Source organism: Colias eurytheme, chromosome 12, assembly GCF_061535395.1.
Source record: "Colias eurytheme isolate Ceu_HAF_F1 chromosome 12, ilColEury1 Martin Lab GWU primary, whole genome shotgun sequence".
Lineage (NCBI taxonomy): Eukaryota > Metazoa > Arthropoda > Insecta > Lepidoptera > Pieridae > Colias > Colias eurytheme.
In genome coordinates this window covers 2,186,295-2,474,652 of record NC_142991.1, presented here as the reverse complement: position 1 = coordinate 2,474,652, position 288,358 = coordinate 2,186,295, and the positions used below count along the sequence as shown (strand labels likewise).

At 31.9% G+C, this 288,358-nt stretch overlaps 5 protein-coding genes and 1 long non-coding RNA gene across 8 annotated transcripts; 3 read left to right on the top strand and 3 right to left on the bottom strand.

Moving 5' to 3' along the window:
* Nucleotides 1-153,340: 153,340 nt before the first annotated feature.
* LOC149903831 (lipase member H-B-like) lies at nt 153,341-166,050 on the bottom strand. 2 transcript variants are annotated; one of them, XM_090107998.1, is made up of 3 exons: nt 165,900-166,050; nt 154,867-155,158; nt 153,341-154,054 (listed from the first exon to the last, which is right to left on the bottom strand). In XM_090107998.1, exons 1-3 carry the CDS (start codon nt 166,030-166,032, stop codon nt 153,376-153,378), a joined length of 1,104 nt encoding a protein of 367 aa, XP_089964124.1. In that variant the 5' UTR covers nt 166,033-166,050; the 3' UTR covers nt 153,341-153,375. The 2 variants fall into 2 exon arrangements, with proteins under 2 accessions (XP_089964124.1, XP_089964125.1); XM_090107999.1 differs by lacking the exon at nt 165,900-166,050 and adding an exon at nt 165,156-165,495.
* A 6,022-nt stretch (nt 166,051-172,072) lies between these two features.
* LOC149903829 (uncharacterized) lies at nt 172,073-256,684 on the top strand. Of its 2 annotated transcripts, XM_090107744.1 has the most exons (8): nt 172,073-172,299; nt 206,940-206,970; nt 223,213-223,250; nt 245,832-246,112; nt 248,692-248,822; nt 254,114-254,207; nt 254,612-254,766; nt 256,082-256,684. In XM_090107744.1, the coding sequence occupies exons 4-8, from the start codon at nt 245,960-245,962 to the stop codon at nt 256,380-256,382; spliced, it is 834 nt and encodes a 277-aa protein (XP_089963870.1). In that variant the 5' UTR covers nt 172,073-172,299; nt 206,940-206,970; nt 223,213-223,250; nt 245,832-245,959; the 3' UTR covers nt 256,383-256,684. The 2 variants fall into 2 exon arrangements, with proteins under 2 accessions (XP_089963870.1, XP_089963871.1); XM_090107745.1 differs by lacking the exon at nt 206,940-206,970.
* Nucleotides 201,623-203,181, bottom strand: LOC149903830 (uncharacterized). Its single transcript, XM_090108233.1, has 2 exons — nt 203,064-203,181; nt 201,623-202,971 (listed from the first exon to the last, which is right to left on the bottom strand). The coding sequence occupies exon 2, from the start codon at nt 202,921-202,923 to the stop codon at nt 201,730-201,732; it is 1,194 nt and encodes a 397-aa protein (XP_089964359.1). The 5' UTR covers nt 202,924-202,971; nt 203,064-203,181; the 3' UTR covers nt 201,623-201,729.
* A 611-nt stretch (nt 256,685-257,295) lies between the features above and the next one.
* Top2 (DNA topoisomerase 2) lies at nt 257,296-279,293 on the bottom strand. Its single transcript, XM_090108268.1, has 20 exons — nt 279,116-279,293; nt 278,042-278,273; nt 275,934-277,833; nt 275,663-275,802; nt 275,068-275,270; nt 274,629-274,777; nt 273,916-274,153; nt 273,289-273,446; nt 272,459-272,667; nt 268,813-268,953; nt 268,266-268,404; nt 267,624-267,747; nt 267,274-267,288; nt 262,507-262,662; nt 261,981-262,139; nt 261,150-261,269; nt 260,302-260,482; nt 259,136-259,371; nt 258,589-258,776; nt 257,296-257,871 (listed from the first exon to the last, which is right to left on the bottom strand). The coding sequence occupies exons 1-19, from the start codon at nt 279,128-279,130 to the stop codon at nt 258,600-258,602; spliced, it is 4,692 nt and encodes a 1,563-aa protein (XP_089964394.1). The 5' UTR covers nt 279,131-279,293; the 3' UTR covers nt 257,296-257,871; nt 258,589-258,599.
* Nucleotides 279,294-282,063: 2,770 nt separating this feature from the next.
* LOC149903827 (transmembrane protein 223) lies at nt 282,064-283,349 on the top strand. The gene is made up of 2 exons (XM_090108038.1): nt 282,064-282,531; nt 282,792-283,349. Exons 1-2 carry the CDS (start codon nt 282,150-282,152, stop codon nt 283,082-283,084), a joined length of 675 nt encoding a protein of 224 aa, XP_089964164.1. The 5' UTR covers nt 282,064-282,149; the 3' UTR covers nt 283,085-283,349.
* Nucleotides 283,350-285,450: 2,101 nt separating this feature from the next.
* Nucleotides 285,451-286,149, top strand: LOC149903826 (uncharacterized). Its single transcript, XR_016457364.1, has 2 exons — nt 285,451-285,661; nt 285,965-286,149. It is a non-coding gene; the product is annotated as an uncharacterized LOC149903826 (long non-coding RNA).
* The last annotated feature ends 2,209 nt before the right edge of the window (nt 286,150-288,358 follow it).

Genomic DNA, 288,358 nt, shown 5'->3' with positions numbered 1-288,358 from the left:
ATACAAAAATGTGTATTTTATAGCTTATAGGATTCTTATAGGGTTATAAATAAACATTCATGGAACCAAAATTTTATATACGATTGACCAGTAAACTTTTTCAATTGAATTATACGTATAAAATCAAAGTTACTGTCTATTCGATGCATTTTCGAATTTGATAAATGAAACAATTTTGGATAAAAATTAATACATAGGTAAATAGAGTACGATTTAATGTTTACAGTATTAGGTCAAAACTAAACCAATTTTAAAAATTAAAGGCTTTTTTTCCAGATTCAACACAGAAGGAGACGGGGCGACTGCTAGTCTATAAATAGCAAGAACATTAACAAATGAATAAAATGAGTTAATATACTACGTCGTTGTACTGAAATTGCCAATTTATTCAATACTAGCTTTCCGCCCGCGGCTTCGCCCGCGCAGTCAAAGAAAAACCCGCATAGTTCCCGTTCCCGTGGGATTTCCCGGATTGCGTCATTCTCCCGGGATAAAAAGTAGCCTATGTCCTTTCTCGGCTATCAAAATATCTCCATACCAAATTTCATGAAAATTGGTTCAGTAGTTTAGGCGTGATTGAGTAACAGACAGACAGACAGAGTTACTTTCGCATTTATAATATTAGTGGATTTTACGTTGGTATGCATAACTGCATATTGTGACATGTTAACTACATAATTACACACATTAAAATATTACATTATCCTTATATTTAATTAAATTATGATGTTTAGATAAAACACGACCACCCGAGATACACGTGTAGCATAATGTATACAGTCGTTTTAATCGATTTATATTTTTTATTTATTTATTTACTTCAGGCAAATTATTATGTCCAATATATTCAGAAACTAAGTAATTGTAAGATAGGTAGATTTAAAGTTACTTGGAAACAATGCTCTACAAAATATTATAGTTTAAGCTTCATGTTATTATATTAGCATATATGAGGGTTACTTTTTTACGAGAAAACCACCTAACGGATTTTAATGATACTTGGCAGGGATGTAGCTTATGTATTGTAAGAACACATGAGCTATAGAAATACTTACTTTTTCCCTCGGGTTCGCCCGGCACAGCTAGTCATATAACATCGCGATACGTAGAACTACAATACTCGTTTTTACATAGATATAGCTGTATACATAACCAATTATAATTCAAACAGCGACTTCAAACAATATCTCTATTAACCGGTTGCAAGGAATGCATTATATTGTCATTCCTGTTCGTTTGAACGAGCTCGTGTTTCTTAAGTCTTGTTCGAAAGCAGTAGGGTATTTTATTATGGCCTTGAAGGATTTGGCAATAATAATAGTAGCCAAAAATGCTACTGGGTAATGTAATAGATGAATGATTTTAACAATAACAAATTGAGTCTTCTAATACTCGAAGGACTAAATAATTTGGGAAGAAATTTAGCATGCAGATATAGAAAAAACTGGCCTGGCTTTTTTATTTCAGAACCAGGCGAATGTCTGAATGTCTATGGAACCCATTCTCATGCCTAGAAATAGACAATTTTTTTTTAAACTATAGTATCTTTATATGATCGAAAGGCTTTGAGGAAATAGTTAATATTGTTTAATGTTTAGTATTATTTTGTAATTAGTGCTATTAACGATATTGTTCTAATCAAACTCGTGTCGGAATAAATAAATGTTAAAGAGAAGGACAAACTATTTTTCAGGGAATTGAAGACCACAGACAATTTTAAGTACATGAACAGAACAAAGACAATTAGTCGAAACAGTCTAACAGTCTATACAGATTACCCAGTATCTATGGCACACGTAGAAAGCTACTAAATTGAATACAAACAATCTGACAAAATGGCCAATTAGAAACAGTGTTGTGTCTACCATAGTTTCCGTATAAGGTCCGCTTATGCCAACAAAATTAACGGTACCAAATCCTACAACACATTGGTAATTGTTAACTACTGGAAATTATTTTAATTGTAATTCACTGGATGTAGGTAACTGTACAGTAGGTAACACTCATTTGCAGACTGACTTTATTTATTGTTAAGGGTCAGGAGAAGACTAGGTGATAAATTGAAATTTCGTATGCTTTAAAGTATGTGACAAAATGAATGGTCTATGTTTATAGAAATTATTCGTACCTGGACATAGTGTTGGGAATACTGTTAGCGCTGACAATTTAAAATAACCTTTTTTACCATTACCCCAATAAGTATGCCTACTTATTAATACTGTCTATCTTCAATTGAACGTAGTAACTAGGCATTTACTAATCTATGGTTTAACTATCTAATAAATTGTGATGGTACAACAATCTTTAAGGTTTATGACCAACAATGCCTACCTATTAAATCCTAAAGCGCGTCACACACGGTGAAGATACTATAATATTTTATCTTAAGATACTGTTATATTTTATATTACAGTATCTTAACGCATCCGGTATCAGCGTTCGGACCATCATTTTTCTTTTTGTCATTGCGTACTAAGACTCCTGTAGAACCGCCATCCTGTTACAAATGACCCACAAAATTTCGCGTCATTTGTAACAGGATGGCGTATCTTCACCGTGTGTGACGCGCTTTACGCTTCTATTCCGCAAACCTTCACACGTCGCTTGCGTAACCAGACATGTCATACATCTGACAGATAACATATTACCATAGCTGTCATCTGTCACCCGTATCGTCATATTTGGAGTGTCATTTAATTTACCCTTCGAATAGATACTAGTTAATCGTAGCAGGAAGGCAATTACACGTACAACATTTAACGGGGCATTTCATTGTAACAAATACCATAAATAGTAAGTTGAATTATTGTTCATTTTGCAAGCGACCAGTTGCATTCGTCACTTTGTTACAGCTAACAAGGTGATTTTGTGATTTGTTTAAGGCCGCTATATAGCGTTGTATTCCGGTTGCGTTTTGTATTATGTAGAGCATTGTTTTTAGAATATTGTTTTATTGTATTGTAAGTTAATTTGCTAGTTAGCTGGAGTATTTACTTTGATGTATTATTATAATGTAGAGCAATTGATGGGGGGTATAAGAGTATTACTTTGAATGTGATGATTGCTACAGCTGCTTATTATTAAGTATAAATCTACAGTCATATTTTGAATGAATTTAAATTGGCAATTTCATTCCATTAATCCATACTTAATATTATAAATGCGAAAGTAACTCTGTCTGTCTGTTACTCAATCACGCCTAAACTACTGAACCAATTTTAATGAAATTTAGTATGGAGATATTTTGATACCCGAGAAAGGACATAGGCTACTTTTTATCCCGGGAAAATGACGCAATCCCGGAAATCCCACGGGAATTGGAACTATGCGGGTTTTTCTTTGACTGCGCGAAACCTAGTACACAATAATTTACACATGCTTAATCCTTGCTACTTCATGTTCACGAGAAGTGGCTCTCGTGTAAACAATTTGAGTATACAAAACTTTCCAGGATCTCATTTATTGTGTGGGTCTTTACTAATTTTTACAAAACTTTGAGATAACTTTGTGATGACGTAGCCTATCAACTTTATACAGAAAAAACTTCTCTAAATTCTGTGCAGACGCCGCTTTCCTAATTCTTAAATACTACTAGCACCATGTAGCCGTACCTTTATGTATGTTTGACAAGGCCTTAACAAGAATTCGGGCTTTCTAGCCATAGACAATTGGAATGAAGTCCGATTTGATTATAATCTGAATACCGCAAACTTACAAATTGATCGAAAAGACAACTATGTAAATTATAAGATATTTAGTTCAGTTTAAGATTTACTTAGGCACTTTATTGTAATTAAACGGTGATATTTAAGGAATTTATTGTTGTATAATGGGCGGATAATTCATAAATTTCATAAGTAGTTTTCAAACGTATACATACCAGGCATATTTCAGCGAAATATTAAACAATTATGAAATAAGATGACAGTATCCGTTTCTGATATTAAAATTAACATTCTTAGTTAAAATGGTCGTACTATTTCTAATTAGATATTTCTAATCATTTAAGAAACGCATCTAATTAGAAATCGTACTAATATATTTATTTTTGTTCTTGCTAGTTGCTACTATCTACACTTTTTACTTCTTTTTTATTTGTCCCAAGAAAATAATCTTTTAAAATGTATCAGCATTAAATAGTAAATTTACAATTAATCAGCACATATCTAACTCGTTATAGTTGCGACGTCTGGAGTTGCTGTATCATTTGATATAGGATTTTCATTTAAAGCTGAAGGCACACTAGTAATATTTTGTTAATATTTTATAGGAAAACTTTTTAAACTAAGATTTATTTTACTCACAATTGCCTAAGATATGTTATGTTTAAAAATATGGACATACGAGAAAAAAATACTCCTAAATGCACAACAACAAACAAATTTATTTACCTATAATTATTTTAATCTAATTAGAATCCAGTAAGAGCTGTTTTTCCCCTCATAAATCTTTATAAGCAATATATTAACTAATTGGAATTTAAAGCTACGTGTACACTAGGCCTCGATCCATTTTAACTGGAAGCAGATTGACAGTTTGATGGACGCGGTAATCTTGGTTAAGCTGCGCTGATAGCGGCCGATTATTGGATGCATTTAAATATTATGCGGGGAGTGTGTACCGAGCTTTACATTAACGTAATAGGGATGTGCAATATTTAATTAATTTTTAGCTGGGAAATTTTCAAATGTTATATGAAATCTAGTTTATCCAGGTTGATAGTACCCTCAAAAGAAGTATTTTATCAGTTTCATTGATGTCGTAAATTATAGACTGATATGATATTACCTATATAGCTTAACTTCACCATTCTTTATAAATGGAAAATCCATCACGAAAATAATTAGAAGTTCCTGAGGTAAAATCATTCAAACAAACAATCACAAGAACTCTACATTCTCTGTATTTTTTATACTTACAAGTTTATTTTCTTTCTGATTTTCCATCTTCTTCCATGCTATTGTTTTCCTCTTAACCGGGGGGAGTACCTACCTACTCTATTCGAAAAATATTTCAGTAAATATTTTAACAACCAATATACACATTGAAAAAACATCGTCATCATAGCAATGTTTCGTTAACTAGTTGATCGAATAGCAGGATGTGTGAATTAATCATAATAGCAAGTCATGGTACAATTTAGTATTTAAACCTAAAAGTATGCTTATTCGTTTAACCAAAATTGCTGAAACGATTTTGATGAATTTTGGTGACAGATTCGTTCAAATGGTATTTAACAATTTAAATCCTGGTATTTAATTGTATTCGTTATTAACTGCTGAACCAATTTTGATGAATTTTGGATAAAGATAGGTTAGATATTGTATAAACAATAAGTACGTACTTGAAAGAGGTAATAAGGAATCAGATTTTTTTCTAGGAAATGGCTGTCACGCGATAATGTGAAATGCACGCAAACGTCACCGCGGGCGGAAAGCTAAGCTAATTTATAAATAATTAGTTAACATTGAATTTATTAAGGAAAAAAACATATTTATATGTAATCCAGTGTTTTTGACGAACTTTAAAAGAATGAATTGCCTCATGGATTCAATTTCTAAAACCTAATTACTTCCGTAAAACTTTGAATTATTGTTTTCTTTTCATATTTGTGTATGTAGTTATACTTTATTATTTTTATGTTTATCTATATTCACTAAATACATTATTGTTCTTCTTTGTTTTCTAAGCTTTTAATTTTCCATAACTCTACGTAAAAAAATAAATATGATTATTACTTTGTAAATAACTACCAATAGGTACGTCCTTGTTTTAATTATTAAGTAAGAAATAAACTGCAAAATTCAAGGTGCTTTTTATTATTCGACAAAATGATTATTGACCATCAATTCAGTAGTTTCACACAAACAAACAAATATATATCTATATTGTATGGCAAAATACGAACTTAATCAATCAATTCAGTACCTAGTCAGACGCACATACATACAGTGAAATTAATCTCTCTATTATATGACAACATAACTAAACACTAACCATCAATTCAGTAGCTCCAGACACACAAACAAACAAACTTAACCTCCACTTTAATTCTGCTCATTAATTTGCAACAAGCTACACGTGCTAGCAACAATGTTGCAGAAGCAACATTATTCAATATTTTATAAACAATTATACGCTCGTTTTTATGCCTTAATTAATGACGTCGAACCGGGAAGTTAGTAACTGTTATGTAATTTTGTGTAATAAACATACATAAAACAAAGTCGCTTTCTCTCCTCCTATGTCCCTATGTATGCTTAAATCTTTAAAACTACGCAACGGATTTTGATGCGGTTTTTTTAATAGATAGAGTGATTCAAGAGGAAGGTTTTAGTATATAATTTATTATGTTTTAGATAAAGCGGGCGAAGCCGCGGGCGGAAAGCTAGTAATAAATAAACTTAAACTTAATTGAGTAGGGTTTTTTGCTAAGTATTTGACCCTTCTTCATATTGATCATGGAAGTGTAAGAGCACAGTATAAGGAAGCAAGAGAAAGGTCACTATTTACACTGTATACAATATATACAGTACTAGCTTTCCGCCCGCGGCTTCGCTCGCGTTTTCGAAGGAAAACCCGCATAGTTCCCGTTCCCGAGGGATTTCCGGGATAAAACCTATCCAAATTACCCTCTATATGTGTGCTATATTTTATTGTAATCAATTCAGTAGTATTTGCGATAAAGAGTAACAAACACACACACATCCTCACAAACTTTCGCATTTATAATATTAGTAGGATTTAGATATTAAAGATTGCTACTGAAAAGCATTGTTGTAGCGTAAAAATACGGTTTTATTTTTTTTCGTATTTTTTGCTTATAGTTATTTATAATTTAAGATGGAAAAAAATAATTTTAAGTTTTATGTATTGTTTTCCCGTACCAGTGTGTGATACACATACATGCATCCTCATAAACTTTCGCATTTATAATATTAAGTAGGATGTAGGTACCTACACCTTGCTATATTTTTTACTCGATGACTGTGACGAGTTTTTAGATTTTTGAGTTTTATTTTACGTGTACTTGACAGTAATTAATAGATAGATTTCGATGAACTTTGAGTTTCGATGAAGTTGATTCAGAGTTGTGTTTGTTTCAGAGAACCAGAGAACATGGGTAAAAATTAATTTATTAAACAGAGTTAGCAGCGTGCAAATATTGAAATGGAAATATGACTTAATCTACACTTTTTTGCTACACTCTTTAATCACTGTAGAAAATTATCGCTGAGACACCACCATGTCCAAGAATCAAATATGTACCTACTCACAAATATTTTGATGAAATGTAACACTTGCATTTGTTTAACGTGAATTACAACAATGATAATGATGTCAAATCGTATCAATAAATAATAACATAGAATCTATGAATTTATTAACATTAAAATTGTATCTCATATTTTAGATTCCTACCATTGTTCCCGTAGCATTACAATGTATTATTATCTATATTGCATCAGCTCAATTATACATGCATTTCTAAATTAATTACCATTAAATTATGACGTCATTTCAAACGAGAGGAAAAACATTAATTGAATGCATTTTATAAGATTTATAGATGCTGAGGGCCTGTTTGGAACACGCGATGTCAATACAATTAAAATGTCCAATTAAGGTGATGCAATAATCTAAATACTACAGTATTTATAGGTTAATTAATGAATGATGAACTGGTTTTGCATTTGCTTTTTGCATCTTGTGAAATTGTGAAACTGCTGGAGATTTAATATAGTTGAATCAGGTTAAGTTTGCTACCGTTTATGTAAATTGCGTGAATATTACATTATAGGTACTCTTATTTTCAAACTCAAACATTTATTTATTCAAATAGACTTCTTCTAGAAGAACTTTTGAAACGTCATTACATATTTTAACATTTACCTAGAAACTGGCCTAGTATTATTTTAGAAACTGGTGGTCAAATATAATATATACGCAATACTTGGAATGCCAAAGTCTCTCACTTGTATTCTGACTATTATATTATGTATACCACGATACTATTATATTCATCGTAATTATCAGGAATGGTCTTTATTATCATTCAATGATGCATTTTATTATAATATACTTTTCGGCTTCGGCTAATAACCAACGTGTAAAATAATTGTGTAACATTTATAGAATACCTTAACCAACTACAGCTTACCACCATTTTTTAAGTCTTGTCAGCTATGTTAATAATTAATATCTATATATGTTTGTCCTCAATGGACTCCTAAACCACTTAACCGATTATAATAAAATTCGCACACCATGTGCAGTTCGATCAAACTTGAGAGATAGGATAGTTTAAACATGTAGGTACCACGGGCGAAGCCGGGGCGGACCACTAGTACCTGTGACTAGTACCTATATAATTTTAAACAAATATTTGTTACCAACAACTATTGCCATTACAAGAAAAAATCTAGCAAAAGCATAAAGCTTGTTTTTCCAAAAATTTACGTTAATACAATAAAACTTACCTACCTGTTTTACCTTACCATTCTTGTGTCATCTGCTGGCTAGTCTGGATAAAATTTCGGATATTGATATAAAAAACAAAGAATGTGCTAAGTTACTTTATATACCATAACAAAACTATCAATCGACGCAAAATGAGTACGTGAAATGGTTGTCACGCGATAACATTCCACTCACAAGCGAATCCATGCGTCTGCTAGTTAACTAAATTAATTGATTGTTCCTTACCGTCATTATAACAAGCAATGTCAGCCATTTCATACAAAAGGGCACTATCTTACATCGCCAATGAATGCTATGATATGAATCTCTCGTACTCAGAAATATAATTGGTCGAATACTCGCGTTCCGTAGTTATAAATTATTTCGGATCTGATAATGGTCACTGGCTAACGTTAGATGTTTACAAGCCGGTATTTCTGTCAATTAATTTGTCTGCAAGTCGCTTTAATAGGCAATTATTTTGTTTACAACTTAATAAAATTGCTGCTTGCGCGTTTGACTTTTTTATACAATTATGTACTTCCATGTATCTAGTTTTCTGAAAATAGATTATTAGCATTGTTTTATGGTTTGGAAAAAAGTCACAGCGGGAATATTATAGGTATGTATTCGCTTTACAAAGGTAACAATTTACAATAACAATGTGCCTTGACCCTTTAAAAAACGTTAATATTGAGCAAGAAATTTCCTAGCTCTGAATAATATTTTAAATTATCATAATCTTTATTTTTACACTGTAAAGAAATCATAAACAAGTTACAACTGCTGCTCTACCATCTCGACTCTAAAAATACGCGTTTCTTAAAACGTCTCATAGATGGCGCTGTTATCAAAATGTGTTAAGGGTTGAAGTTTCAGATTTGTATTTGTACTTACGACTCGCTAGATGGCGTTGAACATCCAAAACCTGTAACAAAATATGTAGTATTTTTAACTGGTGCATCTACACAATCTTATCTTCATAAATATAAAAATGAATCGCAAAATGTGTTGGTAAGCGCATAACTCGAGAACGGCTGAACCGATTTCGATAATTCTTTTTTATTATATTCCTTGAAGTACGAGGATGGTTCTTACGTAGAGAAAACGTAAACATGTACCACGGGCGAAGCCGGGGCGGACCGCTAGTCTATAATATAAAAATGAATCCCAAAATGTGTTGGTAAGCGCATAACTTGAGAACGGCTGAACCGATTTCGTTAATTCTTTTTTATTATATTCATTGAAGTACGAGAATGGTTCTTACGTAGAGAAAACGTAAATATGTACCACGGGCGAAGCCGGGGCGGACTGCTAGTATATTATAAAAATGAATCGCAAAATGTGTTGGTAAGCGCATAACTCGAGAACGGCTGAACCGATTTCGATAATTCTTTTTTTATTATATTCCTTGAAGTACGAGGATGGTTCTTATGTAGAGAAAACGTAAACATGTACCACGGGCGAAGCCGGGGCGGACCGCTAGTATGATATAAAAAATATACTTACCTTGATTTACCTTTTAAAGTTTGTATTGTTTTTAATTATTTCAATTTATTGTATTGTTTTTAATTATTTCAATTTATGAAAGTATAGTTGATTTTATGTTCTCTATAACTATGAATGAAAAATAAGAGTTTCTTCCTCGTTTTTTAAACCTAATGAACCAGTTTAATAAATTGGTTAATTAATTAATTATTTATACATGATAATTCATAATAATAATATTCTGATCGATATTTATGATAATTGTATTGCTTTTTAAACTGAAAAAGTACATGTTGAATTTATTTAGCAATTTGATAAGACGATTTATTTTATCTGCGTCTCTACATGTAAGTATATTGTATGGCTATCTTAATTCTAATTTTAATATAATAAATTATTTGTCACTAGCTTCCGCCTGCGGTTTCGCCCGCGTGGTGTTTTGATACAAGGTAGTCTCAGGGCCTATAGATTGTCTGTGTCAAATTTCATCAAAATTGGTTGAGACTTGAGAGGTTTAAGCGGGAAAGCGTAACAGACAGACAGACAGACAGAGTTACTTTCGCATTTATAATATTGATATATTGGTCTTAAGGGGGCGCATAAAGCAAAATAACCAATCTTCTATTAGATGATACGTGTAATATGCAAGACCAAATCTAAAAAATAAAATATATATCAAACTAGATGATATGTTCAACGATTCTGTTTAATCAAAAACATAAAATATTAAAATTTACTCGATAAAAAAAAATCACCAAGTTAGCTCTAATTTTCACACTTTTACGTTTTCTACTTGACATGGTAATACTTATTATGATTTTTTTTTTTCATAAACAATTATATTAAAACATTTGCAAGATATTTGTCAGAGCATTTTGTGTAATTACTTTTAGTTTTGGTTTTATCTGCGATAAACCACTTTTATCGTGACAAAATCAAACGTTTATCTCGAGAAAAAAAGAGCTCCAAAAGTGGTTTATCGCAGATAAAACCAAAACTAAAAGTAATTACACAAAATGCTCTGACAAATATCTTGCAAATGTTTTAATATAATTGTTTATGAAAAAAAAAAATCATAATAAGTATTACCATGTCAAGTAGAAAACGTAAAAGTGTGAAAATTAGAGCTAACTTGGTGATTTTTTTTTATCGAGTAAATTTTAATATTTTATGTTTTTGATTAAACAGAATCGTTGAACATATCATCTAGTTTGATATATATTTTATTTTTTAGATTTGGTCTTGCATATTACACGTATCATCTAATAGAAGATTGGTTATTTTGCTTTATGCGCCCCCTTAAGGTACAGATATAGATTCAACTAAACACTTAGATAGAGTTCCATGATTAGAGCAATTAGCCGTATTCATTATAAACTTATTCGCCATATTGTTTATGAGAAAAATAAACAAATAATTACCTATATTTATTATTTCTTTTGAACTACCTGCATGTTGAAACTGAATAACATGTTTTAAGACATAAATTTAATACTTTAAACGATATAAAATAACATGAATAATTTTCACGTTTGTGTAAGTAATCAATTACATATTACATACGGTCTATGTAATTATTTTCATAGTAATAAAAATAATGTAGAAAAAATAATTATAGTTTTCTTTTCTTTATTGATTTTCTATAATCCTATAACTTTGATGTAATATTATAAACTAATGGATTTAGTTTGTAGCCATCTTAAATAAATTATTCTTATATATAAAAATGAATCGCAAAATGTGTTGGTAAGCGCATAACTCGAGAACGGCTGAACCGATTTCGATAATTCTTTTTTTATTATATTCCTTGAAGTACCAGGATGGTTTTTATGTAGAGAAAACGAAAATATGTACCACGGGCGAAGCCGGGGCGGACCGCTAGTGTTTAATAAGAATAATTGCGTTCCTTATCCGCTCTTCTCCGTACAAAATGCTCTTCAAACCTGTTGGTACGTAATTTCTATACAAATTAAGGACCCAAATGTGCTTCTGAAAAACTGGAGTTGAATAAATCAATATTTGTGTATTGAGTAGAGTAGAGCTTTGATTATTGAATGGTGATATTAATTGCTTGGACATTCAGGATCTATAGACTATAATATGACTACCTACTCGTGATGTGATGTCATCGTACTTTACAGACATGTTTCTCTGTAGTGCTTTCTCGCAATTTCTCATAATAAATTCATAAATTAAAAATCCCTCATTTCATAATCTAATAGGACCGCTTCGTATAATCGATGGAATCGAATAGAATCGATGTTCCTGAATCGATTATAAAGCTTATAAGAAACCGACAGCTGCCTTAAACTATAGTGGGGTGGGACCCTTTTGAAAAAATCAATGGGCGTCACCTTTAAGAGGGGGCCATGGGGTCACATTGGTAGCGTCGTTTAGTTGAACTCTAAATTATGGGGCGACGGTAAGATAGTTTTTTTATTTCCGCTTTTTTTTATAATTGTCGGTAATTTCGCCAATTTAGAATTTAATTACCTGTTATTTTTTAGTTTTAGTAATGGCGGACGGGGCGTACCACATTTTGTGTTGTTAGTAACAATTTTGGTGAATTTAATTGGTTTAAACTTTAAATGTTATCGTTGGTATAAAATAAGGAAATTTAATGTAAATTAATGTTGTACGCGTTGATCTGGCATTAATAATAATGTTGTGTATATTTTAATCAATTATTAATATAAAGTTACAAGTGAATTATAATATCTGCAATCACTGTATTATACGCAAATTAGCTGCGATACTATAAGGTAAAACCGGTAGGAACTGGTTGTCACAGTATATATTAAATTAAGATGTTAAACAGAAGCGATTCTATAGAAATTTAAATTTAATGGTGGCTTGTTCCTTCTTTTGTTTAAGACCAACCAATGAATATGGTAAATTATAATTTTAAATTAATTGTGTAAAAGATATTGAAGTGGATATTATTTTAATTTAAGCTCTATATCATAAAAAATATAAAGGTATTAACTAGGTAACTAGGTACCTACATTAATTAGTTGTCCATTCACATAAAAGTTTATATTCATAGATAATAATAAAAATCTGTTTCAGATCGAAGAATTAAAAATATAAACAACTCAGATTATTTTTAGTTCATATGAGTAAATAACTAATAAGTATTAAGTAGTTCTCTTATTTATTTGTCAGATTTTCACGGTGTAAAGATTATATTGCGGTTTCAAGATTAACAATCTTTTTCGAATTAAAAATAAAAAAAGATTATAGTTAAGACCGAAAATTATCCTTTCAGAGTATCTTTAAAATAGATTTCACAATTTTTTATTTACATTAGAACAACTTTTGCGTAATAACATGATGCTTATTCCAACTATCGTCAGTTACAAAAAAGATACAAATAGTTAACCTTTTGTGTATATTTAATAATTAATTAATGCAGTTAATTGAATAATTAATAATTTTCCCGCCTCTTTGCTGTACGTCCCACGTGAGATGTTTTAGCTTCCATGTTAATTATATATTATTATGTAGGCAACTCATAATTACCATTTAGATTTACATGTACATATAATTATACTTTACTAGCTGTGCTCCGCGGTTTTACACGCATGGCTCCGCTCCTGTTGGTTAGCGTGATTATATAGCCTTATAACCTTCCTCGATAAATAAGCTATTTAACCGAAAGATTTTTCACGAGACCAGTAGTTCCCGAGATTAGCGCGTTCAAACAAACAAATAAGCAAACAAACTCTTCAGCTTTATAACATTAGTACTACAGATTTCCACTGAAAGGCATTGTTGTAGCGTAAAAAGTATGGTTCTATTTTTGTATGAATTAATTATTATTCATTATAAGTTTGATGGAAAAAATACTTATTTTAAGTTTTGTAAATTGCTGTGGTTTTATTACCTTAATAATTTAAGACAATCTATTTGACTATATGCTGTAATTTTTATTGTAAATAAATAAAAAGCATGTTTCTTTCCCTTATTTTTTAATAAGTTTATTTTAAAAAGTGAATGCATTAAAATCGGTTCAGCGCTTCGCTGTTATTATGTTACCCAAAATGCAATTATTATAGGTAGCTTATGTTCAAACATAATCGACCAAATCTCTGTTCCCAAGCCCCAACAGTGTAGATTCTAGAATATTAAAGCTTTATATAATTTGATATTTTAATTTCAATGAAATTGATATAAAATTATTGCATAGTACATTATTTACTTTAATCTCGAAACCATTTATGATATCCCATAAAAATACAGTAAAGCCAGCTACTCGCATACTTGCAGCAGGGGCAATATTGGAATTGCACCCTAAAGCTGGCTACTCACGTAGGTAACTGCCGCAGGGGCAGTATTGGAACAATCTCGGTTGCAATTCCAATTGCCCCTGCTGCAGGTAGTTGAGTAGCCAGTTTTAATTGGCTCCTTAATAATGTGATGTGTATTGGCAAGTAGGGGCAATTTAGAGAACAGCTGAAATAGCTGCTGCAGGTACGTGAGTAGCCGGCTTAAGTCATTTACGTAGATATTAAAAAATAAATAATTTCGATTAAATAGCGAATCAAGGTGTTTGTTTAATGATAATGTGCATTTTATACTTAGTAACTTTGTTCACTTAGCTGTAATAAAGCCTTTTTCAAGTAAGTATTAAAGTTGTTATTAAGTCATTCCACTAAGATGTTTGCATCCTTATAAGAATGATTTTCAATGACTTATGTTTTGTCATAACATCTGTGTTGTGTTTTTAATTTCTAATACTTGAGCATGGACGTATAAAAAAAGACGGACGCCGTATTACGAACAAACAACGTGAAGCCACCTTAGTAAGCTAGCGATCGTGTAAAGACAATAAACACGCACACACTCTCACCATAGTAAGCTAGTCGGCCGCCATTACGTCGTGAACTACCGACTGATTAACTGCGTCACTGTTTCACAAAAAATATTTAAAATGCCGTCTTGCGTGGTTAAATGGTGTCGCAACAGTACAATTTTAAATAACAAAACACAAGGGATTACATTCCACAGGGAAGCAAGTTATTTCTTTTATGTTTTATTGACAAAATTATTACGGCAAAATTTATAGAAAAAAATACAGCCGCCATTGTCATCAACACAGCTGTTGCCATGGCAACATGGCACACACACATGGATGTTTCGCCGCCATTACTAAGCTTCACTCAATGTTTAGGCGATATACCGTCCGTCTTTTTTTATACGTCCATGTACTTGAGAATATTTTCCTTATTATTAAAAGGTATTTTAATACAGTGAGCTAATAAAGTTATTAGATTAGTAAAAAAATTAAATTTATAACCCAATTTAAAAGTACTTAAACGATGAAAAACTAAAATCTTATTCTCTAGCCTATTTTTATTAGAACGTAATGTTTTAATGTTTATGGTCTTTTCATAAAAGCTATGTTTGATCAATTGTATGATAATAATAACTAAACAGAAGGGGAATAAACAATAAAAATTGTGGGTGAGTCTTATGTTAAACTACCACGAATTATGCGGGGCGCGGTCAAGCAGAAAATTAGGTTTTTTTGACGAATCATATTTCGCGTTTTGTATATGAAGCAATAGGTAATTTTGTTATGTAAAGTTTAAGTAATTTATGCCTAGTTAAAATATTGTAATTCGTTTAAATAAATTATTTAATTACCTACACTAGGTAGGTAACTTTCAAGTGGCATGAGGCAATTTAATTCAATGAAATAACTTTAATATGATAAAAAGCGATAACAAAAAATGAAATAGACCTGCACATGTTTATTTAAATACCTACTAAAGAAAATATTAAGCTAATAAGGCAAATGAGTTCGTATTTATTTCGTGTAGTAGCAAAATGAATTTAATAATAATAATAAGCGCGCGCACCTTTTTGATTTAAGCTTTTCAAAAACATTTTACCAACCTAAAAATATGATCGGATACTACTAAGATAAACCTAAATAAACCGTTACTTGACTGTTAAAAACACGATATCAAACACAAACTATTAGCTAATAAATCACTCGAAAAATCAAAAACCGTATTGATCGGATACAGAAATCCTAACCCTTACATTGTGTCGCATATAAAGAAACGAATTTGCATCCCAATACCATATTTGCATATTAAGTTTCATTTTGCATAACAAAATGAGGTATTCATCGCTTGCAAAATCTACCTGGGACGCTATTTCAATATAGTAAAGGTAGAGTCGGCTTACTTGGGTTCCGTATACAATCTATATCTACTAATATTATAAAGAGCTTGTTTGTATGTTTGTTTGTTTGAATGCGCTAATCTCGGGAACTACCGGTCCCATTGGAAAAATTCTTTCGGTGCAGTTAGATAGCTCATTCATCGAGGAAGGCTATAATAGGCTATATTATATCATCACGCTAAGACCAACAGGAGCGGAGTGAAACCGCGCAGCTATGTAATAAATAAAGTTCGTTTTATTTATTTATCTTTTTATTGTCGATAGGGAAGCGCTTGACCTATCTATATCTCAATCCCACCTTAATCTCGCCTGATGTTAAGCTGAGATGTGGTCTAAGATAGTATACGCGCTTCCCTAGAAGTTACCTACCTGTTCTACGTTTATTTAGTGGTAGGTAGTAGATTAGCACATCAGGAAAAAATAATGAAAGAAATAAAATCTTGAATGGAGACGACTGATGCCAAACCTTAAACACAAATGAACTAAATTTTTAAAAACATCGGTTGTTGAATTATTGTTAGTGGAGAGAAACTCTGATAAGATTTCATGCTTTACTCTTTTCCTTAATAAACTTAAATCGTTACCACCTCAAGACAAACTATACTAAACTATAAAATCTTAAACTTTCCCAGGACTATTTACAATATTAAATTACTGCAACAATCAATCAACCCACAAAAACGCAAGGTGGTCCAAACGGCCCGCACGCAAATTTTTCATTATCAACATTATAATTCTTACCCTTCGAGGAGCTAACGAACTCATACAAACCGTATGCAAATATAAATCATGTAGTCACAAAATTACAATACCGCATTGAAATATACTCAGGTGCTTCGAACGTCTATCACAATGGTTGCTATAAAAAATGGATTCTCATTATTGTTACTAAGTCAGGGGTTTGACGGTAGTCTATTTAATATGCATGTGAATATTTCTCAATGCTTGTAGCACAGATTGCTAGCATTTTTTACCCTTTGATAGATGACTGATCGTTAGTTTAATTGCTCATTAGTTTCCTTGAAGGAATCTTGATTTATTATTTGGCATTTGGCCTGTGCTTGTTTGTATCAGCTACCTACATTGTTGAAATTTATGATGTCGTATCCATAAATAGTACTATATTTTATTAAAGTATTTCATATTGTAGCATGTGAGCTAATTTAAGCAAATTTATTTTCGAAAAATTGAATTTTTTTTTCATTGAACGCATTACCTACCACTATTAATATTATTTTACTCTGTCTTCATTAATTCACTTATTCACAACTCTAAATCTTATCTCAAAAGCATATTAAAAACAAAACACGTTACAATACAAAAAGCAACCCGAGATTCCCAATTAAATGAAACACAAAAGCTTAACCGAATTATTATTGCCACAAAAAACGTCACAAAAAAATCTTCCCATCACAGAATGCGTTCACTTTCTACGCAGGTGTCTTAGCGACCCCGAAGACATCCTGCTCGAAATGAAAGGGTTAACTATTGTTGGTAAAAAATAATCATCCCTTTGTTAAACTCAGGTGGCGTTAGTGTTAGTTTTTTGACGTGATTTAAAGTGAAAGTCAGATATGTTGTTTTTGTTGTGTTTTTGATATGTTTGCTTCCGAATATATTAGTTCAAATTTTATAACGTTTTAGATAAGAAATGGGCAGATGAAGATCAATCAGTGTAATGTAAGTTGACAAATGTAGTTTGTAGAATTAGTATCGTTTTAATCTACAAAATATCGATTTCTCACTCTTCTGTAAGTTTAATTGAGTTTTTGACAAATATTCTAAGTACCTACGATTTCATATTTTTGCGTGTAACATGTAAACTAGTGCTTAAAATACAGAAAACAATACTATCAAGAACTACATATGCATTAAATAATCGAATGTATAAAACATCAGAGTATCATTTTAATTAAATGTCTTATTAAAGTACCTTAATTAAGAATTATTTTATCATATCTATTAGGTATTAATTGGTGTAATAAATAAAATAACTGCTACTGTGCTGACCAGTAATACTTTATTACTTTTAATATGGTTAAATTAATAAAATTTCCGTTTATAATTTTTATTCAATAGACGCAGGTGCGCTTTCTACATCCGTCTCTTAAATATATTTTATAGCTAAGAATGTAATTATTAGTATTGTGTTAATTAGTTTTTTGTCTATGAAAGCTGTAGTAATTTATCTTAGATTTTATTGAATTTAATTCCTAATAGCCTCATCAGTCTTTACGTAATTAATAGAAATAATTTCACATGTTTTTAATAAGTACCTATACTTTTTCATGATATCGAAATCTAATCTTCATTTTGATGATATCTTTTTATTTATTTCATTTACTAGTCGACAAAGAAACAAACAAATTAAAAATCATACATAATGTGTCCATTAACACGAATTTAGAAAGTTATTCGAAAAAATCTATAATTATTATCTTCCTATCATATTTCTAAAGCTCCGAATATAGGTCTCAAATCCTAAACCAAAGGTTCTTTAATTAAAGCGTGAAACTAAGACCTATCTATTACGTCATCAGCATTCTAAAAAACAAAAGAAAGATAGAAAACCAGATGTTTAAATACATCTGTCCCATACAAAGAGGACATGGGCCATCACTTAAACTCCTAGCTATTGATACTTTTAACTAGACCTAATATACTTGTACTAAAAATGTTTTAATACATTAATTGTGTGGTAAAAGTGGATCTTTGTTCAAAGGTGGATTATAAATGCCGCCATTTTTATTTGCTCGGTATAATAGATACGGCTAGGTTTGTATGGAGATGGATTTTTATTACCTATCCATACTAATATTATAAATGCGAAAGTAACTCTGTCTCTCTGTCTATTACTCAATCACGCCTTAACTACTGAAGCAATTTGCATGAAATTTGGTATAGATATATTTTGATACCCGAGAAAGGACATAGGCCACTTTTTATTGCGAAATATGTACCACGGGCGAAGCCGGGGCGGACCGCTAGTATTATCAAGTAATAAAGTCTCAAGTCTGTAATGTGTTTATTCTTAATTTCTGTTTGTATCATTTCTAATTGCTAAAAACGATGTATCGATTAGTTTAATGCAATGTATATTGTATATGAAGTGATTAGTTGTTAATTAAGAACTTGGGAATAGTGCAAAATTCATTAATAAAATGATTTCTGTACTTAGTGATGGCTATTGCCTGTTCGGTAAACAATGATGTAGGTATATCATGAAATTGAATCATCAGTCTTTAATATCAGGACAAGAATATTATATTTTCATACATTTCGGTGGGTTAATTATCTTCTATTCTTGTTATTGAAACATATTAATTGCATTTCATCTGATACTTATTTAAATATTATATATTTTTTTAATGTAATTATTTTGCTCTACAAGAAAAATGTTTATGCAGTGCTCACGATCATACTGTTATTAGAATTTCGGTACCTTATTTTCTATTCTTGTAGATAAATTTATATATTATAAAAGTTTTCTGCCACACTTACCAACTTTACATAGAAATAAAACAGAAAGATGGACACCATGTGTCCCGACAGTTGCTCAACGTATAATACTATTACATGCTTTTTATTTTATTACCTATAAACCTAACCGGTATCTAGGATCAGGGATAGGTAATATTTTATCACAAAGGTCTTCCTTTGTTAAGGTTTCTCTATAGGTTGTTAAAACCAGGCGTATGTAATTTGTCGTGTAAAATTCGTTGATATTTTTTTATTTATAGATGAATATAAATATAGAAAAAGATAGTTGTAAGTAGCGTTTTGTTGTTAATTTGTCTTTGCAGGCTAAATTATTTAAAATGTAATTCTAATAAAATATGTTGTTAAATATTACGTCAATAAATAAATTATATAAATATGTTCTGTCTTAATTCTCTCATCAAAAAAATGTACAATAAATTAAAAAAAAATATCCTTACAACTAGGTATAATTACCATAACTTTAGGTATGTTTAAAATAAATAATTTATATAAAAACATGTTCTTTAATTGTTCAGCGAGTTACCCCTTATCGCTATCCAAATAAAATTCATCAATTTTTGTCCAATGTTTTCCCATACGCATTCAAACATGCATTGTATTTTTGCATTAATAAAATTATCATGGACGATGCATGTAATATCTACATTCTACACGTACTTAATTTATTAATATTCTATATGCTACATATAAGTTTATGATAATTCTTTATAACATCTGGTTTGAATTGTAATCATATCTACACAATTATATAAAACAATATTAATAGAAATGATTTGATTTTTTGCTTTTGTTACAGGTAAAACTGGTCTGAAAAAAGGCAGCTACATTATTGTAGGAAGCTACATTATTCCTCAATAATTGTATAACTTTTTTGCCATCAAAAGCCCTGAATCAGAATTAAAAAATATTTTCTCGTAATTGATTTTCTAACAATAATACTAACGTACAAGAAATAACTACGTAAGTCGTAACTGTTTACTAGAAGAAACAAAACACAGAATTCCAAAAATCGCAACACGTTTTAATGTATCAATTTGTCCGTTATTAAGAAATAATAAGCCAATTAGGAACGATCCAACTAAGCGCAATTTTAATACAAGTAGATATCATTATTTATCATAACATTCCTATACATCAGTCTGTACATCATTTATTATGTTTATAATGAACGAATGGTATTTAATCTATCTCATAGTTCTTTCCTATCTGATATCTAGGTATACTAATATTATAAAGTTGAAGAGCTTGTTTGTTTGAACGCGTTAATCTCAGGAACTTACTGGTCCGATTTGAAAAATTCTTTCGGTGTTAGATAGCCCATTCATCAAGAAAGGCTGTAAGCTATATATCATCACGCTAAGACTAACAGGAGCGGAGCAATGCGGGTAAAACCGCGGGGGACAGCTAGTAGGCTATAAAGACAAAAGCAAACGACAAATGACAATTAAATGTTACAGTTGTCTGTATAAGTAGGTACTTAGGTATATTGTACTTTGATGTTTTTGAGTTAACAATTAGTGTAGTAAATTGTAAGGTCTTTAAAAGTTGAAGGAATTTGGATTTATCTTGAAATAAAATAGAAATAGTTTGGAAAATCCAAAAGTGCACGCCTCATAATTTTTTTTTAATTATTATTTTTGTTTATTTAATAACAATTAAACCACATCGAATCAGACCCTGAAAAATGAAAGGGTTCTATTCCTGAGCATACTCAAGCGTAACAGAAAAAAAAAGACTCGATTAGTAAAGTATTTCGGTCGCTATCGTGTTAACAAGAAAATCCTCCGCACATACAGACACACGGACGTCCAAGACAGAACTTTTTTAAACTGTTTTTTAACTAGTTTAAATAACAAAAATGACATCAAAAATATCATGATGTTAAAAATAGTGTTATTTCTTAATATGTGTGTGTATGTATTATCTTACAAGTGCAATGTATTATGTATGATACATAAAGACATTTTAAGTTTGAAAAATCTGATGTTTTGCGCGAAGTGACAGTAGTAGTTACCCACCTCAACGCTTCGCTTATGAGGCGTGCAATATGGTAAGTTTTATTGTCCTGTTTTATTTTAAAGAAGAAGGTTTGATTAGTGCACAATAACCTTTGTCATATTACAACCAACATTCAATAGATGCAGACTATGTGAAAGTTTAATTGACCATGAACTTAAAAGTCTAACTATAACATATATATTACATAGAATATAGATACTTTAATTGTATGTTAAATACCGTATTCTATATTACGTCCCCAACTATTACTAATTAGCGAGAACTAACTGTTATCTTCAACAACCGACGCAGAATAATTGCATACAATTTAGTTTTTACATTAGTTTAATTGCCTACAAGAAAACTCTAGAAACGTTAAATATATGAAGTGAAATCGATACGATTAAGACTTGGAAGCTATAAATAATGTCAATAAGTTTTAAATGTCACATTGTAAAACTGTATTGTTAATTTGTTGACTTCCAGTTAGACAGGAGGCCCTTAGGGTTGCTAGATGGACGCAATACGATCAATGCTTTGAATGTAAATTACGATAGTGCAGGTGCGTTTACCCTATAATTTTAAAGTGCGTTAATAAGTATAAAAATTGTTATTTTATTTATTCTGTGTTGCTTCGTCATTGTTATAAGTGATGGCCAATTTGTGTAATTATTAGTATGCTATTGTTACCCTTTTCTTTGGGGTGTTTGTTAAAACGATACGAATTTGTATCCTGTCAGTCCATTTTTATATTTATTTATTAATCAATTATTTGTATAATTATTAAATTCCTTGCACAGACATAATAGCAAGCATTATGATTAAAAAATATTCATATAACATGGTCAGTCAAAATATCCACTAAATGTGACGTAAATATATGGTAAAACGCTAAAGCATTGTTTTATTATGAAACTTTATAATGTTAGCGACATACAAGTGCTATATTTAAACACCCACGTGTCGTATGATACAATAATTTTAAACATATTTTGGTAATGTTCAAAAGCAATAGTAAAACACGTGAAAATGGAAAATTCAAAACAGCCATAATCCAAAAACATAAAACGGTCCATAAACAAGCGAATACAAGCCATTACAAGATTGGAAACTAAAATAATGTCTTCACCCGTACATTACTTAGAACGACCTTACATTGTCGTGCCAAAATCGCGTGTGTTACGAATCAGAGCTTTGTTCAAAGCTTGATAGTAACTCGGGCTAGTAACTTGTTATATGTATTGCACTTGTGACTTGAACTAGTAAGTGTATGTAGCCTGTATTGCATATTTATTTATCTGGAATCTAAAAAGAACAATCAATGAGACAAACAGTTACCTTCAAAGCTGCATAGAGTCAAAATTTCTGGAATTAGTAAAAAGAGACGTTTATTTATGAATGTAGAGCCCATTTAAATGTCTAAAACCAAGTTTCAAATATTTTTTCAAAATGCATACATATAATATTTTTGGATTGATTGCTATCAAAAGCAATCTACATTTAAGCACAGATATTTCCTTATAAAAGACAACTAATAAAAAAAAATCACACCTATTCTAGTATTTTTAGAATTATTTATTATCATAATAATTAATAGACAATGAAATAAACGTGTTATATCGATGGATTAAATTTAACAATTTACCTGTCCAGTGATGTAAACGGAGCATAGAGCGAAAATAAGAAAAGCCCAAGTTACGACGTTGGCTCGCTAGTGCAATATAGCTGAAATGGTATTTGTTATTGATTTTAATGTATTAGTATCGGAATGTTAACAATTTGCGATACATTTTACAGTCCTTTACGTTATCGAGCTATAAAGTTGTCGATGCTTAAGTTATTGACGTCATAAGAGCAAGGTTTTATTTGTCTGAGTTAAAATTTGGGGTATGTTTTTTGTTTCAAAGTGAATTAGAGAAAGTTATGACAATAAATGCAAAAGATGGTTTAGAATAACTGTTCGATGTATTATAATATAATAAAACAACTGAAAGTTAATATACCAAGGAGCATATTTTAAGCTTTTATTTTAAAGAATTACAATAAGACATATCTGTTAGTCTGTCTAATACATAGAATTCGCATTCGTTAGTGACTAACTACTGTACTGAATTCCGAATTGTTTCAAGAAATAGAAAAACATTTTCGTAGTCGTCGTTAATATGATATTTCTAGATTCTGAATGTTAGATTAGCGTTTGTTAAACTAAGTATAATTAGGTATATTTGTTAAGTTATAAATAGATGAAACTTTATTCAAGGTAGATAGAGTTGTGTGAAACACCGGAAAATCGTTGTTTACCTCCAGGAAATTTTATGTTTAGCAAATTTAAACACATCTCCAATAACGGTTTTATATACAGCCAAAACCTCAAAGTCAACAAAACATATTCGTTGTCGCTTTGTATAACAAAGGGATGATCTGAAAACTTCGGTTCGGGGATGAATTCGGATGTCCTGTCCAGACGATCGGAGATACGGGGCTGAGATAGCGCACTGGCCTATTGTTGGCTAGTGGTCATTGAATGTAAACACTCCTTGTAATAGATGTAAATTAATTGGTTGAGAGCCGAGTATGGAAAATAGAGTAAGGAGTCAGAAAAATAGCGAGAAAATTAACTGAAAATTTAAGTTTTTTTTTTAATGAAATCAGAATCATTTTCTTAAATAAATGTAGCCTTAGTTATTTTTAATAAGTATCAGTTTAATTCGAGGTAACTTTAAATAACGAAAACATATATATAGTTAAAGTTACTTGTGCAGATTACGAACACAGTATTTATTATCTCAGTTGATTTTTCAAGAAACCGGATAGAATGCTTGATATCATAATATGTATTAACATTGTTAAAAAGTATGTTTTACGAAATAAAACACAATTATGCATACTTATTCAACATATATTTCTTCAGGTAGAGCACGCATAAATATATTCGTAAATACCAAACAAAATCAATCACACTGTACATACACGAACATAATAAGATAGTCTCGGGAACTGTACATGTGTGGGTGATCTAAGCCTTTCACTGTGCATGTTTGCGTGATTCCTTTACGGCTGATCTGAAATTCTTTTGTGTGTGCGTTAGCTTAGCACACATGTGAGGAATAAGGGTGTGTAATATTGTTGGATTATTTATTTCACTATGTATGTATTTTTTATTTTTCACTTGTTTGGTTTCGGAAAATTGTGAGAAACATATTCGATATTTCAAAAATGAAGCTGGGTCTATCCTTATGGCAATATTACATTTTTCATTTTAGTCCTACCATTTTTAAAATTGAAAATATCATATTATTCAATTCAGTAAATTTTCGAAAACTGCTATTGGTTTTTGATAGTAATAGACAGTATTCATTACAAAAAGGTGGTGCTTATTGACAGTTTAATTCCATCATTTTTTATTCATTCATTTAACAATAAAGATGTAACGTAGCACTCAAATAGTTTCACATTTATAATAATAGGTACCTACGATAGAATTAAGACTACATAGAGTATTATAATTCAAAGTAAAACCACAGTACACTAGCCAAAGAAAAACTATTTCCTCGTGTGAAACCACCTTAACCAACACATCTGTGTGCGTATAACGTATTAGTGTGACTTCTATTCAATCTTCTTGCGTTCCATTTCGCAGGGACATTTGCATCCGTCCCGCTCCCTCTGACATCATACAGTATTTCCCTCTCTCTATTCCTAACGGGCTTAAACCGTGATGTATTTTATTGAATGGATTTTTCGTTTGAAATGGAATTTCTCAAGTCCGTACCTGACACGGAGGATGTTAGATCAAGCCACAATTTCCTTGGTTGTTATGGGAGTGAAAATTCGTTGCGATTCAATAATGTGTAATGTATGTACGCGCCTTGTAAATTACTGTAAGTACAATTCGATATTTTGGGTAAGAATAAACATTGTTTTGTTTTAGAGAAAGCTCGTTAAAATGTAGTTCGTTATTTTTATTTTTATAACTTGAAATATAAGTAGGTATATAATTATGATTCATATTCCAATGTTAGAGATACTAAGTTTTAAGTTAATCAATACGTTATGTTTTAAATTTAAACCAACATTTTTCCCATATTCAAGCTTCAGCCATAACCTCTACCTATGCTTCTACAATGGCTAAAGTTCATGAAAATAAATTTAAAGTAGTTAATATATTGACTGGTATAGCTAAATGTGTAAAAAGTAGTTTTAGAAAACACATGTTTTCTAAAATGAATTAATTAATTAAATTCTTTATTTTTTATTGAATGTAAGTACGTACTTACCTGCCTATTATGATACAAAGTAACAAACAGAGAATAATACCTCATTAATATAATTAGGAATTATTAATAATTCTAGTTAACACTATTAACTATAACTACGCAAAAACTGAAGTATTCATTTAATTAGGTATATTTACTTATGACTTAGTAGAGCTTTAGTGGAGCTTTAGTAGAGTAGAGCAAAACTCATTAAGAAATAGTGATAATTTTCTTAGAGATCACTCGGGAACGGATGTCAAAATATAAAGACTCGAAATAATTGTAAAGTAGGTTTTTACATTTATTACAAAGCATTTATTAATTTATTATACTCGGGAAAAATCGGGGCGTATTGTGAAAAACCTTTGAAAAACAAATTCATACTTTACTTTCACAATCAAGATAATTGTAATTTCATTTCAGGAACAGAAATGGTTTCAGCGTTAGTTTTTAATAAGTAATAAAAATACCTAAAAAGCCATCACAAAAAGTATGTGAATATATTTACGTAATACTGATATAGCTAGAAAAACAAAATCCAAATCCAAATACGGCAATATCAATAAAATTTTCCACATACATATAATGAGCAATAACTGCTCTAGTGAAACATCAGAAAGCACATCACGTGACATTAAAATAAGTTACCATTTGCTTCATTACGGGGATCGTCATTCTTGTCGCGTTCAAAACACAATCATACGTGCTTACTAACATCAAACGAAGTGTATTCGGCAAAATTGGAGGGATATTTTGAATTTTTATTATGTACTATTTCTACGCTCCCAAGGTAACCCTTCTACAAAGGGGCAGAGACATTCTATAGGTGAGGCGGGGGTGTTCCTCCCGCAGCCCCTTTCGGGAAATGCCACCCTGTCCCATCTCGTTTCAGTGAGGGATTTACCAAGTATCATGTATGTATATCTTGATGTATATTACTGAATAATTTGACATGGTTTCCCATAATAAGGTCACTGTTTGGTTACATTGTAAGGAAAGGATTATCTGTTGTCGAATTTTGCTTTGTAATTTACGTTTGAGAAGGCTCTTTCTTATGTTATTCTGTTTGAGGTTATAAGTTGTGTTTAATTATTTTTCTTCTGATGTGTATGGCATTGGTGGAATTAAACGAAGAATTGATTTTGATCGTGTGTATTTAAGTGCATAATTTTATAATGTCACAGTAATAATGTGGAATGTGTAAAGGTTTTAGCAGTTTTAATTAAATATACAAAACAGGCGTCAAATGGCGTATTGTAAAAAAGTGGTTGGTATGACCTTTGTACTAACGATTTATTTTTACTGAGTACATTTTGCATTATATTCTGATGTTATTCCATCCTCTCAACATTTGTTTTGATGGAAAACCTTTCCTACCTATTTCCAAAAATATCTCTATTCACGCAATTCAATGTATAAGACGGCATTTACAATGATTTTTCTATAGCGACTCGCAGACAAATAACATCCAATTTTTGATAGCACTTACAGTCGAATTCATAACTCCAATGATTCGTGAATAGCATTATTTTGTCTTGAAGCAATTTGCTGGAACGGCTCTTATTGTAAACATTATTGGTTGATACCAATAACCTCACGATATTGCTTTGATAATATCGTTGAATTATTTATTGTTTTATGTGTTCTATCGCCAATGAACACGGTAATGATTTGTGATCGACATGATTTGTATGCTTGATACGTTTTTTGATATTTTGATTTATTCTGTTTATGAATCGTTTGTTTGTCTGTAAATATATCTATACTAATATTATAAAGCTGAAGAGTTTGTTTGCTTGTTTGAACGCGCTAATCTCGGGAACTACTGATCCGACATGAAAAATTCTTTCGGTGTTAGATAGCCCATTTATCGAGGAAGGCTATATATCATCTATATATCAGGCTATATATCATCTCGCTAAGACCAACAGGAGCGGAGCACTGCGGGTAAAACCGCGGGGCACAGCTAGTTATACGATATAATATATACGTTGTTGTTAAGTTATTTGCTATACATAAATGTAAACTTCATCAATTTGTTTTATGGAACAATTTAAAACTAAAGTTAGCATCTCTATATCAAATGTATTTTTAACCATAGCGTTCAAATAAAATAATAAATGGGAGTCATGTTTGGAATCGTAATAAATCAAGACATTTTTTTTTCAGTTAACACACCCTCCTTCCCTATATATTACGCAAGCTCAGCTAAAAATCAAATTTTGGTAACAAATTTAACCATTCACATATTTTATTATAGAGCATTCGTATGTAGAAACTGCTTTACGAATTGATTATAGGTAAGGTATGTACCTACAGGTAAGTACCTACATGTTTACTCTAACTCAAATTTTTCTCAAAATTAAAACCACTATTATTTTAAAATCTTCAAATGTATGCAAATTAGATACTATTTAACTGTCTTTAAATTCGATTTATTCATTATATCCATCCCGATGTTGAACCACTTTACAACGAGTTTACCCCTTCTTTAATTTCCAAATAAAATACCTACTTGTGTAAAATGAAATACAGAAAAATATTTATCTCACGCCCTACATTCCAGACCCTTCATTATGAGGTCTGATGGATCCTGACCTACAAAATTAAGGCGAGACAAACGTTATAAATGAGTTTCGCTCGGGGCTCCTTCCGTATTTAAGAAAACGGTAAGTATAACTCAGCGGGGATGGTGTCATGCAATACTTTTGACTTTTAAGCTTTTGTAGCTTTTTGGTGTAATTTTGTTGACAAGAGAGCTGGATAAGATGCAGAATTCTCTGTATTTGGATCGACAAGAGATGGAGACTAAATTTACATACCGGGAAATTTTTTCTGGCGATCATATTATTTTCGTTAACATTGAGTAACCCACAATTACTTTTACAGGAACGAAATGATTGTTTTTATGAAAATGTTCATCCATTTATTTCTGTATTTGATTTTAAACCAACGATGCGATCTCTACAATATTTACGTGTCTCTACATATTTACGTACAGGTTACTCAAAACAATTTATCATTTCCACACCTACCACACCATCGCTGTTTATGCTGAAACAAATGCTCCACACACAAACTCGTTCACAGCTCCATTCATCGTCAAAGTTGTATCACTTTCCTTTAGTTTCACTTTCCCAATCAAACTTTACACTCTCGCATACCGCGGTCCAAAGGCTGTATAATTAAACATGAATGGGAGAGAGTGAGACCAATGTTCGAGTGGGACAGATTCGTCTACGGAGTAATGAGGTAAGCGCAAATTACGAGGGCTGAGGGGGGAATTAGCACATTAACGAGGTCACAGCTTTGCCCCAGTTTTGATCAGCTGTTCAATGTTATGTTTGTTTTGGGATGAGTTGTGATGACGTGTAGAAAGACGTCTTCTGTCAAAGGTATAATTAGGAAGTGTTCGTGTAAACCAACGTGAAATTAAAGTTCTGTGTATTTGGATGTGACTTTGTTAAGTACAGGTAGGTATTTCAAAGTATAACTTTTTTTATTTGGAATCATCAGCAGCCATCGGGTATTTACTACTTATAATCTTTATAATGTTATTCCTTAAGTATGTGTATTTAAAAACAACGTCTCGATATATACATATATATTTGAATATATACTTGTATTCGTATTAAAAAAGAACGTGTAACCTGATCAAAATATGTATTAATTATATTCCCTTAATTTAATGCCATCAATTTTAACCAGACCTAAAAATAGAATATTAACATAACAGAATAATTGTTCTACACGAACTATTTAACATAAAACACAAAATTTACCGAACGAAAACTCGCCAAGAAGCGTTCACGGCTCAATTCAGTCAGCAAAGACCAAACCGACAAATTACAAAGGGAAACAAAACGCTGTGACAAAGAAAAGGAAAAAATCGAACGCCAAATTTTGAATAAGGAATCATTTCTTTTTCGTTCCTTTTTACGGTCGCTGTCAATCATTTGTCGTTGGGGGTTATTTTCTTTGTTGATGGATGGACCCCTGAGATCGACCTTGTAGTGTTATGGAAATGATTTTTCATATTCAGGACCCGGGGAACATATATTTGTTATACGTTTTTGTTAGTAGACGGTAGTACTGGAAAATCGTACGAAAATAATAAAAATGATTATATCTTAGTAAAAACTACAATTGTTTAGTTAACATTGTGTTGACACAAGGCTCAGAAAATACATGTCGTGGCCATATCGTAGATTTGCTCATTTCATGATATGATCGATCATTTCACGAAATGGTCGCATTTCATGAAATGGCCAATTTAGTTTGGCCACATCATGATGTGGCTTGAGCAGATCAATGATAAGATATCGTTTCACGATATGGCCAACTAAACGCGCGGTTTTTTCATGAAATGATCAAAATTATTTGATCATATCGTAAAATAGTTACATTAATCATTGGTAGAGGCGCTGCAAGCTCAAGCAAGAAATGCCCGATCATTTCATGAAATGAGCAAATGTACGATATGGCCACGACATATACACAAAACCAATTTAATACAAAATTCGTTGTCACAGATTAAAAATTCAAAACTTATTAAATTTCGAAACCCAACATCTGTACGATTGACTGATTCGCAAACTATATTAAATCTAAGTCCATCGAATAGTCATAGCCGAACAAATAATATAATACTATCCGAACGTGGATTTTCAGACGAATAATTTGGAATTTTTTCCCCAGCGCATTAGCTATTCTGCTGCCGCTTTTGTATTTCTGTATTTACATTTCAAGATCGTACGTAGGTACGCCGTGTTCAAATTTGAATTATTTTCCGGCGGTGAATCAATTCGCTTGTCTATGTAATGATCAATTTCTTTTATAGTTAAGGATCAAACAGAATTTGAACCTTATCTATTGATATGTAAGTAATAGATAAATTTTGGATTATTGTATCGGGAAAATAATTTTCTATAACAAGAATCATTTAAGTACTTACTTGTTAAAGTGAAACTTTTATTACATCGTCTCAAACTTTTTGCTCTGTGTAGCGCATACCTACTCGGCAGCCGACCGTCACGCGACATGCGCTACACAAAGCAGTGTTCGGAACCGTTCGAACAGTTTCACTTTTACCGTGGTTTCATAAAACCACACAACATTTTTTTTACTGGAAAATTCAAAAATGTCGAAGTGTTCCTACTTTTAATTTTGTTTTATTAATTACTGAATTCTAGGCATTGTTAACGTCTTTGATAACCTAACCCAACAATGGCAACTAAAAAAGTATGACACGGAAGAAAAAAATCATGAAATTAATAAAAAATTGTATTGTGAATTTTACTATTTATTCGTAAAGAACTATTTCAGACTCAAACCACGTTATCATAATACCATCTCCGTACACCAGATGGCGGTGTCACGCGCGTCACGTGACTCGAATGAATGAATGAAGAGAACGAATGGCTCTTTAGCAAATGTAACTGAATTGTGACCGGAATAAACCGGTATTACAGCCCACGTTTAGAGGGAACGACTCTAATTATAATATCGGGTAAAGATTTTTTGAATAACTGGTAACTCTTTATGTATTTAGGTACTTATTATTTGGAAATTTGAAGAAGTTAAATGCCTAGTAATTTCAATTAAGTTCGTAGACATACGTGTAAGTAAAAAGAAATTTCATGAATGTAGGTAGTGTAAAAATGTAGGTACTGTTAGAAAGTTTGCTATGAATTACAAATAATTGTCCCAAACATTTACCAGAAAGCTAGGTTTAAATGAGTAATGAAAGAAAAGACTAGTACAAATAAACGCCTGTATAACGTTCCTTTCTAAGACCTGAAAAATTTCAGTAAATTTATTTTTCTGTTTCAGCTGGATAAACAAACTTCCCTGGAAGGCTGGAACATAACCTAAAAATTAAATTTCATGACATTATTAAAACAAGTCAAGATAATATTTAGATACGCAAAAGACAAAAAATCTAATAAATGTGCCACAATAACGAACGCAGATCCCACTTAAGATTCGACATTTTCCTACACTTTATCCTTGTATTGCTTAAATTTTCATATCATATACATCCATTTCATCCCAGCAGTCGAAATAGAAGAAAAATCATACCTCGCTTGAGTACGCGATACATTTCTTCATATCCTACGTATTTCGAATGAAAAATGCGCAAAGAGTTGACTCGGTTCAAACGACTCGGCTCCCCCTACAAGGGGGTAACTACAAATCCGACGAGACGCCGCTACGCGCGAGAGCGGGACGGCACATAAACCCGAAAAGATGGATGGTACACACAATGTCACTGACGCTATGCTAAAATTGTATATTTTATATTCGTTATAAAAAACGTTGCCACAACATGCGATATTAAAGAAAGCGTATGTGAAGTATTTTTCGTGCTAGTTATACTGTTGGGGAATTTAATCTCACGATGACATAGGACGAAGACGCTTAAGTAAAGGATTATTGGAATGTCTTGTTGGCTTGTGGATTTTTTCGTGTAGAAAGTCAATTTTGGCCCGTAACGAGTTGGGATTTGTTGAGGGGCTTAATATGTATCAATATGTGTTTGCTGTAAAGTTATGAGTGTAATATTGGGGACGTATATCTTAGATACATAAAAATGTTGACAATGCAAACCGTGAATTTCTAAAATATTCTTGTATCAAACAAAAATAGAAGCCTTTGAAAAGTTAATTTCCTGTTTGTCGCGGAAACTCTAATAAAGTTTGATTTTTCAATGGACCTATAAAGTCTAGATATCTCTGTTTTTATCTCATTTTGAATATAAACGAGGGTCATATTGTCGTCATAATATTGACCATCGTAAGCCTAAAAAGACTTCCCTATCGAAAAGAAAACAAAATTTCAATTTATTTTAACAATCACATAAACACCATGATTTACTTTATAGCCAAACGATCTTTTTCTTTATCTTTAAATATATCTTAGAAAAAATGGGAAAATATATATAATACGAAAGGGGTCGTTCATACCACACATGATAAAAGTATGAAAAAATTTCCTACAAGGCTCTATAACCTACTTATCTAAAGGGCTCCTGTATCGGAAATAGCCTATAAGCTTATCTAACCCGAGTTTACTCTTGATGGTATATCATAAAGATGCTTTTTGGTTGGTTTAATCTTATCTGGAGTGACTATTCCTTCCTACGTTGTGTAACACTGAGCCTAAACATGATTGTATAGGATAGGTAATGTACGAAAATATTGACACTTTAAAATGTGGGTTTCAAAATAGAAATTTATAAATACGCGAAAGCTAGAGCAAGTTAAATGATACTAGCGTATTATTTCGCATTTTGTTCGTCAGGATAAGATTCAGTATTTTCTTATATTTGACTAGCTTTCCGCCCGCGGCTTCGCCCGCATTTTCAAAGATAAACCCGCATAGTTCCCGTTCCCGTGGGATTTCCGGGATAAAACCTATCCTATGTGTAAATCCAAGTTACCCTCTATATGTGTGCTAAAATTCATTGTAATCGGTTCAGTAGTTTTTGCGTGAAAGAGTAACAAACATCCATACATCCATACAAACTTTCACATTTATAATATTAAAATAGGAATTTACTCGATTATTATAGTAACATTTAGAAATTAAAGACTTAAACGGTTTTTAAACGCGATTTATTCATTATATTATTAACCCGACGTTTCGCACACTTTACAGCGAACGTGCTCACGGGGAGACCGAGTCACAGTGTAAAGGATGAGATTTGTTAACAAGCAATTAATACTATAACCAGGAGGTTATAGTAATAATTGCTTGTTAACAAATCTCATCCTTCCTCCGCGTAGCTCCTACGAAGATTCCTATCTTCGTAGGAGCTACGCGGAGTTTTCATTTTACTTGCATGTAGAAAATGTGTTATACAAAAATGGTACTACATATATCAAAAATGGCCTATCTACTACAGAGCGTAGAATCAAAGGTGAGCCAAGTCTTTTGTTAGTCAAATGAGGGCAGATGCGTTTGCATCCAATGCGTAGTGCTGGTAATTGGGTCATATTTGCATCACAATACATACCTATAGTAAGCTGATTTGTATTGAAAATATTTGGCTAGCTTGTACTCTGTTTATAGAAGTTATTTTGATGCTTGTTATTGTATGCTACGTTGTAAAAACATACGTGATTGAGAAGTTAGTCGTATTTGGCGACAGATATTTGCCTCTCTACGACCCTATAAGCTTTAGGGTGCACTCACACACATCAGTCACCGTCACGGCACGTCACCGGACAGGATTAAAAAAAAATATGTATCAATAGTTCTAGTATGACTCTGTTCCCACACGACAGTCGCCGGCACGAAATCTATCAGTGACGTCACCGGTCAGGCACGTCAAATAATCTTTCCATACATGTATCATACTTTTATCCCCACTCACCCGGTGCCGTCACGTCTCAGTTCAGTCAGCGTCGTGCTACCGTCAATAATTGCTACATGTTCTCTAGCGTGACACACGTCTAATCACTGACTAACCTGATGTATGTGTTCAATGATTCAGTCAAACCGGCGACGTGACTGACGGACAACATGACGGTGACTGGTGTTTGTGGATACGTACACAAACCGTCACCGATCAGTCATCGGTGACTTGACGGTGACTGATGTGTGTGAGTGCACCCTTATTCATATTTTTATCGAAATCAATGTTATGAATGAATGAATGAATCTTTAATGTTAAATTTGTAAGAAATAAAGCCATTCTTCGCATTAATTGTGTATAAATACAATAATATGCGCTTTTATTAAATTATAAATTATAACCAAATCATCTCTACCTTCCTTAGTTAAAATTCACGCATACCATATTCAGTAAAGGAAATTATTGATAATTATTGATACATAGTCCTGATGATATTAAGTATACCTATTCTAAATATCTTTAAAAAATAGCACAAATATTCCACATAGCATTTTAATATATCTTACACAACGTTGCGGCTTTTTCTAGCGCAGAGGGGTAAAATCATAAATCGTTTGGTGCCTGTCAACCGCACGGCTAGCTATATATTATAGTAACGATTTTTATACTTTTCACGCAACACAATTCCTTGGGAATAAATTGATCGAAATAGACTTGGAATACTTGGTTTTATATGGCAGAATTTGTATGGTTTGTAGAAGAAAGTGGTAGCTTTTTATAATAGTGAGAGAAATTGAAGTGTATTAATATGAAATTTATTGAATACTAGCTTTCCACCCGCGGCATCGCCCGCGCGGTCAAAGAAAAACCCGCATAGTTCCCGTTCCCGTGGGATTTCCGGGATAAAACTTATCCTATGTCCTTTCTCGGGTATCAAAATATCTCTATACCAAATTTCATGAAAATTGGTTCAGAAGTTAAGGCGTGATTGAGTAACAGACAGCCAGACAGAGTTACTTTCGCATTTGTAATATTAGTATGGATTAAGAATTTAATTTGAAAGTTTAGAAAGTAAGTTCAAAATGAAAAAAAACCTTTTAAGTTGCTGATAATGATATTGGTTCTAGAACTCAAATAAAACACCGAACACATTTTCGCAAAAGCCGTGAAAAATATCCTGGCATAGCTCCATGCGTGTGCGAGTGGGACAGATAGATAGTTCGCATAAAATAAAGATCAATCACAGCGAGATGACAACGCGTTTATTGGTTTCGCTGCAGTTTGTGGCTATCGCCTCGAGCCAAGTTTGATGTAATTTTCTTGGCGCGAAATGCATTCGATGACCATCGAGATAGAATGTACTACGTACTAGAGAGGCGATCGCTACTACACTCTCTTTAACACGAGCTAGAGGTAAGAATCACAAGTCTCTTTAGTCTGTGTCGGACTGTGCCCCCCGCTTGCCGCGTCAACACGTGTTATTGCTCTGTTCAAAATGCCTTCGTGTTTGCTTAGATATTGTTTTAACAGTTCCCATAATACAAACAAAGCCCGAGGAGTGACTTTTCACCAGTAAGTTTCCTTATTATGAGTAAGTCATGCATTTTACTAATATTGTTATCATTTTGCGAAAAATCACCACGCGTTCTGCGTTTCGCGCCATTTTTCATAGACTAACAGCACAGACGTGACACTATCGATGAGTCTGTTAAAAAAATGTAACTGGATTTTTTTAACTATGTATATACAATATCTACTAGGAAAGATTACCGTGGTGTAGTACCTAAATATTTATACTTTTACCCGACTACGCAAAGTAAAACGGTAGGTTATATTAAGTAATATTTATTTATTTACCTATTTTTATTTATTAAAAAAAGCCTAATCAATAGTTGTTCCAATAGGATTTATAAATTATTATGCACAACAATTACAAATAAACACAACATTCACAGAAACTAATACAGTAAAAGTTCCTTAATCGCGCTTCCTTTATTCGTGTTTTCACTATTCGCGGATTAAAAAAATGCGACCCAATTTCTATATTCACGACTAAAAATTTTTTTTATTCGCGGATTTAATAAGTACATACATAATAATAAAATTATTCCAATAGGTATCTTACCCAATATCCTTGTCAAATGGACTAATAAGAAAGTAAAATAGATCTTATAACAAGTTTGCCTAAAGTACATAATATTATGTTCTTAAATGATATCGCCGAGGCCTTTGACACAAGCCGCCTTTGTCGCAAGCCACCTCTGCAGCGATTGATGTTTTTGAGAACTTAAATAAACAGAATGGAAGCAACCTTATAACTCAATAAATAAAGTATATTTTTAAATGTAGTTCCGTTTATAGTAAAGTTACAAAAATTGTGATCGAGTAAGGGGGCGTCCATAAATTACGTGAGGTGTTTTTTAAAATTTTCTGCACCTCCCTCCCCCCCTGGTGAGATGTCGTGAGAATTTATTCAACCCCTCCCCCATCCTCGAATCTCGCGTGAGATTTTTCAAAATGTGAGTTTCTTATACGTAAACGCCATCAACATTGAATCATCGTATCCATTTAAATTACATCATGAAGCAAAAACTGATAAAACTATTGATTACTACACAAAACGACAAAAGCTTAATAAATTGATATTATTTAAAGGAAATTAAAATACATAGTTTAATATAAAATCCTCGTTTTATTAATTCCCTAATATCAGTACCACCAGATAGTACCGAGTAAACAGATTGCACAATGTGTCGCATCTGCACGCATTGCATAATCTTTGAACTTGAAGCCACGCCTCGCTCGTTCCACACGTACCCCACCACATCGGCCGCGCGCAATGTTTTTGTTTGGAATAACCCCTCTAGTAATATATCTCGATGTCGATGACGGGATTTTTCTAGCATTTTCTGAAAAATTTTATGGAAAATGTTGAATAAATTGTTTATTGCTGAAATATAATAGTCTGGGTTGAATATTGTTTTAAATCTATGCTTGTCTAGTCATAGCATTGATTTAAAAATAATGTTTCTACTAGTGGACACGTAGACTAGTGGTTAAACAGACAAATATAAAATAACTGTATACTTTATTACCCTTTTCTCGGTTTTACATTTACAAAAAATTTTTGAACAATTCCAAAAAAGGAAATATAAAGGATAATCTTATATTATACTAGCGGCCCGCCCCGGCTTCGCCCGTGGTACATATGAAAATGTTGGCCGATTCTCAGACTTACCCGATATGCACAGAAAATTTCATGAGAATCGGTCCACCCGTTTCGGAGGAGTATGCAGACTAACATTGTGACACGAGAATTTTATATATAAGATTAAATTTATGAATAATAGACCGGACTCTCAGTGGAGTTTCGTTTGCAAAAATCACGGACCTAAATCTGACTTCTGATATATATTGTATAGATCCCAGACATCCTATAGACAGATGTTGCCAACCAGTTTTGTGGTCCCCCTGCCCGCACCCCGGTAATTAAATATGGCATACAAAGAAAAAAATAAAAATTTCCAAAACATGCCGTGTGGGGTATCAAATGAAAGAGCTTATTGAGTAGATCACGAATATATAACATACTATATACATTTCTTACACTTTCTCTAAGATTTTTTAGAAAATTTACGAAAATGGTCCATTTTTGAGTTAACTTTAAACCACTATAGATTGAAAACTCATGAATATATTTTTTAAATTATTATTTTAAATAATTAACAATAGTCCATTGTTTACGATTCAATATTTCGTACAGTGAAATAGTTGCATGGGGGAGTGGGGGGAGCATTCAAAGATGGCGAGTATATTTTCAAGTTCATATAGTATATAGTTATTTTCATCAAATCCACCACATAGCTCACTTATATTATATTACGAACTATTGAATCATAAACAATGGACTGTTGTTAATTATTTAAAATAATAATTTAAAAAATATATTCATGAGTTTTCAATCTATAGTGGTTTAAAGTTAACTCAAAAATGGACCATTTTCGTAAATTTTCTAAAAAATCTTAGAGAAAGTGTAAGAAATGTATATAGTATGCTATATATTCGTGATCTACTCAATAAGCTCTTTCATTTGATACCCCACACGGCATGTTTTGGAAATTTTTATTTTTTTCTTTGTATGCCATATTTAATTACCGGGGTGCGGGCAGGGGGACCACAAAACTGGTTGGCAACATCTGTCTATAGGATGTCTGGGATCTATACAATATATATCAGAAGTCAGATTTAGGTCCGCGATTTTTGCAAACGAACATCTCCTTGGAGCCTGCTCTATAAATTATACACAAATGGAGTAAAATAGTAACGATAGGTAGATGGTGAGTGTATTACAAAAGGAAGGAGGCACTAGATCAATACTACTCTCTTTATGCCGCACATGTGTCATAGGGCGGACTTGGCACAGGGAAATGCGTGGAGCGGCTGAAAATTTTTTTATACATTATTTTACCGGATATTATTTATGGCTACGATGGTATCATAAACAGTGCGAAAATGTGAGTGTAGAAATATGGCTTGAAAAAAAAAGAATGTCCGGTTTTTATATTAAAGTAATGTTGTGTCTGAACTCGTTTATTATTCTAGTTATCTTGTTTATTAAAATAGTAAGGGAAAACATTATTCATTATAATATAATTTAAAAGAATGAAATATCTACTTCAGAAAAACTTGACACATTCCTAATATATATCATACATCATAAAGTGAACGTCGCTACTTATAAACTAAACCCACTCTCATAAACCTTCTGTATCCTTGCATTCGTAACTCAAGACATTCTCTTGTGTTTCATTTTTATTGCTTAAAAATATAGTGCCAACATCGACTCCACACCTCTCTAGTCCGTTTCGCAATAGATAATGTGTAACTCGCATACGCGAGAGGGTTGTTTTGTCAAACGCCAGGCAAGAAAAGTCGAGACGAAAACCTTTGTACCCGCTAGCTACATGTATCGTTATAAGAATAGCAAAATACTTTTATATTACGTACATTTTCTACGAGTTCTATGAATTTTGCTTATTGTAAATAGTAGGTACCTACTGAGGTAGTTCTAATTTTGTGATGGTGTTTTTAATATTAATAAGTTTTTATTATTTTGTTGTTTCTGCATATTAAATTTAAAAAATAACCAGCCTCTTTCTTAAATATTCGTAAGATAATTCATCTCAGAAATGTAAGGAAATAATGATGAAAAAGTATTAATATATAGAAGAGTGGATGCTTATCTCTCTGCTCTCAATCTGAAAGTCTCTACAGAGTCCTGTATTAAATTTAGTCAAAATATTTTGTAGTTGTATTAATATCAAAAACTTATGTTAATTTTTCATCTTTTTTTTTTCATTGTCCGCATACCAGCTAAGTGACGCCGCAGTATGAAGCTCGTATAACAAACTTACATACGTACTACAAACATAATAATATAAGTACGCACGTAATTTATCACTACAAAAATTACCCCTATAAATCTTCATACATTCCAAAAGCCAAAATCTCAACGTCTCAGAACAAATTGATTAACAAATGTGTTATAGAAAACAACTCCGCTCCAAATAAAGTTCCAACATCATAATATGGTAGCAAATGTATAGGAATATGCGGAAAATGCGAAGTAGTTTGTTTGCGGTTATAATGGTCTGGATTCGTTGGGTGGAAGTTATAAGCGGGAGCGACAGCGATTTTCGTAGGAAAAGAGATGAATTTGATATTTTTGGTTTAATGGCATTCAAATGCTTTACATATTTATAGGAAAAGAGATATTTACATAGCTTTAAATTTGTTCTAGGGTCGACTTGTAGATTCTCACCATGTCACTGTATCGTCAGGAAATGTAGGTTCTTTCAATGAATCTTAATTGTAATAAAAAACAACGATGTAAAATATGTACGATACTATACATGGAAGGAATACAGAATAGACGTGAGAAGAATAAAATAATAAATGGGGCCTTCTTTGACGTAAATTCTTAAAAATTCATCGCTTTACTACGTAGAATAAAAAATAAAATATTATAGGAAACGGTATACAAATAAAATATATTGTCAATTTTAAAATATTCAAAATTCATTTCCAATGTCAAAATTTGCCTATTATATATTGTTACTCTAGATATTGTAGCACATCAATAAAAACGCTCCTCGCTCCGCTCCTGCCCGTATCCCTTGTATTTTCGACATACGCTTAGCAGACAAATATATTGTTGGTGAAACTTCTCTCCTTCGAGTGGTTTCTGAACTTACACACATAAGTTGCGCATCCAACGGCTGAATACATTATTTTATTTATAACCTCTTTAAAACGAAACTTGGCCCGCCATAAGCCATTTTATGTTGCTAACTTTTTCCGCGAGATTAAGTTAGAACATTGGTATTATTTTTTATTGCAGTTATGTTAATATTTGTTTTGAAGTTCGTGTCTTGACGTGAGTGGGCGTTTTAGATTTTTATTTATTATCATTATAGATACTTTGTTTAAAGGTCATACTTGCTAATTTATAGAGAACATTATTTTGGTTTTATTTTATTCATTTCGGTTAGTTAGGTTAGGAATAGCGTTTATACATCGGATTATATGCATATTTGGAAATCAGATATTTTAAATTTTTTACACTGCAAGTTGTGGATTTTATTAAATTTTATTTTTAAGTATCAAATTAATGTATGTAATCTCTGAATCTTCTGTCAAACAAACTACACATTTTACTCCCCAAACTACATCTTAACAAAACACGCTTCACAATCCCAAACATTTTACAATACAAGTAAGGTTCCCGTCATAGAATATAGAGCAAGTCATAAATAACAGATACAATGGTGACATCCCTAAACTAAAAGTACCACTCAAAGGATTATCGATATTCAAAAATCGTTACAATTGATTGGTTTATTTAAATAGGACTTTATTGGCTGTACTTGATGTGGATAATGCTGATTTTGAATCTAACTTCACACCACATTAGATGAGAATTGGGACGGGTAAAATCGGTTGTTAGTTTTTTTGGCAGTTCTGCATCCTGATGTGATCTATATTTCATAACTTAGTATTTTGTTGTTTGATTTTTGGTGAGTAAGTTGAAACTTGCTTATTTCTATTTCTTAAGGTATTTTATATACAGGGTGTCCCACTATTGGTATACTAAGCGCGAAGGAACTCGTAGTTTTGCATACACTGATCACGTAAAAAATACTTAAACAGCAAAATTACGTCAAAAATTTTTTGCTAAATTTTTCCTGAAAATCCATGTATTCTTCTCTAGCTTCGCGCAGCCGGCATATACCGCTTCTCTAATGTGAGCATTTTGTCTATGAAAACATAATCTTAAACGATAGCTCACATGCTAGTGGCAAAGTTGGGCGGGTTGCTTGTTATGGGTGTACAACATAGAGTTTTAAGAATTCATCTTTTTGAAAAAAAATGCGTCTGGAATTTTATAAGTATTTTTTACGTATTCAGTGTATGCAAAACTATAACCTCCTTTGAGCTTAGCATACCAACAGTGGGACACCCTGTAGATAAATTGTCTTACACTTTCTATTTTTTAAAGTTTCAAACAGCTTCATTCAATCTTAGATACTTGTTAAAAAATAACATCTAAAATTAATCATATTAAAAATACATTTATTCATCATATTTATCGCAGCTCAATTGTACATTGATTTTTGTACCTCACTAATTACAAATAATACGTTAACGGTTAAACTAATCCTAAAAAAAAAAACATATTTTTATTCACACTTTTATTACAGAACAAAGTCACTTCGCAAAGTGTTGAAATTTTCCTCCGTTCTTCCTTGAAAAGTGAAATTTCACGAGCGTTAAAAAAAACTTTAAACACGTACGTCTTCACTAGTCTTAAAAGAGGTATAAAACGTCAGAGAAAGTGCATTAAAAATAAGTACGTGCGAGCGAGATGGCGCTATACATTACCGTATTTACCTCCCGCTCTAGTGCTCCTTAGAAAATTGTTTTATGAATGAGTATTACTTTTTTTTCACACCGTTTACCCAGTTCACGAAGTGGTTCTTTTTTCAGTGAAAGTTGGTTTCTTAAGTTGTAAGTTGATAGGACTATGAAATATTTTCGTGGTATGATATTGTGAATATTTGTATAGGAATGACTCTATGTTTTTAATTCTTGTTTTGTTTCACGTTACCTAGTAGGTATATTAAAATATGTAGGTACTATCAATAACTTTCGTCATCAACCTACACACATCAAATTTGATTATACATATTTTTGTAAATTAGTTACATTACGATTGACTCTACATTTATGAAAAAGGAAAAAACGGTAGGTAACTTTCGATAACTTAGGTTTATAGTTCTGATTTTAAAATTTTGAACTCGGTATTCCAAATGAGACAATAAAAATGATATTACATCATACTTCAAGATTCCAACAACATCCATACTAATATTATAAATGCGAAAGTAACTCTGTCTGTCTGTCTGTCTGTTACTCAATCACGCCTAAACTACTGAACCAATTTGCATGAAATTTGGTATAGAGATATTTTGATACCCGAGAAAGGACATAGGATAGGTTTTATCCCGGAAATCCTACGGGGACGTGTTTTTCTTTGAAAACGCCGTCGAAGCCGCGGGCGGAAAGCTAGTACCAAATAAAAGATACCAATCTTTCTACAATTTGATCTTCAACGGTCGCGCACCCCTCCATTACACGGTATCTATAAATTATTGACATTTTTTATTAATACGCATAAATTTATCTATCCATACATTAACGGAAGGGTTTTAATAGCCTATAAATCAGCATTTTAAACAAAAGTTAGTCAAATTCCGTACAAAGGGACCGTATTGTGCATGCAATAGTTATGAGTGGATGTTTTGTTGTTTAACCCGTGAAATGTATGTTTTGTTAGCGGTGTGTTGCGCTTTATATTTTTTTATACCAATATTTGATCAATACGCTATGATTGTGAGTACTTGTCTATTATTTTGCTTTGATACTTGAATGTGTACTGATCAACTGAATGCATCGTTCGTTTAAATTAAGCATCATTTTAATAAATATGATACAATAAAAAATAAATTTGGTAAAACGTAAACTTAATTAAAAATTTAATATGAACGTATATTTGTAAAATTTGAGGAAAGCATTTTTGTGTGAAACAGTATAAATCTAGGCGTTGTAGATGTACCTATGAACTAAATTTAGAAAGTCGAGGTTTTGTGTTACCAAAAATATCAGAAAATAATAATTTCAATAGCCACTAATATCGTGTCAACGCTCTAACTATAAATGCCATAAATAACTACCATAAATTAAAGACACACATATCTCAAAAACAATCTATCTATCCGTCGATCTTCTACCTCGATTAATCTTTTAAGAAAGATTCGTGAGATAGTTGGGCCATAATAACCAAATGGTATACAAGGAAGGGTTAGATAACAAAAGATTGGCTTCCGGTTCATCGGTCGCTTTGTGGACGAGATATTAATAAACATAGATAATAAGAAATTTGATTATATCTGCAATTAATAATAGGCAAATGGCAAACAGATGGGTAGGGTTACGTTTTGAATATGATAATTTTTGGACGTAATTTGTCGAAAAAATAATAATGAACCTTGTAAAGAGTACATTGTGATAAATCATAAGGTAAAATTTTTGTTAAAACATGATTTTTTTTTACCATATACGTATCGTTATTTTTAAGATAAACTGATGGTTTGACTTCTTTAAATATTTTGTTACATATCTGTTTTTAATTACGTGTCCATGTTATAGTTATAAGTAATTTTACGGATAGCCCACGTAGGAATACGCAAAACTCCGCTAAGCTTACATTCTAACGATTCCCATAATATCCCATAATTGATTTCCAGCGACCAACAATAGACAATGCCCATAGACAACTGTCAACGAAGCATAGACAAGGAACACGATACAAACCTCCGTAATCCATATTAATACTGGCAATTCATCAACCCTGAAAAACGTTACCATAACAAAAGGCCCCCTCGAAAATAAATAATAAACTAAAAATTATATGCAAATTCACGACCCATAAGTTTCTATAGTTAACCCTTTCACCGCTCGGGGACAAAAAAGAGCTATAATTTATTCGTTGAAAGATACTGGATGAATTCTGTGGCATTCAAAATAGTTCTACATTAGTGTTCAGACGTGTGTTAGTGCTAGTGTTAAGTGTAAGTGATCAAATTATAAAATGGTTTGTTGGCAGATTTTATATACGTTATTGGGAATTTTTGAAAATTTTACAAGTGTCATGACAAAGCGTCGTATCAAAGGGAAAGATGTTGTGATTCATCTAAGTGATTGTAGCATTCATATTAAATATCTATATACCTTATTATATGTATGTAACTCATTGTCATAGTTGACTCATAAAACGAAATAAAACGCGGCTAATAACCTAGTTATATATACGTCATTTGTCTATTCACTTCATCCGATTAAATGTCTCCAAAAGTGCATGCGCAAAAATAAATTGATGATAGTAGAGTCTCGTAAAAATTAAAAACAAAATTTAATTTGTGTTTTCTTAATGTTGGTTCAAAGACATTATTAAAGTTGCGTCACTATAAATAAGCGCAAAAGTACCTCAGGATGGATAGATGGATGTTTGCTACTCTTTCACGTAAATAAGACTGATCCGATCGCGATGTAGTTTAACTCAGAGATAGGTTTACGCACCACCTACTTTTACATGTATCACGAGAACTGAGTGGGCTGAATTTAGCTATAGATTACGTTTACGTTATTTTATGTTTTTCACATCATTTACCTTAGAACTTGCTGTAAGTACTTATTCTGTAAGATATATTTTGATAGTTCTTTATTGTCACGTAAATGACGCTATCAGGACGCTATACTTTTTTGAGCATGACACTTCTGAGTAATTTTGATCAACTCCGAAAAAGGACATTCGGTAACTGTGCTATCGGATTCCTATTGGCAATATAATTTTAGTAAAAAAAAAAATCTATTTCACTACGAATCCATTAGTTTCATATAATTTCTTAAGTTTAAGATGTTTTTACTTTTTAGTATACAAGTATCAAACCCAGTCCATTTTATAATATGTAAATAGGTTTTCGGTATATCAATTCGGTATACTGTAGAATGTAGGTATCTACCTACCTAAGTAAAATGCGAATTATAAATATATAGATGAGTTTTCTACTAGTTTTGATTGCAAGTCCTTGCGGGTTAAGAGTAATTTTGTAGATAGATACTTAATACCTATATTTTCAGTATTTCTTGATGAATATCTTAGTTGTTGGATTCCTTTGCCCAATTTAAAACTAAACATGATTCTAAGGATCTATATTGAAATTAAAAATAAAATAGTACTTTATGTTAAATAAGCAATTATTAAATTAGCTCAAGCAGTGCCATAAATAAACTTCAATTAAATATTCAATGAATATTGCCTTGGTTTCCTTGTATAATTATTTCATTACAAATGATTTATATTGTTTTTGTTATTTGTAACTACCTACTTTGCGTGTAATAAAACTATAACACTGATAATTTTCAATTTATAAGACGTAGGCTAAATACCTAAGATATATAAGGTATGCTATAGGTATTGTTTTCATTCGGTAGTTTTAAAAATGTTATGTAAATTTTTAAGTAGAGCAAAGTTCATTTCGTTCTTTTTTATAATATTCCTCGCAGTAAGTAAACATGTAGCATGGGCGAAGCCGGGGCGGACCGCTAGTATAGAATAATAATTGAGACTCAACATTGAAGGAGTATAGAAATTTAATGATTATGTCAATAATCAATATACATACTGTCTAATTATCTTAAGGGCCGATTTTTCAATGCTTGGATAAAACTTATCCGTCCAATAAAGTATTACACGATAATATTAAAATGTCACGCAATCTGTCAAATACGGGCAATTAGAATACGTTTTTAAAATGGTAGTTTTATACATTATTCGACGAATAAGTTTAATCCAAGCATTGAAAAATCGGCCCTAAATAAAATGTAGATTTCTATGAGCGAAAACGAAGCGTGTTATTTTTTTAATATATTTTTTATCTTACATGAATATACCTTCTAGTAAGAATATAACTTCACAACATTCTATCACAAAATATAAACAATAACTTAATGGAACTGTAACTTGATATATTTGGTCATACATTTTCCTTCTATATACGGCATATCCGAGACAAAGAAATAAGTAACTATATGTCCACATGCTAATATTGTCTCTATCTCTAAGTCATAAGGTTGAATCTCATTTGTACCGTGTATGGTGGTTACGTTGTTATGGGTGTAACCTGATCTGTTTGCACATGTTTGATCGATTGACAATATTTGAGGGTGGAGTCTCCATTGCCCTCGTAGGAAAGCTAGATACTAAAGAAAATGGCCTACGATAAATCAATATGACGTTACTATAGACTATCTTTGTTACGAAAGACTTACTGCGAAAATAGTTTATTAACCTCATTTTTTATTAATTTCCCATGTTCATTAAAAGTAAAAAATTTTATAATTTATAGCTATTATTTTAAATAAATAAGAAAAAACGGAGCGTGTCAGAAGTGATACTTCATTGGCAAGATTCAAAGATACCAAAATCGTCGCCTTACTCTATGATGTGACGGTATTGCCAAGGCGCGATCTTGAAATTTTACACTCAACGCGCCTAAAGAAGTTTCACTTCAAAAACATAAAGTCTAGAAATGCTACACCACTCACCTATCGATATAAAACATAGCATATTAAAATCGACAATGCATGTATAGAATCGATTAGAGCTTCCGTTTTTCTATCGTTATAATAATCGATTAATCGTTGTTTAAATAGAATCGAGCTCCTGTTAATTTAAAAGGTAGACTGGTTCTTGTATCCTTTTACAAGGCTAGATAAAATTTTACGATCGGCTTGCTCAATTATACGGCGTTCGATTCCCTGTTTGGGACCACATAAAAATATCTTTAAATAATTAATACAAGTTTCTTATACTGTGTCTTTTAGTTTTATAGTCAGAGAGCTAGCGAAGTCAATACGTAATCTAATTGACGAGCTCTTTTTGGAATAGATACGCTACTGCGCGCTGCGTTTTTAATTTAAATAAAACTTAATATTTATCAACAACTTTTCAAATCATATATTTTCATAAATTAATTCTAGTCCATTTTGAACGTGAAGTAAAAAGCAAAATTTTTTGTTACTTTTTTAGGTATATGTATTTTTTACGATAACTTAGAAATTATCCATTCATCTCCCGTACTAAATCAAATAAAAATTGTAAGCTCACATGTAAAACGATAATTAACGTTATAAATATTGATAAGATTTTCACGTTAAAATAGTTCGTTTTACACACATTTCTTTATAAAATGCTAAAGCAGTCAAAGAAGTTAATGAGACCTGACAAATTGCGTTACTTATTAATACTTTATATAGAGCAACCTTGATTGGACAACTTGCGTTACTTATTAAGACTTTATGTAGAGCAAAACAGGGGTTTAGTAATTCTAGATATTTGTAGGCATTATGATCGCCGTTGAACATAATTTTTATACTCCTTCAAGCGTACAAATAGCTTTAAAATTATTTTTAATAACCGTATAAAACTTTCGCTTTCGTAGATTTTATTTTTATTAAAACATTAAGGCTGATTTTTCAACCCATGGTTAAAACTTATCCGCCCAATAAAGTATTACACGATAATATTAAAATGTCACCCGTGAACTGTCAAATACGGGCAAAGAATACATTTTTGAAATGGTAGTTTAGTACCTATGTTATTCGACGAATAAGTATTAACCAAGTATTGAAAAATCAGCCCTGTAGTTAATCGCTCTTACACTTTTAAACTTATAAAAATGAAGATTGTAATACAGTTTTAGAATATCGCATTGTTACACTAATTTCCTCCATTTTTTAATACGTTTGATTGTAACTCATTCATTCATTCATTAATAACTCATTCAAGATAATATATTAGGTATAGGTACCATGAATTCTTTAGAAAAAAAAAACTTTCAAAAAATATAAAAAATTTCCCTTAGAAATGTTCACGATATTCGTAGCAGGAAATCAATTTGATGAAGTATTGATTTTACTAACCCTACATGATGTGCCCTGTACATACATGTTAGAAGGGTGTGTGGGGGTGGAACTATCCGCTCATATAAATAGGTATATAAATTATTGTCATTCACCCCATCGATATTCCATTTTTAAGTGTATTGGCAATTTTTCTTTTTTGAAGTATTTTCCATTATCATTTCAAATTTGGTTTAAATAATTGTAATTTCAAATTGGTGAAGAGGTTCCAGTTTTCTATGATAGTGGATATTTTTTTTTAAAGTTTGAAAAAAAACTCATTCTTAAACAATATTTAATAATAATTTTTTACACCCTTAATTTTAACTTTACTAATAAAAATTAATATAATAGGTATCTAAATTATTAAACTATATTCCACATCTCTACATTTTCTTAAAATGTATATTATGACGTTAAGGAATAAAACATGTAATATACCTTTTGACTGAAAAGGAAATTCATAAAGAATATCAAACCATTTTTTCTAATATATTATAATGGATTTTAATAATACTAGAGTTCTTCAAATTATAAATAAGTAATCTGAAATACCTATACTTTATAATAATTTTCATAAAAATAAATACGTATTACAGTTGCAAAGATATAATAAAAATAAATTGGTACATTATATTTTTAACCAACCAAAATTCTATCGCGGAATCTCCAATACCTTACAAAGTTTGCAATCCACATTTAAAATGATAAATTACTCTACTTTTCAACCCTGACTGCGCTAATGTGACGTCATATATAGTTAGTACATTTTTTCAGCAACAGCTCAAAACTATGAACTTTAAACAATTCACGTTAATTCTGTTCCGTTTCAATTAATTTCATACAAATAATTTTGTATTTTCAAATGTTAATTTTGATAAGGAAAATAAGTAGTTTCAAACTCTACATTATTGTTTATGAGAAAATAAAATATCCCAGAACATTTTAATTAAATTTAACTAATTAAAAAGAACTTACCTTGACCGCAGCTCGAAGAAAAGTTTTTAAGTTTTTACGCGACGCGGTAAAATTATTTTTAAACACAGCCAGTTACAATGGAATAGAAAGGAGTCTAATAAGAAAAAAGTCTCGCTTCAATCATATAAATTCAGCGCACAGATAAAAAAGAAATGGAATAGAATTCAAATTTGGAAACCGGAGACGCGTCCCGAAGGAAATTTGAGAAAATCGTCGTCTCCAGGCGACGTACGGCAAGCGAATGTACCGTTCAAACTACGCTACAATTTCCTCAGCGAAAACTGAATCGACTGCGCTGTGTAAGTATAGGGAAGGGTGGTTTTTCCTTCGAATTTCATAAGTATCTACCTTTCTTTATATCTAAGCGCAAGAACTACGCTCACCCCTTGAGAATACGTCGTGAGACTTGATCGTGGAACGCTTGTGCGTTCCGAACAAACGGCCTTCAATTTCCATTCGATTTTCCGTCCTACACCAGCGGGGTAAGACTTAAAATTGATTATCCGCCGTTTCTAACATGTAATGTTTTATAAGCCCAACTTTTCTAGTAAGGCAACGGTAACATAGATAAAATGTATTGGGTGGTGAGTAGAAATATATTTATGTATGTAGATTCGTGTAGGTTCGAGAGTAAGATACGGTATGGGCTTCGTTTCACGTGACTATAGAGTTTCGTTTTTATGTGTACGTATAAACGGAAAGGGTATTGCGTGGTAACGTGAATTTTGATATGTAGATATACGACAATTTGTCACAAAATGAAATATCGAGCTAAATAGGCTTCCTTCCTTTGTAAACGTCTATTTTGGTAACCGTTGTATTGATATACGAAGATGACGAAACTTCAATAGAACTAATGAGTGGAAATTATAATCCATCGGACGTGTTAATTTTTACGCTCGAATAGTAGGCGTTCGAGTGTAAAGTGTACGCTGAAATAAGTTTATGGGTCCTGTCATGGGAACTGGAAAATTTAGTTCAAAGTAACACCTCGGGAAATTTCGACCCGCATACATTTTAAGGTCCGATAGCTCGACACGATGACACACTTAAAACAAACGCGTCTTAAATGCAAAATCATTTAAGCAACAAGTTTCATTCACGGGCAACAGAGAAGGCGATCCAATTAGAAAGGGAAAGAGAGGAATTTAAAAAGTGAACGCCCGGAAAGTTAGGCGGGAAAGCCCGTGCTAATAACCTGTTGCTTCGGCTAAATTAAATATCGCTAGACCCGCGAAACGCATGTCGATAGTCGATATTCCATTCGAATTCATTGCACTCGCGTTAGATTTATTTCCAGTCTGGCTTCATGAAACGCCCTCTAATACGAACGCTACTTCGTTTCATTTTTATATTGGATCCGTACAAGTCTATCCCTTAGTGCTGCACATTTATCATTTTACAATTTATAAGCCGCCTTCACCCACCCCTTCTTCGAGTGATATCGCGAAATATCGATAACGTAGAACGCTGACGTAGCAGACACCCCTACGCGTGGCTTACAGGAGGAATGAAACAGTATCAGCCGCAGTGTGACGTCAGAACGAGACAAAACACCGTACCGCGACGAGATAAGTGTTCTAATTTATACTCAAATTGCGAACGTCGTCACGAGAACCACGTGCTAAATAACCTATTCATATTTAAAACGCCGTATAGATGAGTGTAGCGCGCAATCGATTTTATGCTTTAATGACTTGCGTTTGAGTTGATATTTTAATAAGGCATCGAAAGCGTGGCATTGCCTTAAAATTTTTCATTTTTGAAAACGAAGCGCGCTCCTTCCGCTCGCTTGCGAACAGTTTTGTATTCTATTACTTTGGGATTGGGTTCAGTTTCGTGCAAGTGGAAAAGTTTGCAAATTAATACATCAGATTTTAAAAGAAAGCCGTGCATACTAACTAGGGCTGTGTCAAGGTTAACTGGCTGTAGGTATTTTATTAGCAACTCGGTTACTGGGTTAAATGGTTCTCTTAGGGGTGGATTTCATGCAATTTTCGTCGTTTATCTAATTATTCACTTAATCCCTGTTTATTAGCACATCCAATTTGTTTTCTGCGCGGTAATTTGTTGTTTCGTTGTAATTTATGTTATTACTGTTTTACATGATGGGTTTCCAGATAAAGGGACATTTTTTATTCCTAATATTTTATGAGTATTAGACGCTCTAAGAAATGTATTTTCTGAAAAACGACGCTTTATTTGTAGTTCGGATATCTTCACTATATTGTAAGAATAATCATGTATTTCGTATAAAGGGATTTTGAGAATGATTGTGATGATATGAATAAGTTCAGTGTGGTCACGTTTCACCTGAAATAGTCACAAAAACAGAAAAAATGAAACAGCACATAAATTATCTTAATCTCTACATTTTATTCGTAGGTGCAATGTTATAATAATTTTAGTGATGTTTATCAGATATCTACCTACACGATTTTTCCGCAGAAGCTCCTATTTAAATAGTTGACTATATTAAAGCCTATAAAATTGGAGCAGGTATATATAAAGCTTCCTGGAAATTTCGGACATTTCATTAGTTAAACTAATCAAATCTTATACAAAATCGATACAACGGATAAAAACATTTATTAAATACTTAGCACACCTTTAACCCGTTACAATTTAATACTGATCGAACCACAATTATATTCATATAATAAATACTTATAAAATAAACCCCTTCGAAATACAGCTCTTTAAACTTATTAACTACCGTCTAGGTCTAACCAATTAGGCAAGCAATAGAATGCCGTTCATAGAGTAAATAATACACATGCGATCGTATATTGTAGTCTAACAAGCAGCCCTTAAGTTCTCTATGGGGTGCGGTTCGGGATGGAGAGCGGTGTATCGGAATTTTGCTATTTTAGTTCGTTATTTCGTGGTGGTATATTTAAAAATTGAATGCATTTAATGAGATGGATTTGTCGGAGTTTTGGTTTGACTATTTTGAGAGATTAATTTATATTATAATATAGATATATTATAATATATATATATAAGATAGCGCTCCGCCCCTGCTTCGCCCGTGGTACATATTTCGCATTAAAAGGTAGCCTATGTTCTTTCTCAGGGTCTAAAGATTATCTGTGCCAAATTTCATCAAAATCGATTCAGTATTTTATGCGTGAAAACTATACATACATACATACAAACCTTTCCTCTTTATAATATTAGTATAGATGTAGAGTTACAGATAAGAAAAGCAGGTAACTGATTACGCGTACGCTCCGTCAACCAAACTGTAACATTTGACTTCTAAATTAGGAGAGATATTTGAGATTATATTTCTTAGGTGGGTGAACACGGCTGAATGGGTAGTTTGTGATAATATAATCCTATCCGTGTTTACTACTTTTACAATGATTACTATCCGTAATAAGCAGAATATTGTTTAACTAAAAGTTTTCAAATAACAAAACCGAATAACTAATAATTAGTTTAAAAGTCAAAAATGACAAACAATCTCATATCCTTTTTAAATATCAATGAAATTAATTTGTGATGTTATCGGTATTGTACATTTCTTATTAACTTTCCAAACTTACAAACAACCTACCAATATTCTTATAATTATGAATCTATAAAAAAAATATATCAAACATCAGAAAAAAAAATATTCTTAGAAATTTTCTTTATTTTTTAAATTTCAATACAAGAAAAACTCACTTGCTTTCCCATAGCACATGTTACAAGAGGCCTGTCAAAACGAATGGAAATATGCTAGAAAGAGTGACTGGATAACAAGCGCACACATGGGCACGGCCGCCATCTTGGATCCATTCACTATTGGAAAATTTAGTTTGGCTGAGCAATTGGAAAAATAGAAATGCATTCGCTTTTTGTTGGTTGTTACCTAGTGAAATATTTTAAATTGTTAAACGATGTTTAGACTTAAATTCGTATTTTAATAACGTTTTATTTAAAACCATGTTGTATCATGATGTTGTTATAAATAGAAATAGTGTCTTGGTAAAAAGTGCGATAATAATAGTATTTATTTATATTGCAAATTTTATACGCTTTTAAAATAAATTAATTCTAAAAAACATCCTTTCTAGATACCTAATTCATATGATAGATACGTCAACATGTATTTATCAGACGCGTCTTACGTTAGGAACAAAATACACTTTATTTCTTAAGTTCATAGTTTAGTTGTGTTAACTTTTGCTACATATTTATATTTCAAATACATAAAGCTTTATAATATAAAAATTGTTTGTGCGTCTGATTCCCATTCCGTCATATTATTATAACAAGGACTCTAACTTATCTTGTTATATTCAAAGAGTTTTAAAACTGTGGTTGAAGTATGTTAAAATAGAATTAAAAATAGCATCGTTGTAAAAATAAACTAGAGATTAATTATACTTATTTTTTACTGAATTTTTTGTTCGAAGTATTTTAAGTATTTTTCCTTTAGTATTTTTTATAGAATTGTAAAATAAGTTTATAATGAATAGGTAGTAATTTGTAAGTGACCAGTATTTTCTATTCTTTCTTTTCCATTTGATTAAATTTATGAGTGAATAAGTCAGGTCGTAATATGATTCATATTTTTATTTGTGTTCTCTATTTGGTAAAATCTTAACGTTACTAAACAGGTACCTACATAGTGTGTTCCTGTATCAAGGAATCAGTTCTAAAGAATGACTCTTTTTTATCCTACTTGATTTAATATTATTCAAACTTATAGAAATCCTTTAGTTTCCCTCAAAATCTCATAAATCGTATAGTGAGTGAGTGGCCGTAGTGAGGAGTAATTTGTGAGTCGATTTAACAGAGCCCTCATTTTCGGGAACTCGCGAAAGAAATCGAGTATCGACTGAAACAAATGCTGCGTTCGTGTGATAGTGATGTACTGGGATTATCGATATTTTTCCCCGATATTATTTGATGTATGAAATACGAAGATATTTCTTCTAAAAAGTGAAGCAAGAATATCCAGTGTTATTGTTTAAATACACTACTGAATAGTCAATGATATAAAAACTAACATTATTTCAGTAACTACGTAAACTAAGCCTGAATACCTTTTAGGTATTCTAGGTACCTTTTCAAAATTTACCGGTAACATAGAACACCAATTTTGAATTGTAAGAAAGGCAGATATAATCGAAGCAATAGGTAACTTTCTGGTATGAAATATTTATATCACCAAATGTTATGATTTTTCATGAGGTAGGTAGGTAGTTAGATAATAAAAAGGATTTTATCGATATCAATACATCCCTATAATACGGAAGAACGAATTCAGGGCCAGTATAAATGTGCGCAGTTTTGTTTGTGACATGCCTCCATCAATTACGTTTTGTAAGTAACACAGCGAGAACACTTATTTTATTTATAACACATACTAGTGTTGTGAATGATCGATATTAAATTTAACGGAAAATCGAAACGCGAAAGACAGCTTTTGTTTTTCGCTCTATAGTTGAAAAAAATATTTTATTGGAAAATGTGAATATATTATTGCTAAGTATTTATTGTACTTACTACTTAAAAAGCATAGGTACTTATATCAATACTTTTAATCATCTTAATGCGCTCTTCATTTAATAATAATATAAAGTTTTACTCTACGTCACACGAAACTACGAACTCCATACCAACCCTGCCCGTTTTCTGCAAAAAAAATTGTCCTGAATGAAGTCATAAAAATACTTCTAGTAATTCGCAAAATAATACCTATCGTATCATTTGCTCATTTTTAAGGATACGAAGAAATCATATTGCTTCAAAAAATTCATTGTATCCTCATAACATTTATTGCTATTCTATGATTTCTTTGATTCCATTCGTCTTCAAATAACAAAAGACTATCTGGAGCTAACAATGAATATATTATAAATGATAATAATGTTTTTTTTAACTCAAATATTCTTTGAATTTTCCCCGAAAACCGAACAGATGAGCGGTGACATGGAAATATGAATATGTATTATTAAAATACACACACACTAGCGCGTTTATCCTCACACGAACACACACAAAGAAATAATAGGAATGTCACATTCATAGGTGAAAATTCAACATCGCGATATGACGTTACCCTTTCTTTATCAAAAACACACACGCATTTATAACAAGGTTTTCTTTCCGTCTTATAAGGACCCACACATCTGAAACTCGGCTTTAGTACCCGCATTACAATACTGACCTTATTCCGAAGGAATACATTTGAAATTCTAAAAACGGCGTGCAAAAATTAACTACAAATACCGCTTGGAAAATTCTTCTTTATATACGGGCGATACGATTCTATTTTCAAAAACATTACAATAGCGACTTTTTCTGTAACAAGCTAAAAATATGAAAAAATTTGCTATGCGAAAAAGCTACTTATTTACTTAAGAATAAGGTAAATATTAGGTTGAGTTAGAACATAGCGTGGGTGACCCGCGTGGCAACAATAGTGTCCGAAAGGGGTTCCTTTTCGGTACACTGCGCACATTTACTGCGCATAAGTAAAATGGCGGATGGACGCTTGACACGCCATTTTTCTATACAAAAGTAAAAATTCAGTTCTTTTAAAGTTATAATATTACACGTAAGTAGAGCTTTTATAAATTAGAATTAGAAGCAAATATAAATTACTTTATATTGCTACATTAATTTCTATAGCATTAACCTAATGTTAATTGTGAGTTGCCTAATGCCTCCTGTTAATTAGTGATCTTATAATATTATTGTATTTGCAAACCTTTACTTTGACAATAAATATCTGAATGGGTATAATAATATGTAGTTGATCATAATACTTCAATATAAAATGTATTTATTTATTGAATATTCGTTTTAAACAACATAGAGCCTAGATAATGTCTATAGTTAACGCAGATGTAGGTCTATGAAAATCTTATCTATTGCTATGCTTTCTAAGTTCAGTTATCTATACTTTTAATTTACGCAAAGTTTTCTTTACTATGCTTTATAGTGGATGGTTACGCAAAAATTATATATTTTTTCCTATCAGTTTCATCGCGTATCAATCAATAAATGATGTAAAAAAGCACAACTTTTCAATATATTATTAGAATGAAATTACATCTATTATATCTATTCTTGTAACCCATAGATGTACTTATCCAGATTCCAAAATATAATATCTTTCGGTTTAAAGAACTTTATTTATCTCATAAAATAAACAAGAACAATACAATGATCTTTTACACATATGAGAAATAACAATTTTGCAGTTAGTATCAATCAGCTATCGAAATTAGTTAAGTATGTCTTTAACTTATTTTTAAAAATAGTAATTGATGAGGATTCTTTAATTGCTTTAGGCAAGCTATTGTACAATTGTGCTCCCTCAAATCTTAAGTTTCTCTTACCGTATAGAGTTCTTATAAATGGTAATTCAAGGTTATCGCTCTTTCGTGTGTGGTATTTGTGGGATTTTTTGTTTAGTGTTTTTATATTATTAGATAGCATATTTTTAATCAGTATGCATGTGTGATATTTATATAATTTATTTAAATCAAACAATTTCTTTGTTGTAGCAAATGTAATTGAGACCCAATCATGACGTATAGTCATTAATTTATCAGCCTTCTCATTACATTTTCACGCGTAAAATATTATACCTAGTAGGATTATTATTTTTTATCAATAAAAAATACATTTAACAATTGAACAAGTAGCCAGGATGTAGACATGGTTTTATATTAAGCTTCTAAATACAATTTTATCAGCCCATAAATGTGTCACTATCGATGTTACTTACTACTGCCTACTGAGCCGACGGTCCCGGGTTCGATCCCCGGTCAGGGCAAATATTTGTGTGATGAACTCAATAATTTGTTCTTGGGTCTGGGTGTTATTATGTATCTATATATGTATTTATTAAAAATTATATTTATCGTCGCCTAGTACCCACAACACAAGCCTTAATTGAGCTTACTGTGGGACTAGGTCGATTTGTGTAATAATGTCCTATAATATTTATTATTATTTATTATTATTATGTATTACTTCCTTTGATGGATTATTTTTTTTTAAATTGATAAAATTTTATTATAATCATTAATAATGTATTTTTGTTTGTTTCAGATGTCAACGAGAAGCCGAAGATAGAAGAAAAATGATGATTTCTACTTTAATAATTTTAAGAAATGCTAAATTAAATATGTAGACTATTTATTATATTTTCAATATTGTAATATGTAAGCTGCGTTAAAAAAGGAGGTGGTTCTCGTAGTCTTTTGCGTAGATATAAATAACACTAGTTGAAAATGATTAAAGACCAATTATTTTTTTAAATTTCGCATCTTACATGACACAATTACCAACATGACAAATCAAATTGCACACATACAAAATTATCTAATTCTTATAAATCTCACGAATAACAAACTCGAATAAAACTAACCCTTTTCTTAACCCATAAGATCTGTCATGATAACAATGACTACGCAAGTATTGAAATTATTGCATTACGATCTTTTGTTGTTGAATTTGAATATATTATAATTCAAATTCAAATTTGTTCCCAAAGTGTGATAGGTTGTCATACAATGTAACCCTTAACTGCTATGCAAATTATTAAGAATGTTATTGTTCATTAATTTAAGAATGAAAAATGTAAGAGGTCTTGGTAAATGGTTGTGAAAGATTTGTTGTGTTGGTTATTTTAATTTCGATATAAAGTACGTTAAATAATTTTATACAAGGATAAAAATTGAATATGAAAATGTATTTTTGAATCATAGTGATGTATAAAATATTTTATTTTTAAGAATTAAGTTTGTTGTTATCTTTAAGATTTAGGTTTAATATAATAGTAAGATTACTTAGATTTAGATTTACTTACATGTGTTTTTAGAATATAATAGTTACAAATATTATATGTTTTGGATTTTTGACAATAGAGTAGAAGAATTCGTGAATAAGAGATATAGAGTCAACATATTGTGATTTATTGAAAATATTTCTACGATAATTTTCAATTCATGATTTGAAGATTATTCAACTGGAGACCTATTGAAAGTTTCGATTAAATTGTTTATACACTTTTATTAGTTACCTACGAATAATTTGTATCTATTAGTAAATTAATTTATTATGTTTATTATGAATGTAATACATACCAGTATTAGTAATCTAAATATACCTTACCTTAATATACCTATGTACCAAACTTAAAAGTGTAGGTATGAAAAAGGGGATTGAATAACATACATTATTCTAACAAGACATAATTATTACGTTGTATTAAAATTATCTTTCACCAAAAATTGGACTAAATGCATTATGTAATATAAAATGATATTTTATCTGGCATATTAAATTAATTTGCAAACTCCCAAATCTACTATGGAGGTGCCGGTCTTGATTTGAACGTGTCCAGCCAATAACTCTATCATAAAACGAAAATATTATACCTATAAGTAAAAAAACATGTTTGTCACGTATGTTTAATTTAAACTGCATAAAATTCTTATAATTTGCGTGACCGTCAACAATTTTTTGTTTAATTGTACCCAACACAATCGCTGAACAAATAAAAAACAAGTAAAAGTGTTCAGTTTTTACCATCTATAATTACAGTAAGCCACATTTACCTAGTTATTCTATACGTTACTACGAACCCTCCACTTTCGGTCTCACTTTTTACTCACTTCCTCGCATCTGTGCGACAAAAAATGACAAACGCATGGAACACGCATATTCTAATTATTCATAGACGTAAAAAAATATAAAGGCGGTTGAAGGGTTAACTTTTTGCTTTACGATTGAAAACGAACACTTTAGTGTTATGCAAATGAATGTGACATTTGCATACTCAGCTTTTTACGATCAAAGAATCACGCACATCTGTCGTTTGGTTCCGTTTCCTATTTATAAGTTTACTAGTTTATAATCGTGGTGCTACGTGGGAATTATCATGTTAGATTATGGCCATAGGATGTATGAAAACGGTTGATATTATGTAAACGTTTAGTGACTATTGTATTTACATGTTGGAATGTAATCTTTTTGAACAATGAAGCAATGTTAAAAATAAACACAAATAAAATAATGACTTTATATTAAGACTAGCGGTCCGCCCCGGCTTCGCCCGTGGTACATAATATTTACGTTTTCTCCATAAGAACCGTACTTCAAGGAATATAATAAAAAAAGAATTATCGAAATCGGTTCAGCCGTTCTCGAGTTATGTGCTTACCAACACATTTTGCGATTCATTTTTATATATAAGAGATAATGGATTGTTACTGTTGAGTTGTTTTATATAATATTTAATCTATTATTGTATAATATATAAAAACCTGGGTCAAAAAGTGAAATACATCGTTGCGTTTAAATGCATAAATTTAAAGAAAAAATGTTTCAAAAATTTAGAATTAAAATATTTTTTTCCTTAAGAATACTAATTATCACTTAGTAATTTATTAATGTATTTAAAATGTTGTATAAATTATTTTTAAGTATATCTAAACTTATAAAATGAGAGACTCAATCTTAGTCGTTATGGATCATAAAATTGAGTGAGTCATTTCTCATTTTTTATTAAACAGCATAGTTTATTTATCAAAGTGTATCTGTTCTTTTCAGCTTAAAATAATATATATAGATAACTTACGCTTAACATCTAAAGCGACTGTGGTGACCCAAGCATCCCTTTTACTAAAAGAGTTGTACTTATATGTGATTTTTTTAAGGAAATGGCGATATAATATCTATTACTAGCGGCCCGCCCCGGCTTCACCCGTGGTACATATGAAAAATAGATGTTGGCCGATTCTCAGACTTACCCGATATGCACAGAAAATTTCATGAGAATCGGTCCACCCGTTTCGGAGGAGTATGCAGACTAACATTGTGACACGAGAATTTTATATATAAGATTATCGAACTAATTTGACAGCATACTTCTTGCTGTGTTACTTCCTTGGTTACTTCTCTAATACAATCAAGATATAATGCAGCCTGACGCATTCTCTACGTTTACTATAAATTTCACTGATATACACAAATAAAAATACATCTAGTTCTGCAAATCCTTGTATAGTTTTTTAAGACTTCAGAAATGTTATTATTGCTTCTGATATTTTATTTTCTTTCAACAAAACTACTATACTATATATAATATACTATGATTTCTTTCCTATTTTTTAGTCCTCGAAAATCCCCATCCCATATAATAAATTATTACAATTTACAGTGCATTTACATCAAACGAACATAGAGCTAGAGCAAGAACATTGTTTCGTGATTTTTTAGTGCAAACGAAAACTCGTGTTCAGTGTTGTTCAGTATTAGAACATTGCATAGAATCTTTTCGAACGCACTAAGAACAACGAAAGAATGCTCTACGCCTGTTTTCACTAAAAGAATAATTTGACATAGTGGGGTTAGAATGAGCATTCGCTCGTTTGATGTGAATGCACCGTTACTAGAACGATGTGTTATCTTATCAAATACATGTATCATACATGGTCATTTTCTAGAACAGCCTATAATAAATAACTAACATTCACATTTAATAGAATTATCTATATTCGTACGGTACAACAGAAAATTACATGAAAAACGACAATTACCGTTTATCAGATAACGGAATTTATAACCATAAAGTGAATTGAGTATTTAATAAAATAATATTATACTTAGATGATATCTTGGTATAAGATCTGAATGTGTTTGATAGTAACTATGCATTATAGATAATTCTAGACACAGCAATGATTGCCATCTACCGGTTCTGATTGGTTGGCCAAAAATCTATACTAATACGGTAATACCTAATAATAATATTATAAAGCTGAAGAGTTTGTTTGTTTGAATGCCCAGGAACTTACTGGTCCGATATGAAAAATTATTTCGGTGTCGGATAGCCCATTTATCGAGGAAGGCTAGATATCATCACGTTAAGACCAACAGGAGCGGAGCAATGCGGGTAAAACCGCGGGGCACAGCTATTTTTTTATCAAATATGATTTATGAACAAATATGCCTATAAATAACTTGCTATCAAAAAGTGCTCATGGCTGCAAAGTCAGTTGAAAATCTTTTAAGTTATTCTTATTAGAATTTATACCTAGTTAATACGAACGTAGAGAAATATTTACCATTGTGTTACTATTTAGGTAATACATATTTAGTGTTTAAGTTGATGGTTGGTTTTTAAATATTATAGATATATTAATTATTAGAATGTGTCCTACTTATAACCAACAAATAATGCTCTTACCAGAGCTTGATATATTTTTCGGATCCCTCGCACAGTATAAGCATCAAATTATTCACAGTTTTTCCAGTAGTATATAAAAATTTAGTATATTGATTATGTTTTTCTTTCTATTATGTTTAATTGTATAAGTGTTATTAATGTGAATGTTGTGTACACCTATAATTGATAAATACATAAGATACAATTAATTAGATAATGTCATCCTATATATAATGTAATGTGTATTTATTGTTGTGTGTTCCATAAATAAATAAATAAATATTATTTTAAGTATCTTTGATTTTGCATGGTATCTAATATTTTATTTTGTGTTTGTTAGTAATATTATGTACAAAGTTCCATACATTTGAAATGTGTTCTTATGTTAGTTATAAAGTTATGTATTTAATTGGCAATAAAGTTTAATGGTGTAATAAATTTTTATATACCACGTGTTTTATTTTTTCCTATGCCTTCTGATTATATCTTATGAAAAAACCCACTTAAAAATAGATGGAAAAAAAACTTGCTCAGTAATACCAATGTGTAAATAAAAAAATATTTGTAATAAAAATAATGATGATGAATGAAATGATGATTTTATGGTATCATCATCATCATCACCCTATATTTATTACCAATTCATCACTACATAGTATAAAACAAAGCCGCTTTCTCTGTCCCTATATCCCTATGAAGGTATGCTTAGGTAAATCTTTCAAACTACGCAACGGATTTTGGCGCGGTTTTTTTAATAGATAGAGAGACTCAAGAGGAAGCCGCAGGCGAAAAGCTAGTACATATAATACCTATACAGTCATGAGGGTTTCACCATTCGTAATCCAGCCAAATGGAAGCTTTCAGATATCACATAATATCGAACTTTTTGCTTCTGGAACATGCCTGTTTCATCAAAATGTTCATCTATTGGTACAATGGTACCTACCTATATGTCGCAGCCAACTTATTTTATCAGCTGATTCACTAACAGACTAGGCTCATAATAAAACGACGCCATCTAATAAACCAGTCCAGTACCTAACCAGTCAGTTGCGTAAAATATGTAAAGTTCATGACCTAAATATTATAAAATAAAAAAAATAATATTTAATTTATGTGTAATCACTCTTGTATTGAACCTCCGTTTTTTCGAATGAAACGGAGGCCACGGCGCTGTCGCTCATGCATAGGTACCTATTTAAACAGCCCCCCTATGCAAGTGGCTTTCTGTTAGCGTAGCGTTCAATAGAATAGACTACGAATGTATGAGATTGAGATGATTGATTGAGATACGCTAACAGAAAGCCACTTGCATAGGGGGGCAGTTCATTCAATCAATAGCGAAAATCCAAATTTACAAATAAGTATGAAATAAAACTACAAAAACATGAGTGTTTTTGTTTACACTGAGTTCTAAACTAGGCACAGGCTTTGCTTAAATTCTGAATACTACCTACCTACATATATTATAATGCTTTTAAACTTAATAACTGATAACAAATTTAACATTGTAAAGCACAAAATTAAATTATACGTCTATACCTATGCATATTTGGATAATATCTACGAGTGAGAAGGTAATTTTTAAATCTCATAATTTTTAGAACCAGTAGTAGTCGACGCCCTCTAGCGGTACCATACAATATATTATTATTTAGATTGAATTAAAAAGTTGGAATAATTTTATGAGAGTAGGTATATTAGTACGGGAGCCAGGAACAGATTTTATGACCAAGTTCCTCTCAAGCGGTAATTAGTAAAATGCATCAAAGTATAGTATTATGAAGCCTCGTGAACGTCAGCTGGAGCTCGGTTGGGGGGAAGAGCGGTTGTAGCCTCCCGTATCAGCTGACGGTTTTTCCACCAAGATACAGCCAGCTGACATATAATATATTTATCCACAGTTACATATAAGCTATCATCAGGTAAATTTTTGTTTGAGAGGAAATAACGGAAAATAAATTTTTCCTTAAATTTAACTTTCATGTTCGAGACACCAGCTGACGTATAATACACCATGTTGTAACCAGCTGACTATTTTTTTTCGTTGAGATATTGGGTTAGCTACAATTTGACAAATTTTTAGCTGAGAGGAAATGAATGAATGAATGTATTTTTTTTCCTATGTGCGTGGGAGGCTACAACCGCTCACCCCCCCAACCGAGCGCCAGCTGACGTTCACGAGGCTTTATAATACTATACTCTGATGCTTCTGACGAATTATCTCTTGAGAGGAAATAATGAACCCAATTTGCACCTGGCTCCCTAACCAATTAATTTGTATGTTTGTTACCGGTCTGAAATTTAGTTTTTAAATAGATAATGGATTCATTGACTGCAATAATATAAAGTTATTACTCTGTAGTTATTTATTTGGGTGAAACCAGGAGCTGAAGCTACTCATAATTAGATTTTAAGAACATAAGAAAAATTGATCAATTATTTATCATCTTGTATAATACAATAATTGTATCTATCTTAACTCCAATAATTATTAGTTTGTTATTAATTGGAGCTGCATGATGCCCGTTAAATTTGTTTGAAAATATAGATAAAAATAACAACTAGCGACATCTAAATTATTTTAAACTAAAACAGTCGTAACGCCATCTATCGACATTGGTACCTCGTATAAAAACAAATTTACTTTTCAAATTCTTATAAGATTTTATTGTTACTAATACGATTAATATAGTCGATAGGTATTTTACATAGACTACATTAAAATAAACGATTCTTATTCAAATGGTTTTTTTAAATACGTATTCAATAAATACCTAAGTACTAACTTTAGAACAACATTTTTGTTTCCCGATATATAAACATACATACCTACCATACGATTAACGACACAATAATTATAATTGTTGGAAAGAAAATGAATCATGCATTTAAAAATATTCCAATAATTAATATAAGCGAAGTGTTTACTGCCATCTATTTATATTTTAAGGAAACAAAACTTTTAAAGTAGAATTTATGAGACATTCATATTAATTGATACACTTTAAAATTATTCTAGAAATATTCAAATAAGATTTAATTTCCGTATTAGAAATATTTTACATCAAAAAATAATAATTTCCACTCTTATTAGAATCTGAAACATGCAGCGCCATCTATCGTTGAATAGCAAACACGTAAAAAAAAGAACGTCGGTAAAACAGTTCAAACGTTAGGGGATGAAAGAAGTACTAACTGCACAAGTGCTTAGACCTCGTTCAAATGAAACTCCGTGCTTGTAATTACGTTAACAACTTTAAAATTACTGCAACCTTGTTCGTGATTTTTTTGCATAAGATTTAATGCATGTAAGTTGTATGAAATGGCAGAATTGTTGAGTGGGAAATATTTAAATAACGTTTCAGTTTTTATATGAAATGAGCTTGGCATATAATATTACCCTTGATTCATAATCATTTAAAAATACGCAATTTGTTATCTTGTTTGATTTTACTTTATCATCAGTATTAAATTTTAAACTATTTCAGTATCGGTTTCAGTAATATTTGTGCCTTATTGTATTGTATCTACTTTATACATATTTTAAACTTATTCCCTCATCATATTTTAATCGTTTCATTTGAACAGTTTTTATAAGAAAAATAGGGTATAAAAAACAATAATGTTTATTATGGCATGTTCGTAATTTTCCGAAGTTTTTGCTGCATAGACCTACTACAAAAAAGAAACTTAATAGATATTTTTTTTTGGTAACAGAAATAGGATTTTAAGATTAAAAAAATATTTATATCATTATTCACATAAACTATGAATACAAAACTTACAAACTCTGGAAGTGACTGCAAATGATAAAGTTTTATACCACTAAACTTTTTAAGGTTTATTTTTCTTGCAAAATCTAAATTATCTCCGTAATATTATTAGCTTCTATATTTACGTAATGCTATATTTAATTAATAAATAAATAAATCATTATCTTAACAAACATGTTTTAATTGAATCTTTAATTAATGTTTTTTTTTTGTTATAGAAACTAAGTCTCTACTACATAATCTCTAATAGATTGAGTTTTCCCGTTCTTCTCCATACACTGCTTTCCGAATCGGTGGTAAAGTCGAATCGGAAGTCTCAAAGTCTAAATGATTATATAGGAAAATAACAGGTTAAAAATGTACCCTGTTACTTCAAATGAACATAAATTATATAGTATAAAAAAAATCATGATTAGGGTTGGTTTGGTTTAAACTGTAAAACTTTTTAATTCAGTCATTATATTTTTTTTAATTAATCATTAAATTGATGACTCAATACTTTAACTTTAATATCAAACAAAATTAAAATAAACTCCTGATACAGAGACATGTAAATATATTCTAATTTGTAATAGGTACGAGAAACACCACAGTATATAGCTAGTTAGTTGTAAATAAGTTGATCTAGTGATCCTTCCCCCGATCCATCGCTTCGCTTCATTGAACACTGAAAAATGTGGGGACTGCTCTGTAGTTATAGACCGAGAGCGTGTTGCTAAAACTTCAAAAATATCTGATAAATTATTTTTTTATTTTAATAATTAGAAAATTTGACCCTGAGTTTAAAAAATGTGGGGACTGTGTTCTGTAGTTATAAACCGAGAGCATTTTGCTAAAATTTCAAAAAAGTATCAAAAACTGTTTTAATAATTTGAAAATTTGAGCCCTAATTTAAAAAATGTAGGGTCTGTGTTCTGTAGTAATAGACCGAGAGCATGTTGCTAAAACTTAAAAGTATTATATACATATAATTAAGTTTGAGTATGAGCTTTATTGAGTTTCCTTCATCAAGGTATGCATAACAAAATGACTACCTATTGCTGTATCGTTTTGATTTATATGATTTATAGCAAAGACAAACATCTGATTGATTAATCCATGGAATGTAAAATAGAAAATGACATTTTTTCTATTTTCTTAAAATCCATTTCATGTAAGGAAACAATAAAATATAACAGGATAGTTTTTAAGCAATCAATGTATTTAAATTATTTTAAATTGTAATGGTAATATTATGTATTATTAATTTATTTATTTTGTGTCTCGCGTTTTTTCAGCTGAAGTTTTTGACATCTATCGTTTTGAGCCCATTTTGCCTTACCTATTAGATATCTATTCAGACTCCAATTAGTAGCAAGCTTTTTATTTACAGTTTTAATAATGTAATGAAATGTGTTTAAAATAAATTTAATATAGATAGGTATTATTAATATAAATCAATGTTTCTAGGAGGTGAATAAGGAAATTTTTACCAGTCATATTAATTAATTTTCCTACATGTTTAGGGTCTGTTTTAGAAAGTAATATAAAACATGAGCTGCAGAGAGAACTTCAAATTTACAACTATCTCTAGGTATGCGAATTTTCATAAAGTCGGTCCAGTGATTTAGCCATGAAAGCGCAACAGATAGACAGACTTTCACATTAAGTATAATTATTTTAGAATGTAATTCAAACAAACAACGCAAACTTTCATAAACGGTTTCTTACCGGTTGAATATTCGTTTATAAAAATGTAATAGTTCATTTAGGATTCAATTTTATTTGTATGTAAAATAGTCCTTTATATTTACATTATTATATATGTATTACATTTATATATATGTACTAGCGGTCCGCCCCGGCTTCGCCCGTGGCACATATGAAAAATAGATGTTGGCCGATTCTCAGACTTATACCCCGATATAGATGTTATTACCCGATATGCACAGAATATTTCATGAGAATCGGTCCACCCGTTTCGGAGGAGTATGCAGACTAACATTGTGACACGAGAATTTTATATATAAGATTTCAATATGTACATTACTAGCTGCTCCGCGCGGTTTCACCCCCATGGCTCCACTCCTGTTGGTCGTAGCGTGATGATATTATTATATAGCCTATAACCTACCTCGATAAATGGGCTATCTAACACCGAAATAATTTTTCAAATCGGACCAGTAGTTCCCGAGATTAGCGCGTTCAAACAAACAAACTCTTCAGCTTTATAATATTAGTATAGAGTAAAGGTAATAAAAAACAAATATGAAGATACTTATAATTTTATTCAATGATAGCAACAATACAATTTTATGATAACACATTTAGATCGCTATGAATATAATTTTCCTATCTAAAAAAATGTAAACAGTATTGATTTCAAATACGCATTCATAAGAAATAATAATATACTAAGGGGCGATTTTTCAATCCTTGGATAAAACTTACCCGTCCGATAAAGTATTACACGATAATATTAAAATGTCACCTGTAAACTGTCAAATACGGGCAATTAGAATACCTTTCATAAATGGTAGTTTAATATACGTTATTCGACGAATAAGTTTTAACCAAGGATTGAAAAATCTGCCCTTAATAGTGATAAAATTAACTAACACTATAATAATTGTGGCATTTAGGATCTTTTCTTAAATTACGCATAAATACTAGTAAATAAAATACGCAATACTACTACTTACATAATATTATTAGGTACTAATTTATAATATTATAAATGCAAAAGTTTGTGAGTATGGATGGATATTTATTTCTCTTTCACGAAACTAATGGACGGATTTGGATGAAACGGATGAAACACATGATGAATGATGTCATCAGAATAACACATGAACTATTGAAATTCTTGATTTTCCCATAGGTTCAGCCGTGGGTATAACCACGGGGCATAGCTAGTATTTTCATAACAATAATGAAGACACATAGCTAATTTTAAAATAAATTAATAAACACATTCTACCATATAATATAATATAACATGCGAAATGAAGCGAAAATTTCGTAGGTAGCAAAAAATAAAAGATGAAAAAAATCTTGCCACCCACGGGGCCATGGGCCTCCCCGTCTCATATTAAATTCTACGGGTGTTGCCATGGGCAAGCAACTTTGGTATGGTATTTATATGCTATTCTTATATTAATTTTTTGAGCAGTTTGTGGGATGCTGTATTGTGGATTTTAATCTTTATTGTGAGATTTTGCTTGTATTTTGTTATTTTGAAAAAGTAGTTTTAACTTTTTCCTGGTAAATATTACATTTTCCTCTCCCTAACAATTGTCCTTATTAAAAAATTATTCAAAAGTAATAACCGATAATAATATGCTAGAGTTGTTCTCGATTTTTACGCTTAGCCGTTCATTTGGTAGGTACGTTTATTTACGTAGGTACGTACGATTTTTTATGTTGTTTATTATAAATTATATAAAATATATATATATAATATAGAAAAATTGTTTATTATTATAAACTATAATATTTAAAATATTAAAAATCGTATAAATATTATAGTTTATAATATAGAGTTACCGTTACGGTGAATTTACATCAAACAAACACAGAACTAGAGCAAGAGCATTCTTTCGTTATCTTTTAGTGTAAACGAAAACTCGTATTCAGTGTTGTTCAGCACTAGAACATTGCATATAGAATCTTTTCGAACGCACTAAGAACAACGAAATAATGCTCTCATAATAAATATTTACTCTAAAAGAATTTGACATAGTGGGGTTAGAATCGCTCGTTTGATGTAAATTTACTGTCAAAGGAGGCCCGTGTTATAGCATTGGGAACATTTATATGGTCTGATTATAATAATGATCACGAAGTAAAGTATATTTGAAGATAGAGTAGAGAAGTATTTGACGTAACATTGACTGCTTTTCCTAACCTACACATAAAATATGTGTAGGTTAGGAGGTTATAATAATAAATATTTTTTTATTTGTTTTTTATTATTATATGAAATAAAAAACAACATTAAATTAGAGTTAGATTGAAGACGTTTTGGCATAGAAAAATATTTCACTGTTAGATAGTCCATTTAGGTCCATTTATTGAACACTAGTAATATAAGATAATAAAAGACCATGTTCATAAATCATAACATCAACATAATCATGTAAAAAAACCCTCAAACAAGAGCTTATTTAAAAAAAACACTACTATGTATTTTCAGACATGTTGCCTATTAATTTTGTCGATGCCCTAGATTAAATATTATTTACTTACTTTTAAAAAAATATAAGATCTAACTTCAATATTAACATAAAACAAAAATTCGACGAAACACCAACATCATTAATTTGTCTAAACTTCCCAAGAAACAAACAAGCGAACTTCTAAAACTATTGAGTCGCGTAATTTCATAAAATGTTCCAATTGTCGACAATGTAGTTAATTTATACGAGGTATAATGTAAAGCCCCGTACCCCGGGGACAGTTAATTTTCGTCCCGGAGCGTTCGAGGGTAATGTCGGGTAATTATCAATTAGCTCCACGGATTCTTTTGTTCTTACCTTGGTAATTATATGGAGCTGTTAAAGCGGTAAATGTTGATTACTTGTCAATACATGGTTTGATAGGTATGTAATTGTGGGTTGATTTTTTAATGTTATCTGCCTAATTGTCGTATGTATGTATCACAACTATGTAGAATTGTAGAGAAGAAGAAGCAGATAATATGTATAGAGCGTTATGGTTAGTTTATTATATTATATAAGTAACATTATATAAAATATAGCATTCTTATCTTAAATTATCAAAAACATAAAAAATTAAGTCTTTCCTTTATCAAAATTGGTAGCTATTTGACGTGACGTTTATCTTATCGATTTGAATTACCTATGTAATATCTAAAAATGAATATTTTTTTTTAATATTTACGTGTATTCTCATCGATAGGAACAACAATTAAACTTAATAATAAACGAAGAAAATGATAAATTTTTACAGCTCTATATAAATCAAGAACAGCAAAGTCTTGGTTTGATTAATGCTAATAATTTGTGGAAACGTGATTGAGATGTCTGAGGGAAATTTGATTAAACGGAGTTTAATCGATTTATTGCGAATTCGGTGTAATGAAATGTGCCGCCGATATGAATTATTGAGGTGTTCAAAAGTTAGGTTTACATAGCTTTTTTACACAAATCTTATATATAAAAACGAATCGCAAAATGTGTTGGTAAGCGCATAACTCGAGAACGGCTGAACCGATTTCGATAATTCTTTTTTTATTATATTCCTTGAAGTACGAAGATGGTTCTTATGTAGAGAAAACGTAAACATGTACCACGGGCGAAGCCGGGGCGGACCGCTAGTATTAAATACTTTTTAAAAATTGCTAATGCTAGTACTCTTTTAGAACGTAATAATAAAAATAAGACATGACATTACCTAATATGTACCTAATATGTAAAATGCAGTGGTGGCTCAGAGGTAAGGACCTCTGTCTTCATTTCAGTCGGGGTTCGAGACTATAGGCGAGCGTGGAGAAAATAAATCGATTTTTCAATTTATCTGCTCATGTTGATAACATCACCACTGCCCGAACGGTGAAAGAAAATATCGTGAGGAAACTGACAAATCGAAGAATCAAAAGTTCGACATGTGACAACGGCCAACCCGCACTTGGCCAGCGTGGTGGGTGGTCTGTACACTCATAGGAGGCCCATGTCCCAGTAGTGGGAAAATATATGGGCTGATGATGATGATGAATAATAAGTATGAATTAAAGGAAATTATTGGTGTGATGCCCTGTATAACCCAAGTGGGTATGGGGCAGATACAAAAACGTTTGTTATTCTGATCGATTTTCTTTACAGACATGTAGAAAACTAAAAGCATTAACTTTTATGTGCAAAGTATTTTGTCGATACATACTTTTAAACTTACTTTGATTTCATTCTTGGTAGTCGTTATGCGGATTCAGTCTCATTAAAATAAAGATAAAATACCTACTGGAATATCTAAATATTATCTACATAGTAAAGAAATAATTGTATTAGGTATAAGATCCCTGTCAATTATTTTTCTTTATCATTTAAGGACCGATTTTTCAATCCATAGTTAAAACTTATCCGCCCAATAAAGTATTTACACGATAATATTAAAATGTCACGTAAACTGTCAAATACGGGCAAAGAATACATTTTTGAAATGGTAGTTTAATACGTTATTCGACGAATAAATATTAACCAAGGATTGAAAAATCAGCCGTTAAATTAATTGTCAAATATACCATTGCCTATGCCTAGTAAAATAAGCAGGAGCGAAATACTATCGCCAGCTTATTTATACTATTTATGTATTTCTTATTTATTAACAAGTCATCAACGAATAAATATCCACATTTCACAATATCTCATCTACTTACGTTTGAACCGATGAAAAATTAATGAAAGCACATCAAAATCAAACTTATGCTAAGCGCACGATAAATCTTTGCCCCGAGCGTGGTTTCCCCCCAATTTATTCCTTCGCCCCCATAATCCGGTTATTAATGGTATTTTGCCTCCCTTCAAAATGTGTGCATGCATTGTCTGAAGAAAAATTAAGATCGTCGCTATAGAATCGTCCAAATTGACAGAAAAACCGCAGCGCTATTGAGAAATTCCCATTATTCTATAGTCTGTTTGACAAAGGAGGTTTGACGCTCAATGATTGCTGTGTTGATTGTTTAATCTGTGGTAAGGACTAGATAAGTTGTAGATAAGATTGAATCGGTATCGAAATCGACTAGTCATATTATGTGCTATTGGTAAGTGACCAGTTTTATCGTCGTGATGGACTACGGAAAGACAGTAGTCTTGAATATATTTCTTTGGTTTAGTATTATTTTTCTTTTAATAACATTATGCATATACTCAGAATTGGTTATAGCTTAACCTGCGACTTAATTTGATTAATATAATCTTCTTATATATACAATTCTCGTGTCATAATGTTAGTCTGCATACTCCTCCGAAACGGGTGGACCGATTCTCATCAAATTTTCTGTGCATATCGGGTAAGTCTGAGAATCGGCCAACATCTATTTTTCATATGTACCACGGGCGAAGCCGGGGCGGACCGCCAGTATAAAATAAGACTGTATCAGTATCACTTGCTATTGCTTTAAAATAAATTAGTTACTTTGATAATTAAAAGAATGTGTGAGTAAAGTTTATGTATGTTTATGTTTATTTCTACGGGTATATCGCGGGTAAGCATTTGATTAAACAATTTAAAAAAGGCGTTAACTTATACTATACGCAAAATAATGATAGAGTATAATTTACATGATCAAAGGTAAGCATAATTAAATTAAAAATTCGCACGTAAAAGACGTAAAATATTATTATGGTAGATAGTTCTTTAGGTGGTCGTTTGAAATATGTTTTCGTATGTAGTTGAAAATAAAACAAACAAAAACTGTTTCCATACAAATAATACATTAAATTAACATTAGTGCCGAAATTGGACTCTAGCGGAGCTAAAAATAAAAAGATAAATATGTGGCTTTAATACTTATTTATTAGTTATTTAATACAAAGGAAATCGGTACATAATAACGATTATTAAAACAGAAAAGTGTGAACAAATAATTGAATACATATTTCCTTAATTTCCTTAATTAATAACGCTACTAAAATCAAGTAAAAAGTACCTGATAATGAGATAACCCTGTCAGTGTTATTATTATATTAACAGAGAAAAACAAACCATCAGCCAGACTAAATAAAAAGCGAACGCAAACAAGAAAACATACAAGCACCCTCGAAAGAAAAACTCATATAAAATTTATTTGTAATTGCAATCAGTTGCTCCAATGTCTATCCACCCTCTGCCTTATTAGGATAATATTTAATACAATTCCAAAAGCATTTGGAATAATAAACTTTATGTACAGGTGAAAAGGGCTGTTTTGGATTATTTACGTCGTTTCTGAAGAACAAAACTTCCAACTGACTACTCATCAACATTGCGTTTTATTGAAATGAAATAAAAGGAAAGGAAAGAATTTGGAAATTGGTCTAAACGCGACGATTACACTTGATTGCATGTTTATGGAAACATTTTTTGTTTTGTAATGTGTTAAAAGATATCTAAACCACTTTTTAGTAAATCAGTAGATATTTAGTCATATTAACGATCAGATAAATATGATGAACTTTTAGCAAAATTCATTGAGTCACTTCAGGAATGGAAATTCCTGAAAATATAATACTAATTTAGGGAGTTTAACAAAATTTAATTGTAAAACAATTATTACGTTAGTTTGGTATTTTTTATTAATAAAAAATACCAAACTAACGTAATAATTGACACAATTTAAAAACCTGATAAAATAAAATATACACATTAAAACATGCCACAAATTACGATAAATCGTGTAACCAGAAAAAAAGGAAAAACCAACAACACCGTCTCCTCGCAAATTACGAAAAATTCGCCCTTACAAGTGAGTTGTGCATAATAACATATAATTTGGCAACAGTTTAAGCCAGTTTAGTACTCTAACATGGCCTGCGGTGTAAATAAAAGGACACGAATTGGCCTACGGCTGAATTTTAATAAGATGTCACTGGCAAACGGCAGGGAGTTTTAAAAAAGTTTATTATAAAACAATAACACGCAAAATTACGTTTTCTTCTAATTGGTCGTAATGGCCGGATTAACGGTGCCTTGGGGGGTTTAATTTGACAGTTCGGTTTCATAATTACCGTGTTTTTGAGTGACACATCTATTGAGTGGACGTCTTAATGATAGGTGCGGATAATTATAGGCTCGTTGCTACGTAATTGGTACACTAGCTGTTGGGTATATCTTGCGCGTATTGTCTTTATAATTATTGCGTCATTTTGTAAGTTCCGCGTTCGCGTGGGTATGGGTGTTTTTCACCCGACCACGTAGCGGAGGGTTAGGTTGTTCGACATGCTTTTCATTTGCGAGCACGCAGTAGTATAATGGTTTAAAGAGCGGCATATGTTAAATTTGCTGAAAATACAAGAAAATGCGAATTTTTGGCGCTATATTATTAATGAAAGCTTCTCGACTAGCCTATATCAATTTGATATTAAAATAGATAAAAAATTTAGATTCCTATATTTTTTACATGACATAGATACATGACCACCACGAATAATATAAGAACCAATTTTAGCTCTACAGATTTGATTTTCTAATCATAAAAGCACTATTAAATATTATATATTATATTCAAATATGTAATTTAAAGTTGAAGAGTTTGTTTGTAGGAACGCGCTAATCTTAGGAACTACTGGTTCGAAATTTGAATATTCCATTTATTGTACAACGTGGGAGAAACCGCAGGGTAGAGCTAGTTGTAATAGTATGGTATAAAAACTTACATTATAAATTTGATAAATGTGTGTGTTTTTTAACTTACATTGAAAATTTGTTAAAAAACAGATACAATTACTCATGTTTACAGTTTTATATATTTATAATACAAAAGTAAGTACTTAGTGGAAAATTTAATCAAGGCACTCAGAAACGAAAAATTTTAATATCCTCAATGATAGGTGTATAAAGGAAAACATCTCAAATTTTGATTATGAATGCTTATCTTTATTCCAATACAATACACGAAGGAAAATGGACGGCTTTGAAAAATTCTCATATCCTCCTTACGGGGAGGGAGGGACAAAATGGATCGCGACATTCGGCAGCCATTCCACCGACCCTATGCGCCCTCACCCCTCACGAGGCGTGTTTACTAAAAATGCGTTCAATTTTATATGCGGGTTTATGTACGTACTTTACGAACCTCCTTACTCAAACAGAATAACAAGCCTGTCTTTTTTCAATTCCAAATTTAAAAAGCATACGCTCGTTTTATTGAATGTTTACTGGATTAGCGCGCGGAATTTGAATTCACTTTTTAAGAACGATTTTACACAGAGTAGGTATGCAATATCACATCACTATACGTGTTTCACAAATCACATCACATCACTAAATGCGTTAACTCTTTCAACGCCGGGGTCCACTATTATACTTTTTTCTTTCCTGCCGGTCGTAATGAATTCCTGTTTTTGTGCCTATTATCTGCGGGACAAATTGCGATGCCCTATTTAATATTTTCTTAAAGGGTTTCGTCCTCTTGAATGTTTAGTGATGATTAATGCATGATAAGAATGCTTTTAAAATGTCTTGTGATGTTAGATTGAGGGCGAGTTTTGTACACATGTGCATAAAACTAGTTTAAAAAAAAAATAAAAAAATAATGCAATAAATGAACCTGTGTAATATTTCTTTGCTATTTCGTAAGTAGGTACAGTTGACAAAATATTATTTTAATTTTCCGTGAATTTAAAAAAATATATTCATATCACTATTGACGTAAGTAATAACTAATAACAATAAAATTAAACGACTCTACATTCATTAAATTAATAAATATTCATAAATTACAAATCTTATCATTAACGTAATATATTTTGAACTATATGGCATTACTTATCATAGATAATCTGTGCAAAACATCTGCGCGCAGAGAATTAAAAATACAATTTGGATAACAGAAAAAACTTATTACCATCTCAAACGATTCTTCATTGTGGTAACATTGAAATAAAGGTGAACTCTTGAATGAAATAATGTAGCAAAAAATTGTTATTGTTTTGCCCGCTAGAATAAAAATTACCTATGCAAATGCAGCAGCATTGTAGGGTTAATGCGGAAATGTGAATAGTAACAGAAAAGCCGTTTTGATTTCAGTTACGCGTGATGTATGCTATGGATTTGTAATTCGATGTTCTGAATGTTGGCAATGGTTTGTAACATTGATTTTTTATTGTAGATAGGGAAGCGCTTGACCACAATCTCGCCTAATGGAAAGCTAGGTCGAAGATGGTACGCGCTTCCCGCTATTAGGTACCCGTTTACTCTACGCTTGAAGACCCCCATATTGTACTCGTCGGGAACACAGATTCAGGAAGCATGTTCCAGTCCCTTGCGGTTCGAATGAAGAAGGAAATATGTATTTTAAAATAAAGGTGTTTCTTATTTTGGTTATGTTATTTTTTACTAGCTTGCCGCCCGCGGCTTCGCCCGCGTTTTCAGAGAAAAACCCGTTCCCGTAGGATTTCCGGGATAAAACCTATCCTATGTCCTTTCTCGGGTATCAAAATATATCTATACCAAATTTCATGCAAATTGGTTCAGTAGTTCAGGCGTGATTGAGTAACAGACAGACAGACAGAGTTACTTTCGCATTTATAATTTTAGTATGGATTAGGAATTACTTAAGTAATCACGCCTTTTTAAGAACTTATGAATATGACTTGAGTAACATAGGAATTTTAATAATACCAAATACCTACGTAAGAATTTGGATGTTCTTATGACAAAATATAAATTTACAATAAACATTCGATATATGTAGTATACTTAGTAAATAAGTTCCAAATAATTTTTATAGACAAAGTGCTACATTTTTTGCCCACTTCAAAAAAAGCGATTTAGAAGATTCTCTTTTTATTTGAAAGCTGGTTCCATTCAAAACAATCAATTAATGGTGTACGATTTTCCTGATTAATTTTATTTAAGCATACGATGATTCTTTTGATTAAACCTAATCTAGATACATTTAGACATATTACTTTGTACTCTGTTTTAGCTGTGATCGAACCCATGGCTTACCTCCTACCATCACTACATAGTATAAAACAAAGTCGCTTTCTCTGTCCCTATGTCCCTTTGTATGCTTAAATCTTTAAAACTACGCAACGGATTTTAATGCGGTTTTTTAATAGATAGAGTGATTCAAGAGGAAGGTTTTAGTATATAATTTATTAGGTTTTAGACAAAGCGGGCGAAGCCGCAGGCAGTAAGCTAGTAATATATAAACAGTTATACTATGCTCCTACGCTACTAAATAACAATGGATAGTTATTTGATTATAGTTATTGCAATAAAATAGTATTTATTTAATAAAATGTTAAGATAAATGGCCAATCAAGGCATTAAATCAATATCACTCACAAAAAATGCATAGAAGTCGCTTTTGCTGGGTTATTCTCAACTTTAATTTTCAAAACCTAATATGTCTACAAAGAAGTCACTTTCTTCTGGCTGCAAATAAAATTAAAGAATAAAAAATGAGAAGAAGAAAATCCACTTTGTCTATTGGTAAATACCAAAGATAAATTTATATCTTTTTAGTTAGACTTGGTTCATTAGTACAATGAACAAAGTATGAAACAAGACCAAAAGGTATTGTTCGATAAATAATTAGAGTTAAACATCAACATTAAAAAAAGTCCACTGCAATTTTTATAAAGTTTTTCTTCATAATAATTAATATTATGAAGATAAAAGTAATGACAGAATATTATAAAAAGGGCGAATCTTTATTGTAAGTCAAGATCAATTCAGTAAAACCATAAAGAAGAGTACGTTACAATATTTTAATAGCAGCTTATAAAGCGCCATTAGAACTAGATACCATGCATTAAGTGGCTCCATTGCTTACAAACTAGCTTCTTCATCTAATTTACATAATAGTCATAGACAATAACAGCCCTGTTGTCATTAAAATGAATGCAATACCGGTAACTGATATCCTTGAGAGCGACTAAAAAAACGCGCCATTCATTGACAGTTGTTTTTTTTTTAATTTTTTGTCTCAAATGCGTTCGGAAAGTAGGACATGCATATCATTAAGTTTGCCCTTTAACTTTTTTTAGCCAAACCGGCCATGAATAATACCTACTAAATCATTACTGGTATTTTTAAACTGGAACGCAGCTGGTATGTTTCTTGCGACATTTTTTTTAAATGTTTTAGTGTTTAAATTTGGAATGTTGGTTTAGTGATTTGAATATTTTTAACACATTTTGACTGTGGAGTCAAGCGGTTATAGCCAGGTGAGGGTAACATATTTTCTGCGCATTATTAATTCGCTAATTAAAAAATGTTTTTTTTTTTCATATGTGCGTTTAGTCCTTTGCAGTGCACCTGCCATTTTTTATGTTTTAGTAATTTAATAAAATAAATATTTTTAAGGCGGATGTATTAGTAACAACGAATTTAAAATAATTACCACGCAATATCCATAAATTTTGCTTTATTTGGTTTAATTAACTAATTCAAATGACTTTGCTGATTAATTTTAAAATTTTTAATAATATGATAAATGCTATATTTCATTTTTTTAAAGCAAGTGCGCTTTTTGTATTACTTTTTGTCAGGTTTTAGTTTAAAGTAACAAAATGATTGCGTGTATGTTACTGCTCAATAAAAATGCTAAAATAACGCCCCTATTCATGCAATTAAAATTACATACGAACGGAAATGTTGCAGAATCTTTATAAGCTATTGAATATTGCATAAGAAAATTAACTATTAAATTATAAAGACGGAACTTCGGAAGCAACCCCGTTTCCCACCGGCAGTGGCTAAAATATCCACAAGGCATCTGCTCGCTAATTGTCTAACGAGCAACGTGCATAAATTGAGCTAAATTATTACACTTCGAACAAAAAAAAGCGTCACAGCGTCACGTCTTTATTTTTAAACACTTAAAACCTGTCACGACCCGTCTCAAGGTGTGAAATTTGCAAAATTAAAAAAAAATATATCGAACGCATGCCAGCCGACGTTCGGAAACGTCAAAATTCAAACTAACAGCGCCCATATTACGCAGCTTTTAGAGCGCGCGCGAAAACACGCACATGTGACGTTTCAAAATGGCTGCTCGTATGCAAAACAGCTAACCCATTTCTCAACTCGCCCTATAATTATAGTATTTTGCATATTATTTGATGAATAAATATTTATAAGGAAGTGAAATTTAAGAAGTTTTTGAACTAGTCTTTAATAAGTGCGTCCGTTACTCGATACAATGTCTATTTTGCATTTTTGCTGTGCTATGCAAATTCGTTTGCATGATTCTGCTTATTAATTGATAGTTCAAGGAACTTTCTTCCCACGTTTTAAATTATTTTTATAAACGGGAGTGCTTTACAGATGCGTAAATGGTAATATATTGTAATTTTTTAATTGATGCTTTAATATGCGATGGGAACGTAAACTAGATATAAAATGTAATGTATATGTAACTATGTTAATTAATCAGTACATTTATTTTTAAAAGGATGTTAGTTTTAAATTTATCTACATCTCGATCTATCAAAATTTACAGATGTTTAAATTTTTTCAATGATTTTCATAAGAAAAGATTGTTGTTGCAAAAAGGTTGACTAAGTTGCAAACAAAATTATTATTTTTTATTTATTATAAAGACACTTTTTACGCTTAATCCTAATTTCAATGTTTTATTGAAAGCATATTAATTTTTAAATATCAAGAAAATATCACCTTATCGATATAATTTATCCTACTTAATTGAAAAATATCAGTTTATTTTGTAATCACAGCCACAACTCTCTTTGCCTATAGCCATCACATTAAATCGAACACAGTACATACAGTCATACAATCATTCAATTAATACATAATCGATTTTACCCCTCACTAACCACTAAATAGTGTTGTATTGTCGTCCAAAAACCATAACCAATTTGTATCGACAATACGTCAAAATATGCAATTGTTATCGATTGAATGGGATATCGAAGGAATTAGGGGTGTGCCGAGTCAAGTGGCATTGTCGATTCGATTCAATCGATTGTCGACATCAATTATTAGCCCTAAGAATTATACGATTGATTTTACCTGAGCTCTGATGGTTTTTTTTACTGGATACAAGGTCTGGGGTATTCTTTGAAAAGAACTGGTACCTATTGAATCGTTTTGAGATATATTTTTTATTTTAAAGCAATTTTACTGTTGATACTTTATAATAAGATAAAATTGCTGGTAGCATGAATATGCTTTGCGAGATATAACTTATACTTAGTATGTATAAAAATAAATTAGATATTTGGGGGGAGGGGGGAATCGCGGGGCAAGGCTAGTTTTATAGTTCTTTGTTACTAATATAAATAAAATACAATTTTCTTTATAAAAATTGAAATTACTAATAAATAATAGTCTATACTAATATTATAAAGCTGAAGAGTTTGTTTGAACGCGCTAATCTCAGGAACTACTGGTCCGATGTGAAAAATTATTTCGGTGTTAGATATCCCATAATCGAGGAAGGCTATATTATATCATCACGCTAAGACCAACAGGAGTGGAGCAATGCGGGTGAAACCGCGGAGCACAGCTAGTTTATCATAAAAATAATCATATTCATTTTATAAAAATTATTATTAGCCATGTAGAGCTAAATGAATTATAATTATTTAGGGCTCTACATTACTAGAAGATACATTAAAAAGAGAATAAGCGAGTAAATTATAAACTAAAATAAACTTTATAAAATAGGTTAATGGTAATACTTAAGTAATACAATAAAATATCATATTTCACAAGCAATTCCAGAAAATTCTGGAAAACACATTGTAAACAGGAAAAACGTGTAAACCCGTATCATGTAGCAAGCTAATTCCTTACTTGTGGTCGTCACTAGGTGTTCTTGTCGAAAATCGCGTAAAAAATTGTGGCTTTCAAGGTGTTGTTAAGACGTGGCGGTGTCGGGTTAAGCCTTTGGGGTGTTATAATCAAATGACATTAGTGGTATCGTCTTACATGATCAGGTTGCTAAGTCCTGGGGATAGGCTATAGGGCGATGAACGCTGTTTAGGTTTATGAGCTTTATTTAAATCAGCGCAATCTATGCTGCTTTGGAAAAAGTACTAGTAGTACCTATAGGATGAATATGGGATAAATAAATATATTATAAGACTTCACTGTAAACGAGAGCTATTAAAAGAGCAACTATGGAGTTTCTTGCCGGTTCTTCTCCGTAGATATACTGTTTTCCGAATCGTTGGTCAATGTTAAAAATATGTAATGACGTTTCAAAAGTGCTTCTAGAAGAAGTCTAATTGAATTAATAAATGTTTGAGTTTGAGATTGAGTTTGAGTATATTGATATTAGCCGTTACATTAAAGATTCCAAACAGTTGTATGGTAAATGTCTTATCCATAAATATTATAAATGCGAAAGTAACTCTGTCTGTCTGTCTGTTACTCAATCACACCTAAACTACTGAACCAATTTTCATGAAATTTGGTATGGAGATATTTTGATACCCGAAAAAGGACATAGGCGACTTTTTATCCCGGGAAAATGACGGAATCCCGGAAATCCCACGGGAACGGGAACTATGCGGGTTTTTCTTTGACTGCGCGGGCGAAGCCGCGGGCGGAAACCTAGTAGGTACATAATTTTATCATCTATCAAAAATTGTTTACAATAATTATCTCCATATAATATAAGAGATGAATAAAAAATGTCTTAGCTAAATTAAAAATCTTACTAACAAATATCGCGAATGCTTGCAAGAATTTATGTTACTCTTCCATGCGAAAATCACGTAGGTAACCGATGTTGATTATCCTTGGTAGCGATGTAGCTTGGATGTAGGTTAGTGTACGTACTTCTATTATTTTCATACATTATTATTTTTGTACATGTAAGTATAAAAATACTTAAATTACTTACATTTCATGTCTTTGTATCTTCTCTACTTTTAGGTATTTTAATAAGATAAATTTTATTTAGTAAAAGTGTTATTAAGGGACTCTTGCCAAGTATAAATACTTTAAAAGCGAAAAAAAAAACTTATTTAAAAGTTAATCAATATGTTTTAAATTAACAAAAAAATATGTCCTAAGACACAGAGTTTCTTCATACAAACATACAAAAATAACTCATCCAGTTAATTATTTTGTTTATTTCACAGCAGAAGAACATTCTCAATTAAACATGCTTTATTTAAGCACATTTTTATCATTAAAATACCTACACAGGAATGGTATTTCACCAATAAAGATTCAGGAATCTGTCTGCGAGCGATTCGTCTTGTTTTAACTCCTTTTTTACATTGATTTTATTTTAAACTAGCTTTCTGCCCGCGTCTTTGCCCGCTTAGTCTAAAAACCTAATAAATTATAATTTTCTACAACCTGCCTCAAGAATCATTAAAACCGCATCAAAATCCGTTGCGTACTTTTAAAGATCTAAGCATATAGACACACAGATGGCGGAAAGCGACTTTGTTTTATACTATGAAGTTAGTGATTGATTAGGTACTCATAAGTTTAGAGGCTGTTTGTAAGATAGATTTTCGTAAAAACAGCCTCTAAACTTATAATATGCAGTAAAACGTATACTCTATCATCTTCTATTATTAAAAGTATTAAATAATTTTTCTAAATAACTTCCGCCCGCGGCTTCGCCCGCGTTTTGTTTTTTCGCAATAAAAGGTAGCCTATGTTCTTTCTCAGGGTCTAAAGATTGTCTGTGCTAAATTTCATCAAAATCGGTTGAGAGGTTTAAGCGGGAAAGCGTAACAGACAGACAGACAGAGTTACTTTCGCATTTATAATATCAGTAGGGATTAATATAAGCTCTGAAGACCGAAATGTATTAATTTTACCGCTATATTATTATTATGACATAGACTGTCGTTTATTTTTGTTTTCATTAGCTTAACCCGTCTTATGCAAATAGCTTTTATTTTTTATTTAATATATTGCCAAGGATACAAAAATTTTAGTTTTAATAGCAATAAGCGTGACAACTACCGGATATATTTATTACTAGCGGTCCGCCCCGGCTTCGCCCGTGGTACATATTTACGTTTTCTCTACATAAGAACCATCCTCGTACCTACTTCAAGGAATATATTAATAAAAAAAGAATTATCGACAGCGTGATGCCGTGACGACGCGAAACGGGTTTCATTTTTATATCAAATAAATAAATAAATAAATAGGTATATAGATTACCTTATCTGTCGAATAAAATTACAGATAACGTATGAAAATGTTGAATAGGCTATCAGCTAGTGTTAAAACTGACCAAATCGTTCGAATCAAAACGAAGTGAGCCATAAAGACGCAAACTCTTTACTTATTAAAATATTTAAACTAAAGCTGAAAAATGTTTAAGTTTTTATAGAAATGAAAGGTCTTTAAATATAAGCATTTTTTACGTTTTTATTCTATAAAATAACACACACAGCTTAAAAGTATTCGAATTATTCGGATATTAAATTAAAAGTAAAAGTAATCGAATTGTCTACGCAACGATTACTAACAAAGAACATTTAGTAGGAAAGCGAATTTTATAAATAAAAAAGAGTAGAGCAAAAAATTAATATTTTTGCGTAAACTGTATTGAAGCATCGATGTCGATCTTAAAACACTGCAGGAAGGTACGCTTATAATAAATGCCCAAATATTATCACAATGTTGATTACTTATAAATAATTACCAAAAATAAATATTTCATCAACCTTCAGACATTTTAAATCTAAACTAAATCAAACATCCATATCATATTAGTACTTTTTATTTTCAAAAGTGTGTATTTACACATAATATGCTCTAAAAGGAAATCCGCTCTATTAATATACCTACCAAAGATCAAAAAATTCCAATTAAAAAATCTTTTGATCAATGTGAAAACAGAAACTAAACGGCGGTCTCATTTAAGATTTTTATTTTTAATGAATCCGCCTTTAACTAACCATGCATATGAAACTGCTACATCAGGGCAGATACAGGAAGAACCTTCGAAAATAGCAAAAACGGATCAAAAACACAATTATATCGAGATACGAACAAAAGGAAAAATATGGCGGCGAAATTACGCTTTGTTATCGAAATTGGAAATGTATATATTTAAAAGAAAGTTCGGCTTCTGTTGGGGTACATTTTTTTGTACGTGTACAAAAACACCCCTCCGCATATGAAACATTACCCCACAATATGTCTACGAAGCCGTGCCCCGTCAAGCACTTTCATTTTTATAGAGATTTTTTCTTTGCGCTAGAGCAGGACGGATTTTCAGTTGTCACACTTGAATACGCGTTGTGTGCGAGCGGGAGTGAGACGGGTAGAAATAAAAAGTTTGGCTGTGGATAAAGAAAGCTCAGGTATAAGGGTGTGGATAAGGAAAAAAGGGATACAACGTGGGGTGGCCACCCGGTGGGGGCACGAAGTTCCCGTCAACGCCGCTAGATGGGGCTGAACAAGAAAGTTTTTTTTATTGAATTTCGCCGAGTTTTGGCATAATGATGATGGATTGTACGGTGGCTTTCCACAGATAAGTTTTTGGGGAATTTTCCCGTTGCGTGTAATGTGTTTTTCGAGTTTTAAATTAGCTGAGTACGTAAATGTCAACTTTAGGGTGGAGGGGGTCTCCTTGCCGGCGTTGTTATTAAATTGATACTGTTGCCATGTTTCTAGAGGATAAAACTTTTAACCCTAATTACAGGCATGTATAAAGTTCTTATAAGGTATGAACATGTAAAAACCGGTATTTTGTCCGGTTAGAAACAAAAGTTGTAATGATTCGCTTGTTCTAATAAGAACAGTCAGGTAAAAGTTACCCGGTCTAAAGCAATAAGAATAATGGAAAGAATAGACGAATCGATTTAATTATAAGAATTAAGAATGAATATGTGATATATTTGGTTATGCATTTTTTCATATTTTATACTTTTAGATGCAAATATACACTTACATTTGGGCAGTGTAGTAGCAGTCGTAGTTTTAAGTACCTACAATATAAATAAAGGTGAACTATGAATTTAGATATTAATAAAATCCAATTAATATTTTACCACAATTTCACAACTTTAAATTTATAGTAAACATTAATTATAAAATATATAAACCACCGCGTTATGTGCAAACATTTTGAATTCTTTTCATTCAAGGGCTGTCTCATTAGTGCCTAGTGCTTGCGAAAGGGTGAAAAAACCTCGTCGAGTGGCGTTACTGCCAACCCTAATTAGAAGATTTTTTGGTAACCTGTAATTAAGATTATCGAATTATTTTATTTATTTTTTGGAGACTGTGTAATGTGTTTCGATTATTTTAAATTGCAAAAACATTTCGACTTTCTCTTTTAGAATTTTAAGTAAATTTGTTGCTATTATTTTCTGTGTAATTGAGTTCTAGTATTTTAGAGATGTAATTGTTGTAAAATGAAATAAAGATTATTTTTCAATTGCGTTTTTTATTTTTTTTCAAATTTAATTCTAATTATGCCTTCATCGTCATTTTATAAAAGAACATCCTGTATTTGTTCCGTTTGAATGTCAAACCAATGGAGTGGAAACGTTGTAAAATTCACAAATACTCCTTTGACCTGCTTTTTAGGGTCCGATAGCAAAGGAGATTGGCTGAAATTAAATATCATTTGGACCAGACTAAAAATGGACATGTTAATTCTGTGTTCAGTGAGTTCACTTTTATAACACCAAAGCTCAAGTGGACACATCCTGTATATTTTAATTTTAGAAAGAAAGCTGTCAGTTAATAAACCTCATTAAAAAATCACGCTGTAATCATAACTGCTTGATTTCTAATAAGAAAACTATCGATGCATCGCTATGCATGTTCGCTAACATTTACTGTTTTGATGTAATTTATCTTGGAAATATTTTTAATATTCCCAAATCATTGCAGCTTATATGTATAAATATTTTTTTATTTAGCTTCCGTTATCAGAAGCGAGTAGGAAGGTCAAACATGAAGTGTTTGTGTTATTCCTGAAATTACTTTTTCTCTCTTTCAAAATATGATATTATTCTATATCTTTTGAATAAAGCCAATCTACATGTACTTCATTATTTCATTGATTATTATTATTTAATGATTTAAGCTCTAATATGCAAAATACAAAAAAATTGCACACCATCATACAACCACACCAAAGCTACATTTATCATTAGTACAGACGTCAATGTACAAATATCCAATATAGCTATCCCGGGTCTAATAAGAATCCCGGCTTAATATTTTCCAATGGCAAACTCAACCTTTCACAAATATCCAATTCCAGTTCCGTATAAGCAATAAATAAGAGGAAAAGGCTTTCCAGACGGCGCTCGGGAAATAAGTAAAAAAGGCAACCAACGGATCGAAGTCTTTCGTCCGTCGGATCCAATAATCCTGGTGCCTGTCCGCCCGCCTAATGTGATCGTAGCCTAATGAAAAACGCTTGTGCGATATTTATAGGGGCATTAGGTGTTTAGATGTTTTCGTTTACGTGTGTTTTATTAACACTTTGTACAAAAATGGTTTCAAGAGGTATAAAATGATACTGTAACGCAGCAGTGAAGAAGGAAGAAGGGAATCTTTAAGGCGTTGAAAAGTGTGATATATAGAAATTTACGATATAAAAAACGATATTATACAATCAGCGAAATACATATTTGTAAAGAAACTTTAACTCATTGAAACTACATAACGTAGCTTGTTTCAAATAAGAACGAATGTTGAATAGAAGTAGAGTTTTATTTCAAAAGTCATATTTGTCTTACATTTCTAATTGGAAGTAAATAATTAACTATCGGATTTAAATGGATTAAATAAAATATCTTTCAAATTACCTAACAAAAATCAATACTATTAGGCTATACATTAAATTAATTCATTAATTCATAAAATAAAAATATAAATTAAAAAAAATCGAGGTCTGGACTATAAATACTGCGCTTAGCATCGCGAATGTAAAAAAAGTCTGAAATGGGTTTACGTTGGTAACGAAATCAACATAAATTTAGACGAAAATTAAACAGTATTAGTTATTGAGTAAAATAAAATGATTCGATGAATTAATGTATTTCTATTTATCTGTAAGTCTGCTTTTTTATTTATAAGTCTGATATAAAAGTTATTTATTTGGTAACATTTTTATGATAAATAATAATAATGATTTATTAGTTCTAGTTATTATATATTTAATTTTAAATAATGATATTTGTTGATGTTGAGATTTCAACCGAAATAGATATTAATAAGACTGTACCTACGGTACCTATACAATGGGGTTGATATTCAGTAGATTTTCATATTTATATATTATTTATAAAATATATCATTTATACAGATAATGTACTTGTAATCTTATATATAAAATTCTCGTGTCACAATGTTAGTCTGCATACTCCTCCGAAACGGGTGGACCGATTCTCATGAAATTTTCTGTGCATATCGGGTAAGTCTGAGAATCGGCCAACATCTATTTTTCATATGTACCACGGACGAAGCCGGGGCGAACCGCTAGTGATGTATAAAATGAACGTTAATATTCCCTGTGTGTAATTGACTGACTATTTAAAAAGAGATTCGATTCCCAGTATACATATTATGTTCATAGAATACATTTGCTATAGTTTTTCTTATAAGAAAGTTTATGCAATGTCCTGGTTCTATAGTACCTACAAGCTTTACTTAGTTAGCAAAAATGTTTATTAGCAATTATTTTTGTTTCTAAATGCTAGATATCATAACTTTTTTTTAATCTATAAATGTACAGATTCATCTTAGTTAATATTATAGTCACGGCCACCCGAAAGTTGGCAAAGGGCGAGTCGATTAAAAACTCAATGGATATGGTATGCTGTTATTAGCTCAAGGCTTTACTCGTAGATAAAGATTTAGGTATATGACCGAAGCCAAATTTCTTTGTCATATAGATATCTATTTCTGTTTCAAATATCACCAAAAAGTCTTTGCAAGAATGATAGACATCCATTTCTACATTTTTTTTAAATAAATCTTCTGTAATAAAATAAAAATGAAAAGCGTAAATCTCGAGAACGGCTGAACCGATTTCGTTAATTCTTTTGGAATAATATTCCTTGAAGTACTAGGATAGTTCTTATGTAGAGCAAAGTCTATACCAGGATTGGCCCACAACGCATTTTTGGACAGAAGAACGATTTGTTCTAACGTTGAAGGCATTCTGAAATCGGTGGAGCCGAATTAACTCTATAAGTTTCATAAACAATAGCAACCATAAAGCATTTTAACTTCAAAAGCCAATGTAACTTTTATGAATGAAAATAAAAATCAAGTCGGCCAATCCGTTGGAAGTATTTAATTTCAACTCCCACCTCGTTTAATATTTCATCCCATTTCTTACAAAGTGCATTGACACGTTTTCGATTTCATTAGACAACCTTAAGATGTTCATTGAGTATCAGCTGATGCAACTATCCCTTTCGCACTTGTTGAAATTCGCATTGCCAATATCCACTATCCCACTCTCCCGAAGATGTGACGTCATAACGAGGTCGTCTCAGATTCACTCATTAAATAAACAAGGAATAAAATGTGCGTCGTGCCAGGAGGACGCGCGTTGAATTCGTCTGAAAAAATATTCACAATCAATCGATTGTAAGATTTTTTCTCAGAATAATTTATAGGTACTATATTATAAAAATAATGAAATTCTTCTATTGTTAGTATGTAGGTTAATAATATTGTAAACTTCTATGTAAAAACTGAAAAATTATGATGACACACGACGCCTCTGCAATTTATGTTGAATGTTGTTAACTCTATATCCATAACTATTATTTTGTTCAAAATAGCAACCTTGTACATTAACTTCAATTTACAATTGACCTGTTATTTAAACCAATACAAATAACCTCCACTATATCAAACCATTGAACATTCCTTTCACGTCGTTTATGCAAGTACTAGCGGTCCGCCCCGGCTTCGCCCGTGGTACATATTTACGTTTTCTCTACGTAAAAACCATCCTCGTACTTCAAGGAATATAATAAAAAAAGAATTATCGAAATCGGTTCAGCCGTTCTCGAGTTATGCGCTTACCAACACATTTTGCGATTCATTTTTATATATAAGATTTGCATCCTGGTGGTCCTGCCACAGTGACGGACTCTCCCGTTTTAATTCGTATCCCGACCCCGCTGTTCTTCATTATCTTATTACTTAGCAAACTTTATATACTGCGCGTATTCGGCTTGATACTTGAAAATATTGTCTCATTTGTTAATTTGGTACATTGTTCTTAGGAATTAACTATTTAATTTTGTAATTTTAAATTGACCTATTATAGAATCTGTACTTTATTTCGGAAACCAAAATATAGATAATATTTTGTGCTCTCCGCTCTTTTTTAAGTTTTTCAAATGTAGGTGCTCCCAGTAAACGAAAGAAAAATGATAAGTTCTATGATGACCATACTTTACCACAGTTCTTCCAATTTGAAATTAAAATGAACTTCATGTATGTCTTCTTCATTAATCCCTTAGTCTAATAAGTCTATCTGCAATCATTAAAAACCAAGTTTCAGAACAATCAAAAAAGTCCTTAAGGATACCAAGTATCGAAATCAATAGATCGCTGTAAAAATCTTAAGACGGCGCGGAGTTGTTCTAAGTAGAGACGTTAATGGGCGTCGCCTTCACCTTGACCACCACTGAACTTTCACCCCAGTTCTGATTGCCTGGTACTTCAGAATTAGGTCGAAGGATTCTTAGTTCAAGTACGAACTTTCTTCAGGAATGCATTTTCTTATAAACATTCAGCTTTTTCTTTTATTTTAGTTTTCTTTATTTTTATTATAAGTTGTGTTGATGATTTATCTAAAGATATTAGTCCTATAAATAGCTACGTTCCCAGAATAGGCAACAGTGATTAGATCAATTACATCCTAATCTCTAATGAACTTTCACCCTAGTTATGATTGCCTGGTATTTTGAATTAAAAGTGAAACAGGTAGAAAGCGATTCTGTATCTAATTATATTTTTTTGCATTTGGAATTACAAAATATATACATATTTCCTTGTGATCTAAGATATTTCCTATATTTTTTGATGTTTGCAATGTATAAAATATGAATTTTATACAATTAGGTAAATTAAATTTACACCAATGCACAGCTTACACCATCTTTTTAACCAACATCATTTTCAATACATTCTTTAATTATTTTACGTAACACAAATTGAATCATTCTATATAACATAAAATATATTTTAATTCCCAATAAAAGTGTATTTTTATGAAACTCCTGTACGCGGCCGTCGGGCGGCAACTTCAAAGCGCCGTCGGCCGAACTTTAGGAACGTTCTTATAAGCTTTGATAAAGCTATCTTCTAATATGAAATAGTTTCATCTTTATTGGAAATAAATTCTTTAAATATTTTACTTTATACGTAGGTTGATGTTATTAATCAAGACTTTGTTTGTATTAAATAAATAGAACATTCTAGATATATTTTTATAGAGTAAAGATGTATTTGTAAAAAAAATAAAAGTAGTATCTTTCTTAAAATAAATTAGGTCATAATAACTTCTGTAATTACAACTATCTGACGAAGTAAATTCGATAAAATTGGCCCAGATTATCCGAACCAATAGACAGATTATGTACATGTACATGTACAAACAAAATTATGTCTTACATAATGTGCTTACAGTTTCAAAAAAAAACATTCATTAAAAAAGCAACATAACTGAAACTGTGTTAATTGGCTGAGATGGGTAGATATACAATAGATGCTAGCTGCATCAAGATCTATCTATCCTGAGATAACATTTTACTACGTTTGCATGCAGTTAGATAATAGAATAACAGCTACGCATTATGTGAACGAAACATTGACTTAATTTAACTTTTTAAAAATTTGTTGTTTAACATCAATTAGATTTATAACGCTGTCTATATTAATAAACCATGATATCTTCACGTATTTCAGAGTGACCCCCTACATCTCAATAATATATGTATATTTATTATTCTAGGTAGTACAATGCAGATTTTTTGTATGCATGTTTCATGAGAACGGCAAGTGAGTCATTAGAATGCATTCAAAAAGATCGTGACATTGCATATAGTCTTTAAGCATTTTATAAATCAAAAGCTGTGCCCCGCAGTTTCACCCGCGGATAACAGAAAGTATTTCTATAGCTTATGTGTAATTTTGGTACATAATCTACAATCTACATTATTACCAAGTATCATCAAAATCGGTCGAGTAATTTTCGTGAAAGAGTAGTAAACATACATACATAAATACATAGTATATATCAGTATGTATGGATGTATGTATCCTCACGAACTTTCACATTTATGATATTTATTAATCGGATTCTAGAAAACAAAGTTTCAATTGACTAAGTACTAACATCGCTCAGAAATAACGTAGCTTACAACAGGTAAGAACTTTTCAAAATCGGTTTAATAGGAGCTTATTTGGTGCATACAAACAAACCAATCTTTTTATAATTTTAGTACATACTATCAAAACAAATAAAAATATATCCAAAGCCAGCCAAAAAGGTCTTAAGAAAATCTATCAGTAAAGATGTAAAATCTAAAAGAGCCATATATTTACCGAAACGCATATAAATACATGGAAATTCAGAGCTCTGCCTCAAGTTGGCGAAGTTATTCCTTTGCGAAGAAAAATCCCGGGATTAAAAAGGGATGCAGTCGTGTGTGAACGCTACTGTATCTTATCCCGGAACAAAGGACGGGGAAACATTTTCTTATTAACCTTGTTCACCAGTGGGATTGGAGCTGTATAGTATTTGTTTGATTTTTAGAACTATAATGACGAATAGTTAATTAAGTGTAAATAATTTGTAAATTACTAGCTAGCAGCTTCACTACAATAAATACAATGTTTTATATATTCTATAATAAAACATTGCTTAGGATTGAACTTTCAGCCATTTTTTCGTGAAAGTAAAGCTTCGTATTCATAGCAACAATGTGGTTGGAAACTTTTAAATGGTAAAGATCTGCTTCTTATCATTAGTTTTGCTACATGCAGTGTCATGTGCAACATGATGACAGCAATTCAAAATTTTTTTGATTCAAATTTTTTACAAAAAAAAAACATTAGGACGGGACGAATAACAACGGATAAAAAAACTTAATATTTCATTTTAATTATGTTTCATTTGATGTTCAGGAATTATTAAATCTAATTATTTTGTTACACATGTATAAAATACATGAGCAATATTTACAAGTTCAAATAATATGTTTTAAATATTATAGCTTCCACTGTGACACGAGCACAAAGCTACTTTGTATGGGGATATCTGTATTCGCCCCTCACATTGAGATGTATTCGCAGACGATATAAAATCCTACAGTTCTCCTATTTTTACGTTCGGTTTTTTGTTTACAATACGATATCTATTTAACTATAAAAACAAGCACTTGTTCAAAAATTGAATAAAAAGCACCAAACTATTAAATGATGAATTAAAATTACTGAAAAGTTACTACGCAAACATTACTTTTTGGAACCTTACGTGTTTATTGATGTTAACAAATAAAAACTTTTAGTAGCAAATAATCTTAATCTTAATGGATGTATGGATGTATGGATCTTTGTTACTCTTTCACGTAAAAACTACTGAACCGATTACAATGAAATTTAGCACACATATAGAGGGTAACTTGGATTAACACATAGGATAGGTTTTATCCGGGAAATCCCACGGGAACAGGAACTATGCGGGTTTTCCTTTGAAAACGCGGGCGAAGCCGCGGGCGGAAATCTAGTATTGGAATAATTTAAAATTGTTTACCATGATATATTTTATTTATTTTATACCAACTTACTTACCAAGTGCAAGAGTATAAGACAGGACTCATTAGTCCAAGAGCCGTCGAAATATTTGCTCCAAACATTTACCATTCCGTCTTTCATATTTCAAACGGTCATTACCAAGCTCAGAAGTGTGCATATACAAATTACATATTACAAAGGGAAGACGCACCCCCTCATTTCGCCAATGCCATAAATTTTGCAAATGGCGCCCATAAATTCCGTCACCAAGTCACTAATGTAGCGTGATACGAAGAATATTGTTATACATTTCATATTTAAGAAGCCATGCTGTGTTGGTCGGTTAAATTTCAAGAAAATAATGACTTCGACTACTATGTTCAATGTTTTTATTAATCAGGAGTGCTTCTTGCATCGGTGGGTCAAATTAAAGATGAACTTACCTACACTGATTATAATAAATAATGATTAATATTATGTATAAGGTAGGCTAAGATTCATATGTAGCAACATAATGCATTATTTTGTAAACTAATTTTTATAACGTTTGTCGTAAGTAGGTTTTATTACCAGTAGATCATCAGCAACTAGGAATAAAATAGCATGGCGTAAATGTTATAAATACACAAATCAAAGCACTTTGATACTTGTACATTAATGAAATAATAAAATCAGATACAACTTAATCGTTTATTTGATAGCGTAGTTTCTTCTCCATATTATTTAGAACAACGCCCTATTTCTAAAAAAGTACAATTATAAAAATAGTTTACATTCCATACAGCCTCCATAGAGCCTTCAGAGCCACTCGTTCACATCACGATGTTTTTGTGTAAGAAACAGCATGTTAAACAAAAAAATAATTTGGAAAATCCAAAAGTGCACGCCTCATATTTTTTTTTAATAAATATTTATTAATTATTATTTTTGTTTATTTAATAACAATTAAACCACATCGAACCAGACCCTGAAAAATGAAAGGGTTCTATTCCTGAGCATACTCAAGCGTAAGAGAAAAAAAAGACTCGATTAGTAAAGTATTTCGGTCGCTATCGTGTTAACAAGAAAAAGGATCCGCACATACAGACACACGGACGTCCAAGACAGAACTTTTTTAAACTGTTTTTTAACTAGTTTAAATAACAAAAATGACATCAAAAATATCATGAACGTTAAAAATAGTGTTTTTTCATAATATGTGTGTGTATGTATTATCTTACAAGTGCAATGTATGATACATAAAGACATTTTAAGTTTGAAAAATCAGATGTTTTGCGCGAAGTGACAGTAGTACCCACCTCAACGCTTCGCTTATGAGGCGTGCAATACTGCAAAGGGCCTTTGTCTTACAAAGTAGGGCCTTTTTAGGAGGCCGGAAGGTACCAGGAAACCAGGGGCTGAACACGACGGAACCAGTTTGCTTTCCGCAGCTTTATTTATCTGTTTTAAAGGACGTATTTCAATGTAATATTGTATGGTTTTAATCCTTTGAAATTCTGTTTTATTTCTTTAGAAAATTGCGTTGGAGTTCTAGTGTTTTAGAAATGTCGACTCGATGGACCGTATTGTAAAGTGAAATATTATGAATTTTTAGACGTCAGATGATCAGAGGAATCTTAGAGGAATAATTTTTCATTACTTATTACTTATTAACTTTTATGGCAAACTTAGTCAATTATGTTTGTCAAAATACAAATCTTTGACTTTCAACTCGAATTTCGATTGTTTTACATAATAACTATGGTAATTGAATCTGATTTAAGTATGTTTCAATTATTCAGGCACGTATATTCCCACCATTTAAAAACAATTCGAGATATTTTAAGAACATTATGACCCGACCTATAAATTGTCCTTTTTTCTCTAGCCTCCAGCTTATAAACATCCGCAAACAAAAACAAATTGTACAAATGACTTCCGTCAGACGCAGACAGAATTAAGAAGAACAGACCATTAGCGGTAATCAGAAACAGACTAATCACTAATTACTAGGAAGGAAGGGGGGGATGTTTCAGCGAATCGAGACAAAAAACGAAAGCTTAACTTTTACAGCGCGAATGATGCACGAAAGGTGGATGTGGCACTTAATAAGTGTTCTAACAATTTATATGGGACTAAAATGGGATGATAGCTAATACATAATATTAATTTTAATTCAGTTAAAATGATATACCTACTGGCTATGCTATATTAGAATAGAATGCAAATAAGCAACTTAAAATTACCACAAACATAGCTTATGTTATTGAACATATAAGTAGCATATTATTTTGTAGGTAAAAAAAAGTCTGCATAATTTGCCATTATATCGAAAATTACATTAAAATAAAATCAAAAAGGCCATTTTCGAATGACAAAGGTTATAAAACTACCTTACGACGCGACGTATCTACCTAAAGTATTGTACTTTTGTCTAGAAATGCCTCATCCAATATTCTAATTTAGAAGCCAGGAATGAAAGTAAAAATGCAATTATTAAGAACCTCCAAGTAAGCGAGTTATTTTAACCACCTGTTGATAGCCTAATTAATTCAATTTTGAACCAGTTATTAGGGTTCTCTGAATAGACATTTGTATTCGCATATTTTTGCATAGAGTTTCTATGGCAAAAAAGTCTGTACCTTTGTATGATTTATAATAAAGTTTTTTATTTGTCAATCAAGATTAAGCTTCAAGATTCAAGCATAGTTTATCAAAACACATAGTCAGATCCATAATAAAGAAATACAGAATATTTTTGATTCCCTCATTAAAAAGTTCGTAAAGCTATCGCAAACTACAAAACACGTTATTAAGTTCAAATTACTATACAACATTACACACAACATTTAGTTACGTTGTACTTGATTAGTCTCAGTCAAAATATTCCTGAAAAAGTAACACATGAAAACATCCTAACAAAATTTGGCCAATAAAAATTATACAGAACCCTCTCAATTCAGATCGATCACACTTGTCTAATTCTTTGTAGACAGAGAGGTGGGCCGTTAATTCGATTATAACATCTTGTTTTATTTGCAACCCGTTTTAGATTTTTTTTCGTTGTATTTTGTCTTGTATATTATAGCTAAGAATAAGGGAATGAAGAACAAATTAGCTGAATATTATAGGAATTATTAAGAGAGCTAGTCATCATCATCATCTATTTTTCCTACTGCAAAAACACAGATTACCTATAAAAGCATAAACAGACAGACATCAGACATATTCATATAGATGTTACAAGTCGTCATATTGTTTTCTTTCGACGCTTTATCTTCTCTTATTGGAACTATAATATTATGATTATAAATTGTAAGACTTATTTAATTTTGTCCTCTTTCAATCTCGAATCAACGATTTTTAAATAAGCATTGAGACACTGAACTACGGAAGTCCTGAAGTCCGGTTTGGTAGATGTTAGTTGTTACCAATAGATACGTCTAAAATAGTATTTTTGTTTAAGGTTGATTAAGAATGTGAAGATAGCTTCTTAACCTTTGCATCAGTGCAGATAAAAGATACTATATCTTACTATATTTTATTCTGTCTATTATTTTTTCAAATATCTATCAAGATTGATAGTGAAAGTGCATTGTTTAAGTTGAACATAATTATGTAGTGTTCTTTGAAACGTTCCTTTACCATTTAATACATTTCTAGATAGATGCAAATTGTGCAAGTTATATTGATCGACCCAGGTGATATCGTAAACTGCTAGTTACCCATCGATATACTTTTTTGATACATAAAAACATTACTTAATGTGCTTTCTTCAAGCTGAAATTTAATGTCCTGCCGCAGGTGGCATCGGGTCATTATATTTTTTATGCACTTCAATGATTATCAGTACCATCTTTTCTGCTATATTGTTTTAATATTTATTACAGTTATTAAATAACAATATTGGAACATTTTGGATGCGTTACATTGATCATGTCATTTTATGTACTTTCGCCAGGATTGCGACATTTCTTAATTGCATGTAGATTGTAGATGGGATATCATAATTAGATTTAAAATGGAACAAGTTGGATTAATTGCATTATTTATAAAGGCTGACAGTTTCTTTACCTTTGGGAAGTCCTCAATAAAGAAAGTATAATTCACATTATGAAATTTATAAGGTTAGACAATAATATCCTTACTATTTATTTGCTAGTATAAATTTGCGGATTTATTCTATGATATGTACTTATATGACTGATAATGTCATAACAACATGGCATAGCATATTATGCAGCATGAGCAGGTCTACAATATTCAGGCTATGAAGAAGGAAGGAAAGAAATTAGCAATCATTTTTATTTCAAATTTATTTACCTAAAGTAAAACTTGGGATTTAGTTGAAATTATGGCATTAAAAATAACGTCGTTAATATGAATAATGTACTTAATCAAGAGGTTTCAATAAAAGCAGTTAAACAGTAAATGCAAATGACTATGCCTAATTTCACACCCCAACTGACGTCCCATGACCCTTAAATTTCCAAAATAGTTGTACTTAAAGATCGGTGTGAATTAGTAGATATAATCTTATCTGTTGGTTATTTGACTTGTTAACTATACGAGCTTTAAACTGTATAATCTAATAGTTATATGCTCTGATAGTTTTGGTGTGAGAGCAGGTGATATAGTTTTGAATATATATTAAATAATTATTTGTTGTGTCAGTAGCGGAATAGGTTCGATGAATGAAAAGCTGTTGTTGATGGTCTTTGTACACGTAAAAACGAATAAAGTAACTTATTACAATATGTGCTGATCAGATACCTACGGAAAGACATATAATTATTGTTATTGCTCTAACCCATCATAATATACTTCATAGTAATAAATATTTACGCTAGTTCCTTTTTTATTCACTATCATTTTAGGTTATGAATTTTGTGTTCTCGCTTTTTTTGTATCTCTAGAGGCTGGAAAAATGATCGATGATTAAGAAACCTATAAAACACTGCATTCATACAACTCATTAAACATTCCCAAATCCATGTACCAATTAATTTAATTTTATAATTTTCAAAGTCTTATTAACAGTTTCATTCATTCACAAGTAAATTCCAACCCACGGCCATTAATTATTTAGCAGACACACCCAAATCTAAACGCAAGATGTTAACCAGGTGAAGCTGCTTCTTATAAACAGCTCAACCCATTAATTTGTCTTTATTACGCCAATCTCGATATCAGATAACCAAATCACGTGTTAAATTATGCACAAAAACCTCCATTCAAGTTCTAACGATACCTCTATATTTATTAAATTTACGAACACATACTCCAAAGTACAATTAGCATGTTTAATGAGAAGATGTTGATAATGCCCTACACATAAATATTTATACCCTGATTAAGATAATTATTCATAGTGAAAGCGTTAATTCGGCCTACTCGATTTTTACCGGTTTTTTAACAGTGTAAACATGGTTGCATGCCACAACACTATTGAGAGATAACCATTTTTAGATATGCATCGGGTAACGGTTTCGTTTAATTGTGCTCGAGTTTTGGTGTAAGAGACGTTTTTATTGCATATTTAATGAATTGAAGTTTTTGAGAATAGGTTGTTAATCGTTCGTGTTGAAACTGCTTACCTATAACTCCATGATACGTACTTTAAACGTGCAATCTTTCTAAGTACCTACAGCAGATTAATTATATTGACTATTTGTTCTCTTAATTTTAACAGATTTTGTTGTAATAAATGTTTATTCAAACTCACAATATAACAGACCGTTAAAAAAATGTTTTCATTTTAGATATATTATTTAAAAAATTAAATTTCTCAAAATATAGTGTGAAAATTGACCTTAACTTAATTTAAGAAATAATCATATTCGAACCAAACAGACTCCAATGCTAATAAGAAATTCTCTTTCACTTTCGTATAAAAAAACTACATATCACACCGCACTAAAAACCCATAATTTTAGAAATATTTCATAATTATTGTAACATCATAGTGAAGCTCTAATTATGGCGTATCTGAATTAAGATAAAACCTTGTCATGCCGGAAACGGCAAATAACAAATTAACTGCTCGTGTTAAAGTTTAAAAATAACCCTAAATTAGAAGCAATTAACTCCGAATTTTAATACGTTTTAAATTTAATGCTCTTGGGTATGATATTGTTAACTAATTTCGAGGACTGGGTTTGGTTGGGGAGATTAGAGATTAAGATAACTTTCTTTGTAAATGATATTCTGTGTCTATTGTGATATTAAAATAAATTAATTTTAACTTTAAAAAGCTCTTCGAACGTACGGTTTTATTAAATAACATTAAATAAAGGGGCTAAGTACAATAATAAAAAAATACTTCAAAATCAAAGTAATTTATTACAACAAAATATTGTCTAATTCGGTGTTTCCTTGCCAGCTGCGGTTCCTGAAACAAAAGAAATATATTACTTATTATTACGATATTTATTAAAATGCACTTTATTTAAATAAGAAAAAGTAAAAATATTATACTTCGTATTACTAAAAAATTCTTAAACATTTAAATTCCTGCATAACCCTCAAATGCGGCCATAAAAATATAAACACAAAATGTTTATTCGTAATTTATAGTAGGTACATATAATCTACAACACAGTAATTTATTTTCTGTTTATTTTACGTGAACCGACTGACCATCGAAAAGAAAATTAGGTTCCACGATAAAGATCAAGCCACTATTTTACGAGCTTAGTGATTTATACGTGTTTCTGATGCAGGACTTATGCATAGTATAATTGTTAATGAATTTTATTTTTATGCTGACTTTCACGCGATTATTTTGACTGTGAAATAGTGACGGAATATGTATGAATATTTATGTATTCGTATGTTGTGTTTGTATTTTTGCTTATGAAGCACTTTTGAAAAAAGTTCTAATCTAATATTATGTCATAAAAAATCAGTTCTCAGTTAATATGGTAGTCTAAACTAATATAATGAAAGGTAATATTTGTTTGTTTTTTGTTTGTGTGTTTGTTACAATTTAATTTGAAAACTACTAGACAGATTTTAAATATTGTTCAAACGATAAAACTCCACAAAGAAATCCTAATAAACATACAATCACTCAGATCTCTCACAAAACCTTCTAATAATGAAAAAACTTTATTATATTAGTTTCAATATTCCATCCACAAATGAAAAAGTTAACGAGAACTGTTACGTTAACAATTATAACCCAACACTCAATTTATGTACCCAATAACATTAATTTTTACAACCAACATTTTACGCGATTTTAATAATATTTTATAGGCAATTATCATGTGTTTCAGTGATAGTTCGTTAATTTTGAATGGCCGTGTTTTATTACTTTCTTCCTATTCGTTATTATGAATTATAAACCCTTATTAACTTACGGGTGCTTAAGGAATCGCGCGTAATAAGGATGTAGTAATTTTAATTTATTTTGGTCTCCATTTTCTTACGTAGTTTCACTGTTTATTTTTGTATCTGAGAGTATCTACACTGTTGACATAATCCATTTATCTAAACACTAGCTGTGCCCCGCTGTTTTACCCGCATTCCTTCGCTCCTGTTGGTCTTAGTGTGATGATAGCCTATAGCCTTCCTCGATAAATGGGCTATCTAACACCAAAAGAATTCACATCTGACCTAAGGTTAGCGCGTTCAAACAAACTCTTCAGCTTATATTAGTATAGATAATTTGCTTTTCTGATGAATTAATGTCTTAATCTTATCACAAAATATATCAATACTATCGCTATAAGTCATTGTACTCATTGGCATTACAATTGAAGTCCCAGACAAGTGTACATGGAACAAAAATATTTTGTATAAAATACTTTCACCCACTTATAATTAACGATCGCGTGTAAACTGTCTAGATAACCAATGTTTAACCATCACATTATGTATGCAGATGTACCGATATTTTAATATTGGGGACTGTGCAAACAATGGACATTTTAGATCCATCAGTCTTTGTAATAAACTTAATTATCAGTTTAACTCGTTCAGCCTGTAAAGCTGGTATTTAAATTGGCCTATCCGCTAGTTATTCGACAGTGATGTACTACTTTTGTTTTATGTAAATATTGCTTTTATTTTTTTTATGTGCGGTGGACGCTCATCTGCGAACAATTTTGTGCACGTAGTAACGTAGTGCATGCTTTGAAGGGTTTGGTTCTATCTTCTTGGAAGTTTAGTATATCAGTATGAAATGAAACTTGCGTAGGTTGATATAGAGTATTTTACCATTTCAAAACTACATTTTTATCAACTTGTACTGGCCACATTATTTTTACATCGTGTCACCCAGGCGGTGCCGGTACGAGCAGCTAGTCATACATATAAACTTATAGACAGAACCTAGAAAGGTGGTATGAATGAAGTTTCACCTACTGCTAACAGACAAACAAAATAGAGCCTTGTAAAGTTAACGATTTTCAGTTCACAATATTTATAGATCATATAAAAAGTTAGAAAAAGGAACACGCGAGTCTTAACCAACGAAGCGCGGGAAAAATGGCCTCCACACACTTCCGAAAAATCAATTTAAGCCCCAAAACGTATCATATTTTCTGTAACCACCCCACATTTACAACGATAGAGCGAACGGGAGAGAAAATATACAACTGCATGTGCTAGACAAAGAGAGGTGACAAACAAAAAATTATAGAAAAAAACATGGTCGCGAAAATGTAGGGGTATGAAGTGGCACATTAGAGTTCCCTACACTTTGGAAATATGAATAATAACCCCGGCATTGACTTTTACGGTACTTTCGTTGCATATAACGCGTAATTATCTGTTAAAATTTACTTGTAAATAGCATTTTGGATATCGCTATAGCATTTGTTTCAAATTTGCTAGAAGAATTTATAGCTGTGGTGGTAATTGGGCTTCGGACAGTTTTGTAACTTTCTATCAAGACATACCTACAAAGTTCTAAAAAGTGATGGCAGCAAAGTTAGAAACTTCAGTCTATAGTTCCCATATTATTTTTTATAAAATATTTATACAAATTAGTACCACGGTACCTACCTGCTTCTATAGGTATATATATCAACAAAAAAAAAACACTACTAAAGGTGGAAATCTCAATACGATACTATAATATTGAGAACTATAAGTATTTCATTAAAAATAACGCAATAAAATAGATTATTATTGAAATAATAATGTTAACATATGAAATAAATAAATTATATAATTATAACTGATAAAAGAGAAAAAAATACTGAAGTTGAAGACAATACAGGTTATATTTTTGTCACATCCCAGTCACGTAATAAATATATCATTCTAAATTTTAATTTAAAAATAATGTTTACGAAAATATCCTTTACGAATTCGGACAAAAAAATCGCAACCAAGACAAAGCTTAAAATTTTTTATAAAACATCTAAATTAGTGAACTTCAAAATAGGTCAGTGTCACAGATGTGATTAGCAGTCGCCGGGTTAAAATAGGGCTCACGCTTCCCTTATTAACAATCAATATAGTCTGACTTTCATTCGATCGATATAGTCAATTATTGTCAAATTCCCAATGTGGGAATTATTGATTATAACTGTAGTTAAGTATAAGGGGACAAAAATTAAAAGTAAACAATTAATATTAAGCATAACAAATAACAATCATCTTAAGAAGAAGGCTGTTATCGTAAGAACATTTAAATTACTTACAATTTAATAAAATAGTGCTCTACATAAACTCAAAGCTATGAAGTAAAAATGTATAAAGTGTGTACCTATACAAACTTATTAATTTAATAAATACTGTTTTATTTAAAGTCACTGCTATTTAGTATCTACGCTGTTGGAAATTCACGCAGTGAAAATTTACGAATTTTAGTTGCCCTAGATGCGTACCTATATAATTGTATCTTTCATATAATTTTTAAAAACATTTGGAGAACAATGGATAATGGCTTAACAACTAATCTATAAAACAAATAAGTAAGCTAGCTTACTCTGTAACACATTTTGGCGGCAAAATATTTGGGCAATATTGCAAAAATAACGATACATAAAAATATCAAAGGCCCAAGCAATTAGCCACGTATGTACAAGTAAACACTCTACCTGTCTACTTTTTAAATCGTACGAGCGAAACTCAAACATCTATTGAAAACCCGAAACAGGGGTGCACCCCCCCACCCCCCACTTCACCCCTCGTTATTCCCTTCTCCCCTTTCTTTCCACTAACTTCGTCGTCATTCGTATTACTTGGGCCTTAACTTATGTGAGGGTACATGTAAGATCAATCCAACCAAAATCGAACTTTATCTCTACTAAATAAAGTTTAGATTAGATGCGCGCAAAAATCTAATTTATAATCCGCTGTTCCACGGGATTTTATGTTGTATTTACATAACAAAAGGTCGTTTATCGTTTACGCTCGCTGAGATCAATTTCGCGATAGTAGTTCGTTCTGATTCCTTTACATTACTTTTTCCTTCTTTGTGAAGGTATTTTATACGAGTTAAGGTCTTATGTGGATAGAGAATGCTGATAGGTTTGTCGTTAATGGAATTTGGGTTATTTTAATTTAACAAGATGCCTCGTTTTGTTTACAATTTAACAATTTTTCGCAATTAAAAACTATTTACGGAGTTGGCGGTCAGAATTTATAGCGCAATACGAAGTAAGTTGTAAAAAAATTGAAGTCTATGTCCTATGATTGTTGAAAATAACAGTTTTAAATTTTATCTATATATTTTAAATATTACATATTAGGTATGTTAATAACTTAATATGTAACAACTTATTTAACTTTTAGAAATGTTAAAACGTTCTGTGAATTAACAACTTTAAAATTTCTTATTAGATTAAATTAGACAATAAGTTACTGAGTTTTAAATTTTTTTATTGTACTCATGAAAAGTTGTATTCCAATGATTCCGTTTATAATTTTCAGACTATTTTCAGGAAAATCATGAACACAAAAGAGCAGTAAATAATTAAAATCCTTCACATAGAGCAGAGAGATTACAAAACCAAAGAGACAACAAATACACGTTAAAAAATCATGCGTCCTAATAATTCCTAATAAGGCTCTGTACACACAATATAACAGTCAATTAGTGGACAAATAATAGACAATAATAAGGGACTTGCGCACGTGCAATTCTCGACTCTATCAACAAGAGTTAAAAGAGAAATTGCATTGTTTCTATTGAGAATTTCTTTGTCGTCTAATGACGTTATTAGGGATTGTCATAATGTCCAGACGAGGCTTATCTCGAAGCATCTCGAACAATATGGATTATTACGGAACTAAACAATGGTATTGAAGATTGCAAGATGGAAGCTCTTGACGGGGAAAAATCTCATAATAGAGGCTTAAAACAAAATATAATTACCTTATTGGCTTTGTTTTTTGTTTAATTAAAACAAGGCAATTAGCAGCGGTTTTCTGCTCGATGGTTTATCGTCGAATTAACGCGAAATTTATTGCAATTCGAAGTGGGTATGTGGAAAAGATTACTTGAAGACGAATTACTTGGAATTTGATGATTATCTTGCTACGTTTATTAGTCCAGAGCTTCTTAATTGTATTTACAACTGTTTTACAATCGTATTTCATACCTTTATTTATAACATTTTGTAGGGAGTAATTTTTATCTATGTTAAATATTATATTAACCTATTATTTAATATTTATGCTAATCGATTACTAAAGAACGGCTGAACAGATATTGCTTAAAAATAATTTAACTTTAAACATTTTTTTTTTCAAGATAAATGAATAATCATCTTAAGGGAATCTAGATAGGCTGATTACCATTATTAATGATGAACGTTTCAGGCAACTTAGGACATACTAAAGATACTATGTACATACTATAAGTATGAGGTGGTTAAGTAAGAGTGAAATAAAGTACGTAGGTACATATAGTTCTAATTTATCTCCTAACTTACATCAAAAGCCTCACTCATACTACCGCCTTTGGCAGAACTTATCGGATCATAAAGCATAGAAGAATGGAGACGGAGCCGGGAAACAAAGCAAGTATCGTCCAATATATCAAGTGACGTCGCATGTGGTTGACACGAAAATATTGCGATGCATCAAAATTGCGAAGTGGGGAAAGAACTGAGAAAACACAAGGGATAAGATATAGCGGGAGTGATTGCAACATCCTTGTGTTTCAATCTAAATAAATAAATGTAGGTAGGTATGTATATGGTATATAGTTAGAAGAAGAAGAATATTATATAACGCCAAGTTTTAGTGGATTGGTAGAGATGGAATTTATTGTATGTCTATATTTCTCCTGCATTGAATAGTGTTTGGATTTGACAGCCGCTGAGTCAGGCCGCTGGTGATCGGTCGTTGTGGGAATCTTTGGGGGGCCTATGTCCTGCAGTGGACGTCCTGAAAGGCTGGAATGATGATGATGATGATGAGTTTTAGTGGTATCGATTACAGTCAGGTAATAAAAATCGAAAGTTTATAGAAGTTAAGTTATCTAGAAGTCTCTATATTTTTTAAATCTTACTCAATATTATATCTAAGGACCACGTCATATGTTTCTACAAAATGTTATATTCTTACTTTTTTCAGTTTTCTGCAACTTCAATGGTATGGTTTCACATTTTTAGTTACCGATTATTCAAGTGCACATGAATAATGACATGATAAAGAGAATATACTTTAAAAATCCTCCTAGTTTTAGTGACTTGCACTAAACGCACTTTGCTAAGGAGGCCGAGGGTGGATTGTGTCTTGAAAAGTGCTTCACAAAGCTTCGCTGATGTGATATAAGAAAAATAATATGATATTCCGTGGATATATTACAGTAGAATGAAAAACTATTGCGCGTCATACACAACGCTAGTTTCAGCTAACTAATAAATAAATATCTAGTTTTAGGATACATAATCATTAGAAATATATTTTGTGTAAAAACTGTCGTACCTATATTATAGAATTAAGTTTAGGACGTTTTACATTTCATGAAGTTCACTACATTCACATTAAATAAATTTTACAGTAAACAGTCTTTCCTATTTTTAAAACCTCCCTATACCCATTGCCTCCCGTAATACCTATCCGCCATAACTTAAACTGAGAATGAGATGTTTCTAAAAACCCTATTAATCTTAAGCTTACATTAAAAACATATCAATATGAAGCTTACATTAAAAATCTGATATCAATGTGATAATACAATACCTACAATACCATGGTAAACCGATCATACTTCCCAGCTAGATCCTACAACCAACCTCAAAAATGTTCACAACAAACTTTCATACCAAGAAAAATTGTACACCAATTCGCTATTACATAAGGATCCAGAACTTAACTAGACCGCGCTTACCTTACAAAGGGACGCTAAGACAAAGCGGGAAAAACAAAAATAAAGCAAGCTTCGGATCGTTTCGCTAACAGTTTCATCCCGCTACCTCATATGTATGGAAATACGGTAAGGGTCAGGTCATAATGTACGGGGAAAAGGAAAAGTAGTTGAATTTGGTACTAAATTTAGGTAGTGCTAGTTTTATGATTTTTTAGAGTAGTAATTATTGGTATAACTGAGAAAAATACATCCCAAACTTATTCCGTACACTCCAGTGTACGGAATAAGAACAGTGTCTGGAACTGTTATACGCCATTTTGTTTTATATAACGGCGTGAATGGAACTCATACGAAAGGCCAAGATTAAATTCTAAATTAGAACACCAAGATGTAAAAAAATTACTCATTTTTAAAATCCCTGGACTTTTACAAAACAATTCAACGAATATTTCATTTGTTATGAATTAGAACTAATAAAAAAGTGATAAAGTGATTAACATAATGCATTATATATCGCATATCGTTTCACAATTTTCAATGTTATGTGTCAAAAAATATTTTTTTTCTTAAAAATATATAAAAACGTTTCCTTGCAACGCCGCTTTACACCCATACATAAATACACGTCAGGTGCTTCACGGTTTACGAATTTATTTTTCTCAAAGATATTACTCGGAGGAGATTTGTGGGATCTCATACCCTCTTTCTTATTTATATTGCTGTTATATTTTATATTATGTATACGAATTATATTGCAACCCATTTCACTATAGTGTTAGGAAATGAACATTTTCGTACTTAGGTAAGTTAAATAACTACCAAAAATATTGTACGTAGTTTTCTACTACGTACATAATAGATGATAATAGCGATTTTAATTTATATTCTAGGAAATAAATTTCAATATTATTCAGTGCTGCTTCGGTTTTATTGATTACCTAATTAATAAAATTATGATTATATTACGCGATTTTATTTTTCTCTAAATAATAATAAATGAAACATCTAGTTAACATAAAAGAAAATTTCCAATTCGAATCAGTAACACAGATTAAAAAATAACCAGAAGTTCCTAATAAAATCAGCGCGATCAACCAAAAAGGTCGCAAATCGCAATATATTGAAAAAAAAAGCATCAACTGTAGCTTATTAAAACGCTATAGAATAGATAATATAATTCTATCTAGGCTATAGTTTTTGAAAAATACATCTACAAGCTAATATTGTCACGAAATACATCACAGTAATCCTCTTACATCGGCACAATTCCGAGGCCTCAAGGAGGATTACCCCCCCCTCCCCCTCCTCCCCATAAGCACCTTTCCCTTATTACTTTTTCGTAATAAAAGTTATATTTTACAAGTAACAATTTTTTAATATTAACAATTATGATACGAGCGTTCGAAAAATCATTGTTAATGTAGAATTTATATTTTAATGTAAATTAAATTGAAAAATCTGTTTTTGTTATATAAAAACTTTATTACTTTATTTAATACTTACTTGCACAATACAAATAAGTATTAAAATGTTCGTCTGTTCGTTCCGGCTAATATCTTAACCAATTTTAATTGCCCTTGCAAGTCCGTATTAAGTTTTAGTAAAAGACTCAACTATCTACCAATAAATTTAACGCACATAAATGTTAGCGTTCTAAAAAATAACTTGAAAGAAAAAATCAAATAAAAATATCATTCAATAATCAATTCATAATCAAATAGAAATGTCAGCGCACGACAAAATCCTATTATAACTAGCATCTAGTAAATCAACGAAAACGCGAACATTTTTACCCCACACGTCGAAAAAACATAATTTACTTACATCCAACCATCCAAGACATTAGAGGGCCTAACAAGACACAATAGCTTTGGAAAAACCTACCTCCCTATAATGCGACCATTTCGCAAAACCTCCCTCTTGCGAAAGTTGTTATAAAAATGCAAACAACCACGCGACACGTACGGAACGCTAGGGGTCTCCGCAATTTGGTTGGTTTACCACCCGCTCGTTCTTAGTGATTGATGACGTAGGCGGGGCAAATCCAATCATTATCTGTGATGCATGGCTACGTCACTACTCTTGCTTGACTTCAAGGATTCGCAATTTGATTATATTCGAAAGTGGCTTCGGATTTTAAATGCTGATTTATTTTTAATCTTACACAAAGACCGCGTGTTGACAGTTTTTAAACCGTTTAGACCTAAATTTAGTCGTATTTAACAAAAACGTAATAAGTTAGCAATACTTAACCGTCAAATAGTGTGACTAAATTGGCTCATAGAAACAAAAGCTAAAACGTCACTATCAAATTAATAAAATAACACTTACACAAGATGCACTCTCAACAAAATTCAATCACATACTGAGAATCTTTTCAAACATTCGCGACATTTCAAACTTTTAAAAAGAGAATACATTGTGTTGCCCCTTGAATAATTAAAAATGCGTGAGTTCAAATAATCGCGAAGAATAATTAACCCTTTGCATGCAAATTAGGCGCGGATGTGACGAAATCACGACCGGTCTTTTGACCCAGGTGTGTTATTATTTTATGCACAATGTAACGACAAACAAAGATTTCAGTTGTAACGTATTTAAATACGACGAGAATGTTCTGCGTTATAGGTACGTTAGTATAAAGTTGCAAAAAATTAATTTAAAATTTAATGTAGGATTGAACAAAAACAATGGTTGTATGATTTTAATTGAAAAGCGCAAATCATCATTCTACAATTGGTTACCTAATATGTTAAATGCATAATAATATTTAACCAGTATATGAAAAGAAAATAGATAATCGGGGCCTGAGTTATTAAAGCTTACCGTCGCAATCTCAAATCTCAATTTTTTTAAAACAAACAATTAATATCAAATAGGTAGATCCCCAAAAAACAAATATCTCTTTGTTTTAAATAAAGAACGCTTAAGAAAATTATAGAGAGAAACACTGGCTGGAACGGAAATTCTTTCAAAGACATCACGAACCCACACCTGCTCGGTGCTCGGTCATTTGAATTTGAATGCACGCGGAAGGGTTGAAGACGTTCGATTTGAAATTACGTTTGAACTAGACGTTTCAATGTTAACGAAATATTTTTTGTGTTAAAATGCTTGTTTTATTGGATTAAAAAAAAATGTTGTGTGGTTTTATGAAACCACGGTAAAAGTGAAACTGTTCGAACGGTTCCGAACACTGCTTTGTGTAGCGCATGTCGCGTGACGGTCGGCTGCAGAGTAGGTATACCTACTCGGAAGCCGCGATACACGCGACATGCGCTACACAGACCAAAAAGTTTAAGACGATGTAATAAAAGTTTCACTTTAAAAAGTATTTTTAATCCAAATATTTTTTAGACAATTTTGTTTATAAATATGTAGACAATGAATGTTAAAAATATGAAGAGACTTGAAAATGGAACAACAATATCCTAATTAAATATTTAGTAACAAATTAGCTTGAGATGTTGAAGTTAAGATACATTGCTATGTAAAATAAATTAACAAAATGAAAATTCCAAGACTATTTCAGTTTATAGTCCTTTTCACCTATGATGATTCCTGTGACACTTCATCGTGTTCCGAATTACGAATTTTATGTTTAAAAAGTCAAAATAATTTTAGTGCATAATATTTTTATTTTATGGCGGAATTATTACCAAAAATATAAAAATGAAACATCTTAAGCTTATAAATCAAAAACAGTATTGTTTAGTTTAATATAATGAAAAATAAAATAAAAAAAACACAAAAATATAATACCTACGCAATTCATGTACATGAAATGGATCGTTGAAAAATCATAGAGTTGGAAAATCATATAATCGGCGCCCATCTTGTGATCGTTTGACAATCGAGTCAATCGTCTGTACGAGTGCGTCAGCCTTGTATACAAGATGCATTTTTATATTGACACTTTACGTGGTATTCTGTTATTGTTACTAATTGTTATTGTTGACTTTTTGTTGCTGTTGTTTACTAAGTTTCCTTAGTTAATTGTTGGCGAAATGCCGAAAAAACTAATTTTGGTACTTTATTCAAATCGATTTCATTTCCATATAGAATATTATCGATTATCGGAAACAATTGATACGATTTCAGTAACCGACATCTCTACACGTGTCAAAAATCGATGTGTCACAGAAATCATCTTAGGTGGAAAGGACTATAGTAAATCTACAATAATGTTGCGAACACACTAGGTGTATTAAACTGTAGATAATCCACTTTCTATAAAACGAAAAAAGTCAATCAAGTACTCCAAGAAACTAATAATAAATTAGCATATTATGTTGACACAGCTTTCCACCCGACCCCATCGATTAGCCATCATAAAGATTCTCACGTACAAAACATTGCGTTCCCACAAAATCCATGAATACATTAACGCGTTATTAAGAAAAAACCTCTATTATCTATACAACTATTTTATCTAAGACATCGATTTGAATAAAGAAAAAGGGTTATTCTTCCGAGTGTCAAAATTGCTCTTCCGCATCCTGGTACAAAATGGTTCATTTGAATATGTATTTGCATGTCTATGTCATTTTTAGTCCAACCGTCTTGGAGGGTTAGATTTTGGAAATGACTTTTCGCACGGCAACATTGTCGCGTCTATTGATTCTGTAATCTATGGCGTTTGGAATATCTATGTATGGTAATGAGATTAAATATTTTTGGTGCGCTGTCATATTTTGAGTTTATCCTTTGTGTATGTGATAGATGTTTATTGAAGGTTTTCTTCCCACGGATCGAAGAACGTTCTAGAAATACGCGAATATAAACAGTTATAGTTATGATATTTGAATAGTTCTATATTTTTAGAATGGTAATACGTAGAATGCGAAATTAATAATTCTAGTCAAAACAATGTTATTAAGTATAAAGAAATGAATTTTTAGTATATCTTCTTCTTATAAGTATATAAAATTCTCGTGTCACAATGTTAGTCTCTATACTCCTCCGAAACGGGTGGACCGATTCTCATGAAATTTTCTGTGCATATCGGGTAAGTCTGAGAATCGGCCAACATCTATTTTTCATATGTACCACGGGCGAAGCCGGGGCGGACCGCTAGTAATTAATAATAAATGATATTGGAATTTGGAATGTTTCGTAGGTAACCTTTATTAGAAAACATTTCACATAAACAAAAAAATATAGTTGCATGTTTTGAATGTATTTCGCATAGACAATAAAAACGAATGTATCATATTTGATGTGACTTTGAAGTGGGTGATAATCAGTTGTAGCAAAAGTACAAGATTAATTGCTGATATTATAATATCAATACACGCATTGTTCGTAACAGATAAAATAAACAGTTGGCAGATAATAAAAATGGGTTTGAATAAATTATTTTCATCTATTATTTATTGATTTGAATATTGATTATGGGGTAGCGGGTTCGATTGCCTGTAGGAGTAATATTTGTCATTTTAAAAATGTTGTTATTACTTTCACCTACATTTTTAATTAGCTATATTTTGTGCATTGCATAAATTATTAATTCAGAAAAATTCAACAATTAAATCACTAATAGGTGTATGGACCATACGTCGAAATAATCCGTGATATCTAAAATTGTTCAGCCTTTTTGATGAGACAACTGTCTAACATACCTACGAGTACTAACTTTTAATATCTTTGCAGCTATGACCTAACTGGATAGAAACCAAAGATAACCTCAATATTTAAAAAAAAATGGTACTTAGTGCAATTTAAATTAGTATCAAATCGTTCCGAACCAAAATACATATTACTAAGTATGTACTCACTAACAAACGATATTTTACATCTAATTTTAGTATAAGTATTTAAAGTAAGAAAAATGCTGAAAAATAAATTGTCAACGGACAAGTTTATTCGGTTAAATCTATCGTAAGTGAAATATGGCCGTCTTCGCTCCTTGCGTGTTATTTACGACGGATTATTTTCTTCCTATTTAAATGGTAAAGGAGGTCTTTAAGTCTTCGGTTCGATTCTCAATTTTTATTCAGTTTTTTAATTATTGTGCTTTGTTCTTAATAGAGATTCAATCGAATCATGCATCATTCGAAATTATCGATATTTTTTTTTGTAATATAAACTGCATCTTAGGGCCGGCGCCCACTGCCGGCACGGCATGGCATGGCAGGGCAGAGGTTTTTATTACTAATGAAGTTATTTTGAATCTTATTTCAATCAGTTTAGAATTCTAGTTACTTTATTTTGATGCCACGATGCCGCGACGTGTTGCAGGATGCTGCAGCATGACGCGGCACTCCGCGGGATGCGGTGGCATGACGTGTCTTGCTGTTTCATTCCAAGGGATGCCGCGGCGCGCCATTGCATCCCGCGAGGCGTATGCGTCACTTTGGGGTCGAGTAATTATGATTACTAGCTAGTTGAAATAAGGTTGAAACTTATGCAGCATTAGCGCGGAGCAAAACTGATGGATGCCAGAGTGGCTGGGCTTTTAGCAGGATGCTACGGCATGCCACTGAATGCCGCGGGATGCCACTGAACGCCGCGGGATGCCATTGCACGCCGCGGGATGCTCTGCCGTGCCATGCCGTGCCGTGCCGGCAGTGGGCGCCGGCCCTTATGCTTATCGTATCTTTCTATTCTTTATAAATTTATATTTATAAATCATTTGAATGCCATAAAACCAAAAATATCAATTGCATCTTATGTTTTAAAAAATTAAAAATTAAAAAGAAAACTTTATTTGATAGGTTTAACTCTTTTTTGGGATTATTTGAGCTAATTCAGCATTATGCTATTTGAAATATAAATAAAAACGTAAACCAATAGGAGATGAAATCCAAAAAAGTATCTTAAAAATACCGGTACGTAATAGTAGATGTTTTAACACTAAAAAAACACAAACTAACCCTTCAAAAGCATTTGCATATATTAAAAGACAAAGAGACAGTCATAATTCTGATATTTAATTTTTTATTCACAAGTACCGGTTCTCATACAAATGTATAAAATATTTAAATCGAAAACAAAATCGCTGTAACTTAAACAATGAGACTTTTGTTGCTTTGACAATATTCTGTTATACGGAAATGGGTCTTATATCTATAGTAATAAGGGTGCGAAAGGTGTGTGTAAAATTAATAATAGCACGCATAATTATGCACGGTGTCACCTCATAAAATGTGTATAGTTTTGCAATTTGCATATTGCGAATTTTTTTAAGCTCCATTTGTTTGTAGTAAATTTCTTCACACACAGATTAACCGTTTAGAACATACCTATACTTAGAAATTATATACATTTAATACCTAACCAAAAAATAAACAAGTGTCAAGAATCTTCACATTGGTTATTATTACTAACCGAGAAAAAGGGAACTTCAAAAATCTTATTTCTGTATACCTAATGATTGTAATAAGCTACCAATGTTTTTATATAAATACAAACATTATTATATGTTCATGGGCAGAATTCAACTCTATTGGGAACGGTAAGGGTAAAAAAACGAAGAAATCTGAAATATTATGGAACCAATAATTACAATTTTCACAAACTTCAATGAATTTTGAACAGAAATCGTTTGAAAAAGTTAATTATCAAGTAGGTATTTAACACGTTTACTCATACAACACATAGCGCTCAATAAATTTTAAATTATCTGTCACCATCCTGTCACCAAGAATTCATATTCCAAATTCAAATTTTTAAATCATTTCAGAATCATCGTAAAGGTGGCGTCACACCGGTCCGTGGCGAATTGCGATCAAACAACGAGTACACGGAACGAATTCGGGAATCACAATAAGATGCTAATCTTCAACACCTTTGAGTCATTTGCATAATATCAACGGCTTAGTGGCGGTTAGCGAATATACTTAATAATTATAGTCGCAAAAACGCAGATTTATTAACTGATTTTACACCTTTGATGGAGTATTTTAATACGCGGTGTGTAATTAAGAGCATATAATTGATTGTAATTACAGACCTCAACGTTTTTAACAGCGAGTAAATTATGATAAAACACACAAAAACATTGTTATAAAAAGTGTTAGTATAATACTTTAATTTACTACCTATATAAATATCGTTGTATACAGTTAAACGATTTTAGATCTACTGTTAATTTTAAGCATACTTCTTTTAATGTCATTGATGTGACATTTAAAACTAAAAATACATGCAATAGCAAATAAGGAGTATTTAGTACTGCGTCATAGGGTGTCAGAGAAAATGAAAATTGGAATGATATAGGTAATATTCTGAATAATTCTTAACTGTTAATGTTAGGTTTTAATAGTATCCATTAAAAATAACGCCTTAAAATTGTCACGCTATCGACGATGTCTAAAAAGCTAACTATGTTTGTTAAAACGTTATGTTTATCTACCATCATAGTATACCATGCAAGAAAAACACATTGCAATCAACAAAAGCATCAAGCAATACAAATAAGCCTTAAAACATGTACACCTGGCAAGCATGTGCCGGAAAATCAATACACGGCGTGTCGCGAACGCGTGATTCCAACGAAAAACTACTACACGGCACCCACCCCACGCGGATTTTTCTTCACCCCACCCTCTCGCAGGGGAGCGAGGGAATGACGCAAAAAGATGCCCGGTTTTTTCCCGTGTGTTTTTGTTGACTGTACCCCACACACTGAAATCCCAACCTTACATCACACTAATACAACGTTTTTTCATTCGCGGAAAAGTGTCACGCGCGCAATTGTTCTCAGTGTGACCGCAGCCGAATGTCACACGTAATATTTGCGCGGGAAAGATGAGAATCGCGTACAGATTATCGAATATTAAGGGTTCGTACTCCGTACTCGAATGCCTAATGACTTCTTATGATCTGATGTCATGTTGTGTGTAAGTTTCGTCTTTATTTGACTTGGCAGTTGAGGGTTGAATGAACGAGCATTCCGTATTCCGAATGCGAAAATTTAGAATTTTGGAATTCGTAAATCGCACACGTAATAAGGTTTTATGTGGGGACGGTAATGCTGTAAAATTATATTTTCCTTGTATGCAATGGAGGGAAATGGAATAGAATTTAAATGAAATAGATGTTCTGTTTGAGAATAAGTTTGCAACGAACTTTCGTTAAAAACTGAAAAGTATATACTTATGCCAATATCATACTTTCTTATGTTTTTTACGTTATTTGTTGGACATAAGGTCCATCCATATAGCTTACTTAATACAGTTTACTTTAAAATTAGAAAGAAAATGCTCTAATAGCAATGGATATTCAATAGTACATTATCTCTTTTGTAACTTTTTCCACGGATGTTCCACAGTATCAAAATAAATTCAAAACTTAAAACAGTTTACAAAGAGAGATAATATAATTTTGCAAGTAAGACTTTTCTTAGCAATCATTGTACACTGAAATATTATTCAACACAGCTCTACAAAAAATAATTTTGAATAGTCAAAATATACAAAATTTGGGATATTCGAAAACAGTTACCTAATAAACTGTTAGTAGGTAAGTTAATTAAGTAAAAAATTAAATTATATTTATATTTTACATACCTAATCCTAATGTAGGTACATATATTATTTGAATATATCTTTAAAAAATTGGAATACGTACCTAATAGGCAGATGTGGTTTAAAATATACTTATGTACACTACCTATAATTATTCTAGGTATAAATATCCTGATCATATTATCATTTATGCTGATCATATCTATCTATACTAATATTATAAAGCTGAAGAGTTTGTTTGTTTGAACGCGCTAATCTCAGGAACTACTGGTCCGATTTGAAAAATTATTTCGGGGTTAGGTAGCCCATTTATCGAGGAAGGCTATTATATATCATCACGCTAAGACCAACTGGAGCAGAGCAATGCGGGTGAAACCGCAGGGAACAGCTAGTAGTCTCAATACGTATTAAGATTAGCTATATTTATTTTGGTGATTAAGGTCATTTACGATACCTGTTTATTGATTTGGTACTATAAAAATATTATTTATAAATATTCAGAATAACATCTGGTCTTAATTTTAGCTTATTTTTTTTAATTCTTGAGGTTATTTAATATTGCTTCTTGTTTAAATATAAGTATATATATTCTTTTGTATTTAATTAAGTACCTATCACCTTTAATAAAATAATATCTTAAAAGTTATTTATTTGCTTATGTCATTTTAATAAAACTATTATTACCTACCTACACTACATACCATACCTTAATAATAAATATGTAGGTACTAAAAACCAGTAACCTTATCACTTAGAAGCGATCTCTTCCATGCATGATGCAACCACGGAAAAGCTAACAAACTAAGGGCCGATTTTACAATGCTTGGATAAAACTTATCCGTCCAATAAAGTATTACACGATAATATTAAAATGTCACGTAAACTGTCAAATACGGGCAATTAGAATACGTTTTTAAATGGTAGTTTTATACATTATTCGACGAATAAGTTTTATCCAAGGATTGAAAAATCAGCCCTAAATTAAATTATTTTATACCACTAGCACAGAATAATAACTAGTGACTATTGCCACTTGTCGCAAACAGCAAGGCTACTAAAAATAAAAATAGAGAGGATATTTTATTCATTTACTCACATTAATACAAAGACTAACTAACAATATTTTGTTTACAATTGGCTGTGATAAAAACGTGCAGTTTTATATTTTCTATTTAAATAAAAAATAAGCATTCATAAATTTTTCATTCATATTTCCATTCTAATAATAATCACTACTACCAATTTGTGTACTATACTTACTTCATTCTGGGCCGATTTTTCAATGCTTGGATAAAACTTATCCGTCCAATAAAGTATTACACGATAATATTAAAATGTCACGTAAACTGTCAAATACGGGCAATTAGAATACGTTTTAAAAATAGTAATTTTATTCATTACTAGCTGTTACCCGCAGCTTCGCTTGCGTGGAAAAGATAAATTTTCATTGTATAAGTTTTCATCCCCTTTTTTTACCCCTTTAGGGGATGAATTTTCTTTCTTTTAGGACGCCTACGTTATGATATCTACCTGCATGCCAAATTTCAGCCCGATACGTCCAGCGGTTTGGGCTGTGCGTTGATAGATCACTATATCAGTCACCTTTGAGTTTTATATATGTACATATATAGATTCGACGAATAAATTTTATCCAAGCATTGAAAAACTCTATTAAATAAACGTCACTACTTTTGTACTTATGTATATATTTCATTATATTTATTACACCATTTTCAAAACCTCAAACCGTTGTACGTATACATACCTAATTTAAAATCCTACTCGTAGGCAATAAAACAATAAAATCCTTGTAAATAAGTTTGATATAAATCTTCACGCTAACGAGTCTGTACAAAGGAACGCCATACTGGGTATCTGATGTACCTATTGAAATAATTAATATAAAGGCATGTATAATGATTAAATGTACTGTTTTGTAATAAAAGTTATTATTAACTATATTAGGCTTAACCATGCTTTACGAGATGGCTATAATATTACCTATATAATATACAGTATAAAAATGTAATTTTTTTTATTTTTCAAATTTACATATAATTGTCCTTATGTCCGTAATATATAGATGAAATATTTAATGTAATAACTTTTTTAATATTGCCTGTTGTAGTTAATCAGAACTCTTTAATGATAAGAGCACACACATTTCTTTTTTGTTTAATTGTATAAATATATTGTGTATAGATATCGCCTAATTTATTATTATTTTCTGTGAATGTAGTGTTCATCTGTAATAGTTGTGCATAATAACGTGTAAATCCTATGTTACTGTTTTAAGTGAATGATACATATGTAACAACTGGTGATGAACCTTTTTAATAAATAAAAAATAAAAATAAAATAAATAAAATACCTATAGCCAAATTGTTTTCTTTCCTCAACAATAGATACAGAATAGAAAATAATCTTCCTAATGTAGTTACTAAATAATATTTTTCTTAGCCGATTGGTAGGATTTTATTACCTACGTCCGCAAAGCCGCCTTTTCATCATACTTTTAACCTGTCACTGCACAAATTGTCATCATACGAAATCATTTTCAATATCCCACTAGGTATGTAATATAATAAAATTCTTCGCTTAGTGCCACCGAAATAACTTTTTTTTATTCACTATCCATAGGTACTAAATCATTAAATTGATTATCTCTTTCCTTCATCTAAATTGAACTAAAAAATTAAACTCATGCGCAGATCGTCCCTACCAATATAAGGGTGGAGCTTAGAGTGAGAGAGACAAAACATATTGCAAAAAATATAGGGATCGATTTTGATGTACCGTGTACGTACACATTTAGAGTTGGTAAAATATTATAATTATTATGAATTTTTATTTTATTGAAACTACAATTTTGTTTTATTGTCTATCATAAAGCAATTTTATTTATAAATTTTCCATATCTTACAACAAATATGATTTTCCGTATTAAATCTGTAGATATTAAAATTTTCTTATTAGATTTTAAACATTCGTAAATAAGCTCACTGCATAATATTATGAATATGTGTTGGATGTTGAAAAATATCATGTTAACATTCTTACAAAATACTGAAGTAATCATATAAACATAAAACATACGGTATAAAATATTTAACAATTATAAACCTTTATTAAAATATTAGATGTTTATTTATTTATTATTTATTTAACACTTTATTGTGCAATAAACCAGATACATAAAATAACAGTTTACAATAACGTTGTTTACAATAAATGTTTACTGGATAACGCATATTATAAGACTTCAATTCCATCAAGAACAATTAATTGTTCTTATTAGAAATTAAAAATACATATATTTTACCTATCTTGTTTATCCGTTCATTTAATATAACGTGCTTCTTAATTTTCTCCATGAGCATATCAATTATTATTGGGAAAAGTATAATTATTATAATATAGGCGAAATTAAATTTATTTTCTTCAATAACTTTGAACGTAAATATTTATTTCACTCGATACTAGTAACGCCATCTAGATCTGTAGTTATGAAAATAGATTTGTTTACAATATAATATAATTGACCAAATGTCTTAAAAATAGTAAGGGGCTATTATTTAGTTCATAAATTTTATTTTTTATTTATATTTTCATGAAAAGTTTTAAATAAAACTTTATAACTTTTTAAAACAAATTTTTTATTAAAGCGCCATCTAGCGGGGAGTAGAAATAACAAAACCTGTTTTACCACCTTGTTGTGTGATGTATGTATGTGTGCGTGACAAAAACCCGCGCTAAAAATTTAAAATATTCTGCTTTGTCTATAGAATTTTGAAGTGCTTTAGAAGTATTCTTGCAATGATTCGGATTTATGATTAACAGTCTACATTTAGCTAACTAACTTTTTCTATGGAGAAATGATATTTTAATTACAAAACGTTATTTTAATTTGTTAAAATTGTTGATATGCTTGAATAACGCCCTAGAATTAGTTAGAAGAAGGGAAACAATAGTGTAGGTAGGTATTATATTTGATGCACGCTGAAACTCATATGAGTAACAAAATATTGTAATGTTTACGCAATAAATTATTGTTCTTAAAGAAGTTAATAATGTTTTCTTGCAATAATACGATGATAAAACCATCGTATTATAATATAAACAGGAAAGAAGTAATAAAGAAAATTAATTTATGATGAGATTGTATTATTTAAAGTTGAAATATTCAAAAAAATTCAGTGAGATAACATCAGATACAAACAAAACTTTAGTTTTTGTTAAGCAAAAAATTCTTAACTGAACGTATAAAACGTAAGTAACAATAGTAATAATTTACAAAATAAAACAAACATTTAAATAAAGAACTGTAATCGTATTGCCATAAATGAATGCAAAAGGATGTTAATTAGTTAAAGCAACTCAATTAAAACAATTATGGATAAATATATTATTAGCAAGTGTGGCTAGGCCCTAGGGCCGGGACGCACGACAGAAATTATAGCCTGCGCCTATCATTACAAGCACTACAAGACACGCGAAAAAAAAAACAAATTTAGTGCGCTGTCAAACTATTAAACGCCTTTTGCCATAAACAAAAAAAACTATCGAGTGACAGCAGAAGTTTTTGGCGGGAAATAATAAATACCTAGTGTAATATTAGGTAGTAATTCAGTGCTACTAACAGTTAAATGAGCTCTTAAATTTAATATAAAAATAATGTATATTATTTGCATTCATTATATTTCAAACGAGATATGGTCAAATTTAACCCCTCCGTTTTTTGCACAGTTTAAAAAATACTACTTGAAAAAAAACTAAAATGCAACTGGCAGGTAAATCACACAGCAAGCGATGCATGAAAAATGACTCCGCGTGTTTCTAATTAAAAAAAGTCTGGTGACAATAGTTTAAATGTAAAAAGTCCCCTTTCGTTTCTATGTTGCGATGAAACAATAGTGAAATTTGACTACGTCTTTTGATATTTTTGATTTAAAACCTGACATGAAAGCTTGTAACGAATCTACATTCGTTGGCGAAACAAAGAGGATTTTTTGCTACTTTTTTTTTAATTACAGTTGCACTGATTTTAATCAGATTGCGTTCGACGGGTAGTCGTTTTGCTGTGACAAATTTATTATTAGAACGAAAGTGAAGAGGGATCTCTCCCTATTCGTTGAACTTTACAATTCTCGTTGTAGATAGAATTTTGAATTTTGCAACATTCTTTTACATTATGTTCGATGACGTCATACAATAATATATATATATATATATATATATGTATATGTATATATGTATATTATAATAATAATGTCATACACTCATACATAAGTATAGGTAGGTACCTACCTATATATTTTCTGGAAATACATACATAACAATTAATATCTACTAGGTATAATTAATTAATATTGTTTTATTTGTTTTGCATTTGCAGTACATTATTGTTACCATACATAAAAGTTAAATTAGGAAAATCTCATCCATATATTTGCATCCATTTGGAGATTATTTTATGAAAAAAATATGAATAAAAACTTATAATTAACTAGCGGTCCGCCCCGGCTTCGCCCGTGGTACATGTTTATTGTTTACGTTTTCTCTACATAAAAACCATCCTCGTACTTCAAGGAATATAATAAAAAAAGAATTATCGAAATCGGTTCAGCCGTCGTCGAGTTATGCGCTTACCAACACATTTTGCGATTCATTATTATATATAAGATTAAGGAAGGTAACAAGTTTTATCTTTAAATTAGAATACCTATGTTCATCAATCACATTTAACTACTTTATTTTTTTATAACCTATTTATATACCTAATTATTATTAGAGTAACAACGACATTGGTTTTTCATAATACACAGATAAAGCATTAAGTCTAAAATTAAAAATATATGGGTATTCGTTACCCCTACAAAATTTTTCGTACGTTTGACCCTGGGTCTTCAAGTATTTTCATTTCAAATTTCGTCCAAATCGTTGATGTGGTTTCGTTGTCACAGAGAGATAGAATATCACATTGTAGTATGATTATGGGTGTATTAGGAATTAAGATCAAATTGAATAAAAAAAAACTGTATTCCTACAATACTATTTAATGACCGGTTGGCTTGGTTGGTAGTGAACCTGCCTTCCAAGTCAGAGGTCGTGGGTTCGATTCCCACCCGGGGCAAATATTTGTGTGATGTTTGCTCTGTGTCTGGGTGTTAATTATCTATATAAGTATTTATTTAAAATTATATATGTATGTTTATCAGCCATCTGGTTTCCATAACACAAGCGAAAAGCTTAGTATGGGATCAGATCGTGCCGAGTGTGAAAATTGTCCTGATAAAAAGAAATACTTTTTAATATCTACGAGTAATACCTACACTGCACACACATATTGATTCATTAGCTACATCATACAAAATTATACCCTATTACCTTACTTCAAGTCTATTATTACAATGTATTTTATAAAAAAACATTACATATCTAAGGTCAACGCCACGCCCGTTGACTCATATTATGCAAATGGTAGAAAACTTTATAGTTTTATTTCGAGGGTGGTGTAATTAATAAAGGTGAACAAACTGAACATAGTATTTAGTTTTTAATAGTATTCAAATGCTTAGTTTTTTTTTCTCTATAGCATGCAGATTTATAAAGCATTTGCATGCTATAGAGAAAAAAAACTTAAAAACATTATAAATAGAAAAACATCGATCTCGTGCCGGGATGGCGGGATTCGAAGCCGCGTCTTTTTGCCATACCGGTGCAACGCCTAGCCTCTTGGCTACCCGTGAAACCGCCTAAAAGTAAATATCAAACTGAAGTCATACTAATATTATTAACGAGAAAGTTTGTAAGTATATTTGTTACTCTCTCACGTAAAAACTACAGGACACATTTCGATGAAATTTTACAGGAATACAGATTATCATCTATCATCAGAATAACCCATGGACAATAGAAATACTTGATTTTACACGCGGGTTCCTCCCCGGGTGAAACCGCGCGGCACATCTAGTATTCAATAAGTTATATTAACTTGGGGAAGGCTAGCGTGGACTGTATACTTGTATAGATTAAATTATTACTGTTTTTATGAAGCCTAGTGATCGATATTTGTCGTACCTACTTTTGGCTTATCTGTGACCTTTATCATATTTACATAATTTACTGGCTGATGACCATCAATTCTTGTTTATATTATGGAAAACGTTACTTATACGTTATACAACTTATTTTAAAATTGATCAACGCTCGCGATTACTACGATATTTTTTCCCGCGTTGTCTAAAACTTAACAATCTATATTATCATATTATAATACTATAGATTGTTAAGTTTTAGACAACGCCTTCACCGAGAACTACACTATTCATTTGTGGAAACGGAATAAAAATCGGTGCAGTACTTTTTCAATATCTTACGAACTGACAGGTAGACATAGTACTTAGTTCAATGTAATTTTAAAGTTTTTATCAACCATCTAGTAAAATATCATAAATAAAATCCACATCCCCATTTTACCCACCCCCCTCATTCACAAAATTTAAATTGCTTGTCTAAGCAAGAAGTTAAATGTTATAAATTCCAGTCTATTGCCTAGCTGTTTGATTGATTGGCTGCAGCACCAAGCTGCGGTGTCATTGAAGGAAGAGGCTAGGCAATTAAATTAATTGACTGCTGCTAATTAAACATAGAATATAGATCTGAATAAAGAAAGTCGTATCAATGATGAAGTGGATCTGGATAGATCTTTATATTTAACGTTCAATCTGTTTCAAATAAAAGTTGCATAAGAATCACATTTATTTAGAGAATTCTTCTGAATTCATCTACTCTATTTTTTTTATATTCTTGGAACATTTTTGTATATATTTGGCTTCGCTACTGTGGTCTATAGGTAGAGTAATGCTATATAGCTCAAGAGTCAAGTATAGTTTTCTTCAATAAATGGTTTTAACACCACAAGTTTTTTTAAGTCAAATACTTACGGATTTACACGTTCAATCAAACAATTTTGAATAAATGATACTTTAAGCCTTTTTCCTTCAAACTTTTTTGTACCTTTAACCTACGACAAATCACGCAATTATTTTAATTACGATTAATTAAATATTTCCACGCAAACATTAGTTCCGCTTGTCATCGAATACAAGTCGAATACGTAACTATATAAATTTATCTAATATGTATAAAAATTATTGCCAATTTAAAACAACATGACTCCCACGAGGCATTATGTTGAAATAATGTCCTACTATTTACTAATCCTACTAATACATATTATAAATGCGAAAGTTTGTGAGGATGTGTGTGTGTGTTTGTTACTCTTTCACGCAAAAACTACTGAACCGATTACAATGAAATTTAGCACACATATAGAGGGTAACTTGGATTAACACATAGGATAGGTTTTATCCCGGAAATCCCACGGAAACGGGAACTATGCGGGTTTTTCTTTGAAAACGCGGGCGAAGCCGCGGGCGGAAAGCTAGTTCATGATAAATGTATTTAATATTATTAAAATAGAGGCGTTATCAAACACGTTTATGCGTATTAAAAATTATATTTCTACAGTCTTTATAAAATTCAGGTATCATTTTAAGAATTAAGACCACAGATAATATAATACTATACTAGTAGTATTACTTTGGTTTATTGAATAAAAATGTGCTTATCTATCTAAGTCAGCTTTCCGTTTAAAGGGTAGGTAGGTATTAACAGAAAATTAGAGGTTAGGTACACACCTACAATACTGACACACGTCAGTGCACCCTAGGGACGCTAGGGTCAACCACTATTCTAGCTTTTAGGTTTATCCGTTTATTTTGCCTTTATCTAGGCAATATGAACTTAATTATAAAGAGGGAAAGTTCAGTTTTCCTTAGTAGAAAGTTGCAATATTTCTAAGTAAGTAGTAACTTAGCCTATATTTTTGTTAGTATTTATGGAAGGTCAAACGGACGCAGCTAGAACGAGCGGGTAGCGTTGCTTGTCTGAATCACCAAGTCTTATTATTCCCTTGTTTTGTACTTTCCCGTGATGATTTTCACTAAAAAGACAAACTTATTTCTTAGGTATTTGAATCCAGATAATAAACTGCGTGTGTATGTTACTTTTTCGTGCTATACAAGTTACAATGTTTCGATGAAGTCTGGTAAATATAGGCCAAGACATAACAAGAAAGCCTTTTGGTTATTCATAGAGCATATTAAAGAGCAGCACATAATTCTAATCTATTAATCAACCGAAACATGCTCCAATATGTAACAGTTATTTACTCCGTACTAAAGACTATAAAATAGACGATATTGTAATGCATAGAACGCTACATGCATACGCCTCCTTGTAAAACTACAGTTACATTATGTATAGTTAAGTAACACCTTTCCAAGTAAAGTATTCTTGGCTATTATCTAACAGTAAGTCTATTTCTAGCTACTATTTTCTATTATTCGCAGACATATGCAAAGCGGGACCATAAAATAATTGCGGATGTGAATTAGGCAGGTTACATACGGAGCGGTTGTTGGTTTAATGATTTATCGTACATAAACGATTCCATATACAGAAAAATCTATACACTATTTCCTAGACACCGTTCAGTAAAAGAAAAAGATCCTTATTTTCATGATGTGAAGTAAAAGTTTAAAATAGAATTATAAAAATTAATTGAGACACAACACGGTCACTCAAAAAATTAGAGAACAATCCTAAGTTCACAGTTAGTGAAACGTTACATGTTTATGCTGTTTTTTTCCTGTTGAAAATTTATCAAAAGTCAGGAAGCCGAATAATTTTATTGACTCCATCGCAGACATGTTTCTTACAAGTGTAATCTTTACTACTCATAATGTAACCATCAATTATACACAGTTTAGTACTGAATTAAAAAAATAATTACGAAATGAATAATTGTCGATAATATTTTGACAGTTTCTTGTACAACGAAAGTTTGTCATCATCAATATTCTGTCAATATGTTTTATAAACCGTTCTGTGTAACCAGCCTATGTATCTATCGCTTACACGCCAAGCTAAGCTCGTAAAAAATATGTCAAGCCATTCGCATCCGGCATTATCTACTGGCCTATCGACTTAGAATATCAATTACTTTGTTCATTTATGGAACACCTTTTGCAGATATTCGTTTTACAAATGCCTGTGTGTCTAGGGCTTTAGGTAGCTGATAATAAGGCTATTTTAAAGTATTGATAGATTAAGTAGTGTGTGTTTTATCTATTCATTAATGTTTTTAGCAGCAAATGATATTGAAATTTATCTTAGTATAAATGTACACTATTAATAATAGTATAATATACAAAGCGATTGCTTCTGTACAATTATTTTAGTATCTACGGAAAAAGATGAAATAAAACAAGTTGATAGAGTAGAATAATTTAATAATATAAAGACGACCAACATGCATATTACATTTCTATATACTAAGAGCAATACATTAAGATATAAATTTAGCTATCGATTGTCAATTTATATTATTCTTTCTCATGTAGCGGTGTTTGAAGTTGAAGCTAAAATCCTCCGAAGCGTCTTGACCGATTCTGATTAAATTTTATGTGCATAACGGGTAGGTCTGAGAATCCCAAAACATCTATTTTTCATAGCTACATAGTATAAAACAAGCGTACATCATAGAGATATAGGGACAGAGCATTCTCTGTTACTATATCCCTATGTACGCTTAAATCTTTAAAACTACGCAGCGGATTTCGATGGGGTATTTATTAATAGATAGAGTGATTCTAGTCGACGGTTTTAGTATATAATTTATTAGGTTTTGGTCTTTGGACAAAGTCGGCGATGCCAAGGGCGAAAAGATAGTAATTGATAAGAACAACGTTCGCCGGAACAGCTTGTAACTTATAATAACATTCTTGAGTCAAAAAATAATAAGATGTCAAGACAGCCCACATCCAATTTATTCAACTCATCAATACAAAATGTCGATTTTTTTGCATTTAATAGTTATAAGAAGTGTATGTATGTCTTTATACAACTTAGTCATTTCTAATGATGCGGGTTCGTTGAATATCTTAATGTCTGGCTTCAATTTTATCCAATAATTAATTAGGTAATCAATTGCTATATTCATTATTACGATTAATATATTATTATAAATTTTCTAACCATAATTAAAATATGCATTTTTGTTTTTGCTATTTGCACTTATCAAAATTACACATACATTAATACGGTTTTAACTTATTTTAGTTTGCACATAACACAAATATAAAAGTTTAATGTCATCAGCAATAATAGAATAATCATATATAGCAATAATGGATAATATTATGTTTATACATACTTTAATAATTTTTTGTATAATTCGACAAAGATGATAGATATTATTTTTATACATTATTAATAGAGGCAAGGATTTTGCCTACCAGTCCATTTAACACCCCTATCCATAGCCCAGTTTTATTCCATTGTTTTTGGAATAGTCCTACATTGGCCGCAGACTGCCCAGGGCTGTATCTCTATAGTGCAGTAATGTGCAGGCTGTGGCTGGTGTTCCACAACACATTAAAATTCTTTAAAGGGCCTCTGCGTGTTGGACCTGTGTCCCCACGTAAGCCTTCCAAAGGACCGGGTATCTTCCTTATGGCGATACCCGTGTATTATGAAGAGGCAAGGATTTGATTGTTGAACTGAATTGTTGAAACTGCTAGACGGACATTCTTTCACCTTGAGTAAGCCATATCCGTATATTAATTGTTTATCATAGTTGAAGCCAGGCTGAGAGGCTAGTTTATAAAAATAACCATTAACATTATTATATTTTTTTCTTAATCTTGCTAAGTACCATTTGCGCTGACTTTTTTTACTATCTACCAACAGTTCTAACAGTAAGCAAACGGTCAAGCAGTCGATTATAAAACGATATCGTAATAAGGTTTCAAAACTACGACCAATAAAACACCTGTGATAACATAGCAGGTGGCTAACTTAGAGGACACTTAACAAAGAAACTAGTGAACTAAGTTACAAGTTACAACTCTATTGAAATGCATCTGTTTCCCGTATGTCATAATAGTTTATAGTATTAGATCGATAATGTTGTCCTAATTTGTAAAATTTCGCTGTTCGTTTGTCTGCAAAGTTTGCAGTTTTTGACAAGAGTCAAAGTTCAAGTAGGTACCAATTTTCTGAACCCTACAGTAGTCGCGTGGTCTACACTTGTAACCCAGTGATACAAAATTGCAAATTTCTAAAAATCTAATAGCTACAGTTATTTCATCCTTCGTGTACTCTAAGTTGAATAGTTGACGCATGCACTCACTGAAGAGCGGAGAGTCGGGTGCGCATGGTTGTGCAACAGGAGTTCGCAAAATTCGCGGTCTAAGTACGTATGCCGCGCGACTAACTACGTAAGTTTTTTGTTGTGACTGTTTCATTTATTTTTTACAATTATTATAATTAAAAATAATGTTACAGACTAATAAATTATTAATTTTATATTGTATATATATATTTATATTTACAGGTAAAAGCAGAGTTATTTAGATAATTATGGACAACAGACGAAAGAGACTGATCGATCGAGGCTTGGTTGGCCGAAGACCATTGTCGTGATGACCATCAAGACCATGACCACGCATCCACGCATGCGTCATGCAAATGCCATGCAAATGCCATGCAAGTGGCATGTAAGTGCCATGCAAGTGGCATGCAAGTGCCATGCAAGTGGCATGCAAGTGCCATGCAAATGCCATGCAAATGGCCTGCAAGTGCCATGCAGGTGCCATGCATATGCCGTGCAAATGCCATGCAAATGCCATGCAAATGCCGGCCAGGCCGCCGCGGCCGGCCATGCCTTATTTTGGTTGGTTCCAAGATTGCGTTAAAGCCCGTAATTGAAACACACGAAAGGTGTGCAGTACTAACAAATAAGCGACGAGAAGGTGACAAGCATAATATTTATCATAGTGAAGGTTCTTTATTGTAATGTATGTCGTAAATTTTCTCTACAACGTTGAGTAATGTCATAGTAATGTGTGGATAATTTTGTAGCCCTAAAAGTGTAACAATAACACTTTAAGGGCCCTGAAAAGAGCAATAGAAATTATAAGAATTAATAATATAATGAATCGTGTTGCTAGTGTTTGAAGTTTAATTTTATTTTTAATTTTAATGAATTACTTATACCTACGATTAATATGAAATGATTGTGCTTTTCGAACAATATTCGAATATTGTTAATTCGATAGCTTTTTAATGTCTACTCTCTCTATTCATAAAGTTTAGAATTTGTTGACTTAAAAAACAGCTTGTAATAAACTAAATTTTTAGGTGGGTATTGAGTTCGCAAATGAATACGAGCACTTAAAATGTATATATTGTAGTAGAATCATTTAAATATAATTTCTGTGTATGCATAATTAATTATTAAAAACATTATGTGTAAAGGTGTTATTTTATAGTTATCATAATGCTGTAAGCTGTTTAGTTCAATTTCAATTGGTGAACTTATGAGAAATGAAATTATTTTTAGTAATGTTTATGTCACCTAAACTTGTAATAAAATTAAGGCATTAATAATCCCGGATATTTATAGATATCCAAAAAAACATAAAAAATAAAATAAAAATACACCTATAGCGAAAAGGATACGAATGAAATCTAACAAGGACGTAGCAATTATCGACTGTATCCTGATCATAAATTGTATTGTAAGGAAATTGTTATAAGGGTTATTAAAGTATTACATAGCAAATTGAATATTTTAGTATAATCATAGCTGTTAATACACCCTATAGCACATTAGGCAAAATTAATAAAGATACTTATTTTGATATCTTATTTAATAGAAAAAAATGTATAAAAAATAGTATGAAAATACGTCGTTGGCATTTAAGTTTTTTACGGGTGACTTTGTAAAGACGTCAAAAATATTTCTTGAAGCATTATATTTGGTGTCGCATTAAAATGAACTATTCCGTCTCGATCAGACAAAATTAATAATTTAGGAATCTAATTACGAATCAGCAATTAATTAAGGTTCGTACCTGTTCGATTAAATTTTCAAATCAATCATAAGAAGTTTTTTCTTAATAGAATTATGAAATATAATCAAGTAAAATTAAATAAAAAATACATTTTTTTATAATGATGTTTTTCACTGATACTAGAAGAATGTGAATAATTTGCAAATAAATGAAAATTTAAAATTCTTAGCGCGTAATTTAATATCGAAACCGCCGGCTTTTTAATTAAAGTCGGAGGCCCAAACCACAGAGCCACTAGGATTTATTTTTATTTTTATGGCTATTATACAAAACAATACTTATATAAATTAAATTAGTAATATCTATTAATTATTAATTTTATATATTTTTTTATACTTATTTATTTGTAGTAAACACAAGATGATTTATTTTACAAACAATATCATTTTATAAGACTATATAAAAACTTTTATAATAGGTAACTATTACTTATTCACCTATTTTTCTTTTTTATACCAAAAAACGGGTTTGTCCTTAATATTAGAATGGCAAGTAATAAAATCCCGTCCTGTGGGAACAGCAATGACATTTCATAAAGAAACGTACTTTGTCTATGTTTTTAATTTCATACGATTTGCATACGTTGGGTGCGAAATTATTATAATGAGAATGAATAAATTATGGCCACAATATCTTTAAGGAGTTAGGGACGAAGATGCAATTAAAACTGGGTAGGGTTGTCAGCAGTTTAATTTTTTAAGTTCACTGTAAGTTTAAAAATTCAGCTTTAAATATTTCAGAGAACTGAATTCCTGAAATTTTTAAAAATGAATGACAAGTCTTTATGTAACATGTAGTTGGTTTGTTATAGATACATTTTAAATTACCCTAAAATAAAACTTAAATTTAAAATATTTTAAAACTTCATAATAAATCTAAAAAAATATAAATTTTTGGTTTTTATTTTCACTATCATTTATGAACACAATATTTACCCATATAAGCCAAATGCACTCATTCTATTTCTCAAGTTTGACAGCCCTCAAATCATAAATGCTTCACCAGCTTACATCTCACTTAACCCTTTCTAATGACAAAAACCTGTTTCACTTCCAACAATCACAGTTTTTTGTTTTAGCCGCTGCGGAAGTGGAGGGTTAAATAATTGTGTCAACGTGTACCATTGTAATATTTCTACCTTTGCTATAAACAATGGCCACGGAAGGGTTAAGAACAGATGTTGGATTCAACGAAATATTGCATTGTCTTTGAAAAAATAAGGTGCAATATGCAGATCTGTTTATTGAATTTAATTTTTTTTCTGTTGCAATTTCGCTTGGGAATAATTGACCCCATTTCGTGTTTCGGACGTATTGTTTTTTTTTAGTTATTAGAACCGGTTGGCTATGGTTTTGTAACGGATGGCATGGCGTGACTAAATTAATTTTTAGTCACGTGAGTTTGGGTTTGATACGAATGAAATATCGGTCGCTTTGAAATGCTGACGTTATCGCGTTTTATATTTGGATCAACATTTCGTGCATTGGCTTTATTTTTAATTTCGACTGATAATGTTTTGCTTGCTGACGTCATCAAATATTGTTTTTTATAAATTTATTGTCTTTGTGCTATAGTATATGTATGTTTATGTATTCTATTTATATAATATGTATTCTATTTATATAATATGTATTTATATATCATATGTAACTATGTATATGTGTATTTTATTTATTTGTAGTATAATTTATGTATATATAGTAGGTATATTTGATACAAGACTTAAATAATTTTATTTATTTATTAGGTATAATTATTATCATTATTTTTTTTTTCTCTTCTTTTTGCAGTATCCCATTAACATCATACATTTCCTTTCCCATCAGGTTGCCTGGTAGAGATTGCTGCTTAGCAATAAGGCCGCCTCTTGTACAAACTTTGCCTTCCTTTTGTATTTTAATGTTATTTTTGTCCTAACTTTGTTTGTGCAATAAAGTGTTATAAATAAATAAAATAAATAAATAATGGTTTTTCTTTTTATTATTAGACACTACTTGTGTATTATTTTATATTCGTTGATTGATTGAGGAAAATGTGAAAACAACTAATAGAACTTAGAAGATTTGGTAAGAAGTAAGAACGTTAAGAAATATATTAATTTAAATTATTGTGTTTCCAAAATGATTTAAATAATATTTCAATTGACTTCAGTGGTGTACCTTATGGTTAGAGTCTCTCTCCCTAAATATAATGCCCGAGAGTGTAAATTCCATTATCTCTACTTAATAATTGAGTGATAATGATTTTGTGCTTTTGTAATTCAAAAAAAAAAAAAATCAAAATTCTTTATTTGGAACAATAAAAACACAGATACAAAAAACTTTATGAACGATGGCACCTATAAAAGCTTAAAAAAGCTGTGGCACAGATGCCAACGCCCGCCTCCATACGTTAGAAGTTCCAGTGACTAACATTTTTACAGTAATAATTCCAAAAGAAAAACACAAGAAAACAATAATTTTTTTTTTTGTAAATAAGTATTTACTTTAAAAATATTCTTATTTATGTAATGTATTATTATATGTATCTAGACACCGTACAAGTAGATGCTCCAATAATAATTATCGGCGAAGGAAAACACGTGACAAAACCAAAATGCGAGAATCAAAAAGTCTGCATGTGACATCTGTCAACTTGGACTACGCTAGCGTGAAGAATTATGTCCTAAAACATCATAGGAATTCTGTGTCCCTACTCTGATAAGATAGTATTTAATATACCACCTGGCTACTAAGCTATTTTATCTATCCTTCAAGACATAATTAAAATAACACACAATCCTTCTTTACCCCTTATATACTATACTAGCTTTCCACCCGCGGCATCGCCCGCGCAGTCAAAGAAAAACCCGCATAGTTCCCGTCCCCGTGGGATTTCCGGGATTGCTTCATTTTCCCGGGATAAAAAGTAGCCTATGTCCTTTCTCGGGTATCAAAATATCTCCATACCAAATTTCATGCAAATTGGTTCAGTAGTTAAGGCGTGATTGAGTAACAGACAGACAGACAGAGTTACTTTCGCTTTTATAATATTAGTATGGATTAACCGCGATCATTAAAACCTCATAATTGTAGCTTTATATAAGAGCGGTTAAAAACATGAAAGAGCATAATTGCGAAACTTTTAAAAATGGCGCCCCGACCGCATAATTATACTTAAATATTCAGCACAAATAATCGAGATTACTGCTGGTATATAAGATTTACTGCCCCCGTATATAGCGTGATAACAAAGCTAATATAGTGAAGCTAACAAGCGAGGGAGTGCATCTGATTTGAGCAAAAAACCTTCATCTTGTTCTAGTGGGGTGTAGCTTGTATGTACAGTCGTGTGGACAAGCTTTTAGTATAAACTAAATAATGTCTTGGGAGGTTTAGAAACAAACAACATGAACTTTCAATAAAATGGATGTATGCCTTCTTAGAGATGCTGTATTCGTCGTTTTTCCATTTCGATATACAAATACGAGATTTGTTAGTTTTATATATTTAGTTACCTACTAGTTTTTTGCCTTTATTTTTTCCTCCTTCTATAATTTAAATCTTATTACTTATGTTAATATTTTTTGAACTAACGGAATAATACGGTTTACATAATATGTTATTCTAGATTAAAATCTATGTATTATTATGTGTATTTATATTTGAAATTTTATGTAACCCTACTATTTTTGCTATATAAAATAAAATCACTCGACATCTCCACACGACAGTAGGTACGTAATAAAACCCTCACTCCGCGGATGAAAAGTTCATTTTCTTTAACGAATCCCTTCACTTTGAAACCGTACGCGACTGCCGATACATTTTTAATAAATACTCCGAGGGTTAACCAACCCTCCTCCTCTCCTTTCACTTATGTATAGGATTTACATGACAAGGGCTTGTGAAAAATGTTATTATGGCAAGAAAAACTACTGAGAAATTGGTATGCAAGTTACGGGTTAGTATGATTGTAGAATTTTCAGAACGAACGGTTAATTCATTTTTCGTTAATTCACATTCTAGTTAAGATTCTACATAAATATAGTATTACTACTGTTGTAAAAGTTGGTGTAACTTAGAGATTTACAACATTTTCATGTAGTAATGTACGATGTGATACATGCCCGTTGACCATAGAGACGCTATTGATAAACGAATAAACGTATCAATTCTTGGTCGTAAACCGCTCCTTTAAAGATCAAGCTACCAAGATTTATATGTGAGGGATAACCTCGTTCACTTATAGACAATAATTTCATCTTCCATAGTAAATAAATTTACGTATAATTACTATTATTCGTATAGGAATATTTCTATTTTGTATTTTACTCGAAGATTCCACACGTATTAACAAATTACCACAAGTATACTGCATAATAAAGACAGGTTCACAGGTTACAGGCTATTAATACTTCAAAAAATTACTAAATAGTCTAATAATTATTTTACTATAGTGTCAAACAATTCCAATGACGTTTACATCACACCACTGATGGATTGCCGTCAAAAATATAGATTTTTCTAAACATTGGGGTCACAATACTTTGATATGGGGGCGATGGTTTTTTAATAAGGGTGTGCTCCCTCGCATTTTATCTATATATACCACTATATATAAGCAGAATTAGACTACATTTTGTGAATTTTGATATCCCCGTGAACGTGTTGATTTTTATAATGTCATTGATACGAATAAATAGAATTATAATAGTCTTTTTAGAGATAGATAATGTTAACGGAACACCACATTTTTGATATTATTATTAATATTTACACGTTGAATTTAGCTTAATTTCAGCAATCATAATGTTATTTCTGATCATTCAAATATTATTTCTTCATCATATGAGCTCTATATTAAATTATTTTTTTGATGTCTTCAATACAAATGCTTCTCACTGCGCTTACGGCTTATCCAATACGAGTAGTTTAGAAACAGTTGATTCGTGTTAATAATAAAATACAATAATTTTGGTGGTGAAATAAATACAGAATAGTTAACTAATCACTTCAGAGTCAAATAAAGCCTTGAATTTGATTATAATATAAATATATTTTATTTAATTATAGCGTTTGTGTTAATATTACCCTACTGATAATCGAAAAAGACAGCATATAAAGTGGCTTATAAATTTTAAATCGACTTTTAAAACATAATTTGGTTTAAAAATAACTTTATTGGTTTAAATTTTGCATATCCTCAATACATAAGAATATTTATTTGCAATTATCGAAGCTTAGGGGAACGGGAAATAATTAAAAATATTGAGAGCTTTCACGTCATCGTTTTATAGAAGTACGGTCAGCAAAATAAATATATTATTTATCTTTCTGTCTATAGGTACATTCATCAACTCGCAATTCACAAAATTTCTATAATATAAGAGATACAGACATCTTTAAGTCAATATTTTTTTAATAAATTCAAATTGAATTTTATTAAAGATTTAGGGCTGATTTTTCAGTCCTTGGTTAAAATTTTATTTATCCGTCCAATAAAGTACCTATTACGGACATTTCAAAATGTCACCTGTGAACTGTCAAATACGGACAATTAAAATACATTTTTGAAATGGTAGGTAGTTTAATATGTTATTCGATGAATAAGTTTTAACCAACGATTGAAAAATCGGCTCTATCAGTGAAAAATAAACCTATTTTCTCAACCAGTTGTGAGTATTAATATAGGAGTATTACTACTAAATTGTTATATTCATTTTTATTTAATTTATTTGGTGTTTAATTTAATCACTAACTACATAGTATAAAACAACGTCGCTTTTTCTGTCCCTATTTCCCTATGTCCCTTTGTATGCTTAAATCTTTAAAACTACGCAACGGATTTTGATGCGGTTTTCTTTAATAGATAGAGTGATTCAAGAGGAAGGTTTTAGTATATAATATATTAGGTTTTAGACAAAGCGGGCGAGGCCGCGGGCGGTAAGCTAGTGTGAAATAAAGTACAGTTAAGTACCTAAGCTAAGTAAGTAAGATAAGTAAGTTCATTGGAAATTAATATATGTGGCACTGTAAAAATTGGGATAGTTATTTTAAGGTAATTAATTATTTAACTAAAACTGCCAAAAATACGTGTACTTTAATCATGTATACAAATTGGTTCTGTAACTAGTTATATTACGTATTTATTATTATTTTGTTAACCGTACATCATCTTAAAAAATATTTTCGAACATCCACGGTGTAGGGTCTGAGGAAAAATTTCCTTTCGGCAATTTGTGTTTTCTATTATGGAAATCAAACAAAGGGCCCCATGTTTGACTACAAGAGGGTACTTGCATATAAATAGATTTATTGAACGTATATATAGATATATATAGTTGTGTTAGTCTATGTGGTTGAAGCGTATTTTAAGTTTTTAGTAGGCAATATGCTGTAACTTTTTATAGTAGATAATAGTTATAGTAAGTAATCAATATAAATATTCATTGGGTTGTGATGTTCATACTTAAATGAATGAATGCTTAAATATAGACTCTTTCACGAAAAAGTATAATATAAGTACCTATAAAAAAATTGCCATAAAGATCTTTACATCGTAGGTAAACATGACTATGACTATATATATGATAATTTTAAGCTCTACCATTATTTCTTTACCATTTTACTTGATAATAAAGAATAAATGCTTATACATATCTTTTAGCAACAATAATACTACCACTAACTGCAAAAATACACAAATTCCTCACCTACCCTCATTATAAAATAACCAAAAATGTCTATCTATCAGCCGATAATTATGTACAAGCAATAAATAAGGCGCAGTAAATAATCCAAGCGTATACACCTTAAAGGCTCCAAGGGTCGTTTTCAAGATGCACGCTCCCGTGCTCTCGACTTCAAAGAACCCTCGACTACCTATCTGCATTTTTATTTAAGTTTGGCAAAAATGTTCTCCACCCCTTAATTTAATTTTTCCCTAGGAAATTAATTAGGAACACGGCTCCGTTGATTTCGTCTCATTTTTGCGGGGATTATGAAGTGAATATGGATTTTTTATGCCATTCGCAAGGAGGGATATTTAATTTTTATAATTAAGTGTGATGTTTTATTTTTGCAAGTTGTTTGGACAGTTTGTTTAGATGATGAGGTACTGTTTTTATTTACTCTTTGGAAATGTTATTTAAATAGAAAAAGAAACAGAAACGTACAGAAACTAACGACATGAAATTTACTTATAGCTGTTATACTTACTATGTAGGCTTCTGGCTGCAGCTTTGCTTACTACATCAACAGTTGAAAGTGGTTTGTGTGATTCTTATCATCTATAGGTACTTACGGATATCAAAATCGGAACAGTAGTTTGGCTATGCAAGTCTATATGAAAAACATAGACTTGGAAAATATTGGTATGTTCTGTAAAATTTAATATGTCACATGAATTAAGCACATCACACACCACTCCACAAACCCAATAGAGTTTATGTTATACTAGCTGCTCCGCGCGGTTTCACCCCCGTGGCTCCACTCCTGTTGCCCGTAGCGTGATGAAATATAGCCTATAACCTTCCTCGATAAATGGGCTATCTAACACCGAAAGAATTTATCAAATCGGACCAGTAGTTCCCGAGATTAGTGCGTTCAAACAAACAAACAAACAAACAAACAAACTCTTCAGCTTTATAATATTAGTATAGATATGAAGTAAGTACTAAGTATTACAGTATGTTATCGCAATTCACAATAGTATAAAATATATGGGTTCTAAACTCCAGTCTTTCCTTATTGCTCATTTAAAACATAATAATAAATAGGGCTTCTTAATTCAAACCTCATTAGATCAAAAGGTTTTAAAAGAAAGAAATATGTGTGAAAGCTTTTACATTATTAAAATTAGTAAATAATAAAATGTAGAGCCGTAAAAAATTCGTACCTACGTCCATTTTAATCCAAGAAAACTAGTTACAACGATGAAAGTAGATCGGTTGAAACGACTCATTTATAAGGTCGCAAACATATTTTAATACGTCATCAAAAAAAAGAGTTATTCAGTTATAATTTTAATAGTATTCCCGACACTAGCAGGATTAAAAATCACAATTTAAATAATATTTACGTAAGCTTATAAAAACGCTCTATCGTCATCGCAAAAACGGGGCTTCACACGTTTTTCTTACAACAAAAACTGTATGAAAAAGCGCACCAAAAAACTTGACTCCATCCACAAACATTATTGAAATTCGTCTACCGTGATCGAGTTAAGTGGCAACAATAAAAAAAAAGTATCTCACAATTTAAATTCCGAATAGGGTTCCGAAAAAAAAAGTTAACAAAAACGTCGTAACACTTTTTTAATATAGATGTTAATAAGTTTTTTACCTGATCGGATCAATGCTACTTAATGTCAATAGATGAAGTATTGACACGAGTCTATGGTTTTTTTTTTTGTTGGTCCGTGCCGAGGTTCGTTCGGAAACTTTGGGGTGTCGATAATAGATCAATAGTTGTTGACGTTTTCTGTGCAAAATGTTTATTGTTGTTCTGTGGCTTTTCAGGTTGCACCTTTGTCATTTGTTATTATTAAGATGCAATAAAATGGCATGCTTTTGTTGGATGCAATTTGATTCGTGTTTAGTTCTTTAAATAAGAAGAAAGTAGAAAGTAGAAGAAAGAAAAAGTTCTAAAGAATCGTTTAAACACATTTTTATAATAAATTAATGTAAGAAACGATACAAGAAAATCAAAGTATTTATAAAGAAATGGTCAGTATATAGACACAGATGCATTATTCACTTTAAATATATTTCTGGATATTTTAAATAATAATAAATAATAAAAAAGATATCTATACATATTAAGTGCCTACCTATCCTTACCTCACGTCATGTTGTTTTGTTCACAATAAATATTCGCATAAAGACCGATAAATAACAAGCCAGAATCTAATCTAAACGTAATTGAATAACCTAGGCTTATTTGGAAGTTATTTACTAGATATCCAAATGGTTTTAAATTTTAATTAACCTCTTCTAACGACTCAAGACTTGCAATTTCAATTGATATGACGTCACGAGAGCATTTAACGGAACGAGTTCTTGGTTTTATTAAAAAACAATCTCAAGCACGTTTATTCAAATCAAACCCTTTTACAGTTGAAAAACATCCAGCGATTGAATGGTGCTTCTATCGCAAATTGGTTTACGCTAAAATGATCGTTGTACGTTTGAGATAGTGGTTGTAATCCTGTGTAGGGTTACGTTCGTTTTGTGTTTATTTTGTACAGTGTAAGCGGAAATTGAGTAAATTCAAGTTTATAGGACCAGATCTTAACCCGTTTGATAATGTAATAATGCATAATACTTCGACGGAATCTAGTCGGACTGGTAATGAGAAAGCATCTAGAGAAACGAATTATGGTTATTAATTAATCGACTATTACTATTGCGTCACGTTATGGATTTTCGGGTACATTTGATGTTTTATCTAAATTGGATGCGGTATAATTTGATGCTATTGATGCAATTAAGAAAATATAGTTTTTAGATAACTGTGCATGTGGGTGGATAAAATGTGTCGAGCGCTTTGGTTCAGTTTTATATAAAAAAAGCAGGCAACGAATTTCAATATTTTAAGTATGTACTTACAAAAAATTCCCGATCATCTAGATACTAGTCTAGGTAATATAAAACTTGTAGAACAACTGAAATATCTAGAAAATACAAATACTTATGTCTGTGATTCATTTTTTTTATTTTAGTGAAAATGCTGGTACCTAGGTATTTTTTAAGCAGTTACTTCTTATATTATTAAGTCTAATAGGTCTAATCTCTATCACTTCCATTAAATATGTGTATAATTGATAATAATCTGATGAATCTACCACGATACCATGATAATAGACATTTTTAGATTCACAAAATGTCAAGATCACATTTTAAAAACTTGGGCACATCTCATAATCCAGCTATTTTTACCCATCAGATATTTATCAGGGGTCCGTTCAACTTTCCAATTTTACGATCCCAGTTATATTTTATAACGGACAAGCTTATCTCGTTTCTTCCCATCAAATCATCAAGTTTATCCTATTTTTAGTACTCATTAATACATAATACATAATTTATAGATACAGTGTATCTATATTATTATAAAACGGTATTAAACCTAATTGCATTATAGATACGGTTATGTGATATTTAGTATCTAGTAAGTTTAGTTATCACTACATAGTATAAAACAAAGTCGCTTTTTCTGTCCCTATGTCCCTATGTATGTTAAAACTACGCAACGGATTTTGATGCGTTTTTTTTAATAGATAGAGTAATTCAAGATGGAGGTTTAAGAATTTAATCTAAGCTATTTATAAAATAAAAAGATGCCAAGACTTGGAACCAGCAGAATTTTAATGTCAAGTTTATTTCCAGAAGTTATATTAGAAACTTATTTAACTGGAATACACTGGAGTATATCCACGATAATGATCTCTACTGTAGAGATCATGTAGAGACTCTACAAGTTTCTAATCTAAAGATAGAGTAGTTAGTCATGCATTCAAATCTTCAAAAGAAAACATCTGAACACTAAATATAAATTAGATATTTGGTTATACTGTGGCACATACACCTACCTAATTATAGGTACTCTTGGAGTCTTGGGCAACTTCTCTCGTATCATTCGCGGTAAAATAACCAATTTGTCAAAAAGTAAAAGCACATATAGAGCGTGTGTGCCGAGCACACGTGTCAGAAGTGAAAGTCCTTTGTCAAGATTCAAAGATACCAAAATCGTCGCCTCATGACGTGACGGTATTGCCATGACGAGACCTTTAAATTTTATTCTTTTCGTGCATAAAGAAGTGTCACTTTAATAACTTTCAATTTCTACCTAACAGTTATGTTTTAAAAAGATAAATCCTACTTGAAAAGCCATGCCCTACAATCAGATTGCCTAGAGAGTAGAGATTCCATAGGAACGTGTGGTTACTCCCATAACAAGCAGGCCATTAAAGAAAGGCTCATTAACACATATTAATTAGGTAAATGAAAAAGTGACATAGAATGGGCGTGGCGTATTAGTAACATTACCCACATTATTGGTCGGATTGCGTGGGCGTCGTCATGGTGACTGAGCACTACGGTAATTAATGGCGAACCAACGTCTTGGTCTGGTGGTTTGGGTTATGGTAAGATGGAAAAAACAAGTAACGTTATGGCGTAGAAATAAAAAAAAACATTGCTATCAGATTCTGAAATACAACCTGTATGTTGAAAATAAATTGTACCTTTTGAAATGCGTGATAACAAATCGTGAAAAAAATTAAACAATCAATAACAATGATATGATATTTTTGGTATTCAAATTCACACAATTAAGACAAACTAAATACCTACCTGGTAGGCTTAATTCTTCGAACATACACACTTACACGTAAGAAAAGAAGAACATTTAGGTACTATTTTTCTGGATCAGACTATTAAGAAAGCGTTTGAGACGCTTTCTTGCTTGCTTGCTTTTAATTTTTGAAATAAGTTTTTGAGAACTACACATGTGAAGAAAGTCTACTTTGATGTAAGTAGTAGGTATCACCTATAAGAATGATTGAAGTGAAACTTCTTTATCAGGGTTGGAAAAAAATTTAGTGTAACATTTTTTCGTTACGCGTGACTTTTTTCCGTTACGCGCCATCTTTTTCCCCTACCACGCGTGATTCGACGTATTTCTGTAAAGTTGTATATAGTAAATTATTTTTTTTTTTAATAAGGTCATAAATAAGTTTCACTTCTTACGTGTGTACACTAGTAGGTACACGCACACATTTTTTTTTAAATGTAGATATGTGCTTCTCCGCTAGCTTATGATATTCTCCGAGTTAGAAAAACTTTTAGCAGTTAAAATATGGATTGATGGATATATTTAACAAAAGGTGGCAAGGTTTAACTATTCAGTGATAATATGAAATTATCGTTAGCCTACATAAAACCAGATTTAACAAATTTGTTATTATCTCTGTTTAACTAGGAGAACACTACCCAACGATAAATTACCAACCAGTCAATAGCCATACCGCCATAACGAAATCGAACAATAAATTGCAACATCGTTAAAACATATATATCTCCCACAGGATATTAAAAAAACTCAGAGGGCCTTACCCTCTCTATACCCATAAATAAAGCACATAAGTACCAGGCTATCCACTGTGTTACCCTTATAAAAAACGTCACAAAAAACCTAGGGTTCGCGACCCTAAGGATTTTTTTACCCTACAATGTCATGCCTCGTTTACTTCAATGGTTATTGATTTTTGGGACAGCCCTACGGCTTTGTATCGAATGTATTTACTATTGGTAAATGGTTTTTATGTGTGTCTATGGGTAGCCTATATAAGAGTATTATTGTAAGACTATGTACAGATATGATTTTAAATGTGTTTAAAATTGTTTTGTGTTGTATGTATGTTTAATTAATCTAGATTAAATTATAATTTATTTATTTTTTATTCTATTTATAGAGCATCATGTGATCATATTTGTCATATTTTTTAATGAGTTCTTCAAAAAAGTAATGCATATGATATGACGCAGCAACAAAGTAGGTAAACTATTTTACTAAAGTTTAAAAATAGTTTTGATTTATTTTATAAGTATCTACTTGAATTTAAAAATAAAAATAAAACTTATGTTATATCTAAAATAGAGCAGGTGTTTTTAAATATTTTAATTTTATTAAAATATTATTTTTAAAGCTTTATTTTTAGCTATTCAATAAATCACGCAAATTAAAGATATTGTTACTTTAATATTAATCTCAAGAATTACCATAATTTGTTCTTTAAAAATTAAAAACAAACACATTATTAACGTGTAGTTAGCTAAATTAAGCTATACAATCACAGCAATATTTATTCTTATTGCAAATCTTCCTAAATATTTTAATCAGTCTCAAATCAGAACGTCAATACATACCATTACCTACATTTCCATAAAAATCGGCAGACGTAGGGTGACTGTTTTAAAGATGGCTGCCGTGCCTCTTATCACCCTATTTTTGTGTTCTTCCACCCACGCCACCCTGCACCCCTGAGTGCACCAAGTTTAATGCACCTAACTTAAATACATGGGTATTTTAATTGGTCGTACTCACTACGGATTTAATTAACGGACATTTTTGTTTTTAATAAATTCACAACCTCTCAAAAGTTTCAACGTTATCGTTTTTTTTTTCGTCATTAACTTTTAATAAGCTTAGAATTTGTTGCCAGTGTTGAATGCTTTTGGTTCATTTAATATTTAATTTTGAATAAAAGTTGTGGAATCTTTGAACTTTAAATGAAGTGCCCTTATGGAACGGGTTGAAAAGCAATGAATGTGAAACTACGTTACTTGAGGGTTAATTTAAGTATTCGTTTAATATTTCGATTTTTGTCTGAAGTTCTTAGTTTCTATTGCCTAGATATTTTTATTTGGCTTCCAAGAAAGTTTCTCGTAATTACTGCGCTTAAGAAAATAGTATTTAATATCTTATTTTTAAGCTTTTACAATTTTTACTTAGTCTTATTTCGATTTTGAATTAAAACTATTAAAATCGAGTCGCCGTTTAAATATGTCAAACCAGTATACATTTATATTATAATTTCTATTCGGTAATGTTATAATTATCAACTTTTAATGGAAAAACACAATTATCATTATGATAATGACAAACATTATGATTGTAATATTATGTTATTTATAGAATAAATATAACATAAACAATGATTTTTTTCTTCAAAATTATCTGAACACTTTTCGAATTTATTAAAGTTAAATCAGTAATTTAATTTAAATTTAACATAAATTTTTATTGGTGTTCTCAATGAGAAAACCAGAAAAAAACTAAATTTTATTTAAATTATTTGTGAAATGATTTCATCTATTGATTGATGCAAACAAAAATGACATCAACAGATAAAAAACAAATAAACATGAATAATTTATATGTTTTTTAATAAAATATACATTAAATCTATTTATTATTTAAATTTTAGTTAAAAGCCATCATTTTTATAAGAGTCTACATGTAGGTAAATATAAAACAGTTCATAGTCCATTGAATAAAAAGTTCTAGAGTGCGTGAGTTAGTAACGTAAGATGTTTCTTCGGAAACATATCAAGAGTCCCTAGGTAATAAACGTACTAAAACCCCGGGACACTAGGAGGAGCCTCGGAGTGGGGGGAGGGGGGAAATGGGTCCATTTTTTCATTTTTCGCTTAAATCTCAAAAACGGTACATGCTAGAGAAAAACTTTCAAGGAAAAGTTGAAAGGCCATAAAATTATCTACAAGTTGTACCTAAATCATTTTTTCCTATATCCTACCGTTTCTGAGTTATACGCAGTAAAAAAATGATTTTGGCTCAAACAATTTCCCCATACTACACATCAATCGATCAAAAATATTTCTTTCTTCCAAAAAACTCAAATGTGCTACTTGTGACCAGTACTGATAGATTGCTCTTAATTAGGTCTATAATTGGTTAAATAAACACATTCCTCCTTCCTTTAGGAGGAATCGATTGTCAAAATATTATATTAGGGTAGTTTGAGTTACTGAACTTGATCTTTTTATTTTTTTCTTCCAAAAAACTCAAAAGTGCAACTTGTCACCGGTACAGATAGATTGCTCATAATTAGGTCTATCATTGATAAAAATACCAGATTCCACCACGGAGGCGTTTACGGGGAATTGAATTTTATTAGGGTAGACTTATAAAACTGTGTAAACATTATTTGAAATTTGTTTGTCAGCAAAAATATAAAATTGATATGTCGTGAATCTTTTCAAGGTAAGGAAAAGGGTAATATAGATATTATAAAAAAAAATTAAAAAAATTATGGACATGAGATTTGTTGGCCAAAATATATTATATATAACTTCATAAGTTATATATATAAAACTTAAAGTAGAGTAAAGGTAGAGTCAAAACTTATATTATAATTTAATTTTAGAACATAGAGATATAATATCATAAATATTAAATACATATTTTAATCTTATGGATTTGTTAACCACAAACCTGACTGTCAAAACTTCAATTTATCACCAATTATCGCAATTATTAATTGAAATATTACTAAAACATAACAATCTATCTACACTAATATTATAAAGAGGAAAACTTTGTTTGTTTGTTTGATTGTAATGAATAGGCTCATAAACTACTGGACCGATTTTAAAAATTCTTTCACCATTCGAAATCTACATTATCCACGAGTAATATAGGCTATATAATATCATCATGCTAAGACCAACAGGAGCGGAGTAATGCGGCTGAAACCGCGCGGCACAGCTAGTAGTCTATACTTTGTAAAGCTGAAGAGTTTGTTTGTTTGTTTGAACGCGCTAATCTCAGGAACTACAGTCGATTTGAAAAATTCTTTCGGTTGTAGATAGCCCATTTATCACGCTATAACCAATAGGAGCGGAGCACTGCGGGTAAAATCGCGGGGCACAGCTAGTTATTTATAATCTAAAAATACTTATAAGTCCTGCATATCATAACCAAGATTTAAAGTTTAAACATAAGTAAACATCGCAAGACAAAAATTCCCGCTAAAAAGTTGTTCGTGAAGTTGGGCATAGGTATATCAGAAAGCATTGATGGTACAAGTCAAGGCTGGGGTGCGTCACCCTAGCGGGGCGCGCCAAGGGAAGACCCTCCCTCTGGCTCGCGGTGAAGTAACGATCGACGTAATATTTATTTTTGTATATTTTTTAGTGTTGTTTGTGTGCAGAAAGATTATATTTGTGAGTGTAGAATTTGAATTATCAAAAGAAGTGTAGAATTTGATTTGAAGTCCGAAATATTTAGAATTTTTTTTATTATTAATTAGCTTGTTATTTAACTTGCACGTGTATTGAAAACAATTATTTCAATTCAAAATTTTAGAGGGATGAAGTATTTACCTACTATTTAAATAAGTAAAATAATTCGTATCAGATATCTTTGTATTAGGTAGGTATTTACTAAACGTAGAATGTACTTATAAACAAAATGTCCAATTATTAATCATGAATTTTTCAATTATTGTTCTTCTTCTTTACATGAAATTCCATATAACAAATCTTAGTGATTAGTAATACAAAAAATAAAATAATTATAATTTTCAAGCATACCCGGGTCACGTTACTACCCCCCGGCACTCCACCCCGAGCCCTCCTTACGCCGGGGGTGACCCTCCACTTCTTTCTCTTATTTCCGAGTTTTTTCCGTCGCCATTTTTATTACGCAGGCGCATTAAGTGAGCCGCAGCAATGGCAGATCGATTTGTGTAAATAATTTTAGGTATGGTATGATTTGACGAATTACCGGCTAGCTAATTATAATATGATGTATTGGTTTTTAACTGTGAAGAAGGAAACTTAGGAAATTGAAATAATGTTAAGAGTTCATTGATTTTGTCTTTAAGATATATTGAAATAACATAGAGACTGTGGGCTTTAAGTATCTTTATATCAGGGCTACGAAATAGTTAAAACTAAGAAACTTAAAAAATGAAATAAACTAGTCATATAATTTATTTAGTGTCTAAAATTGAAATAACATAGAGACTATGTGCTTTAAGAAAGGTATTATTATGACAACAGAGAAACCTGTTATTTTTAATTTTTTTTACTAAATATTTTGATAGCGAATGTCCAATGCAAATCCCAAAACCAAAAAATGCTCAGTTAATTAAAACATAACGTTATAATTTTTTTTGTATCGCATAATATATTAATTTGCAAAATTTTCCACATTTTTTCTTATTGGACAATGCAAAGTAATAAAGCCGGCTTATTTTGTACAAAATATTGTAATTAATTTATTTTTTGAATGTACTTTTTTATGATATATTTAAATTTATGTAAATTATTGTTGCTACAGTATTTAAGTTAAAGAACAATCATTCAGTTCTTTAAAGGCAAATGCTTCTAAAAAAAATTTGAAGCTTCACCAAATATTAAAAATTATCAAAACAGAATAACAGGAAGTAACGTGTTAAAAAAATTCAAACTTGCATGAAATCAAGAATTATATTATGTAGGTATTTACTATTTAGTTGAACTCTATATTTATTTTAAGATTGCTTATAATAAGAACATTATCCATTGATAAAAAGGTCGTTTATTTTTCGATTTCTTCATCTAATACAAAAAGCTATTTTTCTTATTATTTCGTGGTATTCTTTGCCGCAAACATTTATGTTATGTATAACTAGATTTCCGTGCGCGGCTTCGCCCGTATTTTCAAAGGAAAACCCGCATAGTTCCCGTTCCCGTGGGATTTCCGGGATAAAACCTATCCTATGTGTTAATCCAAGTTACCCTCTATATGTGTGCTAAATTTCATTGTAATCGGTTCAGTAGTTTTTACGTGAAAGAGTAACAAACATCCATACATCCATACATCCATACATCCATACATCCATACATCCATACATCCATACATCCATACATCCATACAAACTTTCGCCTTTATATTATGTATAATGTAGGTAGCTGGTTAGTTTATAGTGAAGCTAAACCAAAAGAACCGAATTTATCTTATCTTAATCTAATATTCTTAATAGCAATTAGAAGCAAATTAAGATGTTATTAAATTTATGCGTATGCGTTAAAAGCTGTTAATTATTCAATATTACCAGTAACCGATAAATTTTGGATAAACCGGAATATCTGCCGGGTTGTTAGAAATAAAGGTCTTATTAGTAATTCGTTCTATTAGGTAATAAAGATTAATATTAATTACTGACGAAAGACAGCTTTTTGAGACAAGTTCAACAATATGGAGAGTTTTTTAAAACCTACAATAGCACTTAATTCTGTATAATTTATAATAGAAGCTGGCTTTACTTCATCTATACACTAATTACTGAATAAACCTTAATATTTCGATACATCCATAACATTTAGGAGGAGGAGACCTGGTGCTTAAAGCATAAATTTATTCTCTCACAGTTTTAATAATAGCCAATTTATTATTTTTTTTACAGGTCTTTCCAGTACGACGACTCAGTAAAAGAGCAACTATGGCGTTTCTTGCCGGTTCTTCTCCATAGATACTGCTTTCTGTATCGGTGGTAAATGTTAAAAAATATGTAATGACGATTCAAAAATGCTTCTAGAAGAAGTCTAATTGAATAAATAAATGTTTCAGTTTGAGTTTACGGACCAAACAATATTGTAACAACTAACATCAACACAATCCTAGCTGATTTTCAGCTTAATCAATATCCAATCAGAGGCGTGGTAATTTCCGGTGTGACGTTCCAACGGACGTCCAATCCATCCCCTCGTTTGCTGGCTAAATTAGTTAAGTGTATGGCAATTTTAAATTCAAATCAAAATACTGTCCAAAAATGACAGATTCCAAATTTGAATTACGGCGCGAATTATGACAGTTCAACGCCAGCACAGACTATAAAATAAAAAAAATAAAAGAGAATATGATACTGACTTCTACATTTGAAAAGAGCGGGAAGGTGATGATGTAAGACCTAATATACCATACATTAAGATGTTCTGAAGACGACTTAGGCGGCTGGCTACTGAACATGAAAACCTAACTACTTATATGTTTCAGCAATTGTTAACCACGCACACAGCTCTACAATGAATTAAGTTTAAGCTAGTTTACTAATAGTCATTACAAAAATATTTTGACAGGTTTTTTACAGGTTTCTTTCGGAAAATAGTAAAAATATATCTTAAATAAGTCGAATATGCATTATATCCGAAACGTTGTACATTCTATTCTATGCTACAGTGTTCTTATAAATATAGAGTCCTCCAAAAACTCAAACATTTATAGATTCAACTAGATTTCCTTCAGACAAGACAAAATACATAATTTAAAATGTATCTATATATTTATCAATTTATGCCGATATATATTTTTCCCTATATTTCTTGGTCATGGCCATCGGAACTTTACCGTGGATGGCCGTGATCTATGAATATTTTAATTTTTATCGCATTTATGAATATTTATTTATGACGAATGGCCGGCTGGTTACCACCTGCCGAAGTTATAAATTCTACTTTCGCTGACTGATTTGCCCAAAGGTTATAACTTATATAACACGTGGTTATTATTTTGGGCTGTTAATTTTCATGTTACTTGTATTTATACATTACATATGTAATGTGAACTTAAAGAGCATCTAGGTAGAGTTTCTTGCCGGTTCTTCTCCATAGATACTGCTTTCCAAATCGGTGGTAAATGTTAAAAATATCTAATGACGGTTAGAAAGTGCTTCAGAAGTCTAATTGAATAAATAAATGTTTTTGAAAAGTACAAATATATTGGTTTTAGTGCAGAACATCATAAGGTTTTGTCTGTCAGCCCCGACGGTGGTCGGTGAGCGTGCGTTCAGAGTGACACTGAAACCAGCTTTCAGCTGAAGTTCATTCTTCGCTTATGTTTTGTATATTAGTGATTGATTCTTATTATTTATTAATAATTGCTTGAAAACTCTGAAATATTTCTGTGTTCGTTAACAGCTCGTTCGTTTAAAGCCGGATGATGTGTGCCGATCTTAACAAAACCATCACCAATCAACTTTTTTCTTTCATATCTATTATAAAAATTAATTATCAAGTTTCTAAGGTCTTAACGTAACACAACGTATCTTCGAATAGAATTTACAGCGAGTACCTTTAGTAAAAACGAAATTCCTCAATAGACGATAATGTAAAAACCCATAGCATGACTATGTTCACTGTTCAGATATTTACTATAATAAAATTTTCTATACCTATGTTGGAAATTCAATTAATTAGCAAAGCCGCACCTAATGTCATGTAGGATATAAAGGGAACTATATTATGCGACTTTTCGTCGCATAGTCGCAAGAAGTAACTCAATTCTATCAAAAAAGACATCGTTCTTGAAAAAAAATTCAGTAGGTATACTATTTAATATCAACTTGTAATTGTAATTACAGCACCTTTCAACACTATTCATATATTTGCAATAAGCATTATGCTAGGCTGAAAAGCCGATTCCTGGCTGTTAACCCCTGTCGCCGAAGATGAACGGTGGCCATCGTTGGGTTTTAGTGGGTAGGGCTTCATGCGAGTCCCACATACCCCCTCGAGCAGTAAAACTGTAGAGGGGGATGCGTAAATGCATTTCCCAACGATAAAAAAAAGGCTGAAAAGCCGATTGCCCTTTAAAGTTATTTCTACCTTTTTAAATTTTATGCAAACTATCTAAACCAATCTTAAGGTGTCCAAAAGTGTATGAGGAACGCTTTTACATTTTACCACATAAAATTGTAATTGTTTATTATTTTAAAGATAATATTTTTGATACAACGTGTATTTGTTATCATTTGCTATTTCAAAACTGTATGTTCCCCTTACGAAAAGGAAATATCACAATTCCACGACAAAATGTCGCCGAAAAATCGTCCAGTCGCACACCACTATCCTCCCTTAGGACGAAGGCAGTTATCTAATTATTTCCAGCAAGGTAACATGTCCACGACGGAACCTTTGATGCGAGGTTATGTTAGTGATTATTCTCAAACTATTTGCTATTTCTGTGAACGGGAAATGACCGGGGAATAATTGCATTAGCTACGTTTACTTTACTAAGAAAATATGTTTATTATTTTGTAAAAATAAACGAATGTCTAATGTTAAGTTAAGGTGAGGAATGAGGATGTCTCCGAAGAATGTTTAATGCATATGTCTGTGCATATGGCCAATCAGCTATTCCTGCAAAACGAAAAATTTAGGTTTATCTTAATAGTTATAATAATTCTTGCAATTAGTCTTTTGAACGTATACCTAGATAGTAGGCATTTTTTATCCTGTAAAATAATATTCAATCATATACATAATATAAAGTGAAAAGAAACTTTTCTAGAGTATAAAGATTAAAAGCCCCATGACAAAAATGATAATATTATTACCTATCTTATTAGCCACCAACCATTAATTGCCATTATTATGCAACTTATTTAAAATCATCTCATGTAGATAAATTATACATTCAAATACTGCCAGGTGTCCGCTGGATGCCCCAAAACCAACACAATTCAACAATAGAACTATTTTATCAGAACAATTTCTTCACTGACCCTATTACGATAAAAAATTAAGCCTTTACAGTGGACAATATCACCCTTATTTCTAATAAAATAAGATTCAAAACCACTGCATTTAGGATGAATAGCCTGCCAATGTTTGTCCAAATTACGATAGCCATTGTGGTCATGACCCTTTAAGTACACTGCCATCTATTGACAATTCTGCATAATAATGAGTTTAAGAACAAAGAGGCTGCCAGGTAAACAGCTGCTCAGAGATTTAATTCTGAATTTGTATTTTTTATCGGGCAATGCTTGACCTCGCTAAGGGTTGGATTGCGTAACAACTAAGGTGTGCTGGCCAGGTGATAAAAACAACTGGTGTCGTTGAAGCTGTATATTTTTATAATTATTAGTTATTTACATGCCAGTTATAAATTACAGGTTATTTGCATCCATCACGCTATTTTTTTCGTATTCGCTAGGTACTGAAAGTCTAGGAAATTTGTCAATTGTCCTTTCACGTGAAATTGGTCCATTCTTCACTTCGCTTATAAAATTTAGCTATTGATTGTAAGTAATAACCTAGAATTTAATATTTATACATAATGAGCAAATATATTTAACTGAAACAGTATTACCTACCTACTTAAATTATTTATTTTCAAAAGGTTTCATTCATTTCTATGATGTTGTTGGGATTACATACGTGATATTTCGAATTTTAATTATAATTACTGCTATTATGTGTTGCCAGTCTGAATTGGTATTACTATACTGGTATTCGAGAAAAGAGTATAGTCTTAATCACGAATCTTAAATTAAGACCCTCCATAGTAGGTCCGCGTAATACAGGGTATACCTACAATAACAAAAAAACTCTGATCTTGTCTTTGGCAGAATCCGTCGTCTATAGCTACATATATATACAAAGGGATTCATTCGGATTTGCTTCTCTGTTATCTGTAATTTGAACTTTGAAGAAAAACGAAAAGCTTATCGGAGAGTAGATACACAATAAATATTAAATATCAAACACATTTAAAATATCCCCGCTGGGTGTCACAAGACTTCACTATGGACATACCTACCATAGTGATTATAAAGGCCAATTATTTGGTCTGCTTTAGACTTAGATTACAAAATAAAATACAGATGGAGCATGTCAATCATTCATCGCCCTTGTCAAAGAAAATACGAAATCAAAAACGAATACGTTCCTCCGCTAGTGCTATAGCGATTCTAGTGTCATGCAATACGTCAAAAGGGGTTTGATATTTTAGTAAAAAAATGCTGTCTTGTGATATTAAAACGCTGTAAAACTTGTTCCCGAAAACAAACAAAAAGATAAAACATCGTTTTACAGATTTTCTGTAGATTATTTGGCTTATTTAATTTTGTATACAAATAATAATTTTACAAATACGAAGGAATTCAAAACTTCAACGTATGCTGCCAGTATTTTGAAAATGAATTTGCCATTTTTAGGGGTAAAATGGTTAAAAGATATTCGGGGTAGTGCTGTTGGATTTTTCGATCGTGAATGTGATTATTTGTATAGTGCAATAAAAGTTCATGGTCATTATTAGATTATTTTAAAAAGCATTATACATTTTTTTGTTACTTTTATAAAAAGCGTCGTTTTCGCTTGCGATTTAATTCATGTGAACACATGATGGATATGATGAAAATAAAATGTCCCGCATTCTCGACTAAAAACTACCGCTATTCGCATTCATATGTTTTGAAAAATAAAAACTTTTTTTAATGTAATTTATTTAATAAATTTAATGTAATTTATTTAATAAATTTAATGTAATTTATTTAATAAAAATTGAATAAAATTATTTTGTCCATGTATAACTTTAGTAGATACTAGATAGGTGATAAAATAATTTTTACAATATTATAAAATAATATCAAAAACCCGAATTTATATAAAAATAAAAATTAAAACATGACTGCTAATAATTTATGTAGCCTACGTCACTACCACCACAGCTACCTTCATAATTCAGATGATTGCAATGACACCTCACAAGTCACAACTCAAAATCGATCCAAGAGTATATACTGCAGGGCGTGTCAAAGAAATATTATACATACATACCTACACTTGAAAAACATAGCCCTCTTTCTTCCGTAGTCGGGCAAAAATTTGGGAAATTTTTCATTATCTGGTAACATAACACGCACACAGAAGCACCGTGTACGTACAGTGCAACGGCGAAATGACAGCACACATAGCTTTATGGAAATGACGATAAATTATTCGGTTTAGTTCGGCAACGCTCCATCTGTCTTTTATTTTGTAATCTAAGGCTTTAGATATCAGAAAAAAATTGTGTAAACTACAAAAATAATCATTTGTGTATTGATCAATTAAGTAATAATAATATGTTATACCAGTTACTCAAGAAGCTCAAGACTTGTTAACTCGGTCAAAAATTTTGTTAAAGATTTTTATTCGGTGCATTCCTTTGAGCATTCAAAATAATATCACAATGTACTGTAGTTATTTTATATTAAATATATGAATATTTCTTATAGCGCCATCTAGTAATTGCACGGTTAAGTAGGAGTTAGTAGTTATGATGCTACGTTCGAACCATAGACTACAACATACACAGTTCTTAGTTTCGAAAACTAATAAGAGATGGCGCTGAATTAAAAACTGACGATAACTTGTTAATAATATAAAATATACAGTGAATGTTATGCCCCTTCCTATTTTCATTGTACATTATATTGTAGGAGGTATGAAGCTAAAGAAATGCCTTGTTTTTTATGACATGAAAATAAATAAAAATTGTATTTTCAACGGCAAATTACCTCCGTAATTTGTACCGAGACTTATTTATTGCATTCAATCAAGTAATAATAATTAATAATATGTCTAATGCTAACGTAAATAATGTTCAATAGGAGTTTATCGATAAAAGGTTAAAATAAAATAAAAATTCAATCAGTCACCAAATTTATTTGCGCACTAAATCTATATCTTTATAATACTTTCACCATTAATCTCATTCATTTTGGATAATACGAACTCGTGTTCCTTCGATAATCCTTTTTTACCCAAATAATACGGATACGTATTATTCGTATTTAGGTAAAATATGCCTTCCTTAGTTTTATCACAATTCAAGCCCAATACATTGGTAATCCTTGGCTGTCTCTCATAGCAATTTTTGTCTCTCGCGGCTTGCACAGAATCGCACTGTAAACCAATGAAAGAATTGGGATTCCTCAACGCAGCCATCCACACGTAATACGACCTTAAGTGGCTGCATATAACGTCGCATATGGTCCATATCAGATCGCCTGGTTGGAATTCACCACCATTTACGTAGAAATTGACATGTCCTACGGGCGCAGCCATACCGTATCCGTCTATATTTGTGGCCACCATTTCTACAAAATCAGCATCGCTTTTATCGATACGTTCCTCTGGACCTAGGTTTCGGAAGCAAGGACCAGCTGGGTCCAACCCTGTAAGTCTAGATATGGAATGGCCTGTCAGCTTTTTGTAGTGTTTCGCCGTGAAGCTGGCTGTCTGAGCGCCTAGACTGATTCCTACAATTTCTAGCTTTTTGGGATCTAGACCGTAAGTCGTTAGTTCAGCAAGCATTTTTGCCGTATTCTTACCAACAGGTCGCATAAAACGGGCAGCTCTGTAACAAAAATAATCGTATTTTCAACCGAATTAAAAAAAGGTGGCGATTCTCAAGACGACTGTATTTTTTGTCTTTGAACATCCCCTGGCAGAAAAATATTTCTCAGTCTTTATCATTATTATCTATCTACGAAATATTTTTTGCTTCGTAAGTATAATATATACGATACGATAGGATACGATTATGTGTGTAATGTAAGTTTAAAAATTAACGCCTCGTATTTTACATAATTATATTAGTTTCGACATAAAAATACAGATGGCGCTACACAGTACACTCCAAGTACACTCCATGCATTAATTCATGAAGGATGTACGTCAATACGTCATACACCATGAAAATAATTAAATAAGTAGGACGTAAGTATTTTGTAAAATTATAGATAAATCCATAACAATTATAAGTCGGACCTCAAAGGTCAAATTTATGGTTGCTCATTAGTTACTAAGTAATACTTTTTAATGAATATAAGTTCTTTAGACGCATGTAAAATGTACTCTTAGATAATGTACTATTTTTAATCGTTTGTTTTTCTGTTTACCTAAGCAAAACTCTTACAATATTGTAAGTAGGTATGTATAATAATTATTTATTTATATACTATATTTTATTTCCTAGTGGAATCGCAATCTTTACGTGTAAGCTGCATTTATTCACTCAACATAAAGGTGAAAACCTCAAGGTTGATTTAACTATATTTTAACCTCTCCTATAGAATAATTAAAAGAAGAAAATATACTTTTTAAATCTTAATACATCAGCAAAAACTGTCTCCCATTAAAAGGAATACTTGTAACAATTAATCTTACCTTGGGTATTGCATTGTAGTAAACATATTAGTGTCCAATAGTAACACATTATATCCCAAATCCTTATAAGCAGCGCCCATATTCCTAGCGAATATAAAGTTAGGACTATCCAAGTATCCTCCTATATACAGCACTGTATTTCTCCTAAAATCTATATTAGGATCCAGGGCCAGATCCTTCATCTGGTAGAAATTGTATTTATTGGGCATAATTTTGTCACTGTTTGCGACAGTCATTGTTAGGTATTTTAGACTTCTCTTTGTGATTATTGCTTCTTGATTTGATCCGGGACCTGGAACATATAAATTGGGTGTACATTAACACGGCATTTATAAATCCAGGGATAAATAAATAAATATTTCGGGACAATTTTCACACACGGCACGATCTGATCCCATACTAAGCTTTCGCTTGTGTTATGGAAACCAGATGGCTGATAAGTACGTATATAATTTTAAATAAATACTTAATATATGGATAATTAACACTCAGAGTTCAGACACAGAGCAACCATCTATGCTCATCACAAGAAATATTTGTCCCGGGTGGGAATCGAACTCACGACCAGAGACTTGGAATGCAGGGTCACTACCAACCAAGCCAACCGGTCAGTCAAAAAGATATATAAAAAGTATAGGATAGAGGGTGTTAGAGGTAGCATTACAAACAAACAATTTAATTAGTATTTTGGGATAAGAAAATGAAATATACCCCATGTTATAGTGAATAGTGGTTGGTAATGTTAAAATATTTTTAAGCAATCGTGTATTTTTTGTATGTTTTTTTTTATTCGTCGTCAAGTCGTGTCGGAAACATTTATTTTACTCGTATCTATTATTAGACTTTATTCTAATACAAAAGGCGCGATCATAGGCGCTTATTATATATCTTTAAGATGAATAATATGATTCAGAGATGAAATCATAACTTACAGGTTCCATAGTTTTTGGTCATGATTTACATCCCCTAGATAATTAATTAGATCTTTCATACACGAGTGATAAGGTCCAATATATTGGTTTACTTTTAAATAAGAAGAAAACAAAACTAAATTCATTTTCCGTATTTCATCAAAACATAGCAAGCATATGAAGCAAAATAGAAATTTTTGAAATAACGTTGGAAGAATTATTCGAATCGCAAATAATACCCAATGTAATATGTTTGTCAGAAACTTTTTTAATTAGAGGTCAGGAACATTATCTTAATTTAAGAAACTACTATTTGACATCGAGTTTCAGTAGATTAAAACCAAGGGGCGGAGTCTGTATACTTCTTAAAAATGACTTGTTGTTTAAAAACATAGATCTCACCAACTACGCATATGAAAAAAAGTTTGAATGCTGCGGAGTAGAAGTTGTGGGATACGACATTATCGTTGTTTGCATTTACCGGACTCCTGACTCAGAAGTGAACTTTTTCCTTGACCAATTAAATTTACTATTACACAAATTATGTGAAAAATATTATAAGAAAAAAATTATTATTACAGGTGACTTCAATATTGATCTACTCAAACAAAATAAACATTCGGATGAGTTTAAAGACTTAGCCAAAACGTATAATCTTATATTTCACATCGACGGTCCAACTCGTGGTCAATCATGTTTGGATCAAATATTAAGCAATATAGATAGAGTCAGAGCGGAATTATTACGTTTACACCTCTCAGACCATGACACAGCACAACTTATAACATTCAAAATATCTGATATTAAACCCAAACCTAATAAAAATGCTGTAATAATTTACAAAAGAGATTACAGTGAAGAGAACATTATTAAATTTAAAAGTTATCTCCAAGATTTAACATTTTTTGATATATTTAAGGAACGTGGGAATTTTGAAGTGGCATTCAAAAACTTCTATGACACATTTTGCCTCTTCTATAAATTATGTTTTCCGTTGATTAAAATTAAATTAAGAAATAGCAGCAATAAATGGATAACAAAGGGATTAAAAGTTAGTTGCAATACTAAACGAAATTTAAGGTATCGTTATTACCAAATAAAATCGCATCAAAATAAATCTATTTATTTAAAATACTCGAAAATTTTGCGTAGTTGTATATATAAGGCACAAAAAAAATGTAATATTAATTATTTGAATAAAAGTAAAAATAAGTGTAAATCAACTTGGCAAATAATAAAACACGAGCTAAACTCTCAGAACAGATATACCGAAATTGATTCACTTACACTAAACACTCAAACAATCACAGACCCATCTCAAATAGCTAATTCTTTCAATGAATACTTCAATAATATTGGTAGCGTTAATCAAAACTTTCATAATCAAATCAGTATTACTAATAACCCCTCTTCTATGTACCTGAGACCTATGTCTGAAACGGAAGTTTATACACAAATTATGTCATTAAATAATACCACCGCAGAGGGATATGACGAGGTGTGTACCAAAGTTATTAAACAATGTCAAGCAGAATTGGTACCCGTACTGACACATTTAATTAATTTGTCCTTTTCTTGTGGTTCTTTTCCTGAAGAACTAAAAATATCTATTATTACCCCCTTGTTTAAGAAAGGAGATAAAAATAACATAGAAAACTATAGACCCATTACTCTTATACCTATCATATCCAAAATTTTTGAGAAATGTATGTCTTTGCGTTTGAGTGAGTTCAGTGATAAGTTCCATATAATTAAAGATGAACAATTCGCCTTTCAAAAAAACAAATCTACCAATGATGCAATTTATTCCTTAAGAGCGCATATTCTATTTAACGCAAGTCAAAAACTCCGCGATCTATTACGATAGATCGCGGCTTGCGCTATCCTTTTACTATGAACAGCATAGGTCCACAGGAGAGCGCCGAGCAACATGTCCTCTCTCTGGAAAGGCTCGCTGCCGACTGATTTTAATCGGGTCGCGCGCAGTGTTTTATAGTACTTTTAAAAAAAATTGTAGAAAAATAATAGAGGTACCTTAGTTGATTTTTTAAATTTTATCTTATAAGTAAGACATTCTTTTATTGCAATATGTATAAATTATATTCAATAAAGTCAAATATCTTGGTGAAAATAATCATTTTGTCGACTATAATTTCTAAAAAAATTCACATTGTTCGGATTTTAATTTCGTAAGTTAGGAGTCCAAAATAAAAAAATCTTTTAACTAACTATTTTAATAAGGAGTTTTGCAGTTAGTTAAAAATAATTGTGTGTTAGATCTGTCAGCAATTTCAGATATTTTTAGCTTCGAAATTGACACTAAAAGTGAAATCAAGTAATCATCGGTTCAGTTATCTTGATGGTATTCAGAAATACTGTATTAATTGAAAAAAACTCTTAACTAACTACATAGACAATAAAATTTCCTAAAATTATTAGTAATTCATATGTTTGTAAGATAAGTGGTTGATGGACAATCTGGTTTGAAAAATCACATATTTGAGCCAAACAGCGCACGGACCGCGTACACGGCCTTAACACATTCAATTCTTCAAAACATCGACGCAAAAATATTGACTACTGTATTATACTTTGACATGTCAAAAGCGTTCGATAGAGTGTCTCATGAATTACTATTAAAAAAATTAGAGGCATATGGGATTCGGGGGATTGTGCTAGATTGGTTCCGATCATATCTAAAAAATAGAAAACAAAGTGTTATTATTACTCGGACTAATAATACTAATGAGAAAGAAAGATACCAATCAGAATATATATCTAACCAGTGTGGTGTACCTCAAGGAAGTGTCCTGGGGCCTATTTTATTTTTGTTTTATATTAATGACATTATAGACATAACAAATCGTAAAATAATTCTATACGCGGATGACATATCGATAATTTTTGAATCTGACATAAAAATCTTTGACATTATGAATTTTAACAACGACATTATAAATAATTTGGACAAATGATAAAATGGCTTAGCACAAATAATCTTAAAATCAATCTTACTAAATCTAACTACATGACATTTTCAAATCCTCTGCGCAATAATTTAAAAATAGAATATGATGATGTAATAATGGAAGAAAAAAGTGAAACTTCATTTTTAGGTATTGTTTTAGACAATGAACTGAAATGGTCATCACACATTAAACAGGTGACATCTCCGACATAGGAAACTATCGTCCCATATCTCTCGCTACGATTTTGGCTAAGGTTTTGGACAGTGTGCTTGATGCGAGATTAAACAATTTTTTGGACTTACACGATGCACAGTTTGGTTTTCGACCTGGACTTTCCACTGAAAGTGCAATCTTAAGCTTGAAGCACACTGTACAATACTATACCAAGCGTAAAACACCAGTGTACGCTTGTTTTCTAGACCTTTCCAGGGCGTTTGACCTCGTGTCGTACGATGTTTTATGGAATAAGCTGGAGGGTAGGGGTTTACCAGTTAGCATTCTTAATGTCTTTAAGTATTGGTATGCCAACCAACGTAATATTGTAAAATGGTCTAACGCTTTTTCCGAATCGTATGTGTTAGAATGTGGTGTAAGACAAGGGGGGCTGTCGTCGCCTAAATTGTTCAATCTTTACGTAAATGGCCTTGTTGTCGAACTCAGCAATATGCGGGTTGGTTGCCGGATCGGAGGTATAAGTTGTAACAACATAAGTTATGCCGATGATATGGTATTGCTGGCTCCGACTGCAAGCGCCATTACTGAGATGCTCAAAGTCTGTGAGACATATGTAGCTGCTCACGGTTTGCGTTATAATGTGGCTAAATGTAAATGCATTGTTTTTGGGGACGTTGGTAAGCATAGGAAATGTACGTCTGAGATATCTCTTAACGCGATAACAGTTGAAAGAGTTAAAGAGTTCAAGTACCTCGGACACATGCTTACTGATGACCTCAAAGATAATGTAGATATCGAACGTGAGCGTAGGGCATTGGCGATCCGAAGTAATATGTTGGCCCGTAGATTTGCCCGTTGTAGTAATCCAGTGAAAATCACGCTTTTTAAAGCCTACTGCCAGAATTTCTACACGGGTAGTCTATGGTTTGACTATACTGATAGATCGCTTAATGCCTTACGTGTCATGTACAATAATGCGTTTAGAATGCTGTTGAGACTGCCTCGCTACTGCAGTGCGTCTGGAATGTTCGCTAATGCGCATACTGACGATTTCTGGGCGATAATACGCAAAAAAACAGCGTCTACATTTGATAGAGTGCGGCGCAGTCGCAACAGTCTCTTGATGGTAATTTCGGAGAGATATATGTCATCTTTCATGGGACACTTTGTGCGTAACAAGCGCGGATCCAGGGGGGGGGTCACGGGGTCATGACCCCCCCCTGGGCTAGGTCCACGACCTAAGTGGACCACTAATTTAATATTAACTTTTTTAAATTAATAAATTAATACTGTTCAACATGATGTTTTTATTGAATTTTGAGACATAAAAGTAATATAGAACAATGAAAACAATTTCAAACGGTAACGGAAGAGAATATAACAAAAATTATAGAAAAAGTTTATTAGGGTCGACCTGTGGTCGTCATTTAAGGACAAAAAACAAGTTTTTTGATTTTTGAAAAAATCTATAACTGCGGAATAAAGTGTAATGGTAAAGTTGTATGTAATTAATTTTTTTTCTATAACTTTTGCTGTTACACTTTTCACACAAAACCTCAAATATCGAAATATCCCAGTTCGTGGATAAGACATAAAATAGCAAATTTATTTTTAAATGAACGATAGAAAATATAGTCAAATTACAACAAAAAATCGGCCAAATGCGCGTCGGACTCGCGCACCGAGGACTCCGAGCAAACATATTTTTTCATTATGTTGTATCTTACAATTTTGTTTAAAGGATTTTTTCTTTATCTGTGCTTGTAAGTGCTTACTTAAGTCGTTGCTTTTAACCAAATTTCAAGACTGTGTTCACGGGAAGTACCTTGTAGGTTTTGATTGATGATTCCCTTGCAAGTATAGTTGCGAATTACAGAATATGCGGCTCTAATTGCTTTTTCTCCAGATTGCGTTGACATGGAATTTGAATTAAATAACAGATTTAAGTTATTATAGACCTGAGTTCTGATGTGAATATCAATTAAATACATGTAGACGTTCATGAGTAAAGGGATTGTTAGTTTAAAATGATTTAAAAAATATATTTTTATTTAATTTAATTACCTAAATAATTAGGGTTTTCGCAGTTATTACTACATCTGTGCTATAACACGATACTTTTTACTCAATTTCAAGACTGTGTTTACGGGACAGGGTGCTCCCTGCAGGTATTGATTCCCTTGCTAATGTCGAAATCCTACGGTCTACGGTCCCTTGATGCTGTGAAAAATTCAAACGTTTTAGCCAACGCAATCAAAAGATGGAGCTGTAAATGCTGAAATTTTTCGCAAAATTCGACCCTCCCTAAGAAATCAAAACCTACAGGGTAGTTCCCGAGTACACAGAGTCATGAAATTTAGTACAATCAAACGTCTTATAACGCAGACTAGCTTACCACCCGCGGCTTCGCCCGCTTTCTCTTAAACCTTATAAATTATATACTATTCCCCTTGAATCACTCTATCTTTAAAAAAAACTGCATCGAAATTCGTTGCGTAGTTTCAAAGATTTAATCATACATAGGGACATAGGCACAGAGACAACGACTTTGTTTACTAATTGCGAAAAGCACGAATTTTTCCTTAGATTATAATATAAAAAAATATTTTTACAATTTTTTAACTTAGGTACCCTGTTACTCATGAACGCTGTATTAACTGACATGTATTAACTTGATATTCATACCAAAAACTCAAGTCTATAATACCTTTACGCTATAATAAAATCAAACTTCTATGTCAACGAATCAGAAGATACAGCCGTAAATGCCGAAAAATTTCGCAAATTTCGACATTCGCAAGGGAATCAAAAATCAAAACCTACAGGGTAATTTCCGTAAACTCAGAATCTTGAAATTCGGTAGAAAGCAACATCTTATAGTACAGATACAGGAATAATTGCAAAAAATATATATATTTTTCAAGTTTGTCTGCATGTCAAGACCCTTTTTCTCAGGAACGCGTGGAGGTATCAATCTGAAATTCATACCGAATACTCAAATGTACGGTTCCAAAAAATCAAACCTATATGCTAACGCAATCAAAAGATACAGCCGTTTATGCTGTAAATTATCGCAAATTTCGACATTATCGCAAGGGAATCAAAATCTATCTAGGTATTGTGCTACTTGTGTCAGCACAGATGGAGGAAAAAATTGCTAAAACATACATTTCATGCTTATCAACATTCGCAAGTGTTGCCAGGAATCAAAACCTACAGGGTACTTCCCGTGAACACAGAATCTTGATATTTATTCTTTATTTAATAGAAACTTACGTCTTATAGCACAGATAAAGGAAAAATTGCAAAAAGCATAAATTTAATATTAAAACATATAAAAATGTTTGTACGGAACTCTTGGTTCGCGAATCCGACTCGCACTTGACCAATTTTTTTTAAATCTACGTATCAATTAAATTACCAAAATATAGCTTTTGAAAATTGCCCACGTCTATGTGACCCCCCCCTGGCACTAAGGCTGGATCCGCCCTTGGTGCGTAAACTTGTCCATTCAAAGCGACAGGTTTACGCATAGGGTGCCCCGTCAACTGATGATAGTACTTTAATATTGTACCTACTAACATTAGCTTTTAAGTCACGTACTAACATTAATGGATCCCTGTCATCTAATTGTTTAAATAAAATAAATAAATAAAATAAATTAATAAGGTCTGTAGTAAAGTGAATAAATTTGTATATGCCCTGAGGCGCCTACGAAAAATTACGGATTTAAGAACCACTCTATCGACTTATCACGCTCATGTAATATCTATCTTCAGTATCTTGAGATACGGTCTTATAATCTGGGGTAATGGCGTAAACATCAGAAAAGCGTTCATCTCCCAAAAAAAATGTATACGCGCGATTTGTGGCGTAGGTCCGTACGAATCGTGTAAACCGCTATTTATTAAACTCAAGTTGTTAACTTTGCCGTGCTTATATATTTACGAAATTTGTATTTTTGTAAAAAGACATAAGTATCTTTTTAGCACGGCCCAAGACATATACAGCCACGAACACCGTCATGCAAATCGACTCGTCTATAATAAAACATCCAGGACCACTTTATATACCAAAAATTGTCATGCTATGTGTATTCGTATATTTAATAAACTTCCGGAATCTATAAAAATGTTAAATATCGGTCCTTTTAAGACAAAACTGTATGAGTGGCTAAATAATAAAAAATTTTATAATGTATCGGATTATTTAAATTCGTGACATTGAATTTTTTATCTTGACTAATGAATATAATATATAATGTGTACCTTTTATGTAAGACAATGAAATAATGTACTTTTTATATAAATTAATGTTGCGGAGCTGATAATATAATTTGCACGCCATTCATGGCTAATGTGTTGATTCGACCTATAATGTAATTTGTTATCTTTGTACACACATTATGCAAATAAAGAGATTTTTTTTTTTTTTTTTTATAATATTTGAACGACATTTCTCCAACCTATACAATACACATGTCCATATTTGTGCTCGAAAATAACGGAAGATCTATTTACTTCTTAATGTAACTGAAAACAATGTCGGAACAAATATCCATCAAAATAAATACTGTTAAAATGTTTGTTATGTGATTATATTGCCAAGGCTTTTGTGATTCATTGAACGTAAATAGGGACTTTCCGATTTAAAATACACATCGACAAATAGTTTCAGATAAACACTAAGAAGACAGGAAGACATAATATTCGTACATGCATTCTCTTAAAATTTTACTAGACTGAAACAAATCTCTACACATGTACTAATTCTAAAGACGCTTCAGACTACATTATTACACTCAAATTTCAATTTTCACAAAAAGTACAATTGTTTTTCTATTTCATACTGAGCCCTGCGCCTCTAAATGTCAACCTAAATAACCTATCAACAAAACATTTGTATCAATCGTCACTCATAGTATGATACATAGCGGGTGTGCCACAGGGTTCCGTTAACGCGCCACTATTATTCCATACAGTTGCTTGCCAGTTACTATAGGCATCACTTGCGTGAAGCATTTAAATGACAACATAAAAATGCGACCAATCGCTTTCACTAGACAGTCATGACATTGATCTTTACAGACGGAAGTTAAAGTGCATTGTTTTTATTTAATAAGTACGATCGAATTGCAAGAAATTGTTTGTTTTTTTTTTGTATAGTATGGCTGAAGTAAAGTGCAAATGTGTTTACTGATTATTTATAGAGCGCAAAAATTAAGTTAAATTATGTTTTTTATCTGTCATTAACCGAGGCAAAAAGTCAATAAGTAAAATTTAATCCTGCGTCATATTGAATTAAATATTAAACAGACAGATATTTAAAAAATATATTTAATTCTTTACACAAAGAAAAGAAATACTTTCATGGATAAAAATTAAAATAATAAAAAATCATATGTTAATACTACATTACAATTAATGTACTCGTAACAAACATAAATCTATTGATAAAATATTTATTTACACCCCGACAATATCGGATAATTTAAGTCAGTAAATCAATCCAGTTTGAAATGCGACTTAAATTGTAATTTATGCCATAACTAAACTTCAAAAACATAGAATAATTAAAAAACGTAGTTCTATTTTTAGTCTTTACTTATTAACTTTGAAGAAAATATATAATTTATTTTTTTTGTAATGAAAATATATTATAAATTATAATCTTGTCATAATCTCTATTAAAATAAATAAATAATCTCATCGCATAAAAAACTGTAATAATTAAGTATTCCGTTTCTAATTATTATCAATCAATTTGGCTCATCTTATTTTCTGAATATCGAAACAAATGCGATGCTTTTCCGATTCTTATTACATATTATCGATCGTTTTAAAGTATCTCATTTTCTGAATATCAAAATAAATATTTCAGTGAATAGGTACCTACTGCTTTACAAACAAGTATTATCACCAAACAAAAATCACATCAAATTATTCCATCTAATTCGGTAAAAGAAACATTTTTTGGATCAACTAATCTATATTATAAACAGGAAAGGTTTGTATGTATGTATGTATGGTTTTCACGCATAAACTACTGGACCGATTTTGATGAAATTTGGCACAGATAATCTTTAGACCCTGAGAACGAACATGGGCTACCTTTTATTGCGAAATATGTACCACGGGCGAAGCCGTTACTAATAAAATATTATCATGTAATATGGGACAAAATAATGCCATAATATTTCTCTTTATTTTTTCAATAAGTAATAAATAATACTTACAATCTGACAAGAAGCCATTCGGATAACCCTCCATATATTTTGAACTGTGCATTGTTGAAACATTACAAATAGACAACAAACAAAATACAACAATTATTGCTAGCATATCGTTAAACAAATTCCTCGTTGCAATTCACTTATAAAAATACTTATTTTATTATCACCGCTTTGTAAATATTTTTAACACTATTTTATTTAAAAACACTAAAGTAACAATCTTCATAATATTAATACCAGTACTAATTTCAAGTAAAGGCCTGTTTGTATTTTTTTACACGCACAAATATCGTCATAAAAATTTACGGCTATCTATCGTTTAAAAATACATACGTCCATGCGGACATCATGACAATGTTACAGTGCAAAAATTCATTCGACTTTGGCTCTCCGATTATACTCTGTGGCCCTTATAAAACGCGCGAAAAATGTGTTGATTTTTTTTAATTTGCGTCATGACCATGATTAATTTAAATGAAGTTAAATGTTGCTCTATGTTAAATTTAAATATATTTATTAGATGGATCCTTGACCTCCAGGAAGTTGGCACCGCGAAATAGTCACAATTTTTTTAAGCCTGTTCCGGTATGATTTAGGTTTGTTCTACTTTGTTCCAATATGGCATAGGCCTAAAACAATCTTTATTTTTTTCCACTAGCCTACCTATTTAACAATATGCTTCGAACGTAACACGTCTAAAATTTATTTAAATTAAGGCTCAAAAAATAAATATTAAAAAATACTTACAGCTGTTCTTCATATAATTTTGAAGGGAATTAGTAAACGCCATAGTTATATCAACCCAATCATTTATATTCTGCATATAAATGTATTGAACTTTTAAGAATAAAATAATATGTACTAAATATAGAGCACGCATAATGAAAACTTCTGTTGTTTCTTCTGAAAAATTGATGCGAAAAATTAATTTCATTTTGCTTATATACGAAGAGTTATGCAAATTTTGACATATTTTCAAAGATTAAAAAAGACACAGACATGCATGGTCGAATTATTAACCGAATTCTAAAGAGTCTTAGGAATTGTTTATAAGAATTAAATGTAGGCCATTCACTTCTAAATAATAGTGGTAGATTTAAAAATATATGTATGAAATAACGAGTTCACGTTATGAATTTATATTTTTTTTATAGTTTAGTTAGGTTTTATCCCGGATATCCCACGGGAACGGGAACTATGTGGGTTTATCTTTGAAAACGCAGGCGGAAAGCTAGTACTACATAATACTACTACTACCAATTTTAGTAGAAATTTTAGTACTCTACCAATGTCTACATTAGTATAGTAAGTAGGATAGTTAGTACCTACTCTACCGCTCTACTCTACCGTTTACTCTACCCGTGTACAGCGGCCATAATAATATATTGGGATTAACATTTTTAAACAGCGTTTAGACTTTAGAGTCGTAAATTGGAAACATTGGCATTATTTGTGAAAAGTTAATCTTTGCATCTTTGTAAAATTTTTACCATAGTTCAATAATCAATATTGAACCCGCATGTTGCATAGTTTCCTAGATATAATTATTGACTACCTACTGATGGCCTTTAACTTCGTCCACATAAATAATACCTAATTACAGTACTCCCAAACTGATAATGCGCATAGAAAAATTCGTCACTGTTCGGCAAATGTCATATTCCCCGAGCCTCCGAAGACGATATGTATATAGAGTGGTTAAATGTATTTTCTTCATGCATAGTTTATTAGAATAATGAGTTTTATTGTGATTTTATGGTAAAAGAGATAAGTAACAAAATTTGTTTCGATAATTCAATGTAAGTTAATAGCGAGGATAAGCCACACGATTGCGAATAAATATTTGTTGTATTGATTTACTTGGAAAATTCTATACTTAGAAGTTTAGAACTATTAAAGTGTCTTACTGAAGCTGGCGTAATGTTGGATGACGGATGTATGCAAGGTTAAAATAAGACAAAGTTAATATTTAAAAAAATGATTTTCAAATACTGGTTTACATTTAAATTTTAGAAATCTAATCATTAAAATCTCAGTCCAAAGGATTTACAGAAACAGGGATTATCTCTATTTCTGATATCGTGGAATGATCAGAACGTTCATAATGCTCTTATTAATTTTCACTTTCCCCACTGCTATCTCCTACCTGTGTAAATAATCATTTTATCGGAAAATTCATCTTTGAAACAAAACTAAGAAGGGTATGTAACAGCAGCTCTATATCATTCCACACAGAGATAATACGTGCGGTCACTACCAAAATATTCAGACGACTGACGGATTTTTGAATTTTTTGACTGACAGGCTACCGTCACCTACCGCCCGAATTGTTTTCGATTGTGTATGAATTGACTCCTATTTCTTTCGAACAAGGCGCAAGATACAAGTGCATTGTTTAGGGCACTTACGATTCAATGATTCGGTGTGATTCGGGTGTTTCTGGAAATACGATAATTAGCGAAATTCTGCATGCGCATTATTAATTTTGGAGTACTGTAACTATACTTTAATATTATAAAGTTCAAGTTTGTTTGTTTGAACGCGCTTATCCCAGGAACTACTGGTCCGATTTGAAAAATTATTTCGGTATTAGTTCGGGTAAAACCGCGGGGCACAGCTAGTTATTAATGTTTGTTTTTGGCCTCAGTTTTTATATAAACTAGATAGACCACACAAGTTCACTAGTTCCACTTTTATTTACGTTTAAATTAAAACTAAGACCGGTTAAATTAGATTATCGTCAGATATAACAATATATTGAAGATGATGTTACAAAACCTGTCGTAGCTTTAAAAGCTAATTATTAATACATTAAAATGAGTATTTACTATAAAATTTATAGTAAATACTCATTTTAATGTTATAAAAAACTTGATTGACATAAAAAATGCCTACAGCTTGAATATGAATACATACGCTTCTGAATTAGTTAAAAACTGGACGTGACACGAGTAAATCTTGTGCTTCATTTAAAAAATCTTAACTATTAATATAGTCCCATCAAGAGCGAAATAATACAATGTTACAAAGCTAAAGAGTTTGTTTATTTGTTTGAACGCGCTAATCTCAGGGACTACCTACTTACTGGTCCGATTTGAAAAATACTTTCGGTGTTAGATAGCCCATTTATCGTGAAAGGCTTATAGGCTATTTATCGTCACGTTAACACCAACAGAAGCGGAGCAATGCGGGTAAAACCGCGTGGCACAGCTAGTAAATTATATTTTATCTACTCCATGTAGAGACAAAATCAACAAACCAAAAATCATCTATTTCAGGCGTTGCTGAATTATAACTACTGTTACTAAGCGATTTTCTTTAATTGTATAATATCTATAGATTGAAAATACATACAAAAATGTGTCTTTGTTTCAGGTGGTTTATTTTCATTTGAAGTTGAATGATGTTGATATCGTTTGCAGACTTTCCATAGTGAGATATAGATATATGGTAGTGATAATTTTCTCCACCATATTCTGAGATCTTATAAAAGTACAAGTATAAAACAATTATTATTATTAAAGCACAAAACCAAGTCCATAGTTTAAACTTAATTAAAATTCTGAGATATTCTGAGATCTTATGGATGAAAAACTGAGTAAAAACTATTTTGTCAGTAAACGCAGGTTATTGGAGGTTAATAATTTCTTCATTATAAATAATTGATTTATTATTATTAATCTAATGGTGAATGACGTTAAACGAGAAAACATACCTTGTAATAATTACAATTACAATAATTACAAAATTCAATTAAAGAACGAAAAAAAATATATATATATTACGGGCTGAATTGAGAACCTCCGCCTTTTTTTGAAGTCGGTTAAAGAAGAAGAGAGGATATATGGAGAGGATTATGGAATATTTAATAGTGTTATTTTTTTTCTCATCTCTAGATCAGATTCTATGTTAGGTTAGTGTCTATAATTATTTCTAAGCAATATTTATTACCAATATTAATTATCAGAGGAATGATTTTATTGTTTGTTTTCATTTAGGTACATAAAATCTAGCAGACCAATCAAAAAATATTTTGTCAGAAAAATATTTACCGAGTAACCTAGACAGTAGACATATTTTATTTTATATATCTATCCTAGGTCAACCCGTTTCGGACAAACAACTAGCTAGTAGATGTTGGAAAATTTTTACGCCTGCAATATATGTCATAGTTATAATGATAGCACACGTATCATACAGTAACAACAGGCGTTTAAATTCTTGTATGTCATGTCTTCATATTATGTTTATGCAATTTTAAATTTGTTTATGATTTTTTATTTCTTTTTTTCAGCAATATGCAAATCTTACTATTGCGTATAACATAGCCTATGTCACTTCTACTAAAAAGGGAAATAATTTATGGCTTAACTTTCAGTTGGTGGTATTTAAAATTTTGAAATTAGCCAGTTGACTTCTTGAGTTAAATCGTTACAAACAAACAAAAATGAACTAATCTTTCCCCTTTATAAAATTAGTTCGGATAAGCGACTAATATTATTCCACCCCTTTGTACGCTGGAAAACTGGTATAAAATTTCAAGAGACGGGTGTTTTTATTTTTTAAGTAGGCGTTTTTTACAACTTGACATTAATATGATATTTATTTTCATAAAGTATACGTTTTATTATGAGATCCTGTATTCTAATTTGTCGTACAAAGGATATTCGACGGGGATGTTAAATGGCATGTTTAACAATGCAATTTTTTTAAAATTTCGTATGATTATTCCCTTTTCCATTAAATTAAATATTAGAAATATTTTTGACTTATCTCATAAAAACTCAGTTAAAGACTTTGGTGGTATCGATGCATTTTTGAACAGGGTAATATAATCCGATTCTAATACTACATGGGTTGTGTATGTAAAATTAGGAAGGTGATTGACCTTTTCTGGAACGAAACAGCCTATTTCGTACCAGAATAGGTACGTGACGTGAGCTCACGTGAGCTTTGCAGTTTGACTACAGAGCTTTTTGCCTTATTACAAATTTTATATGTACCTATGTATATGTTTATAGAAGGTTTTTGTGGCAATAATGAATCATTGTTTTCTTGAGACTGACTGTTGTTTATTATGTCATTTTGTCATTTCGACGCGCGATGATCCAACCACTCAGTACATTTTATAAATTAATTTTATGGTGTTTCATTGGTATACATAATTTATAGTGTATTCTAATATATCAAGGGTGATTCTATTAGGCTTACTGGACTAGCGCGGCAATAATAAAAAATAATTTGGAAAATCCAAAAGTGCACGCCTCATTTTTTTTATAATTATTTATTAATTATTATTTTTGTTTATTTAATAACAATTAAACCACATCGAACCAGACCCTGAAAAATGAAAGGGTTCTATTCCTGAGCATACTCAAGCGTAAGAGAAAAAAAAAGACTCGATTAGTAAAGTATTTCGGTCGCTATCGTGTTAACAAGAAAAAGGATCCGCACATACAGACACACGGACGTCCAAGACAGAACTTTTTTAAACTGTTTTTTAACTAGTTTAAATAAGAAAAATGACATCAAAAATATCATGAATGTTAAAAATAGTGTTTTTTCTTAATATGTGTGTGTATGTATTATCTTACAAGTGCAATGTATGATACATAAAGACATTTTAAGTTTGAAAAATCAGATGTTTTGCGCGAAGTGACAGTAGTACCCACCTCAACGCTTCGCTTATGAGGCGTGCAATAGTAATTATAATAAAAGTGAAGTCACTGTGTAGTGTCAAGTAGAGCTCTCCCTAGAAAAAACATTATATTATATTAGGTACCTACTTAAATGACCGATTTTCTAGTCGAGATAGTACCTATACATATTATATTTTTTAATCGTTATTTCACATCGGGAATCTCGTCCAGAGACCAGAACCTAACGGTTCTTTACTCAAACGTTAGCCACTATACCAAGGGGCAAGGTGGTAACATAATTTTTACATAAATTGCAATTAATGTGTATGCAACTGGAAAAAGCTCGGTTTTACTGCACAAACATCTAATTGTCCCGTAAAGCTTTAACTTATTTCCTTATTCCACATTGATAGATTTTAAGGAAAAAAATCTCAGCTTTTTGAATGTTATAACTCTTATATTATAATAACAAATACTGCCCAAGTATTCAAACAGCTTCTCACACTTAAGAGAAAATACATCACACTGCAAATAATACCAAAAACATCATACATTACACTGCAAATAATACAAAAAACATATTATTATGTAAAATACAAACCAAAACATAACTATAAACCAACTTAAGCTCTATACAGTTTCTGGCGTAGCTTTGAAAAACTCCCACGTCAATTTAAACTAATATTTGCATACAGTTGTCTGTTTATAATACCAATACTTTCCTGAAGCCTTGGTCACCAAATTTGGTATACCAGGTCAAGGTTATATCAATATTTAAGGTTATATCGTTCTTCCTTTTCTGCAAGACTTATATAAATATATTATATCCCTGTAACATATTATTATCTATATTCTATACTAATATTATAAAGAGGAAAGGTTTGTATGTGTGTATGTATGGTTTTCACGCATAAACTACTGGACCGATTTTGATGAAATTTGGCACAGATAATCTTTAGACCCTGAGAAAGAACCACCTTTTATTGCGAAATATGTACCATGGGCGAAGCCGGGGCGGACCGCTAGTTATACCTAAAATTGTAAAAATGTAGAGATGACAGAATAAATGTAGAGTTTGTAAACTGTACCTACTAACATAATTTGAAAGTATCATTATGTATCACACTTAAGTCTTAAACTCTACAACGAACATAACATTGTAAGGACGTTAAGAAATTTCAAGATCATAAAGAAAATACCCCGACAGTTCGAACAATGGCCGGTTTTCATAAAGCTCTACAACACATACAGCCTTAGCTCCCACCACGCCACGAAAAAGGCCGGCATTGAATCAGTGTGGCGCGCGATTTCGAACGCGTGCGCAGTGTAACAACGCATCCGAATAACGAATCCAGTTGAAAATCGATTTCAAAATCGAATACGAAATTCAAGTGTGTGTGACAGTTTCAGTGTGTTCAGTTTTGTTTTTAATTTTATACAGACGCAGAGGCACAAGTTTATATGTTGACATTACAACAGCTGTCAAAATAAACGCGTGAAATATCGAGGTAAGGCAGTTTTCGACTTTCGTGTAATTGTATAAATACAGATTGTATAGAAAAACAGTATCACGTTTAGAACAAAAAATATATCGACAAATTTCGTAATTGAGTTTACTTATGCGGAAATAATTTGAGAACTTTGTACTTTTTTTTGCTGGGATTCATTCATTTTGCGATTTCTTTTTTTTTGTATTAAGTATAACAAATCGATTAATGATAAATACGAGAAATCTGTTTTGCTAAGCATATACCAAAAAGATAAATGATGCTTTTCATATAATTGAGATATTATAGATTAATCAATATTCTTTAGTAATTTGCAACAAATTGTAATGTACATACATGGGAACTTTAACCGATCGATGATGTAATCTGACAATAATGCCTTAACAATAATTATTGTATGGTGCAAGTAATTACGCTAGCTATACCTACATATATCTAAGAACACACCACGTATTATTATAAGATAATCATAAGTTTTTTATAAGAACTTTTGAAACTCTATAAAAGTTTAAAGCTCATCCATTTTTATGTTAAAATTTTTAAATAGGAAGTGAAAATTTCTTCAAAAATATTTTGACAAAATGTTATGTTTATAGTTCATGGGTTTAACTATAATCAAAGTTATTAAATTTTTTGAAGTCTCTTTCACCAGTAAATGGATATTTTTTTCGATTCATAACGCCCAGTGACGCATATAGAGCACATAAAAGTATGAATTAAATGAAAAAAAATAATAAATAAAATACCATGGGCCATGGATCCCTGTTACCCTCTTATCCCCCTCTCGTGTTAAGTTTTTAACTTCTGGGAGTCGAAGCGAAAACCTCTGAAATTTAAAACATGATTGCACTGTACCACTGTATTTCTTCACAACAGCTGTAAAGATATTTTAAATAATATTATTAAATTTATAACGTACCTAGTAAGTACATACTAAAACTGCAATTATTCATTTTTCGCCTAGATAGAGCTACACACAATTAAAAAGCTAAACAACTGCAGTCCAAAAGCTTTAGCGATATCCACAGTTAATCAAAGTTCGCAGTATTATAACTGTGGCGTACGTACAGTAGTACCTTTGACGGTGTTACCGTACGGTCACGGGTCGGTGGTCGGTGGCCATCTGTGACCAAACATCTGCTGTTATAAATTGTATTGTTTGTGAAGATTTAAGTCAAAAATATGACACGAATACAATTATTTTTTTATGTTCTTTCTTGCTTAATTGATGTTTAAACTAACTTTGAATAATAAATTAATTCGAATATTAAGGTCGATATTTCTATCTTATAATAATAAATAATAATAATTATCCCTTTATATATTATACTAGCTGCTCCGCGCGGTTTCACCCCCGTGGCTCCACTCCTGTTGGTCGTAGCGTGATGATACATAGCCTATAACCTTCCTCGATAAATGGGCTATCTAACAGCGAAAGAATTTTTCTAATCGGACCAGTAGTTCCCGAGATTAGCGCGTTCAAACAAACAAACTCTTCAGCTTTATAATATTAGTATAGATTATACTACTGCATATATAGTTTTAACACGAGTCGAATGTCTGTAGAATGTTCCATCACGATACGTGCAATGGATCGCAAATTTGAGTCTTTAGAAAGAAAGCCTCGAATTTACTTCCGGTAAAAATGAAATAAATTTGTTTCTTCCTAATTTCCTTAATCGAATTACAGTCTACTATACGGAAAGCATCACTGTTTCTTCATGTTTTGATTATTATATAATTGAAGTAGGTATATTATGAATAAATCCAATATCGTATTTTAATTAATGTTATTATATTTTTTGTGCTAGATTGTGTAATGTGTTAACCCTTTCCGTTCGGACTTCCTTGCAGACATTCGTGTAAATTAATTACTATTGATAGGATATTACCGAAACATACGAATTTAATAGTTGTTTTAGTGTGTATTAACTACACAAATAATTAAATGTCTGATTATAATGATCGACTATCCCTTGCCAAGTGAATTTATATTACGATCAGTTCAGAGCGATCTAGAGACAAACACACAAAAACATTTCGCTTCGGCATAGCACATAATAAATATTAAATATACCTACTTTCCTGTAAAGTCTTACTCTGGAATAGGTCTGAAATAAATCTGTTTCACACACAATTTGAATATACGGCCTAGTATCCATTATATTATATTTTGATAATTGCTCATAAAAAACTTTAAAACATTTTGCAATAAAATAATCTAGGGCTCTTTTTAAAAGCAAGTTCAAAAGTCTTTAATTTCTCTCTCAATCAACGCCCTTATATTGGTAGTACCTCAATTTTAAACCAATCTCTAAATATTAGCCGAAAAAAGGGCTCCTACTAAACATACATATTATAAAACATTTGGCAGACATAAATAAAACAAGCTTACGGTCACTTCTATAACCATTTCCATATTTGGAGATGAGATCATCTTACGAAATTATTATGTATGTTAAGTGTTGACATACCGCTTCTCATAAACTTGATGCTTATACGTTATAACAACATATCTAGGTATAGCTGTGTATATAGTCAACACAATGTATAGGTACTTAGTAAAATATTGAATGAGCTAATCTAAGAAATAAAAAAGAGCTTACCTACTTAACCTTTCTTGAAGGTTGGTTAAATGTTACTTACCACTGGTATTACGGGTGCAAATGGGCGACGCGGACGTTTATCTTTTAACATAGAGTAACTCGCTCATTTACCTGCTTTTTACATAAAAAGAAGAAAACAAATCTCATGACTAAGTACCTGCTTTTATGATTAAACTTTTTTGCTTTGGATAGTCTATTTATCGAGGAAGGGAGTTCGACATCGAACGTTATGGCTCAAATAAATAGGAGCGGAGCAGCAATATTCATTATGAAAGAAAACGCCAGGTTTTAATAAAATATGATAAGATTTTTGAAGTGAAACTTCTTTATCGGGGTTGGAAAAAAATTTGGTGTAACATTTTTTCGTTACGCGCCATCTTGTTTTTATCCCTACCACGCGTGATTGACGTATTTCTGTAAAGTTGCATAAAGTAAATTATTTTTTTGAAAAAATAAGGTCATAAAGAAGTTTCACTTCTTACGTGTGTACAATAGAACACGCACACATTTTTTTTTATTAGGTTACGGTTTCACACAGCGTTCGATATTAAAACACGAAAAAATTTTCTACCAACTCGTCACGTGACTTTTACTATCTATTTAGTTTAAAAAATAGGTGTGTTACAAAGTTACTTAATACAATATTAATCTAAATGTTCCACAAACATCAGTGGCCGACCTCGAGATAATGTCAATCAACAGCTTGCTGGTAATTCATTAATGTGCCTTCAGTTTGTTGTGAAACCGATGCACTGACGAAATGTGTGAATCATTGCGGATTTTGGACATGTTCATTTTGTAATTTAAAATTTTAATGGTACATTTATCATTATGTTATACATGGTTTTATAGTTAGTTTTTATTTTTGAGTTTCGAAGCCAAGGGTAAAAAACGTGACCTACTGAGGCTTCGCTGTCCGTCTGTCTGTCTGTCGTGTCTGTGTTAAAATTTTCAGAGATGATGAAATGCTGTTATCAAATTAAAAAAAAAATGAAGGTTAAGCAGTAGGCACGGGGTAGTAATCACAAATTAGATGGGTGATATTTTTTTGCAGTTCCTCTTTTGCTTACCTATTTCTGTGTGTGTGTCGCCAGTCCGACTCGCACTTGACGGTTTTATTATCTCATTTATTTGTATTTGTAGCAAACCAATAAGGACCTAAAAGCTTTATGTTATTTTGTACCTATTGTGTAACTTAACTTATTACAACAAGCACGGGAAAAACGTGTATATTTGGAAATTATAGAGAGTCGAAGAAATAGATGATAATACCTATATTATATGTTTATGCTTATGCGATTTGTGAAACGCAGTGGTATGGTATAAATTGAATATATGTGAAAGTGAGATATAAATTATTATAAATTTCATATTTTATGTAACATTATAACATTTATAACTTAGGGTAAGTCCGGGGTAGTTGGCCATAGTTTTTTCTAAGCTCTATCAGAAATGAAATACTTTTGTTTTTGTGATTGTATTTATTATTTATTAAACTTTAAAGATTCAACTATGATATTCTAAACATAAAAGTAATAAATTCTAATAAGATCACCTTATTAATTTAAGTTTTTTAAAAATTACAATTGGCCATCTCTCCCGAGGTGTCCGGGCGTGATGGCCATGGCACTAGAGGTAAGATGGCCATAACTCAATTATAGGCTTACGATTACTTTTTGCCCCATTTTATAGTTTTAAGTCTTCTTTTATCTTCTTCGACGCGCTTTTTAGGGTTCCGTAGCCAAAATGGCAAAAACGGAACCCTTATAGTTTCGTCATGTCCGTCTGTCCGTCTGTCCGTCTGTCCGTCTGTCACAGCCGATTTACTCGGAAACTATAAGTACTACAGTGATGAAATTTGATGGGAATATGTGTTGTATGAACCGCTACAAAAATATGACACTAAATAGTAAAAAAAAGAATTGGGGGTGGGGCCCCCCATACATGTAACTGAGGGATGAAATTTTTTTTTTCGATGTACATACCCGTGTGGGGTATCAATGGAAAGGTCTTTTAAAATGATATAAAGTTTTCTAAAAAACATTTTTCTTAAAGTGAACGGTTTTTGAGATATCAGCTCTCAAAGTCGTAAAAAGTATGTCCCCCCCCCTCTATTTTTATAACTACGGGGTATAAAATTCTAAAAAAAATAGAGGTGATGCATGCTAATTAACTCTTTCAACGATTTTTGGTTTGATCAAAGTATCTCTTATAGTTTTTGAGATAGGTTGATTTAACTGTAATTTATTATATTTGCTGCTACGGAACCCTTTGTGCGCGAGCCCGACTCGCACTTGGCCGGTTTTTTATTTTAGTTAGGTATTGTCTCCCCCTTTTCAGTTGACGTCAATGTGGAGACCGCTTTAGAACCTTTTTCAAAAAGCACGTGTCCCGGACGACTGTTTAGCTGTAGTCCAGATTCATAACATCTCAATAGCCCGGTTTACACGCACACTCTTTACCGCGTGATTGAGTGCGCGGGATTGAACGGGGAAAAGCACGCGCGCGCAATCGCGAGGGATTGTTTTGTCACGTTTTTTTATGCTCTTATTCTTTCGCGCGCGATTATTCGTGCGCCTTTGAGGAAAGAGGAAAGATTGTGCGTGTAAACGACAATCGCGCGCGATTGAACGAAGGAAAGCGTGGCGCGTTGGAGTGTGTGCGGAATGGACGCGCAATCTCGTTCTCTCTGTCATCGTTTAAATGGTCGCACTTTCCCGCGTGAAAGCCGAATCGCGCGCGAAAGAGCGTGCGTGTAAACCGGGCTATTGTCTTGGATAAAGACGCATTCAAGCAGTTGAAATTATGCATTTACTTCTAATTTAACTATTCGGCTAATTCGTAAGCTATTTATCTCACGTCACCCATCGTTGAAGCAAAGCCTTTAGCTTGCATTGTTTTGATAGACGTAACAAATTTATTCTCGTTTTCTTCTCCAAATGAAGTAGGTCCCATTGGTCCTTTCTTGACATTATTTTCTTAAAGCGCGTTGAGAATAAAATTTCAAGGTCGCGTCATGTCAATACCGTCACGTCATAGAGTAAGGTGACGATTTTGGTATCTTTGAATCTTGCCAAAGAAGTTTCACTTGTGACACGTGTGCTCGGCACACACGCTCTTTTTATTTTTATTCTTCATTTTATTGTTTTTATAGGTATTTGGTACTGGAGTCTTGCCGCGCGTACCAATGAGCTATCATTACAGCATTAATAGCTGCTTTTAGCGATTCTTCCGACCTCTTACAGCCACTGCCTTTCTCTTGTATTTATTAGGCATCTAAAACAAATATAAAGATAAATCAATTATTTGTACAAAACACTATTTTTATATTATATGTCACTATGGCCATCATATACCGACTAGAATTGGCCATCTGTCCTTATATTCCGGGAGAGATGGCCACATCAAAAACTAAAACAAATAATGACATAAAACAAATAATTTTGAGGTTATAACGTAGCACTGTTCGTATACTTTACAACAAATACAAATATACCCATTAATTTAAGAAACTAACACCACACTTGTGAAAAACAGTTGACATCTAAAAAATATTCAAGCTATTCGAATCAAAAAACAAAGGATTTACTTACCTTTTCTTTGTTTTTTGCATAATCTTTTGCCGTACCTTTGCCCTCTCACATGACACGCAGCAAACTAAGCGCTAAATAGTGACACCTAGTGAACGAATCCCTGAAATATTTCGATAGGCCATCTCTCCTGTATGGCCATCTACCCCGGAATTACCCTATCTTTATAGATAACTAAATGACTCTTTGGAAATCTCGCGCACACTTTCTACTTTGTTTTTATTAAATCACCCCAGTATCTAGGTGGTAAAACATAAAAAAATAAATCGATCAATCCAAAAAATAAGTAACTACCATTTACATACAAATATATAACTAACTAGCTGCGCTCCGCGGTTTCACCCACGTGGTTCGTTCGCTACTGTTGGTTTTAGTATGACTATAGTCTTCCTGGGTGAATGGGCTATCTAACACCGAAATAATTTTTCAAATCGGACCAGTAGTTCCTGAGATTAGCGCGTTCAAACAAACAAACTCTTCAGCTTTATAATATTAGTATAGATTATATAAAAGTTTACACATACGAAGAGAACTATTTAATTTATTCATATTTCACAATAAACTATCACATGTCTAAACTGTCTGACAGTATATCGCAATAAATGGGAAGATAATTAAAATATTCATTGCATTTCGTTTATTTCCAATCGGCCCAGAAATTTAAGCGATTTGTATGTAAATATCGATAATAGATCCGCTACTAGAGCGTCCGCTTTGAGGCTATAAAAATAGCGCATTTGTTGTTAATAAATATTGAGTGGACATTACAAATTTATTGCAATATTTTGGTACATATTTATCTCTAATTAGTTGTCTTTATCTGTCTCTACCGTCCATTAAAACCCAAAGAAAGAAATATGTTTATTACCAACAGTACCCTCCCTAAAATTGGAAATAACACTGTTCAATAATGACTAATGAAAATGTATGTTTGAAATTCATACGTAAGGATTGTGATTAAACCTTTTTCCAAATCTAATTTAAGCAGCTAGAAAAAGCAATAAATTTCACCCGTCCTCCTGCTCTTTCTTATATTTAATGCTGAAGTTAATATAAAAAAAAAATTATTTTTAAATTAAACACTAAATCCGCTACTTTAGCAGCCACTAGAGAATTTCAGGCCCGTGTTACTATCATCGCGTGGTTAGAGACAATTTACGAAGCTCACTTATCTCTTGTAGTTACACGTATTTTACTTAGTTTTATTACCGTCCAGATAACAGAGAGGATACTAGATATTAATAGGCTTTTATTGAATTTTAGTGTCGCTATCGTATTAAAAAAGAAGCGGAAATTCGGTTTTTGGTCATTACAATGCGTGTTAAAGAAAAGGATGTCGTTTTTCAATATTTACACTGATAAGTCCAATTTGAAAGTAAAGGTTCTTCGATTTATAATAAAAATAACAACATATCAATTAATTACGTTTCTAATTTTTCAATCGAAACAATATAACAAAAATCGTTCCAGCCATGGTCCAGGTTTTTACCTATCCATGGTACATATACATGGTACTTACATAAATATCAAAATGTATTAAAATAATATATGTACCGATTATAACTATAAATCAATAACCTAGCCTTATATATAGGGTATTATGTATTTCATCAGGCATACGTTTCGCATTTCTCAATCGTATAATAAATTAGTAATAAATATAATATGAAAGAGATAAATCACTAGTAACAATGCATCGACTATTTGTACAGCTAAATGCGTTATAAATTCCGTTCGTGGCTGTGACCTGAGATTGTCTGAAACCCAATAAATAACTAACTCGTGAATTGTTCGAATTGTTTCAATGAAAATGGATTTCCGCTATCGATTGATCAAATTTGAGGTATTGAGAAGAGATCGGGTATATTGAAGTATACTTGGATGTTGTAGAGCTGAATGAATTTGAATCAAACAGTTTGTGAAGCATACTGTATTTGAATGTTGCCACCATGTAATAATCTAAATAAATAAAATAAACCACATAAAGTGCGCAGATTTTTAAAATGTTAAATATCCAAATTAAAAGCTACATCTTTCTATTTTTTTCTTTGGTTATTTTGATTCACATTTTCCAAGACGCAGGAAAACTTTCGTACCAGCAAGACTATTACTACAAAAAAAAATTATCACTACAAAGTATAAAACAAAGTCGCTTTCTCTGTCCCTTATGCTTAGATCTTTAAAACTACGCAACGGATTTTGATGCGGTTTTTAAAAGATAGAGTGATTCAAGAGGAAGGTAAATAATTTATTAGGTTTTCGTTAAAGCGGGCGAAGCCGCGGGCGGAAAGCTAGTTCCCGATAAAATAAAACCGGCCAAGTGCGAGTCGGGCTCGCGCACAAAGGGTTCCGTAGCAGCAAATATAATAAATTACAGTTAAATCAACCTATCTCAAAAACTATAAGAGATACTTTGATCAAACCAAAAATCGTTGAAAGAGTTAATTAGCATGCATCACCTCTATTTTTTTTAGAATTTTATACCCCGTAGTTATAAAAATAGAGGGGGGGGGACATACTTTTTACGACTTTGAGAGCTGATATCTCAAAAACCGTTCACTTTAAGAAAAATGTTTTTTAGAAAACTTTATATCATTTTAAAAGACCTTTCCATTGATACCCCACACGGGTATGTACATCGAAAAAAAAAATTTCATCCCTCAGTTACATGTATGGGGGGCCCCACCCCCAATTCTTTTTTTTACTATTTAGTGTCATATTTTTGTAGCGGTTCATACAACACATATTCCCATCAAATTTCATCACTGTAGTACTTATAGTTTCCGAGTAAATCGGCTGTGACAGACGGACAGACGGACAGACGGACAGACGGACATGACGAAACTATAAGGGTTCCGTTTTTGCCATTTTGGCTACGGAACCCTAAAAAACTGATGCCAAAAACGTTCGTTCCACGGTTGTCGTTGTAATACTTTAATATTCCGATTGATGAAAATTTATTGCATTTCTAATTACGAGCTCAATAAAACGGTAACGAAGTACGGTAACAGTTAAATAACTGTTATTTATCATGGTATAAAGATAACTTTTAGTGAAATTTACTGCTTTATACATATTTATAACAATCTTGCGTTAAAGCCACGGATAAAACCTTGTTTAAAAGGTTTATGTGTCATAACTTAACCCAGTTTTTAACATATCTTTTCATCCAAAAATGTCAAGTGTTTTATATTCTTTGTACGCTATCATCGTATTATCATTTATCTCCCAAAGGACATCTTTTTATTGCCTATAAAGTTTTTTTTTTACAAACGTAAAGTAGACGACCTCAGCCATTACCATTACATGGCTTTTAGAAAAATAATATTATATGTGTACATATTCTGTGGCGTGGTATAATTTCATTATTCCTTTTCCCCGCCAAAATGTTATCTCTAGGTACCTACATTAGATGTTTTGTTACTTTTAAAAATGATGAAAATATGCACTACTAATTACTCACATTTGACACGTCTAGAACTATTTATTTAAAAATATAATTATTGATGTAGAACTCGCTTTAATATACAACAAATAAAAATTTAAAACGTTTCGTTAATTAAAAACCTAATAATCCTTGACCAGAGTCAAGCTAAGTTCAAGTACTTAAATAAAATATTTGAGCACGCGTGTTTATATGACAATAAGCCGGTTAAAGGTGAAGGTTGTGTGCAGAAATATAGTCTAGGCGCTCATCCTAGCTTGCAAAGAAGGTAAAAAATAACCGGGATAGAAATAAAATAAAAAATATAGCTGACATAATATAATATATCTTTACGAATATTATAAAGAGAAAGTTTTGTGTGTAAGTATGGAGAAAAGCTGTAAGTAAGTATTACCGAATTTACTCAAAAAGTACAGGTCGGATTTGTTGTCAATAATATAGGTTTTCAGCAGAATAAGCTATAGCTCAAGTCAAGTATGTTTCAAGTATTTGATTTGGCCCGGGGGATAGTCCGCGATGAAACCATCGCATTCTATAAAAATATATTAATGTAAATAGTGTAGAGAATATAAAGATTTTCCAATAAGCGTAAACGTATAGAAAAAGTACCATGTACTGTACGCTACCTGTCTATTGCTGGCTCAAAATAAACCTCAAATCCTGCTGCACTGATTTTCGCAAATAAAGAGAGAGAGAGATGGGCTACCACGATCTTATTTCTCTCTCACAGTGGAAGCCATTTTCTCCTACTTTATTAGTATAGTATTATATATTATTATCTGTGCTCTATAAAACTATAAGGTGGCTAACATCACGTACATGTTCCCAGGAAAAGAAAAATAAATCACTCTAACAAGCATTTCGTTGTAAGATCTTATCTATTCTGTTGATTTTCGTCACGGTGTAATATAGCTGTATAACGTGTGAGTATTTTATTATTAAAATGTATAATTATTAAGATGTTACCTACTGTAAAGTTTACAACTTTTCGGGATTACTGACTTATGTAGGCATTATCACTACATAGTATAAAACAAAGTAGCTTTCTCTGTCCCTTTGTCCCTTTGTATGCTTAAATCTTTAAAACTACCCAACGGATTTTGATGCGGTTTTTTTTATAGATAGAGTGATTCAAGAGGAAGGTTTTAGTATATAATTTATTAGGTTTTAGGCAAAGCGGGCGAAGCCGCGGGCGGTAAGCTAGTAAATTATAATATACTCTAATGCTAAATTGTGGAATTGAATTGAATAATTTGAACCATACTCGTTAACTTTTAGTATAATATTAAAGAGTATGTAGATAGATAGAATATTAAATTAGAAGTAATATATTGTATACTGCGAAAGCTACATACCTATAATTAAAAAAATAATAGATTTGATATTACCTTTCTTATAAAGTTCCTACTTCTCACTTCAAATATTCTAAACAAAGAACATTAGATACACTCAATGCACATGCATTGAGCAAATTATTACATCAGTTTACACACATATCTTAATTTTATACAATTAATTAGTGCATACGAATGAATCTACATAATACTTATTCATAAGCAAAATAATGGAAAACAAACACTTCAATATACTGTTAAATATAACGTCGCGTCGTTGAAACATAAATTACCTTTGAAATGATAATCATACAAGAATGACTAAATAAATAACATTTCATTTAAAAAAAATAATAATTTGTACTTATAATTTCGTTAAGTTTCATAGGTTCCTAAACATTAATCTCTGGCTTGTCTCTACGTAGTACTATTATATATATTCTGTGCTATTACGTCGTTTTCATACCTGTGACCGCTTAACGTACCTACTTCTATGTATTTTGATAAATCAATAGAACTTACAACATACTTAATTACTTACATAGCTTAGATTCTTATTATAACCCTTAACCAAAATTGGGAAAAGTGTTAAGTTGATTGGTTAATTTGATTGGTTGAAGAAAGCTTTTCCTTACTATCACTCGATAATAAGCAGTTATTTAATATAGTTAAGTATATAAAAACGTTTAACACAATATATTTAACTCAATTCAATCAGATAATTACACCAGACCACATAAGGCTCACCGCTCAACGCATTCGCCATATTGGGAAGGTCGCTCAATGACATCACCGCTAAAACAAGATATTGTTACGTAAATATTCCACTTTCTTGGTTTGTCATGTGGTAGCCGGTAGGTGTAACTTGTATTTATTTCTTGAATACCGGAACTTTATGGATTTACAAATTGTTAGAATAAAAGTTAGCAATTAAATTGTTTAATAAACTATCAAAAAGTATGTTTTTGAAGTAAAATTGTGAAGAAGTATGCTTTTTATGAAAGGCTCAGTATTGTTATAGACGTAAAGCTGATTGTTGGAATCTATGAATCTGGAATCTGTGGTAGGTATTGTAGATATTATATTTACAGAGTAGCTCGCTAAACAACACTCTACAAATTACGATATTATATCAATCAACATCAAATGCGACTGGCTATTTACAATATTTTCGCAAAGGCATTCAAACTAACTAACTAACTGCTTGAACGCTCTAATCTCAGGAACTACTGGTCCGATTTGAAAAATTCTTTCGGTGTCAGATAGCCTATTTACCGAGGAAGGCTATAGGCTATATATCATCAAACTAATACAACAGGAGCGGAGCACTGCGGATAAAACCGCGGGGCACAGCTAGTTTCTTATAACGGGGATAAAAACTTATTTCACAAGGAAAAACTTCACACAACGGAACACAGAAGGCATCTACAAAATATTCAGAAATCACGAAACTATCTAAACGGATCGTTAACTCCCGAATTCCGCTGTTAACGATCAACTACGTAACCCGTCTAAATATATAACACGTTAAATCTCGTAAATACGCCATAAAATACACAAGAATAAGCCAATTATCTTCTTTGTGGTATAACAATGTAAAAACTATTGTAATGATATTCATAATTTTATGATTGAAATCGATTTTTTTAGTGTATGGTGCTAAATTTAAATTATCTGTAAGATCAAAATAAACACCACTTCTAAGTGATTTTTCATGTCATCCTCTCAATTACATAAAATACATGATCGTCATAACATATTTTATATTCAGGCAAAAAACAACTACATTGATATAGATAGGCTTTTCTTTTATGTAGTTAATTACATAATTAAATCAACAATTTTGAATTCACCGCGCGCGCCGCTACAAATCATAATCATAATATTTCAAGTTCAATTTAACTTTTATAAAAACATTTTCACATTATAATGTTTTTGTTTATTTTACAAGTATCTAAAGAGAACGACATATTTGGTTACAATACAGTATTGTTGTGTGTGAAACGTCCTATTTTTATGCCTTTGCACTGATTTCAATAAAAACATACTTTCTTATATGTTAACATTTCACAGTGATTAACGCAGGTATTTGAACGTTCTTTTTTTCTTTATTATTAGGTTATATTTACCTCCAAGGATATGGAAGCTAAAACATTTATTCAACCTGATAAGCGCAAAAGATTAATTTTCAATCTTCTTCTTCATTTTCATCAGCCCTTCGATGTCCACTGCTGGACGTAGGCCTCTCCTAATGCACGCCACTGAGCCCGGTCGTTGGCTCTTTGCCGCCAGTTGTGGCCAGTTACCTTGCGGACGTCGTCACTCCACCGTGTAGCAGCATCTATTTTCAACTTATTAACTTAAAATTATCAATAAATCGAACTGCACTATCAATATATTACTAAAATAACATAAATATAGGGGGTACTGTTACATGATTCATAAAATGGACGACGAATAATTGTTTTCAAATGTACAGGAATTATAATAAACTAACAATTGTGTCGAGGAAGTAGGCGTTACTAGTACTGGATTGGAGCCAAAAATAATAACTAATTATTTTGCTGAATAATTTCCTTTAAATTACTGCCACGTTCTCTGGATGTGTCTGTGAAGTCCGTTAATTTATGAAAATTATAATTAATATTATAAATAGATCGAGAAACTGTCTTTAGTGGTTAAATCTAATATTATATTAACAACCTTATGGCAATGGCATAAAATAAACTCAAATATAATTTGAAAAAAGGTAATAAAACATTAAAAAACAAAAACGATACACGTGAAATTTGTAATGAAGAAAAATAAACATAATGCGCAGTTAGAAGTACTAAAATTCTAAAGATAAATTTTATTTGTTGGTTCATATATATCTATTGCTATTAAACACCCACATTTTTAAAAACGACGCCAGTTAGAAATTTTTGAAGAATAGAAAAAAAAGCCAAGACACGGTCGAATTTTTGCTATTCTTCAAAAATGTATCCTTTGTAAAGCATTTGAATATTAAAACTAAAAATTAAAGACTGCACAAATAACAATTGTAATATATATTGTAAACGTATATGAACTAGAAAGATGACAAAGGATCTATAAAGGCATGTATAATGGGCGTTGCAACCTTGGCATACTTCGTACGACTATTATGGCATCATTGTCAAGTTGTTCATATTATTCACTTATGAATACACGATAGTAAGAACCTCTTCCTAGTGTTTTGATTCATAAATTATGTATAACATTATCTCAATCTGTTTATGTTGCTATGTGGATACTCACAAAAAAGATTTTTAAGCTATTGCATAGCTATCGCGGGCCTTGAGCGCGGGGACCGAATCTAGAAATTCCGTAACGAAAAAACCTCACGCTCCCCACTCCGACGGGCACGGAGGTGTGGCTTGAAGGCATGCTATGCAATAGCTTTACCGCTGCAGTCCCCGTCACAGTGCCACACGTCTTTTTTTATACATATCGTAAATAGAAGTTTGTTGTTGGTTGTATACTTAACTAACACGTATCGATGCTTTCTAAATAAATTACCTAATATTTGTGTAAAATTAAACACCATAAAATACTTACTATGTTTCGATCATTGATATAGAAAAAACCCTTTCATATATATACGCTATTATACTCTTTATAACAATGGTTTCGATAGTCAAATCGATCAGTGCACAAAAAATTTCATTGATTTTTTTACAATTTCTTTGCCCTAAGTCAGCTTTCTGTTTCTAAAGCTGAACGAATGGCATCTAGTATCTACTATCTAGATTCTAGCCCATCTAGGTACCTATTCATGGTCAAAACGTGAAATAAGAACGTCACCAATATGAAATATGAATCACCTTAACAATCATCCTACAATAATAGACAATACACATATTGTTCTACAATAATAGACAATATGACAGAGTTTATTACCAATAACAATACAAATAAACAATTTCGCAATCAATCAATCACTCTAGAAGCGTAGTTAACATGTAGGATTTATATCAAACACTGACTTGTTCAGTGAAACCGTTCCGCGTGACTCAATTCCTAATTTCCTACTAATGAATTTGCATACGTTTCTCATCAAAAAAAATACATGAGAAAGTCTATACAATTACAAGTAGGTAAGGTAAAACAGCTTTTTACGATGCGTCTGTAAAGACAATCAATGCAGGTAAAACCGCGGGGCACAGCTAGTAAATTATATAAGAGAACCAAGACTTAGCTTTGGCGGAAAGCTTCTTGTTATGTTCTATATCGACATGCATACGAAAACACATAGCCTTTAATGATTTTTATGTTCACCTACGTCATATTGCAATTAAAAAAAACTAATATATACCATGACTAAGTACTTAGCGATTCCAAAATCCAAAAACACTTAACCTCGCACCTACAAGTAGCCCACACGTAGAAGTAGGTGTGAATTCGATAGGGCTTCGAGGCCGATACAGTCAATATTTAAACGTTTAAAACTATAAATTGAATTTTATGTATAGTAGTGTATGATTTGAATTGGCGAATATCTATCACACAATGTCTAAACACAGTATTACAATATTAAAATCATAAGCCGAAAAATTATATTGAGGTTTTTATTTAAATTTATCCGGTAACCTATAATAGGAAGTAGGAATTTCTACATATTTTATAGGTTCAGCATTCAAAATAACTACCTTTATTTGATAGAATTGTGTCTACTAAGGGTGACTTTTTAATATAGGTACCATTGAGGAATACAATATAAACCTATCTTTATAAATTAAATTGTAATTTCTTCTCACTATATTATGTTTAATAAACAACAATATCAAATCGTAAGCTATTTATAACATTACTAGCGGTCCGCCCCGGCTTCGCCCGTGGTACATGTTTACGTTTTCTCTACATAAGAACCATCCTCGTACTTCAAGGAATACATATAATAAAAAAATAATTATCGAAATCGGTTCAGCCATTTGTACGGTTTACGTATTACATCGAATGTGGACTGTATTTAGGTCGCGTTATAAGCTGCTAGTAATGCTATGATATTATGGGACAACTGGGAACACTTTAATTATCGCTAATAATTATATATAATTAACGCGGATTCGAGCGGATAGATTAGCACTCGGGCGCTGCTATGGAAGAACTGCGCTTTCCGGCCGGCTCGGCCGTCGCACGATAATAATGCTGAGGCAGCTTGACCTCATTTACGTATTGCTCAATAATTGTCATTAATGTAATGTAACTATGGATAATAAGTAATTTAAAATAAAATGTTTGTTCGCTGCTCGAACATGCTCCCGAGGCCCACAGAAGATATATATAAAATTTTATAAGTTTGGTAATGTTTGTAATGCATAATGATTATAGTTCCACCACTGATTCACTTATAGCAGAGCGTTTGCTAGTTATTGGAGACGTCGACCTATCGCTCCTTTTAAATCGCGCACTTGCCCATCGTCTGAGCCTGTTTTGTTCGCATGATACTTCACTACACTCTCCCCGCTCGGGTAAGGGAGACGCACGAACACTAGTAACACTTTTTTGGTGCACACACACACTAGAATCGACACACTCTTGGGGTATTGTCCGAGACTGAATAGTTTGTTGCGCTGCTGGGAAGCTCTGCTGTTGGGCTGCTGGGACGCTCTGCTGTTGGGCTGCTGGGACGCTCTGCTGTGGAGTCGCTCGACTCCTTCGCCACCACACGAAGAAAAAGATGCTTGCTAATATTGCTAGTGTTAGTGTTCCATATGACACTGCGTATTGGTGTAGGTCGTGTTTTGAAATACCTAAGGTATCCGTATTCTCGACAGCGTTTTTCATTATTTTTATTTTCTCCCCAAGAGTTTTTAATGATGCGTTGATATCTTCGTCGTCGGAGTAGTTTTCGATAGGCAGAGCAGAGTTAATCAGATTGTGAATGGGATTTAATTTGGTTTCTAATATGTTGGGTTTCAGATATAGCTTGTTTTCAAGTTGCTTAAATGAGTACAGTGTGATATCTTGTCCCTTTATTATGCATTGTTTGTTTAGTGATATAAGCCCGGCCTTGCTGACTTGGCGCGACTGAATGTCATTGTCACATAGAATGCGTATGTGTGCCGTATCGCATTGAAAATATAAATATGTAGTTAGATCGTGTAATTGTATCCAACTACTTTTACAGCTGTTTATAATGTAATTACATTTATTATTTATTAATTCGCAAAAACGTTCATTATTGCTAAAGCTTATTATGGGACCGTGCAATTGGCAAAAATAAATATCATTCTGGTTTTGGCATGCTTGTAGTTCGGCTAATGTTAATGTAATGTAGGCATCTCTCTTTATGTTTATAGAAATATATTCTGCTATTGGTTTTATACTTATCATGTTGCTGTTAACTTGCTTGGGTATGGGTATCAATCTATATAGTTGGAAATTGTCCCGGCTAATCAATGGTATGAGTATTTCAAATATAAAGAAGTTTTCGGTAATTCTAGCTTTTACCTTTATTAATTTATAGATTTTATACAGGTCTGTATGTATGTTCTCTATGGGTAATGTGACGTCCTTGGGAATTTGGCTGGATATAATTTGCAGCTCGTCGCGCAATTGCTTTGGTGACAATAAGTGTACATTTATCTGGCCGTGGTAAATATCAGTGGTAGTGTCCAATAGAGTATCTTGAATTCTCCGTAAATTCTGAATCAAATTGTTGCACGCTATTGCTGATAAGGTCACTTCCTGAATGGTCTCAATTTCTGATTGGATTACATTTGTTTTATTGTTTAGGATATTTAAATGCCTGTTAAAGATTTTGTTGTCCAAAGTTGGGTTATATGGTTGGCGTTATTTTGAATGAGCTCGATTTCCTGTTCATATTTCTCAGCAAAGCTTTGATCAAGTACTCCGAATAATGAATTAGCCACTGAGCCGACCGCATTGAAAAGACCGCGCCGGGTTCTTGCCCGCGCGTCGAAATGCTGATTCAGTAACAGCTGGTTGTAGTATTGCAGTTCATTGTAATCGTGACGTATTTGTAACAAGATAGTCTGGCAGTGATTCGATTCATTCATATTAGCGCAGGTTTTTTCTAAGTAATCCGATAAAAGATCTGCCGCTGTGTTCCCTTGCCAATATGGAGACATGTCAAAATATGCGATTAGCTTCCATTTGTCCCTAGCTAGTTGCATTTCGCCCATCGAGTCAAAGTATATGGATAGATTGCTTTCAAGCTGTTTTAACTTATATTCCGCTGTAGAGTACGATAAAATGCTCATACAAAATATTAATGATAATACGACGCTTACAAGTTTTGAAGGAATATTTTGTCTGATTCGACTTTTCTTTCTTTCGCTTTTCAATTCGCTGCTGTTGTTTTGAATGATTCGACTTTCCTTTCTTTCGCTTTTCAATTCGCTGCTGTTGTTTTGAATGGATATATTATTATTTTGCTGATGATTGCTTTTTTCTTCGAGTGGTAATAATGATAATTTTACTACTGGCCGCTTTAAGATTCCATTTTTTGTTTTTAATGTAACGACTCTTACTAACCCGTCGCTTCCTGGATGGGTTTCTACTACTCGGCCCACTGGCCATTTCCCGGCTGGCATAATATCATCGTAAATAGTCACTAAATCCCCTATTTTAAGGTTTCTTTGAGGTTCTAACCATTTGCTTCGAACCGTCAACTGGCTGAGATATTCATTTTTCCAACGTTTCCAAATATCATTAAAAGTTTTATTTACTAAGTACCATCTAGTCCTGGCATCATGTGCTGTTTCTATTAGAGTATTCTCCGCTCGCTGATTTAAAAAATGTGAAGGTGTTAAGAAATCTAAGTCTTCTACGTCTTCCGTAATTGAACATAAAGGCCTTGAGTTAAGGCATCCCTCTATTTGGGCAAGGATTGTGCTGTATTCTTCAAAGGTTAAGGCTTGTTCTCCCACTACTCTTTTTATATGCTGTTTTAGGCTTCTTATCGATCTTTCCCAAATTCCTCCTGCGCTAGGCCACGATGGACAATTCCAGTGCCATTCTATCTCCATTTCAGTGATTTCTTTGTAAAAACTATCGCTAAAATTGCTTATTAATTCATTATATTCTTGTTGTATAATTTTATTTGCTCCGACAAAGTTCGTGCCATTATCTGAATATATATGCTTTGGGGTTCCGCGTCGTGCTGCCATGCGTCGCAGAGCCGCTATGAAAGTTGTGCTGCTGAGGTCGGAAACTATCTCTATATGTACCGCTTTCGTAACCATGCATATGAATAACGCTATGTAACCTTTCGTGGTTTTAACTCCTCGACCTTTATTAATCTTGACGTTGACGAATCCTGTAAAATCGACTCCTGTATGATAAAATGGAGGAGCTGGATTAACACGATAGCTAGGCATATCTCCCATTAGTTGATGTAATTTCGTAGGCTCTCGCTTTTTACATGTGATACAGGTACGAAGTTGCTTTTTTGTTGCTCGATATCCCTTAACTATCCAGTATTTTTGCCTTAAAATTGATATAGTAGTTTTTGCTCCACCGTGAAAAGAAAGTTCGTGTGCTTCGTTTATCAGTAGTTCCGTTAAACGTCCGCTATATGGAATAATTATTGGATATTTCATATCTTCGCTGATGTTTGCATTCTTTAAACGACCTCCAACTCTTAAAATACCATTTTCATCTAAAAATGGATTTAAGCTTAATAATGCACTATTCGATCGTAAGTTATTTTCCTTTTTTAATTGCTCTAAATCAGCTGAGAATTCAGTCGATTGAACATATTTAATAATTGCCGTTTTAGCTTTTCTCACGTCTTGTAATGTGAGATACGTCGGCCTGTGTTTTAATGACGGTGTAATCGCTCGTAATATCCATGCTAATACTCGTACTATTTTTATCAATGAACTATATTTGTTTAATAAATTATCTATTATGCTTGATGTGTATGTTTTTTGAATGATATTTACTTGTTTTCTTATTTCTAAATTTGTCATATAATTAGTGTGCTGCTGCTTATTTTTAAAATCTGAACTCAATAACCATTCTGGACCTTGCCACCATAATAAGTTTTCTTTTAATTGTAATGCTGTTTGACCTCGACTCGCTGCGTCAGCTGGATTTTCTTTCGTTTTTACATAGCGCCATGATTGAGGTTGCATTGTTTCGTGAATTTTCTTTACTCGATTTGCTACAAAGGGCTTCCAACGGTCGGGATTTCCGTTAATCCAACCAAGGGCTACCATTGAATCGCTCCATCCATAAATTTCAACTTTCGTGCTGCTGATGCTATTTTTTATTTTATTCATTAATTTTGCTAATAACTCCATGGCACATAATTCTAATCTAGGTAAAGATACTTCTTTTTTATTCGGTACTAATCTGGATTTTGCTGCTATTATTATAGTTGAGATTGCGCTATTTTTTGCGACTCTGGCATATATGACGCATGCATAGGCTTTTATTGAGGCATCGCAGAACCCATGTAATTCAATTATGCTATTCTCATTACATTTATACCATCTGGGAATTTTAATACATTTTAACGTATTTAGCTCCTTTTTTATTTTTATCCATTTTCTTTTTATATCTTGGGAGACTGGATCACGCCATTCAAGATCTGCTTGTAACCATACTTTTTGAAATAAAATCTTAATTTTTGTTGTAAGCGGCGTCAACCATCCTAATGGGTCAAATAGCTTAGACATTTCCGATAATAATTTTCTTTTCGTTAACTTTGCTGAGTTTTCATATAATACGCTATCATAGTCGAATACAAATACGTCACTAATAGGGTCCCATCGTAGGCCTAAGGTTTTCGGCGTGTTTTCCGTTTTAAACATAAATGTTGATTGCTCGTCTCGTTCTTTGCTGATTATGTTTTCAATGAGGCTCTTATCATTTGCAATCCATTTTCTCAATAAGAACCCTGCTCCGCTAAGTACATGATTCACCTCCGCTATTTTTTGCTGACCTTCGCTAATTGTGTGTGCTCCCGAAATGTAGTCATCCATATAAAACTCTTCTTTAATGCTTTTTGCTGCTTTTGGGAAATTATTTTGCTCATCTTGTGCTAGCTGATTCAACGTCATAATTGCTAAGAAAGGTGCTGCTTTGGTTCCGTAAGTGATAGTTGTTAATTGATACGCTTTTATAGGCTGGTCTGGGCTTGATCTCCACCATATTTGTTGAAGTTTTTGGTCTTCTTCTTTTACTAATATTTGTCGATACATTTTTTCAATATCAGATGTATAGGCGTAACGATATAGTCTCCAATTGATAATGATACTTTGTAAATCCTTTTGCATATTGGGTCCCTTGTGCATAACGTCGTTTAAGCTGTAGCCTGTCGTGGTTTTTGCTGATCCGTTAAATACGACTCGTAGTTTAGTGGTGCTGGATGCTGCTCGCTGTACCCCATGATGTGGTAAAAAACATTGTACGCTTGAATTTAATGCTGCTAGTTTCATGTGTCCCAGTTGTATATATTCGCTCATAAATTGCTTGTATTGCTCCGATAATTCATGCTGCTTATTAAGTTTATTTTCTAAATTCTTAAATTGTGCTAACGCTAGTTTTTCAGACGATCCCAATTTTTCTAACGCTTGATCCTCCATAGGTATGCTTACTTCATAACGTCCGTTTTTTAATCGCTTTGTCGTTGCTAAGTAATAATCTAAACACTGCTTATCTTTCGCTGACATATCATTTTGCTCCTGTATATCCTCTATTTTCCAAAAATCTTGAATTGCTTGTAAATGATTCAAAATAACGTTGCAGTGGAAGGTATTTATGCTGCCTCCACATAATAACCAACCCAATTGCGTCTGCTGTGCTAGTGGTTGTGAGATTTCGCGGCCTCGAATGATCCCATCTAACATAATGTACGAATAAATATCTGCTCCAAATAAAATATCTATTGCTCGGCTTTTGTTAAATTCTGGATCCGCTAAGTTTAAGTGCGCTATACATTTCGACCAGCCGGGTTTTTCAAACGATCTATTAGGTAGATTTTTTATAAGATTAGTCATAATGAATGTATCGACGTTGAATGTAAAATTGTTATATATAGATTGGCAATTAATCTTGAGTTTTCCACGACAGTTGTTTTCTTGGCCCCCTACACCAAGGACGATCCCTTTGCTTTGTTGACGTTTTAAGCCCAGTTGCTGTGCTGCTCGTTCGGTTATGATACTAATTTGAGACCCTTGGTCGATCAGTGCTCGCATTATGTGCTGTTTGCCATCTTCAGCTGTTACCTTTACCAATGCGGTGGCTAAAAGTACTTCAGAGTCATCTTGCTGAGACATATTCGATTGATTTTTGGGGCTGTAATAGACCTGTCTTTGGGTATTGCTACTCATCAATTTTTTATTTCTAAAATTTTCGCTAGCTTGCTGCTTAAAACATTCGTGTAATAACGTGTGATGTGCGCCAGCACACACATGACACCGCTTATTCGAAGTACATTGACTTCCATTGTGATCAAAAATGCAATTAATGCAAAACCGTAGTTGCTTAACCGTTTGTAGTTTATTCATAAATGATAATTTAATAAATTGTGGACAATTAGTGAGCGCGTGTTCGAAATTGCATAAGGGGCATTTTTTCGCTGAGGTGTGCATTGACGTCAGTGACCTCTTTACTTGATTATTAATATTAATTCTATTTGAATTAATATGTATAGGTTGTCTGTTCGTTGCTAATAATTGGTTTGATGATCTATGATATCTTTGTTCTGCTGCTGAATTTTGGTTTCTTCGTGATGATTCAAGCGATGTAAATTTGTTTTCAAGAAAATCCAAAAATTCTTGTAGTATAGGGAGCTCTCGAGAGTTTTTTAATGATTCTATGTATTCAGAATAAGTTTCGCTGTCTAATTTTTGCGATAATAAATGTACCAATAGCGGATCCCAAGTAGTTATATCTACGCCTAGGTTTTTTATAGCGTGCAAGCTTTCTAATGTGACGTCATGTAATTTCTTGATTGCTAGATATGATTGCTGCTGTATATTAGGTAAATTGAGAAATATGTTAACGTGCGATGTAAAAATTAGCTTTTTGTTATTAAATCGATGATTAAGGATGTTCCAACAAACTAAATAATTATCGGAGCTGATAGGCAAATGCTGTATAAGGCGCTCGGCTTCCCCGCTTACTTTAGCTTTTAAAAATTGCATTTTTTGCGCGTTCGATATTGATGTATTTTTATGTATAGCTTCATTAAAAAGGTCCTTGAATGATACCCACTGATGATAATTGCCAGAAAATGTCGGTATATCCATCTGCGGAGTTGATTTATCTCTATGACTTGTTGCACACATTTTCGAATTTATAGCTCTCTTTGTATTGATATATATTTTTTCATGCTTAGTAAAATTAATTTCGTACGCTTTATCTTCCTCTCCAAGTTCACCAACTATCTCCCAATGTAGATTTTCCACCGCTGTCCATCGATTGTGGAGAATACGAAGGGAGTCTTCATATTCCCACTTCTCCTCCAAATTGTTCACATCAATATTGCTTACTGCTCTGATAAATGCTTTAAAATTGACTTCCTGCTTTCGAGATAAATCATCTAATTTGCTGTTGGTCCCCCGTGATTGCAATGTTGTAGACCTAGGCGTCGCTTGCGATTCTAAACCGGATCCTCCCGCTTTCGGCTCTAGATGGGCTTGCTTTTGTAATAAAAAATTATCATATGCTTCACTGATCGCTTCCTTTGCTCGAATATAAATGTCGTGAATGTTAATAAATTCTTCCCGCGTAAAATATTGATGCTGTGTCGATTCATATTTTAAAAGCTTTTCATGATTTTTCTGGCATTCATCCCATAAAGATTCTAATATATCTAAACGCTGTCTGCAATATTCGATACTCTTACGCTCTGCACTATCTTTTTTAAAATTCGCTAATAACCTCTTTATTTTCTCTTTGATCTCTAGTTGGACCGTATATAAAGCTTCCATTGTAATATAAAATAATCAAACGGTAGAAATAAAAGATAAAATGGAAAATTCTTACTTGGCTGTCTCAGATACGGTCGACGTGGCTACGTCCCCGGATACCTTAGGTTGCTTGCTGTTGCTGGCTGACGTGGTGGTTGACGCGTGGCGGCACGTGCTGGTGACGTAGGCGGCTGGCTTACGTCTTGCTGGTTGCTGGTTGTTGATTCCTTGTTGCTAATTGCTGATGGCTATTTGCTGCTTGCTGATTGCTATATGCTAATTTCTGGTCACTGATCGTCTGATGCTAATTGATAGTTGCTGATTGCTAGATGCTGACTGCTGAATGCTCGATGCCAATTGCTGGTCGCTTAATGCTGGATGCTAGATACTTGATGCTAAATGCTAGTTGCTGGTCGCTTATTGTTGCTTGCTATATGCTAGATGCTGGAGGCTAGATGCCAAGTGCTAGATGCTAATTGCTGGTTGCTAGATGCTAGTTGCTAGATGCTGGATGCTAGATGCTAATTGCTGGTTGCTAGATGCTAGTTGCTAGATGCTGGATGCTAGATGCTAATTGCTGGTTGCTAGATGCTAGTTGCTAGATGCCTTTTGCAGTTCACGCTACTTGCTACTTGCTATATGCTGGTCGCTGATAAATAATTTCTAGTTGCTGCTTGCTATATGCTGGTCGCTGAATGATAATTTCTGATTGCTACTTGCTATATGCTGGTCGCTGATAGATAATTGCTGATTCTGCTAATTCTGCTGTTCTGTTAATTTCTATTCCGCTCGAATGCTGCTGCTAGATATTCTGATAGGGGGTTTTGCTGCTGGCTGGCTGTACTTTGCTCGGGGCGATGCACGTGGCGACACGTGGAGCTGACGCAAGCTCTTTTATGGCTTGTAAATGCCGGATTTTGTATCTCGTTAAAATGCTAATTTTGGCTGCTGTTGAATGATATGCTGCTTGCTTGTAGTTATAAGATAATACGCTGAATAAATATCACGGGGGAAGAAGGGACACGTGGATTTCCGGTTCCACGTCACACTTTACACTCGCGACGCGGCACACTTTTTTTACGGTAATCCGGCTCGAAAATGTACGGTTTACGTATTACATCGAATGTGGACTGTATTTAGGTCGCGTTATAAGCTGCTAGTAATGCTATGATATTATGGGACAACTGGGAACACTTTAATTATCGCTAATAATTATATATAATTAACGCGGATTCGAGCGGATAGATTAGCACTCGGGCGCTGCTATGGAAGAACTGCGCTTTCCGGCCGGCTCGGCCGTCGCACGATAATAATGCTGAGGCAGCTTGACCTCATTTACGTATTGCTCAATAATTGTCATTAATGTAATGTAACTATGGATAATAAGTAATTTAAAATAAAATGTTTGTTCGCTGCTCGAATGAATCGCAAAATGTGTTGGTAAGCGCATAACTCGAGAACGGCTGAACCGATTTCGATAATTCTTTTTTTATTATATTCCTTGAAGTACGAGGATGGTTCTTATGTAGAGAAAACGTAAACATGTACCACGGGCGAAGCCGGGGCGGACCGCTAGTTTTAGATAAATATAACTTTAATTCAACGGCCAATGACAAGTTCCACCAGTAAACCACACATAAAAACACTTTTTATTATATCCAATCTGCAATTTGGAATATTGAGGATATAACTTCGAAAAAATAAAGTTCATCATGGCCCCTGGACCAAATATCTACATACAATTTTAAATGAATATTGAAATACCTACATAACAAAAAAAAAATACATAAACTAAACACAGTATTTACGCATAGCTCATACATTACAATCTCAAGAGATAGTTTATATCATTACACCGTGGGATTGACATCAAACTGTATATTATGTATAATTTTTATGCGTCTAGGTGACGGCTGTAGTCCGTACATAACAGAGGGTAAAGTCTATTTTGATTAATATAGGATTTCAATAAATATTACATAGTTGTTCTATATAAAATTTAGTTGTAAGTAAATACTTGCAAGTGAATAATTTGTAAGTAAATTTAACTCTATTTAGAGTTAAATTTTTTCCGCACTGACATTTTTTCATAATAAGTAGATGTAGGAAAAAAACGACACAACTTTAAAAAAGAAGGTCCCATACTGAATCATCACGCAGTAGAAAGAAAAAAAACCTATTAGGTACTATTGGACATTTCAACCAGAACGATACAATGAAAGTTTTACCTCTTTAAAATTCAAATACATTCGTAAACAGTATTTTTATGTCATTTATTTGTTGTTCTAGAACATCGTAGAAACTTTCTAGGCTATTCCAGGCACGATACAATACTTGACACGTGACCCATCATTGCATATAACGCCTCGTTCACACTTTGATAAAGACGTATAATTTTATAGCGGGGTAATAGTAGGTTCTGATGAAGCTTATCATTATGCGCCATGTCTCTACATAGCTTGTATATTTTACACATTTTGTATAGGTAGTTAAAAGCAATTTTCGCAGTTGCGAATTTTATTTTCGCAATGCATATTAGATTTGCATTATGTTTGTAATAAAATCTCCAAAATTGCTTCTCTATATTTAAATTAACTGGATTGGATAATATCTATTCATATTTGAACTAGGCAGACCTTTTTATTTAATTAATTTATATCTGACTAGGTTCAGTCAAAGAAAAACCCGCATAGTTCCCTTTCCCGTGGGATTTTCGGGATTGCGTCATTTTCCCGGGATAAAAAGTAGCCTATGTCCTTTCTCGGGTATCAAAATATCTCCATACAAAATTTTATGAAAATTGGATCAGTAGTTTAGACGTGATTGAGTAACAGACAGACAGAGTTACTTTCGCATTTAAAATATTACTAGCGGCCCGCCCCGGCTTCGCCCGTGGTACATGTTTACGTTTTCTCTCCATAAGAACCATCCTCGTACTTCAAGGAATATAAAAAAAAAAAAATTATCGAAATCGGTTCAGCCGTTCTCGAGTTATGCGCTTACCAACACATTTTGCGATTCGTTTTTATATATAAGAATAGTATGGATTATCTGTTATTTCAACTTAAAGTATTCACATGTTCTTTTCTTTTTTCACACGCACTTTGTAAAATTAACACATTGAAATTGTGTTATTCATAGAAACCTATCATTACTGAATTGAAGCTGTTACCATAAGAGTCAACTCCAAAAAGCTCTACAAAAATATTTTTTTTTAATATACATATTTATGAAATCACGGTCAGGGAAGGTTCTAGAACACACTCCCAAAGCCATGTTTCCTTACATATAAGTGTGTCACACGTAGGTTAGTGGGGAACACGATCGTCCTTTGTGAAGCTTTCTCTTGCCTTAAGCGTAAATTTATATAATCTGTGCCATTATTTTAATAAGTATCGGGATACATGGCACTGCAAATTCCCGCGTAGAATATTATCTATATATTTTAGTTTGTAACGGATTATTTTGCAGTCTTATGAATCGAAAATGCTAAGATTACTTACCTATGAAAAGCTTCGTTTTCAAAGTTTCATAAGCTGTGTGTATAGTCTGATTGGTTGTAGATTTGTGCTTTGGTGAAGCCACTTTGCAACTATCTACATAGTTGTAAAATGAATTAAGACTAAAGCCATCTTATCAAAATAATACTATGTATACAGCATTATACAACACACTTATATACAACTATATTTTAACAAAAAATCAGCTCTCAATTCTATTGATTTTTTTTTCATTTAGGTAGCTATATTTTCTTAATTTACAATCATAATATTCGCTCTTCGCAAGCCCATGCAACAAATTAAGGTACAAACAATCTAGTATAAAATCGATACATTCCCAAAGCAAACATAGTATTTACATATCGATACAAAGTAAATACCGTTATGTAGTTAGTACAATAATAACAGTTTGTGGGCGTAGAACAATTAATAAGTCCGCGAATCGGTTTCAATAACACTATTGTATCGTGTGTGAAACTAGAAATCTAGACGATTTTCCTGCTTTAATTAAATCAGTGAGAAGTTGTTTGAACTATCTGTGGATGTTATATTTATGTTAGTTATTTGTAGTTGGATTTTATGTTTTCAATAGAAATATAGAAGTATGATTCGTTTTGAACTACTATTAATGAAATACGTGTCAATATTTTGCATTGATCAAAATTTGTGATAAGATAGGAAACAAAAATTTAAATATAATATGTGCTATTATTTATGCCATATTTACACAAAGTGAGGGAATATGATTTATGAATATGGAGTTATACATAATATATTACTTCTGTTCGATTCACATTTTTCGGCAATAGCTTAATTATTATCTCTCTTCTTACTTTTTAGTGTATTCAACGATGGATAGTATAAGGTATAATACATTATTAGGTATTTCTTTTTTATCGATTTCAACTCACAATAAGTCACAAACATTTAGGGTTAAGACTTTTTTGATAGCAGATAGCTGCAGATGGTAGCAAATAACCTTTTCTGAAATACTGCTGCTCTTATACAAAATGTTCTACAATATACACAAATCTAATACCACAGCGGTTTATTTCATTAAGCGCTCCCCCATTCACTGCAACCTTCAACACCGTTTCGCTTATCTCGATCTAGCTCCGTTGCTATCTGGACCGTGACCATGCAAATTAATGGGACCCTAAATACGTGGTCCTAATCTCATTTTAATGTATAACTGTGGGTTAATTGTGCTGTTTTTGTGAGATAGAATTTGAGGAAAGTTATTCTTAGAACTAGGTACTATCCTGTTATGGTTTATTCAATATTTCTTTGATTAGTATTACCTCGTGTATTATTGTCCTAGTCGTGTTTTAGAATAAATAGCTAAATTAAGTACTTTCTGCAAAATGGATACCTAATGTTTAGCTTATGACAATAAAGGCAATTTTACTTATAATTTGTTGAGACTAGATTTTCCATAAAGATATCGTAATTAAATAGTAGACTCAGTTCATTATAATTAGTTATTAAATAAAGGATATTACATAATTTTTGGTAGTAATTACTAATTACTCTATGATAAAAAATACCACCCACTCGCTTAGATCATTACTTAATGATCTAAGCCCACTCGGCATAATGTGACATTGACAAGTGACAACTCAAGATACTCAGCTGTCACACGTCACGTCAGAATGCCTACCGCACGGCTGTCGTGTACAATTATGGCAGGAAAATATAAACCGCTTTATTATCTGCGAATGGCCGTGATTATCGCTTTCAATATACAATAAATACGATGTTTATTTGATTGGAATGTTTATTATGCTGTTGATGTGTTAAAATTGGGATTTTGTGTGAAATGTAATTCTTTACAATCGACTTAATAAGACCTTAGTAGAGAATGTTTTGAAAGAAATTTAGTATGTTTCAGATACATTGGGGGTGAGGGCCAAATAAAACAAAGTAAATCATCTAAATATTTTGCATCTTTTTATTAACTACATCTATAATAATAAAAATTTGAAATACAATATTCAACTTTGAAGTTCTAAAATATATTCATGATTATTATTAGACAATATATCTAATTATTTTGAGTGCAACAACAATCTTCGCACTTCTTGAAACCCCCTTTTCCATCTTTACAAATACAAATACAGGAAGCTCCACATGTCTTAATGCAGATACAATTTTTACCATCTTCCTTTTCACAAGAGATAATATTTCCTTTCGCATCTTCACAAATTAAAACACATGATTTACCTTCAGTTTTAATGCATACACATCCTTTCTTGTCACATTTAAGTTCAGTTTTTGTACTACATTCAGTTGTACAGCAACAATTATCACATTTCTTGAAACCCCCTTTTCCATCTTTACAAACACAAATGCAAGAAGCTCCTCTTGTTTCAATGCAGACACATTTGTTATCTTCATTTTTATCACAAGCAACTATGTTACCTTTCGCATCTTCACAAATCAAAACGCAAGATTTTCCTTTAGTATCTATGCATACACATCCCTTCTTGTCGCATTTGGCTTCAGCTTCTGTACTACATTCAGTAGTGCAGCAACAATCGTCACATTTCTTGAAACCTTTTTTTCCATATTTACAAATACAAATGCAAGAAGCTCCCTTTGTTTCAATGCAGATACATTTGTTATCTTCATTTTTATCACAAGCAACTATGTTACCTTTCGCATCTTCACAAATCAAAACGCAAGATTTTCCTTTAGTATCTATGCATACACATCCCTTCTTGTCGCATTTGGCTTCAGCTTTTGTACTAGATTCAGTAGTACAACAACAATCATCACATTTCTTAAAACCACCTTTTCCATCTTTACAAACACAAATACAAGATTTACCATCAGTTGGCAAACAAACACAGTTCCCACCTTCATTTGTATCACAACAAATTATATTATTCTCATCATCTTCACAGACTAAAAGCTTGTCTTTTCCATCTGTTTTGAAGCATACGCAGCCTTGCTTATCACATTGCATCTTGGTATCATCAGTACAGGCACAATCATCACATTTGGTTATACCCTCATCAGTCTTGCACACGCAAATACAGGTTGTTCCACCAGTTTCTACAGCAATACATTTAGATCCAGAACCATCGCATTCATCAGCACATCTAATGATTTTATTGTTATCATCAAGACATAGATAAACAGTGTCCTTTCCATCTGTAGGAATACAAATGCAACCGAATTTATCGCATTTCATATTGCAAAGATTCTTCTTTATTGTCACTTTGCAGCAAGGCATTTTGTCTTTTCGGTCTATTTACTTTTTAAATATTCAGATCGCTTATTTCTGAAAAAGGAAAAAACATGGTAATAAACAAAGATGAAATTCTGAATATAGTTTAAGTAACATACAGTTTTGTGTAAAATATAGAAGTTTACCTCTAAGTATATAGCTTTAATGGTCTAAATTTAAAAACCCAGTCCTTCAAAACGAATGCCAAAGACAACCAAATTAAAATACAAAAATAGTACACACAAAAACAATACTAGATAACAGATTACTCACCACGCTGCCAGTGTGAACGAATGATAATGGCCGATAAGCCGTCACATTTATACCATATTAACTAACAACGTGTGCAAACCGCTCCACTCGGTGCTGTGCCGTGCGCAAGCCGTGCGACAAAATGACGTCATTTTCTTTATTATGAGGAAATTTGTGGAACTTTCTGGAAACCCAGTTTTGTGTGATTATTTGTTAAGGATCGATGTTACTATTTTACTTCTTTTTTCTTTTTATTTTGAGCTAAGTATATGAAAAATGCCTCAAAAATATATAAAAAATCTTACGCAATACTCAAAGAGCCCTAAGATTTAACTTTAAATTCCATTAATTATACCTAAATATAAAACAAAGGTGGAAATGTACATTTTATATCATAAATCATTAAAAAGTCAGGTTCAATAGGATCTGAACTATAACTTTTTTAATTTATTAAATTCTTTACGTGGATTAGCATAATTAATTTAAAACATTAAAAAGTCGACTCAACTGGAGTGACTAGTTAGTACACCTACCTACAAATTAACTTCCGAAATCCTATTAAATATTAATATTATAAATGTGAGAGTTTGTAAGTATGGATGTATGGATGTTTGTTACTCTATCACGCAAAAACTACAGAACCGATTACAATGAATTTTAGCACACATATAGAGGGTAACTTGGATTAACACATAGGATAGGTTTTATCCCGGAAATCCCACGGGAACGGGAACTATGCGGGTTTATCTTTGAAAATGCGGGCGAAGCCGCGGGCGGAAAGCTAGTATTAAAATAAAATCCTACTAATACATATTATAAATGCGAAAGTTTGTGAGGATGTGTACCTATGTGTGTGTTTGTTACTCTTTCACGCAAATACTACTGAACCGATTACAATGAAATTAAGCACACATATAGAGGATAATTTGGATTAACACATAGAGTAAGTTTTATCCCGAAAATCCCACTAGAACGGGAACTATGCAGCTTTTCTTTGAAAACACGGGCGAAGCCGCGGGCGGAAAGCTAGTGTATCATATTCCTCGAACTTAGAACTTAAACAAATTTTTCTTAAATACATGTAATAATCTAAACATAATTAAGTATAGTCATAATATGTCGAAAGCTAACTAGTTTCTTGATATAGTTCACAAGTTGGTATTTAATTCGAAATTCACAATCTTATTTTTCGTGGGCGAGGTCTCTTACCTTGAAATTGAATTTACATATAAGAAAATGGCACGGTTAAATAAATTTACGTTCATTGTTTTTAAATATTTGCTTACAAATTAAAGATTCTATTATATAAATAAAAAACGCATTTCATAATAATTATATTTGAGTTAAATTCAACAAAAATCGTTTTAATTAATTTGCATAACTCTGTTTGTATTTAACGATAAAAATAATTATCTTATTGATGTTTAATAAGATGATAGAACGGTGCACACACGCCTGCTTATCAAGTGCACTCTATACAAATGAATGACAAACAGGTATACAACCTTCCACAAATAATAATAAAGAACCTGCTAAGGAATAACTCGGAATTGCGGCTTATATTGACCCTAAACAATATACACATAAAACTGAATTTAACGAGGTATCAAACGCACTAAACATATGTTACAGTAAAAAGAGAAATTAGGCGTTTAGAGAAAGTCCGAAGCGGCTTGCATTTTGCAATTTATTTGCATTCCTAGCAGAGTTGCGCAATCCACTCGCAGATCCGTTTAACTGCCCACGCTTACTTCATAAACGGCTTTGAAGTTAGACATTTTGTTTCTGAATATTCTATTTTACCAGTCTTGACTAGAATCACTTTGGTTTGACCTAAATGCGTTTGCCTTTTAAAATTAATCAGGTGTATAATTGAAATGGGAATACATAATTTATTTCTGCTCTATTATGAAACGAATATTGAAATTTAATTAGACCGTTAGGAATACATAAAGTGTTCGGCTAAGTAGCCTATTGCAGTAACTATTTAGTAACCTGTGCTATGGCTTTATATTACATCCATTATACCCCGTATTATCCAGTCTCTAAAGTCTAAACGCATTTTCTAACGAGCTATTTTCACTTTCTCGAAAACTTAAATACAACATGTACCTCCATCGAGTACAATGCACGCTAAAGAGCAGGCACGTGCTATGCATTCATCATTTTATCCATGCATGCCATTTACCAATGCATATTTGTACTGAAATAGTTCACCATACTAATGCACTCTTATACATTGCCAGTAAAAATATACATCTCTATGACTACATAGTATAAAAATAAAAAAAGCGTGGCTTTCCGCCGCCTCTGTGTGTGTGTGCTTAGATCTTTAAAATTACGCAACAGATTTTGATGGCTTTTTTAATAGATAGAGTGGTTCTGGAGGTTTTAGTATATATTTTGTAAAGTTTTCTACAAATCGGGCGAAGCCGCGTGGGGATAGCTAGTAAATGATATAAATAACAGCAGAATAACGGATAGACGTCACCTTCCTATCTCTCAGTTACTTGTTAATAACAATGATTTGACAAACAACGACGTAACATAGGAAACACAGCGCTAATATAAACTTTAATTCGCTAACAGTTAGTTGTAATGATACCTTGTAAAAAGCTAACAAGCCTTCCTAGTGGGAGGGTGCAATTATCCAGCTCCTTAGAGTTCTAAATTATGACGTTTCAACCAACGGTATTTCGCGTTCTTTGTAAAATGTCCGAGTACGAATTTGTACCGTAACACATTTTTTCAGGTGTAAAATGTATCGACATTATTGCATGGGTAACATTAGTCGTGTACATAAAACTAATAATACATGGCCTAAATTATTAATATTGAAATCTTTATAGGTAATCTGCTATGTACTGAGTTCGCCTTCTGTTTCAAATTTCACCTTTTCACTAAAGACTTTCAACTGCATTCCACTGCACATGTAGTAATGAAATATACATTCGGTAAATCTGCATTATACTATGAAAACAACCATAAGTATTATCGTTATAACTTATACGTGTACAGAATTTAAAATACTTACGAGACAACAACCTACTATTATATGAGTAGGTAGGTATAGATATTATTAGATAGGATAAAACTAGACACAAGTTACATGTAATTTATATAACCTTTGACTGTATATAACCTAGTAAATATTCTATCACTATAAAAAGTTTTATAAACCAAGACATAATGTTGTGCTCTAACAGAAATGTATCCAATAAAGTCTGTATATTAAAACATATATGATTTACATTACTAAACGCAAAATACTCTAAATTTTACATTTTAAAGTAGGTAGTATAAAATCTATGTAAATTTATAAGGTATCTATCTACAAATACACAAATCCGTATGGATATTCTATACATAACTATAGTATTCAACAAATTCTCTCAATACAAATGCATTGGTATGCAGTGCAGCCTTGTCGAAGCCTTGTCGCCATGTTGTGACGTCACGTAAGGTTGAATTCAACTGATAAGAAATGAACCGTGACGAGTGTATGATAAATAAACCTCTGATTGATCAATGATCTTGTAACGTTTGTAAATTATGACCGTAAATATTAAAAATAAAATATAATTGATTGAATAGGTACATGTGAAAATATATTACCTGTGTTTTGAATCAGTTGAATTAATTTTCTCATAAAGACAGGTATGTTTAGAGAACTACATTAACATAAAATTAACACCTAATCGTTTTTGTTTGAATATGTATATTCCTCCGATTTTTTTGAATATGTATTAAAAATACTTTTTTTGTTTCAGATCGTACGCGTGTGTTTTTATTATTTTAAACGTAAGTATTAATAATCTTCTTCAGACTTCTAGCAATATGCAAAATAATTATTAATTTGATTCAATGTAAAAAAGCTCAACCAACATTAACGAAAAAAATATGAATGCTAAATAATTATTGTTAACAAAACAATTGTATCAATTGTATTGAGTAATTACTCTAATACTATTGATTCAACAACGCACGCACACACACATACCTACTAAAAACGAATTCATAACAATATCATCACAATAAGGAGGACAATGGAGACAAATACCAGTAGGTAAAGTACCATCATAACAACATGACGTCATCGTTTTCCCTCCAAATAAAGACGTTGCTATTAATGAGAAGTCACTCCACGTTCCGTGCCCTCCCAATTAATGTAAAAACAATGAACTGGTTGAGGTCACGTCGTGAGGTTAGTCGATGAAAGTAAGATTGGCGTTCCCATCCCGACACTGACTTGGCCCAGTTTGTAATGCTCGAGCTTTCAGTACTGAGAGGTTAATATGCAAATAACGTTTTAATACAATTTGTTTCTTAATTATAAGTTTAGATGGAAAGACATAATCTTAAATGAGAACATATACGTATACATACTATATCTTCTTTCTTATATATAAAAATGAATCGCAAAATGTGTTGGTAAGCGCATAACTCGAGAACGGCTGAACCGATTTCGATAATTCTTTTTTTATTATATTCCTTGAAGTACGAGGATGGTTTTTATGTAGAGAAAACGTTAATATGTACCACGGGCGAAGCCGGGGCGGACCGCTAGTTATATATAAAAATGAATCGCAAAATGTGTTGGTAAGCGCATAACTCGAGAACGGCTGAACCGATTTCGATAATTCTTTTTTTAATTATATTCCTTGAAGTACGAGGATGGTTCTAATGTAGAGAAAACGTAAACATGTACCACGGGCGAAGCCGGGGCGGACCGCTAGTACTATATAAACGATATAAAGTATAAAGGATAACAGCTATGGTAATGAATAAATCAATGAAAAATGTAGTTAAGAAAATGGTTCTGCCAAATGTAAATAATAAGTACCTAATAACAAACACTTTCGGATGTGCTTAATCATAGGAGACAGAATAAGCAAAAATACTTCGAAAGAAAACACTATTTTATTACATTCGTACCAAAAAAACAGGCAATCAAAAAATCCAAAAGTGCTGGATTAAAAATCAAGTCAGTACCTAGAAAGGGTTATCGATACATGCTTTCTGCACACTAAAGACTCAATATAAAAAAGGACTTTAAAACTCAACATCAGTATAGAGAATAACGTTCTCTCATCAAAGTACACACAAACCTACTAATTTTCCTCACAAACAAGGCCAAAAAACACATTAGTATGATAAAAATGTTTACGCGTCCTGTTCAAGTAACATTCAACGTATGCAAAATGGATTAAACCAATTATATGACTTGTATAGAAGCCAATTAGTTTAAAGTATGCTGGAGTTTCCTTTAATTTGATACATTCTTTCGTTAAATTGATTATGACACGTATAGTACGAATAAATTTAAAACTTAATGTAATGACACAGTATTACCATTATTTCCTACACTAAGGAATCGCCTTTGATGTCGCGCGATGCCGCCGCCAGCGTAGGTAATGACGCTGCCACACGAAAATACGCTAGGGTTGCAACAAATGGGAAATAAAACAATTGTGATTATTAATATTATGATGAAATCTTTATTCATATGTACATTCAAAATAATTGCGATTATTAAATCTGATGTAATTATTTGTTCATAAATATATAATTACAGATATTGCACTGCTAAATATTATTTACGTGGACACTTTATTTTTGGATGTTCTTAATTGTATATTATAACATTTAACTAAGTAATGCATTCGCATTGGGATGTACAATCTGATTAGAAAATAATGAGGACAACATATATACATAGCTTTGATTTTAATTCAACAGATACAATTAATACAATCTTTCTGAAATATTGTTTCCTTCTGGGATTTCAATGTAGATTTACATCCGTAAACCGAACAGTTTGTGCGCGCCATAATAGAATATGTAAGTACCTATGTATAATAAAATTATTACACAAAAAATACGACTGCGACATCCTTTCGCGCTAGGTAAAGCAAACTAAGCGTGTTTGCTTTACGCGGCCCGCGTCGCCCGACCCCCGCCAGTTCCCCTCCGTTTCTCTGCACAAGTACATTCGTCGCACTACTGTAGGAAATAATGGTAATACTGTGGTAATGATGTCAATATATTGAAAAGACCGCCAAATTCTGAGGTTTTTGTGAGGTAAGGGCACAGGTCCTACGAGAATCGAGATCCTATAGGATGTCATAGTACCGTAACAGTTTCTTCTTAGAACCTTTTGCATGGGAATCTAACATAATTAACACAACCCATAAGCCGTATGCATAATAAATGTAACGGAAATCTGCTGTAATTGCCAGAACTAGACCAAATTTAAATGAGTCCAAAAAGAATCACCAGAATCTGAGGTTACAAACCTTAACAAAATACATTCTAATCGTGAACCACCTATTTTTGAAGTTCGTTGAGAAGTATCCAGTCAGAACGTTTTAGACTAACAATTACAAAACAATTCCATTACTGTCCGTTTATGGTTTCGTCTTGGCGCTGTTTTACATAATGCAAACACTCGTAGGTGTTAGATCTAGTTATGCAAACTGATTGATATTCATGAATATATTAGTCTGGTTTAGTTTTTACGGGACACGAGTCGACAGGTGATCTATGGTTTAATTATCTAATGCTGTTTAATAAGGAAATATTAATTAATTTTTTTCTTTCAAATGTACACGGACTTATTTTAATGCCAAGAATAGGGTAGGATATTCAATACCATAATTTTTATATGACTTCTAAAAGAGGCTTCTCGTTTTGGTTTTACTTTTTACGTTTCATCAGACCTCTATTATATGTATTGATTAATTTTTATTTATGGAAATTCTCCGGTGAGTAAATCTCCCCGTCAAAAAAATTCAAATCAGAATAATAGGTACATTTTAATCACAGATCACAGAAACTAAAGGATTTTAATGCATCAGAGAGCACATAATATCTATCTATACTAATATTATAAAGAGGAAAGGTTTGTAATTACAAACCTTTCATTACATAATTATGTATGTATGGTTTTCACGCATAAACTACTAAACCGATTACAATGAAATTTAGCACACATATAAAGGATTAACACATAGGATAGGTTTTAACTTTTAACCCAGAAATCCCACGGGAATGGGAACTATGCGGGTTTTCCTTTGAAAACGCGGGCGAAGCCGCGGGCGGAAATCTAGTACTTTATTAAGTAGTGTCTCAGCGTAAAACGACGAATTATATAATTTTTCACTACGGAGAAAATTGTACAAAGATATGTGTAAAAACCTTAGGTAAAAACATACAGGAAAGATGATATAAATGTCACATAACACACTCGGTAACTACCTCTATATACTTGTGTAATTAAACGTGCGTAACCACTCTCTCCCATATTATGTCTAACGACTAGTGTATGCCCTCGACTTTAGTGCAGGTCCACACTGCGAGCCTAGCGCGGTTGCGACGGCGGGCGCGAAATATCAAACGTATGAAACGCGCCTTTGCGTCCACATTGAAATGACTATGGCGGAAGCCTAGTGCGACGGTAATGAGCGAGCCAGCGCGCGTAGTTTTCAAATTCTCCTATCCGCGCGTTCTGGCCACACTACGGGCCTAGTCAGCAAGCGACCCAATGCGCGGACGGCGGGGGTATCAAACCAGTTCGGTCTTGTCGCTCGAATTCTTATATTATATCCTTTATTGTTTTTCGTAAAATAGCGGTAAATACTTAATTGTTGAAGTGATACTTAATTGTTGAAGTGAAACTTCTTTATTTATAAGTGCGATTCAATCTAAAACACTTATATACACCACAGTAATTTTGTAGGGTATAATCTCAATTCTTCATATAAGATTCACCCGTTATTCCTCTGTTTTATTTATTTCGTGTACAACTTCTATAATGATCTCATCTCAAAATCGGACTGTCCAGTAAAAATAGCAAATCGTCCAAAGTTTGCAACACCCGAAAAACGTCGAACCGCTACTTGAGCTCGCGCGTCGGTGTGGCCACCGCGAGCGCCCGCTCGTCGCGCCCGCCTAGGCCGCCGCCACCGCGCATTCAGTGTGGACGCACACTTACAGGTTTTTATAAGTTTTCCTCGATACATAATAGGCATAAAATTTCTATAAGGAGGAATTTTCATAATTGAATCAGTCACATAGATAATTTCAACTCTTCAATATCGTACCTTACAATAATGTTGATTCCTAATTGTATTAGAGTAATAGGTAGGTACCACAGATTAGTAAATACATTATAGTTATGGCAATACTTAAATTGTTCCTTAATTTGCTTCGTCTGGTTACAATAATTTAATCTATAGAGACACAAAGAAAGACAATTTTTAATCAAATATGTATGTAGTTACCTATATAAAAAACAAAAATATGAACAATATTATATTATGTTCTTACTGGCAATAATCACAATCTATTATGAATCTCCATGACCTTATACAGCATAATAACATCTAAAGATAAATTTAATTGAAAATCAAGAGAAAGTGACTCCCAAGAATGATCATGTTTTTGCACTGGGATAACTTTTACTGTGATCATTTACTTTCTACATTCATTACATTTGTTAATACACTAGCTTCAAAACGTGGCTTCGCTTGCGTAATATCTGGAGAAAAAGAAGCTTTTTTGCTAACAGAGGCTATATAATTATATTCTACCTATTTATGCCAAATTGGTACCTATGTAGATTTGATCAGCCGTTTCGAAGATTGTTTGGAGATTTTAGAGAGAGCTTTTAACTACATTTTTCTGAATTTTTTAAATTATTTTCGCAATTTTCCTAGAACCCGTAAAAAATTGTGAAAAAATATGAATGAATTCGAAAAAATCGCTCTCAAATTGCTACGTTTTAAGAAAAATTGTTTTATTTTTATACATTTTAATATAAATTAGAGGTCATACGTATAACGTAAACAATTACTTAGGCATTAGGTACACAATCGATACATAAAAATCTGTACAGTATTGGATAGTGAAAGTGATCGCGTTGCAAGCTTCGGACCGGTTGTTACGTAGCCGTGTGACAATAGTGCTGAGTACACACGGAGCTAAATCAAAAAATTAACTTGAAAAACTGCTTAAAATTGAACACTGAAACGTAAAAAGGTAAAAAACTCAAACAAATAGTTTAATTTAACAGCCTTTTAAATTTTTTAAAATACCGCATTTATTGAGAATATAGATAATTTTACTAGGTTAATTTCGTAATTTCAATTTTGGACCATATTATAAAACGTTTCCGTAGTATTAAAATCCAAATATACCCACTTTCACTTTAACAATTAGCTTCAAGGATGGAAATATCCAGGAAAATCTCATACATAAATGAAGTTTTGTTTAGTTATGAAAATAATAAATATGGATAGCTAAATAAAAAATATTATTAACGGGCTCTGTGTGGCCACACCAGAACAAAAACTGCAATTCTCGATATCCAACAATCTAAAGTGCGGGGACACTGTTAAATATTTCTGAGGGCTGCATTCTCCAAATATAATTTGAAATATTTATACATTATATTATAATCAAATATTTAAAATATGTGTCTAATTTTGAATCGTAAGATACCAGGTAATCAATTTTTTATTGAACATTTTTGTCTGATTATTAAATGATCAAATTAATAATTATAATTATACACTTTCATTTAATTACAAACAATTTAGCGACACATTAACTTAATCAATGCCATAAAAAATATTTATAACTTATATAATGAACAACCCTTTAAAAACACAGAAATATCAAGGACAAAAACTAAACATACACTCAGACATACATACAAACCTTTGAACGTATTTTGACGTAACAAATAACGAGGCACAATACGTGTTTCAATACGACAGCTCGAATGATGCGTGTAATTTGTCTGTTTGTATTTGCGTAACCTCTAAGCTTTTGGAATAGAAACTTGACGTTGGTTATTGCTTAATTATGTTGTAGTTTATATTTGTAAATACTTTGAAAATTTACTGGTCTAGATATATACTTGGCGATAAAATTAAAATTAAAGCCGAAATTGGCTGCCAAGTGCCAATCCTCTCCGCCCACACACACAGACAAACAAATAAATGACACATGCCTAAAGAACGCACACAAGCATAATATAAGACTTGTCCTGAATTTAACCTTGCAATGTTTCCAAAAACGTCGGAAGGTTCTGTATTCGTATTTTTTTACGCCATAAACATTATGTGAACTGCACGAGTAAATATTAAAAGGAACCGATTCGAATTTATATCAATAAAGATAATCCTGTATTTGAAATCCCAAGATTTTTTTATAACCACTTATTAACCTTTAAACGTATTTAGAGCTCAATATCTCATCCGGGATATAGTTAATTGGCAGAATAACATTTATTCTGTTATTTTAGCATTCAATTCCTAAAATCGAACTATCGATTTTAACTAAAACTTCCTTGAACGAATCGATTAATCATATTTGACACAGTAACCGCGTCTTAAATTTCTTAGTAATCGATATTTAAAAATAAATTCTATTCACGACTATGTAAATTATTGATTCTGTGAATCTTAGTTTTGTTTTTATTTCTATAAAAACGATTACAAAAAGCAAACCATTAGCTTATTACTAATACAGTGTTATTACTTTGGATTATAAGATGCTGTAAAGGTTACATTTTTACTCTAGCAGTAATTCTTAGATTAATAATAAGGCCATAAGTGTTATAAAATATGTCAATTGTCAACACACTTATTAATTGCTTATTAATGTACAAGTATTTTTCTCTCTCTCACTACACTATGTATTAATCATATTTCCATACCTTTGTCCGTAGTTAATTTTTTTTTTTTAATTTTACAAACATATTCTTTGTTAATGAACGCATAGAAGTTAAATATTTTTTTAAATATCTAACAGCTGACGTTGTCAGCTATTTTAATACTGAGTTATGTCAAGTGGACTGGAGACGTCATTCATGAGACCTTCTGAGAAACACATGGGTTCAGTAACTAAATGTTATGAATGTATTAAAAATAATTACTTGATTATTTATATTGTTCGTTTAATCAAATTCTTATGATCTAAGTTATTATGCAAAATTGCAAAAAATATATATTTTCTTATTCATTGTGCATTGCTATTGTTCACTTTCTTTTAAAATACTTTTATTTTTCTTATCATATCTTAAAAAAATATTTACATATTTTGATACGTATACCTACTTGATTATGACTGCTTAGTGAAAGCTCTATTCTAGACGCGATAAAGCTCCCAGATAAAACTTTAGGGTATGTTTGTACCAAAAGTCTGGTTATACATATCTTTAGTTTATGTGATCTGTGTAGGTACATGTCACTAACAAATCATAATGAAAGAGAATATTCAAAAGGTATTTTCCATCGCACTACATATAAAACATATTTATCCTCCAGATAACCCTTGCAAACAAAGTTTAGCTTTTAAAAAGGTGCAAAAAATCCATACTTGAGTTAATTAATTTTTTGCTGTCGGTACGTTGTTAAAAGACATTCATAGTTGTGTTCATAACGAAGGTAAAATATCTTCATATTTATGCTTTACTGCGAACTTTAACACTTGTTGTAAAGATAATTGTATGAATTAAAATAGCGCAAATATAATGTGCTAATAAGTTGTTTAACTAGTTTTCATATTGTGAAAAAGTAGAAAGTTTTTTACGATTTCAAGGTAGAAAGCTGAGAATTTTCAGTCCAATTCGAGGTTATTTGTTAATTATATAGTTTTGTCATTTAATAATTCTTACATTATATGTATGTATAAGATTATGTTTGTTCAAGATTCTAAACGAACTATGCACATGTAACCTACCCATTTATTACCTTATTATCAGCAAAATGTATAGACATATGAATCAACCTATGCCTATTATTCAAAACAGATTAGCTACACTAAAGTTAAACACCATTTTTATATACCTAAATATATATAAAATAGGTAATACCATTAGTTTGTCCGTTATTCGAACCAACGTCAAGGAAACACGCTAATTGGAAAAGAGGCAATCAGTTGAAACCCCGCTAAATATAAACTGATTTACCTTCACACCTCGTATATCAAACGGAATGACCCCAAAGGTTTATCTTACGTTTCCGTATAACGTTTAGCGAATTTCAAATGGACAGTTGGAGAATTCTGTGACAAGATGGGAAAGAACGTTTTTCGATTGTGTTTGGCACGCCATACTGACCAAACAGCGGGATGGATTTTGACTTATGACTATGAGGTGTCGTTGTAAGCAACAGTTTTTCATCAGAATTGTGGTAGTGAAATACCTAGCTAGGCTACATAAATTAGCAGTCGGGATTTTACGTTTGTGATTGAGTTTCTACATCTCTGCTGTTTCATTGAGTTTCTACATCTCTGCTGTTTCACTTATTTTTGTTTTGAGTTTCAGTCTACTTGTCCGTCTTTACCGAATTTCGTATGGGTTTATTTTTATTAGGTTTTATTTCGAGGTCAAGAATGTTAAGTTGGGTAATTATAGAGCGCAATTCTACAGCATCTTTACTTTCGTTTTTTTTTTTATTAAAAAAAGACGTGTGGCACTCGGGGACTGCCGCGGTAAAGCTATTGCATGCTTTGCCTTCAAGCTACACCTCCGCGCCCGTCGGAGTGGGGAGCGTGAGGTTTTTCGTTACTAAATTTCCGGATTCGGTCCCCGCGCTAAAAGCCCGCGATAGAAGCTATGCAATAGCTTAAAAAATTGGGAACTTAAAAGCTCAAACGCGTAATAGCATGCAACTAATCTATTTTGGCATATAATTACAGTCTTATCAGTGAATGGAAGTTTGCAACGAAATTTTGTAATATTTATTCTAAAGAAAAATAAAAGCAATAGGTAGACTTTAATCAAACAACATAGCTATCTATATTATCTTATAATAAAAAAACACCGATGATTCTCAACTATCAATCTATCGCGCACTTTTTCTATTAGCACAAATAGATAACATCTAATGTTAAAGATCATTTAGTTTGTTTGTTCGAGCATTGATCGTCTGTCATCACTGACAGACTAGCTTTCACTGTGACTAGTTATATACTGCGACTTTGTTTCATTTGTTTATTATTTATTTAGTTCCAAAAATAAATGTTGTGTTCCAATAAGAAGTGACTTTTGCTATTGATAAAATTAATCTTAAAAAAAATTTGTTAGTGATTATTCTGATAACGTGACGATGCTTTGATGATATTGTCTTTTTCATTTGATAACTACTTATTTATTATAAAAATCCCTATCACTATAAATTTAGAATTAGAGTAGATTACAAAAATGAGACGTAAATGCTATTTTTAATAGAATGCCAATAATATTAATCATATTTGATATTAGGTACCTATCTATCAAATTCGTAAAATCACACCACATGTAATAAACCGAAAAGTACGAAGTTACTCCTAAATTAGGTATGTACATAAGGTACCTACAATTTATTACATCTATCTAGCTAAGAGCAACTAAAACAACAATAATATTACCCACTGTCTACGGGCTATCTTTTACTAAGATGGACCAAGACTGATCAAATAACACGTGATTTTTTAAATCTCAAGAATTTGTAACTCTATACATACACTGGTCGTAAAATATTGTTCAAATAAACAAAACTACCGCATTTCCTCTGAACCTGTTAATTTAATTATACTAAGTCTTCCTCTTTTTGTATATTTAAATACCGGATACCTTTATTAAAATAACTGTGCGTCGGATTTTGAATAACAATCTTGTGTCGGTTTGTTTTGGTAACATTGTTTTTATGATTTTTTTCCTTAGATTCTAAAGCAAATACCTATTAAGGCAAATATAGACTCGTCATAATGTGTAACCACAGAATACTAAATGGTTATACATACCTACTTTTGAAGTGAAAATTCTTTAGGCGCGTTGAGAGTAAAATTTCAAGGTCGCGTCATGGCAATACAGTCACGTCATGGAGTAAGGCGACGATTTTTATATCTTGCCGAAGAAGTTTCATTTCTGACACGTGTGCTCGGTACCTACACACGCTTTTTTTAATTGATTTTATAAATTTATAAGAGAGAATTTATATTTTGTGTACATTTCTATAATTACAGTTAGAGAACCTATATCTTATAATTGCAGTTAGAGTGCCTTGTATGAACATATTACTTAGAGTTTCAACTTACATAGGTACAACTTACAAGCTTGTGTAAAATTAAACATAATAAAGATTTAATCTTTTTAACGTAGGCGCCACATAACAGAGGCTTACTAACACAGCTTACAGGACTCATACTTTAACCGAATTTTAATAAAGGAGGTTATCCAACATTATTTTTAGAAAAATCCACATTTATTTATTTGAAACAAAATCTTAAATATAACGGACAAATGGTTATAATGAATGGATAAATTCTTTCATTTTCCTATTTATTCTGGAGTTTTATAAATAGTTCAAAAAAACTCGAAATCATATGAACACACGGAATGTATGTAATATGTATGTATGTCGCAGTTAAATGATTTTAAAGCCGCGGTTTTATTTAAAGCCAAATTAACCACCTGCATGATATTCAGCCGGATATCGTTTAATTTAACAAACGGTGCGTTAGTAACAATTTTTTTAACTGCGGTATCGCTTAAGAAAATACAATTAGAGGGCGTCATTACAACATCTAAACCATTGTCCTATCCATCCACAACCGTACAAACTTCTAAAAAAGTTAACCTAAATTAAAACCTCCGTTAAGCTCATCCTGGGAACGTTTATTCTCAAGTTTATCAGCGATCTCTCAGCGCCATCACGATTCTACGCGCAGATCAGCACACGTCGTCTAAACGACACTACTATGATGATCTCATTGCGTTTTTGCACGATCCACTGCGCACGCGCATGTTGACAAACGACTTATCTAACCTGAAACAAACAAGCTGAAATAAGCCCTATAGCAAAGAAAATAAGGTTCACATTTCATTAGCGGTAACGTTGATGACAAAAATATAGTTGGAACACCGTAAGCGCCATATTGTGTCGAAGTCAATTAAACGTAAAGTTTTGAATGAAAAGGTAATTTTTTTGTTGCTTGATCATGTCTTAGATACATTTATTAAAACCTGTTAGGGTAAGAATAACGCGAAAGCGGCTTTTAAGGAAAACTTTGGGCACGGTTTCTTACTTTAATTGCGATGTTTTATTCAAAGATAAAGAATATATATTTATTAAATAAATTTTTGTTTCCCTTGACCTTGTAGCTTGATACCAAATAAGACATGTTTTGGTAGAGAGGCTTTTTTATCGTTTGTTTATTGTACCTACCTACTTATTTTTAGGAAAATTTTGCAATAGTTCTCTTAGCAATGTGTTAGATTGTTTATCTACTTATTAGTCTCCGATAAAACATTTTAAAACCGTAAACCCACCACTAAATATACCAATTCCGTAACTTGCAATAATTACAAAGTGTCAACCAGCATAACAAGTACGGGATGACCGTATCAGCAGCCAGCTGTCACACGAAGAGGGGTCCACGTAAATGGTCAACGTATCGACCTATCGACAGTGTCATCTTTCTTTGTTAGCTATTGCTTGGTAGTGGTGAATGTTAAGGGAAGTAGCGAGATATTTGTATCAAGCTGTCCGTCATATTATATTGGAGTTATAAAAGTAAAATTATGTGGAAGTGCTGAGCCACATGCAAATAGACCGAGCTAATTCACGAGGCTGTTCACTCTGTGGAGACCCGCCCATTCTCGTATTTTTGCGAAAATACACATGACGATAATTAAGTGGCAAAATGCCTCTTGCCCAATTTTTTTATATACTTAAATTAAAATGTTTATTCATATCATCAAAATGATATGACACCAATAATTAACTTATTCTTATCTATATGTATCAAATTAATAAAATATAAAGATAAAAATAATTTGGAAAATCCAAAAGTGCACGCCTCATAATTTTTTTTAAATACTTAATTATTATTTTTGTTTATTTAATAACAATTAAACCACATCGAATCAGACCCTGAAAAATGAAAGGGTTCTATTCCTGAGTAGGGCATGAATATCGGAATCTCGGAATCTCGCAATATCGGAATCTCGGAATGAAAATTACGATATTACAATTCCGATACTGAGTGATCCAATATCGTTATATCGGAATTAAGATTTTTTTTATTCAGTGCTAAATCATTAAGTTGAGGTTAAAACTTGCGGCAATTTAAATAATTAGGCAGATTTAAAAAAAGAAATAGGTATAGTGGTGATTGAAATGACGCATTTCAGTATGCCTTTCTCACTCTTTCACAGCGTATAACTCACTTGCTTATTCGCTCGCACAGAGAAACAAAGCGTCTTACCTGCTGTGTGCATCAGTCACTTTCATGAACTGTAAAGAGGTAAACACCTCTTAACTCTGTGTGTGTTTTCTGGCGACCTTGTCAAAGGCCTATGAGAAATCGGTATAAATTGCGTCGACTTGGTAACCCTAATCAACTGCCTCAATTAGGTAACTTACATATGAGATAAGATTTGTATTTGTGGACTTTTTAGCCACGAAACCATGTTGGAATTCAGAAAGAAGACTATAGAGATGCTTGTAGAGTACATCATAAACCATTGATTTAAAAACCTTTGACAAGGTAGAAAGAATGGAGATTGGGCGATAATTTGAAATGAGCTCACGATTGCCACTCTTAAAAATGGGAACAATTCGAGCTTGTTTTCAAACTGATGGAAACAAACCATTATTTAAGGAAGTATTAAAAATTAGTGACAGGGGAACAGACAGCACAACGGGAAAGAAATATGGGCGGGACATTGTCTGGACATGGCCCTTTGATCGGTTCCAGGGCCAGTAGTGCTATTTTAATTGTATGATATTGAGAATGTACTGAGCACAGAAGTTACTTTGGATGCATTATAGGTAAAGCCATATATTTGTAGTCCATGTGTTGTGTAGGTTTTAAGACAGAGAAGAAATACTTGCCAAATAGGTCACTTATATCTTTTGGGTTATTACTAGGTAACACTACCTTTTAGTGTTGTTGTAGTTAAATTTGTATTTTAGCAGTAAAACAACTAGTCGTGTAATAAATCAAACAGTTATATAGGTAGGGTCAACCGGGGCAAATGCAACTAAAAAATAACAAGTTTCAAGTTTGATCGGTTGCAGTTATCTCCTTTTATATTTGGTCATTTATTTGACCCATTTAGTGATTTTTGTATTTATTCAAGATTATTTTCAACCAATCAAGCAATACAGTAGTCTTATAAATAACTGGTAGTGAGAATATTTCCTAAAATTGGTAGAAAAAGTTACATTAACCCCTAGTCGGGGGTAAATGCAACTAACTGCCATAGCTCTTCTTCTATTTCATATAAAACAACGAATATAGAATATATTTATGAGATTTCATGTTATTCATAGGATTTTGAACTGGATTACCGTGTAGCAAGGACGAGTTTTCAGGAAAAATCTTATTTTTATGATTGTGGGGCAAATGCAACTATTTGTTAGAGAATTAGTGTGGGGAATGCAAAAAACTTATTCATCGATATATTTTTATTATTCTATATATATATACAATAACGTTATCTATACAATAACGTTCAATTTAAATGTACCTACTTTGATTTACCACTTTAAATCGCAACAAAAAAAAATAACAGTGTACTAGTTACCTACTAAGTCAATTTTAGTTTTTGGTCAGAACAAATAATATTCTTTATGTTAAATATTGTTAAAAACGTAAACCAAACAAAATACGTTTATTAGTTAATCAACCGTTTACTAAAAATTACTTGAACAATCACAGAACTATCCTACCTATCGTTTTTAGTTACTTATATTCTTTAACCACGCTTTATCTAATTTGAATTTTACTTATGAACCCGTCTCTGGGTATAATATCGAAGAAATAATCGATGTTTCTTCATTAATTAATCATAAAGAAAGTATATTTTGACTACCAAGAAGGATACATAATAAAAATATCGACACTGTCACATCACTAGTGTTTTTAGTTTCATACAAAAATATAAGGGGCTATTGTAACTAACCTCACAGTTGCAATAACCCCACAGTGAAATTTTCATGAGGCAATTGTAACTGCATCAATAACACAAAATAGAGTCAACTAACGCACTAAAAATATAAATGAAATAAGCTTAACGGCTTGTGATAATCGTGTCCAATCAAAAACACCTGCAAAAAATCACTCCTAAACAATTTTTTTGTCTGCAAAACTCGACACCTGTTTTTACGCACACCAACTTCAAAATAGCGGTTTGACACAATGGCCTATCAATCAAATAGTTTTCATCGTAGGGGCACCATCTAGTACTTGTAAGATTTATTAGTCGTTGAGTTATTGAATCATAGGTGGCGATTTATTACAACAACTCTAATAAATTAGTTATGATAACTAGTTGCCATAGCCCCATAGTTGCATTTGCCCCGGTTGACCCTATAAGTTTTTATATTTTTGAAATTGTATTGCTTAAAACATGTTTATTTTGAGTCAGTTAAATTAAGTTGTTTAGCAGTAAAATAACTATTTTCATACCAAATAAAAGATTATATGATTATAATAGGTTTTTAATTAATAAAAACCACCTTTTTAACATATATGTCCAATTCCGATATCAATATCGGAATTCCGATATTGAGCTCAATATCGGAAATCAATATCGGAATTCAAAACTATTCCGATATTACATGCCCTATTCCTGAGCATACTCAAGCGTAAGAGAAAAAAAAAGACTCGATTAGTAAAGTATTTCGGTCGCTATCGTGTTAACAAGAAAAAGGATCCGCACATACAGACACACGGACGTCCAAGACAGAACTTTTTTAAACTGTTTTTTAACTAGTTTAAATAACAAAAATGACATCAAAAATATCATGAACGTTAAAAATAGTGTTTTTTCTTAATATGTGTGTGTATGTATTATCTTACAAGTGCAATGTATGATACATAAAGACATTTTAAGTTTGAAAAATCAGATGTTTTGCGCGAAGTGACAGTAGTACCCACCTCAACGCTTCGCTTATGAGGCGTGCAATAATAAAATCACTTCACTACCTATCACTTATACAAATCGTAATAAATACAAAATATACTGTGTAGTAACATTATTGTAGATTTTAAAAAGCTTTTCAGAACATAATTCCATTAAATTAATGTGATTATTTTTCCGACCCAAATATCGACCAATAGAATTGCACCATTCGACGTCACGTGGTACAACCTACATGGTATTATTGTGGTATTATACTGATAATTTTTTGAAAATTTTCTCTGGTCGTTGACGTCAAACTGACAGGTTCAATTCAATTGTGAAATTATTGGCCGACATTTGGGACGGAAAAATAATTTCCCGAATACCACACGAGCTTCAAAATTATCTGGCATTTCCCTCAAGGATCCCTGCAAACAAATAAAGTCGTCAAGTTTTTCAGGAAAAATCACTCGCGCTTCGCGTTCGTGATTTTTTAACCTTGACTAAAAACTTGACTCCTTCATTTGTTTGCAACGAACCTATCGGAAAATACCCGATAATTTTGAAGTTCTTGTGGTATTATAAGTGACTATACTATACCTATGTATGTGAAGCAAGTTACCTATGCTTAAAATATTTAATTTTTAAATCGCTTATTCTTACACTTTGCACCACCCACAAACACTAGAAACCGCCTTTATAGGATCTGCCTCATTAAAATAATATTCCATGTTTTGATATCAGTTGTTTAATCACAAATTCACTGGAAATAATTTAAATTACAAGGCAATTCTGGTGATACGAGCTTTTACAAGCGGTTCGTTTAACATTCAATATTATTTACATTTATAAACAAAACACAATTTAAACAAATGTGCTTACAAATGTGTAATAAAATTGAATATTTAGATAACATTCAAACGAATGACCAATTTTACAACTCCCGCATTGTTAATACTTAACAGCACAATTATTAGTGCTTATTCCTATTATTAAATTAGCTTTCCATAGATCTATTCTCATAATATTCTTGTAGCTACATATGTTTTAATACGAATATGTTTATGAGGATTTGGCTGTTTTTAATAAGGTTATGTTCTAATATTTTTTCTAATAAAAAGTATTTCTTTTTGTTCCAGGTTTTTGAGCACATTACCAGCCTTCGAACACCTGACAGGTAAGCTTTTAGCAAAATGGAAATCTTGGTTATATGGATCATAAGAAATATTTCTTATCAGTCTTATATAAATCGTAGATATTTAAATCCGAGGATATATTAATAATTTTGGATATAGCAAAACTTTGTACAAATGTCAAACTAATGATTTATATTGCGTCTAAGGGCCGATTTTTCAATGCTTGGATAAAACTTATCCGTTTAATAAAGTATTACACGATAATATTAAAATGTCACGTAAACTGTCAAATACGGGCAATTAGAATACGTTTTTAAAATGGTAGTTTTATACATTATTCGACGAATAAGTTTTATCCAAGCATTGAAAAATCGGCCCTAAGGAATTTCTAAATACAAAGATACCTACATACATACCTATAAATATATCCTACTTCCTATCCTACACTTCAATAGTGATGTGGCACTAGGTGTGTCACAGGAAACGTCTACATGACGCGAGAAACGGATGGCGTCTGGCTGTCTGTCCACGATTTAGTACTGGGGAAATTGCTTGCTCGTAACATTATAAATTTTGCTATTTATGTTAAATCTAGGTAAGTATACAAATATATTGTAGGTCCATGCATTTTAGTCTGATGTTAGGACGAATATTTTTCCCGGTTTTGTCACATTTTACAAGGCAATTCTGGCGATACGAGCTTTTACAAGCGGTTCGTTGCCGTGCTTCTATTGGTCGTATATTTTTCAATTCGAACCAGTAGTTCCTGAGATTAGGAATAACCAAACGTATGGTTGCCACACACCTGACAGATCCACCTGTACGGGTATACATGCACAGGTAGACCGTAACATGTGTGGGAGTAGACCTGTGTAGCTACCTATGTTTAATTGACGTGCGCAGGTCTACCTGTACAGTTAAACTTGGCTTACCATAAAAAAAGAACATTAAATTTCGTATAGATACAAGTACATAATACATGTTATGGTCTGTTCTTCCACTTACAAAACGTCTTCTACAAAACAAACTTCAAGCGAACAGAATCTAAAGTGAACAATGAACGTATTTATCTGGCTGCAGCCGTATCTAGGCATCTACTTATCTAGGTCATATCTTTAGGCTGTTTAGAACTAGTATATAGACCCACTTCGAATGGGGTATGTTTAGCGTATAATGGTTGGAAATCTAACGGCATTCGAATAACTTGTTTTATTTCATTTCACGTTAAATCTTACTATAATATTGTAACTGCGAAAGTGTGTTTGTTTGTCTGTCTTTCACGTAGAAACCGCGTGATTTGATGTTATGATTTTTTATCCGAAAACTGTATATAGAGTTGTAATAACTAATTCAATTATACTAAGATGAATTGAGCAATGGTTTAGTTATTAAGGTCTCTGAATTCAATCAAAAAGGTCGTGGGTTCAAGACTGCGTTAAGTGCAAATTAAATTGGTATATTTTTATATGAAAAATAATGTAATACGATTGGCGAACGATAATTTCGTTGTTCGATAATCCAACATGTTTTACCAAAAATTATATGACAATACAATAACTGCCAACCCACATTTGACCAACTTGACGGAAACGGCCGTGTAAAAACTTTATCCAAACCCTTATAAAAAGATAGCTTGATAAAACAAATGAATTATTTTACGCTCTCAATAACTCCAAAGAGTTCCCACAATATAAATTAACTAATGAAAACAAAACAAAAATAAACCACAAGATTATGAATCGAGAAAACATCTTCATTAAAATTTAATTGAATCATCGTCAAAATAGACGATCGATAATTATATCGAACAAAGGACAACACTATAGAGTAAGGCTTTAGTGATGCACCGACAAACAAAAGATCGATATCGAGAACGCGGGTGGTTTTCTTAAAAATAAATTGTCTGTAATTGAAACGTCAGTCAGGAAGGCATTTCTTTTAAGCTAGGATGATGTTGTTGATTTATTATGAGGCTCTATGGTAATTATGCTGTGAATTATAATGTTATGTTAATTATTAATATAACTTATACACGTAGGTACATTTTAATTATTTTAAAAATTAGACTGCGTGATTTTCATTTTAACCAGTTTGAATTTTCCTTTGTAGAACAAGGTTTTCACGAAAACATAGTTTTGATTGGTAATTGGTAAAATAAAATTGAGATATTAAACGAATAACGATACACTTTAAACCATTAAACATACATTAGTTAAAATCTATCAACCAATTAAATAAAGTTATAAATGATTCCAAGAATTTATTGGTCAATAAGTTTGTATGCAAAACTGACCGGTAATAAATAAAATAGTAAATAGTAACAGATACTATGCATCTATATTTTACAGGAATGTATCGACGGTTCTCACGCGGGCGGCCTTGCATTTGTCGTGTGGAACATAGTATGAGAAAATAAATAAAATCAGCGGAAATAATCGCTACTTTTCTTTGACATGATGATAATATCGAAAGTCCTCGAGGGTGAGCTAAGGTACATACCCTTGGTCAAATGACCCTTTTTAGATTTTTGCTCAGGTCTAAAACCTGCACAAATAGCATTATTAATCGATCTCTATTCGTTCAGTTCTCTGTGTTTTTCACGTTTTTCTTTAAAATATTTGCACTGTATTCAAATGTTTTGACTCTTAACTTTGCATAAACAATTGCAAAGTATATCAATCAACAAATATCAATCAAAAATTGTTTATTTGCAATTCGCATTCAGAAATAAATTGTACACAAAATACCTGTTAATTAAATACATTCAATCAACATTCAATTTATTAGAAGCAATTACTAGTAATTAAATAATAATGAATTTGTTAAATCGCTTGAGGCTATGCCTTGACCCTGCGGCCAGTTATTTATACTACCGGGTTCTCATTGGGTAGCTTTATATTGATTGCATCGATTATATTAATTTCATGTACGTATAAGCGGAAACTGCTGTGTCGCTTTTGATGAAATTTTCGATAGAATTAGAACTGGAAGTGGATATTAAAAAAATAGTTATTTTAAACTTAACAATATAAGTTTCTTTTTTTTCTCAAAAACTACATAACTATCTACCTAGTTAAATTACAGTTATTATATAGCAGTTATTGTCCGCTAATAAATAGTTGCGAAAGCTTATAAAAGAGATTATTTGAATGTCTGTTACCCAATCACACAAAAACGGTTCAATGATTAGGTTTATAACATTCAGAACAAATAGTTCATATTGTATTGTCATTATATTTGATATTAAAATAAGTATCTATAATAACCAGATAAAATATACATTTTTATAATAACTAACAACCTTGGTTCGCTTGAAAAATATTCGATATTGAGATGATTGAGCAAGTATGAGAGAACGTTAAAATTATGTACTAACTATTGGTTTATATCAGATAACAATTGGCCTTCTTTAAAACACTTGTAAGAAAACTAACTTTATCCCTCGTCTTTGCATGCGCAAACTGCTTTGATTCAATCCCCTACTCCTCATTTAATAAGGTTGATTCGCGAAATAATTAGTCATAATCATTCCACAATCTTCTATTTTATAAATAGTATAATAAAATCCATTTTAAACTGTTCACCATCACCCATTGAAACGTGATACAAAATGAACTAACAAAAGTGGTTTCGCAATTAAAACATTAGTCTAAATTTACTGTATTATATCTAAGCTTTTAAGTTCTGTGCCCTAGGTTTCAATTAGTATCTATTATTGGCAAAGTTTGTATTGGTTGTTTGTCTTGTTTGTCAATCAACACTAAGGGCCGATTTTTCAATGCTTGGATAAAGCTTATTCGTCGAATAATGAATAAAACTACCATTTTAAAAACTTATTCTAATTGCCCGTATTTGACAGTTTACGTGACATTTTAATACTATCGTGTAATACTTTATTGGACGGATAAGTTTTATCCAAGCATTGAAAAATCGGCCCTAAATCAAATGTTTAATTAGGGTACATAAATAATGAATGATTTGCATAGTAGAAGCATTTGCATGCATTTATAAAAAGGCCTTTCACTTACGAACGATTTTAATGAATGAATACAGGATTTTGTAATACCTACTACCATTAATAGTTACTTAAATTATGTGTCAAAATTAAATCTGTACCAACGTCTCCCCTTACTATTTATATAAATTTTAAACTTCAAGAATGAAATTACTGAGCAAAAAACTAATTTCGAATTAGGTAATAGAAAAAAAAATGTTGTGTGGTTTTATGAAACCACGGTAAAAGTGAAACTGTTCGAACGGTTCCGAACACTGCTTTGTGTAGCGCATGTCGCAGTCGGCTGCCGAGTAGGTATACCTACTCGGCAGCCAAGATACACGCGACATGCGCTACACAGACCAAAAAGTTTGAGACGATGTAATAAAAGTTTCACTTTAAAAAATTATCAACAATACTTCTATATAACATGCATTTATCTTGGATATTTCCTAACAGCTAAATACAATAGTATTTTTTAAAATTAACACTAAGAAGGTAAGACACAATATCATTAAATACGCGACAAAAGCAGGACAAAAAATCGCGCGACGAAAAATCGTAGACAAATGAGTCGCACGTGTATTCTTCATTTGCATATCAACAATCGACAATCGAACCATTCTAACAGGTGTTGTGTCACTAAAACTTATGACATAGATATCTGTGTCAATATTCCGGTAATAGCATTAGACGGTAATTTATTGGACTTAGAATATTTATGCAATGTGTCGACTGTAAGGAGTAGGCGGAGGTGGGTTCGAATGCTAAAAAAACAAGTTTTAGAACTACCTATTACTTACGTAGTATATTATTATTAGTCTGTGCTATTACATCATTTTGTAGTAAATTAAAATTTAAAAAAGGAAAGATAAATGAATGACATAATAAAACGGACCAATCAAATCATTAGGATAAAAAATTTATGTTTTGCAAAATGCTTCCTGGTTCATTCTATAGTGTGGGTTAATATTTGTGGTTTAACTTTATAGGTAGGCTCTTTTTACTTTAAACATACCTGATGTTTCTATAAAACACTGACAGATTTGAAGCTAAATTGATAAAAAATATTTGATATGAAAGTTTGAAAATACAATCTTTAAAAGGATGAGCAAAAAAAGGGGTGGCATCGTATATCAAATATTGAATAGCTCATAGACTTTACTGGTTAAAAAGCCTAGTTTCTCGAACAGAATATAGCCTAAAGAAACAAAAGAAACTATATAAAATTAGGTTCCAAAAGTATAGTATGTAAATCGCTTCTGCTCCTAACACGACACCTTTAATTTAGTTTCCCACGAATACCGTGTCTTTCACACTTAGAAGATAATTAAGTAAAAAGTACGGTGGATTGTGACTCGTACAACGTAAATACGCAATCAAAAGACTTACAATGAGAAATGTTTACAGTTTTAATATTTTTTGTTAATGTTGGTATGTTTGTTTTTAATTTAAAGGGTAGAAGTATTGAAAATAATGTAAACTTGTACACGATATGCTAGCAAATTTCAAAGTTATAGTTATTTGCCGAATGGTTCGCTGTTTGAGTATTTTTCAATTAATAGAAGAAAGGGATTATCCAATTTTATTAAATTAATGCAATAATCGGTATAAAATATTTATATTTCATGATAGAAACCCATAAAAAACTTTTGATCTGTTTTAAAAAATTATGAAAATGGCAATCTCACACAAAATTTGTCATTCAGGTTACTAAGGCAGCAGAAATCACAGAAGCGTGCCGCCACAGCCTCGTATATCATTCGATAGAGCGAATCTCGGCTATTTATATCGACGATACAATCGAAGTGGCCGGTCCAGTTCCAACCCAATTCTTAACAAGCAATACTTTATCATATCTGACCGTTATCTTCTATCCGCTTCGGTTGTTCTGTTTATAGTCTGTCCACTATAAGAATTGCTTTTTGACAGCTCGACGGGTGATACCAGAAGTGATGTTCAAAAGATTATCGATTGTTGTACCATTTCAATTATAAATTCAAAATATTATCATAAATCGAATCAGGTACGTAAATAATAATTACAACGTAAACGTACTAATAAGATATGTAATAATAAGACCACATATCTATGCATTGTATGTTAAAACTAAACTAAACTAATATTTTATTATTTATTGGTTTCTATCTTACAATTTGGTTGTTTTTACGTTTAAATTATATAACATAATAGAAAAGTTTTTCTGTATCGGATATATTTTATAGAGTATTTCTATCGATTATTTTAATCTATCGACCCATCATTGAATAATTCTGTGTAGGCATCACTAAGTGGGCGGGACCTGTCCATGAAGTACGATAATTATTTGTATGACATTTTAACATAGACAATACAATTAAACATAGGCGTGAAGCTGTCAAAAAGCAAATAATATAATGGACAGAGTATAGTTGATAGTTCGCAATACGCCCTTGACAATTTTGAGGGCAACGCTCCAATCGAATTCTTTGCTGTGTATGTGCGCCTGGTACTTTTGCTGGAGAACAAAGAGGTGGATTGAAAATTTTATTCAAAATCAATTTTATAAAATATTTGATATCTATTATTAATTATTACAATTCAGGTACCACTAGTTTCAAAACATTAATTAATAGATAAATAATTTATTAAACAATGGTAATAAAGAAAATTGAAACGAAAAAACTTCGTGTTTATTACATATTTCGTTAAAAATATCTACTTAGTACCTACTTCAATTATTTTACTGTATATTTCGTACTTTCCCTGAAACGAACGGATTATTAGTTATTACCATTTTGAACTTAAATATGATACTTATCATGATAACAAAATATAATTTATTACTTATTTAATAATTATTATAAATAATGAGTTTTCTCCGAATGCGTCCAACGCTTCTCACAACTCAAAAATAAAATAAGGAAAACATTACTTTTTGCAAATAAATCGTGGTATGAATGCCCACCTCGTATATAATTTGGTATGATTTATCAAATGATACCACGCTGATACCCCATAAATATACGGACTGGTAATAATGTAATGGCTGATTTTGGTGTCGGCAACATTTCAACGAATAAGGCAAAATAATTCGTGATAATTCATCCATACACTTGGAAAAGTATCTTTTGTAAGCTAAATTTATTTTAAATTTTTACCATCCGTAAATAAAACAAGAGTACCTACCTAAATTATGATAAAGCTCAAAATCTACAATATTCTCATTTTTTTACTTTGATATCTACTCACTTTTGGATCCCAAATCCAATTTTCAGCTTTGATACTAAAGACTGCATGCTTCTTTGTATCGATTATTATTTATTATTATTTGTTAACACTCCATCAACAATATAACATACCTTAATTTCGTCACGGCTAACACTCAAAACAAAACGACGAAACGGCCTTTTCCCTCTAATCTTTTATGGCGCAAAACGAGACCTTGTACGTCACTGCAATAACAATAAACAAAAACCATAGCAAAAACCGCAAGAATGTATAAAGCACGAGTTGCAATAAAATCAATATTTATAACGCACTAAAATTTTAATGTTCACAAAAATAAACATCGTAACGCATCGAATTCAATCTATCTGTAACCTTTATATCAAGGAGTAACTTTCAACATATTGCTTAAAACAAATATAGACGCTACCACACGGAAATAATTCAAAAATAACAATTCGGACCGCAGATTTATGATTCCTAAAAGATTGCAATTATTTGGATAATTCTAATTCTGTTAGGCTAATGTTATTGTAGTCCGAATGATAACATTAACTGTCTGTGAACACAACTGATATCTATGCCATTTTTTATTAATTCTCATCTTAAATATTTACACTAACCACAGATTAAAATATGAAAATCTTGTTTCAGTTTAAATGACAAACAGCCCGTTGGCACAGATTAGAAAATACATAGGTACTTATGGGTACCTACTTAGTTACCGTAACGAGATAAAACATTCATGAATTGAACTACAATAAAGAATAAGTTTTAAGTCATTAATCATTATTAGCAAAAGAAAATAGATTTATTCCAATGTACCGATATTCGATACAAAACAGATACAGACTAAACAAGACTGCTAATTAAATAGGAACACACCTGTCTTTACCCACGGTAACCGCCCATGAAGACTTATGTAGATCGGACCCGTTAATTGGCGGGAATTGCACTATTCGCACAGATTCAAAACGGAATCGTGTTATAATTTTGAAACTGCTTATTAAAAAAATAAATAGATTTCAATGTATTTTGGCGGGAACTGCACTTTTCGCACAGATTCAAAATGGAATCGTGTTCTAATTTTGAAACAGCTTATTTAAAAAATAAATAGATTTCAATTTATTTTGGCGGGAACTGCACTTTTCGCACAGATTCAAAATGGAATCTTGTTCTAATTTTGAAACTCTTTAAAAAAAGATTTCTATTTATTACAAATAAGAACATTGGCCATTCGAATTACAAACTCTTTTGTAGTTAATTAATACTTTGTAAGCTATTGAAATAAAAATTCCTAGTCGAGGCTTTCGGTTTGAAACATTGTTTTATTACTAATCGAAGATTACATTTAACTTTATCAAAGAATTGATTTAATTGTAATTGACAAACACACACATTTACGCCCGCGGCTTTGTTCGATTGCAGTTCAAACACCTTAATCTCCTTATGAACTTACTATACCTACTTTAATAAAATCATCAAAACTTACTAATAAGTAATAACCAATAAATCCTCAAAAGCAACACAATCAATACGCTAGAACAATATATATGTACTACCGTCTCAGTGATTATCAGTCTTATCTATTAGTGTTCCGTTATAACTTATATCTATGGTAAGCTGAAAATCATAGCCGTATCAATAAAACTAAGAGTAAGAGCTTGCTATGATACCGTTGGCTCCACCTCTAGTGCGATCCTGGGGTTTATTCCACTTGGTACAATTGTGGTAATTGAAGTTGTAACTTGTATTTAATTAGCGTGCTGTTCTTAGAATTTGTGTATATTATTGTATACTGTTTCTAACGTATTAATAGAATTTTGTAATTATTATTATAGAAACAAAAAACAGTTAAGATTGTAATTTGTAATATTAATGCCCTAATGTTCAAGTAATTCATCAATGTTTATAAGCAAAAATGTTAAACATCATACACTTCTTTTTCTAACAACAAAAACAACATTTTTCAATTTATACTGAACATCGCAATTTGCACATTATTAACGTAATGAAATGTTTTTATTAAGTATAATTATAATTATGATATCAAAATCACAAAGCGCATTTTCTCAACCAAAGTCAGTGCAAAGCGGAGCCTACCAGCTCCTGTCGATAATTATATTTCGCGTCCATACCAACAGATAGCGATTTAAGATAACTGCCGGCGAAACAAAGAATTTCCTCCACTTTACAACGCGCCTAATCGTACTCATACATTACAATAAAACGGTTATGGAACCTGCATTTACTAGTAAATAGATATATCTGTGGTAGCTTTGGATTTGGATATGCGTAAAAGATAACCAAAGTATAATAAAATATTTAGTTGCGATAACATTAAAATATTGTTGCTTTCAAATAACATAAATAGGAAAGTGCTACACAGTTTGGAACTGAAAAAAAAGTAATTTTCAAGCCTCTATAATCAAATACAGCTGTGGTAAATGTTAAAAATATGTAATGACGATTCAAAAGTGCTTCTAGAAGAAGACTAATAGAATAAATAAATGTTTAGAGTTTGAATAACATTTGCGCGTAAAATGATGGCAAATTAAATCGTATTGGAACAGTGTGTGGTGTAATAATAAATAGTGGTGTACTTAGACACATTCATTTGTTAATCTATACTTAATACTAATATTATTAAGCAGGAACTACTGGTCCGATTTGAAAAATTCTTTCGGTGTTTGATAGCCCATTTCTCGAGGAAGGCTATAGGCTATAATATTATGTCACCTGCACGCTAAGACCAACAGGAGCTGAGCACTGCGGGTAAAACCGCGAAGCACAGCTAGTCACTAATATAAATACATTTACATGCATGTTAAACGCCTTTTAAATCTCATAAAAACAGTATACCATACTAGTATAAAAACGAACACAAGAAAATACACAACTATGGAAATATTTTAATTGTTATTATTCCTTTATATGTTAAAGCATACAGCAACACATACCTCGTTGCATTTATTGCTGGAAATTACTGCGGAAACATTTATATAATTATAATTTATAACTTTGTTTTATTGTGCGCGAGTTTATAAAACAAGAATGTATAAGTATGAAAATAAGAAATAAAAAGACAGTGGTCAGTAAAATATTTATTTATTTATTTATTTACTCTTTATTGTACAACAGTCTTATAAAATAAAAGTACAACAAAACCATTCAAAATGTACAAATAGCGGCCTTATGGCTCTAAGCCATCTCTGCCAGGCAACCTTCAGGTAAAGGAAAATATCTCTGCACAAAGGAATTACAATAGGTAATAAACAATTTATTGCGAGATCTAATATAAACTCCAGTATAAATGTGTCTAAATAACAAATAGGCTAAAGTCTAGACGGCTAATATTGTAAAAAAATAGTTTTTCTTTTAAAATTTACCACATAAACTTTCAAGATACTAAAAATTCTGCATGGGTTAAGTTTTAAGTATTCATACTAGAATCCTAAAGTAACATAAACGTCGTAGTCATTAATATCAATAACAAAATTATAGTAAATTAAATTTTACACGGACGAAATCTATTTTGACCGAATTCCTAACATTAGCCGTAGCACTTACAAATGAAGGTCACGGACAGGGTCTGCGTGACGAATCGATCAATTATTTTATGCAGTTTTCGTGAAACAAGTTTTACTACAACATAAAAATTCACAGGTACATAAATAAACATAAATCTTTAATTGTTTTTATTGATTGCTTTGTTAAAAGTCACTTGCTATTTCTGTCTATATCTGGCTTCTAGTCTCAGGACGGAAAATTGTTCTGCGTATAATTTTACATAAAGTTCGGTAATAGCTGGAGATATCACATATGCTTATTAGTAGATATTTAGGCGATTGTTACGAAAAAACTGTGTATTAGACACATTGTGTTAAAGATACTGTGAAAAGAGCTAAATCGACTTTAATAAATTCCAAACATTGTCTTACATATAGATTTATAAACAAAAACAGGATCGCGTGACTAAGAAATTAAAATGTAATTTAGATACCACCCACGAAACTTGAGATAAATACTGGATTTGGAACGCATTGTTAGCGTATAACAACTTAAATGGACGATTATTTTTTCATTCTTTTTTGCATTCCTAAACGAAGAAAGCCCTTTTATTTTGGGAAATCGAATTTTATTACTTAAAATAACTTGGTGTTTAAATAACTATAGCAATAAACTATAAACTTAACAAATTATGAAAAGAATTGGTAAACTGTACATAATAACATTTCATAGTAGATTTGATTTTTATTTTCAAATTTAATATATTTACGCGGCAATCTTAGAGTATATATACTATTGTAATATAACTATATGCTCTAAGGCAGCAATACTATCCTTCAACCACAAGCAAGATGAAATTAAAAAATGAAACATATTTATGAAAAAGAAACTTGTTATAAATTAACTTATGAATTTATTATAATAATAATGATATATCAACCCTAAAACAATTATCTTGGACAATGCCGTACATGATTTATATCAACTGTTACACGTACATGATTCATCCCACATAGCTGTGAACTTAATCAACAATACAGCTTTCCAACACTAACCTTCCCTCATACATTTATCATTAAAATAGGCGTTTCTAACATCGATGTAATTATCAGATAGTATTAGATAACATAACGACTTATGTTGGAACACATCATTGTAAGAAAGCCAAGGCATCATGTCAAAATTATATTTTATCTGTAGAAACTAGAAAATATTATAAAGAAAATAAATATTATATGTTAAAGAATTTTTTGCCGGATGGCAGAGGATAATATCAACATGATTTTTATTTTATTTTTTTTTTACATTTATTTTACATAAAGTAATAAATAAAAGAACCTGGCCGAAAAAAAACATAATCTGTGCTGCGTTGAATTTGGCGGGAAATTAGAATTCGAATATCTCGTTTAAAAAAAATAAAAATTTTAAAAGACGAAGTCACGCTGAATTGTGGGAAATAAAATTTGTAAAAATTAAAAATGTTATATTCTAATACATATTTCTTTGGAAATACGACAAATTAATGAATATAAAGAAACGACTCCTTCTGGTTGATGGTACTTAGTTTAGACCACCAAGGATACTAAACTTTGTTGCACGCCGATCTTTGTACTCTACAAGTTGCATTACAATGCGAACAGGAATACACTTAATTTTGTAACAAGACAGTGTCAAATGTTTTTGAAGATGTTTTATGAATACCCGTAGTAAAATTACAAGCCAAGTAGAACCATGCATAGCAGAAGAAAATCCTGAAATAGTAACTGTAAGTATTGATGTTTATCTCTCAATATAGTAAAACTATTATTTCATTTCTCGTTGCAATTATTTGATAAAGATCCACGTACAAATATGTAAAACATAATTTTATGTTCTGCTAGGTATGGATTTTTTGATTATTGTTGAGCTTTTTTGTCCCAGGGAAACTAGGCATAGGAACTATTATTTTTATCTCCAGACTATACACTTATAAATAAAACTAGCGGTCCGCTCCGGCTTCGCCCGTGGTACATATTTCGCAATAAAAGCCTATGTTCTTTCTCAGGGTCCAAAGAATGTCTGTGCTAAATTTCATCACAATCGGTCCAGTAGTTTATGCGTGAAAACCATACATACATACATACATACATACAAACCTTTCCTCTTTATAATATTAGTATAGATAAATACTGTCACTATCTATCTACAATTTACATTATTTTGAAGAGGGTCACATAATAAATACGTTATACTCGTTTAAAAAAAAAATCAGCAGACGGCTATTATTCCGTGACACAACCAAATTTTTAACCGACTTCAAAAAAAAGGAGGAGGTTATCAATTCGGCCGGTATGTTTTTTTTTATGTATGTACACCGATTACTCCGAGGTTTCTGAACCGATTTACGTGATTCTTTTTTTGTTCGATGCGGGATGGTGTCGAATTGGTCCCATAAAAATTTTATTCGGATAGGCCCAGTAGTTTTTATTTTATGAGCATTTTTGTCTGTATTTGTAAATGTTGCAAGTGCAAGTTTGATGTCGGTTGTTTTTAACGCAGTTATCACTTGTACTTCATACCATCCCGTGTCAACCCAGACTCATTACTTACTACTCCCATAATATATCTTCCAAACAACACCGTATACATGACGTGTGTACAATATAATTGTCCAGTCAATCTCAGCTGATGATGTTAGATGAAGGGGCGTCATATCTCATTATTGGGTGATGCCTTCCTGATTGCCTTCCGTGACGAGCTGTTACCACGCGACCACACTACTGAACTACACTAGTTATTATTATATTATGACAGAACTGGAACACCGATAATTCTTACATATTTATATATAAACGAAGAAGAATATTTTTGGTTGTTGTTGATTGGCGCGAAAACGCAACCAATTTTTATGCAATTTGGAATATTATTCGTATCAAGACTGTTAATAAAATAATCAGGATGCAGATTATCGTTTATGGTGAAATTCGATGTGTTCCAAAGTCCTACATTCACATTTTATACCCTTAAGGGCCGATTTTTCAATGCTTGGATAAAACTTATTCGTCGAATAATGTATAAAACTACCATTTTAAAAACGTATTCTAATTGCCCGTATTTGACAGTTTACGTGACATTTAATATTATTGTGTAACTTTATTGGACGGATAAGTTTTATCCAAGGTTTTATCCAAGCATAATCGGCCCTTAGTTAAAGAAATTGTGACGTTATTTGTAGTCATATTACATAAACTAGTGCTAGGAAATAAACCTTGTTAAAAGATTGATGTATTGCCAGTATAATATTTTATTTTAGAAATTGAGATTAAAATTAACACAAAATAATAACTACATGTACAAAATTAGATCAAGTATAATCAACACGAGACTATACGCTATCTTTATAGTTTATTCTAAGAAATGTCTTATGCAACAGTGTGGCATCAGCCTAAAATAGCTCAAATTATATAATTAACAACTCAAATCCTTTCTATGTAACTAGTCCGTTATAATGAGGACGATTTGTTTTAAAATGCTTTGTTATTGTTCTTTGCTTTTTAATGTGCATTCATCTCTATGTTATTGATGACTCTGTTGGAACAGTAGTTAATAACTTCGGTGATTATACCGTAGGTGGTTTGATTCCTGCTACTAGACAATAAGATATGTACGAGAACAAAAATAATCTATATTTATGAGTAAGTAGTCATAGTATAATATAGAGTACGGGTGTACCAACTTTAATTGTCTAGGACTTAACTTATCCCATTAAATAGTATAATATATTTGAATTCATAAAGTTATGTTTAATATAATAATCGGCTCATAAATCTACTGATATCAGTCGATATTTGAGATAAAAAATACAGGATATATTTTTAAATCCCATAAGAACTCTCATTTTCCTAATAATAACAGTCCACTTATCTAAGATTATTTGTAGCTAAATGAGAATATTGTGATTAAAACTCGTTTGTTTTATTTTATGTGTCTAATTATTCCGCACATAATTTAAAAGTATAGTAGTTTTTATTCTAATGTCTTTGTCATAAATCGAGCTTAAACTTAATGTAACCATAATAATCATTAAAATCTATACAAACGACATAGAAAAGGGTGTGGCGAGCATCTGAGGCAATTTAATGTGCTTGACCTATCAGGAATGTTGGACCACATCCCTTTAAACATAGCCCACTCCTATAAATTAATCAACAACAAATTAATAGTTAATACTAAATAATGTTATTTCGCTTTAACCTTTAGAAGGTACAGTAATTAGTAAAATTCCTAGAAAATACAATTAAAACATTGTCTTGATTTATAGGACATGTATTAAGGTACACTGCCGATACAATAATTCTTAAGAACGGTACATAGATCGTAATGAACAAACGAACAAACTCATCAAAGTAATATTCAATCAGTGTGTAAATATCCTATAACCAAAACAGTAAACAATGGACTGTTTTCTGTTTGGTTCAAGAGACAGGACCAAACGAATTACCTATTTCAAAAATTTTAAACACCATTAGTTAACTCTATCCATCATTTTCATACAAAATAAGTAGTTTATCTGACTTTTATACTTATATTTTTATTTAGTAGAACCAAAGTGTAGTTTAATGTTAGTTCGTTAATTATACATAATTATAAACTACTGCAGGGAGCGATGATATTCCTAGTTGTTTCTCTTACGACTTCTAATGTTTCTTTCTTGTATTTTTTTGACTATTTCTATTAAAAAAATAAAATAGGTATATTAAAAAAAAAACGCTTCTCTTCTAACCCTACACCATACGTAGTTCTTAGGTATTTGTGAAATGCTAACAATGGACTATTTAGCATTAATGCCTTGCCAAGTGCTCGCCACGTTCGCCACTTTCCATTTACATACAAACACATACCTTTAATAACTAATTACTTTGCCTATTCGAGCTAACATTATGATATTTATTTGATACCTTATTTTAGCTAGAAACCGATATGTATAGAAGGAAAATCGATCCATTGTCTACGTTTGGAATAAAACGAAAAAAAAAACAGTTATTTTACTTCTGGATATTTTGCTAAAAATGTAATTGAAATAAATAACGATATTTCAGAACGACTTCATTGTTGTACAAGACTATACTACCAAGCAATTAATGGCCTTTAATTTTTTATAGAGTACGCCAAAGATTCGTCAAAATTCACAGATTAGATATTTTATCCCGATTTCTTTGCTCTTTCTCCACGATTTTCTTCATAGTTAAGCATTATCATTTCCCTTTATTCTGTAATAGAGAAAATAGTTATATTACCAACTAGCGGTCCGGCTTCGCCCGTGGTACATATTTCGCAATAAAAGGTAGCCTATATGTTCTTTCTCAGGGTCTAAAGATTATCTGTGCCAAATTTCATCAAAATCGGTCCAGTAGTTTATGCGTGAAAACCATACATACATACATACAAACCTTTCCTCTTTGTAATATTAGTATAGATTACTTGATTCTGAAATGGAAAAAAAAACATTCATCAAGTAAAAAACTATAATTTGATCTAGTATTATAATCAAAACAACATCATCAGTCTAAACCGCATCCATTTGTTTAAATAATCTAGAACTTTCTAGGTCAATCGCAGCTCGCTTAAGACCTAAGTACTAACTTGTGAAAGTTTTGCTAGAAATTTACTTCATTTCAGTTTTAACAACATATTCACACAAACTTAATAAATTGTTATTTTATGATAGTATTAAAGGAAATCCTTACATTGGAATAAGAAAGGAAATAGGTGATTTCATACAACACTTGGATGAGTTGGACTATAGGATAATTTACCTATCTACTAACTACTAAATTTTTAACTACCGGTCATAAAAATGTACATAATATAATATATCTCATAAAATACGTGTTATGCGTAAAAAATTACTTTTCAGTAAAGCAAGCATATTTTCTCTAATAACCTTTATACTATGCTAATAATAAAATTAATACCTTCCCTTTTTTGTCGATACACTTTTCATATTCTAAGCTACAGATAACAGATTATATCTAATTCCAACCGCTCAAATGTCAAAGCTCTACAATTATAGCAAACCTTACAAGGTCAACCTCTTTAGTAATTAATTAACACTATTATAGGTCTACCAGAATCTGATGGCATATTTATATTTAAGAAATAAAAGATTTTCATGTGGCAACTTATTTGACAACTATCAAATTGTTTGTCAAATTATTTGTCTTTTTTGCAGTTGATAAATAATTTTTAGGATTTTGTCTAAAAAATCTTCGAAAATGTCGAAAAAGCCGCTGTGATCACAAGCAAGAGGTGTTGTTTATAATGTGTATAGAAAAATATTTGATGAAGAAGGGTCAAACACATCACAATTTTCAATTTAGAAGATTTTATTGGTAAATTGGACTTACCCGCTTTGATACTTTCAATTAAAAAATATTATATGTAGGTAACTATAATATTGTTTGTTGATTGGAATATAATTTTATGAAAACTTATTACTGGAGTTTCCAATACGGCTATTCGTCAAGTCCAAGCTGTCCAAGTCAATTTTATAATGTGTGTACTTATCTTTTAATACTTACGAAAATAAACATAGTTTTATTTTATTTTTATTTTATTTTATAAAAAATTATAAGCAGTCTAGTTTTCTATCGATATAACATCGATATTTTCACATGGCATAATGAAAATGAACATACAAATATAGGTATGTGTAAATAATAATATGTATTACCTGTATAAAAGTAATATGTATATTATACATAAGTACCTACACAATATTAAGTGGATATCTCATTATTAAGTACAGTATTGTCCACTTATGTAATGTGACTAATGATGTTGAGAACAAACTAAAAAATAAGCAGTATCAAGATCGTTCAGTCCATTTTCCCTAGGGTTGCACACTCAAAATTTTGATTTCCCTAATTGCCATCAGATTCTGGTTTACATATAGTTGCCATAACATGACGGTTTCACAACGATTAATGCCTGCCTCGGGAACCGAACACAATACCTTTTGTGTATGTCGTCTGATTGATTGATGATCGTGAATGGATAATGGTATGTTTCTAAATACCTATACCATTAATTGAAGGGTATCAAATGGTTGCAACAACATTTTAGTTTATTATCTCAAATCTAGAGTACTTTGAACTTCGTCAAAGGTAGTGACCGCTTCAACGAATCTTATCAAGATTTGGTAGACTTAAGTGTCAGTAAAGTGCTGGTTTCTCTCATTACAGTGGATGAATCTTTATTTTAATTTCCTATGGTTACCTGAATCTAAATCTATACTAATATTATAAAGCTGAAGAGTTTTTTTGTTTGTTTGTTTGAACGCGCTAATCTCAGGAACTACTGGTCCGATAACAGGAGTACGGGTAAAACCGCGGGTCTCAGCTAGTACTTTACAAATATCGTTGAAACAATTATAAGATAGTATTTTCTGATGTTTGATTTTACGCGAGTATTATACATTTAGAAATTTAAGACTTTTTAATTAGACAATTATTATAAGATTGACGTCGTGCTGTAGGCAATATAGAAGTTTAGAAGGAATCATATTGTTTATTTCTTTTACCATTTTTATTACCAACCAAACGTGTCTCTATCACCTGTTTTTTATAACCGGTGTCATTTTATTAAACAAAACCTTACGCAACGCTTTGTAATAGAGAATGGTGTATATTTGAGATCGTTGATAATTCCGAACTATTAAACATAACAAGTATTTAGTGATAGATAGCGGTCTACAATATTGCAGTATCTGTGCGTACCATCGACACAGTTTTGTCGTAAACAATAATGAAATAAAAATAATGTAACTTTGTATTGCGTTATCGTGAATTCCGCTTTACAATGAACTTAACAAATTATTCCTACCACATCTATGTTTGCTCACAGACAGTCTAAGTGCCCTTCACCATCTTAAACGTTGTGTGTCTGGTAAGGTAGGTTTCCCGATAGCATATAAAATAATAGAACAAATTAATAACTTTAATAACTCCAATGTTACTTTGGCACTGCAATGGATTCCTTCCCATATCGGTCTGAGTGGTAATGAAGAGGCTGACAGGCTAGCAAAAACGGCTATTTTAGATGGAGAAGAAATTGATTACTTACCAAATTATTCGGAAGTTCTAACAGAATTCAAATTTAAGTGTTATAATCGGTTTAAAGAGTATTTTAATGAAAGGTCAAGGCTAAAAGGCATTTGGTACAAGAGTATACAATGTGAGCCTCTTCACATACCATGGTTTTATAATAACAAGTTTAATAGACGCGAAACTGTAACCGCTTTTCGACTTCGTTCCGGACACATACCGTGCGGAAGTTTTGCTTATCTCTTGAAAAAAGTTGACTCGCCCAACTGCGAATTCTGTCATAAATATGACGATATCCAACACTTCCTCATGGAGTGTGTTCGGAACGATGTTAAAAGAAAAGACTTGTTGACAAATTTTAAAATAAACTGTATGAATGTTGGTGCATATCATAGCATTCTAGCTGCACCACACTCTGATGCAGCTAGAATGCTATTCAACTTTAAATTTAAAATATAGTTAATATAGTTCATTAAGTGTTAAATATTTGTATACAAGGTACGATGGGATTGTCATCGTCCTTTCGGACAAAAATCCCTTATTAAAAAAAGATTAAAAAAAAAAAATCTATGTTTGCTGTATTGAATATTAATATGTTATTTTTTTACACAGTATAGAGTCGTAGAGAGACTTATTACATGCCTACGAAATTTAAAGAAATTATTTTTGAACGTCACTTCGCCCTGTTTCTGTTTCTCGTAGTTACTCTGAACTAACCTATTAGTTCACATATAAAAAGCAGTTAGTAATACATTCACAGTATTGTTTCCTATCGCACGTTCCTGATACGTCGTTCATTCGATTCGACCTGAATCGATTTAATTAGTAAAAGCGAATTCAATCTGCGATTACGAATTATTGATATGTCATTGCGGTTGATGGTAATGTGAAGTAAAAGTATCATTATGTTAAAGGTAAAAGTTGTCGATGTTAGAGTACAGCCAATTGATATTTTTAAACTATAATTTATAAATTTTTTATAATAAGCTCGATCTCTACATAATTTCTTTTTGAGTTTAAGTTTGAGTTGGAAGTGTTTAAGAAAATATTCGTATATTTTACGTATATTTTTAACCAGCGGACACTAGATACCTATAGATATAAATTCCAAACGCAGATAGTTAATCACTAGGCTCATTTCTCTCACATAGAAAATTTAAAGCTATTGTAAATAAAGCTAACCCCCGAATCAAACGAACATAATGCGTTTATTCCAATTTAAACATAAGTACTCTAGTTTCTTTTTTTGTATTTTTCCTGTCAACATAACTTACAAGAAAGTGTTACAACTCACAAAACATATTTTCTTTCCACCAATACACATTTTTCTACCACCCATAATCTGTTCATTCCAAATCATTGTTATAAGTTTCTCGGCCCTTATTCTATTGAAAGGTTGAATCAAGGATGGTCAGTTAGTACAATAGCGGTAAAACAATCCGGGTCAATGGATAAAATGCACAAATTATTTCTATCTCGTTTTCAAGTTTGACATTTGTACAGACGTGCGGTTTTGCGCACTTTCCTTTTATTATTATGGTCTTTCAAGTTTGAATATCGATTTCTGGAGTTATTTATTGTTTGTGTAAATATTGGTAATTATTTACTTTTGAAATTTGCTAGTAAGGTGTAAGTTAGAATACTTGTCATTTAAATGATAAACCTATGTTTAGTTAAAGAGGCAGTCCAATAAGCATACTTTTTTCTTTCGCTTTATCTTGTAGTTGTATCTTTTTGTATCTTGTAGTTGGTACAATAATGTAATAGATTCCAAAACATCTTAAATTTAGGGAAATTAAAAAATAATATCTCATTCATTTGAGAGTATTTTGAAATGTGAAAAAATCTTGATTAAAAAATTCAAAGTCTAAATTTAAGGTAGGGGGAGTCCGGGAGACTTGAACCGCTTTTTACTAAAAACTCTATAAAATCTGATCAGTGACCTTGAGAGCTTTAAGATCTACACCATATGGAAGCCTTATTATCTAGCTAAGATTTTATACTATTCTGAAAATAAAAATTGCAACCAGAACGTAGTAAACTAAGTTGTAATGAAAAATGAGTTTTGATTCAAGTCTCCCCAACCGGCGGGACACTTGCCCATCAGGTGCGGGACACTTGCCCATACCTTTTTAGAGAGGGGAAATGAAGCAAATAAAGCATATTATCCATTAGTTATGTATTTTTAGACACATTAAACAATAACTAGATTATTCATAATCATCTTCTAAACAATTTAGTGAAAATAATTAACCAAATGTTTTCAGAACAACTCCTTAACATAACATTCGCTTCTTTTTATTAATTAAATGCTCGTTTTGAGGTATCTACTGCTATATAAATCTACCAAAACTAATTTAAAGACATTCATTCTTACAATTAATTAAGAATAGCTATCAGTCTCAAAGATTGCATATGCAAAATCAACATAGGTTTAGTAATTCAATTTGTTAACAAAATGTAACGACATTTTCTTGCAATTGTGACAAATTAACTCTTCTAAGTTCTACGCCATTTTTAGTGAGGCCGACACATACCTCATGGATGTACCTACAACAAGAAACACAAAGACGCATATATCCAATATCTCATCAGACTGACAAACAAAGGAAAACCAAGACTCATCCCTATTTTCTTCCCAATCTTCGTCATTAGAACTTTTAAATTAAAGATATCTTCTTCTGATTCTGTTTCACTCTCAGACTTCTTATATCTTCTTTTCTTCAATATTTGCCTCTTGTATGTTCCTTTCAATTTGGAGGAATTTGGCGTAATCGAATGCTAGTTTTGACTTGCAAAGGCGTTAACTTTTGTTCACCTAACAGGTAATACCGTAAAGTGGTTCTGTCTATCCCTTCCTACGTGATTGCAATTTAACGAATAGATTTGCCACTCTTTATTTCTCTGACTGCGCTTTCCATCTCAGACTTAGTAAACGGTTTCCTGCGACGACTACCTTCCTTAGGCTTATTCTGAAATGGCGTTTTCTTTCTGAAACAAAACAAAAGCTAACTTAATTGTACCATACAAACTGCAAAGGGAGAGTTGAACCACTGTTTAAGTCTCCCGACTGCAGAATGGTTCAACTCTCCCGAACCCGACCCAAGGCCATATCTTGATTTTTTCCAACAAATCCACTATCAACAGGAGAACAACACTGAACATACGACAAAATATGATAATCTAGTAATGCAATAACGTAGGTGTTTGATACATACCGTCATAAATGCGTGCATAGCAATTAAAACAACAAATCCAAAAAAATTCACTCCGCGACGATGAAACCACTTTTTCGGAACTCACGTTCGAACGCGTCTGTTATCACTCAAAATTGTGAGTTGCTTGGGATTGCCGGGTTCGCGCGTTTATTTGTTTGCCACTTGGCGTAATTTGGAGCCTAATTTAAAAAGTTATTGAAAGTGGTTCAACTCTCCCACCTGGGCAAGTCTCCCGGTTTCCCCCTAAACCATATTGCAACAATCAAAAAAACTATTCAAATCTTACGACAAATTGTTATTAACCTACATATTTTTGCTTCAGGAAATACGAACTAGTTCATTCCAAACGACCGACGTCTGTTTTTTAAACATTTTTTACTATCATCGCATTAATCTTATCCATAGATCGGAAGCTTGTCAAATTACATTTAATTGCTCTATCAGAGTGTTCAATAAAAACGTGTGAAGTAGGAAACAATGAGCGCAAAAACATTGCACAATCACGATCGAATATCGATCGAAGCAAGTGGAATGTATAGGTCAATATCGCCTAACCACAAATTGCGTCAAGGTTATCACAAAAAGGTCACACTAATTCCTTTGTTACAGGTAGCGGCGAATAAACGTGGAGATCGAAATTGGAATATGATAGGTTTCGAGTGACCCGCGCCTGAATAAAAAAAAAGCATGCGGTTGCCGCGCTTTTGAAAATGACATGTCACTGACATAGAGTAAAAATGGCGCATAAACTAAAGAACAATCACTACGTGGCGACGCACCGGTCGGGTGTGGACTCGCCCTCGTCTGGAGCCTATTTGCACAGAGCGTCTTCAAGGGATGAAAATGACAGCCATCGCGCGCCTTCGGAGAGAACTTTATCTGAATATACGGTATGTAAATTCTGTATAGGGTACCTACTCATTATTATGAATTTAGTATGTTCCCTTCAATTCACATTCGTTTTAGTTTAGCAACACATTGAAAACTACCAGATAACATATTGAATTGATTTAATTATTATTGTACTTCTAGGAAAACAATTTTACATCTCCAAGATTACACCTTCTAGTATCCTCAAATAATTCGCAGAAACCCAATAAAAACGTTTCCCCATACAAAAACATTTACATCATGCGTACCGTGGGCAAAACATCATGTCAATAAAATTGAAATTATTTATAATAATCAAACAAACAAGTTCATTCGTCCCGCACTAATTTACGTTCCGAAGTAGTGACGTAAAACTTCCTCTAATAAATTCGCGAACAGACTATAATAAAACTACATCTGTTTGTTCATTCAAATAAACTCACTTTTAAACGGTACAGTTTTAAACGATTTGAAATTCAGAGAGCGTAAAGTATTGTTTTTGTATCCTAGTTATTCATAACAATACCTAATAATGTAGAAAGTAAAGTACTGTCTTCATGTCTTCGCTTTGATCCTATCAAAATAATGTTTTTATTCAAATCCGCTTTTTAATTTACATTTGCACATAACGCTTATTTTCCTAGTACTTCGTCCTTCCTCTCGTATTGTATTTTTTTGCTGAACAATAAACAACAAAAACCAGGGAAACATTTAAGGAACTAAAATATATCAGTCGCATAATTATTAGACAAAAACCAGATCAAACAGAAAACAATTGGCCTTCTTCTAAAAAAATCCAAGACATTGTCCTGATTGCTCATAATTCTAGCATTGTGTACGTTAGCAAATCATATGTTAACAAGGCGAGCAATATTTACACAACATTTTACTGCGCCTTATAAAAAGTAATGAAAAAACATAAAGAATTTTAATGAGACGTAAATTTTAAAACATAAAAACAATTTGCGAAACAATATCGCTGGCTATAACAAGAGTAATAACACACATAAATCAGAACACATACGGGTTTATTTTGGGTCTAGAATCGATTAAAATGCTACCAAAACACATAACGTTGTTCTGTGCGCTCTTGTACATTCGTAATTGCGTGTGTGCAAGCGATTAGAGATCGCGTTTTGGAGAGCAATGTACGCAATGATTGCTATTGCTATTAGAATTTAAATTATCATGCTCTATGTCATCCCATAGAATGTTGCCTTTGAGGAAAGTTGAAGCAGTCAACCTGAAAAGCAAAACCAAATACATAACCAAAACGTTCAAATATAGGATCCTATGCTGGCGAAGAGCTGAATATCTTGGGGACAATATAGCTACTACTTCCTCCAGCTTTTAAACAAATATAAATAAATGTATTAGTTTGAAAAACACGATGCCTCTGGCAAACACTAAGTTACAGAGAACATTAAACTGCGTATGTATATATATTTTAGTTATTCAGTATAATTGTGAGTGTTAATAGAACCTTACCTATACTTACAACGGTCAACGGTATAGGCCATAGGGTTTTCTCCCAATGTTTACCGACTAACTTGTACCAAACTCGAGCCCTGTTGAATTCCATCTAATCCAACTACCAATACTATAACAATGTTATTGCGTATTAAGCGGTAACTCCAATACTGTGTCATGCATTATTTTGATCACATCATGTGATACGTCAACCTGTGGGTGAATACAGGTTTAAAGAGAATATTTGCGTAATGAGCTCATTATTGAGTCATTTAAACAAGTTACCTATGTGAAGTCGTGTTTATATAAATCTATGGTTTAATGTTTTATCTATTTCTGGTATGTATTCAAAATATATAAAAATACGTCATTATGGTCGGTAGAGATTTAAAAAAAAATCGTCCAATGCGGTTATGAAATTTTGCTTCATGCAATATGAATTAACTCTACACGATTATAAACTTAAGTCCAAAACATTATAATAATTTATTACTAATATCTATACGTATCCTTAATTATTATAAACATAGAAACTGCACGTTAAATACCAGTAATTAATCCAGTTTCTAATAGCTAGTTCTTCTTTACTAGCTGTGCCTCCCGGTTTTTAATCCATTTTAATAGCTGCTCCGCTATATTCCGCCTATTTGTTGTAGTTTGATATTATAACAAACATAACATAGGAATCATCTCATTCTACAAACGGGAAATCCGTTTGTAGAATGAGATGATTCACAGCGGTGAAAGATAATATGCCACTGCCACAGTATTACAATATTACCACTGCTAAGTGTTTAGCCTCCGAACATTTTTACGAATTTACATTGCGATTTGCGACATGAAATAACTACTTGCAAACACACTATTGCATTAAAAAAAATAACAGTGAACTTATAACATTATTTTAGAATCATTAGATTATAATGGTTTTGAAACAAAAAAAGTTTAAAACTTAATATTTGTAAGGATTTTGTTGCCGTCAAATCGCAGACTCCGCGTCTGATGTCTATATAAAAAACGCTTCTGAAATCTAGATTATTACATACCTACTCTACCCTGTAATACACTATCCATATATAAATAGTACATATTATTACATATCAATACACAATTAAATAACATTTCCCAGACGATGGACGAGCGAACTCGCTCCCCCTCAGACCGCACGGGCAGACGCCACGCGAACGGTTCGCCTCGCGCGGACTCCGCGTCTGATGTCTATGTCACAAGCGCGGCTTACAGACCGCCGTCTGAAATCAGGTACGTATGAAAATCTCTTTTTAAGAGATAGTGTAATTGGTATTTTAAAAGTCGAAGAATTAAGCGTAAAAGCAGGCCTCCGTCACTCGCTCAAGGTCGCGCTATAAGTGCCTACCGCACAGTAGGTCGGTACCGACCCAAGCGGCAGTTGGTTGGCACACGCGAGACTGCGCACCCGCGTCACGTTTCCCGCGCTCGCTACCAAGATGCCCGGTTATTGCGATGTGGACGGGTGTCGGAGTTCAAGAGTGAATAACAAGGAATTGTCTTTTTTTCAATTGCCTAAACAGGAACAGGCTACTTTTTATCCAGGAGACACATATAGCGGGTCCACGCGGGTGAAACCGAAGGAAACAACAGCTACTATCAATAAGATTTCATTTTTTTTATTGTATAATGTAACAAATATAATTAACAATAAAAAATTAAGTGTTTCAGCAACTCTGTGTTTAATTTACGCGCTCGGTACAACCCTAAAGTTTTCGTTTGATGACGCAATCACGCGGCGTGCGCGGGAAACTCGCTTCTCGGTGCGTGTTCGTAGAGTACATTTCTTACTGCAGCCGAGTTGCGGCGCATTTTGTAGGTACATATAGCGTAGGTATTTTAGCTTTTGTATGGGAGTGATGTATCTGTTACGAAGTAACTATTCTCTAATCTGTGGTAAAAGAGTGACCTAAGATTATGATAACACTAGCTGCGCTCCGCGGTTTCATCTGCGTGGCTCCGCTCCTGTTGGTCTTAGCGTGATGATATATATATAGCCTATTGATGATTATTTTATTCCTCGATGAATGGGCTATCTAGCACCGAAAGAATTTTTCAAATCGGACTAGTAGTTCCTGAGATTAGCGCGTTCAAACAAACACACAAACTCTTCAGCTTTATAATATTAGTATAGATTACAATATGACATTACATTCATTGTTCGCTTGAAAGCCAAAAATGTAATTGCCTTAACTTATTCTCATAGGCTCTACAATCTACATAAATTCATATTTTTTTAACAAATTTCATTTGTTTACATGGTTTACATTAACTCAACTTACGACTTTTTAATTAGACCATATTTATTTATATATTGTAAATGGAAAATCTGACTAAATAATCAAACTAAGACAATTCCGAATCCAATGTCTACCTCTCAAGAAGCTGACAAAATAAAGTCCATCAATAAATTCCAATATAAACAAAGAGCCTTGTCCCGTTACCAATAAATATTAGACGATTTTATGCTTAGAAAGTTTCCAATTAATAAGCAAAGCTAACAAGGCACGAACCCCTTAGTCATGCGAACAAAATGAGATGTCCACCTTTTAACGTCAAAGGAGGACCGAATAAATTGTCATGCTTGAGAGATTAGAAAGAGGACAAAAGGTAGAGATAAAAAACTTAATACAATGTTTAGAGAGGATTATTCAAGTGTCTGTAGATGTAAAGAGGTTTTTGATTTGTTTAGTTTATACTAGCTTTAGAGCAGGATTTACTTGCGTGGTCAAAAATGTAGGTGAGCCAGTACAAGATATTGCTTTAATTAAAATAATAGCTTGTAGCAGATTGACGGAAGACTAAAAATTCATTTATTTCAAAGTGTGTAGAGAATAGAAAAAGAGAAAATATTAGATTCACACAGTACCTACCATTCTAGCATTTACGATATTGTCTACATTATTTTATCTTTATGAGTTTTTCCTTGTGCTGTATTTATAAGTTGGCTCATTTTAAATTGTGACTGTCAAAGAATAAAAAAGTAATAGGAGCTTATTTGAATACGGAGTACAAAAAGTATATTGTGCGTTACTTTTAATTTTGCATGAAATTAACCCCGGGTCCCGATAGCTAGAGAATCTATTAAATCTCCCAATGACAAAGCTGTAAATGAAAAACTTCTTATAATCTTCATATACAAAGGTGAAATTGTCGGTAATTCACAGTCGGCGTATCAAAGGGCTACCAAAGTGTATCAGAGGCAATGATTACAGCCGTCACGGTTAAAAAGGATTCGTCGAAAGTAAACTTAATTAGCCACGCTGGGAACATTTTTAGAATGGATTTGACACTCAATATAGTTATTACATCGAATAAATTGATGTACTGTTGTAGTCACTTGATGTGCTCGGGACTTTATTCACGTGGGAATCAAAGAAAATTTATTTTAAGCTTTAACAAATATACTTTTTAGGTACCTTCCAATCAAATTCTCGCTAAAATCAGACAAAAGAAAGACAGAACTAGTTTATTCGTTTAAAAATGTCCTGTATACAATTAAAATTTGTTTCTGCAAACAAAAGCTTTCACCAATAGGTTCAAGTAATTTCACGAATAGTAGAGTACAAACGATATATTTTGCAATAATAATAATCTGCAGTAAACGATAAGAGTTATTTATATATGATAGCTTGCAAAGCTTTTAAAACCACATAATATCAAAAGATCTCACGGTCTCAGCTTGTCAACAATAATACAAGTTGAAGCAATCACTGGCTATTGGTATGGGCCCTTTTTACAATGGGCAGTGTTGGGCGAGTAAAGGCCATCATGATAATGTAGAGGGCCTAAATGTCTATGATGGGCCGTTATTGTAGAAGTTTATTCACAATCGCCGTATTGGCCACAAACATCGACGATCGTTTGTTGGGCCAACGCTACCCATTGTAAAGAAGGCCCAGTAGATGTTCCCATCTCACCACCGTTACAATGTGATGTCAATAAACATCATGCATGCGTCATGCGATTGCGCGCATCGCCAATTTTGCATCAATCTCGCCGTTTATACGGTTTTGCTTACAAGAGCGGACGGGCGGTTGGATCGCGGCGTTTGGTTATTAAACATATTATTTGCATGTGTAATGTGTAGTGGAGAATGCTATAAGTTTACTTAAATAATTGTCTTGTGTCTACTTAAAAAGTTGTCCCTATTAAAATTTTCTATGAATAAATATCGGCTGTCAATTATCTAAATAAAACCAAAATAGTTCGACTATGCAAATGACTCCCAACTTTTTAAATGCAAGTATGTATTCGTATCTATTGCAAAAGTCAGTCTTGGCATAAATTAGTAAGTAACTAAGTAACTACTTATTACTTTGCATACACTCAGGCCTTTAAATGCTTTAATTAACGGCGCAGTCTAAGGAAAAAAGACATGACAAGACCATTAGCGATTCTTCTCCATACAAAATCCTAAAAAAACGCAGCAAAAACGCCCGTCCAAGTTTTAAGAGGACGAATCTAATAATTGAACACGGCGCGGCCGCTTGTCGGAATTAGGAGAGGACTACAGAGCGACTAGCGGTAAGATAAGCTTTGCCCGTTACATCGCTCTGTACATGCTTTTCTTGGCGAAATTAGACGTAACATTGAGTGGCCGTGACTTTGAAATGGCGGCCTTTATCTTGGGCTGTTTTGCTTATCGCTTATGTTTAGGTACGATTTTCCAAAATTGAAAAGCGCGCGATGGTGAATAGGGTTACCTGAATAACTTTTATAGCGAATTAGGGACTAAACATTTATTACAATAATGAGGTAATTTTAAAATGTGAAAGTTTATCTTATAATTTACTATGTAGGTAAAGATATAGATTAGCGCCACAACGCACTCTATAAGTTATGACCACACATCATTACATCGTGTTTTTAAGAAGGCCTTAGCAATCAAAGTCTACGTAAACTTAAAAATACTGGAAAAACAAACATTATTATGTACATTATTTCCCTATTTCCGCAACCGATTACATCACCGGAACTTTACCTAAAAATATAAAAAACAAACAAAAAATAATGTACAAGACCTTCTCATGCACAAGCAAATTATCGAAACCTTGCCAACGACATGCTAATAGACTTATGTCACTTTTTTGTCGACCAGTTCGACACCTGCACCGTGACGGCCAGTACAGTACAGTGTCGGTCAGTTACATAATGGACCGATTCCGTGACATCCCGAGTTGACCTTGCCCAGAACAAATCGATTTTGAATCGTGACTCGATCATTACATTGATATTGAATTGCGTCCGACTGCACTTGTTCAATTTAATCTTCGTGTTATATTTTATTGAGGCTCGAACGGCAGTATAAATCTCTAATAACATCGATATTGAATATCGATACCTATAGTTTGAACGCTCCTGTTATATAGTACTGACTACTGACAGTCGATTGTTTTCATTTGTCGGTATCACGATTTGTTTTAATGAAACTGTTTCGATTTCGAATACTATTATTTTAACGTATTTAATTGTAGGTAACTGGTAATGTTTGCAACATCCGTTATTGACAGGATGATAGGCGTGCCTTTTACATTAGTACTGAAAAATAATCCCTATAGGTAAACTTATGAATCTAACACCCATTTACATTCATAAATCACTAGATTTATGGCATAAGTGCTACGTTAGGTAGCACTTATGCCATAAAATATGCCATAAAAATTTAACACTTTTATGTGGTAATAAATATACTTACCTAACTAGAACAATCTTATTACCAATATCTTGGATCAAATGCATTTGTTTCAAAGGACAGGAATTTAAATTATTTTGTAAATTAAAACTATTATGAAACATTTCATAAGTTTCATACGTGTCATATTATGATTGAGATGTTAGTATGTCTACGTTCTTTTGTTTCTTGTACCATCAATCACTAGGTACCTACTGATTTGTATGAAATTTGGCATGGAGATAAAAGCTTTGATAACATTGTTACTACTACTTTTACAAACGATGCGAGCTGTAGCTGTATTTATAAATGTCGCAGGTATATTGTCAAATCCGTGATTTCACATAATCACTAGTGATAGGTATTGTAATACTATAACGAAATTATAATCAAAATTTTTAGGTGCCATACCTAATAGGTATGTCAAATAGGTTTTACGTATAATTTACATAATATAATATGTGTTATTACCTAGTAACATATTTTCAAAAAGAACACAAAATAAATAGTATAGAGTATAGACTATAGAGATTAATCTTTATTATAATCAACATTCAACATCCTATCCTACTAATATTATAAATGCAAAAGTTTGTGAGGATGTGTGTGTGTTTGTTACTCTTTCATGCAATTACTGCTGAACCGATTACAATGAAATTTAGCACACATATAGAGGGAAACTTGGATTAACACATAGGATAGGTTTTATCCCGGAAATCCCACGCGAACGGGAACTATGCGGGTTTTTCTTTGAAAACGCGGGCGAAGCCGCGGGCGGAAAGCTAGTTTTTTATATAATTAAGGGCCTATAAAATTAATATATTAAAATATAATAATGATAAAATTGCAGTCGTCAGTCACGCGCCCCCCGCAGCGTGTACTCGTACCGGAGCGCGGTGGCGCCATCTGTCGCTTCCACACATCGCTCCAAAGTGTCTAGGAAGGTTTGTATTTTTGATAAAATTATACCTAGAAAAAATAAACCCTTTCTAAACATAATTCTAATTTCTGGGCTGAGCATATATACTATCAGGTGAATAAAATGTATTTTAGATAATGAAGCCACACCGTAAAATAAGGTCGTGAAAGAGCACCCACTACGCCTGCCAAAATATATTATGCAGTTTTGTAGAATCTTTGACCACAATAATTTTGTATGTAGATAAAAGTCGGCTTACATATTTGATGGTAGAATTGTAGAGTGCAAAAGTATTTTGAATTAGAAATTTGAGTATATTATCGTTCTTTAGTTCTTAAAATATAGTTCACCTGAAGCCTTACTGAAGCAGTATAAATATTATTTGATATTTCTATTTATTATACAATATACCTAATTATCTATTTACAGGCAGGGGTAAAAGTAGACGCAATGGCTGCCCCAAACCCGTTCTGCCCCAACGTGAAAGGCATGTGTTGCCTCATGCTGCTCCTCAATTTGGGGCTTATATTGGTCACATTGGGCTTCGTTATAGTACTGCAGTTCTATGAACCGCTGTTTGTTTGGTAAGGAAGTTATTTTTATACAACAAATAAACTAAGATGTAAGTAACATAAAATATGCCATTTAATATTTTTTGTATCAACCCAGAAACTAACTAAATACCTATCTACTACTATTGTGACGTTAAATTTTCCAAATTATCAATTTCTCATAGGGCAATATCGAATAATCTAAACTTATTATTTTCACTGCATCATCATTCATCATCATCATCCTCTTTATTCAATATTAGGTAGCTTAATTGAAATGAGAAGTTTCACCACATTTCATTATTACTTTAAAGAAAAATAGAGCATAAAGTTCGTTACACAAAATATCATTTCGAAAATTAAAAGATATATCGTTCACTTCCACTCTCCGTTAAATTAAAATTTGAACCATAGCCAATCGTATCTACAATAGTCACTGAATGAACTAAATGTATGACTTTCCCACGCTAAACAAAATTCTTTAAATGTAGATCCTAACCTTTATTCAAGTGAATTTTGAGAACATTAAAAATCGATTTACAAACGAATGACCAGACAGTTATTTCTATTCAGCGCGATTGTACTTGTGATTTTAATTTAGAAACGTTCTTAGAAAAAATGGAGGCTATGAGTTAAATAGTTGGAAAGTGTTTATGGCACTTGCTCTAAATTATTGCCTGTTTTTCCTTAACGTTAAATTGAGCTGATTCATCAAAATAATTAAGATAGGACGTAATTTTACACTTTCAATTTGAAAGACCCGTTATTTTTGGCTTTGAAGTAAAATATGATAAAAATGTAGTTACCAATTAGGTACCTTGTTTATAAATTGGTAGTGTTTTTTGAACAAAACGCCAAAGAGTGCTAGTGAACGATATATCTTTTAATTTTTCGATATATTTTTGTGTAACAAGCTTTATGCTCTTAGGGCGTATTCAGAAAGAAAGCTTGAAACTTATAAGCGCTTATCGGCGCTTGTCATGTTCATAATTATATGTATTTTCCTGCGCGGGTTACCAGCGCTGACAAGCGCCGATAAGCGCTTATAAGTTTCAAGCTTTCTTTCTGAATACGCCCTTACAGTAACAAATTAAGGTTTGAGAGTGTAGTGTTTTCAGGCATTTGGACCGATCTTGATTGATTACTGAGCTTAACAATATAATAATAAATCATTTTATTTATTTATTTATGACACTTTATTGTAGAATACCAGTAATAAAACATATATAATTTAACATGGAGAATTTTAAGAGGTTTAATAGGAAAACCATCTAAAAAATAAATAGAAAAACTAAGGAAAAACCATATAATAGAATCAGTATTGACAGCATTTCATATTTTGTTCCAGGATCTTGGGTATAATCTTCCTTATATTCGGTTTCATCACACTCGTGGGCAGTCTCATATACTGCGTAGTTCTGTGCAGAGAGAACCCTTACCCGCGCTATCCAGACGACTTCTATTGGACACATCATTGGTCTAAAACCATCGGCCCTTCAGAAATACACTACAGCGCCAGCGAAAAGCCATACAGACAAAATGGCCACAGTGTCACAAGCGATAGATATAATAAATATAACGGCAAATATTCCGACCGAGAAAGCGCCAAAGGATACTCCGATAGAGAAAGCAAATTAAGCAGGTACTAGTATCCGAACGAACTGTCATTTATGGTGCGATTTTTTATCTGTGCAAACAGATGATGTCAGCTTTACATTTTGTAGGTTATGTTTTAATAATGTATTGAAATTTTAATTGTTATATAGTATTGTACTTGAATATCATGAATGTAAATAATAATACTAAGATATCGAAATGCCATATTAATATTATTTATAAATGCGTAATGTTGAACGATATTGACAATAATTTTGGCGTAATATAACATAGAGTATGAATATAATTAAACCATTATATTAAATGTTTCTAATAAATATATTTGTACAAAAACTTTGTTTCATTGCTACATCCCTTTTCCTTAACTTAAAAATTTAAGTATCTGTAGCTGTCTGTACGTATACTTTATCAATTTTTGAAAAAGCTTAGGAAACTAGTGAGTAATGACGTCATTTGAGGAAATTCTCTATTACCAATTTACCAGGCAGTTGATGGTTTTGTTTTTGTGCCACAATATTTTTAATAAATAAAATTCATAAAAATCTGTTCAGTGATTCACTCAAAAAAATATATCACACAAACATTTTCCTCTTATGAATAATTAGTAAAGGCAGCACCTACATAACTATTGATACACCATTGAGTTACGATGTACTACGTATAACGTAGACGAGAGGACATCGCTACTACACTATTTATAACACGAGTTAGAGTCAATCGTCTCAAACCAATTTTTTTTTTGTTACATTGATTGGTTTTTATTTATAAGTAATAAGAGGCAGAATATCTACAAAGTGTATGACTCACTAGCCGGCCCGCGCCGCTGCGCTTGTCGCACAAATTTTGTTCGTGGTGTCCTCTCTATACGTAGTAATAAAATAAAAATAAATAAAACTCAATGGGAGTTGTAAAAAAAAACACTAGTTTATACGTATAAAATTATTTATTTACAAAAATGTTTTGTTGAAAAATATCATTTAATCATTAATTTAACAGCAATTAATTAATTGACAACAAAATATATTTCTTTTCACTTGGAAAACACGGAATGCTCACAGAACATACGAATTTGTCTACAAAAATATATCAATCAAAAATTGTACTAATAATATATAATATTATTAAAAGTAAATTTCAAAATCATTACATAATATGTATATTGAAAACACGAAAAGTTACATTAGAAAATTATTAAAGTTAACGAACGATAAATTAAGAAAAGAAAGAAAACAGATTAAATGAAATGAAAACTAAACAGATAATTAATTATGTACAAACAAAAAGAAACTGTATTTTCTTATCTATAAAATTAGTTGTTACGAACAGACGTACAATTGTCACTATATTAAAACATGTCTTATGTTAAAATTGTAAAACATAAACACGAATTGTTAAAAAACGTCAAGATTCAAAACTCCATAGAAAAGGCTCAAACACTCAGCTCGTAGTACATACTACTCATACACATTTTTCCATGTTTCTATATTTACAAATACTGCTTCTTTAGACTTAAAACTGGTTCTGAAACAAAATAAAAATAACTCACTATAATCAGAGCAAAAAGAGGAAGATAAAGGCTTACTTAGGGTATTGTGTGCAAGGCTACTTAACTAAAACAAATTTAAGTTTTGCGACTGCCAAAGTAAATAAATAAATAAACAAATATAAATAAATAAATAAATAAATACACTTTATTCAGCACCATGTAAATACACGTAAAAAAAGAATATATTATATCCCTTAAAAATACTATCTACATGAACACTAGTCTAGCTAACCATGAAGTGATTTAGTATCCATACTAATATTATAAATGCGAAAGTAAATCTGTCTGTCTGTCTGTTACTCAATCACGCCTAAACTACTGAACCAATTTGCATGAAATTTGGTATGGAGATATTTTGATACCCGAGAAAGGACATAGGCTACCTTTTATTGCGAAATATGTACCACGGGCGAAGCCGGACCGTAATTTTATATTTTTTAGATATTTCTTAAGATTGTTTGTATATAATAACTGTAGTGCTATTTATATAAAAACAATCTTAAAAAAAAACTAAAAAATATAAAATTATACTATCCATAGGGCATAGAACGTCTACGGCTCGCCGCCCTCATCGCTCAACTCATAATAATGTTGCATTCACCACTTCTCATCAGCCTTGCTATTCACCTTACTTTGACTTCATACTAATCATCCCTAACCTCTATATTAATTTAACAATATTTAGTATTTACCATAAACTGGTCTACTCGCTATCGGAGCCATCACTAAAGCGATACTTCTGCTGAGCCCTTGCCCTCACATTGCCCCTGGCCGCTGGGGGGGGACTCGCTGACATTTCCACATCACTGTCCTCATCGCTGACCTTCTTTTTAGCTTTCTTTGCCGGTTTTTTCGCGGGTGCAGGCTTTTTCTTGGTTTCCTGTAAATTATATTAAACATGAAATTTCGAAATAAAAAAAATGTATGCGTGTACTAGAGTACACACGTACGAAGTGAAACTTCTTTATGACCTTAAAAATGTCACGAGTATGGCGTAACGCAATAATGTCACGCGTACGGCGTAACGCAAAAATGTCACGCGTACGGCGTAACGCAAAAATGTCACGCGTACGGCGTAACGCAAAAATGTCACGCGTACGGCGTAACGCAAAAATGTCACGCGTACGGCGTAAGGCAAAAATGTTACACTAAATTTTTGTCCAACCCCGATAAGAAGTTTCACTTCAAAAAATAAATCACTTTAAAAGCGAATAACTACAATACCATACAATCACTAACCTTTTTAGTATCAAATATGCTATCATCATCGCTGTCCAAGCTGATGGTTGCCTTCACCTTTTTCTTCACCGGCTCCTTGACGTTCATCAGCTTTCTCTTCACCGGTTTCTTTGGTGATGGAGCCTCATCATCACTGGATAGGACATTGGCTCGATCTGAACTTGTGTTCTTGCTCGCTTCTTCCTTCTTTGTTTCTTCCTTCTTTGTTTCTTCAATGAGCGAGTCGAATAGACAATCTGTTGGGAAGTAAATATAATACGTATTTTCGTATTTTATGTGAGAAAATTGATTTTTCTTTGTTAAAAGTTTACTCTTTACTCTCTCTTTCTACATGATAATTAACCCATTGACCCCGAACGACCCGATCGGTCCGCGACACAATAGATTTTCTATTGTCTGTGATTCCGGGGCCTGAGTTAATATAGAGCCATTTTAATAGGCAACATTTGACAGTTCAACAAAATTCAACAATGTAACCTAGTAACGACGATATAGAATAACATGATATTTCGTTTTGTTAGAACTGCACATTTGCTTAACTTTTTTCAAATACGATTACATATTTATAATAATAATGACCGATACAAGTAATTTTAAGATTTCATATTACTGATAAACCATTCTAAACATAATAAACAATTTCTGAATTAAAGAACTGACATCGCTACAATTTTGTGTCAAATAACTTTTTTTCTTTTTAAATACCAGAGACGTTACTCTAAAAATCGAAATCTGACATCTAGAATCGAATGCATTGATTACTTGTGAATAAAAATCATCATAAATTAATAAATGTGTTTCAAGTTCGATTGACAAATGTTTCAAGTCAGTATCGATTAATTCACTTTAATCGATGTTTTTAAGCAGGTTACCTCTCTTCGAAGATAAAATTGATAGACGTCAAATGTTGCCTATTAAATTAGCTCGACCTTTTATAAGAAGTGAAATATTCGTAAAAACTAACGATGAGTTTAGAAGATTAGCTCTAAGTTAGTACTTTAGTCAGATAAAATTAAAATAACAAATAAATAATGAGTTTTAATCATTTCTCTTTAATAAATCTAATTAAAACGGATGAAAACAAATATTAAATAGTTTTAGTTTCGTATTAAGGCTCAAGTTGCTTGAAATAAATGAAATAAAATACAAAATAAACCAAAACTCACCGGAATCCATTTCAGCAGGTTTCTTATTGCCATGTTTCTTGACATTAAAGTCATCATCATCATCATCACTAACTGACATCACCCTCTGCGGTGGCTCAACATCGGAACTTAGCTTATTGTCTAGTAGTTCTGGTTCTGAATCGGAGGCGGAATCGTCTGAACCGTCCTTGTATTTTTGCACCTGTTAAAATGTTAAGAATATTTAATAAATGCTTTTAATATTATAAGCGCTAAAAATGTTAAAGTTGTTTGTTGCTCTTTTACGTAACCACTGAGCAAATTTTTATAATACTTGGTATAGATTAAGCTATATAAGAAATAGCGCACGGCACAGTTAGTTTTTAAATAATTACATTTTATGTGGTAAAAAATTAAAGTTATAAACTAATAATGTAAGTAAAGTGAGGAGAACTGTCAATCAATCTACCGCTTTTTGCTTCCATCAAATGTTTCATATCAATTAAAGCCAAAAAGGCACATTATGATTATAGGATAGCTGATAGAAATTTGGAAAATACAAAAAAATGCCTATGCAATTTTTTTATATTAATTTAAGTACAAATATAATCCATACTAATTACTAATATTATAAATGCGAAAGTAACTCTGTCTGTCTGTCTGTCTGTTACTCAATCACGCTTAAACTACTGAACCAATTTGCATGAAATTTGGTATGGAGATATTTTGATACCCGAGAAAAGACATAGGCTAATTTTTATCCCGGGAAAACGACGCAATCCCGGAAATCCCACGGGAACGGGAACTATGCGGGTTTTTCTTTGGCTGCGCGGGCGAAGCCGCGGGCGGAAACCTAGTAATAAATATATTAAATAATATGTAAATATTACCTTAGTAGCAGCTCGTCGAGTAGTGTTCCGTGGTCGAGGCGCAGGCGCAGAGTCTATGATGGCTTCCACATCCGAACCCGACACTTCCTCCGAGTCGCTGCCGCTGAACGTCATCTTCTTCTGCAAATTAATAAATATATAAATCTCGTGTCACAATGTTTGTCCTCAATGGACTCCTAAACCACTTAACCGATTATAATAAAATTCGCACACCATGTACAGTTCGATCCAACTTGAGAGATAGGATAGGTTTTATCACGGAAATCCCACGGGAAAGGGAACTATGCGGTGTTTTCTCTGAAAACGCGGACGAAGCCGCGGGCGGAAAGCTAGTAAATAAATATAAATATTTCAGGACAATTTTCACACACGGCACGATCTGATCCCATACTAAGCTTTTCGCTTGTGTTATGGAAACCAAATGGCTGATACAAATATAATTTAAAATAAATACTTATATATATAGATAATTAACACCCAAACACAGAGCAAACATCTAAGTATGTTCATCACACAAATATTTGCCCCGGGTGGGAATCAAACCCACGACCTCTGACTTGGAAGGCAGGGCCACTACCAACCAAGTCAACCGATCAGTCGACGAAATGGTGGATTACTTTAATTTTTAGCTTATTCACGACTTGCTACTAATGAACCTACTATCTAATGTTTTCGGTGTATGCACACATAATTTGTCATTTTAAGTGACCGATCAGCTTATGATAAAAATCCCTAAATCAATTAAAATAAATATACATTGTACTAATAAAGAGCACGCACTCTGATATAAGTAATACCATCTTACTTCCATCAGCTTATACAAAAACCAACCTTTTTAGGCTCCTTCTTAAAGCTGAGTTTCGTCTGTTTGAGTCCATCCTTATCCGCTTTATCTCCCTTCTCTACTTTCTCTTTTACTTCTTTCTCTTTCTTTACGCGCCCTTTCGGCTTCTTCTCTTGACTCGCTGGACTTATACCAGTCGGATCATCCTAGAGAACAAAAAATTTATTTTAAATTTTTGTTTAATTAATCATAATGAAGAGTCAATACGCAAATAAAAACACAAACGTGGTGACTAATCTTTTATCATGTTTGTTATTTGCAAAACAGTTCAAATATTTTGATATCAATGTAAAATTTGATATAATATCATGTTTTTAACACATAAATAAGTAAATATTTAAATTTAAACTACACAAAAAACTGATTTTATCATATCATGTTATTTTTATACGATGGGTGCTGTAGCACCTGTAGCAAATATTGAAACATGACTACTTATCTCACAAAAAGACTAAAAATTCCAAAAAAAATTGTAATTCCAAAAAAAGTTATAAATATAAATTATTAACTCACCGGATCATATTCTTTCTTCACTTCTTTCTTAATCTTCGCCTTTTCTGCCGCTTGTATCCTCTTGATGATATCTTCCGAGATCTTGGGCTCTACGCGACGGCCATCTTGTGATGGTACTATCTCCATTAGCGACTTGCGGTTTTTCTTATTTGCCGCCTGTTTTTTAAATAAATTATTATTAAATTTATATTTTTGGTTTTATGGCATTCAAATGCTTTATAAATATAAATTTATAAAGAATAGAAAAAATTCGATCACTCAGCGGGACTCGAACCCGCAGAGTGATCTTTATAAATTTATAAATTATTATTATTTCGGAGATAAGGTTCATTTTAGTTATTATAATATTGAAGACCTAAAATTGCATATAGCTTGATAGTTGAGGAGCTTCGGAACAAAAACCGCTAAATCCACTTTCTAAGATTTTTGACAAATCGGAAAAAACGTTTTATTTCTTTGTTTTTTTAGGTAAAAGAGAGTAGAAAATCTTAATATATCAACATTAGCAACATTGTTTGGTGGCCAAATCAACAGATTCGTGTGTGAAGTAATAAACGAAAAAAAAAATAAAAAAAAATGGATATAGCGGTTTTTGCTTAGACTATCCGGATTTATCGTTTTTTGAAAAAATCAACTAAGGATTTATCGCTATGTGAAAAAACCATTAACATTTTTGGTTAAAACTAAGTATATGAGGAATTAAATAATTAAAAATTAAAAATTGCTATATCGGTTTTTGTCTCAACCTTATAAAAATCTATCAAATTTATGTAGGATTTATCGGTTTCTGTTAAGATATCAATTTTCTTTTACCTCATCAGTGGATTTATCGGTATCTGTATAGATCATTTAACTTGAAGCGCATTTTTCTACTAGATTCATCGGCTTTAGAACAGATTCAATAAGCTTATCATGTAAAATTATGCAAAAGCATCGAAATTACAAAAAAAAAAAAAAAAAATACAGCATGTCGTTTATCGGTTTTTGTTCCGACGCTCCTCAGTTATAAGTTTCATAATGAAAATAAGAGATAATTAACTTTTTTGATTCTATTTAGAAAAACACAAATAAGATTTTCGAAAAATTTTACATGTTAAGGCTGCAGTCTAGCAAAATTGCGTTTTCAACAAGTTATTTGACAATTTTTTCCCGGCTAATGAAATGATAAACTGAATTTTTTTTTCTTGTTTATCAATTAGTGTTATATACGCAATGCGCGTGAATTTTTTCACATTTATAAAGTTACTTTATGTTACCTTAATCAGGCCTTCAAGATAAGTCTCTTTCCCCCAAAGACATTTCGAGCTAAGTTTGTGCACTCACTACGTTGCAACCGATTACAATTTATAAAATCTGATCAGCGCATTATTATCCTTATATAGTCGTTATTAAAAACTGCTGAATAGAATTGCCGAAAAACTTATGATTTTCCTAATTAGAACGTTATAAATTCATTAAATTTCCCATTTTTTGCCTTACAAAATCTATTGATAAATACTGCTAAAAGTTATTTTTTCCATTAATTTATTCGAGTTGGTTGAAGACCAATGAGTATTAATCCTTTAAAAAAAATTTTTTTTGAATTTTGATAATTCTTTAAATATTAAAAATTATTTAAAATAATTAGGAAAAATCCTAGCGAATTTCTTTAGTCGCGCTCCTTGGGCCGGAGCGTTCTGACGTGTGCTCTACGCTCGATTTTCCTTCATACCGAAGTGAAAGTTGCTCTTCTTCATTAAATTTAATATTTTTGTTAATTGATTATTTTGATCTTAGTTTTGTGCAAATATTCGTATTTTTAAACATTTGTTTTCGATATGGAAAATAAACGAAAAAAATACGCGTGTAACTACTAGAAAAAAAATTATCTTCGAACATAAAGTTAATGAAACCAAATAGATTGCAAAGGTGATTGGCAACAATTTCTTTATTTTACAGGGTGTCAGTAAAGGGATGTATATTTCTTTAAAACTAAAGTAAGCTCATAAATTTTCTTATAATATATTTTTTTTTGAAGTTCCAAAAATGTTTATTTTTCGTTTGAGAAATACGAAATATAATATAAACTTGTATTGAGAACTTGAACTTCCCAAGTTCATCCGGGGAAATCCCCATACGGAGAAAATGATTTGTTTACTCCAAAATTATATGCCGAAGTGTTTTAATTTTTTCTTCTAGTCATTTTCAACGTAGCGGCATGTTGTTTGATTATTAATTTTGTAACTTAAATATAGGATGTTGGTTTTATATTCTGATCTTACAGACGCGCTGACAAATTTAGTCCGCCATTTCTAGTTTAGTCCACCAACTCTAAGTACCAATATTAAAACGAATGGATTATCATCACATCATCTAAACTCAGATGTAATGGAAGATCACAATAACATAGAAAATTCAGTGGGTGTTGAGAACTAAACAAACACAAGTAACAGAGACGCGAAGAATAAAAAAAGAGGACGAAAACGATAATTCGTTGATGCTTTCCCTTTTCGACGTATTGTTAGGGTACATCACCAATCTGCAAAAAACAAAACTGATGATTCCCAATTGCTGATTAAAAATGAAAAACAAATAATCGACAACAGTGGTGAAAATTTGCTGATCACAATGAAACATCCTTCAGTGGTAGCAGATTTACTCATTTAAAATGTATCGGTGAACAGCGTAAAGGAGAGGAGGACAGGAAAACATTATGAATGTGGATGGTGGATTGTATACAGGGTGTAATCGTTAAGTATGTGCAGGCGATTATGACGTTATTATTGCAGGTATCAAAAAACTTAAAACTGATATCGAAATTACTTTACCTAATGAGAAAAATGACAATAATAACTTTTTAAAAGTATAACGAGAAATATCTAAAAAATTTACTTTATACACTCCCATATCAAAAAGGGTAAATGGGACTAGTAGAAGTTAAATGTCTAATTTCGGCAAAAGACATGAATGCGGAAGATGTGGTTAAAAATAAAAAAATTAATATTTGAAATACAATGCAAAAAATAACACTTTAGAAATACAAATAAGCAGACTTCTGCTTCTGCAACTAAACGTTGCAGAAGCAGAAGTCTGCTTATTTGCTGTTTGGACTGGAGTGAATCATTCGTTAAAAATAGAATATATAAAAAATTATGTAACGTTTAGGCAAAATAAAATGATGGACCATTATCAAGATTTTACATAAATTGCCTACTGTCAGAATTGATTGATTCGAGACTTCAGCATTCGATGCCCATCAAGGACCCATCCTATATCATTCAAGCGATTGAAAAAAAAAGAGATAAATCCAGTGCAACCGATAAAGCATCAGAATGCTAGCAAAAGATTTATTAGGTTTATCAATATAAATCTATATATTATACATAATATAATAAATCTGTAGAAGTCGCGAAGACCGACATCCGCGCGGACGGAGTCGCGGGCGGAAGCTAGTCAGAAATAAATATCTTTTGTTTTCATTTGCGTATTTTTCTATTTTATAATTTTTTAACACAAACATTACATTTTTTTTAATATATACAAAATTTGTTTATCCGTTTTATTAGTTAAACTGAACAACTTTCACTAAGAAACTTAGGTCGAAAAAAATGTATAGAGTTATGCATTTTGTATGGAAAGCTTATTTTTTTTTATATTTCGTCCAAATTTCTTTGTAAAAGTTGATCAGTTATATAAACATGAAGTTGAAGATATCAATAGAAAGTATTCGCAAATTTTGTGTACTGATAAAAAAAAATCACCCGGTGTAATTTTCACGAAAATTGTTTCAAATTGTCATTTTTGGTACTTATTACGAATATTAAATTATGCATACGAATGATTTAATTTTTAAAAATTAAGTGGAGCAACTTTCCCTTAGTACATTTGTATTATTTACATATAGGATGACAGGATGCATTTGTTTGCACTACTAGACCAAGCCCTTAAGTGCTTGGTCGAAAACATTTGTAACATGAACAACATTTTGTTTAAATTTATAAAGAACTAGCTTTCCGCCTGCGGCTTCGCCCGCGTTTTCAAAAAAAAACCCGCATAGTTCCCGTTCCCGTGGGATTTCCGGGATAAAACCTAGCCTATGTCACTCAGAAATGATGTAGCTTTCCAACAGTGAAAGAATTTTTCAAATCTGCCAAGTAGTTTCGGAGCCTATTCAATTCATACAAACAAACAAACAAACAAAAAATCAAACCTTTCCTCTTTATAATATTAGTATAGATAGAAAAAATTCGATCACGAGGCGGGACTCGAACCCGCATCCTTTCGCGCCATTCCGGGGCGGATGCCTGACCAACTCAGCCACTCGTGACCCGCCAGAGCAATCGAATTTATTCTATTCTTTCAGTTTTATGTGTCTAAGGGACACACCGCGCGCCATCTATTGGGATGATTAACAAGTAACAACCATCTCAACCAATATGAAACACTTTTCAGTGAATACAATATTGTAACGATGGAGCACGACCTTTTTTGTTGAAATTTTATGGCATTCAAATGCTTTATAAATATAAATTTATAAAGAATAGAAAAAATTCTATCATGAGGCGGGACTCGAACCCGCATCCTTTCGCGCCATTCCGGGGCGGATGCCTGACCAATTCAGCCACTCGTGACCCGCCAGAGCAATCGAATTTTTTCTATTCTTTATAAATTTATATTTATAAAGCATTTGAATGCCATAAAATAATAAATATCAATAATTTCAACATTTTGTTTTATAACACTAATTAATAAATAAATTTAAAATCTAATCATCATGTTTATATTTACCTTTATCCTATCCATCTAGAGAAGGCATGTAAAATTAAAAATTCATTTGTGTGTCAAGCTATAGCAACAAAATACATAAAATAGCTTAGTTTTATAGCTTAAAAAAAGTGTTTTTTTAACTTTATTATACTTCTACATTTATGACATCGTACATTAATTACAATATAGTTCATTTTTTTGTAATATATTAGCCAACAGGGTCTTCTTAGAACAAGCAAATCTTTTGAAGCTTACCTAAATATGCTTTCCCTCAGTTTTAAAATTAGTAATAATATGTATTTTCTAGCCAAATACACAATACACATATTCATTTAACATTTTATAGCTTTTACTGAGCTTTATATAAATACCTGAGCTTTAGAAGTCTTCCTATTGGTAGCGGCTTCTTCCTGTCTCTCCTTCTCTTCGAGATCATCGAGCCGCGTGAGGAATAAGTCCAAATCGTCACGCCATAATAATGCTGGTGTTTTCTTCCTGTTAATATATATTATTTATTTATTTATTTTAACATTTCTTAGTTGTTTAACAGTAAAAAAAGTTGTTTAACAGTAACCCCTGAATACAAAGTGGACACTTCATAAGTCAGTTAATGAGAAAAAATATGTATATTTTCCAACGTGGTAAAGATACAACCATATAATAAAAAATTTCCCCTACAAAAATTGAAGCTGTATGGTTTTTGCAACTTTTATTAAACATTTATCTCTCATTCTATTACAGTCGGGTACTAATAAGCAATAGTGTCCAATGAAAATCAGTGCAGATTCTAAATACTACTTGCTTAGATGCTATTCTTGTTTTGATTATGATATAGACAATTTTAATACTGTAAATATAAATTTAAAACTTAAATCGTTTTTTATTATACCTTTCCTTGCTTAGTTCTCTTAAAATGAATTAGATGAAACAACCATATCCATTATTCCCATTCAAAATACTACTACTACTATGCATCTATGTTAAAAAAAAATTAAAAAAAAATAAAAACATACTTGAGCGCTTCAAGCTCGACAAGTTTCTGATCTCTCTGTTTCAGCAGCTCATCTTTCTTCTCTCGGGTCAGCATCCACATGGACATTCCCAGCAGATAGTTGAAACGTTTCACTTCTTTTAGATTTTGGAAAGCTTTCTCTGTAATTATATCGATGAAATCAGTGTTAATAATTTTTTATGACGATTCAAAAGTGCTTTTATAAGAAGTCTAATTGAATAAATGTTTGAGTTTGAATTTGAAATATAAGTTAAAATTTTTAAAATAGAAAAAATTCGATCACGAGGCGGGATTCGAACCTGCGTCTTCCGCCAATCTGGGAATATAAGTATATTTATCTATACTAATATTATAAAGAGGAAAGGTTTGTATGTATGTATGTATGTATGTATGTATGGTTTTCACGCATAAACTACTGGACCGATTTTGATGAAATTTGATACAGACAATCTTTAGACCCTGAGAAAGAACATAGGCTACCTTTTATTGCGAAATATGCACCACGGACGAAGCCGGGGCGGACCGCTAGTTATATTATACACACGCACCTGGATCAACAGGTTTCCCCTTGGTTTCCTCGGGCTCCGGTTCATCTTCAGACTCCTGAGGTTCGTCTTCCTCCAAAGCGGTGAGACCTTGCATCTTGCTCGCTCGCTTCTTCCACTCCGCTATCGGGTCCGGTGCGTAACCTGTGGGGGACATGAGTTTGTTAATATAAATAATCTATATAATATATAAAACTCAAAGGTGACTGATATAGTGATCTATCAACGCACAGCCCAAACCATTGGACGTATCGGGCTGAAATTTGGCATGCAGAGAGATGTTAGGACGTAGGCATCCGCTAAGAAAGGATTTCCCGATATTCTTGCGGGAACGGGGAAAAACGGGGATGCACGTACAAAGTCGTGAGCGGAAGCTAGTATATATATATAATATATAAATCACGTGTCACAATGTTTGTCCTCAATGGACTCCTAAACCACCTAACCGATTATAATAAAATTCGCACACCATGTGCAGTTCGATCCAACTTGAGAGATAGGATAGGTTTTACCCCGGAAATCCCACGGGAAAGGGGTTTTCTCTGAAAACGCGGGCGAAGCCGCGGGCGGAAAGTTAGTAAATAAATAAAATTCATTTATACACACACAGGCCACATAGCCCATATAATATTAGTAAAATCTTATTCTAGTGTTAGTACATATTACAATTACCTATTACAAAGGAGACGTAAATGTTAAGACTTTAGACAGATTATTTTTTTTGTTATTGCGTACATGAAAACAAATATGGATTTTCTTGCCGATTCTTCTCCATAGATACTTCTTTCCGAATCAGTGGTAAATGTTAAAAATATGTAATTACGGTTCGAAAGTACTTCTAAAAGAAGTCTAATTGAATAAATAAATGTTTGAGTTTTGAGTTTGAAATAAACAACAAAGCTGTCATAGTTTGGTGATCAAAATATTGTATTATAAAAAAATATAGATACATGTAATCTTTAAGGGGATTACTATGGTCAAAACCGGAAAACACCTTATACATATTGAATTTTGTTGAGGAAACTGTTGGTACGATTGTCTTAAAAAAAATATATGTGATACTCAAGGATATAATTAACAAAGTGTATTGTTTACTTTTCAGTTTAGAACGGCCTAAACATAAAAAAAATACATACAAATCAACCCCTTTTTGAACATAAAACGCATTTTGTTAGGAAAACGGCTACATATTTATACATGAAATTTATACCAAAAAATATGTTATGATATTTGTAACAATTTGTATTGATTGTTTTTTCAATTTTCATTATTATCGTTAAATTATCAAGAAAAAACTCGAATTTATAATAAAACCCACATAAAACCTCACCTCTATTGCATATTTTCGACGAAATTTGACGGTGTCAGTTCGACTCGGACGGGGGACTGTACGTGCCGTTTTTTTTGCAAAATAACGCTAAAATTCACCGAATTGAATGTTTTGTTAAATTAAACCAGATTGTAATAGGTATTTACATCAGCAGTTCATGAAATGAAAGTTAAAAATAGGTATGTAAAGATATAAAAATCTGTTTGTAAATTAGTTTTGTTTTTGAAAGGCGTCATTGAATAATATCCAGTGTTGATAATTTTTGACAGTAAAATATTATCAGAAAACACATACCTACCTATAAAATAGTAACCAGATTTTCCCTGTGCCTTGAATATTTTTTAAAAAAGATTAATTGCTGTTCTATCGTATATTTTAAGGGTCCAAAACAATCCAAAGCCGGGAGATACTGACACAAAATTTTGGGTCATTTGTAACCGGATGGCGGTTCTACAGTGGTCTTAGTACGCAATAACAAAAAGAAAAATCATGGTCAGAACAGTGGTACCGGCAGACTAGTCGCGTGGGCGTTAGTCGAACTCGTCGGATAAATTACGGAAGGCAAACGATTTGTAACACAAAAATTTTAGGATTTACCGATAGCCCATAAAAAAGAAGTAGGCGGTAGTGTCATGCCATACTTTTCCGGTGTAATTTACAGCCCACAATACCGACGTGAATGCGTTGATTTAAAAAAAAATTCAACCATTTGTACCAGGCTAATTTTTGCACAGGTAATCATAGTCCAGTAGCCATGTACGAAAATCGCCATGCCATACTTTTCAGACAGTTCCAAATGGTCGCCATACCGCCGAAAATCAGCAATTTTTTTTAATATTGTATAAAATCATTTAATTTTATATTATTGTATAAAATCGTAGGAAAGTCAAAACTGACATAAACGTATAGCAACATTTTTAGCCGACGCCATTATAGGACGAAATTCTCAATTCAACTGAATTTTTTGTTGGTTCCGTTACCTCCGCACTTTTAACTGGGTGAACCGATGATTTCTTCTACACTAATATTATTAAGAGGAAAACTTTGTTTGTTTGTTTGATTGTAATGAATAGGCTCATAAACTACTGGACCGATTTTAAAAATTCCGTTCACCATTCAAAAGCTACATTATCCACGAGTAATATAGGATAGGTTTTATCCCGGAAATTCCACGGGAACGGGAACTATGCGAGTTTTTCAAAAATTAACCCCGAACTAACTACAAAATACATAACAAGTCGAAAAAAACGTGATTTCTAGTCCGTTCCCCTATTTTTTTCGGTGTGTGTAGGTTGCATGCATATATTCCTACTAGGTATGAAGAGATATACAGAGAACGCTAAATACATTTGCCTGGTCACCATTACCATTCGATACACCATGACATGGTAGAGGCCGTTCTATAGAATTACGTCAAATAATGTACTCCATCTTTTATATCTCTGTAGGTGAGATGTTCTCCACCCTAGCCATCATCAGGTCTCCAGAATATAGTAGAGTCCGTGTTGAATAAAATTAATTTCTAAATCGGTGTTTTCTTAACTGTTCCCCACTCTAGAACTTATAATTACTTGCTTAGTCATCTTAAGGTCTCCAGAATGGGTCATGTAGTAGAGACTTTGCTTATAACGGTTAATGTTGAAAGATGAGTCTTCCTACATTACATTTACAACATACATAGTACACAATATTTACCATTCATAAATGTAATATGTTACTGCCTCTCAGAGAAAACATAAATTAGGTAGAAACCAACTAACACATTACGATACAATACGATACAGTATACAATTCCATAATCTTTGGTCACTTTTACTTCAACAACGATGTATATTTATAGAGGGCGGTTAAAAAAACAAATTCAAATGTAGTGACAGAATCATGAAGGTCGTTGAACCGTGTAATTGCCTTAACATTGTTAATAAGTCAATGATCAAACTATTATTGGATGGATATTACTTCTCTATCAATAAATCATCAGAATAAGAAACATAGTTATTTAATAATCATGGATTGCTTCATTTCAAACTACGACTTCTCTAAATTAATCCTCTTCCTCTTCAATGCCATAAAAAAATATAATCTACATCACTATTCACTATATTATAGTATAAAACAAAGTCGCTTTCTGTCCTATGTCCCTTTGTATGCTTAAATCTTTAAAACTACGCAACGGATTTTGATGCGGTTTTTTTTATAGATAGAGTGATTCAAGAGGAAGGTTTTAGTATATAATTTATTAGGTTTTAGACAAAGCGGGCGAAGCCGCGGGCGGTAAGCTAGTAATATTATAAGAGCCTCAATACAAGAACCACTCACCTCGCTTGATCAGTTCCTCAACCATGACCTTCCGTTTCTTATTTTCCACTACAAGCCCTTTATCACACTTTTCCACAATAAAACGCGCTTGGTTGCTAAGTTTATCGGCTTCCGCTTGTAACTGGCCCTCGAGGAACTCCTTACGTTTAGCGTAGTAACGCACGCGCATGTCGTAGAATTCGCGTAGGATTTCTTCCACGCGGTCATATCTATGGAAATGTTAAAATAAATATTAAAAAAAATACGTGTGGCACTCCAGGACTGCCGCGGTAAAGCTATTGCATAGCATCGCATCTCTGTGCCGGTTTGAGTGGGGTTTTTTCGTTACGGAATTTTTACATTCGGTCGCCGCGCTCAAGGCCCGCGATAGAAGCTATGCAATAGCTTAATATGTAAAAATTTAAGTTTAAAAATTATTATCCTTGCCCAAACGTAGCAAAATCCAACAAATAAAAAATCTTTAAAATCCGGACGATTCGAAAAAAGCATCAATAAAAAATTGGTTGTTTGTAAAGTAGGTTTACGATCGAGATGTTTACGTGATAACGTGTTATTGGTGGCAGCGCTCGAGATGAGACGGGAGATCGGTCCGTCTCTCTCTCGTTATACCTGCGATCGCGCTCGTGAGGTTTTGGTGTGACACAAGTTTCTGAACATGTCACCCGACTAAAACGATTTTAAAGACGTTATCACGTCAAAAATGTTAAAATGAGGCAAACATTCATCTGAGAACAGATGAAGCTTAACACTGGTTTAAAGTTAGACTGTGTTTAAATTGTTTTGTGGTAATACCAATAATATCATTTTTTATATTGAAGATATAAACTCACTTCTTCAAACAGTTGTTGTGATCGAACGCGTTCATGCAAGTCATTGATATAGTGGTCTGTAGTTTGAACACTTTGTGCACACCTTCCGCTTCAACCTCGGCCAATTTTCCGGGCAAAAGGGTCACTAGGAAACGCACTGTCGTGTCTGTGTTGTATTCCTTGAGAAAAATAATTATTATAACTGTAGAAAAATGTTAATTTTGAGTAATAAAAATATATCTTTTGTCTATTATAACCTTTATTTTTACTGCATTATAAGAATCGGTACTGATAAAAAGAGCATCGATATAAATTATTGCAGAATGTGTATCGTTCCGACCACCTTCAATGAAATTTGACATAATATGTATTACTTAGAAAACAATTATTTTAATAATCTTTTGTATCAATTTATTTAAGCATCAAATAATAAAAAGTAACAAAGCTTGTTCAAATACTACATAATAAAGTTAATGCAGATAATTTATCTTTTAATGCTTATAAATTACCTGGAAAACCAAATTGTAACATATTTTTATTCTGTGTTTACTGGCAGTTAAATGAATTTGAAATTTGAATTTCTAATAGACCTTTGTCCATGAACCTATAACAAAAATCTCATCACAATAAGCTACTTAAAAAGCTTACCCTATATTCACTAATAAGCGGTTTAACTTTATCCGTCCCCAGCATAGGTTCCAAAACATTCTCCTTATAATTCTGCGTCCACGTGCCGACCGGAAGCTCCGTGATCTCGATCTTGTCGTTCGGCAAGATGGCCGCCTCGCCGGATATGACGTACTTGTCGCCGAAGCCCTCTATCGTGCCGCGGAAGTTCTTGTACCACGGGTGCATCGGTTTAGGGTCTTCGCCGTCGAGCATTCGGCTAAAATGTTGTTTAAATTATGTTTGATAAAAAATTTTAAAACTAAATATTTGTCAATAGATAAGTAACCAGCAAGGAGATGTAGAAAAGCTCGAAATTGTATCTATCTACCTTAATCTAACTTAATAATTATCATTCTTTAAGTTAATGCTTCTGTATAAAATAACCATTGAAAACTATCCTATATAATATTTCATTTGATGACATTACTTCTTCCTAAAAAGTACCCTCAAAATTTCTCCATACAAGTATACATCCTAAATTAGGACATGATACACACAGGGGACATATTATGTCATAGATGATGGTAATTTGTATTCAGTCAGTTCAAACTTCAAATTGTTACTATATTTTTTTATTATTTTTATCTTTAAAAGCATTATAATTCTTTACTACTTTAATTATAAATTTAAAATTTACAAATATTCTTAATTTGAATGAACTGTAATTTTGTACACTCAAATAATAAACTCACCGAATATTAGCAACAATGTCTCTAGGATTGTAATTCGGTATCTTAGTGGACCAGCCAGTGCCGATACCTTCAGCACCATTGACGAGTACCATCGGTAATATGGGGACGTAGTGGATTGGCTCAATCTTCTGGTTGTCTTCAAACTCATGCTACAATTTAAAAAAATAGAAAATTAGTGTGGTTCTTTGGTTTTTTGCATACTAAAGTGCATATACTCTCAAGTTAAATTAACAAGAGAGTATATAAACATATTAATAGGAGCTATTTTCTTGAAATTGTTATTATAGTAGTAATATTAATTATAAATATTCTTCATTTTTTTATACATTATAAAATAAATGAATACTTATACTATGATTATTATTAATAATAAAAGTTCTTAGTCTTTATATATTATGCAATTTATAAACATCTTTTTTTTATCCATTTATAAACTTACCAAGAGCAAAGGATCATCATGCGGATGGAAGATCAACCTCGTAAGCGGAGACATGAGAGTAAATATGTATCTGGGACTGGCCGAGTCCTTGCCACCACACAATCTTGTACCAAACTGACCGCGAGGCTCGAGTAAATTGATGTTGTTTGAACCCACGTAGTTTTGAGCGAGGTTTACTATCGTCATTGCGAGCGACTGCTCACCTGTGGGTTGGATTTTTTGTTAATTTTGAACTAGATACATATGAAAAAACATTCGTTTTAAGTAATGAAATAAAAAAAAAACAAAAACTCAATGTTATGTAAATGCCTGCTTCTATTCGATTAAACATGGTATGCTTCTTGATTATAAGACCAGAAACCAGTTTCTCCTCATGTTAAGGTAACACAGCATTAAAATAAAAAAAAACCCAGTCATGTTCAATTATAACATTTTACTTAATAAACTGAAACTGAATAAACTGAATATAGTAAAGTTTATTTGGTTATTTAAAACAAGATGTGAAGAGGTAAGTTATTTAAAATAGTAATGCAATGAAGACCTGATAAACGTTATTTTCAATAATTTTCTACTGGAATAACTATAACTTTCTTACCGTGATGGTAAGCAGAGTGTTCTGCAACTGAACCAGCCAACTGCGCGACTTTAACTTCGCGTTTGTCGTTACGTTTGATGCATGTGAATATCACTTTACGTTGACCCGGCTTCAGACCATCTACCATGGAAGGTATTGATCTGAAAATGGAAAAATGTATATTGTCTTAAACATATATTTAAGTCAACAACAGAAATGCAACTTCAATATAATGATAACAGACATAAATTTAAAATAAAGGAATAAATATTTCATCAGAATATATATTTACCTAACATTATCACCATTGGAAAAGAGAACCAGCTCCAAATTAACGAAATCCGAATATGTAACTGCTTTAGTTTCTTTTGTGTATAAATATCTTTCCGGAAGGCCAATCTCCTTCCTCCTTTTGACTTCTTCCATGTGGCTCGTCAGCCACTCTTTACGCTGATCAGCACCTTTCTTTGAGAAAGCCAGCTCGATGTGATGATCGTCCGTAGCGCCCGCGTACTTAAACTTTATCCTATGCCTTTCCATATTCTGAAAGTATTCTTTAGCCTCCTTTGCAGTGGAGGTACCCAAACCTTTGTAGTATTTTATATTGTATGTGTGATAATTCTCATTTTCGTTCTTCCATTCCTCAAATTCTGGTAAAGAATAGAAAGATATCTCTTTGTCTTTTTTCGTCGCTTTCACGATAGGCGTGATGAACTCCTCCAGGAACGGCAGTTTTAATAGCTCTGGCCAATTGTGATGTATGAAGTTAATGATCAGTCCTTTGATGTGGGAACCGTCTTGATCCTGATCGGCCATTATCATCACTTTGCCATATCTTAGCGATTTTAAGTCATCGAGCGTGTTATATTTCTTTTTATACTGAAGACCAAGGATTTTGATGAGGTTGTTTATTTCGACATTTTCTAACACTTGCTTGTGCGATGCGTCTCTGACGTTCAACGGTTTACCCTTAAGTGGAAATACACCATAATGATCTCTTCCAACAACACTGAGTCCGGACACAGCCAACGTCTTGGCTGAGTCTCCCTCAGTAAGGATGAGAGTACACAAATGCGCATTCTTTGTACCTGCTTCGTTAGCATCTTCTAACTTCGGTATACCCTTCAGTTTGCTTTGCTTTTTACCCGATGCTTTCACAAGCTCATTTTGAGCTTTAAACTTAGCCCATGTCAATACTGATTCTACTAAACCGCACTTAGTAACTGCCGTAATAAATTTCTCAGAGAAATTACATTTCGATCCAAAGCTTTTGGCTTGGAGTGTCATGTTTTCTTTGGTTTGTGAATCAAAGGTTGGGTTGACGATTAGACAATTAACAAATATCCACATATGATTCTTAACTTGGAAAGGCTTAATATTAACACCACCTTTATTTTTCTTTTTAAGTACCTCTAGTACGTTCTTAACGACACTATCAGCAACCGAGTCGACATGTTTGCCACCTTTTGTTGTTGCGATAGAATTTACAAATGACACTTGTTGGAACCCTCTATCTGAGAGTGTCAATGCTACTTCCCAACGGTCATTAACCTTTTCATATACCACCTTCAAAGGCTGTCCATTTTCGTCTTCTTTGCCTTTTATGTATAAATCTACATAGTCTTTAAATTTACTAATTTTCAATCTCTCTCCATTGAGATAGACCTTCACGCCTGCCGTAGACGCCGCTACGTCATACGCACGTCGCGACATGAGGGCGACAATATCGTCTTCTAATTTCTCCATTTTAAATTTAGCCAGGTCAGGGCTAAAAGTCACTTTTGTAAAATCATCATCCTTGCCGGATTCCTTAACCTTAGGCTCTGACGCCTTGGTCATGTTTGCCCCCCAAGTCTGTTTGAAATGTTTTTTGTATTGCTTCGATGCAGTTTCAACAGTGAATTTTGTGGAGAAAATGTTGCACAATTTTGCGCCATATCCATTACGGCCACCAGTCACTTTTTCTTCTTCATCATTGTAATTTGAAGATGTCAAGAGATGTCCAAAGATCATAGTTGGGACAAACATTTTCTCCTCTTTGTGCATAACGACTGGAATACCACATCCGTTGTTGTAAACAGAAATTGTATTTTGTTCTTGATTTATTTCAATTCTAATCACGTCCATTTTTGGGTCTCTTTGTTTGTTGTCAGCTGCGTTTACTAATATTTCGTCATATATTTTGTATAAACCTGAAAAAATAATTTTGATACAAAAAATCACTTTGAGATAAAATTTGTAACTACGCATTGAGGACAAATTTTGTATTATATAAAATTTAATAAATAACTAGAATTGTATATAACATTTAACACCTTATTTTTTAGCAGTTATATGCAAAATTGTAAGCTGTTTTGCTACAATTAATTTTCAAGTGTAAATTGTCAATAATAACATTACCTGGCACAAAAGTCAGTTCTTTCTGCACCATACACTCCTTGGTCTTATCGTACACCCACATAGTCTCTGTGGATCGTTCAACAGATCCAATGTATGTGTCAGGCCTGAGGAGGATGTGCTCAAGTTGCGACTTCTTTTGGTATATCTTCTCAATACTACCCTTTTGGTTTTTGGCGGGCACAGCCTCGCCAGTACCATTTGTGGTACCATTGTTCATTTTTGAGAACATTGTCTGCAATAACATCCAAATATAATGTATGTAAGTAATGGTTATAATTTACATCTGTGTTTTTATTCAATTTTCTAATTCTATTGACTAAATCTTTTAATTATTAAGTGCACATTAAAATAGCAACAATAAAACATATTTCAAATAAATGTCTATGTGTTTAGTTAACCACTTTTTTAATAGAATACATACAAGTAGTGTGTACTTCTACTGTATTTCATTCACAGTTATATGTTTATGTTTTAGAAGGCTGACAATCAACAAGTGTTTAGTTAAAGAAAAGATTTTACTATAACTTAATATTTTATGTGTTATACTTTTATATAGACTAAGTATAGACCTACATATTTGTTTATTAGCAACAGGTTTCATAAGGTATTTGTACAACTGCTAGTTTCTTTTCTTTTTTCAATTTCAGTTTATTTTGATAAAATTATTGTATCTGACGAATTTGACTGTGAATAGTAATAATTGCAGGTAAGGCAAAATCTATTTTTGATTGAAGGTAGATATAGAATAATTGCAGTAACGGACTTTTCATATAGCGGTTAGTCAAAAGACCTTGCGCCAGTCTCCATTACAATAAATACAATATCAGAAATATGCAACGCATGTAATTATTATTAAGAACGATGTCCTACTTCATTTATATGCATTAAATTATTCCCAAACGCCTTAATATCTCTCCATAACCTTTTATAATTTATGAACTAAATAACCGTTAAAAAAACAATAAAATTTGATTTGGCACATACATTCAATGCTACATAAACAAACTACAATTATCATATGCCCGACGACCGTTACTGATCAAAATGCCGCCAAGACAAGTATCAAGTACTCACCTTTATATCAGCCATCTTGATAGTTTTGCTTATAAAACGTGCGCGATCAACGCTAAACACGCCCTGTCTTGAAAACAAGACTTTAATAGTGCAAACGCTAATTATTTTTGCAAAATAACATTTTAATTCCGTGAATTGCTAATGCACGACCGCAGCGTATCTCGAACTTGACAAAGACGCCAAGCCATAAACAATAAAGTGTATTTTTAAAAATCATTATTTGCCATGTACTTAAAAAGTAAGTAATCATTTCTCTATGAAGTACAAATTATTTTTACAATGACTAATTAAATTATTTGAGGTAAAATAAAATATTAGCAATATTTTGTAAAATGAAAATCAAGTAGCAACTTCGCGCAACCTCAATGCGATAACACTTTTTTGAACGACTTCATACTTTCTTAGAGCATTAATTAATGCTCTAAGCCTTTGATCTAAGCTCTAAGCGGTTACTAGCTATCTATTTTTGTTTTGTATGTTATGGATATGAATTATTTATACTTAAAATAGCTAGCCAGGTTTGGTTTTAAATCAATATATTATATTACATTGTTAAGAATATTTCTAAACCGCAGTCCTAAACCTAATAATTAGGCTAGTCTAGTAGTGCAGTAAAGTGAATGGGAGCATTCAATGCCAAGATTAAATATTATTAAAATATAAATTTACCAAAGAAAGCTTTTCCATAGTGACATATTATCTCGGAGCAATTAACTAGCCTGGTGAAGTAACAATTAATTGAACATTAGAACACTGTCTAGTTTGGCCTTTTTAACTTATGGCAAAATGTCATGCGAAAAAAGAGGACAGATATATGTCAGTTCGACAGTTTGTAATGACATGTAGCCATTTCGTTTTGTTTTGATCACCAGTCTGGTGATCATCGCTTGGTGATTTTAATTATTGTTTTTGAAGTGAATAACGTGTTTTTAGTTTCTTATTTTATTTTCTGAAAAGATAATTTACTAAAGATTACATGGCTTGTGTTGTGTTGTCATTTCGCAGGTTATGGTTTTGATCAATTTTTTTGTTAATTGTATTATAAATAAGTGAATTAACGTTATTTCCTTAATCATCTATGTTTTATCTAACCGTGATCATTGAAATGAAATCATAATCAGCTTAGTTTTTAGAAAAAAATGCAAAATATAACTTCCATAGTGTTGTGCAATTATCGATACTTTAGTAGGAACGAAGTACTTCATTGATAATGACTGCTTTATGTTAGGAGAAAATAGATTCATAAAAACTCATTCAGTAGTTTTTACGTGAAAGAGTAACAAACGTCCATTCTTATATATTTTCGCTTTTATAATATTAGTAAGATACGACTATTGATTTGTAAAAAGGTCAACCAGGTGGAAGTCAGATTCGCGCACGAAGGGTTCAGTATAATTCTATGAATGAATCTATGAAAACAGGAAAAAATACGAAACCATAAAACAACCTAAACCGAAATACCTAATAATATTTTTTTATAAATACCACTACCATACAATGCAAGGCAGTCAGTACGCATCGTAAATGAATAATTCCAAATAGATTCGTTTAAATTATCTTCAAGCAATTTTATAACTAAATTTTTATATTTATCGATATTTTAGTATTCGATAAATTAGTGGCAAGCACTACCTTTTTAGAACAAAAAGTGGCTACATGTGGATTTGAATGTCAAGCCGATAACAGTGTGTTGTCTCTTTCTATCGCACTAATTAGGGTATTGAATAAAAGAGAGCCACTATATAAGAAACATTCAATTAATTGTTACTTCTCCACTTAGATCATTAAGTAATGGATGGAGTACGCTGGCAAATGTTCTAACTAAACTTTCTGCTGATTTTGGTGCGGGGAGGGTAACTCACACTATTGAAACACAATCACACATTCATAAAAATAATTTGTGTCACGAAAGTCGTAAAAATTTACGACCTTTTAAGCGACGAGTTTTTAAATTCAACTCTATCCCTAAGTTCATAAAAATTAAATTTGTATTTTATTCCAAGTTGTCTCGTGGGGAGTGCGGTTCAATATCGCGTTCTAAATTCAACTTTATAACTTAGATCATAAAGATTAAATTTGTATTTCTTTAAAAGATAGTCTCGTAAGGAATGCGGTTCATTATCGCGTTTTAAATTCAACTTTATCTCTTAGTTCATAAAGATTAAATTTGTATATTTTCTTTCCATGATAGTCTCGTGGGGCCGCATCAATGATCGAGTAAACATGACTCGATTATTTGTCTTGATCATATCGCTAAACGACACATTGACGATTATTAGAAATTGCATTTAATTAGAAATGTACGTTAAAAATGTTGCGTGGTTTTATGAAACCACGGTAAAAGTGAAACTGTTCGAACGGTTCCGAACACTGCTTTGTGTAGCGCATGTCGCGTGACGGTCGGCTGCCGATAGGTATGCCGCGATACGTACGCGACATGCGCTACACAGACCAAAAAGTTTGAGACGATGTAATAAAAGTTTCACTTTAAAAAAATAAAAAAATATACACAAATGAAAGGTTATTCCATCTTTTTTAATATTCGACATGTTTGAATTGCTTCTGCAAGACGTGACAGTGCAAAACGGCATTTTTAGCGGAGCACTCGCAGACGTCCTTTCGATGTTTTACGAATACGCAGAGTGTTCTGTGTTTGTAATCGATTACGCAAGTAGTTTTTATGAAAGCATAAGATTTTTCGATTCGAATAATCTTATTCCTCGGCAAAAGGGGAAACGCCTGCGAGTGTTATCCATTACTTTATGATCTAAGCTTCTCGGCTTGTTATTTGCTCCGAGCATATTATATTACTTACTCTATGGTTTTTGAAAGGCCACATCACAAAGGGTCCTTTGCCATTTGAGCAATAAAAAAAAAACAAATTGACGTTGTCAAAATATTAAAAATGTCAACTTGGTATATTTGACACTTATTTGACATAATAAAAAGTTAAAAGAGGTTATGTTTTTAATATAGCAAATTTGTTCTGAATTCAATATTAAACTATTTACTATTTAATATAAATTTCACAAACATGATTTTACCATGTACATTAAACTTATTTAAGAGAACTTTTACAGCTCTTCGATATCCGATACAATATAACTGCGTTAATAAAAGTGGTGTTGTGAATTATAGTTCAAAATTACCTAAAACTATACATGATACTAATACAAGAGTTGCAAAGGATGTAATATTATTTAAATATGAAAATCCCAAATATTTTATGTACATGAATACCTTCGCTATTGTGCAATATGTGTTTTGGACTTATTTAGGTGTATTTTCACTAAAGAATCTTAAAGACGCTCCTGTTGACACTGCGACAATAGATGAGTCTACTCCGTGGTTTAGAAAAATCAATCTTGGTGAAAATAAGTATAAGAATACATTAGGAACAGTTGCACTACTAATTGGTATGAAAAATTATTAATTTTGTTGCATTCATAAATGTAAATAGATCAAATGACCTGCTTGAAGATAATTTGTCTCTTATATTTTAAATGTTATAAGTGACTCTTGTCTATCTGTTATCCTTTCTAGGGAAATCTCTGAATAGATTGATGAAATTTGTAACAGGTGTAAGCGTATAAAATGAAATAGTAAATACCTAGCCTATATTTTGTTAACACATTCTTTTACTTCTATAGCTACTCATTATTATAAATATTTTCAGGCACTGGATCTCTAAGTGTAATTTGGATGTACACACTACGGTCTGTGAGATATCTAATACTCAACAAGGGAGGACAACACTTAACATTTGTCACCTACACTCCGCTTGGTAAAAATAGAATAATGAAAGTACCAATAGAGAATGTGTGTTGTAAAGAAGATAGGAAGTTAGCTAAAATACAGCTGCCGCTTAAAGTTAAGAATAAAGTTATGCACTATATGATAGATATGCGAGGGGAGTTTAAGAACCCTTTGCTGTTTGATTCTACCGCAGGATTGGCTAGGAAGTGGTGAATTTGTTATGTTAAAATGTTTAAATTGACTGATATTGTGAGATTTGTATTTTGGATATTATAGCTCAAAAACGCAGTCTGTTTTTGTTTTTGAAAAATGAATTTGAGGTGCTTTTAAGTTAAATCCCTAGATCCATCAAGATTTTTGAATGGTGTTGTAAGTTTCTATCTAAAGCAGAAACATAAATGTGTTCACATTTAACCTATTATGTGTAAATACTTTAGTATTTGTTTTTAGTTAAATCTGTAAATAAATGAATTGTGAACTTGATTTTTATTTTATCTAATTTTCATCCCAGTAATATAATTTAATACGTTTGAAATGCAGCATCTATCATATTCTGGATTAATAAATGAAGACAATGTGTAACATGCTTACAAATAGTGAAATAATTTTTAATAAAGGCTAATAATATTAATTTTAAGAAATATGTTTTCTTTAAATTATATGTTTTATCAAATAAATTACTAGATTTGATACTAGACGTGTAGCATGGTCAATGCATAATAAAAATAAATCTTGAGTAAGATATAAGGCTGTATTTGTCAAATAGCAAGGAATAAGGAAGGGAAAAATAAAACCTTACAGTAGAGTCATCCAAAAATTCTTTATTAAATTATTTATAATTCTATCAACGGAAAGTAATGTTCTTTTAACAAAATAAACAAGAAATACATTTACAAATACAACAAAAAATATTTTTCTTTCATATATACACAAAAAAATGAGATGCTTAATAAGACACTAATAAGTCTCAATACCTTTCATAATTTAAGTATTGTACATATCCAAAGATTAACATTTAAGTGCTTTAAAATTCGCGCCTTCAACTAAAAAAAGGACAAACAATGTAGAGTGAACTTTGAGAAAAAATCACTTATTCTAGTTACCTATAGACATTTCTGAATAAGTCTACAAATGCTTCAGCTAGCTTGCTACGACAAGCTTATGAGGACCGAATGTAATGAATAAAATGATTCTTTTTTTATTAATTTGGTCATAGACTACAGAATAAAGACATTTAAAAATCGAAACTACGTTAACGGATGGCGGTCATTACATCGAACCTCATCTAATAAGTACAATTATTCCTTATTTACATTAAGACATAAATATTAAAATTCTCTAATAAATTACTTGTTAAGGCTCTCCGTGAGCGCACACATGAGAAGCGGTGCGTAATGATTTAACGATTACATCCGAATAAAATCACAGGTGATAAAAAAATAATGTTGTGTAAATATAATTAATATGAATATCTCACTGCATTGCAGTTACACTTAACACACGTTTAAGACATCCGAAAACACGCAGTAAGCAAAATAACTCCACACCACCTATTTACTCATTCATTGAAATTTCACAAAAAATATATTTGTTATTTTGCTTACTGTTAAATAAATACTCTCATTATTCACACGACGCATTAATAGTAATATAAAACTATGTGATACGTTAAAATAGCGTCAAGCGCTTTTAAGGGATTAGTTGAGAGCCATTGTCAACTTGTGAAAATACATGTCCATAATGTACAAAAAGCAAAACATACCAATCTATATAATATTAAAATATTTCTTTAGATCATCCACTGTCGCAGAAAATGTAGACTAAAAGAATTGAACATTATGAACAATGTAGTTGTCTATTTTCCAAATAACTCTATTCTATTATCAAATATTTATTTGTAAATACATATAACAAATAGACTGGTATGTTGGTATTTATTTGTAAATATAATTCATAGGCTGGTATGTTGCTACTTTTTCGTATGAACAAATATTAAAAGTTCTATTACATTATCCCTCTTGAGTGTCTGGCTCTGACCGTATTATTTCCCACTTAATTAGAAATGACTAACTAAAAATACACTATCTATCTACGTTAAGTTAAAAACATACTTGGAAAGCATAAGTTCAAAGTAGCAAAACATCATAACAGCGAGTCTGTGGGAGCCTTAAGTGAACTCTTTGCTCCTGACAGATCGTGTTTCAGTCTCATTTTACGAAATCAGTCAAAATTTTCTGTAAACAGTTTTGTCTTCATTCTACTAAGAAAATATCGATACTACGACGTATTTATCGAGTTGTTTCGTTACTTAATTGATACACAAGTCGAATTCCCAAACTGAACTCTAATTTTTTAAAATAAAATATTCATGTTTCCTTTTCAATCTGCGTGTGCCTTGTAAGTAAAATTATAACGGTTAAACATGAGATAATTCGTCGAAAATATACACATATTCAGCGCAGACTCTAATTTGGCGCCATTTTTGGCTGTCAATGTCTATAATCGATGGTCGAAATAATTAGACCTCAAGTTTGAGAATTCGCAAAAGGTATAAATCACAGAACAGTAAAGTAGATAGAAGTGTGATGTGGGCGTGGTCCACGTGTCACTAATAAGGTAAGATCACCTAACTTGCTCTCAGTTGTGCGCAGAAAAATATTCGAGTCGGTTGTCAGCTGTCAAACCTTTTTTCCATATTTATTCATTAATTAGGACGTGTTGTTCGGTATTAGAGTGCAAAAATGATAGCAGACGAAATAATATCAGCAATGGAGGCATTTCATACCATCGGTAAGTCTTATTTTTATTTATTTTAATTATATTTTATGTTATAACTTCGCTTGTCGTAATTTGTCAAAATTGTATACAAATATCTAGTCAAAATGAACCTTAATCCGTAAGAAATTAGTACTATTATAGATTGAACAGCAAACAAGACTTTCTGGAATATTATTGCAATAAACAAACGAATGTCGCTTTAGTGATGCTTGTGGCGCATATCGACATTATCGATACTTTAGAAAAGACAAACATTATAAATATTAAATTTTATTTTATTTTTTCTTAGCTTTCATTTGTCCAATTTATTTATAGATTTCCCAAAGAGGCTAATTTAAAAGAGAAATGGATAAATGCAACGTGACGAGTTAACTGGATGCCGAACAGCACTAAGCGGTCTAACAAAGGCCACCGATACAGCAAACCTACGGCAGTTCCAAGATTTAAAATAATGCATATTTTCTGTTTGTATTTTGTAAATATAGATTAATACTATTCTATTCCGTTTTTTATTTAATAAACTCTTATATATAAAATTCTCGTGTCACAATGTTAGTCTGCATACTCCTCCGAAACGGGTGGACCGATTCTCATGAAATTTTCTGTGCATATCGGGTAAGTCTGAGAATCGGCCAACATCTATTTTTCATATGTACCACGGGCGAAGCCGGGGCGGACCGCTAGTAATAATATAAAAAGACGTACTTAGTAGTAATAAACATACTCCAAAATGTGACACATTATACTATACTCATATAAAAGAAAGAAAAGAAAAATACACAAAAAATATTTATTTGTAAATTATCGATAACAAGGCTGACATCCCTCAGGGCATAGCATCAGATAAATATCAAGTTAATGTCATTAATGTTGAGTGACACAAATTTCAACCTTATCTCTATGTGTTGAGGTTCAAAGTTATATTTATCGAAAACTAACGCCCTCTGTTGTGGAGTAGCTGAATGTTTTCGAATTTGGAATTTCTGTGCAATGAGAAACAAAACAGCTAATATACCTAGGGATGTTATACTAAAATAAACCGTAACATGGTGCGTTAGGGTACATATTGAAATGCTGAATTTATAACCTAAGTCAGTTTTTACTCAAATTAAGCTGTCCAATCAAAGGCATAGTTTACTTGTAGTGTACTGTATAACTATCGGTTTAAATGTGTGGGTTTGGCGACACTGGTTTTCATACTAATTATGACATTATCGCACTTCTATATGTTTTTACTGTTCTGTGGTATAAATAATTCAAATATCTTAATTACAAATACAGAATAGTTGTTAAAATAATTCACGATTTAAACTTTTAAAGTACAAAATCCGTTTTCGTTCGAGAAACACAATATTGATTAAGTCACATATTTTTAAATAACATTTGTCACAAACGAGTCATTTATCTCTTTCATTACTAGGTAGTAATCACATCAAACCACAACATCTATTATCATTTAATAATTTCCCTTACAGATAAACCATTTTACGAAGGTGATTCTCATTTATGTTAATATCAATATAAATGCAAAATTAAAATAATGTTAAGTATCAAATTTTTCGTCTTTAGTGTACTAAAAAATGCAAAATTTTAGTGTATTGTAGAAAATAAAGTAAGTACATAACCACCATCGTAAAATGGACGCACTAAAGATCTAATCCCATCTTTGTACTATTGAATGTGTATTCACAATGATTTCTAACAAGTGGTCAACCAGCCATAATATGGAACTAAAATCTAAATAAACAAATTTGGCGCTATTTCGTAATTTGAAACAGATAATTAAAATTATTTTGAAAATGGAAAATTTAATATTTTTTTTAATAATATACAAAAACACAGATATTTTAAAAGTGAAGTGGTTTGACACTAAGTTACAAGTAGGCAGTTTTGTTTCGTTCATAGCTAGCTACCGTTCTACAAAGCTTGAAATAAAACTTATGTGATACGAATTTATTCCTGAATGCTTAATTAATAATAAATAAGCACAAATTTTAATAATTAAATCGTATAATAAAACAATTTACTTTTCATTAATTATATTTATACATAGGCCACATGTATTTAACAATAAATAATACATTTAACGTGAGTTACAGAAAACATGTCCTTAAATTTTAATATTTAATTAGTGTTATACATACTTATTTCTTTTTCTTATCAAATATCGATGGATAAGAACCATAGATAACACGTAATTATTTTATGAATTTAAAAATGCATGTCTACTTCACAGAAAATATTTTGCCTTAATTTTGTTATAACAACCACACTAATTCGACTCCGAGATCAAAATAGAAAAAATATTCTCTTGTCTATACAATGTACTCTATTCCATTACATTTGACATCTTAAAGTAGTCAAGATGTTTTTTTTTTTTCATTTTTCGGATCAAAGTTATTTGTTATTACACAGTCAATATAAGCAATTCAAATACAAATCTTCATGATGTGAACATAAAATCGAAGCATTATTGTTTTATTTATAGTTATTACGTCTTTAATCGTTTTTCTCGTTATTACCATAAAAGTTTACATTATATTTTTTGCCGTTCGACACAAACAATTTGAATCAAAAACGAGTCCCGCGTTCTATAATTTTGTACGCGCATATCTTAACCAATCACATCATTTCGCGCGGCAAAACATTTGATCACTATTGGTCGATTCACCACAACTGCACATGTTCACTTTTTTATTCTTTTCTCGT

Bases quoted from the DNA above. Each gene is read 5' to 3' on its own strand.
- LOC149903831 (XM_090107998.1), bottom strand. From the start codon at position 166,032: ATGCGTGCTCTATATTTAGTACATATTATTTTATTCTTAAAAGTTCAA. The intron at 155,159-165,899 runs GTAAGTATTTTT...TATATGTTCCAG, and splicing joins AAATTATATGAAGAACAGCT to GTCCCGGATCAAATCAAGAA. The intron at 154,055-154,866 runs GTAAGATTAATT...TTTTTGTTACAG, and splicing joins ACTACAATGCAATACCCAAG to AGCTGCCCGTTTTATGCGAC.
- LOC149903830 (XM_090108233.1), bottom strand. From the start codon at position 202,923: ATGCCTTGCTGCAAAGTGACAATAAAGAAGAATCTTTGCAATATGAAA.
- LOC149903829 (XM_090107745.1), top strand. From the start codon at position 245,960: ATGGCGCATAAACTAAAGAACAATCACTACGTGGCGACGCACCGGTCG. The intron at 248,823-254,113 runs GTACGTATGAAA...ATAAAATTGCAG, and splicing joins AGACCGCCGTCTGAAATCAG to TCGTCAGTCACGCGCCCCCC. The intron at 254,767-256,081 runs GTAAGGAAGTTA...ATTTTGTTCCAG, and splicing joins TATGAACCGCTGTTTGTTTG to GATCTTGGGTATAATCTTCC.
- Top2 (XM_090108268.1), bottom strand. The intron at 274,778-275,067 runs GTAAGTTTATAA...TTTAAATTGTAG, and splicing joins ATGATGATCCTTTGCTCTTG to CATGAGTTTGAAGACAACCA. The intron at 261,270-261,980 runs GTTGGTTTTTGT...ATTAATTTGCAG, and splicing joins TTAAGAAGGAGCCTAAAAAG to AAGAAGATGACGTTCAGCGG.
- LOC149903827 (XM_090108038.1), top strand. From the start codon at position 282,150: ATGATTTTACCATGTACATTAAACTTATTTAAGAGAACTTTTACAGCT. The intron at 282,532-282,791 runs GTATGAAAAATT...AAATATTTTCAG, and splicing joins AACAGTTGCACTACTAATTG to GCACTGGATCTCTAAGTGTA.